The following is a 210166-nucleotide window of genomic DNA, read 5'->3' on the forward strand; positions in this document are numbered from 1 at the left end:
AATATAAATATTTATGATTGAACATATTTAAATTCACCTTATAATGTAAAAAATTATAATTATTTACATATAAATGAATATCTCTTCGGCTTTAAAGTCAATGATCTGGTTGGGTGGGAAATTGGACCAACCCGAATCCTATAGTTATCTTCCTAAAACGTGACCATAAATTGACCCGCTATTTAGTCGGATTATATATATAGGTGACTGGGTTGACCCAAACCATATCCATCTTTCTCTCTCTCTCTCTCTCTCTTTTATAACACGTGCCAAACAGATAACAGTGTAACTGCTCCATGTGTACCGGACATATGTTCTATTTAAGCTGGACAAAACATATCAAATAGGAAAAAAAAGGTCCCACCTGAAGCACAGGTCACCCGGTTGTCTCCGTCTCTTAGCCGGGCCACATTGTCTTAACCTAATTAACACGTTAGAGTATGAGCCTCCAAAGATAGTCACGTGGGTCGACGCACTCCGTACATTTAGTGGACATAAATGTTGTTTACGGGTTGGCACATAAGGGGAAGGTTGGCCCAACACGGGCGGAGCCAGGATTTTCTAGTAGTAGGGGCAAACTATGGTTAGTTCTATAGTTGAAGAATTGGAAGATAACGATTTTTGAGAGATATTCAAAGGTTTTTAGTTAGAAGAAGAAAAAAAGGATATTTAAGTCATTTCCAATTAATATATGAGAATGCCTGATCAAAGAGACAATGTCACCAACAAAAAGTTGAAAGGGGAGGAGGGGAAATTAAAGGGAAGTGAGGGTGTGCAGGCAAATGGGACATATAATTAGTTGAAAATGTAGGGGTCTCCCAAAGTTCTATGGGGGCAATTGCTCTCACTTGCTGCTTACTAATTCCGCCTTTGACCAGACATGTGCATTTAACAACACATGACTAGCACGTGCAATAAAAATTGGTCCTGTACGTGTAAGAGAAGAGAAGACACTTGATAGTCTTTGTCATGAAATTTTTGGAGACAAAGATAGACCTCTCATACAAGATTAGTTCCTCTGCAAATCGGTACGAAATAAACCACTTCATGATACAACTCGTACTAGATTCATCAAACACATTTGCAAATCCAAACCATTTCACTTGAATTTTGTCTTCATGTTTGAGAAATCCAATAGTGAAGATAGAAAACATGTTTTTAATTTGAGAAATATATGTAAGGAAACAAAACTAATTAATAAACCGAAGTGAGTTCTTGACTTGTCTCTAATCAATGGACATCTTAGCCCAATGGTCCTTGAGTTTTAAAACTATGGTTTTTTGGTTTTGGTGGTATGGGTCGTTGAGAGAAATTAAAATTAGGTTCTGGTCGGAATGGAAAAACATTTTTCGTCCTTGGATAGATATTGTTGTAGAAAGAAAATCAAAACCATGGCAAAAATATATAACCATACACCTAAAATTCATATATTTCAAGGAAAATCATTATTCCTACTAATTTTCATGCACAATCATATAAGCATCACTCAAGAAGAGAAGGTGACACATGCCAACTCTTCTGATTCGGATGAAATTTAGCATTATAATACCCATCAAGTACAAGTAATTGACAATATAACTTGAATGAATTGAAGTCGATGAAAAAGAAAATGTCAAAGTTTTACAAAAACAATGTAGTAGGAATTCTTATACAGGCTCAAGGCCTAAGGAGCCATTGTTTCCTGATTTGACGTAAATGATGAGATATTTTTCCGACCTAAATAATCCATTGGCAGACTAAGCTTCCAAAGGTCACAAAAGAGGACAAATAGTGTAAGAGTTGTGTTGGAGTGACTTTACAATTGAGATCGATTCACACTTTGCTGACATGGAGGTAGTGCACAAAACTATAGATGCTTTTCACTCATGTGTCGAAGAAAAGCATCTATGGTTAAGTACATACATCCACGTCAGTAAAGTGTGAATCGATGTGAAATTTATCACCCCAACATTAGTATGATAGTGTAAAGGCTTTTGCTAAAAATAGATGTTTGGGTAAATTAAAAAGAGGGAGAAGATATAAGGGGGTCTTGGATGGGGTGGAAATTAAAAATCAAGTCACCTTTTTTAAAATAAAATAAAATATTGGAATTGTTTGAGTAAGTTTATGCAAAAACGCACTAGGAGTATGTTTTGGTCTTGTCCACAAGAAGGGGTTGTGAAAATAAATACAGATGGTTCGATATTGGCTATGGGGGCGGGCTTTGGCTTCATTGGTAAAGATCATGAAGGAAAGATTATGGTTGCCGGTTCGACAACATTGAATGGCAATGATATTGTTGCCATTGAGTTAAATAAAGGAGACTCTTTTATTCACGAAACGGAAGGGTACACAAAAATCCAAATTTGCTCGGATTCAATGTACTCCATAAATTGTCTGAACAACGTGTTGATTCCCTCTTGAAAATATGAAGAGTTAACTATTTAAATCCAAATCTTGGCGACAATGTTTCAAGTTTATAGCTTTACTTTTCAATGGAGGGAAACAAATAGGGTGGTAGACTTTTTAGCACGACTTGGAGCATATGGCAATGACCTCAAGAGATTATGAACATTGTAATTGATGATCTATCTCGTAATTATGTTTCGTGCTTGATGTTTGAATAAAGGGAGGGGACCCATCTACCCTAGCTTATTGATTATAAAAAAAAAGATGATTATAGTTCAAATGAGTCTACGAAGATGATGGATTTTGAATATGAAAAATCCATGTTGAAAATGACTCACTTAGATGAAATTCGAAGATGACTAATTTTAGGAAGAATTTTTTTTTTGTTTTGAAAATCACTGATTTTAAGAAGAAACACAATAGTTTAATGGCTAGAATGTCACTTTGCACTAATATGCGTGGCAAAGACAATGGGGGTCGTTGAGTTTGAGGGGATGACATGGCAGCCATGTGTGGCTGTGGCTTCACATCGATGATCGTTCATATCTTTCCACGTCAATTTCTCATTCACTTATCTGTTTTAACAAAAGCCGGCCAATTGATTTGATTCTTATGCCTCTATGACCTAAATGAGATGATAATTGTTAAAACATAGAAGATGACTTTTCAATCATTCTAACTCATGAAACATGCTCAAATCCAACAGCTACTAGAAACCAACAAGCGGGCTATGGGAAGGTTGAGATCCGCCCCATTCATGGGTTATACCCGTTTTGAAGGCTCTCAATGGCCCGGGCTTGCACAAGGTGGGTTAGTCCAGACCCAATTTGTCTTGAGGCGTAGCCAAATTGGAAGCTGGGCTCATCGATGTCCAGTCCAATAACTTTATTGTATTATTTTATTTATAATATTGTTGTTATATACTTATATTTATAAAAACTTATGGCCCGTAAATAGGCAGATGAATCTTCGTTCTTCATTCAATTCTGTCTAACCACATCCTTCTTTATTTCAGCAAATAAACATGAGAAATACACAATATACCAATTCTATAAACTTGAATTTTTCCACAAAAAAAGAAAAAAAGAAAAAAAAAAAAAAACTTTAAAAGGAAGAAAATTGGAAATGAGAAAAGTATCTTGGGTATACTCAAGCAATTTGAGTTCCTTCGAATATAAAATAGATAAATACTATATGTCCTTGTCCGGAATCTGGCCTGTAGTCCTAAGGTTGTTGGCAGATTTGGGCCTCCATGTGGTCCTTCCTCTCATAATCTCAACCCCGCTTTCAAGACGTAGCAAATGATCACACTCCACTCCGTGGGAGTCCATGGAGCCATGGACAGCAGTCAGGGACTGCAGCACACAGTCTATTCCACACTCCTTCCTATACTCCAGAGTCATGCCTGAAAGTTCATGACTCTCCAAGATCGAGACAGGAGCAGTCTGCAACACAACATTATCTTTCTATCAATAATACACTTCAAAACTTAATCATAGAAAAGAAGTCTAGCATCTCCTTTGGGGAGGGGGGTACACACGCACGTGTGGGCCTACGTGTGTGTGTGTGTTAAGCAACACCTTGCAATTCTAGAACAAGGATTTGCTGTTTTAAAACTTATGTGCTTCGCTGATGAACCGATGACATGATGCTATGTGTATTAAATGAGCAAGAGTGATTGGTTTGTAGAGAGAAAATTTGGGGAGAAATTTTCAGAGCAGTTATATGCCTTAGTTTAGTACTTTTCAATACACATGGCGTGATGCCATTGGTTCATCAGCTTAGCACGTAAATTTCGAAATAGCAAATCTATGCAGCATTCCCTTGATAAGTGGCATGGGTGACAAGTGCTAATAATCTAGTAATTTGGGGTACATGAAGGAAAGTTCGTAATCCATTTGCAACATTTGCAAAGTTTATAATTATTTTCAAAAAAATATAATTTTTTTAATAAATTGGCAAATTAATCAGATTTAAATTACAGAAACAAATTAATCACGACTTTTTCAAAATATAGAATGATTTTTTTTTGGTCACTATGTAAACAGTTAATCAGTCTATTTCGTAGCTTATTTTTTACAGAGCTAATAAAATGCAAGTGGAGAAGTCCACACTTGACTGTAAGAGATAATAATAAATAAACTTGCTTGGCAAGAAGGTCTACCGTGAGTATCCAGCCAATGTATTTGACGTTGTTCACATGTTGATTGACATCCAAATCATTCCATTGTGGCTGCAGATATGTGATAGTGATTATTATTTGAAACACAAATAATAAATATGAAAAGAAAAAAAAATTGCATGAATCGAAGGACCATAAAGAGCCACGACCGAGGTCCTCATTTGGGTCATGTGGACTGCCATATTGGCTGAAATAACAGGACACGTTAATAATGGTGGCATTGAAATTGCAACCTCAGACTTACAGTTAAATCCCTTCGAATATAATCTGCAGTGCTGTCATCAAGCATTGGTAGTTTACTACTAAACTCACCAACAACAGGAGGACAATCCATTAAACAAGGCTCAATTTCCCTTCTAGCCTCCTCAGGGATTTTTGATAATCTTCTTGTCTTTGTATTCATCATCACGCACACACTGCATGAGCCCAAAATTGAATCCACCAAAAACATAGTAATTCCAATCAGCTACTAAGAAAATTGCCAATTGATTTCAAAACCAGAACAAATGACTTTCCATACAGAAATAATAATAATTATCATCATCATCATCATCTTTACTATCATAATGAGAGGAGTAGAAGTGGTTAGAGACCAAAATTTGGATCTCAAAAACGCCCCCACTTTTACATTTAACTAAATATAATCAGGGTCATTTTGGTCAAAAATCAATAAAATTGCACTCCCATGACCCCTATAATGAAGGTATTAGTTTTTCAAATAAAAAAATATATATTCTTTCTACTATGTAATATTCCAAAAACTCTTTAATGAATACATTAAATTGCAAATAAGCCCTTATGATACATGTGCAGTTGTGCAGGCTAACTACTACTATTACTACTACTAATAATAATAATCTTAGGGTCTGTACAATTGTACATGGAAATTGGGCAGGAAAATGGATTTTCTAAGAAAAATTGTGATTTTTTTGGTGTATGATTGCATGTTTTCCCTGGAAATTCTTCCAGCCCAAAGAATTTTTCTTTTCAAGGTGGGAAAATGTTTACCGAACCCCATCCCCCTAGAAAAATGATTTTTCCCAAATATTAACGTTATTCTTTCAGGATCCTTTGAAAATGTTTTTTTTTTCCAGCAATCATACAGACCCTAAGAGATCTCTTAATGAAAATTGTGAGTCATATGGCTCTGGCCAGTGAGTTCCAACCTGGTGGCTCGTGTGAGAGTTTCACCGGTCTTGCAGTCACGGACGAGCCAATCTCGGCGCAAACCATTCTTTCCATGTGCACTAAGCCAAGTGTCTACTTGAACAACATCACCCCTGCCATTGCCATCAACCTCTTGGAGTATATTTCACAGATAATAATGCAAAATATATGGATCCCAGAAAACTACAATATCATTAGCATGTCAAAAGCTGTATGCAGGTCAGGTTTCATTATTGTACCTTTGGGTGTGGGAGGTGGGGAGGGGCCTAAAGCCAAATAAAAGTATACAAATAAGGCAAACATTCAGATCCCAAAAATATTACAATAATATTAGCATGTCAAACAGTAAATAACAGTCACAGAAAAGCCAAAAATAAGAACATTAGTTAAAACCCTCTGTATATGATAAAAATAATCAACAACATTTTCAATACTCAAGTAATTCAAATATCTAGAATGCTAATATAAGAGTACCTTTTCATCATATTCCTAACTCCTGAAATAGGGATTGTTGATCACCCTGTTTATATCAGGGAGGTTTTGAGAAGGAAAAAAAAAACAATAGATCATAGTAGTAAATTTTCACCTTCTCACACCCAAAAATGAAAATGATCACTAAGTTGAATTAATGATTTGAAATAGTTAACCTCCATAAATTTATTGAAAATTATAATTTCACTAGTCATTATATGTTTTTTTGGATGGGTAAGCTAGACTTGAACCCATGACTTCAAAGTTGCTTTGCAATGTGTCAAACCAACTGAACTATGAATCTTAGCCCCATTTCACTGGTTGAACCATCTGGTCTAGTCTGGCTTTCAGAACATGGCCTCATGACAATTGTGTCAAGGTGAACCTTAAATGCAGAATTGTTCAATATCAAATTTAACAGATATAGTAGCATTTCATCTATCGAAAAAAAAACATAGTTTGGCCAAATAAAGTCGGATATGAAAGAGAAACACGAGCTAAACTTAGTCAAAGCAAAGTGATATTAAGCCAAAGCAAAGTGATATTAGGCCAAAAGGGGGATTACCAGTAAGGGTACCGATCCACAAGAACCTGCATGTTGATGATCACCCATATCAGGTTCCTTCTACTCATCTCAGGTGTCGAACCAAAACCATCACACGGCATCCCCACAGTATTAGAATGGTTAATAGAAGTTTCCTGCACAAGCACAAGGTTTTAAAACTCGTTTGAGAAAGATGACTCAGGCAAGTCATCTGGGCAAGCCAGCAAGTGATGCCGTACACTCCTGGTCGTGCTCGTGCCCATGACGTGCCCACCAAGGATACAGGCAATGGAGATGATTGCCTGATTTTTGAAAATCTCGGTCGAGTCTATGAAAATTGAGGAAATTTGATGTTTTTCACATAGAGTAATCAAGATTTAATAATTGAAATATGCAATCTATATAAAATAAATAATTATTATTTTTATATAAAAATTATTAAGAACTCTTTTAGTGAGATGGCTTTGGTGTTTGCCAAGACGAGACAAGAAAATGGATTTGAAAATCACGGTCAAGCATGTTTTTAAAATGTGGGTGCTTTATCAAAATGGGTGTTGCATTTCGCCTAAATTACTGGTCCAGACATTTTTAAAATATTTATCAAAGATTCGTGATAAACGTACGTAGCTGATGTGGTAAAGGCACAGAACCATAGATCTTTTTCTTCGGGATGGGATACAAAAGGAAAAAGGATCTACAGTTCTGTGCCCTTGCCACATCAGCCGCGTATAGACCGCATATGTATCAGCGCGTCGTTTTATCATTAGTCTTTATCAAAAGATGCATATATCCATTTGTACTTATTTTTACCAAAAAGTACCTGTCGTATGATCACTTAAGCAATTTTACTTTTATCTTTACCCTTTTTGTTAAAAATAACCATAGCACATACCCATTTTAATATAATAAATAAATAGCAAAAATGATATATACACATTTGATAAATATTTTTGAAATAGGAAATTCAAAATCCTGCATGCCTGCTCATGTACTTTCCCAATTTTATTAAGAGCCCGTTTGGATAGAAAGGAGAAAGTAACTTTTAATGTAGAAAGTAATTTCCTTCCACTTTTTTAAATAGTTAAGATTTTTTACTTTTGAAAGTAGTTTTATTAAATGAATACAAACAAGCTTTGTAACTTTTTAACTTTCAAAAGTAAAAAAAAAGTTAATTTTTTATACGTATCCAAACGGGCTCTAAATAAGAGTATTAGAAGGATAATGATAATGTGTCCCTGACCCGTAAATGATTCATCAATGCCTCTATGGTCACCATCCGATCAGCACCTATTTCATATGATCTAATCAAGAAATTCTGTCGGAGAACACGTCCATTATTAACAATTCTCCCTGGGCCAAATGGATCTACAAGCATGTCATGTTTACTTGGCCTTGAATCATGAACCATCCACTGCTTCTCCGCTGCCAAGAACATTGTACTGATGACAGTTAGAAGCACACTCCAATCTTGCAATTGGTTCATAAATGTTCTTTGAGACGGCGATGGTGTTGTCTCATCTTCTTTCTTCTTCACAATTTCGGTAGGTGTTGCAAAATTAACTTTAACCCCATTGATCTTCAGAGGGGTTTGAATGTTTACCTTAACCTTTAAACCTCGAGAAGAAGTAGGTTTCGAGGAAGTTATGCCACAAGCATCCAAATTGTCATATCCACCAGCAAACAATATAGATTTCTTTGTCGAAGATGGCAGAGAAGCGGGGAAGAATACTGAGGTTGCGGCGGTGGCAACCATTACGAGAAAAAAATCAGAATTGTCGAATCAGTCGAAGCGTGTCACATAGACCAAGACATTGTAGCAGATGAATCCTCACCAAAATGAGTAGGAATTTTTTAAGAGCTGCCACAGAACATGTTCAAAATCTTACGTTTCTAGTCCCAATTGCATTAAATAATAATAATAATAATAATAATAATAATAATAATAATAATAATAATAATGAATCCATTCCCATTCTTCTTAGAAGTTAATGGACTTTGAAATCTAGAGAAAACTTCATGGACGAGTTACATTTCATCATCGAAGCCTTTTCCCAAAGATTTGGGGTCAGCTAAATCTCATTCTCACTCTTCTTTTGTCATTGAAAGTGTGTTTATATCCACTTTTCTTTTTAATGACTGTTTATATCTGCCTTTACTATCTCAATCTACATTCTTTTCGACCTATATCTGACTTAGTTATATTGTCATACAACATTGAGCCATAGTTTTAAAACTCGACTTGAATTTCCATCTCAAAACTCATCAGTCGACTTGAACAAGCCAAATAAAAATATATTTCTTTGCTCTCTACAAAAAATATTTTCAAATTAATACAAATATTTCTTTGCTCTCTACAAAAAAACATTATGTATGATCGAGTAACTCGATCCAGTTTATGATCCTACTTAGTGCATTTTCGAGCTCACTTGACCTATATGACAAGTCAACTGTATGAGTTGGTAATATCAAGTATACGGAACAAATCGCCTCGAAACCCAATTAAGTCAAGTCTGCCCAATTTCAGCTGAGACTTAAAACTATAGCTTCAACTTGTATTAAGTGCCCAAACCTTGTAATTTTCTCCTATTGGAGCTACTCCTACATATTAGTAACCTACGTTTTGAATCTTCTCTACCATGATTTTGAAACCCAGTATCTATCTCGTTTCTTCCTCCCCAACAGAAGCCGAATTTCCTCGTTTGAGTCTTCTCATCTAAGATGAATCAAACATTAAAATTGGTTTATTTTACATTATATTTGAATAGTTATTATATTTTTTATGATAAGGTGGGTGGATAGGAGATGTTAAGTTACAAAATCTTATTTTTATACCCAAAAAAAAACCCAGTCGACTCGGTTAGCTGACTATATTGCTCTGTTGCCTCTGAGACCAAGATGACTGCCCACTGAGTCATCACAATCTCGGACGAGTTTTGAAAGCATGTTATATCCACAATCCAACATCATCGGAAACCAGATAAAAGCATAAATCTAAAATTTAAAAAAAAAAAAAAAAAAAAACTTCTACTAGTCCTAGAGATACAGAAAGCTAGATCAGAGACAAATGAGAGAAAAAATGAGAATCCCCATACCACGATCACAGAGAATATGAGCTCCGAAGAACAAAAATCTCGTTTAGTTTGAAGAAATTCGTCTTGATTTCTACGTTTTCATTTCTTTAAGCTTTCACTCTGTCGACATTTTCGATTTTCTTTTTCTTCTTTTAGGTTTTCGATCAATGTGTTTAGAGAAAGAGAGAGAGAGTCTGTGGTGCTGTTGGAAGGAACGACTGCAAATGCCCTCTTTATAGACAAGCCAATGATCTCCCGCGCTTTTTCCGTTCGAGGTATAATTTGTCCGAATGTTAGAAGTTTCGAAATTACTTAAACACCCTCCATTGTGTCTTTGAATTACATACACATACGCATTTAATTTTTTAAATGTTGAGCAACCACCATGGTTAAGCGGATCCAAAGCAATTCAATTTTTTGAAAAGGTTTCCTAATAGTAATTTTCTAGAAAAAAATTGTTCCCTCTTCCTAACAAATGTTGACGTCCAAACACATTGCATGACATATAAAGTTCTCTAAAGATCCGTATGATTGAAATGAAAACGTTAAGGGAAAATGGGTTCCTCACAGAAAATAGTAGAACATGAATACATGAGGAGATGGAAAAAATCATATTTCGAAGGAGTTGAGTCAGAAAATACTTTTCCATTGAAGAAAGGGAAATCCCTTGAGTGATAAAATGACGGACTATCACGTACGTGATTTGTTCGTGATTGACATGGCAAGTGCATAGAATTATAGATCTTTTTCTTCGGGATACACAACAAAAAAGATCTATGATTCTATGCACTTTTCTTGTCAACCATGTATAAACCCCATATGTGTCAACGCGTCATTTTATCATTAGTCGATGCACAATCATGCATTTAAAAATAGCATTTTTCAAAAAATCAGTTTTTGGAAAAATCATTTTTTTAATGGATTTTCTATTTGCAATTTAATAATCCTAAGTATATTAGGAAAGTACAGCCCAAGTTAACAACGTGAAACACTCTTTAATGATAATTAATTTCTTTAAAAGGTATGTTTGTTCAGAATAACCAGGAAAAATACTGCTTCTTAAATATGGACAGTTTGATTAGTTGGATCTTTCCCTTTATACGAATGGGTTGTAGGGTCCACTGAGTGTAATGGACTTGAAGTTCATATTAACTTTTATTGTTGGGTTTGGTGTGAGAGTTAATTGGATTACTTCCAATTCATAAAACCATACAATCTACCATGTGATTACCAATAGTGGATCTAAAATTTTTAAATAACTTATGGAAAATGCTGAAATGACAAAAAGTATTTACTGTGATTCTCACAAATTGGACGTGGGATGTGCACATAACCATAGATGTGTTTCCTCGCAATACGAGTAAAAACCATCTATGGTTATGTATGCATGTCCACGTCAGACTTGTGAGAAGTGTCACCCCAGTACAACTCATAACTTATTTAACAACATTTATCATCACCAGGACTATGATCAGAGGAGTACAAATTTGTTAATCTTATTTATAGCTGATTAGATGTTAAAAATCAAGAAGAGATCGACGTGTAAGATCACCGGTGTTGATTGCTGCATGTAAGGATGTGTAGCCTTCTACAATGGCAGTGTACAATTTATTTAGCATAGATGGTTAAATGTAGGGTTGTCATATTCATGGTGCCTAGTCTTAAGTCAAATATTCTAAGTCGGCAATATGGATCGTATTTCATAATTTGACATTTGTACATGTTTTTGTGTTTTTTTTTTTTTTCTACTTCAATCCATGTCATTTGGAATTTCTCTAGTCATTTTATAGCAAGCAAAAAATGATCTCAAAATATTTTTTTATATCATAAATTAAAGGAAAATGCTGAAATGACACAGAGTATTTACTACAATTCTCACAAGTCTAACGTGGGATGTGCACATAACCATAGATGTGTTTCCTCGCGATACGAGTAAAAAATCATCCATGGTTATGTATGCATGTCCACGTTAGAATTGTGAGAATCAAAGTAAATCCTGTGTCACCCCAGCATGACTCTAAATTAAAATATCCATGAATGAGAGGGGATGTTACCTTATGACCAATGTTGGATAACTGAAGTAAAATTATGCTTCTCAATTGTGATTGATGTACATCAATCAATCTAAATCTATGTTTGCTAACTCGTTTGAAGTCTAAATGAAGGTGGACCACCTTTAACATTTAGACATCAGAAGCTTTACTTCCGTTTGTTTCGTTTTAGATTTCAAACTTCAAAATTGAAATTCACAAGTTTTGAACCAGTGATAAGGGGGGACATTGGATGAAACTCTGAAGTCTAAGTTCTAGTTTCCGAACTTCAGATGTTTTTAGACTTCAGAAGTGCTACCAAACATAGTTTACAGAAAAATTCCTAGAGGGAATAATAAAATTTGTGAATATGGGAAATTAAGCCATTATGAAACTTTTAGTCCATGTAAGACAAAAAAAAAATTTCTACAATTTTTTTTACCATACATATATATAGGAGGATACTAATGTTCAAAACCTCATGGGGACATTAGTATTATTCAACACTTCTTTTTCAATAATATCCCTCATCGTTTTATTTTTTAGTAAACAAGACAAGAACATATTAGTTTTTTACACAAAAAATATATTTATTGTGTCATTAATAAATGCATTTATTATGTTGACATTAATTGTTAAATAACTTACTACAAAAAAGATATTTAATTTAAAATACTTAATGCTCATAGTATTTATTATGTAAACAAACATTTATTATGTAAAAGAGCGATATATCTTTGCCTTTTTACTAAAAGACAAAATAAGAAAATATATTATTGGAAAATGCTAACGTCCAAGACTGCATGGGACATTAGTATTGTCCAACATTTTTTTTTTTTTTCTAATAATACCCCATATTCATTTTGTCTTTTAGTGAAAAAAATAGGGATATGTTGGTCTTTTTCATAATAAATATTTGTTTGCATTAATTACCAAATCATTTATTACAACAAGACATTTAATTTTAAAAATTAAATGCCCTTATTATTTATTATATGAGAGACAAATATTAATGATGTAAATAAGCATTTATTATGTAAAAAAGACTAATATGCCATTACCTTTTTCACTAAAAAAATGGGCAAGGACATTACTGAAAAAAAAAATTGTTGGAGAATGATAAAGTCCTCATCCGATTTTTGACGTTAGCATTCCCCTATATATATGATGAGCGTTTGACAAACAATCTTAAGGAGACAACGTTGGGAAACAAAATTTGTCTTATAAGACTTAAAATTTTTGGATGGGGTTGATTTTTTTGTGAGGACGATTTCTATGGTGAAGAGGCCTTTCTCATAAATAATCAGTCAAATATGAAACTTCTAACCCCATCAAAAGTGGTTTACAAAATTGAATGATTGTGGATCATTTATTTTTATCATTAATTTGTAAACCACTTTTGATGGTGATCGTCATCAGAAAAAATTAGTCCAATCCAAAACTTTTACGTCATTTATCCAATGTTGTCCTCCTAAGATTGTTTGCCGAATACTATAGAAATAAATAAATTAGGATTTATACATATACAAATGACACATAACTCAAGGATACTTATTTCAATGATAAATATCAATTGTCGAATGTTATATTTACACGGTTGGAATCATGTGTTTTTCATTAGTCATTCTTTATGAGTCAATGGATCTCAACCCTATATATATATACATATAAAAGAGTTATTACACTAGGGTCTTGATTCCATCTTTGTAATTGTAACATCTTTTGGGTTGCAGAGTTAAAGCGTAGGGAAATTAAAATACTAATACTAATTTCAGGGTTTTGGAGGTATTAGAACAAATTCGATTTGTAATTTTGTTGTCAAAACATTATGGATCCACGTACAAACCTTTGCAAATTCAAAATCATGACCCTAACCTTGTTTTTCAGGAGGTTCAAATTGGGTTAATTGGTACAATTGACATCTCAACTTTTTTTTTTTTATAAAAGGAGGGGGGGAGTGGCTAGACAAGCAAGGTGGATAATTGTAAATATGAAGTAGGTTCAATGGGGTTTGAACCTAGGCTGTGAGAGCAATTTTCATACATTTTAATTACCAACTTAAGTTAAGTTGGCACCTTCAATTGACATTCATACTTACATATACGATCCATAAGAAAAAGAAAAAGAAAAAGAAAAGAAAAGAAAAAAAAAGACACAATAATCCATTTTCAAAATCTTAAATCAAGAGAAACATATATATATATATTTTTTTAAATTTCAAATCTAATATATAACATGAAGTACAATTTGGACTAACATCAATGTGATTAAAATGAGGACCTCGATCCAAATACATGGGACCAATCCATTAATTGATTTCTTGTTCAGATGGAATTCAATGCCATTGTATTGAGTGATTGAGACACGTTTTGGAAATACTTTGAATCCATGAATCAATCAATATTGATACGTGCATTTGCTATTGCCTCAACTGTTCCAACGACCTCATTCAATTTATCTAGCTAGAGGTTGTTGGCAGTTCCACTATTCCTACTTCCCTTAATTTCTTTATTCATGAAGTTTCTTTTCTTTTACAGTGTTTCGTGAGTTATGAAGTTAGACTTTGCAATTGTCCTTCGCTAACTGGTAATCATCGTTATTTTTCGAGTTGGTCGAGGGCAATTATGTAATCTGATATACTAGGTGAAAGCCATTGCTACTTTAGTAGTAACGTTGGATCCGCATTTTTTAAGGGAAAACCACACATTTAAAATAGATGATCAACCCGACAAAAATGTTTTTTTTTCCTCTATTAGTCTCAAAGAAAAGACTCAGGTCAAGTGGATATGTCCTCATCTATTTGAATACAAAGGAGTAATTCATGAAGTGCAATTTTGGAGATCCACAAGACTACACATTTCCAATGATCCATGCATACTGAAAGACAACCCAAATTACGTAACATGCACATTGAGATGCCCTTTAATACAAGTAGAACAATGAGAATATGTGTATCTCTGAAATTGCTCTATATGATGATCCAAGCAATGGTTAATCTTAGAGTACTGTTATGCAGTAACGCAACCATTTTCTTATTGGGTTCAGGTGACACTAGTTCAAAGGGAGCAATAAGGTAGAGCAAAGAAGGAGACATTCGGAAAGCATACATGACTAGTAGGATTTTAGCGAACGAGGAATGAATTATCCAAAAAGAAGAAGAAAAATTACTAATTATTTAAGTATAATGTTGGGTTTTGGTGATATAAAATCACCATTCTTTTGTTTATTAAGGTTAATGGTTTTGTCCAAAGGTATGTTGGGTAATGTTATTTAATTAATTTATGAGAAACAAAAGGGGTTCCTGGATGGTAGTTGTTATCTATAAAAAGAGATTTTCTCTTTGTTAGAGAGAGAGAGAGAACATTGAGTCTTTATGTATGTATTTATTCTTCTCTTGTAAGACCTAAAAGCTCAAAGTACTTGAGGGTGATCTATAAATTGTTGTTGCGGGAGTGTAGAGATTTAGTGGGGTTCACTGAAGAGTTGGTGGTAAGTATAAATCTTCATATTTGTAATTTCTTTCTTGAATAGTGGATTTATACTTGCCGACTTGCCCGTGAATGTAATCTCACTGTGGGTGAACTATGTATATCTTGTGTTGTGATTGTGTTTATTTCTCCTCTCTTTATTTTCTTGTATTTGCTTTTCAACACATTCTTAGGGTTTGGTTGTTGAAATTGATTGTTTGATTCTTAAAAGGGATTAATTTCAATAATTGATTTTTTGTATGTGGTTTGAGATCTAGCCACAACATATAAGTATATAATATTAAAATCAATTTAAATGATTCAACTCAATCGATGATTAAGACAAGTGAACTCACTACCAGTGGGGTCCCAATGCGAGATACCTTATTTGAAAACAGTGGGTAGACTTCAAGGTCTTCCAACATGTGGCCCAAGGATCCAACCCAATTGTCTTAGGTCTCTTTTCACTTTTCAGTGGACTCAGTACCCAAAAAAAAAAGTTTAAGTTGAGTTTGAGCATAGACCCATAGCTCAATTGGTTTGACACATTGCAAAGCGACTTTGAAGTCATGGGTTCAAGTCCAGCTTACCCATAAAAAAAAAAAAAGAGTTATTGGACAGACCAATCTATTCCATTTTTATTCCAAAAACTTCCCTCGATAAGTCAAGATTTGTTGTATTATCTATGATAGAGCCATTCCATCAATATTGTGGCAAAAATAATGACTGGCATTTTACGCACTCAAATAAAAGTTAGATCAAATTACATATTTAGTATGGCCAGGCCATTAGATGATCATTGTGACAAATAATGATGGCTTTTTTTTTTTTCCGCATTCAGATGAAAGTTTATGTCAAGTAACATAAACAGATACAATTTTGAAATATTTACGTGCACCATGTTTGGATAGTGTTATTAGGCCAGTTTAGTCATCAAGTCGAATTAGGCCTCGCAGGCAGTCCATTATTCTCTAGTCTAAAAAGACATTATAGTTATACATTTATAAGAAAATGTGCCTAGCCCAACTTATAAGTAACCAGAAATACTTGTGTGTTGGGCAGACTTGGACATAATTGATTTTTAATCTAACCGGATCTGTCCATTGGGCTTGGGACCAACCAAGCCCAGACCAACTACAAACCTAGTCATTGGAGAGGTTAGCACATTTGTTTAGCTATATTGACTTTATTAATAGGTTAAATAAGTGATAAAATTAATATGAAAATAATGGTTTTTAGGTTTTTTTATTATAAAAAAACTCTAAATTTTGAGTATTTATTTGGCCTCTAAACAAACGTCCTCTTATCCAGCACAATATAAAATTCATTTACCATTAATGTAAATCCATTCAATTTGCACCATTTACACGATACAGATTTGGTGATTTTGCTTTTGAAAGATAGACGCTCGCATCTATCAAGCGATTTTGAGATAGAATAATTAACTTTTAGTGATTTAGCTTTATTAATACAATTTATAATAAGAAAATTTCTCAATTATTTAAATTTAATTTAAGAAAAATTCTTAATTATTTAAATATAATATGATATAATTAATAGTAATTGTAGATCGACGTAAATAATTTGACTCGTTCAAATGAGATGACTCGTACGAGTCAACTCAAGTATCCTAGAAGGTGAGAGATGGGATGCCAGGCTTTCAAAACCGTGGGTTTCAGAAGTAGACAGAGAATGAAGCCGAAAGCACCTGCCCTTTGAAATAAAGATGGATGATCTCATGCTCCCGGTACTATTTAAAGCCCGTATCTAAGCCGTCGTCAGCATATCAAGTAATCCACAATTTCCATCATGACGATCTCTTGCTCTTCCTTCAACTCTTATAAAAATTGATTGTAACTTAATACATTACTACTTGATGTATACAAGTATTACCACTCCAATAAATAATTTAAAGAAAACAGATTAAAGTGCTCCTCGTTTCTCAAACAATTTAAACAAAACAAATAATAGTTTTTCTTTCTCATATATTCTAAAACGACTAAAGAAGCAACCTAACGCAATTTCCTAAGGAAAAAAAAAAGGGGTAAAAATGAGATAAAAAAGAGAGAGAAGAAAATGAGAGGCTAAATAACATCATCTATCTCTCTCTCTAAAAAACAAGTCTCTTCAACTTATCATAGTTTATTCTGGTACGTTTTTTTTTTCCTCTATCCTTTTCTCCCAATTCAATAGTAGTTGTTTTTTTTCGTAGTTTTTTTTTTTTTTTTTGAATATTTTTTCATATCTCGCTTGCTTAAATCATTTAATCAATTGGTGTTTTTGAGAGTTCGATCGGTTGGTTTTAGTGTTCTTGGGTTCTTAGAAATAGTCAAAGTTGTTGAATAATTAGGGTTTTGATTTGATCTCTTATTTGTGGAAATGAGCTAAAACGGGAATCTGGGATTTGGTCAAGAGCATGGATTGTGTCTGGGTTTCCAAAATTAGATGCATAGGGTGAGTAATTAAGTGGTAAAATTAGGGTTAGCTAGGTTGCAAGATATAGTGAGATCTTGCCCAATAACGTCACTTAAGGTGTAAACGTGTAGTTGGGTGCACAGGTCACTTGCCTAATAAAATTGATCCAAAAAATATATTTCTTATTTTGTAGATAAGAGTTCCATTTTTAGTGAATGTGGAATGTAATTTTGGTATCTTTTACTAATTTGATTGTTGGGTTATGTTTTGCTTTGTTAAATCGATCCCATTCTTGCTGGATCATTGGGCTTTTGTTGAAATTGAGGTTTCTTTGATCAATTTATATTGTTTTTTAGCCAAATCAATGGACTTTTTATGAATTGGGTAGAGGGTCACAACATGTCAAAAGTGTATCCGAACAAGCCCAAATAATTAACAAACCACTGTACTTTTGTATAAATTTCATAAAATTTTGAGTTAGACGACTCTTTGCCTTTCATCAGTGTGTGCTATGCAATGGGAGAATTGTGAGATTATGTGGTGGTCAGTGTCTGAGTGATGATGGGTAGTGCCCAAGTAGTCATCTTTATTGCTAGTTAGGCTAATGTGTTTGATTACTTTGTAAGTAAGGTCTAAACACTCTATGAATCTCGTGGGCATTTTGTCGGCTTCTGTCAATTTCTTGGTATTAAAATCCGTTTTGCAATTTCTGTAAGTTCATGTTTTCAGTTATGAAGAATTAATCAGAGCAAAAGGGGTTGCTGAGCCCAGATATTTCAGATAAGGCTTTTATAAGGATGATTGACTTACCTATCTCCCAAGCTAAGCAATCCTGTTTGGTATGTTTTGTACTTTGTTGATGTATCACTGCTTCTTAAAGTAAGGAGAACAAGCCTTCTGAATTTGATGCTATGGTGCTGTCTGCAGATTGTTTCTTATGCATAATAAATTCGGTTTAAGTAAATTCTTCCGGATCTTTATGTAAAAGTCGCAAGTTTTTCGGGAGTCCACTATCGGCCAGAAAGAGCTTCTAAAAGGCAGTGATTTCATTATTATATTATTCTATGCTTTCTTTCCTTCCAATTTGGTCGGTTTTCTTAGATGGCCATTCCCTCCCTAGAACCACATTGTGAAGGCCAAACCGAAAAACACCTTTTGTTAATGGAGCAATCTGAGAACCATAATGACCCTAACCATATTATCGACATTGTGAGGGGTGGTGATGCTTCCTCATCAAACTCATCTCATTGTGATTCGCCGTCATCTCCAAACCTTTCACAGCATGAAGATACATCTTCGAGTAGCACACAAACTCCCATCTTGCAGTCTACCTTATCTTCCTCTGAAGAATTGAACTCCAGAAACTCCTCATTCATAAGGCGAGGTGAAGGGTATGGCCATCGCCGCAGGAGCCCATTGAACTCTGGTTTATGGATTTCCGTTGAATTAGTTGTGAATATGTCCCAGATCATTGCATCCATTGTAGTGTTGTCTTTGTCGAGAAATGAGAACCCACAAGCCCCATTGTTTGAATGGATTGTGGGTTATGCCTCTGGATGTGTTGCAACCCTTCCTCTTCTGTATTGGCGTTATCGTTACCGCAACAACCATGGCATTGAGCCTGATTTGACACAACCACGCCAGGGTTCTTCTCAAAGTAACCCTCCTTCTGAACCTACTCCTTATACAGCTATTTCAGTTTCAAGGGAAGAGGAAGATCACCGTGCTGCAGTAACGGGCATGTTGAGTGGTCGAAATGTAGGAAGCCTAAGTGCAAGGTATGCTTTTATTAAGCTGTTTCACTCACTGTTCTTGTTCTAGTTTTGCTGGCTATTATATTGTTTTATGTTAATTTTGAGTTACTTTTGTGCACAGTTCATGTAGTCAAATAAAATTGTATTTCCTATTCAAGAGGTAAGATTCTTTCACAACTCAACATTAAAGTTACCACAATGTTATTCTATATTTGACGTTGGGTCTAGAAAGATCATTAATGAAGATTTGATATTTACATAATGTGCACTTCTATAAATCAATCAATCAACAGTACCCTTTTCCCAACAATTTGGAGTTGGCTAAATAAAACCCCTGTTCTGCTCATTCCCCGTGTTTGAGTCAAGCCCTAGAATTTGTGCACTTCTATCAATCAATCAATCAACAGTACCCTTTTCCCAACAATTTGGAGTTGACTAAAAACCCCTGTTCTGCTCATTCCCCGTGTTTGAGTCAAGCCTTAGAATTTGTGGCAGAATATTGTCTCTGTTTCCTCTTACATTTGCAAAAATTTAATGTCTTTGATGATTAAGTTTTCTCTTTGAGAACATAGAAGTCTTTTGAGTCCAATGTGGCTCAGTCCTATTTGGTCTGAGTCGTAGTACTCAGTTGTTTTTTGCATTTTCTGGATGTCAAGAAGCAATCTCTTCACCTGGTTAACATATTTTCCGCATTTCTCATAGATGTGGCAGGGTGAGCTTTTATACCTTAAGTTGTTTGGGATCTCTCTATCAGCTTGTCACATAATTATTGTGGTAAATTTGATTACTTTGAAAGCTAAAGTTTGACAAGGATCGGAAGGACAGCACAAGCATTTAAAACTTGGGGCACCGTTCTTGTCATGGAGGCTCGTGATTGGTGCTACAATTGCATAGTAGATACCTCAACTCAACAGTAGCCACATTTCACTTAATTAGGTTGACTATATTGACTCTCTCTCTGGATGCTTTCTTAATTCTTTTTCCTATTATTCTGATCTCCAATACCCATCTGATAGATAACCGTGGCTTCCCGTGAAATGTTCTAATCCTTCAACAGTTACTTATTATTTTGTTAAAATTTGTACTCGTTTTCTTTTCCTCCATGAAAGAAAATCAAGTTGTTGATATTTTCTTTAGCGGTATTGTTTATATTCTAATTTTTTATTGGCTTGTTAATTTTTAAAAGCTTTTGACACACTGACCCTTAAAACTATTGTGTCATGTATGTATGTTTTATAATGATGTTGTCTGATTACAGGCTCAATGGGCTAGTAGACCATTTTAAGATGGGTGTGGATTGCTTTTTCGCTGTGTGGTTTGTAGTTGGCAACGTATGGATCTTTGGAGGGAACTCCTCTTCTTCCGAAGCTCCTAACTTGTACAGGTACCTGTTGAAGTCCGTCGTCAAATTTTCTTCTTACTTTTGTCTCATGTTGGAATGATTAACCCAATTCTGGGCCTGCTTGCAGGTTATGTGTGGTGTTTCTTACATTTAGCTGTATTGGGTATGCGATGCCTTTCATTCTGTTTGCAATGATTTGCTGTTGCTTGCCTTGTATAATTTCCATCCTTGGCTTCCGAGGGGATCCGACTCACACCAGAGGAGCAACTCAAGAAACTATTAATGCTCTCCCAACCTATAAGTTTAAGTTGAAGAAAAACAGTAGTGGAGATGATAGAGAATTCTCAGATGGAGTGGGTGAGGGTGGTGGGGTCTTGGCAGCTGGAACCGAAAAAGAGCGTGTAATCTCAGGCGAAGATGCTGTAAGTTTTAAATTTACATTGTTGGGCATTGGGTGATTGAATCTGCGCAAGGAGAGTGATCACATGTTGACCTCAATTTGTTCATTTTTAGGCATTGGAGTTCATCTAGGCCCCAACCCCTCAAATGGCTCATTGTTTGTGCCGTGTACATTAAAATTAACCTGATTGATACTCAAGATTAGCCCATTAATGATTGAATTGTTATTCACTAGGGTACTTTCTTATGATCCTTTTTTGCAGGTTTGTTGCATTTGTTTAGCAAAATATGCAGACGATGACGAATTGAGGGAGCTTCAATGTGCCCATTTCTTCCACATGGATTGTGTGGACGAATGGCTGAAGATCAATGCCTTGTGCCCACTCTGCAAGTGTGAGGTTGGGGGGAGTGCTGTGGGCCTGCCATCTGCTATTAACTCCAGCCAAGTCCATGATGAGATAAGGATGGGAAATGGGTCAGCAGGAGGAGGTACATACAGGAGCAGTGTGTTTTAATAACGGAAGTATTCAAACATGTGTACATATTACATGATGTTGTTGATATCTGATGCCTGTTGTTCTCATCTCCATTGTTTCACATAGAAATGTTGCTGCTTGCTATTGCAATGGCAGCTGGGGGCACCTTTGGGGTTATATTTTATTTTAGGTGATTGAAGCGGAAAGATTTAAATTAGAGATAGATTACAAATACTTATGTACTGTTTGTCTTCACTTTAATGGTCCGATAAAAAATTGGATGGTTTTAATAGAAATGAGCATGTATGTTGTTTTGTTTGATCGATTCTGGTATGTTTATTTTTTGGTGTTTCAAGTGAGTCTAGTTTTCTAAATTTTGATCAAATCAGACTTATTTCAAGATTTCTATGAAAGTACTACTGGCTTCTTATGTGAAGCTTCCATGTTATGGATCAGTCTGCTTGATTCTACATTGTAATGATCTTTTCCCAGATGGGCCTGGGCCCTGATGCTATACATTGACAACCCTAGCAATTCATGCGGTGTTGGGGAGAAAGCCTAAGCCGTATTTGAAAACCAAAAAACACACAGCCCAAGCCCAACTTTAACAGGGTAGTTGGCTAGAAGGGAGAGAGAGAGAGAGAGAGAGGAAATCTTATTATTATAATTATAAAAGGAGAAGGGTAGACAAAAGCAGAGCAACACCTACCTGTCTACTACTCTCCAGCCCGGCCCAGCCCACATACAGAGAGAACTACCTAACCAACCCTAATAGAAGTGAACAACAACAACTAACAAGGAAAAAATAAATAAAACCTACGTGAATATAAAACCAACTGAAATCATCAACAACCCAAACTCTAGTGTTCCCTTCAACTTTGCTCCATCCACGTTACTGGTTGGACTCACCTTCGTACCCGAACCCGAACCCGAACCAGCTGACACAGAATCTGGAGGTGAGGGTGTGGTGGTGGTAACTGCTGCATCTGCATCTTTAAAGATCTTTGCATCGGGGGAGTCCGCAGGTAGCTTCAATATTGCTGAAAAAACAACCACAAAATCAAACAGGTCCTATGGATTGAAGCTTTTATATATATATATAGATTAGGCCCATGGATGAATTCCAAGAGGGCCCGTGATGAAAATGCTGTAATCCAACTGTAGAAATCTATCACCAATCATGCTTATTTTTAATTAGGTGTAAAAATCTCCCAAAATATAAGACCTAAAAGAGTATCACGTGGCATGCAAATTAATTAGGAGATTGGATAGCCTTACCTCCTCAAGTATCTAATACAGAGTCCCATCACGTATAAGAGTTGGAGGAGCTACAGATTTCAAACTCAAAAATTCAATCCTACTCAACTCGAGTTGAAAACTCACAAAATAGAACCCCAAAACAAATAAATATATATCCTTTTGAATCATGATAATCTGACTACCCCACGTGGCACACCAATCGACTCTCTTGACGTGACAAGTTCATGAACCGTAGAGCCATACTCCTCGGGATACAAAAATGCACTTCCCCCATAAAAATATGTATCCCGAGACGTACAAATCTGCAGTTCGTGAAGTTGTCACGTCAAGAGAGTTGATTGAGTGTGCCACGTGGGATCATCAGATTATCACAACTCTACACTTTTTGTTCTCCACAAAAATTATATAAATAAAGGAAAATAATTTGGTCAATCTTCTTGGTCGAGTCATACCTAACTCAACCAATCTGACAGGTAGACTCAATGATTTTCTTAGTTTAACTCAGAGAGTTGGTTCCATTATTAGGACCAAGTCACTTTGAAATCAATATATATTCAAGTTGTGTCGACAAGATTTAAAACAACGTAATTGATAGTGGACCAAAATGTTACTTAAAACATGTTCCATGAAAAGAGAAAAGAAAGTCAAAAATAACATTTAGGCAAAAAGGGGACAAAATTGGTATTTAGAAAAGGTAATAGTGATTTAGAGGGGGGCCTTTAAAATTTCTCTCCCCCCTCAAAATTTGAAAGATTGGTTAGTGTTATCTGATCAACTTGAAATCAATTGGCAATGCGTGGAGAGGCCCAAGATCTTATAAGGAGAGAGACGATGCAATTTATGTCTGATGTGGGATTAAACTCAACATTATCTGACATTTTACCATTAAATCATAAAATAACAGAGAAAATTAAATTGGGTAAGAATTTACATGGGCAATCGGAGGGTTTGGCGTCGATGTTACAAGCTGCTGGCATTTGCATGGCGAGGGTGGTGTTAATTGGTAGTCCCATTGATGGGTCAGTACTCTCCTTGATGAGTACACACAAGCATTTGGGCTTATCGGTCTTCACCTTCTTCGTGTCGTCGCAGCATTGTTGTGTCGGCTTCTTAGCACTCCCACTAACGAAAGGAATGCAGGAGGCGAGATTCGTGAGCTGGTCTGCGCAATCCTTCTCGTCGTCCTGCATCGTCCCCATCGATGTCATTGCCACCATTGCCATTACTACACACACCACCGTCAATTTGTTTCTTCTCTCCATCTCTCTTGTTCTCAATCTTCTCCTACTCTCCTCTCTTATATAGGTTTGGTCACTTGGAGGATTCTCCTTTTTGGCTTGCCTTGAAGGGGTATTTAAGGGAGTAAGTTAGGTAAGGTAGTTATTTATGATTTCCCTCACATATTTGTTCCAGTTATCTTGTTGGAAATATATATATATATAAAATTAGAATGACCATAATGCCCTGGCATTGTACACCAATGTAATGTCTAGACTCTAGACCACAGTTTAAAAACTCAAGCAATTGAGTCATAACTCGGCCAATTTCTCATTTTTGGGTGACTTGTCATGCAATTAGTGGATGTAACTTGTCAACTCATCAACTTTGCCCTAAACTCAAGTATATTGCCTCACTATGTTTAATATTTTGTATAGAACAAAAAAAAAAATTGAATATATATATTATTTATTTAATATTATTTTGTTTGACTCGTTAGTTGACTCTAGACCCATGTTTTCAAACATAAAAAAAACTAATATCATGGGCAATCTAATAATTTCACAATAAACAATATTAATAGTGTTTTCTTCAATTAAAAAGAAAAGAAAAAAAAAAATCCAACATTGAATGAAATAAAGAAGGGTGCAGATGATGTTTCTTTTTCATAGCTTTGAAAAGTGCTAAAGTTCAACTCCCAAGGCCAAGGGGTAGTTAATTTCTATATCACAAGTCCCCATAAAAATATATTGAGAGTCTCTTTTAAGGGGGGTTTTCCACCTGCACATATCACCATTCTTATCTTCGTCATCTGATCAGATATAATGGAGAGCTTGAAATAAAAGTAGAAGGTCATTCCAGTAATTTCATTTATGGGTGTTGATCCTGTAGCTCATAAGTTTCCATGTTTTCTTTTTGCCACTTGGGACCATAAAAACCTACTCAGCTTGGTTAGTGATTTCTAGCTGTAGCTCTCTATTTTTCAGCTAGTAGACCATAACTTGAGAGGAAAATGCTCGAGTAAACCATAGATTTATTTTTTCTTCGAGATACGTGGGAAAAGCATCTATGATTCTCTGCACACTATGTCCCTAAAGTATCAATTCTAGTTGAATAATGCTCAAGTGACCTTTAAGATTGGACCTCATATCGCACACCCTGACGTGAAAGAGTCTAAGAACCATAAACGCTTTTCATCAAGATGCGTGTAAAAAGGCATCTATGGCTCCTATCCACTTTCAGTGTAGTTTTAAAACCAATCGGGTTGACTCCAAACTCGGTTGACTCGACTAGATTTTGAGGTGTTGTGCCACCTTGTCAATTAGGCCGCGTCAGTCACGAAATGCAACAATCCGGTCAAAGCTCAGAAACTTGACCGAGTTATTAGAATGTGTATAACATATTTTGTAGACCAAATCGATTTTGTGCTTTGGGCAAACCAAGTTGGATAGCTAGCTTTCGGCTGAGTCAATTGGGCTTTGCTTAGTCCATATAAAATAATGAATTTCTTTTAATTATTTTAATGTCTATTATTTATGGAAAAGATAGATTTTGTGCTTGAACTTATAAAACCTACCTTATGATAGAATACTATAATAATAAATAATTTTAATAACGATTCAAATGGTTTGACTCCTCTATGCTGTGAGACATGATGCCTGATATTAAAACCATGACCTCAAATCAACAAGCTCAGCACCTAAAGATAAAGAGTGGCAAAGGATGATAGAGACATAAAATCTTTCATTAATTTAAGACCATCAGATCAACATTGTATATACGATCCAAAAAAGGTATGTTGGTGAGAAAACTATAAAATCAGGATCACATTGCCAATCTGTAAACAAACCAGAATAAAAATTCTGAAAATCAGTTTTCATGATCTTGAGATAACATATAACAAGCCAAAATTGTCGATGTTCTGCAGTTTTAGTACATAACACGACTAAATAATAGTCAGGAAAGCACGGGAAATGCTGCACTTTGAACTAGCGTGTTCTTAACCTGGAACATTTATAATCTAAAATGCTGTAAGTTCTAGCCACGTCGAACCCAGCCACTGACCAAATAGGGGCCAGTAAAGGAATCAACCGACTCCCTCACAACACAAATGAACTAATTATACACATTTGGAACATAATCGATCATCTAGTGAAGAAACAGCCACCAAAAAGAAATGAAAAGAAAAGAATATCTTAAGAGAAATACTTAATTGTTTTACCTCAAGAGATAGATTATCAGACATGAACTGCTTCCTCTCATTTCAGATCTTAATGTATACTTTCGTGCCGCATTGTTCCAACTTCTTATTACTCTTTCCAAATGTATCTTTTGAATCTCCTATAATTTTTGCAGATGTGTTAGGAGGAAAAGATGCTCAACATAATGAGGCTAGATTGTAAGCTCCTTCAACGCCTCCAAATTTCCATTTGAGTAATGAGAATCTGAGCTTTTCCCAGATTCTTCATGGTTTGCACCCCCGTTTTCGGGAGCATTACATGTCTTGCCATCAGCAGATCTGGACATGGCTGAGCTGTGGATGCCTTCGAAGTAAGTTGAGAACTTGAAGTATTCGGCACACCGTGATTTCCATCCTGCATGTGAAACAAAGCCACTGTCGACAACATATACAGCCAAGGAAAACAATTTTCCTACCAAGTTGAAAATTATTTTCTCATCAGGGCAAAAAAATCCTAACATTTTTTCCCCAAGATTACCCCCCATCCCCAAAACTTAAAAGAGACTCTGCTCAGACACTTTCCTATGTGCAATGTTCACCTGAAGTCAATTTCTCAGGAAATATATTTTATTGGAACCATTGTCTCGAGAATATAATTTTCCCAATGAATTTTTTCTGTCATCCCACAACCCAAGTTAATTGGTGATAAACAGGCGATATGATTAATTCATGACATGAGCTATAACTCCTATAAATTGTTTTTCTCCAGCAAAAACGCTATTATGCATTAAGTGCTTTAACAAATGAAAGGTGGACCAATGATGGTCCCGAATTGTATGTGTATAATACTCTCATTAGACCGAGGGGATCATTATCACTTCATTTGACTTTTTTTCCTTGTCATTTCTTATATGAAATGAAATGAAGTATCTCGATATCTCTCCTAGAAAACCATCACACAAACAGTTAAAAGAGATTTAAGTGGGGTTAGAATAACGTGGCTGCACTTACTAGAGGCAGCATCAGTGTCAACAAAGACTTGTCCAAGTAGTTTGTGGACTGCAATACAGTCCTTTAGCTTCCACTCTCTGATTGGTCCCAATGCTCCATTTCTGATTTTCAAGATATGGGGAGCTTCAATCTCTTTAGAACTTAAATATCCAAAAAAAATAGACAGATCATGCAGAAAAAAATAAAATAAAGCTTGATTTAACCAAAAATAATACGTTGACGACGGGTTGCTGGCTGTATCTTCAATTAGTTTGATGGCCTCGGACTTCTTTTCCGGCTCCAAAGCATATAGCATTTCTGCAGCTGCTGCTCTATGCATCAAGGACTCTTCACAAAACCAGGACAAGAGAAAGTCAGAAAAAAAAAAAATTTAGAACCAGTAACTCTTTCTGTCTTGTGTACATAACGAAGGCAATGAATACCTTTATGTTCCTCAAGGAAAGAGATGTTTGCTTCAATCAGAGATTTCTCGTGCAATTGACTGCAAAAGAAGCAACTTCAAGATTTTAAATAGCTCTAAGAATAATGCATGACTATATATAATAATAAAACGTGAACGAGCCAATGGAACCTCAGGGTAGCACGTTCTACTTCTAAGACACTCCAAACAAGTTTTTCTGATTCAGTTGCTGGAGCTGCCATAGTGCCCACTTTATGGAAGAATCTTATCTGTGGTAAATGAAGCCTGAGATTAGCAAATGGAGATAATGGAAGAAGGTAGTACATACTTAAAGGTCATAGCACGCATCTTTACTATTAATGATAATGCAAAAAGGAGTAAAGTGGTTCGACACAAAAATTCTAAATCCCACAAATGCCCCTATATTTGCATTTAACCTTATTATTATAAAGGTTATTTTCATCACTACAAATAAAATTAAAATCCGTCGACACCTAGAATCACATTAGTTTTCTAAACTAACAAAAATATTTTTTTATTATGTTATCTTCGAAACACCCTTAGTTAATATTTAATATCACAAAAGGGCCTAACAATATATTCAATGATAAAAAATAGTATAAAATTAGATTAGCTGTTTAATATTTTTAAAATAATGATAAAAAAAATTATTCCTAATTTTAGTAATACATGTGTGTTTGCACGTGCCACATACTAGTCAGTAATAACAAAAGAAACACAGTAATGAGAAAGTTTATCTCGTAGTAAATTTCATCCGGACCAAACTGAAGGAAAAAACAGATCAAAACAATAATGATTGTTTGTTTCTAAAGATGGCATACCAAGCATCGATGAGAATCGGGGTTATCTGCATCCAACCTAAGCAGCTGTTTTACAGCCTGAGAGAAACACAGTATTTATAAGTACAAATGGCCTTCATCAAAAGATAGCGGCGATATTACCAAGTAAGCGAAGGCAAAAAATTAAACAATAATAACAATCTTAAATGTACTACTCAATCACCAAAGGCAGAGACATCAGATGGTACAACAATAATGAAGAGCCTAATGGAGAACTAGAGAAATAGAACAAGAATGTACATAAAAAAGAAACTACAGATGGGCTGCGACTAATAAATTTCCTGTCATTTTGGTAACTTATGAAACTTGTTTTTTTGATAGGTAAAGGGTTAGTGGTCAGCAAGGTGAACTTGGGTTAAAAGGGGTTTGAACCTAAGATGTCGGAACAAAACACCACATGTATAACTAATTTGGCTAAGTTGGCACTTCAACATAGGGAAAATTTGAATTAGGTAGGAACAAAGATTACCGGAAAATAATGAGGGAAAAAAAAAAACAAAGATTCCAGGATAAATAATTACATACGATGTGGAGAACTCTGTAATTTCCTCCCTCGTAGCAAAATATCAATATGTACAGAGCAACACATGTAATTTTCTGCTTCAGTCGAAAAGTGCATTTTAATTTATATGACTTGTGTACACAGAACAAGGGAAAACTTTTTTATGTAAATAGGGACAAATACGATAGAGCAAAATATCGGATAACCAAGAAATTTTATCACTATATATATAGGGTCCCGTTCAATGGCCAACAGTTTGGCAAACACTTTTTCAAAACATGGGTTAGAGGTCTTGGAATGGGCTGATTTTTGGTGAGGAGATCATCCTCACCAAAAATCAGCTCATTCCAAAACTTCTAGCCCCAGTTTACAAGTTGAAAAATCGTGAACCGTCCATTTTTGTAAACCATTTTTGATGGGGTTAGAAGTTTGCCAAAATATTTGCCAAACTGTTGGCCATTGAATGCTACCCATATATATATATATATATATATATATATTAAATGCAAAGAGGAAGATGTGAGATAATTTAGTGACAAACTATGATACCAGGATACTTCAAAACGGATGTCACTCATATTGGTTACTTCTAGTTCAGTCTCATACCTTTGCTGTATCGGAGTATCATAAGGAGCAAGAGTATGAACAAAAGAATGGTGAGCAAATGCAAGGGAACATAAGAATGACCCCAGTAAGTAAGGGATCCATCTAGGCCAGAATTAGGATGGATCAGGTAAGCTTGGTTCCAACCCATTTATTTAGCTGACCTTAAAATTAGACCCAAACTCAGCCCACAAGCCTAACTTGTTGTTATTTAAAGTTCCAGGACCATCCCAAACCTGGTCATCTTTATTTTGGACTGGGTTTGAGCTTCTGAATCCAAGCCCAACCCTGTAAGTTCAGACAGAGCCCAAACCCAAGTTGAACTCCTAAATAGGATAACTAGATCCGCATAATATAAATTATGACCTTTAGTACACTGGAGCTAGAGACATTTATGTAAAAGGCCTCAAAATCCGCCAGATCCTCTGAAGCTGTCCATGGGCTGGAAAGTAGAGCAACGTCCCAACCAATAGCAGCCAGGGGTTGATCAAATAGTCAACTAGGAAAGGCTATTGATAGCAGTCTCAATAACACTGACATATGCCAAGGGCGATATGGCACTGGATAGAATAGAGAAACAGAACACAATTCGTGTAGCCAGCCGCAATTAGTTGGCCCAAGGCTTAGATAGTTGATAATTTAAAGCAAAACAGTTCCAGCTAAGAACTTCATGATGTTGCCTACCTATATCCTTGGATCGACAAGCAAGACACTGAAAAAGAAGGCCACGTAAAGAATAAGTTTCAATCAATAATAATAAAATTTAAAACTACCTGAAAGGCGAGTAAAATTTTCTGCTTTCTCATGTTCAGTTCAAAAGAAAGTAAGTGTGTTTCCAACGACTCTGATGAATTCTTCTGAAGTAGCTTCAAGTACTTTGTAGCTTCCACTAATGGATCTTCAACCTGCTTCAATGCACATCCATACCACAAAGTGGATCATCATCTAAATCAATGTTCAAGCTATCTACTTTGCACTAGCAGTAAGACATCTGAAGTGCACCCGAATGAAACATGTGAAGGATTGAAAAAAAAAAAAAACAAAAACAAAGTTCACCTGCAACAACTTCACCCCATGGGGATCTAGATCAACTGGTTTGGCATGTGGTCGTTTTCCAGATTTTGAGATACTGGCAGCACCTGAATCCTCCTCATTTTTTTCCTCGGCCTCCTATAAAAATAAGATATTACAACGCTAGCTCAGCGCATATATATATATATTATATATATATATATATATATATATATAAAGAGAGAGAGAGAGAGAGATTCCAGTGTACCTTTTTAGCACGGGCTTCTGCCTTCCTCAGCTTTTGTCTCATTTTCTTTTTCTGAGAAGGAAGCATCTTTGACATTTCATCTTCTTCTTCAGTTGCTGATTTTGAAGGAGCATCATATAACTTTAAGTAGCATCTGCCCCACATAACACACAAGCTAAACATTAATACAGCTCAACCCAGAGAACTTAATATACTGACGTTCTCTTCATGAGTGTCAATACCAAATTTACACTACACATACTCGGTCTTGGTTCTACTTATTCTAAAGCCCTTGCACTCCAACCCCTCTCTCTATAATTCTAGTTTTATGTTGTCTCCCTCTATAATTAATTAACATTTGCAATGAGAACATATGATAATATGCTTATAATACAATTAAATAAGATGATTTACAGATACTTAACCAATCATAATTCATTCTCATCAATGAATCATTATCATGCTTAATTTACAAGTCTTTCCCACAAGAAATGTTCATTTTTTTCCATTTTTATAAAGTTTAAGAAATACATATTTCAAACAAAATTTAAAAAGAATATCTTGGTCAAAAAATTTAGATGACAAATATTTCTCCGAAATCTTGTATGTTTTTCTTTTCTTTTCACTAGGTAAATCTTGTATGTTTTAACTTGAAATTTAATTATTTCAGTTGAAATTTACTGTTCACCAAAAAACAGCAATTTCCACCCAAATATATACAGAAAGAACGGCAAGTTGAATTTCCGTTTGTATTTGCATCAGAAACTTCAAAGTGTAAATGTCACAATCATATCATATGGCTCCCACATACATGATAAAACCAGGTACACAGGCCATTACAATATGTATTCTTTTGTCTATAGGTACGCAACACAGAACAAGATATATCAAGGAATGTGTTAACATCTAAATTATTAAAAAAAAAAATGGAGAAACGTTCAAACATCAGAATTCCCAATTAGAGGGAATGTTCAAGTTAAAGGTTCTAAAAGAGTGAGGAAGGCCTAAAAGAAGGTGATTGGGGTAGTGAAAGTGAATACCAACACACTTTCAATAACAGAAAATGTGGCTTTAGATAGAGAATTGAATGGAATAACAAGATTTGTCCAGCTGATCCAAAATCTTCGGGATAAGACTTCGATAATGATGTCCCAAGTTGAATAATTGGGAGAACATAGATAAGCAGTATCCTTGGAATTCAAGCAGGGAGAACAAAAATAATAAGTGTTCCAGCTCCTAGCTGATAAGTCCATATATGACAAGAATTTGGGTCTGGAAAGGTCCAAATAAAGTTTGGGGTTCTCGTTTACATATTCTTTAAGTATATATATTGTATTATTTTATGTTAATATTCAAAAATATAATTTCTCAATAATATGGGATTAATTTGTAATTATTCCTGCAGTATTCAAAATACAATATGAGTTATTCAGCTAGGTCCAAGAATTGAAGAATTATTCCAAATTGCTGAACTCAACAGCTGTATTATTATTGTTATTTCTCAAAAAACCAAATAACACGTGGATAATTTGTGTAATTATCAACAAAGCTCCAAAAAATTTTGCGCGCCTTTGAGGCATGGGAAATTGAAGCAAGACAAGAAAATACTGAACCATATAAAAAATTTACCTGATAGCTCCTACTGCCGCTTTATGGAAATATGAATGGGAATGCAACCTATCTTGAAATTTCAGCATTTCCACGTAGGCACGCAAAGTCATTTTCCTCAAGCAATAAGAATGAAAATCAAATTGGTCTTCAGTCATATCTGCATAGTGCTTCTCCACGGCCAGGAATTTCTTCAAAGCTCGTCCAAGATCACCTTGTCGAAAGTAACTTTCACCAGAAGCAAGTTCATACCTTTCCAGATTGATGAGCCAATAAAATTAGTTGGGAAAATCACTCAGGCATTTTTCACACAAATATTATTAAGAAGGCAACAAAGACACACCACATGCACTGCATGTCATGAAGGTTATTGTGCTGGTCCCCATCTTTAGTGAATAAAACAGCTGTTTTCTCTGCTAATCCCACCTTCAAGAAAAACATAAATTGCAACAAAACTCAGGTTCACATAAATAAGCATATTTATTCTGAAATAGAGAGAAGCAACACAAGAAAGGAAATGTAAAGATGTTGCCAAAACCTCCATGTAGAAATAGTACATAACTGAAAGAAAAGAAAAGAAAAAAAGAGCCAAGAAAAAAATGCACATTTTGAGAAAATAATATATTATATACCTGATCAGCCTGAAGCATACGCTTAACACATTCACTATTTAAGTAGCGATCAGCAAGATCCATGGACCTAGCTTCATCTGCCAATGCGGCAGCAGCCGCCAAATCACCTGCGTGCTTCATTATCCTTCCCTATAATCAAATAACACGACAATGTGATACTGTTCGAGTGAACAGAAAGAAAATCAAAGGATCTTTTACGAATCTAGAAGCAACGGATATATTTTAATCTCACAAATCATGTCTCCTGTAATTCAGGTCTATTCATGAAAGAGTTGCTAAATTCATAAAATATGAGCATATAGATGAAAATAAGTAGTAGAATACATATTTTGAAACTTAACTCCAATTTATATATATTTTTCTTCAGAAGAGATCAAAATAACAAAAATAGAATAAATCATACGATGAATAAACCGATCTCCAGCTGAACCAAGATTTAAAAAACCAAGGCAATGCGAAGAGGATTCCTTGCTCCTCATAAAAAATAGCGCAATGTCAGAAACATATAACCAGATCACCAAGAAAAAAAGAATAAAAAGTTTGGGTGGGGAGCTAATTGCTTTTCATAGTCCAATTTGAACAGAAATATCTCAGTGCGAGTTTCATAATTCAAAGCCTTCTCAAAAAAAAAAAAAAGCAGGCAGTTTGCTCTCTCATCAACATGCCAAAGCAGGTTGAACAACTCGCCTTGTTTAGGCAATTTGACAATCTTGCCCCAAAGGAAAAGAATGGGTAAGAAATTAAGGAAATAATTTCTTAGGTTCCCTTCCCTTAAAGGCATCCAAGGTAGAGGTACTTCTTCATGTCTTAGTACACCTGCAAGCTTGAGGGCTGATGAATAATAACACCACCCCGCCCCCCAACAAAATATATATATATATATAAACAAACATATAATATCCAACTTCCTGAGTTTCTAAAGTTTGAAGACATAGGACATCAAAAACCCCAAACCTACCTTATAAGAGGATCTCTATATCATCTCCTCAGTAGTCTCATAGTCAACTGTGTGGGACAGCTTCCTTGAGGGTTAGATCCGACCTCCCAAGAGTCATTTGTAAGATCAACTCGGAAAAAGTGTTTGAACATGAGATTTTTGAAGGCATAACAGGCTGGTTGGGTTTCAAGGATTTATGAATTAAATGGAATAATGGATAACGAAGTGTGGATCATCATCATTTTTTCCATGAATCACCAAAATTATTTCAGCCTTTTTTTCCCTTCAAATCTTTCAATATGTCAAATATATGCAAGTTAAAATAGTAAATAATTGGGGACAGTTTAAAACAGATGATAGAGACATACCTTGACCAAGTATAGATCAATTACAGTTGGAGTATGTTCAATAGCTTCGTCCATTTTAGCGAGAGCAAGATCATATTGGCCCCTTCTGTCGTAATGCTGCATCACCAAAGACTCATTAGGCAATGTAAAAAAGGAGGGAAACATTGTGAAGAATAAATGTGAAACATATTCAACCAAGAAATGACGTTGCAAGAACCTGTGCCAATAAAAATAGAGTCCACATAAGCGTTGAAGGAAGCTCTTTCTCTGCCCTGTATTTATGATGAAATGAGTACCCATTTATTCTATAAAGAGAGAAATTCTCAACATTATAACTCTATTATATAGAATCAAGGGAATTTTTTATTGATTAGCCAGAATCAAGCAAACAAATTGCATCTCAAGAACATGTAGATTCAGCAGCTGGGATATGATGCACATACTCTACTTTATCATTAGGGTTGAATCATATTCTTTTGAAGTGGACAGGCCACAAAGGAAAATTGATTTCAAAGCATGTCTAGGATCTCCACTAGAATTCCGTAAAAATATGAATAGGTAAGGGTCAACCATTGTCAAAGCTCAACATGGTGCTTGTAACCAAGGTTTAAAATCTCATCTTGAAACAATGTTTTGGTCAAGGAAAATACCAAAGACATTTCTCAACCAAAACAGACATTCCAAAACATTTTGAAACAATCAGAAATATTAATTTTAGAAGCTTCATTTTGTTCCCTTAACAATTTTACAATCAAAAGTGATATTTGAACATTGTGCACCTCTTAGGAAACTAGGTTGAAAGCTTATAACTCTTAAAATTACCTCCCTGGATATCCACCAGTGGTCCTAATTGAATTTTCCAACTCAAGAATCAATTTCTCTATGATATCTGCCTGCACGAGGATACAAAATGAAATAATTTTTCCCACCAAACACAATTACAATCTTATGAACTCCAATAAATGTGTCAAAAAATTTCCATCACATAATGCAAAAGGTAAGCTAACTAACCTTGCCAGGATGATCATACAAAGGGCAGAGATCAGGGAACAATGAAGGAACACCCTAAATGCATAATATCAAGAAGAAACTGTGTAAGTCAAATCAGTGAAATAAATTGAAATAAAATTAAGGTAGTCCTTACCCCTTAAGGTATGACTATCTTTCATAGAGATACCAAAGAAGAACAATCATTAACCTTACCTTGGTTAAGAGAGGCCTAATATAATTATCTGCTGCCTCCCGGAATTTTTCAGCTTGTAGAAAATCAAGTGGTATTCTCTGGCAAGAAGCAAACAAATCCCAATAAAAGTTATGGCAAATTCATTAGTCACACTGGTCACTAATCTTAAGCATAATATAAACATGAATGAAGAGTAAACAGACACCATAAAAGCAAACGTCTAGAATTCAGCTTCAAATTCCAAAACTAAATAAAATTGAAAGGAAAAAAAAAAATTGAATCACGAAGTATGGAACCTGATGACTCGGTTCTCAAAACTGAAAAGATTGGTGCAATGGAAAAACAACAGAAATCACTAAAAAATGTTTCCCTTGTATAAAAAGAACGGAAAGAATATATATATATATATATAATTGTTGAGTCCAAATCAATATCCTTCTAAAACAACTTCTCACTTTAGGAGTGTCAATGGGCCAGGCTGGCCTGTGGCCCAGCCCACTCTCCCTCCATCGCTGCAGGCAGAACAGATTTGGGTTTGCAAATATTTCCCAGTGGCCTGACCTAGTTAATAAGCAGGCCGAGCAACGACTAGGATTTCAGGCCCGATTAAAGTAGTCCACTTAAGGCACAGTCCAAGCCCAGACTGACCTGACACATTATGGGTGTGGGGTGCGCTTCAGCTATTTACGTTCCACATGTCCATATGGTAGTATAAAATAAATTAGAAAGGTATGATGTGAGGTTAACTTGTTCTGCATTGGACTGTAACTATGAAGCTTGAGATACCAATTGTTTCCCTTATATGGAAGTATTACACCATCTTTCTCAGAGTCCTAGCTCTCACCCCTCAGGTTTCATGTCATAGATACTGGCTTTTCATCCACATTCTCAGATCTCTGAATGAGATTTATTAGGGCTGTGCACCGAACTAGTAGCACTACCTCACAAATAATAAAACCTTTTGAAACTTATCCCCTGCTTCATATGGTTGAAATTTTTATAGAGGAAGGTTCTTGCAAACTGTAACTCTTAATTTGGAAAAAACAAATCATGCAGAGTGAATCCAAAAGATTCAAAATCATTAAAATATCATAAAGGGACTAATATATTCATTGCCTACAAATAGAATGGGAAAGGCACTACAAGGATCGTGGATGATGCATAAAAACTGGAGGACTTTTATTTACCTTAACAGCAGAAGACCAACTATATTGCTCCTGAAGCGATTTGTACAAAGCATCTAACTGATCAATTTCATCAGCCGAATAGTGCCCATTTTCTGAATATAGTCCTAGGCATTTTTGCAGGCCTTCATAATATCTGAATAAAACAAAATGACAGAAGATGCAATTAGTTCAGCTCTGACCTAACTTGAAATATAAGCCGGATACATTAGTCAGCTTTTAATACAAAATTTATAGCTTCCAAATTAGAATTCTGAGCAACCCGACCATACATAATTATGAAACTTTATATCGAGGTCAATTTCCTTGTAGAGAGATTCTTTAAGGCTTTAACCACCATTTCTTCCATAGACTTATGTATATAAGGAAGCAACCAAACTAAGGCTGGATAAGGTCATACTAACATGACTTTGTTATTCCAAATGCCCATAGCAAGGAATATGCAGTTTTCTAGGAATTGAAGTTTATGAAGCATATCCCCTTATAAGAAACAAATAATTTACAAATCATTCTATAAGCAACTTTCATGAGAAGGCTTATGCATCTTGATGAGTGTCTCAAATATCAAAGCAGGCAATGAAATGCATGGATGCACACAGGCATATCTTTGTAAGTTTCTCATTTTCAGAAAGCACCACAAAGTAAGAATAAAAATTCTGCATATATCATGGGAAAGAAAGGACTTCAATGAAAATCACTCTTAATTATTCAAAATTAATAAAATCATCAAAAATATACACCACGCCTAAATGATATCTGATGCACTAAAGAATGGACACTCTTAATTATACACGAAGGCATACTCTCTAAACATACAAAATGGTGACTCCTGGACAAATGGAACAACGAACACCCGGATAGGAGCACGTGCGGCCTATATGCCCCTCCACATAAAGTGGTATATTTAACTGCTGTCACATGCAGGTGGATGGTATGTGCAGCCTGCCAAAGCAAAATAAAAATAAAAAAAGGAGCAGAACTCCATCCATATACCTTGACCACAGGCTACATTGTTGATCCAATATGAATATAGAGAATTGAACTAATTTAGGTAAATGACTTCCACAATTTGAATTATACCTACAAGGATGGATCTATCATAGGATAGAGATTAGAGGACAAAAATACTTGAAGGTGGATACTATGGAAAAACTTCGTCTTGCTAGCTTCGGGCATTTTGAAAAGAAAAGAACAGCCTCTTTTTTGAAGAAAAACTGTGATACACAGGAACCTTGAAGGTGAAGGCTGCATAGTACCATTTGTCATCAGTTCTGAATGAGTTCAAGAACCTGAGGGTTTGAAGATTTTGAATTTAGGTCAAATAACAATGGAATCAAGGATTGACGATTCAGCCCTATTCTTTATTGTTTTTGCATAGAGAGAAACTCCCTCTCCCGTTTAATAAGTTTTGTTGTTCAATACTGGGCCTCCATTTTGATGAAGCTATTTTTACTCCAAAAATATATATATATATATCAATTAAGAATTCAGTTTGATGTACCTGTCTACCAAGTTCAGATCATGAAACACAAATATCATATACCATATACATAAGGATTCATAAATTTGGATCGTGTAACATTGCCATGGTAAAGAATCACACCATGTTGGGATTAGTTACAAGCCATGCTTAAATGTGGTGCAGATGTAACTTTGTTAGCTGTTTCTATTGATGTGGGGCGCAAATCAAGCCAACCGTCACGTGACTAAAATGAAAATTTTGGAATTATTTAGGTTGCAGCTTTTTGGGGCCTAGAGTTATTTTCTTATCCCTTTTATTTTATTGGAATTAGCTTTTTTATGAGATTACTTTATATTAGAAGTCATATATTAGTTTAGGTACTATTCACGTTATGTGCAGAATACTGATAGGGTGTCGATCTTATATAGGATTGACTTCTCAAGGTCAAAAGAGTCAATTTTTATATAATTTTAGGGTTAAGGTTTTGAGTATAGCCTATATATACGACTACTGTAACTGGTTTTTATCAGTTTTATAGAATAAAAAGAAATTTTGCAGCTTTTCTAATGATTAGAGGTCATCCGTCTTGATGTGATTTTAGGAAACCATTGGTGTGATTCTAAGGTTCAATCATTTTATCTGTTTTGTTTTTCTTCTAATCTTATTTGTATTTTCTTCTTGATTTTTGAATCTTGAATTCTTAAAACTCATTTTCTTCTACCTTTAATCATTTCCCTTTTCCTTTAACCCTTACATCTCAATCAAATACCCTAAAACCTTCCCCAAACCCTAATTTCAAAATATTGCAATTGAATAACTTCACATTTAACATTTAGCCAAATGGGATTTTAAAAATCCCTTTTTTTCTCAAAAAAAAAAAAAATCCATTTTCATTATTTTTCTACTTCACCACCTAATTAGCCCCTTTCCACCACCCTTCCCAAAGTAGAACCACCTTGGAATCAAACAAATATAGGTTGTCCTGCATCATCTATTCAAATGACAAATATAACAAATAGCTATGGTTGACTTTCATTTCTTTATTTGTTTTTTTGTATTTTATGGACTTCCATTCTTGAAAATAGTCCAACAGACTTGGCCAAAATTGTAGTAGTTGCTTGAGATCAAGTTTCTTTGTAGATCAAAATAATTGTGGGAATATAAATCCTCTCTAACTATAGCACCTGGACACACACACACACAAATTCTACAGAAAAGATCCATTCACACATAAAACTAACAAGAAAATACATCAAAGCAAATAAAGTTGAAGAGAAAGCTAAAAGAACCTCTTTGTATCATTCCATTGCCTATTAACTCTAAGTAGAACATCCTGACTAACTCCATGATAATTATAATACATGGAAATGCTAGTATAGCCAACTGCTTACTTGTAATTGTCAGGATTCATAGAGAGTAATGATCTATATATTTTCTCCCCTTCCCCTAGACGACGAAGCTTCACTAGCAAAGAAACCTGTTGTTCCTTGTAAGCTAACTTATCAACCTGAAAAAGGAAAAAAATACAATATCTAAAATCCTTGAATGCAAAGCCATCTACCACATCTGTCCAGCATCACCAAAACCATGCACCTACAATTTTAGACTCATTCTTCTGCAGTTCCACAAGAGCTCTCTCCAAAAACGCGCACTCCTCTAGCAAAGATATCTGTAAGGAAACATAACACGTATCAACTAAAAGAATGACTTCATGAAACACTCTTTAACATATTTGCTGTTAAATACCAAATAGATTGCATACCAATTGACAATGCATGCCTTGAAAATATGAAAGAGAATGGATTACAACTATACTAGGGGCTAATGATATGAAGTACCTATCTATTGACATCAATTGCACAAAGATAAAGAAACTGCATCCACTGAGATATCCCCACCAAAAAAATCCAGAATAACGCAATTCACAGTTTAACCAAGGAAATCTAAATAGTCCCCATATTGAGAAAAAAAATAGTAGTGAACAGTAGTATCCAGCATTATGCAAATAAAATGCATGCTACCCAATTCATACTACAGATAATATAAATAGCATTGCATCGTTCCCATGAAAAGAAAGTAATTGAACAAGGAAAAAAACCTTGTTAACTAAAAAGTGAAAATTATTCCATAAAATCATATGGAACTTTAACTTATGCAGTAAAACGCATCAACTAAGTCCTATCAAAGGAGTATTTTGATATGAAATTATTATATAAAATGCCACCAGTTGTGCTTATTAGTGATAATATGATTGCTGATAATTTAGGTTTAGGAAATAAAGGTTGGTGTGGTTGTGTTGCCGACCATAAGCACAACTGGTAGCATTGTAGTGACGTATGATAATGATATAAGAGCAGCAGACAGCCTGGTGCAGGCTTTCCCGTGTCTCTTTTGCTTGTGGACAAGGATTTTGCTTGGTTTTCTCTAGGATCTATAGGCCATCCATGGATTTAGAAAGATGCCAATTTTTTGAGGAGACGGACGATATGTGTTCATTAGGAGTTTCCTTAGTGTTTGGGAGGAGATTTGATTGTTACCAGATTCTCTTTCAAGCCAAAAAAGTGGCTCTAGATTGACTTCATAGTGAGGAACTTTCAAAGTTTATAGATCATAATTTTTTCTATGGATACTCTGTTTGGGGGAAATACATTTACATGATATTCCAGCTCCAAACATATAGCTTCTTAATCTCTTTTTTTTATGAGTATAAAAGCCTATAGCTTCTTACTGGCGCTTATGGTAACTATAATATTAACCATGCGCCTCATCATTGCTTGCCATCACTGAAGTAGCACAACATGTACTCTATTTTAAAACCCTTAGTTTCCAAAGCAGTTATCCATCATTTTCATAATTTCAAAGTATAAGGTAGTTCACAAGTTTGACCCCCCAATAGTTTAGGTGGTTCAATGCACCTTCGTTGTTCTCGTATAATGGTACCTCAATGTCTCTCCCTTATTCCTTTAGCATTTTCCATAGTTATCATAATTACATCGAACAGCCTAGTTAACTAGAACAATTGAATTTCTTCCATGCACTTCAAGATCTTTACTAGCATACCATCTGGAGCCAAAGCACTTCCTGTCTTCATGACTAACCACGTGCCAGTCACACCCAACTTTGACAAACACAATCAAAACTAATTTGTCCAAATGCCTCCGGAGAAAAGATGCCAAGTGTGAACAAAAAAAAAATGCATATTTCTTCTGGGAAAATGAATTTGAGTATGTGTGAATAGTGGCATTACTCTTGCCATGGAGTTTCAAGGGAAAACATACAAATAAATCCAAATTAGTAAAAAGTGACATGACCCACGCTAACTCATATATAAGATCAGCCATTTCTCTGCCTCAAATTCTGCTCAAGATAATGCTAATGTTTGATATTTTTTTAAGCCATGTTACGTTGCAATATGCAAATAGGAATTCTTGAAGTTGAAAAACCCTTCAAATTCTGGTGCACCTAGAATAAGAAGATTCGACTAATACATAAATGAACAAACTAGTCCCATAGTAAGAAGTCAGCAAGCATGTCGAAGGTGAAAAATGTGTGGGAGAGTGCATGCATAAATACATTGCATAAAGAAAGGATGTACCTTGTATAACAGCATTTCTCCATGTTCACAACGTTCGTTATCAGGAGGATAATCATCGTCTAGTGTCCCTTCATAGGCTTCTAGTATATCAATTGCTTTTGAAGCACTACCAAATAGTAATAATTACATAAACAACTAAAATACAAGGAATCATAAAAATAAAAAAATAAAGATGATTTACTATATTTTGATAAAATTCTTCATATATATAAATAAAAGTGAAACATTACCATCTTTGCACGACAATAAAGATAGAAACTTCAATCTACACAGCAATGGAGAAAGCATGATAAATGAAATTGGGAGACAATAGCACACTATTTCAAAGTAACTTGTTTCATCAATATCACTGCCCCATGGTTTAAAAAAGTATGACTTAAACTACCAAGAATGGAACAATTAACCTAATAGCATAGAATTAAATATTAGTGTGCAATTGCAAAGTCGTTGAGCCATCCTGCAAATTATTCATTACATGAATAATTTGGGAGAGGGCCTTGTGTGGGACACAGACGCAAGCATCCATGTCTTTGATATGTAACAAAACATGTTGCCCTTAATGTGTTAGTCTCCCTCTAAAATTCTTTGTTACTGCTCTTCTTGCCTCTAAGAAACATAAGTCTTGTTTCCTTGTTAGCTTGTAATGAGTTTTCTGAATTTCCTTGGCCAAGAAATCCCAAATTCGAAAACAAATACCTGGTTTGAAATCACTTTGATATGCATGGTATGTTATTTGCTTGTTTAAAGGCAGTTTAACATGTATGGCATGTCCTTTACCTAACACTTTGTAGAAATAAGAAATCAATAAAATGGTTTTCTCACTCAATTTGCTAGAAGTGTTATCAGTCCGTGGGGATTTTAGCAACTTTGGAAGGCTGGCCTAAATTTTATTTGTATAGAAAATCCCCATGCTAGGGCATCCTCGATAAATGACATGCACAACTGTGCTAGATTGAGGTAAAAAGTAGGCCAGGGTTCTCGTATCAAACTGGACAAATGCAAGGAACTAAGTCTAGGAGTATAGGATTCCTCCCACCACTTGGAATGTGGAGACTTTGATGGGTAAGAGCTTACAGTTAGTGGATAAGAACAGAAAGATTGAAATTACAATAGCTTGTTTGCAAGAGAAAAAAATGAAAAGAAGCAAAACCTAAGAAAATTGATGGATACAAACTCTTGCACACATGAAAATATAGAAATACAACAGTATAACTATAATAGTAGATAAATATCTGCAGGATAAAGTTGTAGGTGAAAGGAAAATGAGTGATCTACTATTAGTTATAAAACTAACAGTAGGGAAAGTTTTAATTAATATAATTTGTTGGATTAGGAAAAACATCAAAAGATAATTATGGGAAGATATCCTCCAAAAAAAATTCGTTGGAGAAAGGATATTTTTAGAAGAGACTTAGATCATCAAACAAGGAAGAAAAGGAGAACATATGAGAAGGTACATGGAGAAATTTGGTTCAAGGAAGAAACGAGAAAGGAAATTCAGTACTTGAATTTGATGGCGAATGACTATGTGATAGCAAACACATTTCAAAAAGTGGGAACAACATTTAGTTACTTTTAACAGTTGAACCAATAAAATCCAGATGAACATTCTCATATATACAAGAAATGAGCAATCAAACTTATCTAAAAATAAATAAAAAAATTTGAGCAATCAATATGCAAAAACTATAAGATAATCCAATGAGAGACCTTAACCACACAACATAGGCCATTGACTATAGACATTCACATTAAAAGATAGAAGAGGTGGGTGAAAATATGTGATGTTAAAAAATAAGATGGTGGAATTTGAAAGGAAAAAAAATTGTTGGCTTTTGCAAATAAATTGGACGGGAAAAAAGCATCACTTAGAGGAATAGAGAACACTGATGTGAGCTGAAGTAGCTAAAGTGAGTTCCTTGAGGGATCCATGGGGAAAAAATTCACATAAGAAAACTTGGGGGTGGAATGATGAAGTTTACAAAATCATTAGAGAAAAAATCTATACAATAGATTGGGTACTTGAAAAGGTGAGAATGATGTCTATAAGTTGGTGGAATTATACAAAGGAAAATCAAAGACAGAGATAATGTTAGGCACATTAAAGTGAACATGAGAGAATCTTGGTAAGAGATGAATATATTATGGATTATGGAAAGATGGTGTGTTTATCTTGAGAAATGATTAAATAAGGACCACCAGAGAGTATCGTGGCTAAAAAGAGATAATTGGAGATCCGATAGCACATATACTTCCATAGAATGAGGATTTCGAAAGTAAAATCAGCACTTAGAAAGATGAGATCACAGCTTTAGGACCAAATAATATTCCAATAGAAGTATGGAAATGCATGGGAAGTTTTGGATTGTCCTTGATAACTAAGTTAATCAATAAAGACTAAAAATCGCAGGTCTATATATAAAAATAAAAACGATGATGATTAAGAACTATGGGAAAGAGTTATACCAACTATGCTATTAAACTTATGAGTCACTATGAAACAATGGGAAAGAGTGATGATTAAGAACCTATTTGGTTGTATGCCAGGAAAATCAACCATCAAAGCAATCTTTTTGCTTAGAAAAATGATGAATCTCCTTAAGATTATGTCGAGTTTACGATCGAGTAGATGCATCATGTCCAAAGAGAAAAGGGAGAATGTAAAGCATCTATTCCTCACTACATGTTTCCGCGGACAGCATGGTCTTTTTTTCTTAAAACTAGTTGGTAGCTGTTAAGCTTTCCTAAGGAAATGGTTAACATTCATTTTATGGTCTTGTGAGTTCGTTAGGTGCAGAGCCAATGATTTGGTTGCTGTTGAACTTTCATGTAAGCTTAAAATTAAATTAATAAATTAACTCTACTTAAAAAACAAAGAGAGATAAATAGAGTAATGCAACATCAAGAGTGAAAAATGAGAAAGTATAAATCTGTGATTAATCATTAAGAATGAATTTTTTTTTTAAACCAAGTGTCAAAACATACTTTGAGTTTAAGTGATGAGCGACAGAAAAACCGATCCAGTTCATTCGGTGATTTGGTTTCAGGGTCAGGAGTTGCTGTCTTGTTTCAACAAAACCAGTCAAATCCCGCATTTGTGCCTGTAATATGAAAGGCAAATGCATTAGCAATGGACGCAAGCCGTCCGTATATGGACAGTGCAATGAAACTTTCTTACAAGAAAAATGTCATATAGGGGAAGATTAGTAATAAAAATACAAGGCAATGAAGAAAAAAAATGGCAATAACTAAAACATTACAGTATCATGAGTCTAATTATGCATCTTTAAAGGGGAAAAAAAAGTAGTATAATTGAAGATATATGCATAAGTATGGAGTCACATCTTAGGGGACTGTCACATGTGCCCCTCTCTCCCCTCGCCTACCCCCAGCCCATCTACAGTAAAGGCATGTGACACAGAAAAAATGCTTGATATGATTTCTGTAGTGCGGTGGGATGTCTTTAATTCTGTCAGTGCGAAGTGAACTACTCTCATGGAGGACTCCATAACAGAATTCAGCAAAGATGAAAAAGTGAGATTTTTCCCTTTTTCGGGATGAGAAAAGATCCAAACAAAAGATTTTTGCACAAATGTCAAATCTTGCCAAAGGCAATCCCTACTGGGACTCATTTGGGCAAGAGATTAAATAACAAACCTTGTGCATGGAGCTGTAGTCGTATGGCACATAGCAGCTCACAAGCATTCCCATTAGAAAAAGCGTCTTTTCAACCAATTGTTACAAGGCAACAGTGGACCTTGTCCTCTAGTTCACATTGGGTTCCCGTATTGATCAGTCTAAACTACCATATGGTTCATACAAGTTAACTTCAATTAATCCAAAATGCAGTCGATGAGTTACGACTCTTTTTTCTTCTGACAGCTAACTTCCTAATTATTTTCAACTTCAACAAATAAAAAACAGGAATGTGTTGTAGCACTCCACATGATAATAATGTTTATACATTCAATGGAAAATGTGATCCTGTAAAATATAAAAAAAGTGGCTATTAGGCAAAAAAAAAAAGGAGTACAGGAACTATTGAAATGATAAGGAGTTCCCTCGAAACAAAAGGCCATGCAGTTTGCTTCCGACTAATTTTGTTATAACATTAGAATTAAAATACATGTGCCAAATAAGGCCATTGCAAAGTTGTATAAGTGAAGAAGATGCAGTGATATTCATTTTGGGTCTGTAAACACTCAGAGACCATGTACTACGAAAAGGCATGTCAGTATATAACATATGTGCACCTGTAGAAGAGAGAGATCTCGGAGTATTTCAATATTGTCTGGATCAATCTTCAAAGCATTTCGATAGCATTTGATTGCCTCACGGTATTCCCTGTCTGATCGATATAGAAGACCATAAACATGCCAGCAAACATGACTTTTGAGATCATTCTGCAATACAGTGGAGAAATTAAGTCATCGATATTGCATGAAGAATACGAATCAATGTCGGAAAAAATCAGCCATATTTCATATTAAATGAATCACAGGAAAAGCATCGCAAAAGGTGAATCTAACCTTAAGTCCACGACGAACAAGTTCATACGCTTCTGATTTGCGGTCCATGCAATTCAATGTCAATCCCTTCATTGATAAAGTCTCTAGAAAAATGGAGAAAACATACAAGACTGTTAAATACTTTTGAAGAGAAAAGTGTAAAAAGCAAACAATAGGCAATTAAAGAATATTAGAAAAAGGAACGTTGTCAGAATTTGCTTTCTCGATATGATATTTATAGAAAAAAAAATGGTTTCTCTCCAAGATAGTTTCATTGTCCCATATTCAATAAAAGAGAACCACATCTCGATGTTTACAAACTCGCATTAAATGGAACTAGGACCTGTACGGAAGGAAGGCGGAGCTGAGAAAATTGGAGTTTTCCACTTAAGAAAGAATTGAGGCATACATCATTTCATCTCCACATAACCTTGCCAAATTTAAACTCAAACACTGATTGAAGTTAAATATACCTCCATGATCTGGAAACTTTTTCAATATAGCATCTGCCGCCTTCAACCCCTTTTTATATTGTTTAGTTTCATACGATTTCTGCAATGACAAGAACATGTAAGATGGATATTCTAACTAACAGTGAGCAAAGATGTTTATTCATCAATGTACTCTGTTAGGGAATAGGACAATAAAAGACATGAATATGATATAGGCAATGATATTATGCATTAGAACCTATCATGTCATTATTTATCATGAAGGGAGAAGGCTGATGTGCCAATCACAATGACAAAGTTTAGTTCACAATTTAATATATCGATGGATATGGATGCAAATTCTTAGTTTTTAACTGATTGAACGTAGAATAAGCAAAACCAAAATTGACTTCACAAATTATTTTTACACTTGGAAAAAGTGTGGCCCATACAACATGTGATTTTTGAACTAGAAGTTCTAACCATGACATACACATGGCATGCCCATATGAATGTAATGACAATATAGTAGATTGAAATGAATTGTCGAAGGAACCATGCTTTGAGATGCAACCATAGAAGAATAGATTTTGTTTTCTTTTTGGCTACCCAAGATCACGTTGACCATGGACTATAATGCAAGCACAGTTTAAAGCTCAAAACTCAGAATAACAAAGAATAATAATCATGACTAACTCCAACCAAGTATGAAATTTGGAGTTCCAATTTGGTTAGCATAAACCAAAGTATCAAATTATAATTTCATTGTCTATTTCTGACATCTTGGAAATGAATATTTTGACCATTGTTGAGATTAATATATTTCTCATGGAAATGTTGAGGAAATTTTCATTGAAACTGTAGGATATGCCAGATAAACATGAAGACGCACTCGTCTATCATCAAATTACAATAAACAACCATATGAAGCACCGAAATAAAGACAAACAACATTCGGCTAAGTAGATATCTAAAAGCCAACAGCCATATCATACATGTAAATGAAAGTAATAATGTCAAAATAACCATATATCCATTAATATGTACGTAATAATAAGTTCAAAAATTATTATAAAATTCTCTATTTTTAATATCTAAGAATCAATTACTAATATGTCCAGCTAATTAGAATATGAACAATTGTATGTATGTGTTAATATGCTTAGAATATCTGTTTTTTTAGAAAGATATTTATTTAATATGTTGTTAGCTATGTTTATTTATTTAATATGATGATATATATAGATACCTAAAATCATAAACATAGCTAACAACATATTAAATAAATATCTTTCTAAAATACAGATAAAACACTTCTTGAGCATCAAATTTCTTTGGAGACATAATGCAACAAAAAACATCAAATGGAGAAACTAAATCAACCCGAACATAAAAAATAAAAAATCACATAAATAAAGTAGAAATCTCGCTAAAATAACTACAATAGAACACAGAGAACTGAAGCCAAACAACCCGTATATGATGAATAGAAATCTAAACTTATCAAAATTAGAACTTTAAAAGAGTGAAAAACATAATCTAGGGTTTTGATGCTATAAAAGCTGAAACGGATTGACGAACAAACAAACGTTACAGAACTTAAATCGTTTCTGCTGATTCATGAAGAAGTGTAAGAAGAGATGAATCCACTTACGACGATGAGCTTAAAGAGATTGGCTTCTTTGGGAGGAAGTGAAGCCCCCATTGTTGCAGAGATTTGGAGGGGAACGGAGGGAGATGACTGGATGAGGAAGAGGAGTAGTGCGCAGGTTAAGAGCAGCGGTGCGTAGGTTTAGGGTTGCGCAAAGCTGAGAGGAGAACAAATAGTAGAATAGATGAAGAGAGGAAACAAAACAAGTGTGTGACAATGAACGATTTTGATGCTTTGCTTGGAGAGGGATGATTTGGTCATTTAAAATTTCTTTGGCATCCCTTTCCTTTTTAAAATAACAAATCCCTCCTTAATGTTATTGATTTCCCAAACTGCCCTTCTTAAATCTATTTTCTTTTCTTTTTTAATCTCCTTATAGAAAGAAAAAAAAAAAAGTGGGCTATCTTTCACGGGTCCCGTTCGCCACCCTTAGTTTTACCACACACTTTAACAAACGCGTTTTGTCTTACATGGGTTAGAAGTTTCGGAATGAGCTGATTTTTGGTGAGGATGATCTCTATGGTGAGGAGATCATCCTCACCAAAAATCAGCTCATTCCAAAACTTCTAACCCCATCAAAATTGATTTACAAAAAATGGACGGTCCACGATTTTTCAACGTGTAAACATGGGGCTAAACATTTCGGAATGGGCTGATTTTTGGGGAGGATGATCTTCTAATCATAGAGATCATCCTCACCAAAAATCAGCTCATTCCAAAACTTCTAACCCATGTAAGACAAAAAACGTTTGTTAAAGTGTGTGGTAAAACTTAGAGTGCTGAACATTTCCCATCTTTCACAACATAACTTTGATATTATTTATTACGGATGCTTCCTCTAAATCGTCATATTGTATAGATTTGTTGTTCTCACAAATTGTCGTTGATCAAGGCAAATCGTCTAAATTTTAAGTATATTATTATTTGTTCAAATTTAAAAAAAATTGTGCAAGATCTAAGATGTCCTATATTTTTGTTTGGGCTTGGGTTCCAAGAGACAAATTCAAGGGGTTTCTTTATCGAAAGAGTCGTACTGGAGTAACATTGAAATGTACATCATTTCTGACATTTTGATGTGGTGGTGTAATAAATGCTTTGTAGCACCATATCAAAATGTACAATCATTGTCCATTTTAATGTTACTTCAACAGTATTCCTATCAAAATGAAATAGACTTAGTTTGATATATATATATTTTTTTAAGGAAGTTATCTAAGATTTTTTTTTTCTTTTGTAGGAAAGGGAGACACATTTTCTCTATTCTCATTTAACTAGAGATCTTTCGGGTTCTAACTTTTATGAACATAGTGTTATTAATTGTAAATGTAGACACACTATCGAAACACGTAAATCCCTTTGTTTGTGTGCAATTTTACTTATCTTTGTTGTCTCGTTTAAAATTTATCTTGAGGTAAGGAGTATTTGGAAATAAAGATTTCACTGCTAAATTGAGGTTTTCATCCAAAAAGTTAGAGAATATTTAGAAAGAAGTCCCTGGTTCAGGTCCATTAAGTAATTTTCCTTTTTCACATTATGCAACATGCGTTGATTTGTGGCCTGACTTGGGTATTTAGTACGGATTTTAATAGGTACCCATTACCCGACTACCATTGGGTCCACCATGATGGATCCTATTATTTTTGCAGTATAGATAACCATCTTAGGGATCCATTAATAGCCGAGTCTCCTTTGGATCTAATTAATTATTAATCAAAGAGGTAATTAGAGATTAATATATTTTAACCAAAATTACAATCTAAGAGAATGTGTAGCCTTCATTGTTTTTTTTTTTTTTAAATAAATCATCATTGGAAAATGCTGAAATGACGAAAAGTATTTACTGGAATTCTCTCAAGTCTGTGGTGGGATGTGCACATAACCATAGATCTATTTCCTCACGATAGGAGTAAAAATCATCTACCATTATGTATGCATGTCCACATTAGAATTGTGAGAATCATAGTAGATCCTGTGCCACGCCAGCACGACTCTAAATCATTTTAAGCTTGGGAGCCAAACCATTGTTTCCGATCCAATAACAAAAATAGATATTTGTAATAAAATCCAATTTGATTTGTTAGAAGTATGTTAAACAGGGCTTAAGTCCATTGACCCAAAAAATGGCATAAGATTTTGATCTTATAAATACAAAATCAAACGATTGACAATTATCCTTGAGATAAGTGTCATCAGGGTATGTATTTTTTTAGATTTGCATAAAATCGCAAATGTTAGATTTTGTATTTACACAGTTAAGATCTTGTGTCATTTCTTGAGTCAATCGAATCCTATATATATATAGGGTTTAGACCCATGGCTCCATTGGTTTGACATATCGAAACTTTGAAGTCGTGCATTCTAGTCTAGCTCGTAGATCACAAGAGTAAAAAATTAAAAAATAAAAAGATACTCAACAAATTTAATAAATAAAAGTCAAATTCAAAACATTTTTTTAAAATAATTGCAACGTGGGAAAGAGAGTTAATCGGGATCAATGTGTTTTTTGAATATGTAAAAGAAATTTTTTATTAATAAAATTAGTTGAGGTAATGATATAAATAGAAAGATTAACAGGAATGATACATCAAAACAAAAACTAATTAAGTATCAACAATTCAACACCATTTCCTGGAAATCTTACAAGAAGGGATGACTATTATGGCACTCGCTCCATAATCACAAACAAATTAAATGTCACATGCATCCCGTGTAACCAAAAACTCTAATCCAAATACCACAAGCTGTTGTACAAAGGAGAATAAGATCAAGAATTTAACAAATTCATAACAAGCAACACATCATGATTCTATCAAATAAATTAAAATTATCTGAAACAGATAGTAGCATATGTAATTTAAATCAAGAATGTGACAAATTAGCTCACCTCGATCAATTTCTTCCAATATTTCAATTGTGCAATGGATATTATTTGAATGAGCAAACAGTTCAAAATAGTTTCATTCATGTTTTAACAAACAAAAACTTGGTTATTGAGTTTGATTTTATCTCTATATGTAAGGAGAAAATTTTACTCACGTTATAGATCTTTGTGGCATGTAAAATAGTGTGGTCATCACACAATATATGCTTGTGGATGGTGGAGTGATAAATGAATGAAAATTACATAAAGTGAGAAACGCATGAAAAAAATTCTTTCACGCAGACTTTTGCATGCTGTGACATTTTAAGTTTAAAGATGATCAACAAAATTTATTTAAAATCATATATCATTATTTCTTTATAGATATCAACTCACAACACACAAATCGTCTCACCCTAATATCAACTAGTCAAATCTTCAATGTAATAGCCTAATCGACTTTGTAATGTCGATAATGTACATCTAATGTTAAATATCATCATATTAAGCTTAGTTTTTTTTTTTTTTTTGATAGGTTAGTTGGACTTCAATTCATGACCATATCAAGCCTAGCTATAATGTCACAAATCACCATCCTCTACAACTTGATTATTGAAATGGGTGCTCAAGTTCCATAAACGTACATATATCAAAGAATTTATGTAGAACAAAAACCTTTCTTACATTGAGAAAAGAAAAAAAACAATTACTCCTCTTGTAACTCCCAACAAAAACCCATTCAAAACATCTGCAGACCAAATCAGGAATATGTAAGGAAGAGATCATCATTTCCACAACTCCCTTTGATCTACAAGTCAAAGTACCATGCCTTGAGTTCTGCAACCATCAGTTTGAAATCCGACTCATATCTATATTTCACAATAGAACACAATACATAGCACTAATTACACATTATAATTTGATAACTGGTTAAAGACTCGCATTTAAAATGTGTTCCTAAAAATGAACCCAGCAGAGAACTTGGTGTAATTAAAAATGGATTTTGTTAACATGAGCCCTTAAAGTGCAATAAATACACTTTGGAAATTGGAATCTGAGGATATTTCGGTAAAAAGGTAATTTTCTTTAGGACATTTTCGGTACAAAATTTGATTTCGAAAGTGTATTTATTGCCCTTGAACATGTGCCCTTAGGGCACACCCTAACAAGACCCATTAAAATTGAAATGCCGGCAATAAATCAATCATGTCAATATCGAAAACTTGAAAACAGAATTCCAATACTAACAGGTGACCCTGTACAAGGGATTGAAGGCAAGGGCATTTAGACAATTTTCTGATAGTTTCTCAGAGTTGACCCTGGTCACGAGGGGTCGTACCAAGGAGGGTATATGCCTCAATATTTTTTTTTGATAAAATAAATAGATTGTAAATTCACTTACCATTTGCACAACTTGGAAGAAATGGTTTTGTAAGCAAGATCTATTTCTTCTTCTGTCATTTCTATAGTTTCATCACTATCATATGCGACATCAACAGACTTGATTTTGGTTTTCTTGATGTCCCGATCACCTTCCTCAGTCTTCGGCATTTTCTTCCTTGCATTAGAATCATCATCTAAACTTCCAAATTCCACCTCGTAAATGTGTTTACATGTCATAGCCTGTTGATAAAGATCTTCCTTTGAGAGTGATTTCGTGCTACTACCACTTAAATCCTCAAGCTTGGCCAATTCTTCAACCACACGAGGGATGAATTTCCACTGTTCAGTCACTTGTCGGATATCCTAAAGACATGTTTCATTAGACATAATGAGAGTGAATACATGGAAAAGACAATATTAAAAAAAAAGTATATATTTTAGTAATATCCAATATTTCTTCATCAGAGAAAGAGGTTTCAAGATGCTACAATTATTAATTCACTTAAATCAAGTTATTCCAAAGTTGCTTGTCCATCACAGAAAATGATTATTTTATAAAATAGAAATACATTAGGAAATATAGCCAAAGTCGGTCTAGTTACAATATTATATGATTGTGATCATCCTTTCGTTTGACATTTTGGAACTCTCAACATTTTCTTTTTCCGAGTATCCAAACGAAGGTGAAAGATCAAATGTCTTTTAGTATGCACGATACACTATCAGGAAAAAAAAATGCAGACCTGATTTTGTTCGAGAGACTCTATGGCATCGTTTAAACAAGTAAGGATCCCTTCTGCTGCAATTTTCTTTATTTCGCTTGCGTCTGGCTGTCAATACACAAAGGATTGAGAAAACATCCATGGGAAGGTATCGTAAACATCTACCACGATTATTACGGAAGGAGAGTACTTAAAATAAAGGGTGGCTTACCAAAACATGCGCTAAAAAATTGTGAAATTCCCATTAAAGCCGACTATTCATTTAATTCTGAAAATGGTAAATTACCATTTCTGGAATTAAAATATTTCACTTAAAGCAAGGAAAAAATTTACTGTTTTATTAAATGGAATTTTTTTAAACGTTCACTAAAACTAAAGCGGGGAAAATATTTACTGTTTAATAAAACAGGAAAATTTTACCCTGCTTTAAGAAAGTGAAATATTTTAATTCTGAAAAATGGAAATTTAGGAATTAAAATGGACCGTGCACTGAAATGGGAATTTCACAATTTTTTCAATCTTTTTGGGAATTTCCCCTAAAATAAATAGAAGGTGTCCAATAATCAACCAAGCCAGGAAGATGCTTCGATATTGAACCATGCAACTTACTATCTCTTCTTGACTCTCCAGCCATGAGATTGTTTTATTCAAATCATTGATGGCCCACTTCTTCACTTGAGAAGGAGAAGGATGTTCTTTACCAGGAATAGGAGCATCCCCACCCTGCTTGATATGAAGCATAAAAAGCAAATCAACATGAACAAAGATACAAAATAACTATTGAAACACAAATAACTATGTTTTCCCAAGGTAGCCCCTTGAAAGTTCTAAACCAAGAGAAGTTGTAATTTCTACAAAGAACCCATTGGCTGCAGGGAATTATGATGGTACAAATCCAAAGATTCATTCCATATTGATGAAAAGCAAGTCTGGTATTAATACATTGATGTAAGGAGTAATAGGTTTCAAGAATAACCTCAGAAGAGACGGAGACACTTGGCTTTCGATGTGGACTACTTTCAATTTTCTTGGGAGGCTTACTAGGTGGGGTAGTCTCCTGATCTGCAAGAACTTGTGATGTTCAGAACACAGGAGTGGCAGAATAAATGGTTCAAACAAACAAATACATATACTAGCCACAAGCAATGCAAGTAAATCAAATCAAATAAACCACAATAATTTTAAAAACATTTCCGTGATTACACAAAATGTAAGAGTGCTAAATGTTCAAGAAGGGATAGTTATCTTCATAGATTTGAACCGATCTATCTCCTCATTTGGGTTTTGTAGCCATAGCAATCATATTTGAAGCCTTAGTTTTTCAATTTTTGGATTTTTAGGATGACTATCTGTGGATTATTGAAACAACATCATTCTTTGTGTTTGTGTGTGTGGGCGAGGTGTGATCAACAAATAGCTCATGAACAATAAACACTATTTTCTAATTTTAGGGTTGGAGCTATGTCTGTAAAACAAAGAATCAGTTACTTTCTTTTTTCTTAGCTTTGCTTTTCCTTCTCTATTGTTATGATCTAATGTAATTAAATAATAAACAAAATTTTCCTTGCTCCATTGCCTAACAGTTGCCCAGCACTTTTGAATACATTAAACTTAACTGAAGATATAGCTTGAGATGTTGAGAGGTCAAACCAATATTCAAGATAAGGCATAGATGAACAATGATGATTTCATTTTTCATATTCTTTTATATATTGTTCATATGACTTCAATGTCTATCAACTTATACAGCTAATTTCTCAAGCGGTTGAGTAATGATCTCACCACTATTGCTCAACCACTCAAGGCTTGTTGATACACTATCAATCGTATTCCTTCAGATCTGGATATTTCCCTTATCTTTCTTTTCCTTTTGTTCCCTGTATTTGCATGTGGTGCATTGGGGGGTGGGTGCACCGATATGTTTGTCAATTGAAAGATATTTCCATTACCTCAGTGGTTTCGTTGTCCTCTTAGGCAAGGTGCACACTAAAATTATTTCCTTACAACTCCATTGTAATCTTGGGGATCTGAATTTGAAGCTTCAGCTTACTATTGCAAGATTTCAACTAACTTCAAGCTTTTTTCCATACTATCACAGATGCAACTGAGATCAAGCTTCAAAATCTCCAATATGTCATTGTTATTAATGTATCCATGAAAGCACAATGGTTATAAGTTCTATGATTTCTAGGATGACTAATCACGCAGGGCAAAAAGGCAGAAAACATGCATGAGATGCATACATTATGTAGAAGAACAATGCCCATAAAACAATAGTCATATGAACCACCACAGAAAAGTAAATCACATTACCTTCGCCAGCCCCATGGGAAAGGCTGTTTCTTCGCCATGGTTTTCCAGCATGCATAAGGTAAGTTTCAATAGGAACAAGCTTTTTCTGATTGTAACACTCTGAGATCCATTCCTTCAAAACAGAAAATGAAATCATAGATCATTATCAAACAGGGTAACATTCCTCACAAAAAGTCACTAAACTCAAGTGAGGAACAGTTTTTGCTCCACTATGTTCATTTGTTTTCAACATAGTCAATAATCCTTCGAAACTACTGCCCATCCAGTCCAAGTGGAATCCAAGGTTAATCAGTCCAACGTTATTGCGCTCCTAGGACCATCAATCTAGTCTGAAAGATGCAAACGATTGTAACTAAAAACTCTATTACTTATCAGGAAAAAAGTCTCTTTTTTCCCCTTTTCTTTCTTTCAATTTTTTCCTGAGGTTGTGGCTATATGTCTGCCTCAAACCCGAGTTTGCAAATAAAGTCCCAGATTTTTTTTATACATGTAATTTTATTTAAAAAAAGAAGAATACAAAAGGCGGTCGAGATGACCACAGCCAAGAACAAAGCAACACACAACCTAATCACGAAGCGAGTCCCATCTAAAAACAAAGTCTTCAAAGAAGAAACCCTTAAAATGAGGGTAAAGCTTGCACCAAAAAAACAACCCAAGAATAAAAAGCATTAGTTCCTGAATAGAGAGATCGACGCCTTTGAAGACTCTCCAATTCCTTTCCAGCCAAAGCCCCCAAGTAATAAAGAAGGGAATAAACCTCCACAAGTTTTTTTTCTCCCCAAGAACAAGGAAGAACCCCAAATTTGGAAAAGGTACAACAACAATCTAGGGACTACTCAGAATATCTTAAAGAGGCCAGATAAAGTCCCAGATTACCTATCCAAAACAAGTTATATTAAACAACAAAAAGTGGCAAAAAAAGGGGAAAATATGCATACACTATTAAACTCTAAAGGATGGAACATGGAAACACAATTTCATCTCATACTCTAAAAGAGTCTAACTATATAAATTATATAAGTAGAAATTAGTTGCATTACGATCGTTACAAAATAAGTAAAAACACCATTCTTTGTAGAAATTTATTCATGAAAAAATCCAACTGGACCAAATAGAATTAATTGGGCTTAACCATTCCTATACAAGTGCTAACAATCGACAAGGGGGGCAAAGTAGACAATCCGTTAAGACTCCCGGTGAACATGGGTTTGTCTTCACTTCATTCAATTATACAGGTAACATGAAAAAAATGGTCTTTCCACATACTAGAGTCTTCAAAACTATTAAAATATTTAAATTTTGAATTTTTTTTTTTAATAATAGAAAGTAAGCAACCTTTGAAACAATAGTTCCGCAATCTGCCTCCACTTGTCTAAACTTTGGAGTGTTTGGAAATGCACAAATAAGGAGAGTACAACTTGAGTTCCAGTCAGGTTGATATTCCCCTCCCATCTCTAGTGCTTGTGACCTCAATATGCTGCGTTCTGGATTAACGAACCCCGATAACACAAAGATCACCCCTTCCTGCCCAATTCAAGATTGTAATCTAAGCTCTAACAACAAAAAGAACTTCAACGATATGAAATCATCACAAACAAGAATGAAAGATTGCTAATCCAAGTATCAATATTATTACCATAAGTTTTGAGAAGCTCAATGTACCCAAGCCAGACGAAGCTTCGCCCTTGTTTGGGGACTTTTCACTGCATTTGGTTCCCTTAGAATGGGTACTGCCCCTATGGGCTTTAACATGACCCGTAACTTTCTCAGGATTCTCATCTTCCTCATTCAGCTGTTGACGACGAGATTTATCACCATTATTCCTAGAACTCATCCACGACGGAAGATTTCTCCTTACAGCTTTATCGCCACCATCATGAGGACTTGATTTTGTATCAGACATTATATAAAATCCTCGTTGCAAGCGTGATTTTACAAGTTACAGGTGTAGCTGAAGATGAACCAATTCAATATCTGAGGAAAACTTAATTCCAATTTTACTTAGAAATTGAAATCCACGAATTTGAAGATATTGTCTTAATCGTTTTCACAACCAAACATACCTCAAAGAAGAGTCTTTCTTGTTTAATAATTTGGGTCTGATCGGATGCCACATTTGCCACTGAAGCCAAATTTTTTTTTTTGATATTTTTGTTTATTTTTTGCACATGAGTCTCTAAAATATATATGTATATATACTGGTTTATAACAGCAATCCAAACAGGCCCTTATCGTTATAAGCGTGAAGTGTGATTCTTCAAAATTACGAACTTAAGTTCAAGAATTAGGGTTTGTTTGGATCCCCCTTTCTGTCTCTGAAAAGAATTTGTGTGTATGTGTGTGAAGTGGAAAATGGAAATCCAAACAAGCACTTAGGGTTTGTTTGACGAAAAAATTGGTGACATATTTATAAGAAAAAAAAAATAAAGAATTAAAAAAAAAAATTCTGTTTGATTTGATTCTGCAGTAAGAATTTCTTAGAAACTTGGGAGCGTAGGTTAAAAAGCGGCGCAACCATGGCTCAAGTTAGCAAAATGTAACAATCAGAATCGAAGAGACAATGTTCAATAAAAAGTGGTGGGCGAGGTTAAGCGTAGAAGAAGAAGCGTACCTTCTCTTCGCATCTCCCACCATTGCCCGCTTGTTCAAAAGCCTCTGAGAAATGGTGCTTTAATTTTCATTCTTCCAAAGATCCGAGATGACTCGTTTGTTTCAAATTGGCTGAGTCAACTGAGTTTTGTAATTTTTTAAAAAAATGTGTACTTAATTAATTTCCTACTGATTTTCATATTTATAATTAAGATTTAAAAATTCTGCTTTTTTAATAGAAACCAAAATTAAAGTGCGATAAAAAATCGTTACAAGATAATTTGATCATGTATTGTATCCCCAATTTCTAACATGAATCCCCAGGATTTTATTAAAATTTAAAACAACATTTTGGCATTGGGGTCGATGAAGGCCCGAGTCAGGACAAGGAAGAAGGAATTAATGATAGTGGTTCTATTATACACATTCTTCTAAGAACTACTCATAAAGCACAAAAATTTATGAGTCCCGATCATACATTTAATTCTGTTTATTGAAGAGTATTTTCTGTTTCTAAAGAGATTTAAAGGACTAAAAGTTTTTGGGATAAAACTTTGACGAAGATGGTGATAACAATGTTTTACAATCTTATTTGTTTTGAATTTATCTGAAAACTTTTCATGTCCTTGGGGGGCAAAATGGTGGGTGTTCCATTGTACATCCTCTTAGAAGTAAAAAAGGAGTTGAGAGTATAATTTCCTGAAAAAAGGGTCTTTAGAAAATAGATTTTCCTAAAACAAAAGGTAGAGTTTCTTCTAACCTTCATTTCTATGAAGATACTCTAAACTCAAGTTAAGGTTTCATGTGCTTCTTGATCTTGTAATAGGCAGTTACCCACATAAAAAGGTTGTCAAGCAGAGTAATCACTTCATCTATCAATCCAGAATGAATAAATAAAACTAATGTCCTTCAATCATAACTGTCCAAACATGGACCACATATGAATTGATCTGGGCCATCAAGTAGCATTTGATCTTAGATGCCACTAAGCTCTCTCATTAGTCAAAAGATCGATTGAATCAATCGTGCAAAGATTCATATCTCAAGGTGTCAAACATATTAGGAAGGGGTTAAATCATCTGTAAACTATCAATAACAGCAAATAGATCAAAAAGAACATTAAAACAAAAAATATAAGGGGAGGGAAAAGATGGTTTTCATTCATGAAAGTAGGTGAACTGCAGAAGAAATGTACAAGGAAACATGACCCATGAAGCAGAATCATGAAAAGAAGAATGAACACAAGCAGCTAAACATTACATCATAACCCAGACATGAAGCTCCCATCACAGACACAGTGCTGTCAAGGAAAGGAAGCCATGACTTACTTCTAATCCAAATACAATCAAAGAAACTCGAATTGTGTATCCAACTACCATTTAATTTCCTCTTACTACTTGTCTTATTCACTGAGAAGATTCCAAAGCACTAGATGAAGACCCACTCGTTTCTCCAACGATTTGCTTATTTAGTCTCACAGTTGTGCCCTCAGCTGGAGATTTGGATTCCACCATGCCGCCAATATCCAAGGTGTCTGGAAGATGTTGAGAAACTTCAACAGGGAACTGTATACATGGGTTAAATTATGAGTAAACTGATATATGATGATAGAGACAATACACAAACAAGAAAAATATGGCGACTACCTCATGAGTTAAGATGTGTCAAGGGGAGGGTGTGTTCATGTGTCAATACATATCTGATGCGGCCAAAATATTAACAAGTGTCGTTCCTATTAAGAAATGGAAACTAACCCAATTGGTTTGGGGCAATGTATTCATTGATTTAAAAGGGAAATTTTAAATGGCTAGTGTCCAAAGGTATAGTTGAATTCAAATGAAAGCAGGATAAGTTATGCCCCCCCTTACAAAAATAAATACATGATGAGAGGGGAGGACAATCAATTCTAGCATTAAAAAAATAGATAACATAATTATAAATTAACAGATTGAAAATTAAAATGTAAGGAAACAGTGAAACTTTCAATTATGAATGAATCACGTATGACTTCCGGGCTGTAATGGCTCTACCTAGAGTGGAATAACAAAATAGGTAATCAATTGATGATGACCAACATCATTATCATATCACCATCTTCTAAACCTTATCTCGATTATTGGTGTCCGCAGCATGAAATCCTCTATCTGTATTTAACTGTATAGTGAACAATGCCTTCAGTCAAGCGTTTTCCTTCATATCTGTACTTACTAACTCCATTTAAGTCATTTTTGGCCATCCACTTGCCCTTTTAGAGCCCCAACTTGCACCAAAACACTCCTCATTTGGTCTTCTTTAAGCATGCCCAAAACCATCTCAATGACTTTACCTTAGTTCCCAATTGGAGCTATTTCTAAATTTCCTTGAATATAATAAATCAGTAACTTTACCTTAAAGGATTGTTATTACCCATAAATGACGGTCCTTGCATCTTATTTAAATCCATGAAGCAAACACAGGAAGAGAGGCATTACTGGTATCATACCAAATCACAGTTTTGATCCTATCATGGTCTACTGGTTAAGCCATACCATTTCAGGGTCTATGGGAGAGAGAGAGAGAAACAAAGGGAAAAAAGTTTAGAGCTTGAACGGGACAAAAATTTTGTGCCAAAATAGTTGCCATTTGCCAAAACGAAGGAAAAACTATTAAGAATACCTTTCTCTTTCTTTTTTCCTTTTTTTTTCTTTGGGGTAGGGAGATGGGGATTTTAAATTAATCTTTCTCATTCAGAAAACCCAACAGAATGGCTACTTGTGCATAAAAAATTGTACCTCGAGTAGGTGCAGCATGTCAGTAGTGGCTTCCAAGTCACCCCCATTTGCAGCATAAACGTCAGCAAGGGACTGCTCTGATAGACCAGTAAACACGGCCGCGAGATATGCCAGATCTACTTCAGATTCTTCATCCAAGTTTAGCTTTTCTGTTATGTCAACTGAAGAAAGTGACTTTGAATCATGCGAACTAGGAATTGCCTGGCCCTTCACTGTCCAATCCTTAGAAATGAGTCCTCCTTCAGTGTGATGGATGCTAAAACTGCGAGCAGCTTCACCTGCCTCTGGGAACTGGTTTTGTGTAGCTTTCCTATGGTTCTCGAATGAAGGTCTGGTCAAGGCAGTCTTGTCTTCAGTTTTAGAATCTCCACAAGTTATCTTGGAAGCTTCGATTTTATTCTCTATTCCTTGTTTGAAGAGCGGTACGTATGATGCTGCATTTGGATTCAAAGATGACTTTCCTCTCTCCATTGTCTCAGTTTATGCAAGAAATCTGTCTGTCTAAACACAACCAAAAAGCCCATGAACAGTTAAATCAGAATAATGTATGGAAGATACAAAGACAAATCACATTAAATATATATATAACAGAAAAAAGAAGAACAAATAAAACTGGAGCCTGCACAATAAAACAGAACAAGTGATCATTCTTATTGGGTTTGATTCAAAAGATCGATAGGTTTCAACTAAATCTTCCAAATCCCCAGGGGGATAAAAGAAAATCAGCCATTTTAGAATCATTCACCATCCAGGGGTGTCATAAAATGATACTGAACAATGTTTTGATTACTGTTTTTTCCTTGAGCATCCACGTGTTAAGGCTGGAATAAGTACTAACTCTAGTGAAAATCCTCCAATTATAGTCCTTGTAAATCTGAATATGGGTGTATGTATAATATCAGAAATAATTGTACAAATGGATTATAATTATCATCATCGTCATCATTGAAGCCTTATCCCAAAAAATGATGTTAAAATGCTGCTACATTATTGACTGTATTACATGGATATGAAATGGACAGATGAGAGTCTGACACAGGTATGGAGGTCGAATTTGACAAACCACAAAAATTTGCATACATGACACGGCATTGTATTTTAAATAATTTAAAAAAGTTATCATTTTTATATAAAAATAGAAAATAATATTGAAATAAGTAACACAATATACTATGATAACTAACATATACCCATAAAAGATAAAATAAATATATATACTGTCATAGTTGTAAAACAAAACAGTTGAAAAGGGTAGAACACATAATATAAGATAAATACTAATCAAAATCTTGCAACAATGAAAGAGAAACAAAAAAGGAAAAAAAAAAAAGGAAGAAGAAGTGTAGTACTAGAATCTATAGAGTCAGAATCCATCATGTGTCTTGGGGCGCTTCATCCTTTTCAGAGTCCAAGCAACATAAGGTAGCAAGGTGGCACCTCGGTTCTTGTAAAGAAACAACAGAATAACACATTTCAACTATAAGACCAAGCATACTTTTACAGCTGAATGTTCAGCTGTCAACAGTTGCTTCACTTGTACACGAAATGCTGAAGATGTAAATCATTTACTTTTTCATTGCTCAGTCAGGAATGAAATCTAGTCCTGCTTCTTATCTCTTCAAAATTTATTGGGTCATGCTAGTTTCTATGATCGATACTAGAGCTGGGATCCTATGGATTCTCATGCCCTTGGCAATTTTCTGTGGTACTTGGAAAGAGTACCACAGAGTAAGAAAAGATATGAATGAACATGCACTACTTGAGATATGATTCAGGATAGAGTTAAATGGAAAAGAAAGGATGCACGTTTCCATTATTGGAACTCTTGACTATAAGGAAATTCACACTTTGAGAAGAGCTCCAACTATTGAAACTCTTCCTCAGAAACTATAGAGTAAGACAATAAACTAAATGTCATGTTAAATATAAAACGAATTGGAGTATTCGATGTGCTTATCCATATCTACCAAGTAAGTTTGGATGAAACAAAACAACAATCATTCTTCTTGGGTTCTAGAAAGGGAAAGGGACTTCTATTTGATGTTCCACATCCTTACGAAAATAACTTATCGACTAATCCCAGATAACTTCACTATCTAGGGGAATTATGCACAAATGGTTAACAAAACTTAGGTTACTATTTTATAGAACATGAAAGCCTGAAAGTACTAGCTAAAGATAGATTGGATAACTACTGATTAGAAGAAACCGCACTGCCAGTCCTAGCAAATTTGAACATGGGTGCATATTTTATGTATAAATAAAAGAATCAAAGGTATCATATAGTACGCTAACATCCAAAATGGGTACATAATTAAACTGTCACGAGACGATCTTGCATCATCTTCAATAGATAAATCACGAGAATGTAACAATTATCAAAAAGAGAATGACTAGTCTAAACTGAATCAAGATTATCACACACATTCTTGATAAGAGAATTCACAATTCTAAATAAAGCTTCCACCACCCAGTAGTAAACAAGATTAAAAAATACCCGCATTGAATTGAAACTCTTCTCCAATATATATGAAACAGTCGTGTAATCGCTATGTTTGTTCTATGAAAATCCAAAGTTAATGCCAGAAAAGAAAAAAAAAAAAAAGGATCAAAACATATTGGAAATCTTGTTGCATGTATTGACTCCAATAATAAGAAAGAATTCAACGAAGGTCTTAAAATTCACAAGAACCAATAACAATAATGAGAGCAGATTAGAATCTTTACCTTGAGAAATGAATTTTACAATCTTGCTCTAGCTAAACATTGAAAATTTTCACTATTTGATTGGATAAAATGTCATTAAATTCGGATTCAAAACAAGATCATTTCCGCAGGCACTTTTTTTCTAATTTAACTCATAGAATTGGGAAAATTTTTATTAAATTTGGGGAAAAAACCCAAAATCAATGATTCAACATGTAAATGCGAGATCGCGCCTATATCCAACCGATCAAAAAATCAAACAGAAAAAAGATAGAAATGTAAACATAATTAGACAAAACCCTAGAAATTCAAGAACAATCACTCTCTTAGTAGAGAACTGAAAAAGGAACTAAGAACTAGAAACCCCGTAACATAGAAAACGAATCCCAGAAAAAGAAACAGAAACAAAACGTGGATTCCATCGAAAACCTACCTGTAAGAATCAAAGAACCGCGTCGTTGAAGGACGTCGGGAGATCGAAAGAGAAATCAAACCAAAAGTTCGAAAAGGTCTTCTCGAGAGATTGTGAAAGTGAGAAGGAAGAGAGAGAGAGAGAGAGAGAGAGAGAGAGAGAGGAAAGGAAGTTGAAAAACTAGAGAGAACATCTAAAATTGATGCCGATGCTGATGCGTGACGTGGCAGTTGCAGCCAATGTGATATAGTATTATCTAGTGTTTATGCGTTGGACACAGAAATGTTTAACTACCAATAGAATTGTACCACGTAATACTAAGAGATAAACCGCCTTCCAGACCTATATCAATTTCTCATTCGTTATTGAAACGCATCCAACAATATTCTTACATCTCACGGGCATTGGGGCCTATATCCATACCTAAGAGATCATCCCACAAAAATGCAATCTATTCTACATTACATTACATGCGCATATGCTTGGCAATCTCGTAAAAATCTTATCCAAAATTTTAAAAAAGAGATTCTATTGCCACACCAAATTTGCTAATGCCACTCTGATTCAATGTAAATGAATTAGCACACGTCTTGGGGTGGCATTAGTAAAAGTTGGTGTAACAATAGAAACTCACTTTAAGCATATTGGGATTGATCATCTTAGGATATTTTGATAATAAAAGATTTTTTTTATAGGAGTTACTAATTTTGTAACCATTGACGGTGTGGGTGACGTCATCTTCCTTTTACGTGGGTTAATTTTCGTCTTGGGAGAGTGAGTTCTGCCTCATTAGTTGAGCCATTCAAAGGATGAATATAAATGGCATGCCAGGTATATTCTTAGAATTTTATTCTAATCCCATGATCATAGTGACATGGTAAACCCCACAAAATTACACAAATTGAACAAATTAAAGTCCCAACAAGTTGAAAAATGAATCTAATTAAATAGATTTCTTTATAATCTAGAATTGAACACTTAAAACATTTGCATCCTAATTAATTCATTATAAGCTTGATCACATCCTCAATACTTCAAAACATTTCTAACAAACACTCTCTAAATCTAGAAGCAGAAGATTCAGACAAGCAAATGCACACCACAACTGATCTACTGGGACCTGCCCCAACCCCATCAGGCAAGATCACACAAACCTGTGGTGTCGGTGCTAGATCAATGGGGCCAGCATAAATGGGCAAGCCCCACCCAAAATCAGCAGATTCATACATAGAGAATCTAGTCCATTGTGTGATTGTTAGCTTTCCTCCGAATTCAAGTCTCATTGGTCTATCTACTTCAATATAATCAATTGTGGATCTTACATATTCCTCCGATACACTTGATCGTGCCTCTCGAACCAATCGAGATATGGTTGACAGCTTCCCATTGATTAGTTGTGAGACTCTGCTTGTCGCACATGCCAAACACACAACGTTGCCATAAAACCCGTCCTTCAACGACGGGCTCTTGAGCTTTGGGCGAGCATTGACAGAAAATGTAAGCCGGAGTTCGCACTCTAAAGGTCTTACATCAAGTGCCTTCACCCAAGACCTCCAAACATGTGCAGCCATAGCGTCGAAGCTAGTACAAGCTTGACCATCATCGGGCTGTGCTAGCTCTTTGAGATGGTTTTGAAACTCCGGGCTAATTCGATAACACTTTTGGATTGGTTTGGCTGTCCACAAAGATGCTATTAGGGTTGAGCAATCATCAATTCTCTTGAATTCAGCATGCGGGAATTTAACAATAGGAGGGTCCCTAGGCTTGAAAAATTCACGGTCCCAACAAGGAATTGGGCTAGTTACTAAGGTACCTGCCCGTGCTGTAGCTGCCCATGCACCAACAAATTGCATGGCTCCGAGCCCATCACAGAGGCAATGACAGAGTCGTAAGCCAAGGCTGAATCCACCACAGCTAAAACGTGTCACTTGAGCAATCACTAGTGGCATATCAACAACCTTGTAGGCCTCCTCATTAGGAAATTGATAAATCAATGGAGTCCACGCAGGGTTCGGGACCTCTAGGCTTCCAAGATCACTAATGGCAATTTCGGAGCGTGCTTCAACCATGAGGGCACCTTGATTTGGCCCGAAAAACACGTCTAATTTCCCATTTTTAGCCTCCCTAACCCTACCCGAAAAAGGGTAATAAGGCACCAAAACATCGGAAAGAGCGTCACGAAGTATTGTCCCTACTGAATTCCCTTTAGATTTCAAATTATTTGATTGGAAGAAATATACTGAAGGGGTGAAGACACGGGCTCCAATCATGTCATCAAGGTTCGAGAGGTAGAGATAGTCACCGGCGGTGGCTGGAATTGGCCCGGATGGCATGACTGGTGTGACACAGTCAATTGTTACAGGGATGTTGATGTCAGGGAATTGGAGTTCTTGGATCCATGAAGCCATGGGGGTGAGTGTTAAGAAATGTGGTGAATTGGTGGGGTTTTGTAACAAATTTAGTGGAATTTATGTTTGACATGCAAAATATGCACGTCTTGTTATTGGGAATTTTGGTAAGGAGTTGGTGGTGAATTTATTCATGATGTTATATTAAGATTTTGATTGAATTACAATCTTCTCACATTTTGATTGAATTACAATCTTCTCACATTGTAATTGTGAGAGTATTTTCTAAGAGTACTGTTTTTCACCAACCACAAAATGTGTTTTTGGAAGCTATATTAAAGTAGTGAAAAAAAAAAAACCCCTTAAAAGCACTTGAAACCTATTTTTTCACATTTTTACAACCAATTTTCACTTGCAAACAGCCATTCTTCCATATGTTTTTCCTTATTATTATTTTTTGACTGGAAAACTATTTTTAATGAGACGATTAGTAACTTGGTGTTGTTGGAAATCGAATCAATGTCATCACCCATGGACTTTACTGTTGGTTTATGGCTCTAAATCTCTTGTGTTCTTTGTTGTTCTCTGTTTTAATCTTCATAATTTATCAGTCTTGATCAATCGAAGGGAATTTTTATGCAACATTTACCAACTAAACGAGCTGACACCTGCGATGAGAGAAGGGCAATGTTTCAAAGCCCGAAATTGACTCGATGCAGATGTCAATAGAGTCAAATCAACTTTGACGAGTCAATAAAAGCATATTAGGGACATTAGTAAGAGTATATGTTCAATTGCTTGTAAATCTGGATGTATTTCACTTACATGATTAGACATGTTGAATTTTTATTAGCTAGAATGACATTTTCTTATAAATGGTTGATTTCAATCTTGCATTCTAATTTATTTAAGGTGATTTAGACACATCCCTCCAAGTTTTGGTGGGATACTCTATGTTTTCAAAGCTGATGACATGCCCCGTTTGATCTTTATTTTATCAGAAAGACTAGCATAAAAGACTTAAATACCCTCATCCTCAACCTTCAATCAATACCTTAATTTCTTTTTCTAGTACTCATATTGGGTTGAATGTACATTTGTCTATCTTTATTGCTTTTTTACCATTCATTAAGAATGTGTAATTGTTTTGCTCAAGTAAGCACATCATTCAATGGTAGAGATTTTATATATATATATATATATATATATTGATGTACATATTCAGTTGATACCTATCTGGCAAAGATAAGTTCCTCAGGAAGGGTAGGTCAAGTGTTCAAAACCTCACGAAGCAATGAATTCCTTGGGGCCACCCTCCAAGATCTGATTGACCTTCAACTCAACCAGTTGCACGTAAGACTTTCCGAAGGGATAGTACGTGTGACCATGGGATTAGTCTCACCTGAAAGATGAGTATACCCATGATGAGCAAAAAAAATTAAAAAATCCCCGACTATTGGATTTTGCACTTACATGATCGGAAGCTTGTATTTTTTTTTTCGAGTCATATTCCATGAGTTAATGGAACACTAAGCGTTTTAAGGAAAAATGTAGATGAATGAGTAAATTTTTTCTTGGTTGTTGTAGATGTGTTTTGCTCATGATTTTATAAACTTGTTTGAAATTGAGGTGAATCGGGCAAGTCTTCCTAATCTCCAAGGCAATTGAATGAGAAGATCAATTTTAATTGTCATCACTTTGACTATTCTAGGATTTGGATTTGATTAACTACATATTTCAAAAATATAGACCAAATTTATAAGATTTGGTTGAATTCAAACCCCCTTGTTGACCACCTATAGAGATTTATACCATCTTACCAACACGTATGTGTGGTTTATGAGGTATTTCATACACCCATGGGATTTGGGTAATATATGGTATTCTAAGAGACTAGTTGCCCCCACCTCTGCCAATCAGGCATACGGGTTGAGACATCCCAACCATTAAGATTAAAAAAAAAAAAAAAAAACATATTTATTTATTTATTTATTTTTTTGATTTAAACGTTTTCTGTGCTTCTACTGATCCACTTCTTATGATGAGAAGTAATTATTGTTATGTAATTATTATTTATTAAATAAAAATATGGTTTGACTCGTCCGTCAATTGGACGATTCAACTCAGCATTGTGGAGAACGAGCGAAACGAGATACTGGGTTTTAAAACCATGGTTCTTCTAATTATTAAATAAATCCAAGTGAGTGGATTGGATGAGCTGAAGAGAGTGCAGAGAGAAACAATGGCAACTGCTCTGCTCTCTCAACCTCCTTCCCTCTCCAAAACCATTCACTCCTTCCCTCCAAATCTTTCTACTTTCAGGTAAAATCTCTAACCAACACTCCTCTCTCTCTCTCGCTAACACTTGTTCTCTCTAACACTTGTTTTTGACTTGAACAGAAAAAATAATAAATGCTCTATGAATCGGAAAATATGCTTATTTCCTGAGAAATTCCTTCTCACATGTTGCAATTCTTTGTCACCCACTTCGGAAAAAGGATCAAGGACTCTAGGATTTATCGAAACTACTCGTTTGAGTAAAAGGGATTTGATGCACTTTGGTCTTTCTTCTTCAGTTTCTATGCTTTTCCCTTCTTCAGGTAAGCTAAACCCATTAACCCAATTCTAAGTAACTATCTCTTATTTTTTTCTAGAATTCAGTTTCAAAATCAGTCCATTTGTTTTGATTGAAAAGGAAACTTTCAAAATAAATAAATGCAAAATAAGATATTTTAATTTTCAAGTGTAGAAAAATGATGAACTAACATTGTGAAAGGAAGAATTGAAATGGGTCCATCTCAATTTTTATAAATAAAAGTTTTTTATTTTTATTTTATAGTTTTTAGTTTTTCCCTCCTTGAATAGGAATGCTTTAATGGGTATCTTTCTTTTCTTTTCGTTTTATTTTTTGAAATATTTCTGTAGTTTTCGCGGTTGAGCCGGATGAAGAGTTGAAAATGGCTTTAGTAGTTGATGATTTAAACGCTTATTCGTTTTTGTATCCACGGCGTTGCCATCGAAGAAGTTCACCTTCAAATGGTAAGTGAATTCTATCATGAAATCCCAATTTAAATTCCGTTGCGTAGCTGGAAATTTTATCCATTTTTGTTTTGTTTTTTTACAGCTTGCTTGATGTGCTTATAATTTCTAAAACATCTCATATATAAGATGTCGAGTAGCAGATATTGCTTCCCTTTGTTTGAGTTTGCAGGGTATCACTATAATGTCGTCAGAGAATAAAGCTTTTTACCCTTATCCACCTCTATCGAATTTTTAGTCGCTAATGCGGTTATTCCCTAGATGTACTCACTGCCTTTCCTAGTCTTTCGACGCATCCTTCTCACATTTCAAATTTTATGTGCTCATGGATTGAATACTTTCTTCCCTAGTTATCCTAAATTTTGTTCCACAGAGTAAAGATTGTATTATTGTTGTCTTGTAAAATATTTCTCTGAATTTAATCTATTTGTGTTGGTCGCATAATAGTCTGGAAGTGCATATCTACTATAGCCTTTTAGCACTGTTTATATGGGAAAAATCCTCTTCGATTCTCTATTTCTTGATAATCCATCCTAAATTATAAACATGATTGGTTTTGGGCATCCCTCATAATTCTTCTTAACTAGCTCCTCAATCCGTTACATGCTCTTGCTTGAGTTGCTCAACAATTACCCTGTAATAGTCACAATTATCATGTATGGTACAATCTTTTTCATTTATCTTGCTTCACTATTCACTATTCTGTGAAAACCAACCTGACTTCATGTATTTATTTGAAGGGTGGAGTCCAGAAAACCTGAGCGTTATTCATCAGCTGCGCCACTATCTCGTAAGTTTAATTTATATCTCAATTTGATACAATCAAATGCTGTTCTCCATTCTCAAATATAAGAAACTTCTCTATTATCAGAAGAAACAAATAAATTAATAATAATGTACTTTCATAATTCTGAATAGATAGGTTGACCAAGAGATCTTCTAGGCCAAGAACTCACCCTATCAGATGTGCCTATCCTTCCAATTAGCAAAACTTTTTCTGGACTACTTGCCAGATTTGTTGAGCTTCTAAAAGAATACAATAGTACCCTGACATGGGTGTAGAAATGTATGTGTGTGAATCTCTCTGAGGAACGATATTCCATGCCCATCTTCTGAATTCCCTGAGCATTGGTTATATGAAGCATCATTAAAAAAAAAAATGAAGATAGAATAATTAACATGAGGTATTGATGTTGCACAGCTGATGCTCGCCAGCGAATTGTATCCGAGCGTGTCGACATAATTGATAACCTTATCATTTCTGTTTCGGTAACTTCGATTTAACCGTAATACTTCCAAGCAAATTAAACTTTTATGTTTCTTTCTTCGAGATTTATCACTATGACCTTCTTTGTCTCAGATAGGTCCTCCCAATAAACAATTCTTAAAATTGAATGACAAGAATGCATGGAATGCAAAAGATGTTGCTGATTCTGTCTTATCTGACAAGTCTGCTTTGGTATTTGGTTTGTTCAGCTCTTTACTTGACACAGCCTTAAGTTTGTAACAATGACCCATGGGCCTTATTAGAACTCAGGGGTCAGAACCACTTTCTTTTGAGTGACCCATGGCTGATTTGGATCTTCCAATGGACTGTGACCTCCATCGATTGGATAGACCAAATCGAAGAGTGTAACCATTGAATAAGTACAGTGGTGAGGTCCAACAGTCCGTGATGGGAGGCTTCTCCAAATTGTATCTAAAAAAAAAAAAAAATCATCTTTTAAACTCAATACTGGCTTGAACTCACATTCTATTTACTGTTCAGCGTGTCACCTCTGCACAACGCTTGGCAGAGAGTTCTGTTCTTGATACACATTCAAGCAAAGTAAGCTCACAAGTCAATTGCATTATCTGGGATTTGTTGTTGTTGTTGGTAATCCAATATGCAAATATAACAAACTCATTTCATTGTTTTGTTGACAGATTGATGGTGAACCTTACTGGTACTATGAGTATCTTGTTCGAAAATCACCGACGAATTCCGTGAGTGTTCTCTCCATGAATCAAAAGTGTCTGCGAGCGTTCTCCCCCTGAATAACTGTTTTCTATCCCTTTTGTGGAACCCTGCAGGCTCAAGAACCAAACCTTTACCGACACTATGTGGCTTCAACCGCCGAGCGAGATGGTACATCCTTATTACTTCATATCTCATAGTTCAGAATATTTTTATTCAGCACTCAAATTTTATCTCTAACATCATCAATCCATTATACTGATGTAAAGCCTTTGTCATACATTCCTCTTAACGAAGATGGATTTCTTTTGATATGTTACAAGTCTTCATGGAGAGCTTGACAGAAAGAACTCATGATTTTCAAGAATGATATGTAGTTTTTGTTTTTAGTTGTGATGATTTGGCTTTCCTTAGATAGCTTTTGAAGTGTACGCTTTCTTGCAGGTTATTTGTACTCTTTGAATGCTTCTACTCTTAGCAAGAAGTGGGAGTTTGTAAGTTTTCTTAATTTTTTTTTTCTTTTCCATAATTTATTTTATAATTTTTTAAGGTGTTCCCTGCAACAATATGGAAGAAGTTGATGTCGCGTGCCATATCCTAAATAAACTTCTCATCTAAAAATTGTAACTGACTAAAAAAAACACTCACCGACATGGCAGTGTGCACGGAACTATTGATTTTTTCCTTGTCAGTGAATGTGTTTTGAGTGTCTTTTCTTTTTAGTCACTTTAGCATGTCTCATAAGTGATAAAATCTTTTTAAACTTATCATTTATTCGTAACCTTCTATAACACAAAAGAATACACTCAACGCCAATCTTTCAGAACTGGACACATTGAAGATTTAACACACTATATGGGGGTCTATACAGTTTTATACATTGACCAAGTAGTTAATGTTTCAAGAGGCGCTTAAAGCTTCTCTAGAACGTCATGCACCTCATAAAAAATGTAAAAGCTCAAGAGGCATTGGGATAAGTTTTAATTAGAAAAATGCAAGCCTCGGAAATTCTGAAAATGTGGATCAAATGCTTTCTCAAGGGAGTCCGCGTTGGAAATTCTGTCTTAGAGTTCTCGCATCAATGCATTTATATCTACTTTTTTATATTTTGATGATAACACCGCTTACCAAAACGTAATATTGTTTCGCTGTTTTTTTTTTTTTGTTTTGGAGAAGGGGGAGGGGGGAGGGGGGGGGGGGGGAGGGTTGATAATTGTGTTCATATTTGTGTGAGTAAAAGAGGTCCCTTTTTATGTGATACAGATGGGACCTTTCTTAGAGAAGACAGTGGCTTCCTTTCGCCTTCTACCTCCTACGGACAACTATGTTCCTCCATTCAAGGATCCTTGGAGATTTTGGTGATTGAATTTTCCATTTTCCAGTCATCCTGTTCTTTTATAGAGCAATTTTGTTATGGCTTTTAATAGTGAATCAGGCGTTTCTGATTTCCTTGACCTTGGATTGGTGTGTTTTTCTTGATTTTTCTAGAGAGCTGCTATTGGTACCCCCAACTTCTACTTGTTACACCCCATTTTCTTAAATTACATAATACATCCTAATTAAAGATTAAAACATATCATTCAAACATTACAAAATTTTGGTTCAATTTATAATGTCGACGTTACAAGGCATGATAACATTCAAACAATTTCAGCAGTGGTTTACACAACTAGGATTAGGCTCATATAAGATCTTAAATCTAACAAATAGAAGAGAGAGAGAGAGAGTTTCTATTGGCACCCCAACTCTTATTCTAAACAACTGATTGATTGATTTTGTTTTTATTTTAATTGGGCTAATAGTGGGAGTGCCAATAATATCAACTCTCATTTTCTATCGAATTCTCCAAAATCCTATCTTGTTCTTAACATTGAAAGTTGGAGAACTCAAAAAAGGCCTACTAAAGAGCTCAAGCTCGATCCTACTCACTAGATCAACCCTGAAATAGGTCTTCCCAAAAATGGAACTCATCTTGAACCCCGTCTCGAGAGCCTTCCCCCTATGGATATGATATGAGTCTTGTTTTGTAGGGCCCCTTCCCAAGCACTTGATATAGAGCGAAGGATAGCCCCAATAGACCAGAAAGAACCTTGCTTCACCATGGATTATAACTTACCTTCATCCACTAATAGAAGGACGTACTCTTACTTATGATTGAAATTGAGAGGAAAAATGAAGATTTTTCGGTTAGGAATCAAAGTTGAGAGCAATGTTTTCAAAGTAGAACTGTGGGTCAAGGGGTATGTCATTAGATTGAATTTTTTTTTAAAATAAAGGTAAAAGAAAAATTTAGCTTAAAAAACTACTGTAAAGCCCAAGAAGTAGATAGATAGATACTGCATCAAAGTGGTATACAAAGACTTCTGTAAAAGCCATAAATTACATCAAGCCCCAACTTATTTATCTCCCATACATAGATACTTTATTAAGGTGGGAATGGGGGCTGTGAAGTGCATTTGAGATTTTATGCAAATATAAAGGGCAAAACAGTCATCATGAAACTCTCATAGTTGAAAGTTGCAGAGCCAGCACACATTGCATCCTTTTCCTTAAATTTCTCAGAGAGTCCCTGCATTTATTAATAATCAAAATTTAGTAAAAATATGAGAGTTGTGATAAATTGATGTGCTAAAACATTCCCGGTCAATGATTCTGTGTACTTGCCACGTTAACCGCGTCATCACTGCACTGCCTTCGTTTTAGTGAGTTTCGATATTTTAAAACTCAAGGAGTGGAATCGGCTCGTTTTAATTTTTAGTTGACTCAATGCTAAAACTCACCTGACCCATTTGTTGGGGTCAAACTTGGAGTTGCTGGGTCAAATCAGAAACTGGGCCAACTACTTGCTTAATTCAAGGTTTAAAATCTTGTCTAGAGGCAATTTATGCGTTGGGAGAAGAATCGAGACAGTTTCGACCAAAAAAATTTGAGACATTTCGAAAATTTCCAAGAAACTTTTAAGCATTAAATGTTTCAAGGTCTATATTTCGTTATAATCTCAGTCGAAATTGAAATGTTTTGGGTCAAAAATTTTCAAAATAGTACAAAACTCGAAATCATAATTTAATTAATGTTATTTAAAAAAGTATATTAAAATTTAAAAACATATGATACAAAGAAGATGATCATTACCTTAACCGTGAGGCAGCACCTGTGTCACCAAGAACACGAAATAAATAGACAATCGAAAGAAAAACTTACATCTAAAATATATATAACTCATAAGGGTTGAAATATGTAATCTCATAAAATAAAAAGAACTATGAAATCTCGACTGTTTGAATAGAAAAATCCAATATGCTGAAATTTGTATTGTAGTTGGATTTCTTTTCTAAGTCAGAATTCCATCAATAGGCCTAGATGAACAGGTTCGGAGATATCTAAAATTGACAACTATTTTTATACAACTATCTGGATGTTGTCCATTTTTTCGATGTTTTTTACGATACCATTAGTTGTCGTTGGATTTTGAAAATGGATGGCATCTGAGAAATGTAAAAATAGTTGTCGTTTGTAAATATCCCCTTAAGCCGACTCTTTTTCTATAAGCCAATTTTCACCATTCTACCATAATACAATTAAAAAAGAGAGCATCCAACGAGATAAATTGCCTGGAAAGTAACTACAGAGAACTTTTATAGAGCTCTGATTGCCACACCAATTCCTTCATAAATAACTAAAGAATTGCGCATAGTTGGTGTGGTATTAGTAAAAATGATGTGGCAATAACACCTCTAAACTTTTACTTTCAAACCAACGTATTCTTAAAACACACCGTGAATGGGCCCAGATGGGTAGTTAACCAGGCCTAATAGCACTACCTATACCCTGTCCACTATGGGCCCGGATAATTACCGGCCCATTGATATTTAGTTAGCTACCTTTATTATTAAAACCATTTGTACTATTTAGAATCAATATACCAAAGTGATCTCTTCTAAATATGGGATGGGATCCATTACTTCATGAAGAATGCTTCATGAGAAAACATATGATCCCAACCGCTTTGATACAAAATCCAACAGTTGGGATTTATGCATGTATTGATATCAAAAATCTAAGAGATACTTGTCCTGAGGATAATTCTCAACTATTGGATTTTGTGTTTAAACTGTTGGAATCACATGTTTTTTATGAGTCAAGGGAAATAGATAATATATCTTAATGTATATATACAAATTTGCAAATTAAACATAAAAATATAAAATGTAAAAGTGGAAATAGAAATGGAGACATACTCGATGAAATTATCGTATTCCAAGGACATGTTTTTACCCCCACCAGTTTTGTCAAATTTGACGACCATCAAATCCAATATCCCTGGAGAAATCGCGAATCCTAGGTTTTGAAGTGCATCTCTCAATTCCCAGGAATCGATTTTCCCATTCCGATCCCTATCATACTTCTCAAAAACTGCCTGAAAATTTGAAATATATACATATTAGAAAAACGAAATAATTCATAAATTATATATATATATATATATATATATATTACTTTGTGCATAGAATTAAATAATTAATTATTGGACGTACCCTCCAGTTCTGAAGACCATAGAATACTGAAGTAAATTCCCTGGGTCCTGTTTTTTTCGTAATTAAAGCAAAAGAGAGGGTCAAAAACACAAAATATTACATAATTTAATATATGAGACCTGTTATTGGCACCCAAATTTTATTTATTACACCCCAATTTCTTAAATTATTTATTAGACCTGATTAAATATTAAAACACACTATTCAAATTTCAAACATTTAAAAAGTTTGTTTCAAGTTATTATAACATATTCAAACAACTTCAACTGTTGTTTACAATTAGGATTAGTTCCATCCAACAACTAGTAATCTTAAAGAGAGACTACATCTAACAACTAGAAATCTTAAAATAGAGAGAGGGAAAAAAACTTTGAAGTGAGCAGCATGCTTTAAAATTTTGAAGGAACCTTTTTCACACTATAACAAGTGAAGTCTTCAAGGAGGTATCTCAAATATTAATGTAAAAATAAGGATGTGAATTAAATACGAAAGAACAAGTGTCATAGTGCGAAAAGGTTCCTTCAAAATTATGAAGCAGACTGCCCCTTCATAATTGGGGTGTAACAAGTAAAAGTTGGGGTGCTAGTAGCATATCTCTAATTTATATCCGTTTGACATTTTATCGAAAATTGAATTGGGACACGGTTGTTCTATAACCGATCCGATAAGTTATTAGTATCGGATTGGAACGGATAAGGTTTTGGGTCTTATCCGATCCATTGAGAGAGAGAGAGAGAGAGAGAGGCAAACCAATGGTTCGGGTATTAGTGCTGGTGAAGACGAACATGAGGATACGTACGGTCCTGAGGCTGAAGTTGTGGTTGCAAGAAGACAAGGCCTTCTTCAACTCCTTGTCATCAATTTGCCCATTACCATCTTTGTCAGCCATCTTAAAGCATGCCACCACATTCTGGTCCGTCCCTGCAGGGAAGGACGATGGAAGCAGAGCAGAAAAGAGGTTCCCTCCTCCATTTCCATTATTATTATTATTATTGTTGGGTGGCGGCACAGAATTGTTGGGTGTTTGGTATCCTGGAGGGGCATAGCACCCATACAGTCCTGCTGTTCCTCCATAAGTTGCCATACTACTACTACTCTTTAATTCACTCTTCTATATCTATTTGATGGATTGGAAGATGAGTGCATTTTGAAAGGAAGTTGATATGGCCTTTATATAGGTTTTTGATGCATGTAAATAATTGGGTAATTTAGAAATTTCCCCTCCGGTTTAGGTGAATATTTGAGATACACCCTCCTGTGTTTACAAATTCATGACATACACCCCTTTACCTCAGTCTAGTATGGAAGACTAGTGAAAATGACCTAGAAAGACCCTCATCTACACACAAGTCAATAAGTAGAAAATCTTGAATATTCCCTCGCCCCACTTTCAAAAATGGTAATCTTTAAGCTTTTCAACCTTTGGAAAAATTATTTTTGACCTATGAGTTTTGATTTGAGATACCCCCTCTTCAAATTCATAACATACCATTTGACCTCAGTCTAGTATGGAAGACTGATAGGGATTTACCCAAATGGCCTCTTCAAGCAAAATCCATTGATTTCACCCAAAAATCCATTATCTTTGAATTCTTCAACTACTAGATTTTATTGCTAAAATCCATGGTCTTCAACTTCTCAAAAAACCTATCTTAATTCTTGAGTTTTGAAGAAAGGTTGAAATCGAGGATATCCTAGGAGAAATTTTTAGAAGAAAAAATAAAAATGGCAAGAGATTGAAGCCAAGTGCATTTAGGAAAATTTATATCAATTTCTAATAGAAGACCGTAATCAAGAGATAATCCAACAGTAAAATTTTTTCAAAACAAGTGGATTTTGGAGTCATCCGTTCATGGGTTAATGGATGTAAACTTTAAAAGAAAGAATCGTGCAGAGGTGACATAAGGTTACCAAATAATGGGGTGTCGCACATACTATCGTAGATATTTTTCCATGAGATACGAGTAAAAAGCAGTTATGAGCGCCACCACATCAATTTTTTTTTTCTTAGTCACTTTTGTGTCTTCGTTTGTTTCATGCATAAAAAATGGAAATGGGTATAATTAGATATTTTCCTCTTCTTTTCGTCATTTTTTTTTGTTTTTTCTGTGTTTGTCAGGTTAGTGTCTTTTTCTTGTTGATATAAGAATCAGAATATCAAATGTGACATTCGTCTTTTGTTTTTTTGCCACTTGTCTTTCTTCTGACTTGTATGTGATAGAATATCAAACGTGTTGATATTGATCGAAAAAGATAATCAACTTTTCCTCCTCAAAAGGGTGTATGAATCTGATTCGCCAATCAAATCTAACCGTCCGTGGAAAAGTTTTTATTTTATTTTTTTCTTTTTTCTAAAGATAAATAGTTTTTTTTAGTGGGAGGGTTGAACATTGAACACTGGGATTTCCCAAGAACGTCACTCATCTTCATATCTGAAGGAAAAGCATTTATGGTTTAAGGTCACTTCAATATTATTCTTTTCAAAATATTCGTTACAATCTCGTTTCTATTACAAGAAGTGGTATGTGCAAACACACACGTATCATAAGAACCTATTTGTAATTTAAAATATTAATTAAATACAATATTACGTAGTAAAAGATACTTCTATAATTTTGAAAAGAGTAATGATTTTTTGACGACCCTTTGACACAAACCCCCGCACGTGACATGGGCTGAAACTATAGATTTTTCCACTGAGGATATACAACTGTACATCCCCATAAATATGTGCAGTTGTATATCCCAAGGAATGGATCTATGATTCTTGCACATGCCATGTCAATGGGGCGTGTGTTAAAGGGGGGCGTAAAAAAATCATTATTCTTTTGAAAAACTAGACCAACCCAGTGGTGATTTACGATTTTATTGATTTAAAAAAAAAAAAAAAACTTAATTGTATTAAGTTCAAATATAAAGGTGAAGATGTCTGTGGAATCCAAATGTTGGTGTGGAATCACTTCTACTTCACTTCTCTCATTATAATAGTAAAGATAGCAACAACAAAAACTTATCCCAAAGATTTAGGTGACACTAAAGTCAAATCTTCTTGTTATCGAGAGAGTTCATCTCTTTCTCTCTCTCTCTCCCTCTCTTTAATTTTAATTTTAATGTTTTGTTGGGAGGGTGAGGTAGTAAATCACCAGGGAAACACAATCTTGATTTATGGTAAAGTGGGATAAACTTAATCTTGATTTTTGCAAGTGTAAAACTAATATTAACAGTTTTAGAAGGGGGCATTTCTAAAATACCCAATTTTAAAAGACTTCATATATAAATATGACTATTTTCATACCAGATAAACTTAGGGACGTTAAAAACTCTTTCCACACCCAACATAATCAACTTCCTTACATGTTTTCTCTTTCGAGTTGGCCATAGTGCCTTACTACGTTATTTGCCTTCAAAGGACACAAATGCCCCTCACTTTGTATCTGGTAGGGGAAAAAAATCTTAATTTTTGTTATCTGAATTCATGTGAAGCCCACTTAATAGAATTCGACATCAAAAATCTTAATTTTTGGTTTAATCAATTTTCTGAAGAACTAAACTGATCAAATGAATGAAGATGGAGCCGCATTAAATTTGATAATAACACGTAGTTCGCAATGGGAATATAAAAAAAAAAAATAAAAAACCAATTCAAAATCAATTTATAAAAAAAATTGATATCCACACAAAGAATATAATGCATGCTTTTTTTTTATGATGGGTGTTCCGGACTCGTAACATTAACTTTTAAAATTATTTCAATAATAAATATGATATTTTCTCAATAAAATTGATACAGTTGGACATCGTGATTTTCAATCTCGATTTCTCGTGTCGTTCACAAACAATACCTAGATGACATGGACAAATCATCATCTCATACGAGATAAAAGTTCTTTTAGAGGATTATAAATCAGAAAGAAGAAGAAGAAGAAGAAGGGGAATCTGAAGTCTTGACCATGGTGTCCCGATCACAAATGGTCTAAAATGACTTGGGTAATTATTTTTGTCTTGCCATATTAAAAACCATGTTGGGCATAAAACTACGGTCATGGGTTTAAGTCCAGCTTATTTACGCATTTTGGTGAATATTTGGTTATATGTAGCATCATAAATAAAAAAAATAAAAAATGAAGATAAAATAATTAACATGAGGTATTGACGTTGCACAGCTGATGCTCGCCAGTGAATTGTATCCAAGTGTGTCGACATAATTGATAACCTTATCATTTCTGTTTCGGTAACTTCAATTTAACTGTAGTAATACTTCCAAGCAGATTACAACTTTTATGTTTCTGATTTCCTTGACCTTGGATTTGTATGTTTTTTCTTGACTTTTCTATAAAGCTGCTATTGGCACCCCAACTTTTACTTGTTACACCCCCATTTTCTTAGATTACTTAACACATCCTAATTAATGATTAAAAAACACCATTCAAACATTTTAAAATTTTGGCTCAATTTATAATGTCAACGTTACAAGGCATGATAACATTCAAACAATTTCAACAGTTGTTTACAATTAGGATTAGGATCATATAAAATCTTAAATATAACAAATAGAAAAAGAGAGAGAGAGTTTCTATTGGCACCCCAACTCTTATTCTAACCATGGACCATGGATTGATTGGTTGATTTATTTTTTATTATAATTGAGCTAATTGTTGGGGGTGCCAATAGCAACTCTCATTTTCTATCCAATTCACCAAAATCCTATCTTGTTCTTAACATTGAACGTTGGAGAGCTCGAAAAAGGCCTACTAAAGAGCTCAAGCTTGATCCTACTCATGAGATCGACTCTCGAAATAGGCCTTCCCAAAAAATGGAAATCATCTTGAACCCCGTATTAATGGACCGTCTCGAGAGCCTTCCACTTATGGATATGATATGAGTCTTGTTTTGTAGGGTCCCCTTCCCAACTTCTTGATATATAGAGGTAAGGATGGTCCTTATAGACTACAAAGAACCTTGCTTCACTATGGATTATAACTAACCTTCGTCCACTAATAGAAGGACGTATTCTTACGATTGAAATTGAGAGAAAGAATTCATTCTCTTAGAGAGTAAAAATGAAGAATTTTTGGTTTAGGGTGGAAGTTGAGAGCATTTAGGTCATTTTCTATTAATCTTTCAAAGTAGAACTGTGGGTCCAGGGGTATGCCATTAGATTGAAAACTTTTCAAAAATAAAGGTTAAAGAAAAATTTAACTTAAAAAGCTTTTGTACAGCCCAAGAAGTAGATAAATAGATACCACAATAAAGTGGGATACAATTAAAGACTTATGGAAAAACCATAAATTACATCAAGCCCCAACAACTTACATAAATTACATTAAGCCCCAACTTATTTATCTCCCATACATAGATACTTTATTAAGGTGGGAATGTGGGATATGAAGTGCATTTGAGATTTTATGCAAATATGAAGGGCAAAACAGTCATCATGAAACTCTCATAGTTGAAAGTTGCACAGCCAGTACACATTGCATCCTTTTCCTTAAATTTCTCAGAGAGTCCCTGCATTTATTAATAATCAAAGTTTAGTAAAAATATGAGAGTTGTGATAACTTGACGCGCTAAAACATTCTCGGTCTGTACGAATCATAGATCTTTTTTTTCATGGTCAATATTTTCTTATAATATCAGTCAAAAAATTCTAAAATATTACAAAACTCGAAATCATAATTTAATTAATGTTATTTAAAAAAGTATATTAAAAACTAAAAATATATAATACAAAGAAGATGATCATTACCTTAACCGTGAGGCAGCACCTGTATAACCAAGAACATGAAATAAATAGATGATCGAAAGAAAAACTTACAAAGAAAATATATATAACTCCTACGAGTTGCGATATGTAAAGAAAAAAAAGACTCGTAATGAAATATGACATCTCAACAGTTTGACAAAAAAAATTCCAATGATTGAAATTTGTATTATAATTGGATTTCTTCTCTAAGTCAAAATTCCATCAATGGGCCTAGATGGACGTGTTCAAAGATATCTAAAATTGACAATTATTTTTATAAAATCACTCGAATGTTGTATTTTTTTTACAATACCATCAGATACTGTTGAATTTTGTAAAATGGATGGTATCTGAAAGATGTAAAAATAGTTATCACTTATAAATATTCCTTGAAGGCGACCCTTTCTGTATAAGTCAATTTTCACCATTCTACCATCATACAACTAAACAAGAGAGCATCCAACCAGATAAATTGCCTAGAAATTATCTAGGGGGAACTTTTATATAGTTACTATTGCCACACCAAATTTTACTAATGCCACACCAATTCCTTTGTAAATCATTAAAGAATTGCACACAATTGATGTGATATTAGTAAAAATTGATGTGACAATAGCAACTCTAAAATTTTACAGTCAAGCCAACCTATTCTTAAAACACACCGTGATTGGGCCCAGATGGATAGTTAACCAGGCCTAATAGCACTACCTATACCCTGTCCATGATGGGCCAGGTTAATATGCGGCCCATTTACATTTTTTTTTTGGGTACTTTTTAGAATCAAATATACCGAAGTGATCTCTTCTAAATATGGGTTGGGATCCGTTGATTAATGAAGAATGCTTCACGAGAAAACATATGATCCCAACTATTTTGATATAAAATCCAACAGTTGAGATTTATGTGTGTCTTGATATCACAAATCTAAGAGATACTTGTCCCGAGGATAATTCTCAACCATTGGATTTTGTGTTTAAACGGTTGGAATCATGTGTTGTTTATGAGTCAAGGGAAATATATAATATATCTTAATGTATAAATACAAATTTGAAAATTAAACAGAAAAAAATAAAATGTAAAATTGGAAATGGAAATGGAGACATACTCGATGAAATTATCGTATTCCATGGACATGTTTCTACCCCCACCAGCTTTGTCGAACTTGGCGACCAACAAATCCAATATCCCTGGAGAAATCGTGAATCCTAGGTTTTGAAGCGCATCTCTCAATTCCCAGGAATCGATTTTCCCATTCCGATCCCTATCATACTTCTCAAAAACTGCCTGAAAATTTGAAATATATACATATTAGATATGTATATATTACTTTGTGCATAGAATTAAATAATTAATTATTGGACGTACCCTCCAGTTCTGAAGACCGTAGAATACTGAAGTGAATTCCCTGGGTCCTGTTATTTTCGTAATTAAAGCAAAATACAGGGTCAAAAACACAAAATATTACATAATTTAATATATGAGACCTGTTATTGGCACCCCAACTTTTATTTATTACACCACCTGATTACAGATTAAAACACACTATTCAAATTTCAAACATTAACAAAAAGTTTGTTTCAAATTATCACTTCAACACCAAAAAGCATTATAACATGTTCAAACAACTTCAACTGTTGTTTACAATTAGGATTAGTTCCATCTAACAAATAGAAATCTTAAAGAGAGACTAAATATAATAACTAAAAATCTTAAAAAGAGAGAGGGAAAAAGACTTTGAAGTGAGCAGCCTGCTTCAAAATTTTGAAGGAACCGTTTTCGCATTATGACAAGTGGAGTCTTCCAGGAGGTATCCCTAATATTGACATAAAGTAGGGATGTGAATTAGATACAAAGGCCAAGTGTCATAGTGCGAAAAGGTTCCTTCAAAATTATGAAGCGGTCAGCCTCTTAATAATTGGGTTGTAATAAGTAAAAGTTGGGGTGCTAGTAGCATATCTCTCATTTATATCCGTTTGACATTTTATCGAAAATTGAATTGGGACACGGTTGTTCTATAACCGATCCGATAAGTTATTAGTATCGGATTGGAACGGATAAGGTTTTGGGTCTTATCCGATCCATTGAGAGAGAGAGAGAGAGAGGCAAACCAATGGTTCGGGTATTAGTGCTGGTGAAGACGAACATGAGGATACGTACGGTCCTGAGGCTGAAGTTGTGGTTGCAAGAAGACAAGGCCTTCTTCAACTCCTTGTCATCAATTTGCCCATTACCATCTTGGTCAGCCACCTTAAAGCATGCCACCACAGTCTGGTCCGTCCCTGCAGGGAAGGACGATGGAAGCAGAGCAGAAAAGAGGTTCCCTCCTCCATTTCCATTATTATTATTATTGTTGGGTGGCGGCACATAATTGTTGGGTGTTTGGTTCCCTGGAGTGGCATAGCACCCATACAGTCCTGCTGTTCCTCCATATGTTGCCATACTACTACTACTCTTTAATTCACTCTTCTATAACTATTTGATGGATTGGAAGATGAGTGCATTTTGAAAGGAAGTTGATATGGCCTTTATATAGGTTTTTGATGCATGTAAATAATTGGGTAATTTAGAAATATCCCCTCAGGTTTAGGTGAATATTAGAGATACACCCTCCTGTGTTTACAAATTTATGACATACCCCCCTTTACCTGGAAGACTGGTAAAAATGGCCTAGAAAGAGCCTCATCTACACACAAGTCAATAAGTAGAAAATCTTGAATATTTTCCCACCTTAAAAAATGGTAATCTTTAAGTTTTTCAACCTTGGGAAAAATTATTTTTGACCTCTTAGTTTTGATGAATATTATTTGAGACACCCCCTCTTCAAATTCATAACATACATTTGACCTCAGTCTAGTATGGAAGACTAATAGCAATTACCCCAATGGCCTCTTCTTCAACTTATAACTGAAAACTGTTGATTTTTCTCAAAAAATGGTCAATGTCTAGAAAAACAAAGGGTTTCTGTATAAGTTGAAGATTAGGGCATTTATGTCATTCTTTATTAATCTCTACAAGAAGACTGAAGTCAACGGATATTTACATCAGTTTAAAAAGAAGGGCATCTCAAATATTCATCAAAACACAAAGGGATATGTCCAAATAACTTCCTTCATAATTCTTATTCATCTCCCCCCAACACACCCTTTTTCTCATCTTTATTTCCACTCGACTCCACTGTGGCCTTTGAATGGAATCCTAGAAAAGTTCTTCCTAAAAGAAAATTCTTAACTTTTGAAATTTCAGGAAAATTATAGAATATTACAAATTTTCTTTCATGGAAAGTTTTTTTGTTAAAAAAAATGTGAGTCCTTATTGAGAATTTCTACTGCAGGTATTGGGGTCTCTAAGTAAAAGTTGGTGTGGAAATAGAAGCTCTCAGGGGTGGAGTCAGGATTTTCTTGTAGTGAGGGCAAACTATGGTTAGTTGTATAGTTGAAGAACTTGAAAATGAATGATTTTAGGGAGAAATTCAGAGGTTTTTTATTAAAAGTTGAAGAAAAGGATGGCTAGGTCATTTTCAATTAGTATATGAGAAGGCCGATCAAGAGGCAATGTCATCAATAAAAAAATTGTAGAGGGAGAGGGAGAGGGAGGGGGAGGGGGGTAATTGGAGGGAGGTGAGGGTGTGGGGCCAAATGGGGAAAGAGGTGAGGTAGTGGGGACAAATGAGGCATGTAATTAGTTGAAGATATAGGGGTATCTCAAAGTTTTGTGGGGGCAATTGCCCCCACCAGCTCCCTACTAGATCCGCCCTGGAAGCTATCTTTGTTGTCACACCAGTTTTCTCTTTATAAAAACAAGCAATCCCCACACCAATTTTCATTGTAGAACTTATCTTCTAATCCCTCTCTTTCTCTCTCATTCTTGATGAAAAAAAACAAATAAAGAAGCAATCCCCACATTTTTAATTATAGGAGTGTTATTATAAGAAATAACGTTGTGGTAATAGAAGTTCTTTGAAAATTTTCAAATTGATTACATCCCAATGAAATCATTCAGAATAAAAAAAAAAAAAAAGGTAATTCAATTCAACCCTCTTAGAAAATTAGAGATATTACGTTTACCTCTCCAAAATACTAGATTGGGTTTACCCTCCCGTGATCCCATTAACATCCCCCCTCTTTTTTTTGATGAATTAATTGTGAAATTTGATTTTTCTTTCAAATTACACTTTGAAATAAATTATTAATTAAAACTAATGATAATCTGACGCTCTTTTTCCAGAAGCCCCCCATACGCTTCTTGACCTGACAATTATAGAATCATAAATCTTTTTCTTATATATCCTAAAGCAAAAGATCAACGGTTCTGTGATGAGGGTGTACAGGGGTGTCTGTAAAAAGAGTGTTAGATTATCACAACTCAATTATTAAATCAAATTTTCACTATTAGTTTGTAAAAGGAAAGGGCCGTAGGCTTTAAGGGTAAACCTAATATTACCAATTTTTAAGGTGATTTTAAAAAATTACCCAAAAACAAATTTCTGAGGAAATGTTTGTCGACATTTGATTACACGGGAAAAAAAATATTGAGAGTTGATGAATAATAATATGGTTGTGGGAATTAGAAAATTATGATACCTGAAACGAAAATTTCCAGGTATAATACATAATCAACAATAAGCTGAATTGCATTTTTCTATAAAAAAAATATAATTTTCATGAAACTTTTACTTTAGAAATATGGGCAACAAGATATAACCTCAATCAATCAAAGAATTTTTTTGTTGGTTCGTTTGTTTTGTTTTGAATGGTCGGTACACGTAGGCTTGGTTTCAGATTCTCATCGATCACTAAGAATATTGAAATGCTCGACTATTTCTTAGTGGGAATTATATACCCTACTGATGGAGTAGGGCAATCAATCACTTTTTTTATTTTTTTTATTTTTTGGGTGATTTAGATATAAGCCCACGGATATTGGTGAATTTTGTAGCAAGCCCCGCTGTTTTCAAAAATCAAACTAATGACATGCCCTTGACCTTGGTCTTTGAGAAGAGACTAGTTAGGGAAATGTTATAATTAAATGCCCTCATATTCAACTTATAGAAAGAAAAAAAAAATCCTTAATATTCCACTAAAAAATCAGTCATTTTTTAACTCTTCGACCTTTGGAGGGAATTTTTTTTCTTCAATTTTCTTAGAACTTCTATCTTGTTATTGAGGTTTGAAGGTTTAAAGAGACGAATCACAAAAGTGAAAATGAGAGCATTCTAGTAATTATGGGTCAAAATTTGATGACTCACAACAAAAACACGTGATCTCAACCATGTAAACAAGAAATCCAATGATTAGACCCATATCAAACAAAATCTATTGATTTCTCCCAAAAATCCATTATCTTCAACTTCTAAATTTTATTGCTAAAATCCATGGTCTTCAACTTCTCAAAAAACCTATCTTAATTCTTGAGTATTGAAGATTGAGGAGGATAAAACTTGAAAGGTTGAAATCAAGGATATCCTAGGAGAAATTTTCAGAAGAAAAAATAAAAATGGCAAGAGATTGAAGCCAAGTGCATTTTGGACAATTTATACCAATCTCTAATAGAAGACCATAATCAAGAGATAATCCAACAGTAAAAAATAAATTCAAAGCAAGTGGATTTTGGTGTCATACATTCATGGGTAAATGGAATTTAAACATTAAAAGTAAAGTAATATGGCATGTAGCAAAAAACGGACATGGGTATAATTAGACCTTTTCCTCTTTTTTCTCTTTTTTCTTGTTGATATAAGAATCAGAATATCAAATATGGTATTCGTCTTTTGTTTTTTTTTTTTTTTTTCCAGTTGTCTTTCTTCTTACTTATATGTGAATAGAATATCAAACGTTTTCATCGAAAAAGATACTCAACTTTTCCTACTCAAAAGGGTGTATGAATCTGATTCGCCAATCAAATCTACCCATGTGCTGGAAGTTTGTTTGGGAACCATACTGACTTCTCATGACTTCTAAAAAAAAGATCAGAATACCCTTATATTATACCAGTTACTGTTTTTTATCTTTTAGTGTCATAATATGCCCTTCAACTATATTATTTTTGACATTTTAACTATAAATATTAATATAATATAATAAATATTAATATAATATAATATTTTAAATATTAAATATTAATATAATGTGTTTAAATCCATTATACTTAAAAATTAAAAAAAAAAATTAACAGACTGTCTTTTAGTGTCATAAAATACTTCAAACTATACTGTTTTTGACATTTTAACTATAAATATTAATATAATATAATATAATATTTTAAACATTAAATATTAATATAATGTGTTTAAATCCATTATACTCAAAATTAAAAAAAAAAAAAATTGACAGACTGTCTTTTAGTGTCATAATATGCCTTCAAACTATATTGTTTTTTTACATTTAAACTATAAATATTAATATAATATAATATAATATTTTAAATATTAAATATTAATATAATGTGTTTAAATCCATTATACCCAAAATTTAAAAAAAAAAATTAATATTAATAAATGTTTCTTTCATTTGATTTAAGGACAAATGAATTAGGAATATTTTCATAGAAAATTAATAAAGTTAAGGGTAATTTGGTAAAACGAACCGTTAGATTTTGACTCCTCGCAAGATGAGTTTTGAGAAATAGGTTTTCTCGACTTCTTCACAAAGAGTAATTTCTTGCTCTTGCGCGGAGTAACTCTTCGAAGGAGTTGTTCATCTAAACGCATCCAAACGACTTCTAACTCCCCGCAAGAGTCAGAAGTAGCCAAGGAGACCTATCCAAACGCCTACTAAGATTTCCCATGAACGTCACTCATCTTCATTTCTTGAGGAAAAGCATTTATGGTTTGATATCACTTCAATATTATTCTTTTCAAAATATTCTTGTTTCTAACTTTCTATTTCAAGAAGTGGGATATGCAAACACATAAGTATTGTAAGAATCTATTTGTAATTTAAAAATATTAATTAAATGCAATACTATATAGTAAAAAATACTAAAAAGAGTGGTGATTTTTTACGACCCCTTTGACACATGCCCCCTCACATAACATGGACTAAAATTATAGATTTTTGGGAAAATTATAAAAAAAATCCAAAAAAAAAAAATATTTACAAAAACCAATCTAATTTTTAAAAATTTTGAAAAAAGATACAAAACCGATCTTTGAAAAATCGGTTTTTCTCTCTCTTCAATTTTCTCAACACTTTCTCTCTCCTCTATTATTTAAAAAAAAATGAATTTTTTTTTAAATCGATCTTTGAAAGATCAATTTTTCTCTCTCATCTACTATTTTAAAAAAAATTGATTTTTTTTAAAACCGATCTTTGAAAGACCGATTTTTCTCTCTCTTCATTTCTCTTACCCCTTTCTCTCTTTTCTATTATTTAAAAAAATAATTTTTTAAATAGATTTTTCTCTCTCTTCAATTCTCTCACCCCTTTCTCTCTCCTCTATTATTTAAAAAAAATGATTTTTTTTAAATAGATTTTTCTCTCTCTTCAATTCTCTTACCCCTTTCTATCTCCTTTATTATTTAAAAAAAATGAATTTTTTTTAAATACCGGTCTTTCAAAGACTAATTTTTCTCTCTCTTCAATTTTCTCTCTTAATATTTAAAAAAAAATTGATTTTTTTTCTCTCTCCTCTTTTTCAAATTCGACCGTTATATAGCTGTTTTTTAATCATTTTTTTACTGTTATTTAACCGTTATACTATATGTATATATATACAATCTCATACACTTATTTTTTCACAATTCGTTTTTAAAAATCTATTTTTAAAAAAAATCATTTTTTTTAAATAATAGAGGAGAGAGAAAGATGTGAGAGAATTGAAAAGAGAGAAAAATCAATTTAAAAAAAAATTTAAATAATAGAGGAGAGAGAAAGGGTGAGAAAATTGAAGAGAGAGAAAAACCTATTTAAAAAATAATTCATTTTTTTTAAATAATAGAGGAGAGAGAAAGGGGTGAAAGAAATGAAGAAAGAGAAAAATCGGTCTTTTAAATACCGATTTTTAAAAAAAATCATTTTTTTAAATAATATAGGAGAGAGAAAGGGGTGAGAAAATTGAAGAGAGAAAAAAATCGGTCTTTCAAAGATCGATTTAAAAAAAAAATTCATTTTTTTAAAATAATAGAGGAGAGAAAAAGTGTTGAGAGAATTGAAGAGAGAGAAAAACCAGTCTTTCAAAAACTGGTTTTGTATCCTTTTTCGAAATTTTTAAAAATTAGATTGGTTTTTGTAAATAATTTTTTTTTTTGGATTTTTTTGATAATTTTCAAAAAAAAAAAAAAATGAAATTGAAAACGAGAGCATTTACGTCATTTTACTTAATTCTTTAAGGGAATATGGAGATCAAGGGGCATTAGGTCATCAGATTGAAACACGTAGGAGTATTTCTAATATTCGTCAAAAGTGGGGGACCATGTCTTAATCAACTTTTTTTTTTTGCTCTAGACCTACTGAGAAAAGATCGTGCGAATCCACTCTCAATATATACTGGAGTTTGTCGCCCTCCATTTGTAAAAGGGAAAATTATCAAAAAATCAAAAAAAAAAATTATTTACAAAAACCAATCTAATTTTTAAAATTTTCAAAAAAATATACAAAATCGATCTTTGAAAGATCGATTTTTCTCTCTCTTCAATTCTCTCAACACTTTCTCTCTCTCCTCTATTATTTTAAAAAAATGATTTCTTTTTTTAAATCGTTTTTGAAAGACCGATTTTTCTCTCTCTTCAATTCTCTCACCCCTTTTTCTCTCCTCTATTATTTAAAAAAAATAATTTTTTTAAAAAATCGATCTTTGAAAGACTGGTTTTTCTCTCTCTTCATTTCTTTCACCCCTTTCTCTCTCCTCTATTATTTAAATTTTTTTTTTTTTAAATAGATTTTTCTCCTTCTTCAATTCTCTCACCCCTTTATATCTCCTCTATTATTTTAAAAAAACGAATTTTAAAAAAAATAGGTTTTTCTCTCTCTTCAATTCTCTCACCCCTTTATCTCTCCTCTATTATTTAAAAAGAAAAAAAGAATTTTTTTTAAATAGGTTTTTAAAAACGAATTGTGAAAAAATAAGTGTGTGAGATTATATATATATACATATAGTATAACGGTAAAAAAACGATTAAAAAACGGCTATATAACGGTCGCATTTGAAAAAAAGGAGAGAGAAAAAAATTTGATTTTTTTTAAATATTAAGAGAGAGAATTGAAGAGAGAGAAATACCGATCTTTGAAAGACCGGTATTTTTAAAAAAATTCATTTTTTTTAAACAATAGAGGAGAGAGAAAGGGGTGAGAGAATTGAAGAGAGAGAAAAATCTATTTAAAAAAAAATTCGTTTTTTTTTTAAATAATAGAGGAGAGAGAAAGGGGTGAGAGAAATGAAGAGAGAGAAAAATCGGTCTTTCAAAGATCGATTTTTAAAAAAAATCGTTTTTTTTTTAAATAATCGAGGAGAGAGAAAGGAGAAAGAATTGAAGAGAGAGAAAAATCGGTCTTTCAAAGATCGGTTTTTTAAAAAAAAATCATTTTTTTTTAAATAATAGAGGAGAGATAAAGTGTTGAGAAAATTGAAAAGAGAGAAAAATCGGTCATTCAAAGATCGATTTTGTATCTTTTTTCGAAATTTTTAAAAATTAGATTGGTTTTTGTAAATAAATTTTTTTTTTTGATTTTTTTGGTAATTTTCTCTTGATTTTTTCTCCTAAGATACACAATTGTACATCCCCATAAATATGTATAATTGTATATCCTAAGGAAAGAATCTATGATTCTTGCACATGCCATGTCAAAGAGCGTAACAATATCATTATTCTTTTGCAAAACTAAACCAACCAGTGGAGGTTTATGATTTTTTTTTTTATTTTTTTATTTTAATTTCTTTAATTGTATTAAGTTTAAATGTAAAAGTGAGGGTATTTGTAGAATCTAAATCTTGGTGTGAAATTACTTCTACTTCGCTTCTCTCATTATAATAATAAATATAACAACAACAAAATCTTATCCCAAAGATTTAGGTCAACATTAAAGTCAAATCTTTTGTCATCAAGAGTGCTCATCTCTCTCTCTCTTTAATTTTATTTTTAATATTTTGTTGGGAGGGTGGGGGAGTAAATCCTTAAGGAAACGGAATCTTGATTAACAATAAAGTGGGATAAAATTAATCTTGCATTTTGCAAGAGTGTAAACCTAATATTAACAATTTAATAAGGAGGTATACCTAAAATACCCAATTTTAAAAGACTTCATATATAAATATAACTATTTTCATACCAGATAAACTTAGGGACGTTGAAAACTTTTTCGACACCCAACATCATCAACTTCCTTCTATGTTTTCTCTTTCGGGTTGGCCACAGTGCCTTACTACGTTACATTTCTTCAAAGGACACAAATGCCCCTCACTTTGTATCTGGTAAGGAAAAAAAATCTCAATTTTTGCTATCTGAATTCATGTGAAACCCACTTAATAGAATTCGATAACAAAATTCTTAATTTTTGGTTTAATCAATTTTCTGAAGAGCTAAACTGATCAAATGAATGAAGATGGAGCTGCGTTAAATTTGATAATGACACGTAGTTCGTAATGGGAATATATAGAAAAAAAACAAAACAATTTGAAATCAATTTATAAAAAAAATTGATATCCACAAAAAGAATATAATGCATGATTTTTTTCGATGATGGGTGTTTAGGACTCATAACATTAACTTTTAAAATTATTTCAATAATAAATATGATATTTTCTCAATACAATTGATACAGTTGGACATCGTGATTTTCAATCTCAATTTCTCATGTTGTTCACGAACAATACCTAAATGACAGGGGCAAATCATCATCTCATTCGAGATAAAGGTTCTTTTAAAGGATTATAAATCAGAAAGAAGAAGAAGAAGGGGAATCTCGAGTCTTGACCATGGTGTCCCAATTACAAATGGTCTAAGATGACTTGGGTAATTATTTTTGTCTTGGACGATATTAAAAACCATGTTGGGCATAAAACTACAGTCATGGGTTCAAGTCCGGCTTATTTATGCATTTTGGTGATTATTTGAAATACCTCCATCCTACTCTAATGATTTCAAACTGAAGACATACATGACCTCGGCTTCACAACTTGTATGATAAAATAAAGATGATTTAAATTCCTTCATCAGCAATTTATAATAAAAATTGCTTGATTTTTCTTGTAAAAATATGTTATCTTCAACCTCAAAGGTATAAATATATATTGACTTATATGACATAATCTTCAATTCATTGTCTTTTTGTTGAAAACCTTTGGTAGGCGTTTGGATAGGACTCCTTGACTACTTCTGACTCTTGCGGAAAGTTAGAAGTTGTTCGAATGCGTTTGGATGAACAACTCCTTCGAAGAGTTACTCCGCGCAAGAGTAAGAAATTACTCTTTGTGAAGAAGTCGAGAAAACTTATTTCTCAAAACTCATTTTGCGGGGAGTCAAAATCTAACGGTTCGTTTGACCAAAATACCCTTAACTTTATTAATTTTCTATGAAAATATTCCTAATTCATTTGCCCTTAAATCAAATGAAATAAACATTTATTAATATTTAATTTTTTTATTTTTTTTATTTTGAGTATAATGAATTTAAACACATTATATTAATATTTAATATTAAAAATATTATATTATATTATATTAATATTTATTATATTATATTATATTAATATTTATAGTTAAACACATTATATTAATATTTAATATTAAAAATATTATATTATATTATATTAATATTTATTATATTATATTAATATTTATAGTTAAACACATTATATTAATATTCAATATTTAAAATATTATATTATATTAATATTTATAGTTAAAATGTCAAAAACAATATAGTTTGAAGGCATATTATGACACTAAAAGACAGTCTATCAATTTTTTTTTTATTATTATGTCAAAAACAGTCTATCAATTTTTTTTTTTAAATTTTGAGTATAATGGATTTAAACACATTATATTAATATTTAATATTTATAATATTATATTATATTATATTAATATTTATTATATTATATTAATATTTATAGTTAAAATGTCAAAAACAGTATAGTTTGAAGGCATATTATGACACTAAAAGACAGTCTGCCAATTTTTTTTTTTAATATTATGTCAAAAATAGTCTGTCAATTTTTTTTAAAATTTTTAAGTATAATGGATTTAAACACATTATATTAATATTTAATATTTAAAATATTCTATTATATTATATTATATTAATATTTATTATATTATATTGATATTTATAGTTAAAATGTCAAAAACAATTTAGTTTGAAGGCATATTATGACACTAAAAGACAAAAAACAGTAATTGGTATAATATAAGGGTATTCTGGTTTTTTTTCTAGAAGTCATGAGAAGTCTATATGGTTCCCAAACAGACTTCCAGCACAAAAGTACTTCTGTCAGTACTTCACAGAGTTGATTGCCAAAAGCCCTTTCTGCACAAAATTACTTTTCCAGCTCCTCCACAGAGTAGTTCTACTTCTGTTCTTTGGAACAGTAGTTCTGCTCTGGTATCCAAACAGGCCCTTGGTTTTTCTATAATATAGTTCTGTATCTTCAACTTGTAGACACAACGAAGTCAGGTTGGAAACTCGACTAAGTGATTAAGTTATATACAATATTCCAACCCATGATGCTATAATCATGTTGGTTGATTTTCATAATTAAAAAAATGCCCTTTATATTAATGTAATCTTTAAAGCTGTTAACTAATATTTTAAATTGTAAATAAGTCATTTTGATATATGTCATGCAACCTTCTAATTTATAAATAAAATAGAGTTTTTATTGGCAATCTAATTTTTTTTTTGTTTTAATTAGAATGTAATAAGTAAAAGTTGGGTGCCAATAGCAGCTCTTATATTATTATTATTATTATTATTTTGACTACAAGTATTCATGACTTATTTGTTTGCTCATTAGAGAGAGATACAGAGCACATGAAATTGATTATAAATTATAAATTAAAGGAAATTTGCTGGACATATATATTTTAGGAAAATGCTGGAATGACACAAACGGAGACACAAAGGTCATACAAATGATATGGTGGCGCACACATAACCATAGATACTTTTTACTTGTATCTCACGGAAAAGCATCTACGGTAATGTGCACGACACCATGTTATTGTGTCACCCCTATGTCATCCTAGCACGACTCTATATTTTATTAAAAAAACTGATATTTTATATAGTTTGCTCATTTGAGTGTAGTCTGATCGTAAGTGCCTTCCCTTCCAAATTATATATAAATGGACACGTTTGGGGTTGTGCAAATTACGTCCCACAGGAAGATATAACAAAAGTGCTTTTACCTTTTAAAAAAGTATAATGATTTTCTAACTCAACTTTGACATACGAACTCGAAAACTCACTTGCGTGGTATGTGTAAGATCTGCAGATTTTTTTCCTCGGGATACATAACTGCACATCACTATAAGCATGTACAATTCTGCATTACAAGGGGAAAATTTTACGGTTCTTGCACACGCCACGTTAGTGAGTTTTTGAGCTAATCAGTCATGTTGAGATAGAAAATCTATACTTAAAAAAAAATGTGATTTTTGTTGTCTCCAACTTTTTTTTAAAGAAAAATTACTTAATGGTCTCTAGTGTTAACTTTTCTTTCTGATTAGATCTAGACTTTTAGTAGTGAGTTAAATAGTTCATTTAGTAAATTCCTCTTTTCTAATCAGTCCCTGAACCCAACTTTAGATATTTCTCACAATTGAAATATCAAAATTGCCTTAAACATTCAAATTCACTATTTTCAATTTTTTTTTTTTCTTTTTAAAAATTTTTGGCATCCCGATCAATTTTTGAAGATTCTATTATGATAAAAATGATTTGTGAAGGAAGAATAAGTCATTTTCAAGCATTTTAAAGATGTATGTAAAAAATTAGAATTTTTTTTACGTATATTTACTTCATTTTTTTTAATAATCAAAATTGATCAAAGATGTTCCTTTTGGTTTGAAATCATCAACACAAGTCGTTATGTCAAGTTTCAAATCAATCTTTCCATGCATCTTATTTGAAAAAATGAAATGGGGTAAATTTTATAGTGCCATGGACGGCAATAATTAAAAAAATTGTCAATCTCAACGATAAAAATATTGAACTAAAAAAAATTTGGCGACATTGGTGCTGTAAAATTTACCCAATTTCATTTTTTCGAGTTTTTTCAACTAAAATATATGGAAAAATCAACTTAACACTAGACATAACAACTTGTCTAGATGATTTCAAACCAAAAGAACCATCCTTGATCGATTTTGATCCAAAAAAGAAGTAAAAGAATTGAAAAACCTTAACTTCATTTTTTGCTATAAATCCTTGAAAAAAAATACATTTAAAAGTTTTAAATAAGAAGTATATGATTTTCATTCGTCATTCACAATAAAAAAAATCATTGGAAATGATTGGAATCACGTTAGAAAACCTAAATATGTGAAGAAGAAGAAAAATGGATAGTTTCGGTACTTCCAAATTATTATAACATGAGATAAGTCCTTAAAACGGGTTGGGTTCGGGTCGGATATGTGTATATCCAAATCCATGGTCGGATTTTTTATCTAGCCCATATTTGGAGGATTTGAATCTGACTCAAATCCTACTAGTTCAAATCATATTTGAAAATTTTGTCTTCATTAAACCCATATTTGGAGTCAACCGAATCAATTGATTCGGGCTAGTTGAGTTGGATAATTTTAAATCATTTGTTAAAAGTGTGTCTTAAATTTGACTTGAACTCAAGAAATCTGAAAAATATAAAAATATAACGTACAAAATAATATATCACTTGGATATAGGGATGGATCTGTATCAGACATAGGTCAAGGGGTATTAACCCATATTGGACCCATATTTCAATTCAGATGTATTTGAAGGAATCAAACCAGTAAAAATTAGATTCAAATCACTCGGATTTTGAATAAAATCAGACCCATTTTAAGACCTACCTAAGATGAGGTTGAGGGATTGATTAGAGAAGAGGGATTTATTAAATTACTTAAATCACTCCTAAAAGTCAAGGACTAGTCGAAAAAAAACATTAACGTCAAGGACCATTAAATAATTTTCCCAAGGAACAATAACAATTGGACACGATTGGGTCACGTAAATTGCGTCCATGGAAGACATAACAAAAGTGCTTTCACCTTTAAGAAAGAAAACAAACAAACAAAAGTGCTTTTTGTGGTCATGGGCTGTATTTAGCTCGAGTTGGTGTTGCGTATCGTTCACGCAAACGTTTCGTAAAGTCCTTTTCCGAAAACATGAACAGTATTATTTTCGAGGTCATCATTGCTAAATATGGCCATCACGAGGGTTGGTTGTTTGTTTATCATGTTTCCTCAGACTTACACGCACCAATAAAATAAAACAAAGAAATAAATGTCAAGAACTTCGCTTAAGTGTGCGTAGATTTTAAAATTTGTTGAATCCGATCAAATTAAGACTTACAACATATACTTTGATCCATCCAAAAAAATAAAAAAATAGTAATAAAGGGGAGAGTCTAGAACTTGAGCCCACAAAGAATTATAATATTTATAAATTTTAAATTTATGAAACTTAGTTTGGATCGGGACTTCAAAATTACTAGTCCTAGGCTAAAGTAATAATATATTATATAAGAACAATTTACATGGACCCGAGGATCATATAAATCTTAGATCCAAAGGCTTCGATTGGATCGTGAACTGCCACATTGGTTCATAATATGCCCCAACCCTCTAAGTTTAATGGTTTATATTAAGTTTTGAAAAGGAAATAAGTCTAATCAAAAGATTTTCAAAATGGACGGTGCCCAAGTATGAAATATGTCGATCTATACTCTAAAGTAATAAAAATTATCTTTACTTTATAATTTTGTGCTCTACATCTATGTGGCATCCAATTGTAATTTTGAGGGTCATGTCGATATGCAATCCATATAGATAAGTGGTCATCCGGTCAATTCAACACATATTCATATATTTTATATAATCTTTGTGTACAGATTAATAAAAATATTTTAAATACATTCATTTTCAACTTTCAACCAAAAAGACCTAGATTTTTTTCTAAAAACCTCATTAACGTCAAGCTCATCGAACTTTATGGTAAATTTTTTTTTTTTTCATGGTTTTAACCTTACCTTAACCAATTGTAGAAAATCTTATATTTTCCCAAATTCTACTGTCTTATACCTTCCTAAAAATATTATATTGTTTTGAGGTTTGAAAGTTGAAAATTGAAATTGATTGAATCTTAGAATTGGAGATGAAGCTATTTAAAAAAAAAAAAAATCAAGATACTAAAAAATAAATGGTTAGCCTATGTATTTGACTAAAGGTTGAAAATAGAGTATTTAGATTATTTTCTATTAATCTATTGGAGAAGATCGTGGTCAAGGGTAACATTAACTTTTGTAGCTTCATGCTTGTTCAAGATAGGAAAACAAAAGTTTACTGGGGATCAATATTATTTTCTAAGGATTTATTTTATGGGAAATGTTCAGCACCAAACATTTTTCAAAACATGGGTTAGAAGTTTTGGAATATGCTGATTTTTGGTGAGGATGATCTCTATGGTGAGGAGATCATCATCACCAAAAATCAGCCCATTCCAAAACTTCTAACCCCATCAAAAATGGTTTACAAAAAATGGATGGTTCACGATTTTTCAACTTGTAAACATGCGGATAGAAGTTTTGGAATGGACTGATTTTTTGTGAGGATGATCTCCTCACCGTAGAGATCATCCTTACCAAAAATCAGTCCATTCTAAAATTTGTAACCTATGTAAGACAAAAATGATTGGCTAAAATGTTGGGCAAAATGTTTGGGGTTGAACGGGACCCTTATTTTATATATCATCTTATCTTAAACTTTTGTTTGATGTTGTCTCTTCAAATGCCGTTTGAATATAATTTTTAGGTTATTATAATTAAGATAATAACAGAAAAACCATTTTAGACTAAAGATGATATTGAAAAGAGAATAATGATTTTCTAACGCCCCTCTAACATACGTCCCTGACATGGCATGTGCGAGAACCATAGATTTTTTTCTTCTCAAGATACATAACTGCATATATTTATGGAGATGCACAATTGTGTATTCCAAGGGAAAAATCCATGGTTCTAGCCAATGCCACATTAGGGGGCACGTGTTAGAGGGAGCGTAAGAAAATCATGACTCTTTGAAAAATGGTTATAAATTAATAAATAATCGTGATTTTCTGACAACTCCTATGACATACATTCTCTCTCGTGGCATAGACAAATAATTGTACATCCCTATAAATATGTGCAATTGTGTATCTCGATGAAAAATCTATGATTTTAACCCATGCCACGTCAAGGAGCACATGTTAGAGAGATGTCGTAAAATCATTATTCAAGAATAAAATAGAAATGAATAAAATTATATTAAAAAAACAAAAAGGAAGAAAAAGAAGAACGAAACTAGGCTGATTAATCATAAACATCAAAAAAATGTAATATCAAATGAGTTGTGCTGGGGTGACACACACAGACACAAAGGTGACAAAATGATGGGGTGTCGCACACATTACCGTAGATGTTTTTCCACGAGATATGAGTAAAACGCATCTATGGTTATGTGTGTGCCACATCATCAAAATTTTATTTTATTTTTGGTCACCATCATCATTTTTTCTTATTAAATAGAATTTATGAATTTTATAAAATCCCAACTGGTTTGTTTGGATTGGGTTAGGACTGGACCACATAACAAACCCTAAGCCCATCATACGTATGTTTAATGACCATGAAAACATATGAAAAATGACAATTTCAACATCAACACCCCCAAACATAAAACCGGTGAAGAAGGCAACATGAAGAAAGTAACTAACGGCCGTGAGCCTTCTAGAAGCCCAGAGATTCTTCAAAACTAACAGCAAGGAAACAATTATATAATGAGATTTCTCTCACTGTCTCTTCGTAGTGGTTCTGGTTTGTGCATTACGGAGTGTCTGAGTGATGGTGCTAATTCCAGGCCTACCCGATGATATCGCCAGGGAATGCCTAATTCGTATTTCGTTCAAACAGTTCTATACCGTTTCTGCTGTCTGCGAAGGATGGAAAAGAGAGATTAAGTCCAGAAAATTTCACTCTCAGAGAAAAGCTAGAGGCTTGAGCCAAGCCATAGTCGTTCTGACGCAAGCCGTTTCGACAACGGCTTCCGGTGTATCCAAGCATCCGGCGACGTTGGCGTACCGGTTTACTCTTTATGAGCCGGAGACTGGCGAGTGGAGCCATCTTCCGCCGATTCCTGGTTACTCCTACGGTTTACCGTTGTTCTGCCGATGTGCCGGAGTTGGACGGAATTTGGTGGTGATCGGCGGGTGGAATCAGATAACCTGGAACGTATCGAATGAAGTGTACGTTTACAATTTTGTTTCTGCCACGTGGAATCGTGCGGCTATTATGCCAGGTCCACCACGGTCATTTTTTGCTTGTGCGTCCGATTCTGATCTAACGGTGTATGTTGCGGGTGGACATGATGAGAAGAAGAGCGCGTTGAGATCTGCATTGGCGTATAATGTGATGATGGACGAGTGGGTCCCACTTGCTGACATGGCTAGACATAGAGATGAATGTAAGGGAATATTCCACGGTGGCAAGTTCCACGTCATCGGTGGATATGGTACGGAGATGCAAGGTCAGTTCGAGAAATGTGGGGAGGCTTTTGATATTGCCACGTGTCAGTGGGACCAGGTGGAAGAGGATTTACTGCAATCAAGCACGTGTCCTAAGACTTGCGTCGTTGACGAAGAAGGGAAGATATATATGTGTTTGCAGGGCCAACTGGCAGTTTTAGATGGAGCAACGTGGCGAGCAGTGAGTGAGCTGCCAGAGGATGTACGTGTGGAGCCATGTATTGTGACGTGGCAAGGGAAGATGTTGGTGATTGGGTCCAATAGGTTAGGTGGACCCCATACTAGTTATAGGATGAAGTTGGGAGAAGGGACGCAATCCACGTGGAAGAAAATCGAAACCCCTGAGGGATTTAGTGGCCATGTTCAGACCGGTTGTAGCTTAGAGATGTAATTAGTGTTGTACGCAAACATCTCTCTTTTATTTATATATATATATTTTTTAAAATTAATTTTTTTTTAACTTAGGTAAAATGTCTCGACACATTTAATGGTCTAACTTGGGTGGGACCGAGAATCTCACTAAACCAATAGCTTTGGGTTGGTTTGAAATAAGATATGATTTGGTTGTAATAAACAAGATAAAAGTTAGGAAATAGATTAATAAATTTTTAAGAATAGATTGATGACATATTTTTTTATGGAGAGATTAACAACTTGTTATATGAATTATTAAAAATATATTCCTTCCAAGCATTTTATAGGAAATTGGCAACCCATAAAATCGAACCAGTTCAGTTTGGTTCGGTTCTAATGACATTTTGATTTGTTCTGGTTCAAATTTAGTGGAACTGACCTATTTTGATTTGATTCCAATTTTCCTCTTAATCGAATCAAGTTGCACCCTGAGTTCAAATTATACCATACCTTGATGAGCCTTGCTTTAGTAGCACTCCAAGTAGAGATATCAATAGTTTGTTTGTTGCTCAATCAAGTACTAGTACTACTTGGAGTGATATTTTTACATTTGTCTACCTTGATGGAAAAGTCTTTGTTTATTTTTACTGGTTTTACGGAGTTCATGAATGGGCGGCTAATCTCAACTTATCCGGAATTCGGATTTAAGACAAGTCAGAATAATACTACACACGTGAAGAATTTACCAATATGCTTCATGAATCTCATCGTGGTGCGCAAATTGCACAAAGATTGTAGTGTGGTTGTCGTTAAGGAACTCTTTCTAGAAAGAGGTACTACAGAGAGAGCTTTAGGAAAATGATGAATGGATCTCTAGTAGATTCTTGGCTTAATTCATGTGGTTGATAGCGTTACCAGATTTCGTATCCTTAAGAGTTCTGAATGGTTAACCTTCACCTTAGAACTTAGAAGACCTTCAAGTAGGTATTTAAAAAAATGCGCAAAAATAGATTTGGTTAGCTACTCAACTTCTCTGATGGCTTTCAAAGATGACTTCTTTCATTTCCCTGATTTTTTACTCCTTAGAAAATAATGGATATGCCTATATCCGAATCTGATCGGATACCCAAAGTAAAGATTCGAATTTGTATCCGATTATTTTTTCGGATATTGTTTTCATTTAGAATTATAAGTAAATCAAATTTTTTATCCGAAATTCAAACTGATTGAATGCCCTTGAAGGCTTGAACTCAGGTCTTCAATGAAAAACTAATAAAATGACTGAATGCCCTTGTCTTCAACCCATAACAAACCAAAAATAAAAATAAAAATTAGGTTTTTTCCCTTGAAACCGATCATCTTCCACAACCAGTAAATTTTATTTTTTACTTTCAATCGGAACCAACAAATATGAAGGCAAGATAAAGTTTGGGGAGAGATTTTTCTTTTCTTTTTTTTTTTAAAAGAAAAATAGGGCTTGGGAATGTTTGAAAAAATCAGGGTGAAGATGATTGGGTTTAAAAAGCTTGAAGGTGATGGGTTTTGACTGGAAAGACAAGGGTTTCTTGGGCTAGTGATTGAAGATGTTTGAGAGAGAGAGAGAGAGAGAGAGAGAGAGGTTACATTTACCTGGAGCACCGACTGGTGAAAATCGTCGTAGAATCACCCGTTTTAACACTCGATTTCACAACCCTACGGTCTGTGGAAATAGATGGTCTCCAGTGGAGAGAGAGAGAGGAGAGGAGAAGAGATTTAAACATTTAAAAAAAAAAAAAATTATATTATTTTTGTTTTATAATAATAATAATTATTATTATTTATATTGATTGACGAATATAGATAGGGATGCATACCCATCACCCAACAAAAGAGAGCTTATATTTCTATCTCAATTACAGTCTATTAATTAAATTACACAATAACACAAGAAACTATCAAGGATATAGACAGTAGATTTAATAATAGCCGAGGCATCTCTCTAAAAAAGAGAGGTCTGAGTTCAAACCCTCTCATTAGCCCCCACAAGAATTTATCTCAGCTTACCTGATAGTATGTGTGGTATTACATGCAACTGGGGATTTGAACGAGATATGGTGCTTTAAAAGGCCAGTTGTCTTGACCCTTCTAATCAGGCCTAAGAAGGTCCAGAACCCCGTAATAAAAAATAAAAAATAGACAGTAAACAGTAGACACGCCAAGACAAGGGTTTTGGAGAGAGAAAATAAAATAAAAATGAAAGCAGATGTGACACCTATCCAATGTCAGCCAACCATCAATTTCTTCCTCACTCATTAGAATCATAACCAATAGAAATAGGAACTTTACCCAAATTTAGAAATCCAAACAGTGGGTGTAGAAGAAGAAACAGAAAGCCGGGTACTAATTGACATATTAAATTTTAGTTCGAGATCTAGAAAGCCAAAATGGATCTTTTGCTTGGTAAAACAAGAGATATACTACCAAAGGTCATCTTTGCGAAACCAGAGCCCAGCGTTTATTTCGCATTCCACGAATGAACAAGGGAAAGGGGTATATGCTCACATTTTATATTTTTTTTAAAAGGAGGTTTACCGCACAGGTTGCTGGTTGTAGTGGTTCTTTTCCTTTTTCTTTGCAGCAGCAAGCCTTGCACTTCTTGCAGCAGCCTCAATGGCAGCAGCTTTGGCTGCAGCATCCATCTCCTTATTTGATTTCTTTTTCTTCATTGATGCCATCTTCTTTAGCCGCTCCTTCACATCAATAGCAGATGCATCTTCTTCTGTCTGTTCAGTCCCGACAGCTTCATCTGGCCCATTGTTAGTGTCTGAGCCATTGATTTGGTCCTGATCTTTAACATCCTTGGCAGATTTGTCCTTCTTCTTCTTCTTCTTTGCACTTTTGCTTTCTCCAGGGGCATTTTCTTTCTTTTCCACATTTCCATTGAGCTCCTCACCTGTAAGGCAAGTTGAGACAAAAGAACCTCATTTTCTCCAAGGAATGTACAATGATCATTGGTGAAGGATTTCTAAGGAAATCACAAGAACACATGAAGAACATAAACGACTGAATAGGTATCGAATCTAATATGAATGCTACAACATACTTGTCTTATTTATGAATAATAAATTTAATAGCCAGACGCCATAAGAAGATAAACTCCTTGCAAGATCATTAATTTTTTTCTTTTTGGTTGAAATTACAAGGCATAACATGCTCTGGAAAAACATTTATGGGTAGGAACCAACATAAAATCCCAAATCGTTGACATTACAGGCATAACTTGCTTTGTTAACGCATTTATGAGTCGGAACAAATTGCAATTAGAATACGAGAATTATTAGAGAACATGAGAATGTGAAAAAACACAACAGCAATTTCCTGGCCACTTATTAAAATGCCAAAAAGTCTGTAAGCTTGAGACTAAGTAACAGGACACACCATTTTGGATGAATTTGATGTCCTGAAAATTCTGTTGCAATCACGAGTTGGGCATGGGCACATGCCACCACTTTTTTTTTTCTTTTCTTTATACAGCTTAATCCAATAAAATATTTTGTCAGAAAGTTATCTTCAAACCAGTCCACAGGCATGGTATGTAAAATAGATTTGGAAGGCGTATGATGATGTGGGTTGGAGTTGCTTAAATACTTGATGAGCTATAGGGTTTGATCACAAATGGATCAGTTTGGTTATGAAATGGCTTTTTTCCACCATTTTTTATATTAATCAACGATTCTCGAACTGATTTTTTCCAGAGCTTCAGGAGTTTGAGATGGGGACCCTCTCTTTCTCCTTTTCTCTTTACAATTGTTGTTGAAGCCCTTCAAAGACTATATATATCTGGAAGTTTCTCAATGGGTTCAAAGGGACTGACAGTCTCCCACCTTCAGTTCGCGGATGATAAGGTGATTTTTCTTGAGGCTCCTAGGGAGCAAGTGAAGTTCTTGGGTGGTCTTTAATCTGCTTTGAGGCCATCTCGGGGATTCACTTTAAATCTAAGGTAGTCCAGAGTGCATAGAATTGGCTGTGATCAGGTGATCAAGGAATTTAGAGGGTTAGGTTCATGGGATTGAGTATGTAATATTGCTTTTTAGTCAAGTAAGTTCAGGTTGTCTTCTTCTATCACTGTATCCTTCGGTGAGTATCCCGTCCCACCCTTTTAGTAATGAAATCTTTCTCTTTACCTATAATAAAAAAACTAACCAAACATAAAGGCCTATTGGATTTGGCGGCTGTGTCAACCACCAACAAACATTCCCACGTATTTATTTCATAGGCTTCTATCTTTATAATTGATTGCAAGGAAGAAAGGTTCTCACATTGAGAAAGACATGCCCGTAATTAATAGCATAATTTTACCTATAGACTGGGATAAATTCTAGAAAATCCTATTAGCATCCAATAATAGGAAGCAGAAGAAAGAGAAGCTTATATGCATAGAATCAATAATAAATAATAAAAAAACAAGCATAATTAAATTACCTTGAGATCCATCTTGCTCGCTTGTCTCTTTCTTGGGGATTCCCAGCTCGGCTAAAACAGCATCAAGTTCTGCAAGCTCTTTTTTCTTCAATTCCTTCTTTGAAAGCTGTCTTTCGGTTTCTTTAGGTGGTAAGGAAGCCTGAGGAGGCTTCTTTATCACTGTCTCAGTTTGCACCAGAACCTCGGTTTCATGTTCATGCTCTTCTTCGACATCATCATCGCCTTCATCAAGACCATCTTCTTCACTTTCACTTTCCTAAAGAAAAAGACAAGTACATCAGACAAGTACATCATCAGTTCAATCTCACAATTATAAGGCTCGACACATGTTTTAAAAGGAACTTGCGAAATTCCAAACTTTTGTTTCCTTTGCAAATTGAACAGCAAATCAGTTGACCACATTTTCATGCACTGCAACGACTCTTCTTTTGTGTGGTTTCATTTCTTTGGCCTCTTCAAGATTTCTCTCTCTCACTCTTTTTCAGAGTTGGGATCTTTCTATATTCACGGGGATAACAAAAATTCGTTGGATTCTTCCTTTTGCCATCACTTGGGGGTTATGGTAAGAGAGAAACAGGAGGATCTTCAAAGGCTTGGAAACAGTTGATCAGGATCTCATTCTTAACATTTTAGGTCTATTGTTCTTTTGGTGCAAATTGTGGCCTGATTTTAAAGGCATGTTCTTTGAGGATTTTGTTTTTAGATGGGATATATTGTGTAATAGTTAGTGTTGTTTGCTTTGTGGTTGGTCATCTCGACTGCCTTTGTTTTCTTTGTATCTCTTCTCTTAATAAAATTATACTTACCAAAAAAACAAAAATTTATAAAGTTGAAGAACGAAAATATAAATATGGTATTATTTTAATTTGATTTTGAATTAGGACATTAAACTTTGGATTTTGGATTAGGACATTAAACTTTGGAATGTAAAATTGCAAATTGTCCGTTTTTTTAGAATTTCGCTCATCTTTCTCTTTTATTTAAATTTTTGCTATTTTTTTATATATTTAATTATTTTTTAACTGTTCAGCTTACACCGTTGTGTATAAAAACATTGGTCATGACTCATAACCATTGATAATTATTTTGAACTAGAGTTTGCCCGTGCCGGTGGCATGGGCATCCTCTTTGGAGTTAAGGGGGTAGGAGAAAAAAAGGCAACAAGTTTGGAAAGGTATTATTGGAAAAGGGGTAGTAGAGGAAAGATAATAATGTTGGGGGGCTATTTTTGGAAAGGGGGTTAGAAGAGGAAGAGGAAAGGCAATAAAGTTGAAAGAGTATTATTAGAATAGGAAAGACAATAAACTTAAAAGTATCCTCGACATTCAAAGAGATTAAATCCCAACCTCACTTTGAGGTGAAGGGGGTAGCAGAGAAAAGGTAAGAAGGGCAGTAGAGAAAAGATGATAAAGTTGTAGATGTATTTTTGAAAAGGGGGTAGAAAAGGAAAGGCAATAAAGTTGGAAGGGTATCTTTGGAAGAGGAAAAACAATAAAGTTAAAAGTGCCGTTGAGATCCGTAAACAGATTCAATCCTAACATCTTTATAAGGGGATAAAGAAAGTGGGGTCCACATTTGTGTTTTATTATATAAATATCACACAGTCCATTTCATCTCATGCAATATCATACAAATGAAAATCAGAACATAGACCAACCTGATTGAATGAAATTCTCAGAGAGAGAGTTGCATGCTTTACACAAACCATGAAATTATAACCAAAGTAGAGAACTATTCACAGAACCAAAAGAGATTATTTACAGAATTAGTGTCTCTAACTCTTTCTTTTATTGATGAGTGAAGTGTGTTAACTCTCAAATTAAAAATTTATGACCACACCACCTTTTTCCACTTTTCAAGAAATTTTTATAATCTTCAAGGAATAGGCAGAAACATCTTGATGATAATAACTGTACATGGAACAGTTGGTGAACATATTGGAGAAAGAAGAAAACTAGGTTCTAGTACATAAATTCCTTAAACCAATCAAACAGAATAGAAAAATCTGAACTCATTTTGACATAGGTTCGATTAATAGGGAATAAATTAAGTAGGGTCTGGGTTGGATATAGTATTCCAGATCCAATCAGACTACTCAGATTGAGATCGAATCCATATTATAGGACCTGAACCTGTATTATTATGATCCAGACTCAATCCATGCGAGGGTCAATTCCTTATATGTTTCAATGCAAAATCATCTTACACTCAAAAGGGTGAAAAGTATCTGGTCTAATTTCTTCCCTTTTCAACATCTACTGGATCCTTCCTTTTTCAGTTTCAGTTCTCTTTGGTAGCTGGTTCAGTCATGCTTTAGTGCAAGATGTAGGATTCTTTGAGGATTGTTGCCATTTGCAGTTTGTTGGAATATTTGGAAGAAAAAAAAGTGAAAAAAAATATATTTGAGGGGACGTTCGAGCACTAACCCAAAACTACTTTGGCAGAGTTCAAGTTGCATCTTTTTATGGTCTAAAAATCATATGAATTTTTTTTTATAAATATAAATTTCATAGATACCAAAAAGTGTTACAAACAACGATCGGTTGAGATGACCAATCAAAACAAGAAGATCCACTGTTAGATAAGGAATCCCAATGATAGACAAACTCCTCAAAGAACACTCCTTTGAATTCGTGGTGCAGTTTACAACAAAAAAATAATAGACCTAAAACGTCAATTTAGGGATCTTTTGAGAATTTTATTTTTAAATGGGATTTGATGCTTGACTTTGTTTTGATAACCAATCCCAAATGGGATACAGTATGGGTCACCCAAAATTCATTCCCCCCACCCACCACCCCAAAAAAGAAATAAATCCAGGTCACATTTTATGTTCAGAATTTGCAAGTTTGGATCACATGACATCAACCCACCACCCCATTTCAAAATTTCTATTGATTAGCATTGACTAATCAAACAAAAAAGTATCAAACCTTGCACAAGTGTAACGTCATAACATGCACATTAAGAATCACAACCAATCTTCAGAAGATCACTTTGTAGTCTTCTCTGAAAAGAGATCTCAAATTCTACACCATTCCACTCTATAAAATCAGAAGTAATTTTGTATTTATAAACGAGTCCTTCCTCCCTCTTAGTAGGATTCAAATAAAAATGTAAACTTTTCTAATAATCTTTAGATGCAAACTAAAGAAAATTCTTTAAAATATATATATATATACACAAATGAGACCATTTCTTTCTTCGATCGATAAGTGATGAGATATTTCTTAAAACTGAACTCTTCCTAGAAATTTGAAACTAATCTAAAATGTCAGGCTTGCTAAAACTCCTTAAAAAATAATCATTAGACAAACAGAACAAGTAATCCCATCTTAATTTGAGATATTGTTCATATTTTAGCCATAACTCACTCAAATCATGGACAAAACTTACATAATAAAGGTCTACTGGATATCCAATTGAAATAGCTTGCAAACATAACCAAAAAATTTCATCAGGCATATCTTGATATAGAATGCTAGCAATCCTTCACCATTCAATAGAACTACCCTTCAAATCAATCAAATATATATTTACAGTTATTTATTAAGCATAAGAAATCCTTAAATACAACACTAAAAAACACAAGTAATGGGGGATGCTGATGGTCGGAAGTACTCCAGATCATAAATATCTTTATGTTTCAAAATCATACTTTGGTCGTGCTTAATCCCAACTTAATCTTCAAAATAAAAAACCCCAAAGCAATCCACATTCATGGAGAACATAGTCATTGTCGTCAATACCTAACCAAAAAAGAAGGAAAGAAAATAATAGAGTGCAATAACCAACAACTTTGGAGACATCAACATGAATCCATTCCACCATTAAGTCTTTACTATCAAAATGAGAGAAGGGTGGGTACCATCAACACAAATCCACATTTTCTCTTTACTACTATAACGAGAGAAGGATGAATATCGTCAATGCAAATACACAAATTATTCTTCAATTTACAAAAAATAACCATTGCATGTCTTTTTTATGGATATTTTGGACTTAAACCCATGACCTCAAAATTGCATTACAATATGCCAATCATCCTAGCTATGGGTCCAAGCCCTACATTAGACTAAATGACACACACGCTATAAGTTAGACTATCTATTTGAAATTTCTAACCATCTCTAAATTAGTTACAATTCAACCTTACATCCATACAAGTTTTTGTAACCCGACCAAATGCACATCTTCAAACACAATTACAAGCCAAACTCTAAAAACTCAAATATAAACATAACCAAAGCAGATATTAACATCTAAAGCTTTACTAAACACAAAAAATTCTGGCCTTTATTTTCATGGACTAAGAAACAATTGTTTCCACAAAGGATAATTCAATTAAAATCAAGCCCACAACCAAAAATAAAAAATATAAAAAATCAGTATTTGCAATGAACCCAACAAAGCAGATAAAACTACACACCTCTACAGGGGTAGAGCTCTCTTTACTCGGCTCTTGTTCCGAAGAACCCCAAACCGGTCGAGGAGGTGCAGTGGTCGCGTAGTAATCGTCATCATCGTCAACATCAGCCCAAGATTTCACGATAAGAGGGGCAGGAGCCCAGAAAACCGGCTCCGGTTCCTTGACCTGGTTCTTGGAGGATCCTTTGCTCTTCGATGATCCGTGCTCTTTATCGGATTTCTTCTTCCTCCTAAGACTTTCCAGAGCTGCAAAAACGTTCTTACTGTTTATTCCCGAGGATCCATCGTCCTTCCTGTTTCCACCTCCAACCATTTCTAGGGTTGTCTTAGTCGAACAGTAACGGTTTCGAACTCCAACGAAGGTTTTTGAAATTTACGGATTTCCGAAACACTTCAAACACAGAATTCGGGAATATAGATCACAGGATCGAATTTAAATATTCAAAGCTAAAGTTTCAGAATAACTTATACTCCTCTCAGAATTCCGAAATCGAAATCGAAATCGAAATCAAAATCAAAACTTGATTTTTATAAGATTATGATTGTGCGGAGATTAAGATTTCACAACAAACTATATAAAAAACCAAAAAGAAAAAGAAGAGTTCGAGTTGAACTGATGAAGAGAAAACTCAGAATCTAACGATGATCTGTCACCACAGTTACTGATGGAGAAATTATTAGGGTTTCCAGAGAAATCAATTGATGGAAACGCGAGGATGCATTAAGGATTAGGGTTTCGGAGAAAATAATCAAAATCAACCAACACTACTATAAGAGGTGAAGAAGAAACCCTAGAAGATAGATCAGATAAGTTTTTCTTTGTGTAATAAAGGTTTCTTCAAAGTGTCTCTCTGGATTGAGTGATGGTTAATGGTGACAATCTTGACCAAAATGTCAATCGTCTTGATCTTATCCTTCTGTGGGACCCACTCTTATTTAGGACCCGAGACTTATGATGATTAACCCGTTTAATCGGATGATCTTAACCGTCCATCAGATTTTTTATTTTTTATTTTTCGTCATTTTTTATCTTACATAGTAATGATCTCTTGTGGAAGAATTTTCATTTAAGTTGATTTGATTCTTAGATATAAAGTCAGGATGGGAAATTTAATATTAGCAATCAGGACTGAATGATAATCTTTGAGCTCGGGATTGGATTTTTATTTTATTTTATGAATTTCAAGTATTCATCACAAATCTAGATGGCCATTTAAGTCGGCTTGGGTCTTTTAGGTATTACGATCAGGATGAGATTTCTTACTTTCAAAATTTAATGTATCCGATCTAGATTAAGTGCGATTTATTGTACCAACGTCCATTAGGCCCAATCTGATTATTAGCTTGAATTGATTCAGATCTTCTTTGATATCACTTATAAAAATTAAAAAAAAAAATCTTCTTTGATATCGATTAACATTATAGTATTCATCTTAAAAATAATTATTTTGTTATAATTTTTATTCATAAATGTTACATGACACATTCTCACCTTATATTACTGACAAATATTGAGACAATTGTGATCAATTGAGTCCTCAAAAATGACTTATAAGAAAAATATGAAATCTAATATTATTCTTGATATCCAGGTTTTACACTCAAATAAATTTTTTTATTTTTTATTTTTAGTAAAACCTATTTAAAATCTTAACAATTAAGTAAATGTGGAAAAAAAAAAAAAACTTTTAAATGGATCACACCAATTGACTTTGAGAGTTTTCTAAAAAAAAATTGGATTAATCAACTTGGCTTTGCAATGAGTCAATAAGGTGACCAATTCAGAGTGGAACACTAGTTCTATCCTCTCCATTGGTGGTAGAAGTTAAATCCAAGCAGCGAGACAGTAAAGTTCACCAAAAGAAATCTTTCCAAGTATGAAAAATAGGTAATTTTAAGATATTTATCGGGACATCGGTGTGCATTTGAGTTTTGAGATTGCTCATAAATTTTCAAGCTGAATGTTCTTTAGTCTTTTCTAATAAATGAACATTAATCGAAATACTCTCATTTTTTATATATCATCTTGATTTCTAAAAAAAGTTATTAATCTTTCTTAAACAAGGTGAAATAATGGGTAGACAGACTCCTTCAATACAACTATAGAGATTTGGATAAAAAAATTGGAATTTTCAATAAAAATAGCAAACCTTTCTAAATTTTATTACAAGACATGAAAAAAGATGTATTTATGTAAGTAGAAGCCAAAGGTCATGAAATTATTAATCTTGTAAACAGAAGAAGAATCCAAATTGTCTTCTCTGCTCTTTTTTCATGTGTGTGGGACAAGCAAAAAGTCATGGGCTCATATCATGGCCACATAAAAGCCATTATCGTTCTGTCCATAAATAATAATTGAGTAGTAAAATAACAAGAGTAGATTAAGAAATAAACAAATGTGATTACACGTGTCGATCATGGCATTAGATATAGACAAAAAATGATGATTCAATGACTTGTTTTGCACATCAAATAGGTCGTACCATCTCATGAAACTTAATTATTGGAATATAAAATCAAAATCAAAATAAAAAATGACCCTGTCGTCTATGCATACACACACCACACTTTCAAACCTTAAACCATAATGTTGTGGTCCCAGGTAAGCAAGATAAGCAAGCGTGTCTCCAGCTGCGCTTGTTAGCAGATTCTTTTTCAAAAGAGTAAGGATCCAGAATGGTGTCCCGATTTTATGCCACGTGGATTTTTTTTTTTTTTTTGCTAACCGAGTGTCCGGGTCAATTTGCACGCACCACAACTAATTTCGGGAAAGACTACCACAAGAACCCCACCGCCATGATCCCCCAGTTAAATCAAGAGAAAAATCGAACTCGTGATGTGTGCCTAATTCATACTTCACGTGCTTGCCCTCACCACTTAGACAACCCATGAGTAGGTGAAATCATTCTTAAAATAATGCTATCACCAATCAAACTAATCTTCTATGAGTAAATTCACCAAGAGATGGATCACATATCCATATGGTCAGTGAGTCCCAAAAAAAATGTCACGTAGCATAAATTGGGGTGTCACTTGGTTAGGAATGGGACGCCCTTTTAGTCCATCCCTCGGTGCATACATATTTTAAAAATATTTATCAAAAAGGGTATAAATCCATTTTCATATACATACCATCAAACAGCCGTTTTGTCAAATGATATCTTTATAAGGATGGTCAGTTGAAAAGGAAGTTTTACAAAAGACTATGAAATTACCGTCCATACACATTTTAGAAATAGGGAATATAGTCATTTTGATATTTATTTATTTTTGTCAAAAAGGTATTCCGTTCCTACGCCATATAATAAAAGTGTTTCATTCCAATAAAATAGAATAGGATGTTTATTTGGCATGTTTTATCAGTATTAGTTTAGAACACATTGGTTCCTAATCAAACCGTTTTCTTCATTGCACACAACCCGATGTGCTTAAACTCCAACCACGTTGGCAACTTATGGTGTTCTAACAATGGAAACCCTCCCCCCCTCCACCTTTACATTTAAATTTAGTAATATCTTAGATCAATTTTTATCAATAATTAATAAAATTATAATTTCATTATTTTCATATCCCTAGAATTTTTTAAACTAAAAAACATCCTCTTAAAAAATAAAAAAATTTATTTTAATTAATATTATTAATTACAAAAAGACCCTTACAATACATGTGCACTTTGCCACGCTCCTTCCTATTAAACAACAAATAGATGCATACAAGTAAATTCAATAAAATCACAATGCAACAAGTATCTGTGTTAGTAAAAATAAATAAATAAATTCCAAATGGATAATGCCCATTTTGATAAATATTTTTGAAATGTGTTTGGACCAATAATTTCATTCAGTTAAAATACAAGTGTGGCTTTTGGCCAAACTCAAATACCTTAACCTATATCCACAAAATAGACAGAAGTCCAATTTTTTACGCAGTGATGCAAACCACAGACAAAATTTCATGCAGTTCTATGTTCATTCTACAATGAAAATTTCAACAATGAATAAATAAATAATTCTTTAGACAGAGATGAGGTACAAAATATAATTCCATGATTTGATATTTAACTTCATAGACAGAGCTACTAAATAATCCAAAACGAAAGTAAAGAATTGAGCAGAAGCAAATTACATTTAAAAATGGCAGACTCATAGGCTACACAGTAACAAAAATAGTTGTTTATGTCTTTCTTTTCTTCTATTTTTTTTGGGTTATTCGGCATGTTATTACGCAACGAAAAATAAGAAAATCATGAGAAATACAACTAATACAAAGAATATCTTGATCATCAGCCAGCGATTGGATGATATGCTGTTTAGATACTTCAGCAGCTGTCCCTGTGCACCCTCCACATTGGCCAAGGTGTCGTCCATGTTCTCATCGATCCTGCCACAGACCAGAATACAATTGTTGAGTTAAAGCTCAAGAGAAGGGGTGGGCTGTAAAACACAAAATACATTCTGATCATACGCCCTGCTTGACAAACATATTTACGTTTTAATAGATGGTTATGCTTTCAATCTTTTATTAGAGAGAGAGAGAGAGAGAGAGATGGTATGGTATGGAAATGAAATTCAGTAAATATTGAAAAGCTAAGTTCTATTGTATGTAAGGCAGTGTACATTCGGATAACTTTCAAAGATAGGATTGCATTATTATTAACAAATTGAGTTATCATTCATTACTCAGATGCTTATTATGACAGATCACCACCACATTTAGAACGTCTTTCGGGGCAGTCAATCATCCATCTCTAGACAGATTTATGGGTAAATTGCAGCCTTTTTTAGGTTGTTTTTATGCTAATCTGTTTTTGGGGGTCCATATTACAGGTCATTTTAATGTTTGACCCCATATTATAGTTACCATGTGAAATTGTTCAACTCCAAATTACAGTCAACTTTTTTGCACTGGTTAGCCTCGTAATACAGTCCAATTTAAAATTCTCTTCCGTTTTGAAGTTAAAAAGACATAAATGAGAACACCACTATTAATAAGACTATTGACTAGTCAGTAAATGTCGTGGGACCATATTGCGACATTTCATAAGGAGTACGACATTTTTTTTTCTCTTCTCTTCAAAGTACAGACAAGTCCAGCAAACATACACCTACCCATGAATCTCTCATGTATTAATCACAAAAGTTTCTTTAGAAATTAGGAAGATTTCACTGGGAAAACTAGTTCCTCAGCGGTATATCTCTTCCTTCTGAGTTGTCTGTTAATATCCCATAGAACACACGTCTAATGATCACGATCATCTAATCAAGTTGACTCTTAATATTTAGAGATCTTTCACTAAGCCCATTTTAAGCCCTAATTAGAATGCCTCATCTAAGATATAATATATATAAATTTATATGCCAAACAAAAATACAACCTGATAGCAAGCTCGCCTTGCTGAGAAACCATGGTTGCCAGTTGCTGGAAGATGTTGCTCAGCTCGTGAATGGTTGATTCTACATTTTGAAGAGCTTCAGCTCGGCTGTTCATGTAACTGTCTTGTAATGGAACCAATTGCTGCTGCTGCTGCTGCTGCTGTAGCAATGGCTGAGTCGGGGTAGATGTCTCCCCATCCATCTGCTTCCTGGAGGAAAAACAGAATATAAAACAAAAATAAAAAGGAGGAGAAAAATTCATTGGAATATTCTTGTATGTCAAAATATCAGGCACAATCATGATCATCCAGCAAAGTTCCGCTTCTTAGGTAATCAAAAGAACCATCCATCAATACTTCATTGATGATTGAGTGTAAAATGATTTTTCAAAACATTGCAGAAAAAGCCCTAAAATACACACCCATAGAGTAGAAAACATTTCTCTGCATGGCCAAATTATGAACCATTTACTTTGTGATTGAAATCAATATATTAGACGTCATTTAAAAATTCCTACTTGGGAAATAATTGGGACGATGATGCCGAACTATTTGCCCATGGAGGAGGAGGGGTGGTTGAGGCAGCAGCAGCTGCCCTGGAAGCCAATGGACGCTGCCTTACAAAAGGATTGGTAGAATCCTTTGATGAGGTGGAAGAGAACAACTGCCTTCTATTCTCATGAACCTTCAAGTTCTGCAGAAATACAAGTAGAACCAAATCAGTCCTAGAGACATACAAAATTAACCAAGGGAACAGCTTATTAAGCTAATTATGGTGTGCAACAATGTTCAATCTACCTCTGTTCGCATTGTGAGGACTTCTTTAAACTCTTTCGTGGCGCTCATCAAGCGGTTCTTCAGGTTATCTACAACTGTAGTTGAATGACTGGTGGTATCACTGGAGATGTTCCCACTTTCATTTTGGGAGTTGCAAAGGAGCTGAAGGTCTACTACTGCTGAGTTCAGTGCAGTAATATCCTGTTTGATAACTGCCGTCAGCTCTTGGATCTCCACAGTTGGATCATCGAAAACCGATGTCCTCTTTGCCACTGCATAGAAAATGGGGAAACATAGTTCAATCTCTTATGCTCCTCCATACACTAACCAAAAGAAGCAGCACCCTGAAAAGAAATTTATATTGCTTTGGAGTTCTCAAAGAAATTTTAAAACTTCAGAAATTCCATTTAAGGAAATTCTTTACAAGATAAGGATAGGTCTTCCACCAATCCGTGCACAGGAAGCCAGGAGTAGTGATCTCATCTACTACCTTGGCACCCATAACTACCCGTGGATCCTCTTTTGGGATTACGAGACGACAATGAAAGGAGAAACCTGTACACTCCACGTCCTTTGGAGTGTAAGATGGTTCATTCGTTCTCCCAGCACTCTACTGGAGCAAGAAGCCCAATTCTTGGAAGATGACAGACGAATAAGCTGGACCGAACGACGAGTGAACGGTGACTACGACATCGAATAATGGTTAACTCCAGCCAAAATTTGGGGACAAGATGATTGGATCGAACCTCCGAACGCAACTATCATTGGAGTCCCTCACGACGAGTTTCGCCCCCGTAACCAGGGTTGGGTACGATGGTCTGATGACCGACAAGAAGGGAAAATTTTATTAAGAAAATAAAATCAGCTTTGCAGTGTTCCTCCAAAACCATGTCTAACATATGTACTGCACTTTTTTAGAAGAATCCATGCAACACACAGAGTATGCATTAAAATATATGTATGTACCCTTCTACCCCTTTTTCAATGATACCCCTACAACTTTATTCTCTTTTCTCTTTTGCCATGTTAACCCCAAAGAGGAAGACCGTGCCGTAGGCACGGGCAAACTCTAGTTCCACTCAACACTCATCCTTTTATCTAGCTTAAGGATCCCAATAATTTAAAATGAGCAGAAACTCCATGTAATTTCTCTATACAAGGCAACCCAATTTGTAAAAATATAAGGCATCTCATTTGGTCTTTACAGGCAAAATTCAAAGAAGATATAGTCTGAAAGTGCGTTCTTATCAGTTTCCACAATGGGTATCTTTACGAGCGAGCGAGCATCACAAAACAAAAAAATTAACACACTAACTTCTTCTTTTTGTGATCGAAATTAATACGCAACATTCCAAAATCAATAGTTCTGATTTATGGATAGAATTAAGCAAATAAGCAGCGAATAGTTATGATTTATGAGAGAATTAAGCAAATAAGCAACAAAATCAACAAATATTCAAGCATTGGCAAATCTATAACTTACATTTTGCGAGTTTTGCAAGCTTTTGTGATGTCTGATGGATCCCATATCCAATTTTGGAAGCCCTTTTGTTAAATTCCGATTGAATAGATAGGCCAGATCGTGGTACCTCCGGTTTCGAGCCACTAGTACTCGGCACATTTGGCGCCACCGAAGAGAACGACTTCTTTAGCCTCTCCGCTACAGTGAGAAACTCTTGGGTGCGATCCCGATAAGACGACTGAGCTGATTTCATAGACATTTTGAAAAACAAAAACCCTAACGTTTGCGAAAATCCACCTTCGAACAAGAGGAAATAGCAGAGATCCAAGAATCGCAATAGAAACCTTAAATTTCGCTCGATAGGGTTCCGATAAAAGAAATTACCTCCAGATCAAGATCAATTCAGGCGCAAAAACACAGATCCAAAACCCTAAACCCGTACACGAACTTTCGTTTGAGAAATTAACCCAATCTTTTGCGAAATAGTGGAAATTTTGGTATTGCGTAACAAAACCCTAGATCTGATTCAATTTCGAATGCTTTTGCAGATACCTTTGGCCTTCGAATTCAAACAGGTTCTTGATGATGAGATCGAAGATGGAGAAAAACCCGATCGAATCTAGGGCAAAATCGATGCAGATCAATCCATGATGGACACTCGAACTCTAATTAAAATTGTGAAGAACGAAATATCGCCTCAAATTTTCCCACTAAAGTGGTTTGCATTGATGACGGACAGAACCACCTATTAACGTAAAAATGGTTTTATTAGGAGTTAAAATTTTAGTCGTCGGATCTGAACCTTTTTTAACTTCTGAAAGCTCTGATATAGAATTATTTCTCAAATAGACCATCAAAACTGATTTTTAGTGCGTAAACCAACAAAAATATTAAAGAAGGTGACAGATGGCAAGAAAAGAGACTTGGGAGTTGGATAAAGTTACTCCACTCCCAAGTAGAGGATCTGCTCAAAAGTTTTGAACCATTTAAATTAGTTTAACATTATATATTTAAATTTAACAAAATAAATACTTTTTTTTAATTGTAAAATGGATTAGGAGATGATCAGTCACCAAAATATAAGATATAACGAATGTTTTAAAAACCCAACCAATGAATAATTATCAAATTCGTACATTCGGACCATGGTTAATTGGGTCGTGTTTATTAAAAAACTTAAAAATGTATATATATATTTTCATTTAATACCTTTATCTAATACTGAAAACAGAGTATTCATCTGTGGAGCCGACAAGACTTCTCCCTCTTTGAGCCAATTAAGTGGGAAAGTCTGTGTGCGTCACCCATCACATTGACTCGTTCGATATCCAACATAAATTGATCAATATTTTGAAAATCTCTATCAGAAGTAATCGATTTTGATATTATTTAGTATAAAATTATCCTTCCAATAAGGCCTTTGATGATGGCAATGAAATAATAAAATTTTTACATTTTGTAATAAGGTATCTATTAATTCAATTTATATATAAAAATAATAATAATAATTTAAACATAAAATTTTATGTAAATCAGTTTTGAACAATTTGATTCGACTGGAGAGCAAATATTTCAATTGAAAAAGGGAGAAGACGATAACAAAGAAGATGATAGCGAATATAAGGATTGGGATTGGAATGTTGGTAGAAGATAGGAATTGGGATGTTCTTGACTACTTTTGCCAATTTAGAATTTTATATACTTTAATCAATCCATTTTAATTGAATTATTAAATTACCTCAGGCTATGTTCCGATTGAGAGAAGTGGAGAGAAGAGAAACTCAATTTCTCTTCACCATGTTTGAATTGACAGGAGAGAATTTGGGACCACTTTGGAATTTTAAAATATCTTAAAAGAGTTTTAGGGGCAGAATTGGAATTATAAATTATTTTAAAAGAGTTTCTCTCTGTTTCTCTCATCTTCTCTCCACTTTTGGAGAGAAAGAAACTCACATCTTTTTCACTCCTCTTCTCTCCCCACTTAACAATCCAAACAAGAGAAATGGAGAGACTCATTTATTTTCTCTTCTCTTCTCAATCCAAACACAGCATTGGAATTAATTTTATAAAAACAGTGTCAATTTTGGTGTAGAAAAGCTATAACATAATACATAAGATGACTCCCAACTCATTCACCGCTCGCTATTAAATAAAGTAAAATCAGCATCCCACAATGAACATCAAGAAGGCACACAGATAAACTTGATAATAAGCTGATTAATGAAAGAAACTCGTTTTTTGATAACATATAACTGAACTATGACGTGGTTCTATCAAGGAGAGGAGCTGGCATTTAACTATAACCTAGTCAAGTTTTAAGACAAAAGAATGGAAAATTACTTATTGTTTTAGGTGGTAATATTTGTCGAGAAGCATCTCAGAATACTCTCCAAACGTAAGAGTTCCATTTGGCGGGATTAACTGTGGAAAAGAACAAGATAATGCTCAGTGGGTCACCATAATCATCAATGCATCATTCGTCTCCAACCTAGAGATACATTTGGCTCTCAAATTATAACCAATTTGTATCCAAGAATCTGCTACAAATTATTTTATTACAACACCATTATATCATGAATAAACACTGTAAGAGGTTTTATTATATATTGTGATTTTATAATAAAATCACATATGATATTTATTCATAACATAATGGTGTGGTAATATCACAACCCTAAATTTATGATAAAACCTGGCACATTTTATGTATTTGTGCCACGCGAGAAAGTGCCACAAATGGTGCATGCCCGTCGAATGGGTGTTAGGGTCAAGAAAAACATACCTCTTGATGAAGATGCACCTCTCCCGGAAAGTTTAGATTTTCATTCCTACAAAATTAGAACCAAACAAGGATTGCAACATAAGTCACCAACATATACTATATTTGAGTTGGAACTTTAGATCTTCATTTATAAATCTATCAAAATTGACAAAAAATGAAGACAACATATTATAATTTACAAGGCTACAAATCTCGAAGTTTAGTAAAGCAAACAGGTAAAGTTAAAATGTAATCACAAGAACATCCAAGGGAAAAAGATTATTCATGGCTAGGATGCTACATTTATTGTATCTTAGCAAACCATAACATAGTAATAAGGTCTGATTAGATATTACGATTTACCAAACCAAACATACCAGTCAGGTTGCATGAAGAGTGCAAAAGTTGAGCGTTCCACACCAAGAGCCTTCTCCCCTTTAGGAGCCTAACATACAACAAAAGTAATGTCAAGATGGATTTTCCTAAACCATGGCTGTAATAAGAAGAGTAATAGAAAAAGGTGCAAAGCTTAGACATGGACATGTGTTACTATTAGGATCTGAAACAAAGTCTGCCATACAGTTAACATTGGAAGGGTACCATCATACCAATACTAAAATGTATTCATATAAATATGGATAATATAAGATAGCATAAGAATAATAGCTAAAAGCAAGAAAATACAGATTGGTTATGAAATGTTTGATAAGAGTGTCAGTAGTTTGATTTGTGTCCAATTTGCAGTATTATAGATTGCAAAGTGTGCTCGCTATGTAGAATCAAGGTTTAAAATCTCATTTTGATGTAAATTTTTGGTCAGGAGAAAAACCGAACATTCCGAGGGAATCTGAAAGTTCAATGTTCCATTCCAATCTCAGCCAAAATCAGAGGGTTTCGAGGAAACAAAGCAAAACTTTGAACCATGATACCGTTGGATATTAAGTCAATGCACATCGAAAAAAATTTATTTTCATCCATCATGTACATGTGGTGTTCTTAAAGATCAGTTGAAACACATCTGCTACCAAGATTAGGTTCCTTCCAGATTAGGAACTATCCAATCTTTCCAACCACCATAACAATCAGTGCATAACATAAGCATCTTCAAATTAATAAGTAATAAATGCGAGCTTAATATCTTAGATCTGGATGAATAATGGTTGATAGTATTGGAGTCGCCACCATTATTTTTTCGAAAAGGGTGTGAATGGACACCCGGAAAAGGTTTTTTTAGAAAATCATTTTTGTAAGGATTGTAGTGACTCTTTTATGGATAAGGGATATAGTCCAACAAAGTTCCAAGCAAGGAGATTCGGTTAGAGATTGGGGAAGGTGTTAAGCACCCCACTCTCTCCATTCTAGGATGGTAACCTTCTAATTTGGTCATTTTTAAGAAAGGTTTTAAGGTAAATGCATGAAATGTACCCTTAACTAAAGAAGGAATGTTGATGTTGGCAAAACAACATGAAGGCCGTTTCATGGATAAAAATGCCCAACCATGTTGGACTTAAGAATGTATGGGATGCAAAATGTTGGCTAAAATGTGAGTAAGGTCATCTCATGAAGGAGAGCCCCTTATCAACATTGCCTTAAGAATGCATGGAAATGCAACATATCAATTAGAGTTTGACTAGAAACATGGTGGTCACTTCCATGGTGAAGGACACCTCTTATCATCATTGCCACGTGCATGAATGCACAAAAAAAATGCGTGAAACAAGGTAAAGGTTATGGGAAAGATTCTCCTGCAAAGAGACATTCTCATCTTTTCTTTTGCCATTTTAAATAAAAATGAGTGCAGATGAGTGTGAAGTGTGAATGTCACAACATGATGGCAAGGAAACAAGAGTGGTGCCATTCCCTAAGGAACAAGGAGCATTCAACTCATGACATCTTGTCATTGGGTTCTAAGGGCTTCAATTCCCACCCCATCAACCGAGCCTCCACACACACCTTGCATGAGAGTTGAACCCCATTTACCGATTGTGGGAGAGGGTTGTTCATAACATCTTAAAGCTTTCCTAAAAAGAAAATAAATAGTTTGAGGGAGGTAAAATAGGGATTGAAAGAATGCATAGAAAAATAAAACCTAGCCAAAACCCACCTTGACCTTGGATCTTCTTCTTTCTCATTCTTTAAGTCTTCAATGGAAGTTTCTTGCAGTAAAAAGGTAAGAGGGAAAGTGGGAAGAGATGAGATGAGATGAGAAGAGAGATAGTGTGTGTGTGTGTGTAAGGAATGGATTTTAGTAGAGATTGGAGAGGGCTTAGAGACAAAAGCATGACCCAAATTAAGGGGAGGCTCCCCTTTTATAAACTTTTGAGGCAAATTTTGGGGGTATAATGGTCCAACCCTAAGAAGATTGGAGAATGACAAGAACTTTGTAAAGATTACCTTTTGATTTCCAAATTATTGAGGGGATGAGGAAATTGTCATAAGCCCTTAGGATCAAGCTTTTTGGCCAAGCCCATGTGGCATGGTCTTGGTGGTGTTAGAGAAAAGTTGGTGGTAGGTGAAAAGTGATTTTGGAGGTATGAATGTTGAAAATACATGTGGAAAGGTGGCCCTTGGTTCGTATGTAAATATCTTAAAAAACATGGATCAATGGAAAGAGGTAAGTGTTTGGAGAAAATTGATTTCGGGGGTATGAATGGGAGAAAGACATGTGTAAAGGTGAATGGTAGGTAAAAAGTGATTTTTGGGAGCATGAATTGGGGAAAGACTGTGTAAAGGTGAGTGGTACATAACAAATGATTTTTGGGAGCATGTACGGAGGAGAGACGTGTGAAAAGTTGGTCCTTGGTTGTCATGTAAATATCTAAAAAGGCATGGGCAAATGTGTACTTTCAAAAGTAATCCTCTTAGACTGTGACATGTGGCAAAAGGACTAAAGTACATGTATGATGTACCTTAATACCTTTTGCCTTTTTGAGGGTAGAATAGTCCATCCCCATGATTTTTAACATATTTACAAGGTTCTCAAATTTGTGCCTTCTTTATATTCTTTTCAAATGATGACATTATAGAAATTTCTCATCAAAGGATTTACCTACCAATGGGCTCTGAGCAATGGTCCACCAATGATAAGCTTTCTTGGAGGTGGGGACCCCTGAGAAATTGTTGAGTGGCAATGCTTTTGAGATGACAAAAGAAAGGTTGCCATGTGTTTTTTTGGAAAAAGACAAATAGTCCTTAAGCCAAATGGATTTGATTTGGGCTTAGAATTAATTTTGGGTTTTGACATGGGCTTTGGTCTCAAATACTTATAAACAATTGTCCTTGGTTTTGCACCTTGACAATGGACCTTACCAAACTCCCTCAACCCTTTTCTGGATTGGGCTCGCACCATTTGGGTTGTCAACAAGGGAAGACTATTTTTACTGGTAATAACAAATTATTGGTGACATATAATATGATTATGTAATAGGAAGTACCTGAACACAATGCGGTGTAGCACAAAGATGGCCTCTTGAGAGTATTTCAGTGGTTTCACCAATTTGGTATGCTATTTCATCTTCTCCAAAGACAACCTGATGCATCAAAGAGGATTTTAATTTAAGTATTGAATAATTTCCAATCCTAAAGGCATAAAAATCATGGAATCAGAAAGGTAGTTCATATAATCACTAGAATGTGAAAGTATATTTTTTAGTTAACCAGCAAATCATCTTATAGCACACATAAACCAGATACATCAATTTGTTACCAAAAGAATTCAACATTTATAGGAAGAGGCAACTGAGATTGATGTTTCTCCTAGAAAATGACAAATGGCTTTGAAAATATTTGAAATGCTCTGCTCTTAATCTTCAAAAGATCTCTAATTACATTCCTTCCATAGGCCCCAACACACTGCATATGGTAGTGCCATAGAATCTCAACCCTAACTGCCCAAAATTCACCAGGCCAAGATGCAAACAAATCAATCAAAAACTTAGGAGCCATTCAGTAGTAACCAAAAGAGAGATGAAAAAAAAGCTCCAAATGATCTTAAAAGAAATTATACTATTACAAAAGGTGGTCTACTATCTCTTCTTGAGAGAGGAAAGTGCTTAGATAGGATACTATAACATGTGATATAACTAAATCAGTTAGCTCCTTATGTGATTTTATATGAGTTTATTATCATTTATTATTTGTTGTGAGTCAGGTTATTATCAATGTTCTGCAAATCTTCAAATTGTCATAATCAAATTTATATTCCTAAGAGAATTGTATTATAATAAATGACTGAAAAAATATGTTTCCATTAGATCAACAAAGTTACAATAAACAAGGTAAAGCGGATTTGGAAATTGATTTGATATTTCAATGAACAAAGTGAATTTTAGCTTCCTCTATCTATCAGTAGAATTAATTTCCCCAATTAGTTATAAGAAAGCTTGAAAATCTCATAGAGTTCCACCATCATATCATATTAATATTTAGTCGAGTTTTAATTTTTGGTGATCTCCTAATCAATAGTGCATATGAAACCTAAACAACCAAAATTTATCAGAAGTTGTACATCATATTTTCGCAAATTAGCAAACCAAAAGAGAAATTACTAAAGAAAAAAGGAAAAGCAAGAATAAAAAGTTCACTCAGTTCTTTCAAGGAATAAATAAATTTAACAATAGAACCTTGCTTTACTAGAATTCCAAGAACTAGAAAATATACTTTCACAATCTGATCAGTTCGTGTTTTAATATAAAGGCCAGCAGCATTATCGGGGCAAGGTATTTCGACAGCATCTCTGATAAACATGCCACAAGTAAGACCTACACATGGAATTCAAAGAGAAATTAGAAACTGGAAAATAATGGAAATTGCAAATTCAGAGATTTCCAGAAACATGGGAATGTAATGTCCCAACACAAATTATACACATGAAAGTATGTTTATATTAAAGACCATAATTTCAAAGGAGTCAACATAAAGTTTAAATGACAATATTGCATCTCCTGGAAAGTCATAAATGTATAGTTCAAAGTTTCATTTCATTTCAGAATGTATTGGTGCAACATTCCAGTTTAGGCTGAGACCTGAACGAAACATTAACCCTGAAAGATCGAATATTCCAGGAATGTTCAATATTGGAGTTGGAATGTTTCAGTAAAGACCGTCTCACTTTTTCTCCATAAAGAAAATTTGCCTCAAAACAAGATGTTAAACCTGGAGACTCCTAAACCAGATAAACCTCAAATTTATTCTAATATTTTATATTTGGCTACTGTTTAAATTATTTTAATGAACATTAGTTTATCTTAATACAAATTTTCACATCATACATTTAACATTGACTAAATTATTTTAACAAACATTCCTCAACATATAAACTATATGGACCTGTTGGTATATTATGTTCCTCGACACAATAGTTAATCATACAAAAATAGGGGTGCCCCAATCACTTCCCTATAATTTTTAATAAGGTTATAAGGACCTCTTTATCAATTATCGTGACTAACGAGATCTTTAATTACCAACACACATGCAACAAATGAATACACTGTAAAAAAGGATTAGGAAGACAGCTATTAACCTGTAAGAGAACCATGGTCTGTATGCCACCCACACCAGGAAGAAATCGTACCAGTGTCTTGGGAGCAATTACTGCAAGATAAACCACTCGCTAACGCATTACATGGTGACCTATGAAGGCATTGATGCTCAAGCCCATAATTCTACTATTTCTGACAAAATATTCATTTAATACAGTTCTGCAATTAATTCTTTTTAAGTGTTTTGAAAACTGAACTTCTCAGCAGGATCAGAGAATTGGTAGACAATTTCAACAATTGGGTCCGCTCTGGCAAACCATAATGTCATTAACTCCAAAAACAAATTCACTAATTTTTTTTTCTTTTAAATGGGGACTGGTTTGAACAGTATAATCCTCAGTTCACCAGCAAGTTTAACCATCGGTTGAATTTTATTTTTTTTTTTAAATTCATCAGTCCAGTTGGTTTTTCAAAACACTGCTTTTTAACCATATCATTTTAAACCAAAAAAAAAAAAAAAGCTTTATATGACAATTTTGTCGAGTACCTACTAAAGAAAGTTGGTTGTAGAGTAGAAATGTGAAAGAGAGAGAAACATCACTATAATATGGGGTGATAATCATAAGGGGTAAACTGACTAGTTAAAAGTTGATCATCACATGAAGTAGAGACAAATGGGAAACAAAATACACCAAACAAAAACTTGATCTATAACTTAGTCAAAATATTGACCAAGTATGTTGATCATTATGACCAAAAAAAGAACTGTGACTAAACAAAGCCTTATAATCACCTTTGTTGTGCTGGAAAATAATATAGCAGACGGCCTTTGGGACACCGAGAACGCAAAAGTATATGTTCAAGTCCTTCATCATCACATAATGTCATCCACCTGGATACTACACAATAAAGATAATAGGGTCAAGAAAACTCACAAATGCAACTTGAATGAAATTACAAAAAGAAACGAATAAATCTAACAAAGAGAAATTTTCAATAGGAAAAAAAAAACATTACAACAATTAATAATTTCACATTCTGAAGTATAATATTCAGATCCAAGCTCACTAAAAGCAATTTACCATGAACCACATCCATAATTTCATATCAACAACTTCTCCAAGTTTCAATCCCTCAAACAAAACATAAAATTTAGAGAGTAACAACCACTTTAATTTAAAAAGATTAACAAACATGCACACAATTCTTATGTGTGAGAGAAAGAGGTTAGGTAGCCAAAATACAATCTACGTGTTTCAGATTTTCTGTATTCTTTGAAGTATTAACTATTTTACATTACAGAACTTTCAAGTTTCAACTTTACATCTCCCATAAATACATTTTTTTGGCACATTTAAATACTTCATATGCATACAAAAGGCAACCTTCAATTTGTATGACTAACAAGGATAGACTTACTAACATATGTCGGAACCTTAAATCTGCTGCCTTTTATCATTGACTAGAGTTTGTCATGCCTAAGGCCGGAGATCATCTTTGGGGTTTAGGGGGTGAAAGAGGAAAAACAATAAATTTGGAAGGGTATTACTGGAAAAGGGGAAAAGAGGAAAAGCAATATAGAAAGTTGTAGGGTGTTTTCAAAAAGGTCTTAGAAGCAAAAGGTAATAAAGTTAGGGATATTCTTGGGAAGGGAAAGAAGAGAGAAGAAAAAGGAGGAGGGGCAACCGTCCTCGAGATATGTTGTTTATGGGGTTCAAATCTTGAGACAGAGTGGAGTTCACCATTGTGTTTTATTATATAGATGTTAAGGAATCTCCTGAACAGAAATAAAAACTAACATTATTTTCCTAATGTTCATTAACAAGCATTGATAAATCCACCAGTCATAACATAATTTACATCGAGCAAAACCCTGCAACCTATTCTATCTTGAGTAAAGCATGAACTGATATTTCTATTCCTAGAAAAAAACTTGGAAAGAATCATCATTTGACATCATAAAATAAAACTCAAAATAACAAGGATTTGTATAGTTATTTTTATGGATTTAGAAGTTCTAAAGTTTCCATAGGATAACCATACCATAGCGGTCACAATGATATGCCAACATCAGCCCAACATCCAGCATCATCTTTCCAAGCGCTTTGAAAGCTACAACATTGCCAATAACCAGCATCCTCTCATTAGACAGCCTTGAGTTACTGTATAATGCATGATGCATCATGGAACTTCTATTTTGCAAAATGATACTTCCAGAAAACAGAATCTGAAAGACTATCCCAAATTAAAATGAATTCCTCACCCCTAGCTTACCCGATTTAAGAAATCAAAGTACATGGAAGTGCCATTGTCTTTAAATAAAAAGAGTAGAAATGTGGAAAGAAAATAAACAACAAAAGAAGGCCTATAGCATGCATAAGACTCTGTAGGAGATGGTATAAGATCAACAATCATTGAGACAACTAGACATCTATAAGCTTCTATTGTACTGTACAAAATCTCTATCATAGTACCGTATAAGACGCGGATAACATAATCAGATTTACTCAACTCACATTCATGCAAAGAGAAAGTGCATAAAAGATGAATGCTTGAAAACAGTTCCCCAATTGAAAACAATGGATTGAAATAAAGCTAAAAAAGAGAAAGTTGCATACAGAACGACAATGGTATCGCAAAACCAATACCAAAATGAAAATCACCAAGAAAGCATGTGAATGAGGTGTCTCCATGATATGACTATCTTAGGTTAGTTCCAAATATATTAATAGCTTTCTGCACTTGTGCCTCAAGTGTTGCTGTACCACATCAGTAAAAAATCAAAATTTTAGCCTTAATATACTGTACTCTACATGGGTGAAACAGTTTGCAAGACAGCAGCACCAGCTGGAATCATTGAAATACTACATATCTCCTAAGCAAGGTCACAACTTCAAAAGGCAACCATATGGTCATGGTCATAAAAGTTGACATACTTGAACTAATTGGGTTGACTATACATGATGAGAAAATTAGAATTACATTTGGCAGTTTAAGAATCTCTAATTGAAAGATACACGTACCCACTTCAAGTTCTGGCAAAGCATTGCCAGGCCATATATTTGGCTGACAATAGGATGGATACCTGGACAACAAAAGAAGAAAAAAAGAAGTTTAGGCATTGAGAAGCAGAGCTCCGTATGCCTGCAAAATTGAACCACCATTTATAGATTAGAAATTTCATAATAAAATACCATTTATACTTAGGACACCTTTTTTCAAGAATTTGCTGCACCATTTTACTTTTCACCTGCATTGAAGACACCTTCCAACTTCTTTGGATAATTCATTTCATAATTTTAGATACCTGGAGTAGTTGTTACTTGTTATGACTTTTGACATCTTCTGACTTCTTTAAACAAATTCACTCTAATGATATTTGATCATTTTTTAAAGGATGACTTTCAGCAAGTTTACTTTATGACATACATGTTAACAGTTGACTTCATGAACACAATTGTTTCCTCTTTAAAACATGGAATTTTCAGCCACAATCAGTATATAGCATCTGAGCTCCAAGCCAATGTCTATTGGTCAACCGACAGAATCCAAGATTGTTCAGAACTTAAAAGTGTGTATAAGAGCTTGAACAGGAAATTATCTACAACAATTTTTAATATTTCATAATGCATATGGCCAAATATTTGTCACATCCACTTTTACCGTTGTATAAGGGAAGCCTCGGTTGTAGGTGTGTCTAATATTGGATTTGCATAAAAAGAGCCTTTCAACATATCTGCACAATGAAATCAAGAAAAAATCGAACAGGACGTACATGGGATAAAGAAGCCTCACTAATTACTAACCATCCAACAAACTAAATCCCATATCCATAAGAAGAGAAAGCCAAAATCCAAGAAAAAAATAATCATGATAAGAGGAGGGTATAACTCAAGCATGGATTTTCTCCTTAAAAATTTATAACTTAGAACCCAATGCCACCAACATTTTTATCGATCAAACTACACAAAAGGAAGATGCTTTTATGGTTTTACCCGATTACTTGTTCAATCCATTTTGTTATCCCTTTTTTTCTTTCTTGAAGAAAACAATTTTTTCTTGGGTCAGAATAACCCCACTTTTTCTCTCTAACAAGAGAAGATGGAACACAAAGAGACAGGTGACTTTATTATTGCTGGGTTAAAATCATTGAATTGTTGTAAATATCAACAAGATCTATATAGCGCTTCTTGATTCTGTTTAGAGGTTTCCACAAAGGCTTGCAACTACATTTTCTTACACATGAAATTGTTGATGTTCCAAATACTTGGAAGTACGAAAAACTTACCAGGTTTACCAGATTCGAGCTTCTCTTTACCATGACTCCAACCAAAGTTGTACCTACAAAATGGGAAAGAATTTAGTAGACATCTCTAATGTATCTTAAGCTCTAATTTATTATCAACATAAAAAAGTAAGGACCTGCATTGAACAATTACCAATAATAAATAAAAGAATATTATAGGTTTCCCAACAAAGTTTCAGTTGAGACCGTCTCAATTTTTATCATAACCAAAATGTTGCCTCAAGAGCTTTCTATTCAGGATTTTGTGGAGTATTATTCCCTTTGCAATCTGTTAGGGTCTTTGGAAGGAGTGAAATAGGCGCATTTTCGAAGGGAAAGAGATTTCTATCCAGGATTTAATTCTTTCAATTATTGCTTTTTTGTTCTCATGGGGAAAATTTTCAAAGTGTTTAGGGGGCCTTTTTTTAGATTTTTCTGTAAGATGGGATAGTTTTTGTAACTTGGAAGTTTTGTAGTTTGGTTGCTCTTGAGAAGGTGCTTTGGTTTCCTTTGCCTTTGGTTGGTCATCTCAATCACCCTTTTTCTCCTTTCTTCCTTAATAAAATTTTCTTATCAAATATATATATATAATAAAACACAATTGTGGACCCCATCCTAGGTACACTTAGGGGTATAAATGTCCCCTCCAGCTACAATGGAGTGGGGTCCACACTATCCTGCCTTACCTCTTCACCCCCTTTAACTTTATCATCTTTCCTCCCCCCCCCCCCTCCTTTCTTTTTTAATAATATCCCTCCAATTTTACCATCTTTCCTCTTTTAACCACAATCAATAGGAAAAAACTTTGAAGTGGGCAGCCCACTTCAAAGTTTTGAAGGAACCCTCTCCATTGGACTCCACGTGGCATTTCCAAGGAGGCATTTCAAAATTTGGTAGAATTGTAGGGGCGTGAAATAAATTCAAAATGCCACGTGTCTTGTATCGAGGAGGGTTCCTTCCAATTTTGAAGTGGAGTCGGACTCCAATCAGTATATAGCCTCAAGACAAGATTTTAAACCTTGGCTATGCATACTTTTTATTTTTATGATTTCATGGCATACCATTTAACTAAATCGGGTTCTAACTATTAACTATAAACAAATAAATTATAAAACAAAGAAGAGATACCTGCTATGAGGATCTTCAAGCTCCGCCTTCACCTCTTCAGGAAGGCCTGCTAACCTAAGAATATAAAAACAGAATGCATAAAGAACACTTCACGCCTCTTCCCCTTGTTATATGACAAATGTCCATTTGAAGATTGATTGATTGATACCTGGGTGAAAGATGTAATAGATTTTGCCGCAGCAATGCAAATCCAGGTACCTAAATTAAAGAGAAAGCATAAATGAAACTTCGAAAATTTTGGCCGAGTAGTCTTTTGTTATAAAAGAAATTTTTTTTATAATAATTATATGTTTTTATCTCTAAAAAAAATATGATTTTATGATTGAGCATCTATTAGTCCAGCACTCCACCTTATAGTGGGGAAAAATAACAATTATTTAAATAAATATATTCAAAGTTCTAACTGACTGTAAGGTTTGACTAGTCCGAGACAACATGAGATACTGGACTAAGAATACAAGGTGAAAAGGTCTGGAGTGTCACTCCAGTTAACCTCTTTCCCTCTGCATAATAAACTATATAGGGTTTCAAAATAATCCCATAATTGACATGAGAAATCCAATACCCACATTTGAAATTGATAGAATTCCCAGTCCATTCGGTCCAAATCCTTCTTCGATCTTCATGGACAAATCTGCATTCTTGTCCTATATTAAGCGAACAAACTCTAATAAATTCAAGTGAATTAAAAAAAGAATAAAGTAATCGAAACCATGTAGTCAAACTAAACTCATTTCTTAATCAAATTAAACGTACTTTGAGGTCAGAATAAGAGATGGTGACTGTTTGAAGGGTTGGCGAAGCGTTTTCAGCCGCACAAGACATTTTTCTGCACGAAATTTGGCGGGAAAAACACCAATCGGATGTAAACGAATTGGGGAATCGCGCGGAAAGTTGTGGGAGTTCGTTAAAAAAATAGGTTTTGGAGACGATTGGAGGAGTGGAGAGCGGGAAAGTCATATGTTCTTGCTCTGTGTTTTTTAATTCAAATATATGGAACACAGAGAGCTTCACCAAAAGAAAGAATAAAGATGCATTAGTTTGGCGATAGTAGAAAGCAAATTTTTGTTGCCGATTCTGTCTCTCTAAATCAAATTAAAATTTTGAGGCACATTTTGGAAGGAAAAAAAAACATGTTGTGAGGGCATTTTAGGTAGAAAAATAAATTTTGGAGGTGTATTTAATGTATTTTAACGTGTGACAAGAGAAGTTCCATAATTGTATGTTATGAGTAAAAGTTGGTGTGGCATAAAGAATTTTGTTTAATTAAAAGTCTTCGTTTACTTGGTTAGAATTAAGTAGAACAGGAAAAATCAATAAAGAATACAAATAGCCATTGTTGATTTGGATACAAAGGACCTGTGTGGATACACCTTTCCGTGCAATAGAAAAAACATCAAGGTACAAAATCATAGATTCTTTTCATCGAGATACGAGTGAAAGCATCTATGATTATGTATGCACCTCCACATCAGTAATATGAGAATCGATGTACATTTCAATGTCATCAAGCATGACTCTTTCTCCAAAAACAGAATCCCTCTTTATTTATTTTTTTGCTAAATGTACCACAGAATCACTTGTACTATAAGGTTTTACTTGTACATCATTTTTTTTAGTGGCATTTTTTCTAAAAATTATACTGGCACCCCCCAACTTTTATCTATTACACCCCAATTACTTAAACATATTTAAAATTAACACATGCAGTTTAAAATAAGAATGAGTTGCGATGAATGCAAACGGTAAATCATACACTGTCTGTACGCAGTTGAAGTGGCTCTGCCATTTTATGCCCTTGCAACATCAGTCACATATGCGTATGCTCGTGCATTCATCATTATTCAATAAGAATTAGTATTTCCACATCAAAATTTTCTTTATATCCCTTGCACAAGAAAAAAATTCCACTGTCGACAACCATATAAAAGAACAAGTTAACATCAATAAAGATCCTATTTCGACCTCTAGATGTTGATTTCTTGCTCGTTGTTTCTCAATCTCTCTCTATCAAAGAGACCTTATTAATTTTTTTATCTTTTAAATTTATTTGTGTAATAAGTAAAAGTTGGGTTGCTAATCTTCTCTCAAGAAACATTGCTCCCCCAAGCATCTAAAACACACAAATCTCTCTCTCTCAAAGAGACCTTATTAAGTTTTTTATCTTTTAAATTTATTTGTGTAATAAGTAAAAGTTAGGGTGCTAATCTTCTCTCAAACCCATGAAACATTGCTCCCCCAAGCATCTAAAACACACAAATCTCTCTCTCTCTCTCTCTCTCTCTCTCTCTCTCTCTCTCTCTCTCTCTCTCTCTCTCTCTCATTCATTAAGACTATTTTAGTAATTCCTTTACGAAATTATTATAATTTTACCAACTACCGAGTTTCCCCACAAGTTCTGATTAGCCTTGGGTCTCTGTAGTCCGTTACTTTCTTTAGTAAAACAATTAAATTAATCCAATTACATCGACATTTTATTTTGTAAAGCTTTCACCAAATACCATTCTATACCTTGTATAATGCCATCTTATTTTTCCGCTGATGCACAGTCTATTCAAGCAGTCTCTCAACTCCATGGGACAGTTATTAATAGAGGTTAAATACCACACTGGCTATTTTATCTGTTACAGTCAAACTCTAAGTTCCTCAGCTTCTGTGTCCAACGGCTTGAAGAGAGCGTCCAATTCACTTGGATCTACATCCTCCACTCTCTTGGGGTTCCACATTGGCTTCTGCAAAAAAATTGAGGTTAAATGGAAATTGTTAAGGATCTCATTTCTTTTTCTTTCTGTTTTCAAGGTGGAAATACTCATCTCTATGATAAGTTCAAAAAATGAAAAAATAAAAATAAAAAAAATAGCTTAAAGGGCATCCATAGAGCAGCAATCCAAGAGAAATAAAATCTAATAGTTTCTTGATGCCATGAAGGGAGTAGTTCCGTTGTTTGGGTATCATAAACAAACTCATCATTTTTTAAATGCATATGTTTACTTCTATTTTTAAGCTTTTTTGTCGAGTGGGTTTGGTCCTACATTGAGTAGTTATTCTTTCTATAAACAATTTCCTGTCTCCAAAATGATTCAGCATTTAATTATGGTCATTTTGCATAGATGATCATGTTTACAAGTTCCGAAGCTCGATACACTTCCGGGTACACATCGATTCTCAAATTTAAAGAATATTCATAGTAGTTTCTTACAAACTTAGGATGCATCATATAAAGGTACCCAATTCTTAGTTGAGATCATATCTAATTCTTAGTTGGAACCAAAAATCTTCATAAACTAGGGAGAGATTTTCTTGTCAATGAACTCACCTCATGTTCCATGTAATCAGACAAAATTATTATTCCTTGTCCTCATTATGATTTTAATGCTCTCTGATCTCCATTGTTGTTCGTTACTTCATCATGTGTTCACTAAAAATGAAACAAATGTGCCTGAAACACCCTAATAGATGGAACATTTCTAGATCTCCAACACTACATGTACCTCCAACAAGATTTAGATTTCATATGGGTAGGAATTTAGATTACTGGTTACATATATAACAAAAATTCTTAGACCACTACTTCCACAAAATGCAAGACATTGGTACCATCTGAGAAAGAATTGGGCAGGAGACCATTTTAAACAGATTATGGTGTACTAAAGAAGACAAACTAGAAAGCCATTGGGATAAAAATTGGCTGCACGGTTTACAGAGCACCTAAAACTCAACTATTGGATGATAGGACTGTCAATGGATCGGGTTCAGATCGGATCGAGGTTGATTTGGTACCAATCCGATAAGGATTGGATCTGGAATTGACATGATAGGTGTCGGATCAGACTCTTAGTGGATCAGGTTTTATCGGTCTCAATTATAAGATCCAAACCCGATGCAACAACAATCGGATCAGGTTCGAATTGGACCAAACCCGATTTGATGTACAAAATCTAAATAAACTTCATATATTTAAACAAATATACAATATAATTTATATACTTAGTAATATTGTATCGGATCAGGTCCTTGTCAAATTGGGGCATGGTCAATCCAGATCTGATCCAATAAGATATCAGATCGGATCCTTATCGGAATGTAGACCATCAATCCAGACCCGAAGTTAATGGATTTCAGGTCTGATCCGATCCATCAACAGCCCTACTGGAAAAGTCATCGTTTTGACCAAGGATATGATAATCAATTTGTTGCCATAACACTTGAAATCAGTAAAGAAAGCTTGTTCATATCTTTCTAATAGATAAACCAGAATAGAATTTGTATGGGATTAGTAGAAATACCTGATCCTTGTCCACCAAGACAGCACGGACACCTTCAGTAAAATCGTGCCGAAGAGAGGACCTTATAGCGATTCGATATTCAGTTTTCATAACACCATTTAACTGGACAAACCAATTGCAAGAAGAATAGTCATGTTTTTAAAAATCCTGAGCCTTGAAAAAAAGAGAAAGCAGAGAAGACGAAAAACTCACGTTGCACAAGTCATCGTCATTTTTCCCACGTGCAGCTGCGACTCTGGAGAAATGCTTCTCTGTTAAGCACAGAGAAAATGGAGCACCTTTTCCAAGCCCTAGAAGTGCTTCATTAGCCCATTCTGTCACTGAACAAAAAGAATGACACTCATTGACAAATATGGAATAAATTGCATGCCAAATAACAGCAAGCCACAATTCCTAACCCTAAAGCATAGAAGAAAACATCAAAATGATGCCATATAAAATTGATTTCTTTACCAAAAAAATGAGGTGGGGGTGACATAACACCAAGTGCGTTTGTTAATTTTTCTCAAATTCACAAATTCAAAGCAGCCTCTTTTAGATTATTGACAAAGCTGCCAACATTTATCTGTATCAAGTTTTTGGAAAATAGACAGCACAACCAAACCATCACACAGGCCGGGCTTGGGTGAGGCCTGATTAACACCAGCCCAATTATGCTGAGGCCCAGTTAACACTGGCTCATTTATGCCCCAGCTCATCCCGACCATTAGAAGGGCGGATTAACACCACAGCCTGTTTATGGCCTGACCCAACCCAAATACAGCCCTATCCTCAAGGTGACAATGGAAGACTCACTTTAACTCAAGCAACTTAAACAAACTTCCAGTTGAATTATTTTAGTGTGGGCCTCTGGTGACTTGTTACAACACTTTCGACTCATTATAAAGCCTTAATTCAAATATTTGGGTCGGCTAAATGAATATTGTTCCTTTATTCATACCTGTCCAGAGCCAAGTCATTGTGACTTGTTGTGATTTCACATATAGGCAAATAGCATCTGATAAATTTCAGAGATGTTCAGAGTCTGAAGGATCTTTTCAGACAGCTTCCTTGAGCTTATATACAATTGGATTCCAAAAGATTTGGACGACGAGAGAAATACAGTTTAGAGAATGATACCCTTAAAAATTGGGAAGGTGGATTTAGAAGGAGAGGAACAAGTGAGGTTTGTCTTGGGGACATATGAATCTTTTAAACAATTTCAATGATTGGGCTTTGAACACTGACTCATGTTTTATGCTTTTTTGTATCCTGTGAACTGTTTTTTTTTTTTTTTTTTGGGAGGGGGGGGGGGGGACCTGTTTATGATACGATTTTTCTAGTAAATTAAAGTCATTACATATTAATAAAAAACTAGTTCCTTTATGTGAAGAATAAAAATTGGTCTGTACCCTTTAAATAGAATATCACAAGTCCCTTAGACCTGAAATTTCACCCCTGTGAAAAGAATGTTTGAACAACTAAAGTCAGCATTATTGGTTCCTTCTAAGGTGCTTTTTAGACTAGCATACCTGCAGCTTCTGTACTCAGCTGATGCTTCTTCAGCTGTTCTATCATCTCACTGACCGACTTATGCGAATCAAACGATGCAACTATCTGAGGCAAAAGCAACTTCAGCTGTGCCTCTGACTCAGGCTCTGTGCTGTAGTCCCCTAATATTGACTTGACATCCTTGTCCGGATCATCAGAGCTGTGTGCACAATGGATATGCAATTAACAGAAAGCAAATCCATATATATAGCAAGCCAATATTTAGTAAATTTAGGTGAGAAGAATGAGGGGGAATAAAATCTTAGAGAATCCAACTGTACAGTAAATCATACATGCCTAGAAGACCATCACAAAATCTCAATCATTATGACATACTTTACTTCACTAAAACTTGCCTTGAATTTAAAGAATCTGGTCTGTTCATTTAAACCATCAATTTGAGGCAGATTTTAATGTAGTTGGTGATGTTAAAATTACTGATTTTGTGACAATGATCTTTATGTTGAAATTGAGAATGACTCAATGTACCGTTGGATGGTCTAAAATGTTGTCCAAAAGGTGGGAGTATAAAAGGAGAAAGAATACGAAGTAAGTGTAGTCTGCCTATACTATATGCATATTAATGAGATCATCAAAAGAGAGAATTCTTTCTTCAACAGATTTGTTTGTCAGAAAAGAAATAATGATATATAATTTCCGTTCACCAAAATGAAGTGATAGAGCATGAATGAGAAAAAAAAAATGATTCGAGAGATACAAGATCAATGCAAGAAGGGCCTCCTTCAGTGAACCCAGTTTTGCTGATGGCACATAATGAGTCCCAAGACCTACAAAAAGTGCATCAGCAGGAGATGAAATCCTTTTCCCAGTCATTCCAAGATAAGCACCTGCAACAAACTTAACAGAACTGTGTCAAACAACAACATAGACAAAGCAAAAGCACACAAAACAAGGTAATGACAACAATAAGAATATATAATGCAAGCTCGTTTATCAAGATCCTCGACAAGTGGATAATCTACGGTTAGGAGGCATAATTATTATTATTATTTTTTTTTAAATGCTTTTGAAATGGAGCAAATAGTACTTGTGTTGAGGCAAGCAACAAGCCATGCCCCATGACTTCAGAATGTTCAGCAAAATACTTAAAAGATTGAGCAAAGAAGAGTACTTGCAAAGTAGCAAATTGCAAAAAAAAGTACAACTGTAGCAATATGAGGGACTACAACATAGAAATTGTTTCGACTTTTGAATGCAAATGAAATGAACATAAGACAAACTTCAAAAGGCATACCAACTGATCCTTCTCCTGGACTCTGTGCTGCTATGTAAGCAAACCCAACATCTGGGAACAAGCCAATTCCATTTTCAGGCATGGCGAGAACAGTCCTCTGAAATAAATCCCGTATAAGACAAACAGTTAGCATGTTCGATAAATTAATGTCAAACTTCAAATCAATGAAAACCTCAGACTGGAAAACATCAATACCTCAGTGACAATCCGATATCGACCATGACCAGATAGACCAATTCCGAAACCCATTGTTACACCATCCATGAAGCAAATATATGGCTTTTTGAATTCAAAAATTTTGCATATCAGAGAATATTCTGCACTAAATACCTGCCAAAGAATTTTCGGAGTCAAGAAAGAACATACAAGAAAGACCAAAATGATTGAATATTTGAATTTATAAGTATTCGAATGGGCTGATTTTGCTAAAAAAAACATGTTTTACCATTTTTGGGTTTCACAGTATCCACAGATATAAGTCATCAAAATACCTAAATATGGCCAGATGGGAAGACATCAGTTGGAGATAGAATTCTAGAGTCAAAAGGCTAAGGTACAGAGATAACACCTCTTTTATTTTGAGTTTCAGATCAAAGGTCATTTATTTTGAATTTTGTCTAAAACCCTTTGAAAGATTGCCCCCAGAAAAATTAATAATTTTTAGTCATGTTCAGACCAAAGCTATATCCAAACCCGACACAACAGCTCAAAGCAGTTCTGGGGAACTATTACAGAACAGTATGAACATCAACAATCTCTCCATCGTACTTCCCAACAATGTTGCCATCCAAGGGTCAAGAACCATCCACCTCAAGCCTCTAATGCAGCAAAGATCCAAAGACACCAACCAAGTCTCGTCCTACACTTGCAATGACATAAAGGAAAATGCCCTTGCAATTGAGATAGTTCACACGTGGAAATCAACCAAAACAAAATATGCAACATTTTTTAAGGTAAAAATGTCAAATCTGAAGTCAGTTTTGATCAGAACCCAAACCAGATGACAGGTTTGGTTCTGATTAACTGGTATTTTAACTAACTAAAACAACCATTTTCAGAATATTTCTTTTGGGGAGATTGATTGCATTGTTGGCTTGTATTTCTTTCCCCAACTTGTGATCTCTGTCAGTAAATTAGATAATGGTAGAGAGTTAAAGTTAAAACAGCCATTGTTTCAATATTTCTCTTCGAGAAGATTGATTGACTGATTGCTAGCCAGTATTTCCTTCCCCTACTTGTGATCGATATCAATAATTAAGATAATAGTTGAGCTAAAGACAATTCAGTATACAAAATCTAAAATAGTCATGATTGGGTTACTGGTCTCAAAAAAAAAAGAAGCTTACTGATTAAAAAAAAGATATTTAGTCAATTTCATTAAAATCTAAACAGTGGTGAATATGAAGAGATAAGTCAATATGCAATATGACACACTTATACCACAAAACATGCATTAGGAGAATACCTTCTGCACAAGAGGTGTAGTTTTGTCCTTCTTAATCTCCGCAACAACTCCCTTAATATCCATTCCTGCGTTAATCATGAATTGTCAATCTCGATACTTTACCCAACACCCAAATTACAATAAAGTAAATGTGTCATTAAGAAATACTCTAAATACTTAATTTAGTTTAGTTAAATTTAGATTAACGGAAAAATAAATAGAAAATTTGACTCAATATAAAGAAACTACTGATTGCCTAAATGAATATCATTTTAAGCATATTACCAGCTGAAAAGGCACGAGGTGAACTGCTCTCAACCAGAACGCACTTAACCCTTGGATCCTTTTCCCATTCATCAAGATAACTTTTGTATTTGATATCCATGTCTGCACCATAATTCAATTATAATTCAACACAATCCAAATTCCACATAATAAATCAAAGTATTACATAAGCGACACCAAATCTTACATCATAATTCCACAACTCCCCTTCCCCCCCTCCACACAAAAAAAATAAATAATAATAATAGAGATCCACCCAAATTTCTGCTAAATATTAGCTGAATTCAACCAATTAGTAATATTCACAGTGAAAATCATGAACTAAAACCCATAAAGAACTGAATAAACTATCTCTATGATCATCATACAAACTAACTTTCATGCCAATGGAACATTCATTCTAGGGGGGAAAATTACATATTTCTATTAGTTCTTGTTTGGTTCTATGTTTCCAATATACATATTTTCACATTTTCCGTTGCATCCAAACAGGCCACAAAATCAAGTCAATTCAACCTCATTTACTGTAAATCAACGACTCAGATGACCAAATTTCATGAAATTGAAGTATTTAGAATGTAGAGCGAACCTATGTTCATGGCGTTTAGTGCTTTGGGACGATCGAGAGTGATGATTGCGACGCCATTGGGGAGAACACTTCCTTTTACAAACTCATCACTGGTTCCAGCCATGATCGCCAATGTTCGTCTGGAATCGAGAGAGGTCTTGAAGAAATGAAAATGACGAAGATTTATAATTCTAGAAAGAGGGTTTGATTCTGTGGTGGGAATTGCAGAGTAACGAGAGTAGTAGATGTTGAAGAGTTGAGAGCGAGAGCGAGAGCGAAATAGTAGAGTTCGCATCGTTTTTCTTCGTTCCCCTTAAGTTTAATTCACATTTTGCTTCTTCATTTAAGGGGAACTATTAGATAGTTCTCGAGCTACCTGATTATAATAGTTCATGATTCCTATGGTTTATCCTAAAATTTTATCGTCGGTATAAGTATCTCCAAAATGTGTGTTATTGAAATATGTATAAATCTCAACTGTTGGATTTTATATTTATACGGTTGGGATCATGTGTTTTTGTATGAGTCATTCTTCATAAGTCATCAGAACCTAATCTATATATATCGATTTTCAAGAGATGCTGGGATTTAATATCAACGCGAATCTCAATGATAATTTTAATTTTATTGTCTTTTATCTTTTCTCAATTTTTAAGAATTTTCAAGAATTTCATTACAATTTTATTGTCTTTCCTTTTCCACCTCTCTCCATTTTGATGAAGAGTAGTGACAAAATAACTCAAAAAAAAAAGTACTCAAGTGGTGTAGCATGTGTACAAAACCATATATTTCCTCGAGATATGCAAGAAAAAATTTATGGCTGTGTGCACATTTCACATTAGTTGAGTATATTTGAGTATCTATTTTTTAATTAGTTGATCATTATTCTTTCAAGACTACTTTATAATGACTTCTTCTCCCTCTTTTCCAATAGAGTCGTTCAAAACTAACTTCCTTCGACAATGTATTCAACACTAACATGTCAGTACAATGTTAAAGAAAGTACATTAAACATGTTCTTTTTCAATAATACCTCTTTAACTTCATTGTCTTTCTTTATCTACCCTTTAACCCCAAAAAGGATTATACCGATACACAAGGGCAAACTCTGGTATATATAATAAAAATAATAATTATCTCTCATTTTGTCTCAATTTTTTATCTCCACATAAAGAAGGGTTGGGAGTTAATCTCATAAGATTCTTGTAATAACTTTTAATCTTATTGTCTTTTTTATTCTCCCTATTTCTAAGAATTTTCATCCTATTTTATTGTGTTTTACTATTCTACCCCTTTCCAAGAATATTCCTTTACCTCTCCTTATTTTAATAGTATTTTCCTCTTCTACCCCTTTAACCCCATAGAGTATGTACGACATATGCAAACCTTAGTATGTTTAGGTTATAAACACGATCTGATATACTTTATATTTTAAGATAAAAAATATTTAACTCATAGGAAAAAAAATGATTGACTGGATTTTTATGATAACATTTTTCTTGAGCACTTCCCTTTATATGAGAAATTGGATTATTAATATAGAAGGATCCATTATTTCACATAATGTATTTTTCATGTTGTATTACTAGTCATCTTTAATCATTTTTAATTCTCATATTTTAATGAAAAATAGTTAGTTACAAATATCTAAATTTAGTAAATCCCTTACATCGCTCTTTTTTGGGTGGGGAGGGTGGGGGCTTTTGTGATGGTATCTTGATAGTCCCGATGGTGTACTTTTTCTTTCTTAATAATCCCTTACCTCGCTTTTTCAATCGTTGGGTTAGATAATTCAAATCGTTGAGCTCAACACCTTTTTAAATTGTCGAGAACAACATTTTATAATCGTTATTGAGAGCCATGAGTAGAAATTGTCAATCTAGATGATAGAAAAATCCTGGGACCCACTTCACCTTAAAAAAAGGTCCTCATTAAACTTCTCGATTGAGCCCATCTAGGGGTTTAGGGCAGCAACCCTGAGGAAAAAAAAAAAATTATATATATATATACACACACTAGAGTTCTAGGCACAGGTATCACCTTTCAGGTAAGGAGGGAAAATTGAAAAAAAATAAAGTCGAAAAACAATGAAGTGAATTAAAGGCATAAAAAAAAAAATATAGTAAAATTAGAAGAGGTGAACAATAAAAATAAATAAAGTGGGTCCAATGAAACTATAGTTTAATTTTGCTAGACCTCTAGGATTGTAAACTTACAAGAATATAATGTGATTGGCTTTTGATCGAATACGTGGCCATTAGGCATACTATCGAACCACTTAAATTCTTGCCTTCAGGTTGCATGATGTATCAGGTGCAACGCAGCATGCATCCAATACGGTGAAGCTCAAGCGTGAAAAAGCTAAATCGTTGCTTTAGTGGGCTGATCTTGCAAAACAATTGAAAATGGGTAGATATTCCAAGTCAAACTGTGAGGCAATTTGGACATAATTCCAGCAATCCACGTCAGGTGTTAGCTGGCAATCGGTAGGCACAAGCTTGCATATAATGTTTGACATTGTTGCCGAATACAGTGAGAAATCATCGATGCAAACACCGAAACAGAGAATAATATGAGACAAGAAAGACTGAAATAGCTTCCAACAATCTAAAAGCATTTCATACTTTGGACAACACAGTAACTCATAGATCGATCAGAATAGTTGGTGAATTAATTCGATTTTCAAACCATACAACAACCTCACATTCCTGTGACCCATAAAAGAATATGAAAGACTTTGGGCTGTCTTCACCTCTTATTTGATTCTCATGCACTTGAAGAGGATCCCTGTGAATTTCTTGTACATGTGGCGCTTCAAGTACATCTTCTCTACTTTCTTCCTTCCTCTCATTCCCATCTGCTCTCTCTCTGAGGGGTTTTTAAGCAAAAACAAGAGATTCTGGGCAAGCACTTGATTTCCTGGGTGCCCGACAGGATGAAGAAGACCTGTTATGTTGTGCTCAACTATCTCCCTTGTGCCTCCAGCATCTGTTCCCAGCACCTGCACCACAGAAAAAAAAAATTAGGTTTTTCAAACTACATTGCATATTAGTGCATCATATTGGCATGTTGAGATAAGAGGAATTATGCTTAACTACTGAGTTTTAAATTGTTAGAAGGGAGTGCATTTAAGGTTTCCACAGCTGAATTATTCAACAACTCCATATATAGATGATTGCTTGGAGTGCACTTCAATCCAGAAATCATCCATTGTTCAGTATTTTATGGGAATCTTAGAATATGTATTGTCGTCGTCATCTTCAGCCTATCTTTACTATTGTAATGGGAGAAGAATGAATAGGTGTTTGTTGACACGATTTGGAAGACCAAAAATGCCCCCACTTTTACGTTTAATTTTACTATTGTTAAGGGAATTTTGGCAAAAATAGTAGAGGAACAATGGTTAACACAAAAAGAATTTAGGGGATATCATGAAGGCCTGAATTTTTTTTTTTTTTGATGCCATCAATAAAAGTGACAGGTAAAAATTATTCAGCATGACAGTATTCGGTAATATGCATTTAAATACATGTTTCTAACATCATTCATTGATAAGAAAAAGAAGACAAGTATATGATTGTAATACCGGAAGACCAAATGCCATTGCTTCTATTGTCACTCTCCCAAATGTTTCTCCAAGACCCTATACACCAATAAACAGTTAATTTTTTTTTTCCAATAGATGTACAACAATTTTAAGAACATAACACAAGTAATACACACACATATCTAACATCATTCATCGATTCAAAAGGAAAAGAAGACAATGTATGTGATTATAATACAGGAAGACCATTTTTTATTATTATATTGCAGGGTAACCCCACACCCTTTGGGATGGGACTACTCCCTATTGTTGCACGTCCCGATCCCAAGGAGGTTTCACAACATACAACAGAGTAAGTCAAGAATATGGCGTGCATGTTAGTATTCAACAATAGTCAATGCTTTAGAGATTTCAGTCATTTCATAAAGCTGTCCATTATTGTAGAAAATAGGAGGGAGAAACGACGATAACGATAAAAAATTGAACACAAACAAAAAATAAAGAGATCATGACACAGACTTTACGTGGTTCAATAAGATTGCCTACGTCCACAGGCTATTATGAAATCCCTTATCTACCAAAATCAGGTTATAATCTTTCTTGCTCTAAAAAATAACTGAAAAAGAAACCCTAAAAAAGGCTGCCTATGAATGTATAGACTGTACAAAGATGAAATTGAGTAAAAAAGTAAACCTAAAATATTTGGGTCACAGAATCCACTACTTGGTGTATAATCCCTTATGCCCATACAAAACAACTATCATCACATGCCAAATGCTACTTCCATGTTAACCTTCAAAAGTAAATATGGTGCCTGATGAAGACTTTCAGTATTGCACACTTGAAAATAAGTGAAATAAAGTTGCAGGTGCCAGCTAGGTTAGTTGGTAAAGTCTTAGGGTGATGGTACCTGGGTCCAAATCCCACCAGCACCGAGCTACTGAACTCATTAAAAACAGGCTTACCGATAATAATAAAAAAAGGTTTTTTTTTGTTGGATAGGTAAGCTGGACTTGAACCCACGACCTCAAAGTTGCTTTGCAATATGTCAAACCAACTGAGCAATGGATCTAAGACCAATAAGTGGAATAAAGTTCCTGAACTATGAATTTCTAATGCTAGCCCAATGATTAGAGCAGGCAGAAATAAGAATGCTTTCCTTTTAAAATTATACTTGGATAGAACTGGAATTTGGAATTCAACACCATTAGAAGATGAGGAAAACATTATCACCTGCGAGTTTATGACATAAACATCTGCTGCAGAGTAAAGTGAGGCAATACGTGTAGTTGCTGGAGTCCATAGCACTACCTTTGACAGTTCCGAATGTTGGGACAAATAACCGAGAAGTCCTTTGACATAGGGAACTTTATTACTCTTGGATCCAACAGAACCAATTAAAATTTTAAAAGCCTGTTTCTGCATTCCCTCATTGTCAGACATCACTTTCCTTGTTTTGTGAGTGCTGCCAAGGGTCATGGTATTTGTGTACTTTTTGGAGGAAAGGCGACCGAGTTTGCCAGAAATTTTCTTCTTAGGTTTTTTTAAGATAGAACTAGACTTTTCAGAGACAGTGCCATTCGGTTTTTGAAACAAAGCCCTTGACTGTTGCTTGCCAGTCAAGGTAGAATTTTCCTTAACAGATTCATTTTCTTCTATTATTTTGCTTCTAGAATCTTCCAGAGAAAGGTTCTGTTCAACCACCAAAAGTGCCGATTCAAGAAGTAACAGCTGACCCTTCCCAGGGTTGATACTGCTCAAAGACAGCACAAGCATGTCATTATCTGCTAATCCCATCTCTTTTCTTACCGCATCTCGCAATAAATGTCTTCTCTCAAGCATCTTCTCCACACTGAATGATGGAGTATTCAGGGAACAAGGAATGCCTGCTACGAAGGCCAGTTCATCATTAACAGATAGCGGAATCAGTTCAGGCGGGGTATTCAGCTTAATTCCTTCTTCTTCACACCAGGCTAGCCATTGTTTGGATTGCGATTCAGAAAGAAATATCAACATCTTTACTCGGTTAAGCATAAGCTTTGATCGATCAAAGTACTCCCTCCTATTTTCCATGATCCACCAAGCAATTTGATTAGATCCCGCTGGATAGTGATCCTTATATTGCTCTGTAAAAAACACAACAACAACATGGATTTAATATTAGGTTAAACCACATGGAAGCAAGCAAAAACCTTTCAATTCAAATCATTTCCCACCTTAGGAATTTGAAAATATTTATCTTTTTAATATCTCTTACCTTATTTGGCCTTTATACATAAAACTTTTCCGCCACACATATATAAAGAAATGTCGGAATTTTTCAAAACATATTTGTGGTTTTGGTTTTGTTTTCTTAAGTGAAGAGTATGGGAATCTACGTATTAAGTTTTAGTCCCACATCGCTCAAGAGTGAGAATGTCTGAGAACTAATAAGTGGGAGTCAAAGTAGACATGTGTCTTATTATGGGACACTTTTAGGTAATGGTTCAGCGCTTTGGGGTAGTGCAAAGCACCACCACGCACACGCCCACACATGCATAATCATGACTCTTGGTCAACAGACACAGAATTAGCTATAAAAAGGCAACTAGAAGTCCGAATGACTCACCAAATCTTTTTGTGGATTCCTGATTTCAAGCTAAAGAGTTTGGCGTCATCAAATTTATATTTTTTTCAGAGTGTTCTAGGTTGAATTTGGATCGTACATAATTCAATTCAACAAATTTGAGTGAAGGCTTCATTGTATCCTGAAGGACAATTTCTCTAGACTTTTTGTATACTCGCGGTTTCAACCGGAAAGGGAGAACAAATTTCTAAAAGAGATCGATCTTGATCGAGTCTTGGAGTACAAGTGATCAACAATTTCTTTCATAAAAATTTTCATTCCAGTTTCCATACAATTTCCAACAAGAAAAAGATATCCCCACTCTTGTGAAGCCTATTGATTATTAAAAGAATCTCTATGTAAGATATGAACGTGTTGCACAGGAGTTAAACCATAGAAGTTAAAAGATCCATCTGTTTTACAACCTTTAGCAACTAAGTAGTGATAAACACCTGGCATCTATGTAGAAAGGTTACATTTATAGTAATTTCCTGAATCAGATACCTTCTCATACTCTACTGTTAGATGAATGTTGACACTTTTGGGGATGAATCCTCAATTTATTAAAAAAAAAAATTGCTATTATTTACATACAAAAATTTCTAAAGCGCAATGGCATTGGACACTTTGCACCCAACGAATCAACATGATAGTGACAAGTGGGAATATATGTACAGTTTACCTAAAAATCAGACTCATTCAGCATAGATATGTATGCATACATCAATTTTTAATTTTTTTTTAATAAGCTGCATACATCATTGACAAAACTAAGCAAATCACATCCAGCATGGGTGTTCGATGTGTAGATGTGCTTCAGAATATTTTATATAATACCTGACCCAATCCCACAAGCACGCACATCCAGCACACAGAGCTTCATGATGATGATACTAAACACCAATTAAACAGGAAATAAACCACAAATATGCTCCAACAGTTTGGTAATGAAAAAAATTACCTTTTTTTTTTTTTTTTTTCAAACTATACACCTTCACAGAATTTCAGCTATAAAAAGAAAATAAAATTCATGTATAGGATTCCTCACCGATCCATGATGCACAAACAGCAGACCCCGCAATGACAAGATCTGCTTTCGAGGCAGTCTTGTAGCTGAAATCGGCCTTGTCCTCAAGCACTTTGATCTTTCGCCTATTAAGCTCTCCCATTAACCCACCCTTCTTGCTAAGTACTACAACAGACACTGTTGCACCACAACTCAAAAGCTCCGTTGCCAACTCCATCATCGAAAGTGGAGCCCCTGTCATTGAGAGCTCGTGAAATATCAAAACAAATTTTCTAGACCAAACGAAACGTGCAAAATCCCCCTTCCTATCACAGGTTCCTGATCGCCTTTCAGGACTCCATTCCAAAGTTCTGTCCTCTGTCGAACTAAATGGACCAACAATCAACCCATAGGTAGTATTTCTCTTAGGGATCTCCTCTTCTTGCTCCTCCAAGCCACCACTTTCATCATCCACCACAACTTTCTCTTTCCCACTTGTCTTACCACGCAATTTACGCTGCATAGCCGATCTCTTAGTCTTTCTCGAAGACATGCTCCGACGAGATGAAAGATTCTTCTTTTTGGCCAAACTCACATTTAAATTCTTCAAATTCAACTCCATTTTACTTTGCCCCACCCGAGCTTCGCTAGAGGCATTGCTAACACTAAAATTTTCATCAATTGTTACTAAATTCGGTGGCTGATTCTGGTCTGAATTAGGAATGCTTGTATTTGTTTTACTTTTATAACCGACAAGATCTTGTTTATTGTTATCGTTATCACCATGAGCCCACTTGGATTGAACATAAAATCCTAAATAGGCCCAGAGAGTGATTAAGAACAACCAAAGCAACAAGTGATTGCTCCGAACCCACTGAAAACGTCCCCCACTTCCCCGACCTTCTCTTCGAGGAGTCCGACTGGAATTCAATCTCCGAAATGAAGGAGAACTCCTAGGAGTTGATCTCCCTGACAATGTGGATTTCAAGCTCCCGTTCAGCCGTAAAGACGATTGTCTAACTACATTTCCCTGCAAATCTCTTCTTTCCTCCATTTATTCCTTCTACCTCACAGAACTACCAAATTCTTAATTAACATCTTTTAAATCTTCAATCCAACAGAAAAACCCTTAGAACTAAGAAAAATTATCCTATACAAGCCCAAACTGAGTTCCGAACCATGAACCTACATGAAACAAGAAATCAATCTTTTACATTCTGGATTACACAAACAGGAATGAATCAGGAAATAAAATAAAATTCACCGATCGATCCAAAGAACTACTTCTGAGCTACACATTAATAGATTCTTGAAGACCAGAACTATACTAACAAGAAATAGAACAACTTAAAACATTCTTGATTGAAGAATAGTAGAATACGGAGATCAAGATCAAGTCCAAACTCTAAACTTACCAATTTTCTTAACCGATTGATCTGAAGAACTGCTCAGTTACAGTTCTTGAAACTTGAATCTACTCCAGAAAGATAAGAGCAGCATCTGATCTTTGAAGCTGAGGCTCAGCGTAAGAGAATTACTTCTATCTTCAGTGAATTAGAGATTAAAAAGCTGAGAAATTGAGATCTGTGAAGAGTTTCAGAGACTAATCTTGAAATCTTACAGAAAGGAAAAGCATTGGTGAGTGGTTGCGAGATCTGAGAATACTTTTTCGGATTAAGGTTCCAAAAAGAGAGAAACTTCGAAGATTGAAGTATGAGAGAGAGAGAGTTGCAGAGATTCACACAGAATTCTGTGAAGCTTAGAGAGAGAAGAAATTTCCTGTCTGAGCTTTCAAAAAAAAATATTTTTTTTCGCACGTGCAGAGCGCAGACTCACACATAGGTATAAGAGATGATCCTGCACTCAATGGAGTAGGGAAGTTATCCGACTTCAGATCATTTGTCTAACGCATTTCAGATCCCCATAAGATTATTGATTGATGGTCTTTATTAACATCTAATTTAACTACATGCCACAGTAAAAGCCAACTGAAAAGTTTAAAGGTTCGGGTGCAACAAGTAAATATCAAAAAATAAGTAAAAAATGTAGCATTTTTAAAGGTTGGTCCCATCAAAATAAAATAAATTGAAAAAAAATAAAGTTTGAAACAATACAAAGAGAAAAAAAGAAGAGAAAGAAGGAACTAAGAGCAACTCTAGGAGATTTTTTATCGGTCAAAAGCTTTTTTTATTATAAATAGTCAATCCATAAAAACTGAATCCAATAGACTCTTTATTTCGTCATGTTAAAGTAGCGAACACAAAAATCGAAACAATGACTTATCATGTGTAACGAGGTCTTTTAACTCATTACTAATAAAATAAATATAAAATCATAAAAGAATACTTTTCTTACTAGTTTAATAAGATTTCAAATCTTACTAAGGGTCGTTGGACCAACATAGATTATCACAATCCAACACAACATTCTTCTAGATTTCATAGAATTTTTTTTTAAAACAAATATTTTTGAGCTTGATTTACAGTGTTGAAAATTGATGGCTATTGAACTCCCAAAACGTAAAATTAAAATTCAATGGTGTAAAATAATATATATATATATATATATACAAAGTTCTTAGAATATCGTTCTCTATAATAAATCTATGGTATCTGATCATTTTTTTGGATTTCAAGATGCGAGGTCACGACTATTAGTAAGATTTGAGTAGGTTTTAGTAAATATTTATTTGCGAAGTAAAATAATATTAACTATTAAAAGTAGATAAATAATTGTTGACTCTCATGGAGCATACTTAACAAGTTTTAGGGTAACTAAAATAACACTTCTCACTTTTTGAAAAAATATGCTCTTTATTTTAAAGAGCATTGTTAAATATGCTCTAAGATCATGGTTCAACGAGTTATAACATGTTAGAATGTTTCTTTCGAGACACTTTGGTTTTAGGTGAGATCAAAACGAAATATTAATCCTGAAATATTAAATATTGAAAGTTTTGAAAAAAAATTCAGATTGTATAATAATATTTTAAAATGTTTCAATGCATGTCCATTGAGACTGTCTCGATGTTTCTCCTAATGGAAAATAGCCTCTAAAGGGGATTTAAACCTCTCTTTTGATCACTATCTCAAATAATCAATTTCTTTTAGAGTTGTTAGAGCCTTTCTTTTTGTGTAAAAATCCAAATTGAAAAACCTTTCCCTTCGAACATGAAATGATTGAAAATTGATGCAACCACGAAAAAGCTTATACGATCGTCACCACCTCAAATGCTATGTTCAATTTTATTTTTGGTGTGTTATATACATAAAAAATTGGCGTGGAAATATAAACTCACTAAAGTTTGGATTTTTAAAGCATTTGCTTGTTAGTGGACGGTTTTCCACGTGACAGGTAATGAATCCTGGAGTTGGTTAAGTTCCCAACCTCCTGATGTACAGTATTCAGATTATTTCAGAAAGAAGAATGATAATGTGTGGCACGCTGCACCATTGAATTAGCTTCTTTTCTCTCATTACCGTGAGCCCATTCCTTTTGCTCATCAATCCATAGAAGAAGAAAGAAGAAAAATATATCTATTGTAAAATCATGATTTTTCTACGGCGAGGATTGCAATGATATGATGTTTGACATACTGGCTAAATGAAGTAGGGTAGCATAGGATCGACTCTTTAGAGCTACGACGTAATCCGTATACGAAACGCTTTGTTGTATTAAAGAAGAGTGCTGGCTTACTAATTAAAGCCTTCACTCAGTCAATACTCGGATGACGTGGTATGGATATATCTTTTCATCGGGATACGCAGCTTCACATCTCTATAACATGTGTATTTGTGTATCCGGGGAAAAAATCTATGGCTCCGTGCCGTACCACTTATATTCATTAAAGAAAGAAAGAAATTCAGGAGAGAGAGAGAGTGACTTGAGCTGAAAACACTAACACACATTAATTTTAATGAAATGACTAAATTACCCCTCCTAATCACTAACTATTAATTCAATTTTTGTACCGACAGTCCTTGAAAGTAAAATTAGTTGGACCCCCTTTTTGTGAAGTCTCCTATGTAATTAGCATCAAAAGTCTAGTATGTCCACCAAAATAGGATATAGAGCAGAAAATTTAAGAATTCTAAAGAAAAGATAATTTTTTTCCATTGGTTTGTGATTTAAAATTTGGACGATTTTCAAACCTTTGATTAGTAAAAGAAGTATTTTTTTAATTTAATCTAGGTCATGAACTCTAGACATCTTAGGCGTCATTTGCAACTAGACAATCCAAGTGACCTAAAGGAGAACTTGGGTCCAGGCTCTACATGGTCCCTTTATACCATAATTTTAAGACTCCTCAATTGGATTGTCGTCAATTTGATTCAAGTCCAAAATTTTTAAAATCAAGTGTGTTCATGTATGTTTTTATTATCTTTATCTACGTTCTTTTAGGTCTTCTTTTCACTCTTTAAGACATTTTATTTGAATATTTCTTCTGACAAGAAGTTGTAATCATGATTTTAAATCATGTCCAAGATCGAGATGGGTTGACAAGTCGTCTTAGATTTGATGTGTTTCTCAAAATTCAATATATTGTGTCCCAGAAGTTAATCTATCGTGTCATTGTTGAACGAGAAGTTTCGAATAAATCAAACTATTGGTTTAAGACGACTCGGTCTTGTTCATTAACGAGACGACAAAACGAGTTTTAAAACCATAGTTGTAAACTTGTAATCGACCTTCATTAAACATATCCAAACCCATATTTCCTAATTTGTTGGCTCGTTTGTTTTCAAATTCAGATCCACAGTTCACCATGTTATAATCTTTTGTATGTTGGAATCTTAAGAGAAGTGAAATAAATACAAAGAGAAAGGTGAATCTGAAAAAAGACATACAACCTTGGCAAGAGCAGCGTTCAACGGAATATATGACTTGTGCTCTAATACATGAGTACCACAAACTACCTTTGGAGCAGCAAGTCACAATTGCCCAAACATCAAGTGTATCCACTCCAATTGTGGTCTCAACACCCAAAGTCATCATTCCCTTTGATTTGCACAACCAAAAAGCTTTTCCGAGGGTCATAGTATTCATTCTTATGGGAATGGGAATGAAAAACAAGAGATACTTTTTCTCGAAATATGGACGAATGGAAGTTTAACTCCTAAAGAAGCACTTCACGAAGCCTCCCGTAATTTGATTGATTTATTTATTCCTTTTCTACATGCGGAAGAACAGGACACCCATTATTATTATTTCGTGAGCTGAAAATGAGTTATTTACAGTTTTGGCAACTTTTCATTTTAATTACCAAAACGTAAACAATTACATTTTCGTTAAAATAAAATTCAGAATAAAGTGACTATTTTGCAAGTTTAGAGTGAAATCGTAACTTTAAACCTGCGAAATAGTTACTTTAAAAACCTCCAAATTCGTTATCGTTCACGTTTTGGTAATTAATATGAATAGTGAGCCAAAATCATAAATGCGTCAAAAGTTGATCACTTTTTCATAAATATCTCTCATAAGAATAATGTTGAAATGACCTCAAGTTAGACTCTCATATCGAACTTCTTAACGTGAACGTGGATGGAAACCATAGATAATTTTCATCGAGATTTTGATACGAGTGAAAAAGCATCTATGGTTCATATCCACTTTCATGTCAAGAAGTGCGATATGAGATTCCAGCTTAAGGCCACTCCAGCACGATTCATATAAAAAAATCACATGTCATGTTGCGAAGAGTGTTCTACTGAGATTCTGAATTGGGCTGCCCGCTTCAAAGTCCGAGTCGTAGGCGTACTATAGGCTAAAACAAAGGGAGATGTTGTCCGGATGAAACAGGTAGAGCCCTTTTATCTCCTAATAAAATTCTGCAAATTCTCCAAAGAGATCAAGGGTGTCACTCTACAAAACCCATACCCATTTTTATTTTATTTTTATATTGTTTGGAATTTGGCCGGGATAACTTAAATTAATCCCACACATGGATAAGATAAGATGCAGCTTTCTCAACTAATTCATTTTTATAAGTTTTTTATTTTTGTTAATATTGTATTGGGTTGCTTTCTGAATCACACAGTTGACTCTGTCATGAGATGATGCTTCATAATAAATTGCAGTGAGTCTGCATTGCTAACTTAGAAGTGATTAGGAGTGTGAATAAGTATGTCATAGTCGGCGGAGCCAGGAGTTTTTTTTTTTGTAGTGAGGGCAAACTATAGGTAATGGTACACTTGAAGTGCTTAAAGATGAATAGTTTTGAGAAGAAATTCAGAGGGTTTTTTTTTTTTTTTTTTTGGAAATTGAAGAAAATGATATTTAAGACATTTCCAATTACATGTAAATAAGACATGTAATTAGTCGAAAATAAGGGGTATCTCAAAATTCAGAGCCTCCACTGCATCCTCACTAGCTCTACCCCTAGTCATAGTCATCTTATACAAACGCTCGATTACTACTCATTTCCTATCTGCCCATTGTTCATATTTTTCATCTTTTTCTTAAGTCGGGAGAATGAATGAGTTTGCTCAATGACTCATGGTCATCTACACAATAATTTCACTGCCCGGCTTAGGAAATGACAATTTTTTCGTTCCTGATTAAAATGTCCATAATAACACATTTTGAACAGTTTGAGAATCTTATCATATGATGGAGGGGCAGGAATTGAGAATTGGAGCTTAATGTCTACATAAGATCTTAGACGTTAACATTCCCCTTTATATATATATTTCATAACTTTTAATATGTATTTTTTTTTTCTCTTTTATTTTCATCATTTTTTTCTTATACTCTAAACTTCGTGACTATTCTACTTATCATCTTGAGAGTTTTTTTTTATTTTTTTCTTTAAATATTTGGACTTAGATTAAATTTAATAAAAATGAACATTTAATCAATCTCTTAAATCTCGTTAAACAATCATCATCCATTTAAATTTAGATTAAAGTACTTGTACAGTGCGCTACACACATGCTACTAAGGCTAAGGCAAAGACTCCTCAAAGTCATGCCCTTTTACACATTTTGTTATTTGTCAAGCAAATTATCAGCCATCCCAACAAATACATAAGCAATTCAAAACTTGGTATTATTCTTTAATAATGATTGATACTATCATACTTTTAATCCCATACTGAAAGTTATATTATAATTTATAAAGACAAGTCAATGTATAACTTGGTATTATTCTTTAATAATGATTGATACAACATTTGGAGTTAATTTAAAGAATTCAGTCTAAATATAAACCAAAAGTGTTCTTCGATGCCACTGTTTCTGTGAAGATGATGACCATTTCGATACTTTAGAATAGAAATTGGAAGGTCTACCGGATCCATTTGTAGACAATATGGCACGATCAGAGAAGATATTACCCCAAAAGCCCAGTAACAGTCTCTGCATTGAAAAAAGAAATCACAATAAACCAGTTTGTAACATATTTGATGAAACTGAATAATTTTCTGCTCGAAAGATTATAAGATGATAAAAGCAAATAGTAGGAACTAAGCCCTGTTCTTTTAACATGAAAGGAAAGGATAATAACAATTATTACCTCAAAGATCAAGTGATGGACATTTTAGGTCTTGGATCGCAATATTAGGAACGTGACAAAACCCCTTTAGAGCTGTGGACACCAGATGGAGAGAGAGACTCATGGTCAATATCAGCAAAAACTAATTAGTACAATTGTGGCTATATTTGTGCCATTGTTCATTCAGTAAAGTACCAAACAATAGAAATCAGACACTGGCCAACCCCCTCTCTATTCTTTATTTATTTTTATTAAAAGTTGAAGAGATATAGAAAAGGATTCCCTGTTTACGTCATATTGGAAATGAAAACTGACATGAAGTACTTATAAATAAAAAAAAAAAAATCTGATATAAGGTGACAAATGAACTTGAACGTGTTTTTTTTTTACCAGTATAAATATGTATTGATAAAGAAGGCAAGAGGAGGCCTCCAATAGAAGAAAACAAAAAACTAAAGAAAAGAAGAAAAAATAGACAACGGCCACAAACAACAACCGACCCCCCCCCCCCCCCCCCGCCGACTACAACTCGCATAAAGAGTCCCACCTGACCACAAAACCCTTAAAAAAGACTCCTTTAAAATCCTTACATAATTTGCCCCAGTAGAATAAAGATCCAAAATCTCTAAAATCAAATCTTGAGGAGAGTTTTCCTTTCCTTGAAACACCCTACTGTCCTACTCTTTCCAAAGTCCCCAACACACCTAAAAGATAATTTTGGCCTTCTAGCTGTTGGGAAGAAAAAAGAGGTTGACTTCTTTGACGCCCAAGATACATTCTGAGGTCGCCAATCAACAATCAGAAGCAAGAAGAATGTTTTTCTTAGGTTCTAATATTTTTTTATTTTTTTATGATGGGGAGTCCTAGACCGATAGGCCCGACTAGCAGGGGCGAGGCAACTGGCCTCTGAGAGCACCATATCTCGCCCAAATCCCCCGGGTACATGCAATACCCGACAAACCAGGCAAGCAGGGATAAATCCCTGTGGGTGGCCAGCGAGGGGGCTTGAACTCAAGAACTCAAGACCTCTCTCTTTTTTGGAGGGATGTCTAGGCCACTGCGCCCAACGCTTGTTGGTTAGGTTTTAATCATTTAATGAAGCACTGGAGTAATAATTTGTACATTGTAAACCTGTATTCTATTTTCTAATCCAATTTCGGAGACTTCAGCAAGTATTAAGGATTGTGCATACCTTGGCACTGTCCCTCTACGTCGTGGGTCATACTCGGTTGCTTGCCGTAGAGCTCTTGCAAAAGCCTTAAAGGTTGCCTCAATAATATGGTGAGAGTTTTTCCCAGCAAGCTGCATCATTCCACCCGCAAATTTTAAAGATTCTGTTAAATTTTGAGCGAAAAATTGGAAATGAAATACTTTTCAATTGTATATCAAGCTTCTACTTCTACAATTAATGAAACAGAGTAGTTCTCAAACACACAAAAAAATGCCTCCTAAAATGCTGAAATACAATATAGAATTCAATTAGGAACTTTTATGGAAAAAAAGAGGATTTCAATTGTCTTCCTAAAAGGTTCAAGCAGAAGCTTGATACAATTGAAAAGTATTTTACCAAACCCACAAAGATGCCTCCTAAAATGCTGAAATACAATATAGAATTTAAAAGCTTTTAGGAACTTTAATGGGAAAAAAAATAAAAAAGAGGATTTCAATAGTCTTCCTAAAAGGTTCAAGGAGCATGTATATTTATTGTTTAGAAGAGCTTCCAGTATTATACAAAACTAAAATGATATTTGGAAGATGACTTCGATCACATAAAAGGGTTAGAGTTTGCTCATGCCAGTCTTGGGGGTTAAGGAGGTAGAAGAGGAAGGCAATAAAATTGGAGGGGTATCATTGAAGAAGGGAGAGAAAGAGGAAAAGACAATAAAGTTGGAAAAAAGGGGAGAAGTGGAAAGACAAGAAGTTGAAGGAGTATTTTTGGAATGGGGGCAGAAGAGGAAAGTCAATAAAGTTGGAGGAGACAATAAAATTGAAAGTTATCCTTCAGATGCATGTGAGAATGAATCTGAATCCCCCCCCCCCCCTTTTTTTTTTCTTTTGGTGGGGGGAAGGGAATTTGGGAAGACAACCACCGTCGTACGAAAAATTTGAGAATTCAGAGTGTTTACCTGCCGTACATGAAGCGTCATTCCAGATGTATTCACCAAAGACTGAAAGAAGTGCTCCACCAGCTAAGGAAATAACGGTTAGAAAATCAAGAAATAAGGTCTTTCATTAAACAGGTCCATAACAAAGGAATCAAAGAAAGAATTCAATGCCATAGAATTTCAGGTGTAATGGCTTGGTTTGATAACTGAAGAACCAATTCAATACTCAGCCACCAGAAAAATGTACTAGGGGCTTCAGAAAAAGTGCTCCACCAGCTAAGGGAATAACAGTTAGAAAATCATGAAATCAGCTACTTAGTTAAACAGGTCCATAAAAAGGTATCAAAGAAAGAATTGCCGTAGAATCTCAGGTGACATGGCTTGGTTTGATTACTTAAGAGCCAATTTAATATTCAGCCACCAGCAAAAAACATACAAGGGGCTTTGGGTGCTCTTAAAAGCATAGTCACCAAGTTGGGATTCAGGAATAAGTCAGCAAGGGAAAAATCAGTAAGAAATTGGCCTAGGCTTAAGTCTGTGTAATTGTTCATACAAGGTGGTGTTCTTATATTATATCACCAAATATCAAATTAAACCCCAATAATAAATCACCAAACCTCCATATAGATATCATCCTTGCATCTACAACAAGTAACCACAAGTCCACAACACATTCAAGGTTTATATTATTCAAAATATAAAAATATTCAATCTCATCCTCATTTGCATTCTTATTATCTAACGCTTCATAAATAAAATGGTCACCATTATCTTCATCTTCTCTTACTAATTCTACAATTTCATCTTTTCGTTGGATTTATTCGAGGCATTTACCCTTGAGTGATTTATATATGAATCATTAGTGGAGTTTCTCCATCATTCATATGGTTCCCTATTTTAGCTTTTTAATCGGATTTAATCGCAAAATTTGCAATTTAATCACAAAATTCATAAAAGTCGTGATTTATTGAAAAAGTGATGATTAAATCGGTGAAGGGAAAAATCATGATTAAATTGCTACTTTTCAATAAGTCGGAGAATTTGGTGATTATGCCAAGGACTATTTCAAAGTCAAGGATATGAAATAAAAGTACTCCTTTTTTAATAGGTAAAGGGTTAATAGTTAGCAAGGTGAAGTTGGGTTCAAGGGAGTTTGAACCAAACTAAGTTGGCACTTCAAGGACCCCTGTTTTTAAAGACAATTTTTTTTTGAGAAAAAAAGGGGTAGATTAATTCATTTACACAGGGATTGACCATTTACACCTTGTTTGGCTAATGTGTACAAAACATTGAAAGCTATAGGTAAATGCAGATGAACTAATGGTTTTGTAAAGTATATCTTTCGGCTTCATTCAGTAGGTCTACACAATTGTCTGGAGTCTCGACAACAGGCTTTTGAAGGTCGCTGTACCTTACATATTACATTAACATACATTCTAGTAGATATGAATCCATGAAGTCCCCAAAATCCTAAACCAAATTTCACATTATTCTGAATGCTTGAACAAAGGTGCTGTGCACATGTGGCCAATGCCAGTCCAAATGAGGCATATCAGATGGACGGTCAGATAAGTCACATCCGCTCATGAACAGCATAAGCTTCATAAGAAAGTTCGACTAATCTAGAGGACAGGACACAGGCCCACCCCACCTCTCTACACAAGTGAAATGATGGGTAACAACAATTCACATCCTTGAGCAAGGGTTTAGTGCAAAAAAGATTTTCTTCAAGTTAATTAGAGATTAATCCAACAACATTAGATAAGGTGCTTCATGTCATTTTTTTTTTCCTTTTGATTAAAAAAATATTTTAGCCATTCTAAATATCTGAAGATGCCATCGATATTGACTTCAAACATGAGATAAGGTTTGGATTTAGTTATTGTTTTCCAAGAGGCATTATGGCTCTATAAAATAACTTAAATACTATAAAAACAATTAGAGCTGAAACCTTTGATGCTAAGGCACCCAAAATCATAGCAACAAATAGCTCATTAATTGAAACCAACACTGCAAAGGGAGGACAAACACCCAAGTAGACTCTATAAAAACACGGAAATCCATGAAATTCTGTCACCATGAGCACATCAAAACAATATTGAATGTTTTGTATGTGAAATTTGGAATCAAAAGGAAAGATGGGAACCAAAAAATGTGTATGGATGGCGATAGATAGAGAAGAAACTACCTGGGTGTCATATGTTCCAACTCTTTCAGTGGGGATGTGTAGATCATAACTCAAATGAGGTCGTCCAGACAAATCCTGATCCAAAATGTTCACAAAGCGCAAAATTCAACGTGGTAGAAAAAATATATATAGGCAGCTGTAATAATAATCAAATAAGTACCCAGTTATAAAGATTACAGTCCTGCGTCTAAAAAGTGAAAATGCGCGGTTTTAGGAGTGATTACAATAAGTATAAGACATGCAAGTTATTAGGATCCCAACAGTAATACATCCTGATCATTCAGCACCAATACTGCTATTGGATGCTTCAAGAACACTTATAAGAGATAGTTTAGTATTACTCTCGTACATTAGGTCTGTTACTTTCTGAAATTCAAGTGACGTATTGTTGGAATCTTATGGAGTAAATATCATCATCGTTGCCTTTACAAAATTACTTGGATGGGCAAATCCAATTTAAAGATTATAGACAAAAATATTTCATTGATTTAAATGTTTATCAAAAAATAGAACTTGATACTCATAAGTTTAATAAAAAAACTAAAATGGAAACAAAATGTTATATTTGTGCCTTGGATTCTCAGAAATGAAGGATCCTGGCCATATTCTGTTATGTATCTAATTTTTAGAGAACATCAAAAATAAGGGGAAAAAGAGAGATATTGATCTCATTCGAGGGAGATCGGATCTCCAACACCAATTCAAAATGGTTAGTCTCCAAAATCCAATGAGGACTCAATATTTGTAAGATAATTTTTATTAATGCTTAAGATAGATTTTTTTTTGATAACCATTAAATACATATACAAAGGAGAAAAATACCGTTAGCCCATTTTCCCCCTACAATATAGGAATTAGTTTCCTATTGGGTGAAATAACTAATCTTCTCTCACATATCCTACCCACGAAAGACTCCCTCTTCCCATGCTTTGAGTAACTACTCCTAGGTACGATCCCACACAACACATATCTACTTATTAACTACACCCCCCCCCCCCCCTACAAGTAATTATCCTACACATCCAATGCACCCACATTACACTATTCCCATCCCCAAACATTTAGGAACATCACACATCACACACACACACACACACACACACACACACACACGCATTTATATATATCTTATGTTTCCACTGAAATTAAATTCATTTCCAGGTGAATTCAATGACCTTATTGCTGAAATCACATGCAATGCGTCTAAAATATCCAGGGAAATAGTAGCTCCCTTTTATATAATTCTAAATTTAATTGATATCACATCCCCTTACATGACTTCCAACCAAACAGAAAGACAACATCACTCCAAGGATCTCATAGAATTTTGGCACAAACTTCTATAGAAGCACAATTTAAATTCATCTTATACCAGTGAAACATGCACAAGAGCTTCATCGAGGGGAGCTGTAAAGTCTCCAAACCGGTTAATCCCTTTTCTATCCCCCAGAGCTTGAAGCAGAGTCTGCAAGACCAAGTCAAGGAAATCTATCAGTCCAGAGAAACAGATACATGACAAGGAAAACTGATCAAACAAGAGTCTGGTAAGAAGTCTTTGGAGGATAATCACCGTGCCAATAGCAAGGGCAACATCTTCGTTAGTGTGATGGTCATCGATATGAATGTCACCAGAAGCCTTTACATGCACATTAAACAGCCCATGTGATGCAAGTTGCTGCAAACATTAACCTATAATGGTTATAATGATTATGCATTATTTTATGCCAAATATTTGGGTCCACAGCATGAATCCAATTTCCATTTAATTCTATCTAGACCTATATCTTCAGGTCTAACAAAAAAAAATTAATAAACAACATTTAAAATCTTGTGTCGAGACAATGTTTCAGTCAAGAGAAATATCAAAATTGTCTCAACCGAAACATTCCAAAACATTCAAAGTTTTGGGGTGAATGTTCCATTCAGGTTTTGGCCGAAACATTCCAAGATGGTATGAAACATTAAGCCATGCTCATAAGAACCTAACCATTACACCAAAAAGCATCTAGAGGACAATTGGTGCGGAAAGTAAAACCCTTATCCCTTGGGGTCATAACATACCACCACATTCCACAGTCAACATCCGCAGTGACCCACTCAATGGCAGCCTTCACTCTCATACCCTTTATTTTGGGGCCTCCAAGTAAAGCTTTTCCTAGGTCATCCCTTCTAGGATTTGAACCAAGATGGGGTTTTGGCTTTGATACCATCTGATAAGAACACAACTAATACACCAAAAGAATATAGGCGATAAATATGCAGAAAGTTAAGCCCTTATCTCTTGGGGCCACAACACACCACCACATTTCACAATCAACATCAGCATTGGCTCACTCTCTGGCAGATTCACTCTAGTACCCTCATCTTGGGCCCTCCAAGTAGCCTTTTCCCCAGGTCGTCCCTCTCACTCCACCTAAGCTGCACAGGAAAGTCCCAAAGCCAATCCCAGGGAAAAGTAAAGCTTCATATCCCAGGATGTGGTGTTAGTTGTCATACCATTTGGAATAACCTGACAAATACACCAAAAGCAACTTTGAGATAATGGTGTGGTAAGTTAAGCCCTTATCTATTGGGATCATAACATACCACCACAGCCAACATCCGCACAAGCCCACTCTATGGCAGCTTTCACTCTGATACCAACTAATAAGAACCCAAGATGTGGTTTTGGCTCTAATACCATCTGATAAGAACCAATAAACCAAAAGCATATAGAAAACAATGGTGCGGAAAGCTAAACCCTTATCTCTTAGGGTCATAACACACCACTACATTCCACAACCAACATCTGCGGTGGCACAAGCTATGGCAGCACATTCACTCTAGTACCCCCTTCATTTTGGGCCCTCTAAGCAGCCTTTTCCCTAGGTCATCCCTTCCAAGATTAAAACCTGACATGTGGTGTTGGCTCTCATACCTGTTGAGATAGCCTAACCAATACACCAAAAGAAACTAGGCGATAATGGTGCAATAAGTTAAGCCCTTATCTTTTGGGGTCGTAACACACCAACACATTCCACAACCGACATCTGCATGGGTACCCTTCATTTCTGGGGCTCCCAAATAGCCCTTCCCGGGCTTTGACCCAAAACGTGATTTTGGCTTTTGTACCATTTGATACGAACATAACCAATACACCAAAAGCAACTAAATGATAATGGCGCATAAAGTAAAACATTATCTACTGAGATCGTAACACAAACAATCGACCCAAAGAAAAATTGAAATTCACAGCAAGTTAAAATAAGTAGGAATTGTGAAAATGCACTCACATCGAGCATATGATCAAGAAACGGAATTCCAGTACTGCTGTCTGCAATTCCTGAACCATCCAAGTTTAGTTTCACTTGTACATTTGTTTCTTTTGTAACCCTTTTCACTTCTCCAATGCGACCTACTGAGATACACACATACACACAAAAAGTAGTAGTTGAGACTGATAAGAACCCTACAGAATTAAGATTGATCAGACAAACTAAGCAGAAACACTAAAAAAATAGAGACTTTTACCAGCAATAGAAGTTGTAATTGGGGATGAATTACTTCCAACTATTGAGGCACAAGAGATCGATCTCTGCGGTGATTTCATTTGACTGAGGTTCTGCTGATGCAAGGAGAACGATTGCAGGCGTGTCTGAGAAAAAACCCTAACCCTAGATTTTAGTGTGTCAGGCGATGGAGATGGTAGAAGACCAGAGCGAGCCAAAAGCACCATTAGTGAGACGTCTGAGTATGATCTAGGGTTTGAGGAGAAATCTAGGATTTGGTCAAGAAATTGGGGAGAAATAAGAGAGAGAAGTTAGGATTTGGGTAGAAATCAGAGAGAGAAAGAGCGCGCGGGGGCCGTACCTAGGGGGAGAGAGTGTTGAGCTGCTCATGGCTTCTTGACTTCTCTTCTGAACATGGTTTTTTTTAACTCGGTATTTCGTCTCGTCTCGTTCACCTCCGATAACGAGTTGACTCGGACGATACGTCTCGTCGAGTCATCTCGTTCAACATTGAAATAATGATTTTTAATCATTTAAAAAATCTGAAAATTTCAGAAAAAATTCAGAATGGATTCTTATTAAAAAATGAACCCCCAAAAAATATAAAATTAAAAAAAAAATTCATAAAATACCTATCAATCAAATTCAATGTAATTAAATAAGAGTCCCGTTCAATGGCTAACTTTTTGGCAAAACATTTTTCAAAACATGAGTTAGAAGATTTGGAATGGGCTGATTTTTGGTGAGGATGATCTCTACGGTGAGGAGATCATCATCACCAAAAACCAGCCCCTTCCAAAACTTCTAACCCCATAAAAAATAGTTTACAAAAAATGGACGGTCCACGATTTTTCAACTTGTAAACATGGGTTAGAAGTTTTGGAATGGGCTGATTTTTTGTGAGGATGATCTCCTCACCGTAGAGATCATCCTCACCAAAAAATCAGCCCATTCTAAAACTTCTAACTCATGTTTTGCCAAAAAGTTAGCCATTGAATGCTATCCATTAAATAAAACACATGTTTCCTAAAGATTCGTATAAATTTCTAATGAAATTTTCATCAAAAAGCTTCTAAAAAAAAAATAAAACAAATTATCAAAAATACATTTAAGTATTTTTCACAAGAAAGTAATAATATCACTCAATAGCTATTGCTTGTAAACATAAAATAGAAATTTTCATTTGTAACTTTTTTTTCGCAAAACTCAGTTGTCTCGGTTAACTCGGACGAGATGTTGAAAATCTCGTCCGATACAACTCGTTTGTCTCGCGAGTTAATGTAAAATTTGTAATGTCTCGGATATCTCGTTCGTCTCGGACGAGTTTTGCCAAAATATCGTCCGAGACGACTCACATATCTCACGATACGCGGTTGTCTCATGACTCATTATGAGTTGGTATTGTTAGGCTATGATACCGAGTTAACTCGGACGATACGTCTCGGTCTCGGACGAGTTTAAAAACCATGCTTCTGAAGTGAACATTGTTTTAAAACTCGCTTTGACTTTTGAGGTCTCGTCTCGTCCGTGACCGATACCGAGTTGTTTCGAACGAGTCATCTCGTTCGATAGCGAGACATTGGATTTTTTCCATTTAAAAAATCTGAAAATTTCTATAAATATATCCATAAACTGAAAAAACCTTAAAAAATTCATCTAAGAGACTAAGAATCTAAAAATCTGCAAAATTTTGATTCAAACTGAGTTTATTTAGGTGAAAAATGTTCCATGAAAAAATCGATTAGCCGCCTCAATCCTACACTGAGTTCAACAGTTGAGGAACTGTTCTTTAAATCACTGGGTTACTGTTTTTTTTACATCAAATCTTTTTCAAATTCAGATATTATATAATTAAAAAAAAAAACAATTTATTTACTTTTAACATAAAGAGATGAGAAGGGGGTTGTATTAATAAAGAAAATCGGATCGGGTTTTTGGCGGATTGGATTGGACTTGATCATAGTCTAATCTGAAATTTTATTGGATTTGTATATTTTGATCCAAATCCAATCCAGACATCCAAATTCTTGATCCATATCTTATTTATTGGATCGTATAATATTTGATTCATTGCTCGCCCTAGTTTTATGCGAGTTACTCCCGTCAAACCTATGGGATGCATGGTTTTCAAACCAACTCAGTTTTTCGACTAGGCTTGGAACCAGACACTGAGTAGACTCGTAATACATAGTCCTTCTGAACTCATCAAAATCAGTTCACAGTTTTTTTTTTTTCTTGTGACGCTCCTTGTCCTGCCCTTCTAAAAGCGCATTCCACTTGGTATGGGTTAGTTCAAACCGAGAATGGAACCAAACTTTTGTCTTTGGACTGGTTTAGTTGAGTTTGAAATAAATTGCGATTTGATTTTGGGTTGAGATATGGAGAATTAATCAATTTGATTTGATTGTTGATTCGAGACTTTTATAGAATCGAACTTTTAGTAACTTAATACTTTTTAATGATTTAAGACATAGATTATGCTTTTTTTTTTTTTGGTTTAATGATTTATAAAATAAAATTTCATTTTTTTTTTTATTTTTTTCATTAAAATAGATTGCTTCTAAGTAGGTTTATAGGATATTGGCAACTCACAGAACTGAACAAAACCAAACCGACTATCTACAATTGGTTTGATTTGGTTCTTATTTAGTGGAACCGACCTATGTCGGTTGACTTTTGATTTGCCCACAAATCAGACCAAGTTGCACCCTACCATCCAAGGGTTTTTAAACTTGTCCAAGATGACTTGTTTGATTTGTCTCGGCATCGTCCATGGACGAGACGAATAGACACATCATCTCAGACTTGTAGTATCTCGTGAGAAAATCAAGACGACTCATATATGGTGTGCGAGAATCAAGAATTGGAGCTTGATGTTGCTCTTCCCATTTATCAATAGTCGAGAGGGGAAATCAAGGAGAATATATGAGTAGATTATATGCAAAATGCTCTTGACTGGCCTTGTCTGGTAAAAAGGTTTCGAGTCAAGAAAATTCTACCATTAGACAATTTCGGAGTTTAATGAATTGTGATAAGAGATTCTTCAAGCTCGACTAGTGGCAAGAAATGCAATTGGTCAGGTAAGGCATCTGTTTACGACATGGGTGTGATCAACACACATTTCAGGTTGGGGGTGGAGGGAGGAAGGATTCAATCAAGCTGAAGATTTCCCAACGGCTACCTTACCTCGTCGCAAGTGGACTACTATTGAAAATGGGCAGATCTGAAGTCTTTTAAAATCTCAATTTATGCTAGCAAATAGATCTACTAGACTATTTAATTAATCTTAATTTTTTTTTTTTTTCTGAAATATTCCTCAATTGTAAATAAGATGATAGCCTCAATATAATTAACTTCTCTATCAAGAAGTGAGAACCAAATCCAAAGTTAGGTCATCGAAGTTGTAGTATATAAATAACCACCATTCTTTTCAAAGTGTATTTGTTCATTTGGAACAAATTAATGTCTTTCCTAGGTTCATCATTTAGTAAGCATTCATGCTCTATTTCGGATTGGTCCCATATGACACAAATCCTACCCATTGACAGACCTAACTATTAATGTTAATATAACATATTAACATTAATAGTTAGGTGTTTGTGCCCAAAAATAAATTCACGTAGGCATATTGGCACAAGCACGAAGGCACACCGCATCTTGCACAAATATCATCACGACAATCTTATTTAAAAAATTTGGGATCACTTGAACAAATGTGGTTCATCCATTCAATTCTATTTAAAGATATAATATTGATAATTCAACCAAATTAGTACATCACACTTCCCCCAAACTACTCGATATAATCCTCATAATTAGGACATCTAATTACAAAACCAAACCATTATAACCTAAGACAAACATTATAAACCCCCATACTATGTATGATGGGTTTTTATTTTATTTGTTTCCCACTTAATATAAAACAAAGAAAAATAAAAATCAACAAACAACCTTCTCGTCAACATCAAAATCCAAGACTTTATCAAGAACATCTAGGAGGACTTCATGCTTGGTGAGCTGAGGGAAATGCCCATCCGCTTCGATGATCTCGACCGTCGATTTTCCCTTGATATTCTTTTGCATGTAATAAGCGACGGAGATTGGAGCAACGAGATCGTTGGTAGTTTGTATGATGGTGCATGGGACTTCGACCTTATCGAGACGATCTCGAAGATCACTATAGAAGATGATTTTGGCCAAAGAAATAGCTACTTCAGGTCTCATTCTTCCCAAGCTCTTTGCAAACTTTTCTGCTGAGACCGGGTCACTTGGATCAACAGCATGAGCAGCAAAGTTTGATGTCCATGTGTGAAAGTTGTTCTCCATGTCTGAGAAAATTTGCTCAATAAATGGTTTCTCCAAGCCTCCTTCATATCCTTCTGTGTTTAAGTACCTGTAAGTTAATCATAATTAATTAAGTTGATCAAATGTGAAACACTCACTCTTCAATCTGAATCGTTAATTTAATGGGATAATCAATTAGAGGGTCGTTTGGTTACTGGTATAAGTATATCCCACAAGTAGACCCAGTGCTAGTCCTGACTAAAATGTGCAAGCAAACAACTCGGGTCAACTCGATAAGTTTTGAGCAGAGTCACTCAAAAACCTTAAAATTTCGAATTAACTCGTCCGAGTTTCGAGTTCACACGTCGAATTTTATAACTATGCAAATTGACCATGTCACGTCTATATCCTACCACGTGGAGTGGTGATGTACGACTGACCCTAGAATTGTCTGAGTCGGCTATCTTAGCTGCAACGTAAAAAACATAAGACTCTTACAAGAGTTATGGGCCCACATTACCATGAATGACTGGTTCAGCTTTTGATGGATCTACACAACAAATCAGTTTGATTTGCAATTATTTTTAGACTTGATTAGAATTTTTTGATCATCAAACGTACGTCTGAGATGAGAAGATATTCCTAGGGATGATCCCTAAAAAATTTCAAAATACAACTCAGCCGTATGTTTGATGAGGAAAGACGGCAGAGATTTGAAATGCTGTAAATGATTTAGAAATGTGTTGAATATTGAAGAGAGTGAAACAAAGCATCCTGCAGTAAAGACAGTACCGACTATGGCCTGTAATAGAATTCCATACATATTCCCGAAAACTATTTCTTCAGAAAAAAAAAATGGTAGAAAAATTTTTAGGTGGAAAAAATTTCCAAACTTTCCTTCAAGGGTTTAAGGAAATATTTTAAAGTTTCTCTTCCATTCTATACAACTCACAGACAATTTTATTTTTTTTGGTGAAAGTGCTTTTCTGCAAAAAAAAAAAAAAAATGGTTGTAAACCATATTAAGCTTAATACCAAAATTTGTTATTATTGGAAATTTGAGAGAGAGAGAGAGAGAGCAGTCCAACTAACCAAATTAACCAACAGAAACAACACTTCTTTTTCAGGAAAGATTTTATTTCTTCCAGAGAAGTATTTTGCTATTTTTAATGATCCATAAATGAAGAGAAACGAAGAAACCAAGTAGACAAATTTTCTTGGAAAAACGTAAAATATTTGCTAGAAAAAAAAAATCAATTTTTCAAAAAAGAAGAAGAAGAATCAACCTGGGAGAAGCTCCAAGGAGAATAAGCCTCTTGAATAAATCAGGTCTCTTAATAGACGCCAGGCATCCAATCATGCCGGACATAGAATGTCCGACAAACACTGAAGAGCTCAAGTTCATCTCATCGATCAAAGCAATCAGATCGTCAGCGAAAGGATCGAACGATAAGTATTTGTTTGGGTCGAAAAGGTTAGGATCCTTCGAAGCACCAGAAAAGTTCCAATCAAAGAGCATGACACGGTAACTCTGAGTCAAGTGAGGAAGTAATTTGTCCCAAATAGACTGATCTCCACCGTATCCATGTCCAAGAATTATGGTTTCTCGGCCTGACCCTATAATTCTTGCGTTCATGTTTTCCTTCAAACTTATTTCAAGCACCACCATTGTTGAGACTTGAGAAGCTCAAGAACAGGAGAGAGAGATAGAGAGAGGGGGGGCGTTGTAGGTGTCTTTGTGTGGATTTAGTGAGTGTTCTATATATAGAGGAAAGGAGAGGTTTAAGAGTAAAGAAATAAATAAACCAAAAGACGTTTCAATACCTAATGGTTTTTAACATAGAGAAAAGTGATGATAAATGCACGCTGTTTTTGGCACGACGCCACCTACGCCCTTTTCTCTCTCTCTCTCTCTCTCTCTCTCTCCTCTGCACATAATGATAAAAGAAAAAAAAAATAAATAAATAAACATTCGAATGATTATCTTGTGAGATTCAAAAACATAATCCCATGCAATGGAGTTGTAGAGAACAAAATTATATGAACATAAAATATAAAAAAAAATTAAATAATTATTTTTCACCATTATATATTTATTTTAAATTTGAGTGTTCCGTGACCGTCTAGTTTCAAACCTTGGATCAAACTTGAAAAATAATATTTTTTTAATTTTTCTTTTTTTTTTTATATGAATATTTTCATTAAAATCTAAAAGGTTGTGTTGTTGGATTGTCAATGTGATAATCAATGTGGGCCCAACGACCCTTTTTAAGATTTGAAATCTAAAAAATAAATATGTGGGTCCAAGAGAGAAAATCTCTCTCTATTGCTGATGTCATTGTGCCACATGTCAAACGTTTGTTGGATTGTGAACCAACATGTTATAGGGCGTTAGGGGTGTTGGTCAAAAACGACATCCATTTAACATTTCTCCATCTAGAAGCACTCAAGATATTTTAATTAGGGTCAAGATCCCTTGACTCGTGAAGAATGACTCATGGACAAAACACATGATCCAAAGCATTTAGATTAGGGGTGGCTATCGTAACGTGAGCCATGAACACGACTTGAAAATAACACGAAATTAATGGGTTTGAGTCATAATAATGTCAACCTGTCTAGCACGATTATTAAATGGGTTGGGTTGGTTTGAGTTAAGAGTGTCAATCCACTTAACCCATTTTGACAAGTTTAATTATTTTGTCATTAATGTGTAGTTTTAAATATATTAATAAATATTTAAAAAAATTTAAATTACCCATTTTTTATGATAAAACTTAGTTTATGTTTTGTAGTACTTAATTTATGTTGATAAATGTTGGTCTGTGGTTCCATAACTTTATTTTTTGTAGTGGTATTTTATTTTTGATAGTAGAAATGAGACTTATTTTTTCTAATAAAGATTAAAATTTTATTAATGAGGTTATATATGGGTTGGGTTAGGTATACCTACTTACGATTATTAAATGGGTCGGTTTAGTAAATTTTCATAATTCCCTTACCTTAACACAACCTTAGACAACCATTGCCACTTCTAATTTAGTTACAACATCAAATAATTGAGATTTACTCTCAGGATAAGTATCTCCAAGACGTGTTATCAAGATACGCATAAATCTCAATTATTGTATTTGTATTAAACGGTTGGGATCATGTGTTTTCTCATGAGTCAACAAATCTCAACCTAACTAATTATAATATTTGGTAGGTCTACCAATGGACTTCAATCCCATAAGAATCTCACTCTTAGTTTTTCAGATTGTAGTTTTATTGAAATTCACTATTATGATTCACATCTAATATTCCAATAACAATTTGGTCAAATTTAGATCAGATTAAAGCTTGTTTGATACACAAAATCAAAATGAACTTTATATATTTAAAGGGTTGGGATCCATAGACTCGTGAAAATTGAACTCATATGTTCACACACAATCCTGATTGTGTATATATAAGATCAAATTGTTGAGATTTATCTTAGAGATCTATAATATATTCCTGGGATACATTTTTATCCCGATCGTTAAATCTCACATATACCCAATTGACATGTTGTGTGAGCATGTGAGTTCAGTTTTCATGAATTTATCGACCTTTATTTATAGTACATATAATTTATATGTATTTTTTTAATATTTTATTGGAGAAATCCAACATGTTATATCTAATACAATTTTATCAAACCCAAATCCTTGAATCAGATCCTATGTGATGGAATTAGGATGTATGAAAGTTCAGGTTTGATCTTATTCAATGAAAACCCAATCTTTAACCATTAAAGAGCTCCTTGTAGTAATAAGATATTTTTAAGGGAGAGTTTGTGCTTGTTGGTCCTACATTTGCTCAGCTATACTTAGAAATTAATGATCTCCATCTTCTTCAACATGAGCTCATCGCTTACAAGAGATTGATAGATCTCCTTGGAAATAAAGTCAAACTTGCCGAACTTCATAATGAATTGGTGGGATTTTTTCGGAAAGTTTCATTTATTGGATTGGCAGAGATTATCAATTGCCTGATTTTTTAATAGGTGGGATTCATGAAATATGGACCATAAAATTTATTTGTATGAAATTTAGTAATTTATCGACAAAAGTAATAATCAGTTTTTCTTTCTTCGTCAATTTGTATAGAGTGAGACGGCACTTGACAAGGGGAAAGGACAGCTATTAAAAAACAAGGTCTTTGTCTTTATTTGGTTAGTTGAGTTGCAAGATAAGTCCAAGACACACCTTTTCTACCAATTTAAAGAGAATGGGACCCACCACGTTCTTCTTCCCAAAAGGTCGTACAACTACATTTAATTCAAAAAGGTAAAATTAAATGGAATCCAACTAAAAATATAATAAATATTTATTATTATTAAGAAAATTTTCAAATAATTTTTTTTTTTTTTTTACATTTTATGATTAATAAGTTAGAGATAAATCAACTATATCTCATTTAAAAGGAGGATCTATGCATCAAAGGAATAGGCCTCCGAATTCAAAAATGATCTATAACACAAGAACCACTGGATGGGATCTAAGACTATTGGATTGGATTTGGATTAATCAAAATTTTACTTAATCGATTATATATCGACATGGATTCTAATTCAAATTCAATCGATTTACACATTTCGTTGACGTGAAGGTGCATATAAAATCATAAATGCTTTTTACTTGTAACTCGAGGAAAAACATTTACAGTTTCATTCACACATCTACGTTAGCATAGTGTGAAACATAATATCTTGTGCAGTTACTATAGCATCTTCCTAAAAGAAAATAGTTGCAACGATGCACAAATGAGTGGTGGCCATCACACCTCGAGCTTGTCGGTATAATATTCTATGCCTTGTCTTATTTTTTTTTGTTTGCCCCGATCAATCTTTTACTAAAATTCTTTATCTTAAGAAATTTTATATCATTATAAAACTATGGTATTTTGATAAAAAAAATATTTTTTTTAAAAGGTATTTTCGATAGAAAATTCAATTTCTCAAGTGTAATTATTGCACCTTAACGTGTGCCCTCAAGCACATGTTAACAAAACCTATAAAATTGCCTAGTGGCCTATAAGAGTCAAGTGGTGCCATTTGATTGGCTAGACTTCACGTCTACAAAAATAAACAATCTAGTTTTAATTATGTGCATGAAAAATTGGATTATGATAGTGAGGTGATTGAGACTTAACATGCATTATTACTAGAGAATAAGTCTGATTTTTCAAAAAAATTCATGACTTTTAAAATGGGTATGAGAAAGTTTAACTACGATCGTAAAAAAGTCAGGCTTAAATGAAGGTTCTTGTTAAGGTGTGCTCTTAAAGTACAATAAATACAGTTTGAAAGTTGGAATTTGAGAGCATTTTGATAAAAAAATAATTTTTTAAGGGTATTTTTGGTATAAAATCAAAATTTCAAAGTGTATTTATTGCAACAAAATCTTTAAATGAAAATTTTATTTCTCAATAAAATAGAATTTAATTTTTCATTTTCTAAGAAAATTGATTTTAGCAAAAAATGAATTCACATAAAGATGATTCTTCAATGTTCAAAGCTCGTGAATGAAACTATACATAAAGGAAACAAATTGGTTGGGAGCTTTTGAGAGTTAATGAAGATGGTCCAACAATAGTTTGAAATATATTGCTTGTTTGACGCGATATCTACACACACAAACACACGCACACACAAGGTTTTCGTGTTTGAATTAGATATTTTCTTTGTAACAGAATCTAGCCTTTAGATTCCAAAGGATTCTTTTATTATTTTCTTCATAGACAGTGAAGATAAAAACTCTCAATTCAAAGACTTAAGCAAATGGATTTTATATGGATAATGTTGAAGTTATCTCATATTACACATCTTTGACGTGGAAGTATGCATGAACCATAGTTGTTTTTCATCAAGATATGAGTGAAACATCTATGATGCCCATACACTTCCCCGTAAGAGATGTATGATATGAGGTACAATCCTGAGGTCACTCCAATCCAATTCGTTTTATATATACTAGAGTTTGCCAGTTATTACGGAACAAGTACTAATTTTGGGATTAAAGGGGTAAAACAAGAAACACGGTAAAATGAGAAAGGTATTATTGAAAAAAGAGGTATAAGAAGGAAATACAACCATCGTTTTTTCTTTTTTGAATGATAGGGGAGGTCATCTTCCATTATTCTGATTTGGGAAAGGGAAACACTATCCCATCTTTTTAGATCACAAAATTTTAAAAAGTAAAAAATGAAAATATTTCTTTCTTGAATTTTAGTTTTAAATTTGTCAGTTTAATGGTCATCAAATTTTTGTGAAGTCTTTGATCAAATTAAATAAATTTGGTTTTCTTAATTTATTTACTTTTTAAATTTGATTTAAACCATGAAATTTGAGGGCTATGATGTAATATGACCTACACGATAACTCCACGTGGACCCAACAACCTTTTGTGATGGTCTAACTTTTCTAGAGAAGAGCGTTTTGTTGATGCAATACGATCGTAAAAGTATGTCTCTCGGACAGATTGGTCACACATGCATGATTGAAGTAAATAATATTTAATCAACTAGAAACAGTATATATTTGACTAATTTGAAAGAAATCCACATGTGTAATTCAATCTTTCTCTTTGGACTTTTCTAATCTATCACTAATTTTCAAATTAAGTTAGAATTCTATTTATAGCTAGGACAATCAATAGATATGATATGAATCATTAATCCCCCCCCCTTTGACATGTACCCCTACGCCCCCATGACAGAATTGTAGATCATTTACCTCAGGATACACAAGAAAAAGATGTATGGCTATGCATATCCTGATGCAAATGTTCTACGATTCTATGGTGGGGGCGTATGTTAGAGGGGGCGTTAGAAAATCATTATTCATACAATAATTTGACAAACTATGCATCGAATTGGATTTGGTGTCGAAGTACATAATATAAATTATATATCATAGGCCTTATTAGAACCTAAATCCAAACTTAGGACTAAATTTTGACTTTTGGGTTTGATCTATAATCCATTATTTTAATTGAGACTCAGCAAAATATCATGAATTTGCAACAACAACAAAAAAGTTGTGTTGCAAATTTTTTGCATTTGCAAAACTTGACAAAATTACGAAGGAAATGTGAGCGCAAGTGCATGCACAAGTTATCCAATGCAAATAAGAACCAACAAAATCTATAGGGATTGAGATTACGATTTTAACTTTTTAGCCTTCTTATGAACTTTGTATGGAAGATTCTTTCTTTTTTTCTTTTTAAATCACTAACCAAATCAAAATTAGGAATTATCCCTAAGAAAGTAAGTATAATAATCATAAATTTGCGAAATAGGTCCACTTTTTTTTAGAAGAGTAATGATTTTTTAACTCAACTTGATAACCTTACTCAAAACTCACCTATGCGTCATGCACAAAGAATAGTAGATTCTTTCACTTGGGATACACAACTGTACCATCAGTATACACAACTGCAGATGACAGGTCGGTTGTGTATCCCGAGTGAAAGAATCTATGATTCTGTACCCATGCCACCTCAATGAGTTTTTGAGTTTCTCTGTCAGGTTGAGTTAAGAAATCAGCACTCTTTTGAAAATTATCACTTTATCTGTTTTGATATGAAAAAGGGTATAACGGTTATTTTAACTTTATTAATGGGTCCTCTAGGCTCTAGGGTTACAATGTATCAAATTAGATCATGGTTTCAAAACTCATCCAAGACCGAGACATATCGCCCGAGTCGTCTTAGTATCGCCCAACAACGAGATGGATAGACAAGTCAATGTATCGGACAAGATTTTAAATCCACGTTCATTTTTGTCATTGTTGTACAAGACGTCTCCAACGTATCAAAAAACTCCTCCGAGACGATTCAATCTCGTTCACGGATGAGATGAAATGAGATGTCAAAACGAGTTTTAAAACCATGGATTAGATCGAAAACCCAAGCCATTCAATCCAATACCTCTAACCAATTGCCAAATTATCATTGGAGTTCCTGTCTTAAAAACATTTTAAAGGATATTTTAGTTTAAAATAATAAAAATAAAAATAAAAATAAAGGATCACACGATGGAATGATGAATGTTGAATACGGACAACATTTTGAATCTTCCACAGAAAATTGAATGATCACTACCATAGTTTTAACAAAAAAATAACTCAATGCTTTCTTGGTGGTCCACAGGGTTGAATCCCAAACATCTCATAATCACGTCTGAAGCGAATCTTTTTTAGCAATTTTTTTTTCAACAGAGTTCCCTGCAGTAGTTTTGAGCGGTTAAGATGTCACCACATCAACAAAACACTAAATCTACATGATTTAAAATTTAAAAGTTCAATGATAGTTCGTTTTCAAAACCTTTGATCTTAGTTTTAAAAATCTTTGTATGAATTTTTCTTTTATATAAAAAAAAAAAAAAATTGATCTATACTTGAAAAATTAGAGGATTGGATGTTATTGAGTTTAAAGTAATCGAATCAAGACTGTAGAAAAATCAACTACTACAAAATATCTGCTCCCTACCATGACCCCACCCCCCGAAAAAAAATAAAAAATAAAAATAAAATTAAAAATAAATATAAAATAAAAAAAATTAAAATTTTTTAAAAATAATAATAATTGACAGGCATCTCATGATCATTGGACCAGAGGGTCATGATTGGTTAGGAATTTACATTTAGGTGATACATGATGATCCTGCGAACTTTTTTCTAATACACTGAGTTCTCTGCTACAAACATCAAATATTGTGGATGGTCCCATAATGCCAAGTGATGTTTTCAAGGAAAGATACTTCACACCTAACCAGACACTACAAACAAACTTAACTTTTTTGGTAATTACTATCCAAAGAACGGACAAGACCAGGTACATTCCTTTTTCTCAATCACTATTCCACACACAACTCCTATACCTAAACAATCCAAAGCCCATTGAATGTTTATATTTTTTTTCTCTCTCTTAAATTTTCTATTAAATTGAGAAAAACTACAATTTATTTCAAATATTAAGATGGGCAACATGAATCAAACATTTCATTGTTTGAAGAAGAAGAGGAGATAAGAGAAATTTGGACCAGTATACAAGATTTGACACTGTTTTACATTGGTTATGAACCCGACATAGTCCTTCTGTATCTAAATTTGGGTTTGTACTTCAAGCATAAAAAAACCCCGTAGTTATACGTTGTAAATCATTTTGATAATAAATCATCCATCTTGAAGGATGGCATAAATTGTTTGAATCATTGTTTCAAAACTCCATGCTTGACTCAATTTGATTTTGAATCTAGTCGAGTCAACTGGTTAGGTGAATCAGTTAAATGTTTATGTCCAATATTAAATATTGTTGCACGGTAAAGAAATATTTTTTTAAGTGATCATTTTTGTTATCTCAATTATTTTATAAATGAAAAGTTTTATAAGATGGTAATAAAACTAAGAGAGTTTCTATTGCATCAACTTTTGCTAATGCCACCCCAAGATGTGTGCTAATTCTTTGATGATTGACATGTGTATTGAGATGGCGTTAGATTGAATGTTGAACGCTTAAGAAGTATCATGTTCAAAAACTACGGGTAGTAGAGGTGAGGACTTTGAAATGGATAAGCAGAAAGACCAGAAAAAATAAATTAGAAACAAATGCATTTAAAAAAAAGAAAATGGAGGAGAGTAGCTCTAATAAAGAGTATATTAAGATTTAGTCGAGAGAGATGATTTAACCACATTTAACAAAAGTCAATTGCACTCTGTGTTAGAAAAAATATAAAATTATAGATTTTAAAAAAGTGGGAGAAATACCTAGAAAAATGTCAATTGAGATAGTAAAAACATATATGAACATGATTACAATAAGAGAAGACATGACTCTTGACAAAATAGAGTGGAGAAATGAGATTTGTTTAGTTGAAAGGCTTTGATAATGATGATTAATAATTTTGTCATCAAACCTTTTTCCAATTTACCGAAGTCTGCTTATTTATATAAGAGTCATGATAATATGACTTGTCAGGTGGCATACTCAAATGACTCCATTCCCAAGTCGTTCCAATCTATGGTATTCAAACTTGTCATGTCATGGAGTTATTTGAGTATGTCATCTGACGAGTCATATTATGATGAGTCTTATATAAATATATATTTTTAATGTCTGAAATTTAATTTTGCATCTTTTATGGTTAAAATTGTTTTTTTTTTATTTTGAATTTTTTTAGTGAACAGTTGATGAATATGACATTACAACCGGACTGAAGGGTGTGATATGGCCTTCATTAATGACTCACCTAAATATTGGACCATATTTATTGTATAAAACGTGTCAATGTCTATATACACGTATCATACAAGCATATAGATATGGATGGATACTTTTGATGTAGATGTTAGTCTTACATAATCAAGATACATTAAATTCTATTTAATTCATTAATTGCAAATGTTTTCTTTTATCAGTACCCTCCACCTAGGGTTTATGATTATTCCCCATTCACTTAAGGCTGCCACGTTCTCTCTTTTCAGAAACATCGATGGTGGATCAATTTTATTGGTGGTTGTGAACCAGAAAAGGATTTTGATTACTACTTTGGCTAACAAACTACTAAAAAAATACGTGGATGATGTGGCAAGGGTACAAAATCGTAGATCTTTTTCTTTGTGTATCCCAAAGAAAAAGATCTACGATTATGTGCTTTTGCTACGCACCAACATACACACCGCGTATCTTTGAAGCGTTGATTTATCACGATTCTATTACCTTTCTATTAATTACATTCTCCATATCTTAGAGATTTAAAATACCATTTTGATGCATTATCATCTAATCATGGAGATTAGAACATTTCTTATAAAATCTTATATGTTATATATAACTAATTAATCTCTCATTTTAATCTAGACCAAGAAATTCCGAAACAATATTTATGTGCAATGGGGGGTATATATTTCAACTCTTTTTCTATAATTTATTTCATTATATCCCTGATGGCCAGTTGTTTAATTATATTTACAATTGAAATGAAAAACAAGTGTTTCAAGACTCAAAAATGTCCATAATCTCTTGTGTCTACGAAAGATTGTTTTTGATGTAAAAGATAGTTTGATTAGATTCCGTCAACTTAATTTGATTAGTCAAAATCGATATAATTTTTCCTTAATAAAATTATAAATTTCTCTTACTTTTTTTACTAATGATAAAACGACGGTGTGCACACAACTGAAGTGGTAAGAGTATAGCATCGTAGATCTTTTTCTTTGTATAACTGTAGAAAAAGATCTATAACTCTGTGCCCTTGCCACATCAATTGCGTAATTGTGTACGTTTTAGCACGTATGTTTGTCACTACTACTTTTTTTTAGACTAATGATAATTTGACTTGAAATTTTTCACTCAGTCTGTACTCAATCTACATGGCAAGTGCATAGAATGTAGATCTATTTCCATGTGTTTCCCAAAGAAAAAGATTTATGATTTTGTGATTTGCCACGTCGATCGAGTGAAAATTTTCGAGTCAAACTATCGTGAGTCTTTTATATATATATATATATAAGATCAAGATCCATAGACACATAAATCTATTCATAAAACTACAACATTTTTATCTTTTATGGGCAAAAAAGTTTGGAATGGGCTGATTTTTTGTGTGGATGATCTTATAGTGGGGGATCATCTTTGCAAAAAATCAGTCAATTCCAAAATTTCTAACCCTATCTAAAATGATTTACAAAAAGTGGACGGTCCAAAATTCTTCCACTTGTAAACATGGGGTTAGAAGTTTCAAAATGGGCTAATTTTTTGTAAGGATGATCTCCTCATCATAAAAATCATTCTTACAAAAAATCAACCCATTCCGAATGTTTTTACCCATATAAAACAAAATACATTATAACTTTATGAATAGTTTTATGCGTCTAGGATGTGATATCACAATAAATTGGGATGTTGTGTTACATTTATTCTTATAAATTTCAGAGGCACCAAACACCATAAAGAAAGCCTTATGATCTGCACCTCATCATGAAGTTCTTTGAGAAATTTTTTGCTCATAAGTCAACAGCAGTTTAACATGTGGTACAAATGACATGAGTAATAGAGAAAATTTTCTCTCTCCTGCCCGCACCACAAATTTAATTGATTTCAAATCTTAAAAAAGTCATTTGGCCCACATGAAATATCACATTGAAAATTTAGCATCACAAACTTCTAGATTTTTTTTAAAAAACTCATATTTAAAAAATAAAAAATAAAAGTTTTTTCAATTTCAAGGTGTTGAAAATGATCAATAACTGAATACCTAAATTTAAAATTAAAATTCAACGATGAATAGATTTTTCAAAGCTCATAGAATTCCATCCTTTACAATCTTTTGGTATCAGATCATATATCATATTTTTGAATGTGACAAGGTGATCTGTTTAGGAAATTTACTCATCTACTATGGGTTGGAGAGAAATTTTCTCTCATTGTTTCTGTCATTTGCACCACACGTTAAATGACTGTTGTGCTGTGAGTCAAAAACACTCAACTTCTTTTATTTATTATATGTGCAAATGCACATGTATTTAAAGGATTTATTTGTAATTTAAAATATTAATTAAAAGATGATTTTAAAGATTACATAGTAAAAAGGATATTTTTCTAACCTTGTATTAGGGATGTGGGATAGCAATTTTTTTTGTTATTGACCAAAATGACCCTGATTAGATTAAAATATAAAGGTCTAGGTGGGAATATTTTTGAAATCCATATTTTGGTGTCTAATCAAGTCTACTCCGCCTTCCCTCGTTATAATAGTAAAGATTAGTAGCCAATCTACAACGTTATAATGTGTAACTATTTTCTCTCTTACCAATCAAAATAACACAAACACACACAAAAAGCAAACAGACATGTAAAATCAGCTGATAACCTTCTCATCAACATCAAAACTCAAGACTTTGTCAAGAACATCAAGGACTTCATTCTTGGTGAGCTGAAGGAAATGCCCGTCCGCTCCAATGATCTAGATCGTCAATTTTCCCTTGATCTGCTTTTGCATGTAATAAGCAATAGAGATCAGCACAACGACATCGGTGGTTGTCTGTATGATGGTGCATGGGACTTCAACCTTATCGAGACGGTCACGAAGGTCACTACAGAAGATGGTTTTTGCCAATGAAAGAGCTACTGAGTCAGGGTCACTTGGGCCAACAACAAGTGAGGCAAAGTTTGATGTCCATTTGTGGAAGTTGGTCTCTATGTTTGAGAAAATTTGCTCAATTTGTGGTATCTCAAGCCCTCCTTCATATCCTTCTGAATATACGTACCTGTAAGTTAATCATAATTAATTAATTTATTTAAACAAATTTGAATCACTCATTCATCATCCGTACCATTCATTCAATTTTTTTTTTCTTTTTTTAAAAGACAAAAAATACATGTAATTCTTAATCTTAAAAATTAAAATTACTTGATAAATCTAATATATAATTTATTTGGGGTTGAGGGTAATCAAGAGTAAAAAATAAAACAAAAAATTGTCAAATGGTTTGAATAGGGCATTATTTTTCAATTAAGATGGAAAAGCAGTTCTAGATAAATAATTCTCTTGAAAAGAAGAAAAAGAACAATCTTACACATACCAATTATATTTTTCAAGGAAAATCATTCCAATTGCGCACCTTTTTATTGAATTATTTTTTCAGCCCAAAACAATTTTCCACTAAGGGAGAGAACATGCAAAATTTTCCAACCTACTAATGTTATTCTCTCACAATTACCCCCCCGATACACAAAGAAAATATTTATGATTTTGCATATCCCGAGACAAATGATCTACTGTTATGTGATGGGGGCACAGGGGTATTGTGCGAGAGGAGGGCGTCAGAAAATCATTACACGTTCATTTTTCATTGAAAAATGAATATCCTTGAATAAATATAAATAAATAATAATAAAAAAAAAAAGACAGAAAAAGACATGAACTGAGTGGCTATAAAGTATAAAAAAAGTCATGACTTCAAACACAATGACAATGACTATTGACTTCATCATGTCCCATATCCTAAATTCCTACATGTAAGTTTCCTACAAGACTTAATAAAGGTCCCACACAACCAAGAATGGTTCAGTTTTTTAGAAGAAAAAAAAAATCAGTTTGATTGGTAGTTTTTAGCTATATGAATAATGATGATCCATGCATGTGGTAAGTAGATGATGTGGCAAGGGCACAGAACTGAAGATCTTTTTTCTTGTGTATCTCAAAAAAAAAGATTATGATTTTGTGCCCTTGCCACATCAACCACATACCACATACAGATCGCATGTAATTCACCGCGTGCATTCATCATGATTCTTTTAGCCAAATGCAAATGGCACATGGGTAAGTACCAACTCCATTATGAAAAGTACTCGAAAACATCAATGGCACATGGGCCCAAAGACTCTGCACGAGGTGAGACATAGTTAACCTGGACAAGTCATCTTGATCTCGTAAAGATGGCTTGGTTTGGTTGACTCAACTGAATTTAATATAATTTTCAGATAATAAATTAGTCAATAATTAATTAAAAAATATATTAGTTAGATATGTGTTGAGGTTGAGAAGAGTGTATCAACATTTTGAAACAAGCATACTGCATCAAAATCACTAGCAGAATGTATGGGTCGAACACGAGCTTTGGTCAGGCTTGGGCATGGAAGTCAAATCGGTTTGGATTCGGGCATAAGCATTGAGTTGTCTGATTTGTCCGAACTTAAAGTTATATGATTATAATTCAAAAATATTTTCAAATATCTTTATTTCTTTCTCAAACCAGACTTAGGTTGGATTCAGGTTGGGCATTTGCACACCAAGGTCGGGTTGGGCGTGGGCGTGGGCATGGTTGGTATTTGTCAATTGTAGGCTGGGCTTGATTTGGTCACTAGCAGCAGACGGTTTACTCGTAAAATCGATTCTGTCTGTTGGGTCTCAGTCTTAAAAGCTGGTAGGGTCTTCAAACACGACTCAATTTTTTTGTTTTAAGAAATTATATAGTTGTTTTCAAAGTTAAAGGCATTTTTTGTCATTTTGTAAGACTTTGTACCCCTCATTCTCTTCAATCACGGCGATGGGACTAGTAAAAAGATAGTAAAACTATTCTTTGCATTAATGACATTTTTGAACTGATCTGGGACTGTTGACTAATTGAGTTGAATGAGCAACTGAGTCAAAAGTGCAGATTCCAATCCCCAAAATTGATTCTTACAATCCTGATTTGCTTGGTCAACAGATTGACTTTCATGTAATTTTTGTTTCATTTCCCATCCGGATCTTGCAGACCACTAATGTCGGTATTTATCCCCATAAGAATTTTCAAAGGCTATGAATTAATAAGGGATTGTTACAGATACTAGCGATGCATAAAAAAATTTATTACTCCAAGAAATATATATTTTTCTCTTAATTACTTTCAATAAATTTTTTCTATTTAATTGCCCTCACATCGACAAAATCATGACTCTATCCCTGGTGACCACCATACGATTTAGAGATGATGTTGGGCCCAAACATAGTGACCGTCAAAGAGTACTACGTACAATTTTATATGCATGGTCGAAAAGCAGGATCTCAAATATGATTACTCTACATGTCTATTACAACATACAATGAAGTTGATGATCCGATTCCTGACAATAAAAAAATGAAATTTTATGGGGTATAATTCAAAATTTACATATAATAACATTTAGTTTGATGAAAAAAAATGAAATACCAGGTATATATTTTAATAATTTCTACTAAAATTTTCTAATAGTATTTCTTTTATTTATTTATCCCAATTCAATTTATCAAATTTGGATTAAGAAAGTAAAAAAGCTCTGTCAATGCTTGCAAATGTCAAGAATGGGTCTGTTTAGTTTCTCGCTTCTGCTGACTATTTTGTAATTTCGAGTCCATTTGAATACACTAAAAAAGGTTTTTACAAAAACAAAAAAAAGTTAAAAAAAAAAAAAAATTACCCTTGAAAGTTGAAAAATGAAAAAAATAGGTTGGGTCAATTTCATAAAGCTATTTTCTCTCAAGAGTCCGGCTCTCTCACGTTCGTCCATGGGAGAGAAACACATGAATGACCTATTTAGCCATCGGATTTTAACAAGTATTTCAAGCTTACTTTTCACACCACCTTTTTCCACGAAATTTATAACTAAATCTAAATAATAACTTGTTTTACCCCCTCATGATTTGGTGAATTTTGAGATAACTCCCTGCACTATCAAAAAGATGACAGTCATCTATGAATAATAAAATGACTAAAATACCCTCATCATCAATGGTGTTAGGGTTTGTACTCTCATTCCAAAATCCATCCATGGTTTTAAACTTTGTTCTCTTTTCATTCTTCCCTTAGAAATCACCTTAGTTAAGTACTTTTACCATTGGTTCTATTTCTTTTTATTTTTCCAAAAAAATTCAATTAATCCGAGTAACTATGAAGTTGGGAGTGGCACTATTTTTCCTTGGGTGTCTTTTATTTTAGAAGGTATTGATTTTGTTGCAGTAGAGAGATCTTCTTTAATGATGAATAAAAAAGTATTAAAATTAAATGGGTTTGAGAAAGATTTCCAACATATTTGATCATCCTTATTTTTCCCCATGAAAGAATTGATTTTTCTTCCAATCCATATTTTTAACACTTTTTTATTTGACAAAGTAATTTTGAATAAAACTTTTTTTTTTTTATAACCTTGAATAAAACCTTTGTTTTTCTCATTTTTTTATTGAAAAATAAAAAAAATATTTTTATTTATTTAATAATGGATCTGACTGAGAGAAGAAAAACATCTTGTAAAAAAATCCAAAGTTGAAGAAGATGGGTTTTAGGGAAAACATATGAAGTGAAAACAAAGAATTATATCAAAATTCATCAAATTGTGAGGGGGGTCATAAACAAGTTACCCTTTACAAGAAGTTATACATTCCGTTACAAGTGGATGATGTGGTAAAAAACTTTGAGACACTCAGTGAAATTCAATGGCTAAAGGGGTCATTCGTGTGCTTCTCTCCCACGAACAAGTGTGGGGGACCCGAACTCTTCTCTCAAAATTATTTTTTTTCACAGTTATTTTCTATTTTTTTGTTATTTTGTATAAAAGATGACTTTCATGTGGAGTGGCAAGCTATACTTACGTGTTTTGAGACTATAATTTGGCTAAAAAAGTGCTTTTTTGGGCTTTAAAAGCGTCCTTCAACGAACACAGACCACTGAAGTTGACTTCCACCTACATTACCGGCCTTATTGGTGAGCCATGACTAAATATAAGGGATCTGGCCCATATAACAAGTGTCACATGACGATTGGGCCATAGGACAGTTGATTTTATCTATTTACAAATAGGTGATAGAGGTAATCCTTCATTCCTGCTTATCTTGTCTTATACAAGCTTTAGTATCCAAGATAAAACAAGTTATTCCCCCAAACAACCGAAGACCACAAAAAGTTTTTGAATAATGGGAACCATAGATGCTTTTCATCGAGATACAAGTGAAAAAGCATCTATGATTCCTATCCACCTTCACGTCGAGAAGTGCGATAAGAGATTCCAACTCGAAGTCACTCCAGCACTGCTCAAAGGTTTTTTTTTTTTTTTTTTGGGGTTGTTTGGTTATTAAAAAGAGAAAAATAATTTTTCTTTAAATATGATGGTCTGCAATAAGAGTTTAACATAAAAGCAACCTTTCCAAGTCCCCATAACTCTACCGACTTGAATCGAGTCGGCCAAGTTTACATTTTGGAACTAGGGTTCACATATATGGTTGGGAGTGAATGGTACGATAAGGCCTCCATTAATTACTCACCTAAATCTTGGACCCTTCATGGTATTAAAACGTGAAAATGTCGACATGCATGTAATGGATACTTTTGACGTGGATGTGTTAGTGATTTGGTTTGTCATAGAAACATCAATTTTAATTTAATTGTACGTTTGATAAGAGCCTCAATCGGCCTTGTGATTATTTCCGATTCCTCAAAGAACCTCCATGTGCTCTCATTTCAGCAATTTCGATGGTGGCTATTGTTACATCGTTGTCCCCGAAAGTTGACTCTCATTATAACCATCATGAAGCATTCAGATTGGCGATCATCCACAAGTAATTGGGATAAGGTGTAGGTGATGATGACGAAGACGACAATGCAACATTTTACCATTAAAAACTATAGAGTCAACAGAAAAAAAAAAATAGCGACCAGGATTGTGTGTTTGAAAGTTGGTGGCCTCATGACTTTACCCTGTGATCCCAAGCATACCAATCAAATTTATAAAGGGACGGTATTACCAACTTTTTAAAGATGCATAGATGATGACGATGATCAAAAACCAACGCTGTCTTGCAACCACACCAACCCCAAATTTGTAATGCTCTATGCTTAATATTTCACAGTTAAGGTTATCGATTAAAAAAAAAAAAAAATCTGCAAGTCAAGAGACTGACCATGCTAATGCAAAATATGGATTCAAACTCGAAGCTGAAATTATGGGTAAAATCGCCTTGTTAATTGCCGTATTTCCAAAATAAATAAGATCGAGTTTGTATTATATCATTAAAATGTATGTACATAATTTATTTTTTTTTTTTCGTGGGTTGGGGGGATGGATTCAACAAAAAAACTTACTCCCCATAGCTCCATGTTTAGCTTTTGGTTTCTGCTTTCCGCATAATCCAATCATCATCTAAAACTATCATGCCTGTATTAAAAAAAACACTAGAAATGTAAGAGTATCTCAAGTGACACTTATGCGATAGTATTGACTATTTGAGAGTATGATAATTAAAATATGACAGGAATCCAGGCCATAGGATTGGTTGACTTCTGACACAATGTATTCAAGTGATATGGCCATATTATAGATCTGATGAGCTCGACTTTATAGAAACTTCATATTATGCAACACTCATTCGCATTTTATTTTAATTGCAAGATCAGTAGAACCCTTTACCTGTGCAGAAGTTGGTTGAGGAAAATCGATTAGCCGTTCTATAGTTTGTAATTGATCATAAGGAGCAATCTACACAAAAAACATGCAAATTCGTGTTATAAAAAAAATGATTAGCATAATTAGATGATTAACATAACGACTTCTGGAAAAATCAGGTCATCAGAGTTGTTTGAGTCAATTCTCTTCTTCCAAACAAGTATAAAAAAAGAAAAAAACAAAAATCCCGTTGGGTTGAAAACCTGAAAGGACGGCCTCGAAAAAGATTGGAAAGTCACATTGGGCAACCTAAATCCAACTAAAATGGTTTGCTAGTAAATATGAGCCTACAGGAGGAGTTAACACCGCAATGTTGCAAATGTCCATCTGGGTCGTTGGGGGTGTACTAAGTTGAGATCCCCAATACAATTTGAAATAACTTGTCAAAAGCTTTCTTGTTTGCAAAATTACAGAACCACCATGGAATAAAATGCCCTGTTTTCTAACAGAAGGAATGTAAGTAGTAAACAAAACCATAAGATATTAAAATACCTGGCTAAATCCATCGGGCCACGTTATGGAAACAGCATAGTTTCCCATTGGCCGAATATCTTCTGGTTCAATATCTTCAGGAACATCTGTGTATTGTAGTTTTTGCTCCCCAGTCCATTCGTCCTGTTTTGAAGAATGAATCGTATTTCACATCATTTAACACATCGTTTTTGAGTAAAATGTAAATTGTTTAAGATTCATACAAATGCTATTCAGCTACAAACTCAAAACCTATTGTTTTCTTGAGAAATAAACATATGTAGAACTAGAAACAACTTCTGAAACGAAGGGGACTAAACAGGAACAAAGAGGATCCCAAAGAATTGAAGAAACTGAAGATGACCTCCACTTTCCCTTTAAAGAGACATTTTATATAATAATATAAAATGTCCTGTGTTAAATAAATCATAAAACAAATTCATATTCAAAGTAAAGCTCTACATACAACACTTTGGGCAGAGCGATCGTTCCGTCTCACAGTTGCAGGATGCAAAAGGAACTCTTCATCTGAATCAGGCACCTTCACCTTGATTGCTTTAATAGATTTATCATATGTTACAGCTGTCGATACTGAGAAAAAGAAAAAACTTTATTTGATCAAAATAACGCCAACAAGTAGTAAAATCTTTTAAACCTATAGTTTTGGTGAAAACAGTCAAAAATGAAGTTTCGATCAAAATATCTCATCTCGTTGGAATTCACCTAAGACTGTTAAACTAAGGTTGGAGTACCTTGTTGGCGAATTTTTGCACACTGTTGGACAACACAAACTCCAAGATTTTGGAACGTCCTGGCAACTTCACCTTGAGGATCAGCTACCACTTCTGGGATTCCACTATCTCCAGAGGCCGATAACTGTGAAAAGTGGAATTTAAATCAATTTCAAATATCCTAAATCAGAAAACCTTATTGATTAAAGAAAATCCAACCTAAGAAAACCATATGGATGTACAAAGGACTAAAACAACGAATAAAAGAGAATATAGTTGTTTGGTTTGCAATAATATAAGGTCATATTTAAGAAAAACTAAATTGTAGACATCATTAAATGTGGAGGGAGTACGGTTAACTTGTAAGAGGTACCTAAATACATTATTCCCAAGGAGACTAAGATAGACTCAATTAAACATTGATAAATTATATGGTCCCAATATCAACACCAGAAACTCGTGGCAATGTCCAAAAACAATTTCTTAAGACACTGAGAAGCAGAAAGACCAACAACCAGAATACTAAACAGTTAATAGCTGTTAACAACAAGGCACACATATGGTTCTGTGAGGCTATTTGCAGTTTTAATATCGATTTTTTTTTCCATTCTCTCTCTCTTCTAATTGAATTTACAACGGCTTTGAAATCTCCAGCAGTCCATCAGGAGGGCATATATAGGCCACGAGATGAGCCTTCCTTCTTTTCATCATGTAAACTAAGGTGTATGCCACAGATTCATTTGTAATTTTATTTCATCATCAATCAAAAACTCTTTCTTGCTTATAGCTAAAAAACAAGAGGTTAATTGCAGTTAAGGCTAGAAAACTAAGTTCCAATAAGTCAGCCCAAAACTCAAAGCCGAACAAAGTTGAAGGGGGACAGGGTGGGCTAGTAACTAATAATAGCAGGTTACAAAAAGACCATACCCCTAACTTTGAAATGATTCCAAATAATCAAAATGTAATTATCCATATGAAAGTATGACATGGTGATAAATACGAATGTAAGTGGTAACAGGTGTGTTACAAAATGCATGTCCAACAGTTAATATGTTCCACAACATACATTTTCTTGGAAGAAAAGCTTAGCTTAGACACATACAGTTGGTCTGATGGGAAGATCGAACAGATGTGGGATTCCAAACTGTTGGACAACCTGCACAGATATGGATCGAATCATTAGAACAAATACGTCTGTCTAGATTTCACTTAAATCAATCGGAAAGATATCCAGGAGTTACATGCACATATGTATGTACATGTACATATTTAGATAGATATTATCTATCCAAGGAAAGTAATATTTTCCATGTTGGCCACATATTGGTACATGATCAACAGTCAATGCACCTTAATAAGTAAGGTAATGTCATCCTTATTTTAATGCTTTTAATAATTTAAAAAAAAAATGTATATGAAAGAGGACTGGTGTGATCCATCCTCTAGGGGCCAATGGACTGGGCTTGGGTCAATGGATCTGGACCGGCCTTAAACTGGCCACTTTTCATAGAGCCTAAAACTAGCCCAGGCCTGGCCCTCATAATAAATGGGCCAGACCCACTAAATGCCCAAGTTCAACGCAACTGAATTTGGGTACCTAAAGGGTCTGCACCCAAACTCAACCCTCTAAATAAATGGACCTAGCCCAGCTCCCAACCTGAAAGCATCTCAGGCCTGCTTATCTTGTCCAAGTCCAATTATAGCAGGCTGGGCCTTGAGTCAGCCTGACCCATTGAAACCACTACATCCTTCATATATAATATATATTAAGTTGCTAAAGATAGATATGGCTTGCAACTAACAAAATTGAGTCAAATGCAACAAAAATATCATATCGTAATAAATTTGCAAGAACATGACGACAATTCAGACTTCTAAAAGGAACTGTGTCAAACACCTCATACCCATGTCAAGGGTTAAGGATATGTTCAGTATCCTTGTTATAATATATTACTATTATGTGAAATAGTTTGAATGTGAGATATCATTTCATGCCTGAGAGCCTGAACCTCTACCAAATGGGTAGAACAGTTTCCCATCAGCTTCAAAATGGCACATGTTCTCAACAACAGCAACACAAGGCACCTACATAAAGAGAAGTAAAACTGATTATTATGGCAGTTAGTGCAGAACCTTTAGCTGTCAAATGAATTCAGTGCATTTGAGAGATTGCATTTTGCTTTTGTCTATATCTAAATCGAATAATATACCGAATGTGCTCAAATATAAAATGACTTTGACACGTAATACTTTGTGATTACTTATTATATAGAGCATGTGCACCTTAAGCTTCGAAAACATACGAACTCCTTTTGCCACATCAATGAATGCTAGCTTTTGAGGAGTGGTAACAATCACAGCAGCTGTTAATGGGATGACCTGGAAATTTTTTTACCCAGTTCAAGTTAGAAGCAATGCAAAGAAGAAAACAATGGCCAGAAAACGAGGAAGAAAATTATGTGCAGATTATTAGGATAGAATTATAATTTAAAGATGACCATATGCCTAAAGGATGGAAAAAATGCAAAGCAACAAAGAAAGAAAGATACATTGCCTACCCAATACTAAAGTCACTGAAATACACCTCATACTCCAATAACTTTCTTGAAGCATTAACTAGACACAGGTGTATTTTTTTCTTTTTCTTTTTCTTTATGTCAGAAAAATTTATTCAACACAAAGAAGACGTTGGAGAAAATCAGGATATGATAAGCAGCACCTGGCATAGAGTAAGTTGAATGTCACCAGTTCCAGGAGGCATATCGATAACAAGGTAGTCTAGCTCTCCCCTGTAAGGTTACAACAATCAGGATTACAAAAACTACACTATAGTGTCTGAAAAGAAATTATCTGAGATATAAATTGATAGTTCATACTTCATAAAATATAGCCATCTTACTGAACATCAACATGGGAATGTATGGGAGAATAAACATAATTTTGACTTATTTGGAAATTTTGATGCAAAGAAATGAAACAAAATTTAACGGAAATTTTGATAAGTGAAACAAAAAATTTTATTGTCACAAGACGAACATAATTTTTTATTTTATTTTACAATAGCATTTTTTAGGGAAATTTTAATAATGATTTCTTTAATGTGAGCCAACCTTACAATATTGACTTATTTGGAATTCCACTTAGTCATGCATGGATTGCCATAACTATTCATGGGGATGGGTCTGTTCTGTTATTTTTCTTTTGTGTTCTTGCCTATCCTGTGACTTTTCTTAGGATATCTAGGATGGTCTTGTTGACCTCCTTGTGATTTTTTTTTCCTTCTTTGATTTAATGAAAGTTCATACTTATCAATAAAAGAGAAAAGTAGAGATCAGCATTCCTTAGATAATTGGATGGATTGCCCATTTCTCTTTGCATATTCATTCCTCTGAGATGCTACTGGATTTTAAAATTAAAATTTTATATATTTTATTTTTTAGCTATAATGGGAACTCTGCAGGACTTCTCTAGATATAGCAGTCATACCTAATATCTTTAGCCAGACTAGCTCATCTTTAGGTTCAAACAGTAATTAGTTGACTACCAAGAAATGGACAAACTTGTCTGCTTACTCATTTTTATGGCAAAGATAATATGGGGCCTTGACTACTACAAACTTTAGTTCAGATTACAGAAAAAGTTAATTAATCCCAAAATCAAAATGAAGCTAATCCGGAAAGATATAGTTAAACATGAATCCTAAATGAGTGCAGGAATCAAATACAAATTACTTTCTGCTTGTTTGTTGATCAAATTGTAAAGTAAATCATACCACTCAGTTGTAGTCAGTAGTTGATTGATTACCCCGGAAACCATGGGACCTCGCATTACAGCACGTCCTTGTCCAGCAAATCCAAAAGATACCAACTTGACCCCCAAGTACTCGGTTGGAATTATTGTTCTCTTCTCTGGGTTCTATAGGCAGCTTCTTCATGATCAATATCATAAAATTTCAATGGCACCACATTTGACATCAATTAAGTGTATGAATATTACCATTTCTAACAGCCGATTTTCAGGAGAGACCATTGTTGGCAAACTTGGACCATACACATCAGCATCAAAGATGCCAACTCTAGCACCCATTCCAGCCAAAGTATATGCTAGGTTTACAGCTATGGTTGATTTCCCAACGCCTCCCTGCATGACTTAAAATAAGAAGACAGACAATAAAAATATAGACCAAGATATTGTGAGTGATTCGTGAACATTTCTAACTTGCTACATAAAATATACATAATTTACAAAGAACTGCCATGACGAACATGTCCCACACACATTGTAGAATTAGTGTTAAACAAGGACAGAAATGCCAGACATGCTGATACTTATGAGAACCCTACAGACAAACACTTTTACAGCATATTGCACAAATGCCCACAAAAGAATTATGGAAACTCTACCTTGCAACTTGAAACTGCAACAATATTCGAGATTGTCCGTAATCCCATTGGAAGTTGCTCCGAAAAAACAGGTCTTGCAGGTTGTGCTGACATTGTCACATTGACATTTTTAACCCAAGGAAGCAACGCAACAACCTCGTTTGCCTTCTGCTCAAACTGCCAAGACAAAAAAAATTTACAGACACTTTATAGGACGAGATCACTGACACATAAAAAACAAAGTAATTGAAAACTTAAATAATTGATAGTAGAACTCATAAGTGGCAGCAAAAGTATGCATATACTTAGTAAAAATTACCATCTTATTCACTCAAAGAATCATCATTTTCATCAAAACCTTTATCCGAGTCGACAGAAATATATCATGATCCATTTAATTCTGTCAAAAGCCATGCTTGCTATTAATTCAAGCATGTTCATATACATACTACCTCAAGCCACATCCTTTTCAGTCTTTTTCTCGCTCTTTTAGACCTTTCAACTTCCACATTCCCTCCAATAGAGACTGTTATAGGTCTTCCTTGCACATGAGCAAACCATCTCAATAAACTTTCCTTTAGTTTATCACCCTGTGGAGCTTCTCCTCATTTTCATGAATGCATCATATCTATTTTATGGCTCCAGTAAGAGTGAAATGGAGGAACAATTTAATCCATCTTTTCGGGCTTAGACCCATAGCTCAGTTGGTTTAACACAATGCAAAGCAACTTTGAGATCATGAGTTCAAACCCAGCTTACCCATCAAATTTTTACCCATAAAAATAAATAAAAAATGGAGCAACAGGATTCATTTAGCTGATACCAATCTTTGGGAGAAGGCTTTGTTGACGTTGTCATTGTTGTTGTTGTTGTTCATATCTAATTTTACCCTTTTTAGTCTTTCCTATATTCATCTCAGCACTATCAAACTATGAAAATGATGACTCTTATTTCTTATTGCCCAGCATCTTAGCACACTCACACAAAGAAAACAAAAAAAATATAAAAAAAGCACTCTTTCAACTACTTTTCATGATGAAGTGAAAGAAATCTTCTCCGATTTGAAACATACAGCAGTTGTTGATCTAAAGATGGTAAGTATTCATTTACCATGTCCTTGACTGGACATGCTGGTGTAGTGAGCTCCAACCGAAATGAAACCTGAAATGGGAGAAGTAAGAATCGCATATGATTTTATATGTAAAGGATGGGAAGTTTGCTCATAAATGTCATTAATTACCTCTCCCAACACTTCATCAATTTGCAAATCTTTCACAAACCCACAAGAGACGATGTCTGTTCCAAAGTCTGGATCAATGATTTGGGACAAGGCTGTCAATACATCTTTCTCAGCTGTGACTGTTGATATTGTAGAAGCACCAGCTACAACAAGCAAAAAATGGAAACAAATTTGAGATATACAATTTTGAAAAATGAAGTACGCAAAAATGTGTCACATTATTGATTAAAAATAAAATGATTGGGATGGGCATCGTCCAATAATTTATAGCAGACAACATTATTCTAATATAAGAACTGGATTATCTAGGCCTTAGTCAAAATGAATTACTTGGCAACAATATTTCAACTTAAAGTTGGTGTTTGACGCTGGTGAAGCTCTCATTTTGAAGTCTGTGGAACATAACTTGGCACAAGCAAGATTATGTTCAGAAATCCTCTTGAAGGAAACATCCTTAAATGCAAGAGAAATGCAAAAGGTAATTGGACCATTGAACCTTTCTCCAGGGCATACTATAGAGTTATGGTTACACAAAAATTAGGAACTAGTATTCATTCCATTTCTGGAAATTTCAGCCCTGAATTGAACACCACTCCTGAATCAGATTTCATCATCATCATCATCAAAGCCTTATCCCAAAGATTTGGGGTCGACTAAAGGAATCTTGTATCTCCATTCAATTTTGTTCAAAGCCACATCTTCTGTTCTAAAAATTGAGTACACATCCACTGTCTCTATCTCAATCCCTCACTCATGTGGGCGTCCTTCTCGAGCTCAAGTCTCTCTATAACAAAATCTCAACTTTGTTGTCAATCTCTAGAATTTTGAGTCAATGAAGCAGTTTTCCAAGGTGATAACCAAGTCCAAATTCATTTTGGCCTTTTGGTAATCCTTAATAGGTGAGCTTGTCGGGAGTCACAATTGTACCTCTTAGGAGCCACTTATAGAGGTAACAAACCCCCAATGTGCATGGATTCACCAATACATCCTAGTTTGGATTGTAATTTATGGTATTTTAACATCTACATGTTTGGATCCATCCAATACACACCCCTATAGTGTATGTGGATACAAGTCACACAATCCTCTAAGCACATCCATGCATCCCTTCTAAACCCACTAGGAGGTGCATGAACCAACTCCATAGACAACCTTGGGCACGAACACACTCGAGTACATTCTCTCTCAAGTGCTTGAACCTATTCATCTAAAACCCTTGTTTGGTGTTCAAATCTATGTCTTAAAACTCAAAATTCTACTCAACGCAGCTGTCCATCGACTAGAGGTCAACTCAGTCGAGTCAATAAATAGATATTAAATTTATAAAGTATTTTAAAATTCAGATTCATATTTAATTTTTTGTTATCCAAAAAAAAGAACATTGAGTATAACGAATAACTCCACCAAGTTTCTAAAATCCTTCTCGATTAATTTCTGAGACAACTCAATCGAATTTGGTTCAAATGAGTCTAAATTCCAAGTCAACTTGGCAATGTTTCAAGTCGAGTCTTGAAACATTGGTGCAAGCACATGGGATATATTTCACTTCAACTGGCTACTCCTAGAGATATGAGCAAATATCTTGAATTTTTTATTTATTTATCTTCCAACAAATAATAATTACTATATTTTTTAAAATTCATTTTGAAAATTCTGCAAATTCTCAAACTGGGTATTATTATGAAGTAAAAAAAAGTAGTCTATGGGTCATGCTCAAAGGTGGAAATTACCATCAATGGAAGCAGCTTTTATGGAAATTGAGCTTGAAATTGACCGATTTAGCGATACCCATAAAAATCTTTCATGTCTTTGAGACGGAACAGAACGATTACTGGTGCAAACAAGAGAAGTTTTCTTTGGTGAAAGAATTCCTACTCCTACAAAAAATAGATCAATTGCAGAACAAAAAAAATTATAATTAGGAAAAGAGACGAAACAGAGTGAGAAGTTCAAATAACATAACAAGTAAAGAAACTGAAGAAATACCTCCATTTTTTGGTGATTTTGAGATGAGAAATGGGACTTTTGAAGAAATTGGAGCTTGAAGAAGTTGCATTTTAGAGAGAGAAGTACAGAGAAGTGGGGAGAAGGTTAGGAGAGCTTATGAACCTCAGGTCCTAATGTCAGTGGCAGACAAATCATTCAAAATCCAATCTTTAGTCGTTAGAATTACCAAACTATCACTTTCTTCAACTTTAATGACAATTTGGTCCTTAATTTCTGCGAGGGGATCTCCCTGTTATTGACATCCCAAGTTCCTCTGAGAGCATGGTTTTTAAACTCGGTTTTGCGTCTCGTCTCGTCCAGCCCGATACCGAGTCGTCTCGGACGAGTTTTCCGATACGTTTGAGATGTCTCGTGAGACAACTCAAAAAACTGAACGTGAGTCCTAAAACTCGGTCAAAAAAATGACTTTGTGAGTTGGTCTCGTTCAGCTCCAATGCCAAGTTAACTCGGGCGATACGTCTCGGTCTCGGACAAATTTAAAAACCATGTCTCAGAGTGGGACAATGTGGGTTTTTTTTTTGGCACTCTTTCTCTTTGTCTTCTATTCAACACGTCCGAAACCGATCACGAATCTCCCGCACCTCCTTTGTTTTTCTTCTTCTTCTACTCGAGTGGAAAATTTTCCCTTTATTGGTTGAGTTAATTTATGATAATCATCTTTGAGGCCATTTTTCAACCTTGGTTTTTAATCTCATCCCATCTCCTAACAATGGTTTAAGTTGTCCCAACAATAGTTCAAGTTATGGCGAGTATCTTGGAAGAGGCGGTAACTTTTACCTAGCTAGATCTTTGATTAGAAAGAACAAAAATCAAAGATTTTGAATTCTCGACCACGACTCATCCTATTCACAAGTGATGGTAAGAAGATGACTCGGGCAAAGTCTAGGACAATTTTGAAACCACTCTCAAGGCCATTATGTTTGAGAATACCTTACTAAAATGTATAATTTCATACCTTATTTTTTAAATTAAAAAAAAAAATTAACGATGCATGGGGCACAAATTGGGTGCATATGTTTGAAGCTATTTGATGTTTGCCAACTTTTACAGCTTGGAAAGGCTCGAAACGAAATTTGAGAATTGCAACGACAAGTTGAAGGCGTAAAATATAAGCTTAGTCACTTCTAAATGAGAATTGCAACCCAAATGCTTAACAATGATCAAGTAATGTGTGAGAATCCTATAATTAAGTCTGAAAATGTACATGTCATATACTTCACATTAGCCCAGCTACCACCAAGGACCTGAAAATCCAAAATAACTACAATTATATATGAAAATAATCATAATTATGTTAATTAAGTACCAAAAAAAATCTTATCATAAGCATTGTCCATTAAAAAAAGAAAACTGGATAAAAAATATTGATTTTGTCAACCAAAAAAAAAATTACTAAAAGAAGCTGGTGCCCTTCTTTGTTGGTACTTGGTAAACAGAAATATTTACCTCCACTTTTAGAAACTATGAAAAATTTAAAACTTGGCTTCATTGATAAGAGTAGGAAATATAAAATCATAAATGATTAAATTTGATGGAATTTAGGAATAACTCATATTGGGATATGAAATCAGGTATAAACTACTTGGAAACTAATGACAACACCAAGAAGTAGCATTCACATACAAATTAAAGTCTCAAATAAATGGACAAGAGTTGATAGGGTCTATGATTTTTGTGATCTCGTTAAAAACAAGCTTACAGATTGAAAAAAAAAAAAAAAAACCCAAGAGATTAAAAAAATTACATGAATGAACATGGTAAAATCATAGCTCAAAAGAGAGTTAAATATCAAAATGTGATAATGTGGGATAGACTGTAGATGACGTTGATCTTCGGTCCCGCTGAGCAAGGAAGAGTAAAATATATCAGGAAAACTGCATGTCAACAACATTCACAGGCAGCGACGGCAAAAGAAAAGGGGGAAACAAAGATACAATTTCTTTCCTCTCCAAGCCCAACAAAATTTTGGGGGGTTTGCCAGGAAAACAAGAAAGTAAAATGCGGAATGCAAATGTAAATCAACCATCGAGATCCACCATCATTAATCAACAAATTTTATCCAACTACTCCATTGTTGAAACAGTTCCAGTTCTTCGAAATACAAATAGAAAAAAATGGGACTGACAGAGTGAGCCTTCTACATTTGAAAATATCCAACAAACAATCAGAAACCCATTCCAACAGGCCCCAATTCCAAAATGTCTGGCTAGACAACCCAAGTACAATGAATCAAATCCTAAGAACATAAAATAAATGTAGAGAGATATGACAATGATAATAATCAGAGAAGAATCAATATGTAGTAGAAAAGATAAATCTAAAACAAATTATCAATCCCTGGCGTCTGGTGTGGTGGTTTCAGTGCCATAGCTTACTACAGAAACCATTCCGTGGTCTCTTGCACGATATGATATCCAAGAAGGAATCAATCAGTTGCCCCGCCAAGCTACTTGGATCATCGATCAAAGTATGGATAAAGGTACTCACCACCCTACGTTCCTGCTCAGTAGATCTTAAGCTAAACCATGTTAAGAATTTCATTCTGAATTCCTGTTCAATGTGCCCCCCACGTTCAAGCCACCGGATGATCTTCACACAGTACTCGTAGCTTCCATCCAAGTGACCAGGCCCACCGGAGAATCTCAATGGTGATCCATTTATCAAAGTACTATCACAGTCGTACCCCTCTTCATTAGTACTTGGGGGCCGTTTCCTACACAACTCAGTCCGTGACTCAACAGCGGGAACTTCTCTGATTGGCCTAACCAACCATGTCTGTGAGTCACCACTCCCGTTTGATCTCACTCGACCATTCTTCTCCATCCCATGAGAAACAATGTCGTCCTCGGCCTCGACAACCTGATCTGAAGTGCACCCATTGTCTTCATCTTTGGAGTCCTCTGGTGGAATTACCTCTGCATTCAGATCAGGCACAGATACAACATTTAAATCAAGTTCACGGGAAACAAATGGAGGTTGGTCTTCATCAACAGTTCCGGGCTTTATATCAGTGCTCCTGCCACAGCATTCTTCCACGTCAGCACTAGGACACCAATCAAAATAGCCTTGTTCTTGGGCCCAAGCAAGATGTAAGATCTTTCCCAGATCTCGGACCTTAAAACTAGAAGATCCGACAGCTTCCGCATACTTGGCAGTCGAACTTCCTTCTACACCCGAGTTTTCATTCTTACGATCGATCCCAACTGTTAAATCTGAATTCTTGTGGATTATCTCCACGCTTTTGGTGAAACATTTAGCCTCAGAGTGACCCAAGTCGCCAGCTTCTGTGTATGAGATTATTCTAAAGGTGTACTCTGTGCAGGGTTGCAGGTTTGATATCAGAATCCTTCTTTCAACTCTTGGAAAGACGCAAATAGGTTCTTTTGAGTGGGATCCATCTCTACTCTTGCAATACCAGAGCTTGTACCCCTTAATATCTTCAGATGAAGCAGACGAAAAGTCTTTCAATACAATTACGAGAGATGAAGATGTCACCTCTTCAAATTGAAACCTACAAGCAGCAGGAAGTGAATCCTCTGCAATGGAAATAAAGAAACAGGTTTATTATTCGAAGTGTAACCTTTTTTTTTCAATCAATTAGTAGAAAAAAGTAGTTGAACCATTGTTGTAACTCGCCTCTGTGGTGTGGGTTGGCATTCGAAATGGTGTTTAGCCATGCGTCTGCCTTTTCCATCGCAACAGTGCAGAGCTTCTGTACCTCACCAGCAACTGAGAGTCTGCTGACGATGCCACGAGCCATCTTGGATGAAACTCCATTCACTGGCCCCACCTCTGTTTCAAGTTTGGCCTTAGCCTTGCCCACTATTTCATGCAATCCTTTGAACCTGGACGTCCCATCCAAGAGTCTGTAACTCAAGGATATCCTATAACAGAGAACATCAACACGCCGAGCATCCCTGGCTATCACCAGCTGCTTCTTCCATTGTCTGCAGGAATACTCACAAGATAGTAATAAATGAGTCCAAAGGTGAAAGACATTCTGTCGTACCTAAGTTGGAATTACTCTATTCAAGTTTTACAGATTTATTTATTTATCTTTATTATTATAATGAGAGAAGGCGGAGTAGAAGTGGCTCGACACCAAAATTTGGATCTCACAAATACACACACTATAATCACCTTGGCTAATTTTCAAAATTACAAAATGTGCATTTTACTATGTAATTTTCAAAAACCCCTATAATTAATATTTTAAATTACAAATAAGCTCTTCTAATACATGTGTGTTTACACACACCACCTTCTAGTTAATTAATCATTCTCTTTGTCAGATTGTCAGACAAAGATCAAAACAGGGAGCATTGTCCGATTGCTCTATCACACTTGCTATCCACCTTTTTGATCATTGGTGAAAAAAAAGAACAGAGTCCAGCATGTCTAAGTCTTTGTAGCACAAAGTGAAATCAAATTACTCACCCGAGAATGCCCGAGACTTTGCCACAAGAAGCACAGCAATAACTCCCATCTAGCTGCATCAACTGCCCAAGATCCACAACCCCTACCTTTTGACGTTGAAGTGCACACTCAATGTGGCAAGACAAACCACATGAGTCCCATTCACCAGATTCAGCTGTGCAGACCAACCAAAGACTAGGATCTTTGTTGTCATCAAACAAGTGACATATGCAGCAAGAGCACCTCTTGCAAAATGCGTCGTCTGAGGTTAAGACAGCTCTACATGCAGAATTTTTACAGATCCATGTGTTTGCACACCCACCATCCAGAGACATCTCCATACATGGTGGAAGGCGAATGGGATTTTCCCCTTTCCTCTGTTGCTTCCTAGAAGCCTGATTGTGGGTCAATGTTGGTTGACTCGATGAAGCTTTTCTTGACTCCTGGTTTTTACATCCTTTGATACTTGATATTTTGGGAAGTTGATCCGTGATTTTGCATTTTGATGAGGCAGTGTGTTTCTTTTCCTTGTCAAAGCATGTGCGAAGCAGTTCCTTCTTTGGAACAGATTTATGATACTCTTGGAGGATCTCTTCACCTCTTGAAGCATCATTTGAATGTTCTTTAATCTCTGGGGTGCTTTGACTACTGGAAGAAAGAGTCTGTACACCGAAAACTGGAAGAGAAAACAACCAAACAAGAAGTTATTGCACGAGCATATATTACAGGGAATACTTTAGGTAAACTAATGTGTCTATAAAAGCTAAACCAACTGAAAAAAATAGTTGCTCTCAATGAAGAAGTCACAAAAATGAAAACTAAGACATGAAATAAACTTTTGAAGGAATCAAATATATAATGAAACCATATGATAACACAGGCATTGGTGTGAAAATAAGCTCATGCGAGTAGGGAACCACTACACGGGGGAAAAGGAAAATTCTAAAAAGGACAGTATTGCAAGCATACTACATGGTCGTCGATGGATCGAGTCAGACTCGATTAAAACAGACTCAAAAAAAATTCAGATTGGTTCGGGTACCAATACAATAATATACCATCAGATGGAGGCATGTTTGATCCAAACCAAAAACGGTCCACACTTTACCCTAACTCTGTGGAGGACAACATGAATCCTATTTCGCCATATACCTCTAGCATGAACCATATCTTCAGTTGAGGCATGGCCATTCATATATTTTCTTTAGTTTGATCAATACACATTGATAAAATGATACTCCATAAACGCTCCTACACTTTATCCACCCACCACTAATTTTATGGATGACATCATCATCAAATTCTCCATTTTTTATGTACACCTGAACCTAAATAAGGGAAGCTGTCTCTTTGGGTTATCGTTTGTGTATCAATTTTATTTGATCAAGTTCTTAACAGATCCGGTCCTTCTTGGATCCCAGTTCCTCGCTTGAAACCCAATGTCATCAGCTCGGATAAGATAAGATATCAAAAACAACTTGATCCATTGATTAGGGGTGCAATTTGGTTCGGGTTGGTTCGGTTTAGAGCAAAATCAGAACCGAACCGACCAAGGTCGGTTCCATTATATAGGAACCAGAACCAAACCGAATTGATCTAGAACCGAACCGAACCAACCCAAACCGACCTTAATTCGGTTTGGTTCCATGGGTTGCCAAAAAACTTCATCTAATATTTTTTTTATTAAATAAAAAATACCTATTTTTACTGAACTTTATCTAATATTCAAGAAAAAAAATGGTAAAGTGATAATAAGAGAATAGAAACTAAAATAATAAAATAGGGTAAAACAGGACAAGATCTCCTTCAAGAAAATAGAGAGCATGAGCACAACCAGTGAAATTATTTCAAAACAATAATGTTTTTTATGATTTCCAAAATAAATTTAAAAAAAGTCAAAAAATAATCTAACTAACACTCAACAGTATAGAAGAGGCAGGTAAGTGAGCAAACCCATTCATAAAAGCAGCCAAATCACAGAGGGAGGGATGACCCACCGGCTGCCGGAGTTCAGCCGCACACCTGCAGCCACACGCCCACAGCCACACACCTTGCAAGTTGCAAGAGGTGAGAGAGAGAGAGAGAGAGGGAAGGACCGATGACCCCAATCCTCGGAGTTGAGAGGCAGCCCGCACACCCGCAGCCGCACGAAGATCGGAAGAACCTGGTGAAGAAGTGAAAGACGCAGGCGAGGTTGAGCTGAACATGAGTCGTTTAGAGGAAGATGTAAAACTGAGAGAGAGAGAGAGAGAGGACCCCGGCCGCCGGAGTTAAGAGCAGCCTGCAACTCGCAGCCCACAGCCGCAAGAGACGAGAGAGAGAGGGAGAGAGTAGAGAATAAGAAAACTTATTCTTAGGGTTTTGAAAAAAAAAATTATATTTTATTTTAAATTAATATATTGGTTCGGTTTGGTTCGCTTATATATCAAGGCCGAACCGAACCTATCGGTTCTTCATTTTTTTAACCCGAAAGCGAACCGTATTTAGTATAAACCGAACCAAACCAATCCAAAATTCACGGTTCGGTTCTCGGTTTGAACTGAATTAACTTGCACCCCTATGGATTGGATTACTTGGCAAATGCATATCCAAAAATAATTCATTATAAATTCTAGAACCAAGAACTCAAGAGTCTTAATTGAGAAATCAAGTGTCGCAGAATTCAATGCCTATTTCCCATATAGATCCTAAAGCAATTAAAAGTCAACAACCCGTGGAAACCAAAATATTCTTCAAACAGTGAAGATTCTCAATAGGGTCTAAAACATAGGGTAATGTGTATGATCAAGTGTGTGACAACTTAAGCATGTTAAGTTTTGCATGACAACCTTGTGGAAAATGATTCAAAGAAAAGGAGGGGATACAAGAAAAAGGACATTGAGAATAGAACCACAACATACAAATAGATCCTACGAGCTTCTTGCCTTAATAGGAACTTACAACTTGGTTTTAACTTCTGAGGTCATTACTGAATAACTGTTCAAGACACTGCCAGGATTCTTACATGCACTGGAATGATGGCTAAAAAAAACATCAGTATCTTATGATCATTAAATGTCCAACAAATGACATAGAAAGACTTCAGTGCTACTTTAATTGGACCTGACTTTGAAACCTAAGCAACATCAAAGCCTCCACTTCTTTGAAACTTTAGTTACAACAGGACTTCTGTAGTAGACCTATAATGGGGCACAAAATGGATTCTCTATTTGTGTTAGACACTTCATTTTCAGGTGAAAAGGATATTTCCACAACATAGCCTGCCCATCACCCTACTGTAAACAAGCAACACAGTCCTTTTATAGCGCCCCTGCTAACATCCATATGAAGATTACCTAGGAACTTCTGTTAAACTATTTTTTAAACAACTAAAAAAGGGAGGTCACGGAAAGGTCTTTATGAGCAGTACTGTTTGAGATACTGCCTACCTCTCAAAGGATTTTCACTTCTCATTCCCCACAAAGTCTTATGGTGAGAAGCTCAAGATGAGCAGTCATTTTAAAACATAAAAGGTTCACTAAAGTCTTACTCTTTTTTAAAAGTTCAATTGTTATCCTTGCTCCATAAACACAACAAGAAGTAAAAAAAGGTAACAGTCAGCACATCACAGATCGATTGGAAAAAAAAAAAAAAAGGATCCCAAATAACTCTAGCTAGATCATAATTAATCATGCGATGATTGATGGATTCGCCATTATCCTTGCACATACAAAAATTAACGATAGTTCCTTTTTATCTACTTCTCTCATTCTTTCATTTTTATTTTCTGACTATATGCCTTTTCACCAATCATTAATCATATTCTTACATGTTATACCTCTCCATTAAATCCATGTGTTTAGCCCATATACCATAAAACTAGCGTCCATTTTGCAGCAAGGACTAACCATTCCATTTACAAATCAAAGCCCATGTAAGGTCTTCAAAGAAAATACCTCTCTAAACCTTTGAACAATCTACACCAATAGAACACAAAACCCGAAATACAAATAATGGTTTCCTGCAAAGATTGCTCATCCCCTTCAAAGATTCTCCCACTCCGTTCCTTCCTTATGCCCCTTATTATTCAGCCCTCTTATAGCCTATTTTTAGCATAGTTGAACCTTCTAAGCACCCTTTAATCTGCTGGTCATCAGCCTTGTGGATTGCAACTTATCCGTAAATCAACTTGCAGATTGCCAATCATATGTGCAGCTTCAATCAGTAGATAAGTGCTAATGTGATGAGGGTTGTTATGTTTGTCTGGCATCAAGACTCTGCAGCAACAATCTGCACACCAAAACCTGTAGGTCAACTAGCACATAAGCTCCAATCAGCAGGTTAACTTGAAGAAATCAGCAGCTCCTTCTTCACAAATTTCCAGCTCCCATCTGCATACTAGCTCCAGAATCCAAGCGATCGCTCACATCTCCAGCATCTTTCGTTAGAAAATAATCAGACAATAACCCATGGTTGCATCAATGTCTTTCTACATCCTAGGATCTCAAACAATAGCAACAAGTACAAGGGATGCATTAATCATGGAGGCATCCTTCAGTATTCTTTTGCCAACTCAAGAGCCAATAGACCTATCTCACGGTTGCTTTAGGCATTCACGATGCCTAGGCTCTCAATTCAAAAGTGAATTTCTCACAAAAATGTAAGGAATTTAGTAAATAAACATTCAATTTTGGGTATGGCCTCAAATATTTCTGCGCCATATCTTTATGGACCAAAATCCATTCAACTACGTCTAAATTTTATCAATACAAGAATCAAGGAACATATAATGATTGGGAAACTATTCTGTACCTACTTGGGTAAATAATTAATTAATTACATTTTGAAGCAAAGGGAAACTATTCTGTACCTACTTGGGTAAATAAATAATCAATTACATTTCGAAGCAAATTTATATTAATAAATAAAAACTCATCCAATAGTTCTGAAACCACGAGACATTCACTTAGGGTTAACCAATGCAAAAAAGTATTTATAGCGTGCTCACTTGAAGTAACTACATCAATATTTTGCACCTTTGCACAAATCATTACAACAAGCTATAGCCAAACCAAAAAGGAAACAAAGTGAAGAGCACCATGTAAATAGTATCTAGCAATAAATGTTAAGGGTGCTCTTTAATGTGTGCCCTAAAGGATGCATTAAATACAACCCAAAATTTATTTTACTACCTAAAATACCCTAAAAGAAAATCCAACCAAAAATACCCTCAAATGCTTATAACAAAGGTGCTTTAAATGCATCCTAACATGTGCCCTTAGGGCACGTGTTAACAAAACCCAAATACTTATACTAATAATTTTCCCCTCTCCTATTCTATTACAGTTATGTCGCATGTAAGCCCATGCAATCACAAAAGCAAGGAATAGAGATCCACAAGCATCATGTACCCTCACAAAATGAATCAAGTACAAGAAAAACAAAACCATACCTTTCGCAAGAACTTTATCCTCAGAATCCATTCCTTTAGTTACAAGAAGGCCATCATCCCTGTGAAATTTAATCATCAGTAGGAAACACAAACACAAAAGAAAAGGATTATCAGTATAACAATCTGAAGTTCAAACCCTCCAAAATTTGTCTCCTGTTTTTATAAGTTGTACACGTCTAGGCATATTAATGTCTAAGCAATGATTGCACATCCATTTTCTAAAAAATGACCATGAGGGATGTGTCATATTCACTGTTCAGACATAGCCCTATAGTTGATGAGTGACTAGAGTTTGCCTGTGCCGGGTTTAGGGGGTGAAAGAGAAAAAACAATAAATTTGGAAGGGTATTATTGGAAAAGAGGAAAAGCAACATAGAAAGTTGTAAGGTGTTTTTGGAAAGGGGTAGAAGAGAAAAGACAATAAAATTAGGGGTATTCTTGAGAAGGGAAGGGAAGAAAAGAGAAGACAAAGGTAGAGGGACAACCATCCTCGAGATATGCTGTTTATGGGTTATAAATCTGAGACAAAGAAGTGGGGTCCACCATTGTGTTTAATTATATAGATTTATATAATCATAAACTCATAATGTCTATCAGATTATCTAAACAAATTCTTTCTATATTGTATACTCAACATGAACTAACGTATCTTAAAAACAAATCTTCCAACGTATGGAATAAGTGAACAAACATTTTGGCATACGAGGTTCATGATGACCAATATATATGTATGACGTTCCCTAACTGTGTTAGACATTAATCGCGTTTTTAGTGTCCATGTTACATCAATCAATGACAAAGATAGACACAAGGCGTAACACCCACAAGTGTACATTATTATGAAAGACATCATTTAAATATAAATTGGCATAAATACAAGTTCATGATAGAGCAAAAAAATTAAAATGTGAGTAAACATAAACAGATAAGAGTGACGACTAACGCACTTGTCCAAGTCAAGTCTATACCCAACCATCTACTGTACTTTTCCTCCACTAATTATAATTTACATCCATGAAATCAATGAACATACAATGAAAGTTTTCGACATTTCATGTGTAGGCTATAGCGTAGAACTTGTTACAAAGGAAGGAGGGGGGGGGGGGGGGTGAGGTAGTAATAAATGTGAACCCATTGTGTCTGCAACACCAGAAACTAATTTAAACACAACCACACCACTCCAGTGAAGATTCCTGAGGTGTCAATCCAAGAAACCCATCCTCTCGTCACAAAGCGTGATTGTTACACCAAAGATCATAACTTTAACAAAATTAAATGAACAACTGGAGAAAAAAAAAATCCATAAAAGTTTTCGGAGTCGAGAAATAGGTTCAATTAATGTTTTCGAGTTTCCTTGCAAAATGCTAACTTGCAAAGAAGTCGATTTCACAAGAATACGGAATTTCTAGATAAAAATTGCTCCCCCGCACCCAAACAAGCATGCAAATCAGATACACGAAAGAACGTCAAGATCATCATCATCAAGCCAAACAACGAAAGCAAGAGAGAAAAAAAAATGGGGAAAAGTGTTAAAAAGGGGATCTATGAGAATACCTTGAAGAATGCGACAGATAAAGAAAGACAAAATTAGGGTTTTTTTTTGTCGAACAACCCTAGAAAAAGAGAATGAACAAATTAACCAAAGAAAAAAAAAAAAAAAAGTTTTTTTTGGAAGCTCTGGGGCAAGGACTTTCTGCTTGATGATTGTAATTGATGTCGAAAAAAAAAAAAAAAGAATTCGAAAAATATATTAAATTAGAAAAAGAGAGAGAGAAGAGGGGCGACGTCACCAATCTGGTTGGTTTTCGATGATGAGGTTTAACCGTCTAAGGAGAGAGAGAGAGAGGGGGTGGGTGGCTTCTTAGAGAGAGAATGGTTTGGTAGAGTCGTTGAGGACTACTGACTTCGAGAGAGAGAGAGATCATCGAATCAAGTGTGTGAGAGCCTCGTGGACAGTTACCACCGTTGATTATATTTTTGAAAGATTACTTATTGAATAATTCAAGGATGTATGACTTATGCTCGTAACACATATTTGGGAAAATTATTTAGAGGACCTTCGTGGAGGGACTTCTTTCTAAATAATCTCTAAGTTTTGGACGAACTCTTTAATAATCCATTTGGTAAACTGTTAAGAAAATAAAATTTTCTTAACAGCCCTCAACCTCATGTCCCACATTTCTTATGAATAAATATCCTAACTGTTCCAATCACATTTTCATAAATAAAAAATATTAGATTTTTGACATCTCAATTGAGTTTCAGAGATTTCATTCCACAGGAAAGAATTTAAGAATGAAGAAGTTATTTTCAAGGATTTTTTCAAGTATTTTAAAGATGTATATAAAAAGTTAAGATTTTTTTTTTTTTTTTTTAATTATTAAATGAAAATTTATCAAGAATGGGTCTTTTGGGTTAAAATCATCTAAACAAATTGTTATCTCAAATTTTTAATTGATATTTCTATGTATTTTAGTCCAAAAAAATTTGAAAATTAAAAATAGGTGGATTTTACCAGTGTCGAGTTCACCACTTTTTATTTTAAAAGTAGTGAACTCGACAATAAATAAAAAAGCAGTGAGTTCGCTAATAATAAGGAGTCACTTAGAAAACAAAAATTTATTAAATGTCGAGTGAAACTACCTCCAAAAACTTAGAGACTATTTAGAAAAAAATCCCTCTGCGAGGGTCCTTTAAGTATTTTTTCCTACATATTTTATTCAAACCATTTAATAGTCAGATACTCGGATTAGAGAGAATTTTTGCTCACAAAAAATATCAATCTTGGATTTCATAGAATCCTAATTTTAAATGAATTATTTCATAAATGACGCTCTTTTATACTAGGGATTCCAAATCTTATCCTACCTATTAGTGTTTAATTATGCTTGATGACAAGAATCAATGGATGAGATTATGTGACCACTGATGCCTGAGAAAAGTGGACCAAACAAATGTTTATTCGATGAATGAGTTGTCCCAGTCGAGACTCCCACGTCTTAGTTCCCTTGAGTCTATAAAAGAACTTAGCTAGAGTGACACATGGTAGCCTTAATGATCTTTATAGTTAAGAAAAGATATAAAAATGGTAAAGGCAAGGAATTAATGCAAATCTTGATAGAAAAATCTCTACTTTGATCTAGATTCTAATAATATCTAATTCCCAAAAAGAATATGAGTATAAGAAATAATAAATAATTATAATTTTATGCAGAAGTAAATGGATAAAAATAAAAATATCTTAATTCTCTAAAAAGATATGGATCAGTTGTAAGATTTTTTAAAGAACTTAGCCAAGGAGATTAATAGCCTCTTCGTCTATAAATATAAAAAGGAGATAGGTAAAGAATTTTCGATTGATTATTGAACTCACCCTTTATTTATTTTTGCTAATTTGATCATCAGAAGATCTCAATGTGGTAAAACCTCTCAAATCTAAGACTTTTTGAAATAATCAAAGAGAGATCATCATCGAGACTTCGAGTTTGGGGTGAGGTAATCTTTACCTACACTAGGCCATGTCCTATCTAACGGTTGAGTCGACACTCGACAGATTAACTCCCAAATCTGAGCCAAACTCTAGACATTAATCATGCGTGACTTCCTTTGATAACTAAACAAACCTAATAACACTATTAAAAACCCAGTTCACAACATGTCATGCTTGACTAATTACATTCATATCGTTTCAAGTCAACTCGAACTTAGGCTTGTTTCATAATCATGGTTATGACTTCAAAGGTCATTCAATGATAATATTGACATCACCTCCCTGACCCCCCCCCCGACACATGCCCCCACGCTCTCATCATTGAATCATAGATCATTTGCCTCAGGATACGCATAATCATGAATCTTTTCTTATGTATCCCGAGACAAATGATCTACGATTCTGTGATGAGGGGAGGGGAGGGGAGGGGAGGGGGGAGGAGATCATATTATTATGACTTTACCATATAGTGTGTGTGTGTGTGTGTTTTCCAATCTCTTAGAGCACCTAAAGACTGAAATTTTTTATTAGTGATTTCTAGACATTAGATTTAGCAATTTTCATCATAGATCAAACCCACATTAGGTCTCAATCTATCTAACTCAAGGGTTAGAATCTGTTGGCTCATAAAAATACGAAATCGTAAAACATGAAATTAAATGGTTGAATTATTTTAGGATTATTTTTACTAACCATTCGTTATTTCACGTTTTAACTATTAGGTTTTCTTATTTTTTTGGGATTGCGAGTAATTCAAAGGAAAATTGCCCGAAATAAAATTTGGTCAAAGTAGAGGTACGTGGGAGAATTTTCGAGTTATTTTGGTCAAAACAAAATTTTAGACGGGTCTTAAGTCTTAACGCGCAACTTTGACGTGGAACTGAGGAAGTCAACGAATTTGACTGGACTGGGTCCACAGTCACACGATTTTGAAGTCTCACTCGTGGTGCTTTCGTGTGTTTGCGACCTAAGAATATTTGTGGCTCCAAGGAAAGATTTTCGATTTAGATGAACGGATGAGATCATTTGTTCACTTTGCTTTTCTGTTGAAGAGATATCTTAAATACAAGCCACAGCCCACAGGACCAATGAACACGTATAAATTAGGACTTTTCTAACCTCAACGAGGTTTGACAACATATCCAATAACTTTCGGTCTGGATCGATGATTTGGATTTCAACAAGGATCCAATTGGATAAGATTCCCACTTCTAATAAATTATCGGATTGGGTCTAGATCAAAATGTGAGAAACTATGTCAATTATATTTAAATATATGAAATTTATTTATATTTTGTATTTCAAATTGGATTTGATCTAATAACAGACAAACTCGATTGTTATAAGACTTTATTTGGATCCTAGTGTTGAGATCCAAAGAACATCTGATCCAATTCTTTATGGATTGATTAGGGACATGATCCAATTTTTATAGAATGGATCCTAAATTGACACTGATCTGACCCGAACCAAACCCGATTCATTGGCAGGCCTCGATGGTTTTCTTAGGGTCATGAGTATACGTTTCTTATAGATTTGTTTCATTAGGAAAATCCTTCCATCTCAATCAATTTATGAAACATCAAATATTCTTTGTTTGTAAAACTTATAAATTGGTATGATGTGCCTTAAGGGCACATGTTAAAGTGCAATAAATACACGTAGGGAATAAGTATGGGGGTATTTTTGGAAAAAATAATTTTTTTTAAAGTAATTTTATACAAAATTCAATTTCTCAAGTGTAATTAATGCACTTAAACATGTGCCCTAAGGACACTCATTAGTAAGACCCCTAGTATTTTTTTTGCTTA

The 210166-nt window shown here is 34.4% G+C and overlaps 20 protein-coding genes across 40 annotated transcripts; 3 read left to right on the forward strand and 17 right to left on the reverse strand.

Annotated features, from left to right (window-relative positions):
- Nucleotides 1-3358: 3358 nt before the first annotated feature.
- On the reverse strand, nt 3359-10043 carry LOC147411985 (palmitoyl-acyl carrier protein thioesterase, chloroplastic-like). Its single transcript, XM_086454777.1, has 7 exons — nt 9845-10043; nt 7993-8610; nt 6774-6907; nt 5737-5850; nt 4815-4986; nt 4553-4621; nt 3359-3833 (listed from the first exon to the last, which is right to left on the reverse strand). The coding sequence occupies exons 2-7, from the start codon at nt 8503-8505 to the stop codon at nt 3579-3581; spliced, it is 1257 nt and encodes a 418-aa protein (XP_086310903.1). The 5' UTR covers nt 8506-8610; nt 9845-10043; the 3' UTR covers nt 3359-3578.
- A 7268-nt stretch (nt 10044-17311) lies between these two features.
- Nucleotides 17312-22031, forward strand: LOC147411986 (E3 ubiquitin-protein ligase At1g63170-like). 6 transcript variants are annotated; one of them, XM_086454794.1, is made up of 7 exons: nt 17313-17470; nt 18452-18574; nt 18663-19513; nt 19611-19649; nt 20748-20873; nt 20959-21253; nt 21494-22031. In XM_086454794.1, the coding sequence occupies exons 3-7, from the start codon at nt 18837-18839 to the stop codon at nt 21743-21745; spliced, it is 1389 nt and encodes a 462-aa protein (XP_086310920.1). In that variant the 5' UTR covers nt 17313-17470; nt 18452-18574; nt 18663-18836; the 3' UTR covers nt 21746-22031. The 6 variants fall into 6 exon arrangements, with proteins under 6 accessions (XP_086310940.1, XP_086310920.1, XP_086310922.1 ...); XM_086454801.1 differs by having other exon boundaries at nt 17314-17470; nt 18465-18574; XM_086454814.1 differs by lacking the exon at nt 18452-18574 and having other exon boundaries at nt 17312-17470.
- Nucleotides 22032-22350: 319 nt separating this feature from the next.
- On the reverse strand, nt 22351-24315 carry LOC147411987 (non-specific lipid transfer protein GPI-anchored 14-like). Its single transcript, XM_086454824.1, has 2 exons — nt 23898-24315; nt 22351-22746 (listed from the first exon to the last, which is right to left on the reverse strand). Exons 1-2 carry the CDS (start codon nt 24226-24228, stop codon nt 22523-22525), a joined length of 555 nt encoding a protein of 184 aa, XP_086310950.1. The 5' UTR covers nt 24229-24315; the 3' UTR covers nt 22351-22522.
- Nucleotides 24316-26024: 1709 nt separating this feature from the next.
- Nucleotides 26025-48744, reverse strand: EMB2753 (tetratricopeptide repeat (TPR)-containing protein). Its single transcript, XM_086454783.1, has 26 exons — nt 48539-48744; nt 46927-47005; nt 46475-46557; nt 46199-46348; nt 44931-45046; nt 41946-42051; nt 39948-40019; nt 39742-39857; nt 36892-37024; nt 35725-35802; nt 35533-35586; nt 35344-35414; nt 34739-34793; nt 34543-34638; nt 33238-33366; nt 32949-33031; nt 32627-32857; nt 31019-31151; nt 30796-30909; nt 30513-30644; nt 28617-28673; nt 27946-28043; nt 27797-27855; nt 27590-27701; nt 27375-27475; nt 26025-26778 (listed from the first exon to the last, which is right to left on the reverse strand). Exons 1-26 carry the CDS (start codon nt 48587-48589, stop codon nt 26576-26578), a joined length of 2712 nt encoding a protein of 903 aa, XP_086310909.1. The 5' UTR covers nt 48590-48744; the 3' UTR covers nt 26025-26575.
- A 3230-nt stretch (nt 48745-51974) lies between these two features.
- Nucleotides 51975-58567, reverse strand: ATXRCC1 (BRCT domain-containing DNA repair protein). Of its 7 annotated transcripts, none has more exons than XM_086454839.1 (10): nt 58425-58508; nt 57877-57935; nt 57450-57787; nt 57149-57337; nt 55814-55925; nt 54477-54562; nt 54110-54223; nt 53522-53608; nt 52798-53141; nt 51975-52264 (listed from the first exon to the last, which is right to left on the reverse strand). In XM_086454839.1, coding segments are annotated over exons 3-10 (1200 nt in total). In that variant the 5' UTR covers nt 57717-57787; nt 57877-57935; nt 58425-58508; the 3' UTR covers nt 51975-52263. The 7 variants fall into 7 exon arrangements, with proteins under 7 accessions (XP_086310965.1, XP_086310999.1, XP_086310993.1 ...); XM_086454873.1 differs by having other exon boundaries at nt 51975-52203; nt 57450-57764; nt 58425-58507; XM_086454867.1 differs by having other exon boundaries at nt 51975-52232; nt 57450-57764; nt 58425-58507.
- A 969-nt stretch (nt 58568-59536) lies between these two features.
- CID5 (CTC-interacting domain 5) lies at nt 59537-64469 on the reverse strand. 2 transcript variants are annotated; one of them, XM_086454882.1, is made up of 3 exons: nt 64313-64469; nt 61174-61674; nt 59537-59967 (listed from the first exon to the last, which is right to left on the reverse strand). In XM_086454882.1, exons 2-3 carry the CDS (start codon nt 61642-61644, stop codon nt 59809-59811), a joined length of 630 nt encoding a protein of 209 aa, XP_086311008.1. In that variant the 5' UTR covers nt 61645-61674; nt 64313-64469; the 3' UTR covers nt 59537-59808. The 2 variants fall into 2 exon arrangements, with proteins under 2 accessions (XP_086311008.1, XP_086311016.1); XM_086454890.1 differs by having other exon boundaries at nt 61174-61670; nt 64313-64466.
- An 853-nt stretch (nt 64470-65322) lies between these two features.
- LOC147411991 (HXXXD-type acyl-transferase family protein) lies at nt 65323-66705 on the reverse strand. Its single transcript, XM_086458206.1, has one exon. The coding sequence runs from the start codon at nt 66697-66699 to the stop codon at nt 65326-65328; it is 1374 nt and encodes a 457-aa protein (XP_086314332.1). The 5' UTR covers nt 66700-66705; the 3' UTR covers nt 65323-65325.
- Nucleotides 66706-68837: 2132 nt separating this feature from the next.
- PPD5 (PsbP domain protein (Mog1/PsbP/DUF1795-like photosystem II reaction center PsbP family protein)) lies at nt 68838-73146 on the forward strand. The gene is given in 12 exon segments (XM_086454902.1): nt 68838-68961; nt 69040-69239; nt 69565-69642; nt 69645-69678; nt 70419-70468; nt 70880-70947; nt 71039-71137; nt 71447-71506; nt 71605-71664; nt 71752-71806; nt 72080-72129; nt 72899-73146. Coding segments are annotated over 12 exon segments (933 nt in total). The 5' UTR covers nt 68838-68881; the 3' UTR covers nt 72998-73146.
- A 783-nt stretch (nt 73147-73929) lies between these two features.
- Nucleotides 73930-77306, reverse strand: LOC147411993 (calcium-binding protein CBP-like). Its single transcript, XM_086454908.1, has 5 exons — nt 76921-77306; nt 76171-76217; nt 75874-76052; nt 74768-74786; nt 73930-74204 (listed from the first exon to the last, which is right to left on the reverse strand). Exons 1-5 carry the CDS (start codon nt 77252-77254, stop codon nt 74100-74102), a joined length of 684 nt encoding a protein of 227 aa, XP_086311034.1. The 5' UTR covers nt 77255-77306; the 3' UTR covers nt 73930-74099.
- A 4058-nt stretch (nt 77307-81364) lies between these two features.
- On the reverse strand, nt 81365-84420 carry LOC147411994 (calcium-binding protein CBP-like). Its single transcript, XM_086454909.1, has 5 exons — nt 84022-84420; nt 83279-83325; nt 83019-83197; nt 81917-81935; nt 81365-81678 (listed from the first exon to the last, which is right to left on the reverse strand). Exons 1-5 carry the CDS (start codon nt 84350-84352, stop codon nt 81574-81576), a joined length of 681 nt encoding a protein of 226 aa, XP_086311035.1. The 5' UTR covers nt 84353-84420; the 3' UTR covers nt 81365-81573.
- Nucleotides 84421-99697: 15277 nt separating this feature from the next.
- On the forward strand, nt 99698-101059 carry LOC147411995 (Galactose oxidase/kelch repeat superfamily protein). The gene has a single exon (XM_086454912.1). It carries the CDS (start codon nt 99931-99933, stop codon nt 100999-101001), a length of 1071 nt encoding a protein of 356 aa, XP_086311038.1. The 5' UTR covers nt 99698-99930; the 3' UTR covers nt 101002-101059.
- A 2205-nt stretch (nt 101060-103264) lies between these two features.
- LOC147411996 (uncharacterized) lies at nt 103265-110726 on the reverse strand. Its single transcript, XM_086454923.1, has 3 exons — nt 109855-110726; nt 105426-105681; nt 103265-103896 (listed from the first exon to the last, which is right to left on the reverse strand). The coding sequence occupies exons 1-3, from the start codon at nt 110164-110166 to the stop codon at nt 103532-103534; spliced, it is 933 nt and encodes a 310-aa protein (XP_086311049.1). The 5' UTR covers nt 110167-110726; the 3' UTR covers nt 103265-103531.
- A 3121-nt stretch (nt 110727-113847) lies between these two features.
- Nucleotides 113848-117725, reverse strand: SYP32 (syntaxin of plants 32). Its single transcript, XM_086454970.1, has 5 exons — nt 117485-117725; nt 116023-116273; nt 115743-115918; nt 115228-115434; nt 113848-114233 (listed from the first exon to the last, which is right to left on the reverse strand). The coding sequence occupies exons 1-5, from the start codon at nt 117720-117722 to the stop codon at nt 114074-114076; spliced, it is 1032 nt and encodes a 343-aa protein (XP_086311096.1). The 5' UTR covers nt 117723-117725; the 3' UTR covers nt 113848-114073.
- Nucleotides 117726-118083: 358 nt separating this feature from the next.
- Nucleotides 118084-132710, reverse strand: LOC147411998 (2-oxoglutarate (2OG) and Fe(II)-dependent oxygenase superfamily protein). 4 transcript variants are annotated; one of them, XM_086454948.1, is made up of 16 exons: nt 131877-132656; nt 131690-131767; nt 131269-131318; nt 131121-131174; nt 129996-130048; nt 129371-129443; nt 128731-128792; nt 127751-127819; nt 126501-126606; nt 125749-125819; nt 124884-124984; nt 123659-123754; nt 120602-120669; nt 120246-120291; nt 119804-119884; nt 118084-118208 (listed from the first exon to the last, which is right to left on the reverse strand). In XM_086454948.1, exons 1-15 carry the CDS (start codon nt 132078-132080, stop codon nt 119804-119806), a joined length of 1212 nt encoding a protein of 403 aa, XP_086311074.1. In that variant the 5' UTR covers nt 132081-132656; the 3' UTR covers nt 118084-118208. The 4 variants fall into 4 exon arrangements, 3 of the variants coding, with proteins under 3 accessions (XP_086311074.1, XP_086311069.1, XP_086311081.1); XM_086454943.1 differs by lacking the exon at nt 118084-118208 and having other exon boundaries at nt 119661-119884; nt 131877-132638; XM_086454955.1 differs by lacking the exons at nt 118084-118208; nt 128731-128792; nt 129371-129443 and having other exon boundaries at nt 119661-119884; nt 131877-132659.
- An 862-nt stretch (nt 132711-133572) lies between these two features.
- LOC147411999 (3-hydroxyisobutyryl-CoA hydrolase-like protein 3, mitochondrial) lies at nt 133573-140818 on the reverse strand. The gene is made up of 10 exons (XM_086454932.1): nt 140510-140818; nt 139921-140022; nt 139657-139721; nt 138387-138521; nt 138192-138288; nt 137655-137784; nt 136918-137096; nt 135599-135726; nt 135407-135508; nt 133573-133852 (listed from the first exon to the last, which is right to left on the reverse strand). Exons 1-10 carry the CDS (start codon nt 140781-140783, stop codon nt 133751-133753), a joined length of 1314 nt encoding a protein of 437 aa, XP_086311058.1. The 5' UTR covers nt 140784-140818; the 3' UTR covers nt 133573-133750.
- Nucleotides 140819-143035: 2217 nt separating this feature from the next.
- LOC147412000 (UDP-Glycosyltransferase superfamily protein) lies at nt 143036-149400 on the reverse strand. The gene is made up of 5 exons (XM_086454980.1): nt 149062-149400; nt 147689-148831; nt 145269-146161; nt 144075-144131; nt 143036-143489 (listed from the first exon to the last, which is right to left on the reverse strand). Exons 2-5 carry the CDS (start codon nt 148698-148700, stop codon nt 143244-143246), a joined length of 2208 nt encoding a protein of 735 aa, XP_086311106.1. The 5' UTR covers nt 148701-148831; nt 149062-149400; the 3' UTR covers nt 143036-143243.
- Nucleotides 149401-154672: 5272 nt separating this feature from the next.
- Nucleotides 154673-163323, reverse strand: IGPD (imidazoleglycerol-phosphate dehydratase). Of its 3 annotated transcripts, none has more exons than XM_086454999.1 (9): nt 162941-163323; nt 162703-162824; nt 161001-161105; nt 160803-160895; nt 159431-159505; nt 157264-157326; nt 156330-156439; nt 155159-155230; nt 154673-155001 (listed from the first exon to the last, which is right to left on the reverse strand). In XM_086454999.1, exons 1-8 carry the CDS (start codon nt 163143-163145, stop codon nt 155203-155205), a joined length of 801 nt encoding a protein of 266 aa, XP_086311125.1. In that variant the 5' UTR covers nt 163146-163323; the 3' UTR covers nt 154673-155001; nt 155159-155202. The 3 variants fall into 3 exon arrangements, with proteins under 3 accessions (XP_086311125.1, XP_086311115.1, XP_086311132.1); XM_086454989.1 differs by having other exon boundaries at nt 162703-162827; XM_086455006.1 differs by lacking the exon at nt 157264-157326 and having other exon boundaries at nt 162703-162827.
- A 3318-nt stretch (nt 163324-166641) lies between these two features.
- Nucleotides 166642-168952, reverse strand: LOC147412002 (alpha/beta-Hydrolases superfamily protein). Its single transcript, XM_086455016.1, has 2 exons — nt 168491-168952; nt 166642-167314 (listed from the first exon to the last, which is right to left on the reverse strand). Exons 1-2 carry the CDS (start codon nt 168871-168873, stop codon nt 166861-166863), a joined length of 837 nt encoding a protein of 278 aa, XP_086311142.1. The 5' UTR covers nt 168874-168952; the 3' UTR covers nt 166642-166860.
- A 16728-nt stretch (nt 168953-185680) lies between these two features.
- On the reverse strand, nt 185681-195156 carry HCF101 (ATP binding protein). Its single transcript, XM_086455060.1, has 16 exons — nt 194998-195156; nt 194742-194888; nt 193012-193154; nt 192882-192932; nt 191793-191948; nt 191386-191529; nt 191162-191304; nt 190109-190178; nt 189673-189768; nt 189385-189474; nt 188492-188545; nt 187411-187534; nt 187125-187249; nt 186680-186802; nt 186152-186220; nt 185681-185899 (listed from the first exon to the last, which is right to left on the reverse strand). Exons 1-16 carry the CDS (start codon nt 195065-195067, stop codon nt 185894-185896), a joined length of 1611 nt encoding a protein of 536 aa, XP_086311186.1. The 5' UTR covers nt 195068-195156; the 3' UTR covers nt 185681-185893.
- Nucleotides 195157-197059: 1903 nt separating this feature from the next.
- VRN5 (Fibronectin type III domain-containing protein) lies at nt 197060-206770 on the reverse strand. 4 transcript variants are annotated; one of them, XM_086455034.1, is made up of 6 exons: nt 206656-206671; nt 206420-206478; nt 204866-204924; nt 199456-200110; nt 198655-198965; nt 197060-198554 (listed from the first exon to the last, which is right to left on the reverse strand). In XM_086455034.1, the coding sequence occupies exons 3-6, from the start codon at nt 204894-204896 to the stop codon at nt 197377-197379; spliced, it is 2175 nt and encodes a 724-aa protein (XP_086311160.1). In that variant the 5' UTR covers nt 204897-204924; nt 206420-206478; nt 206656-206671; the 3' UTR covers nt 197060-197376. The 4 variants fall into 4 exon arrangements, with proteins under 4 accessions (XP_086311160.1, XP_086311177.1, XP_086311168.1 ...); XM_086455051.1 differs by adding an exon at nt 201388-201598 and having other exon boundaries at nt 204866-206770; XM_086455042.1 differs by lacking the exon at nt 206420-206478 and having other exon boundaries at nt 206656-206741.
- Between the last annotated feature and the right edge of the window lie 3396 nt (nt 206771-210166).

This window comes from Akebia trifoliata, chromosome 1 (assembly GCF_017979445.1).
Source record: "Akebia trifoliata isolate Shusen 1 chromosome 1, ASM1797944v1, whole genome shotgun sequence".
Taxonomy (NCBI): domain Eukaryota; kingdom Viridiplantae; phylum Streptophyta; class Magnoliopsida; order Ranunculales; family Lardizabalaceae; genus Akebia; species Akebia trifoliata.

Excerpts from the sequence above, each read along its gene's own strand:
- LOC147411987 (XM_086454824.1), bottom strand. The coding sequence starts at position 24,228 with ATGGAGAGAAGAAACAAATTGACGGTGGTGTGTGTAGTAATGGCAATG. Across the intron at positions 22,747-23,897 it reads CAAACCCTCCGATTGCCCAT|CAATATTGAAGCTACCTGCG; the intron begins GTAAATTCTTAC and ends TTGTTTTTTCAG.
- LOC147411998 (XM_086454948.1), bottom strand. The coding sequence starts at position 132,080 with ATGACTTTCCCGCTCTCCACTCCTCCAATCGTCTCCAAAACCTATTTT. Across the intron at positions 128,793-129,370 it reads GAGGCTTCCCTTATACAACG|GTATCCATCCTATTGTCAGC; the intron begins GTAAAAGTGGAT and ends TTTGTTGTCCAG. Across the intron at positions 126,607-127,750 it reads ATATCATTGTGACCGCTATG|TATCCAGGTGGATGACATTA; the intron begins GTATGGTTATCC and ends TTTATTGTGTAG.
- IGPD (XM_086454989.1), bottom strand. The coding sequence starts at position 163,145 with ATGGTGCTTTTGGCTCGCTCTGGTCTTCTACCATCTCCATCGCCTGAC. Across the intron at positions 162,828-162,940 it reads AATTACAACTTCTATTGCTG|TAGGTCGCATTGGAGAAGTG; the intron begins GTAAAAGTCTCT and ends TGTGTATCTCAG. Across the intron at positions 155,231-156,329 it reads CGTAGAGGGACAGTGCCAAG|CTCTAAAGGGGTTTTGTCAC; the intron begins GTATGCACAATC and ends TGGTGTCCACAG.
- LOC147412002 (XM_086455016.1), bottom strand. The coding sequence starts at position 168,873 with ATGGTGGTGCTTGAAATAAGTTTGAAGGAAAACATGAACGCAAGAATT. Across the intron at positions 167,315-168,490 it reads CTCCTTGGAGCTTCTCCCAG|GTACTTAAACACAGAAGGAT; the intron begins GTTGATTCTTCT and ends ATTAACTTACAG.
- LOC147411993 (XM_086454908.1), bottom strand. The coding sequence starts at position 77,254 with ATGGCAACTTATGGAGGAACAGCAGGACTGTATGGGTGCTATGCCCCT. Across the intron at positions 76,218-76,920 it reads CACTAATACCCGAACCATTG|GACCCAGGGAATTTACTTCA; the intron begins GTTTGCCTCTCT and ends CGAAAAAAACAG. Across the intron at positions 76,053-76,170 it reads ATGGTCTTCAGAACTGGAGG|GCAGTTTTTGAGAAGTATGA; the intron begins GTACGTCCAATA and ends TCAAATTTTCAG.
- LOC147411996 (XM_086454923.1), bottom strand. The coding sequence starts at position 110,166 with ATGGTTGGAGGTGGAAACAGGAAGGACGATGGATCCTCGGGAATAAAC. Across the intron at positions 105,682-109,854 it reads AGAGCTCTACCCCTGTAGAG|GAAAGTGAAAGTGAAGAAGA; the intron begins GTGTGTAGTTTT and ends CTTTTTCTTTAG. Across the intron at positions 103,897-105,425 it reads CGAGCAAGATGGATCTCAAG|GTGAGGAGCTCAATGGAAAT; the intron begins GTAATTTAATTA and ends CTTGCCTTACAG.
- VRN5 (XM_086455026.1), bottom strand. The coding sequence starts at position 204,941 with ATGATTAAATTTCACAGGGATGATGGCCTTCTTGTAACTAAAGGAATG. Across the intron at positions 200,111-204,865 it reads GGATAAAGTTCTTGCGAAAG|TTTTCGGTGTACAGACTCTT; the intron begins GTATGGTTTTGT and ends TTTCTCTTCCAG. Across the intron at positions 198,555-198,654 it reads TGCCAACCCACACCACAGAG|AGGATTCACTTCCTGCTGCT; the intron begins GCGAGTTACAAC and ends TTTCCATTGCAG.
- LOC147411994 (XM_086454909.1), bottom strand. The coding sequence starts at position 84,352 with ATGGCAACATATGGAGGAACAGCAGGACTGTATGGGTGCTATGCCACT. Across the intron at positions 83,326-84,021 it reads CACTAATACCCGAACCATTG|GACCCAGGGAATTCACTTCA; the intron begins GTTTGCCTCTCT and ends CGAAAATAACAG. Across the intron at positions 83,198-83,278 it reads ACGGTCTTCAGAACTGGAGG|GCAGTTTTTGAGAAGTATGA; the intron begins GTACGTCCAATA and ends TCAAATTTTCAG.
- LOC147411986 (XM_086454814.1), top strand. The coding sequence starts at position 18,837 with ATGGCCATTCCCTCCCTAGAACCACATTGTGAAGGCCAAACCGAAAAA. Across the intron at positions 19,650-20,747 it reads TTGTATTTCCTATTCAAGAG|GCTCAATGGGCTAGTAGACC; the intron begins GTAAGATTCTTT and ends GTCTGATTACAG. Across the intron at positions 20,874-20,958 it reads GAAGCTCCTAACTTGTACAG|GTTATGTGTGGTGTTTCTTA; the intron begins GTACCTGTTGAA and ends GCCTGCTTGCAG.
- SYP32 (XM_086454970.1), bottom strand. The coding sequence starts at position 117,722 with ATGTCTATGAAATCAGCTCAGTCGTCTTATCGGGATCGCACCCAAGAG. Across the intron at positions 116,274-117,484 it reads GCTTGCAAAACTCGCAAAAT|TGGCAAAGAGGACATCGGTT; the intron begins GTAAGTTATAGA and ends TTTTCTATGCAG. Across the intron at positions 115,919-116,022 it reads TCCTCACAATGCGAACAGAG|AACTTGAAGGTTCATGAGAA; the intron begins GTAGATTGAACA and ends GTATTTCTGCAG.
- EMB2753 (XM_086454783.1), bottom strand. The coding sequence starts at position 48,589 with ATGGGGGCTTCACTTCCTCCCAAAGAAGCCAATCTCTTTAAGCTCATC. Across the intron at positions 31,152-32,626 it reads GCGGCAGTAGGAGCTATCAG|ATGCTACTTAAAGTTATATG; the intron begins GTAAATTTTTTA and ends TATGTGGGGCAG. Across the intron at positions 27,702-27,796 it reads TTTCCTTGAGGAACATAAAG|AGTCCTTGATGCATAGAGCA; the intron begins GTATTCATTGCC and ends GGTTTTGTGAAG.
- ATXRCC1 (XM_086454854.1), bottom strand. The coding sequence starts at position 57,716 with ATGTCTGATACAAAATCAAGTCCTCATGATGGTGGCGATAAAGCTGTA. Across the intron at positions 54,563-55,813 it reads TTCCCATGGGGCTGGCGAAG|ATCAGGAGACTACCCCACCT; the intron begins GTAATGTGATTT and ends AAGTTCTTGCAG. Across the intron at positions 53,609-54,109 it reads TGGAGAGTCAAGAAGAGATA|CCAGACGCAAGCGAAATAAA; the intron begins GTAAGTTGCATG and ends GTGTATTGACAG.
- HCF101 (XM_086455060.1), bottom strand. The coding sequence starts at position 195,067 with ATGCAACTTCTTCAAGCTCCAATTTCTTCAAAAGTCCCATTTCTCATC. Across the intron at positions 192,933-193,011 it reads TTGATGAAGTGTTGGGAGAG|GTTTCATTTCGGTTGGAGCT; the intron begins GTAATTAATGAC and ends CTCCCATTTCAG. Across the intron at positions 190,179-191,161 it reads CTACTGACTACAACTGAGTG|GGGAGAGCTAGACTACCTTG; the intron begins GTATGATTTACT and ends GTAACCTTACAG.
- CID5 (XM_086454882.1), bottom strand. The coding sequence starts at position 61,644 with ATGGAGAGAGGAAAGTCATCTTTGAATCCAAATGCAGCATCATACGTA. Across the intron at positions 59,968-61,173 it reads ACATGCTGCACCTACTCGAG|TTCCCTGTTGAAGTTTCTCA; the intron begins GTACAATTTTTT and ends CCATGTATACAG.
- LOC147412000 (XM_086454980.1), bottom strand. The coding sequence starts at position 148,700 with ATGGAGGAAAGAAGAGATTTGCAGGGAAATGTAGTTAGACAATCGTCT. Across the intron at positions 146,162-147,688 it reads TGTTTGTGCATCATGGATCG|AGCAATATAAGGATCACTAT; the intron begins GTGAGGAATCCT and ends TGTTTTTTACAG. Across the intron at positions 144,132-145,268 it reads TTTATGTCATAAACTCGCAG|GGTCTTGGAGAAACATTTGG; the intron begins GTGATAATGTTT and ends ATTGGTGTATAG.
- LOC147411995 (XM_086454912.1), top strand. The coding sequence starts at position 99,931 with ATGGTGCTAATTCCAGGCCTACCCGATGATATCGCCAGGGAATGCCTA.
- LOC147411985 (XM_086454777.1), bottom strand. The coding sequence starts at position 8,505 with ATGGTTGCCACCGCCGCAACCTCAGTATTCTTCCCCGCTTCTCTGCCA. Across the intron at positions 5,851-6,773 it reads GTGGATCGGTACCCTTACTG|GGGTGATGTTGTTCAAGTAG; the intron begins GTAATCCCCCTT and ends TGGCAATGGCAG. Across the intron at positions 4,622-4,814 it reads ATATTCGAAGGGATTTAACT|CCACAATGGAATGATTTGGA; the intron begins GTAAGTCTGAGG and ends ACATATCTGCAG.
- LOC147411991 (XM_086458206.1), bottom strand. The coding sequence starts at position 66,699 with ATGGCTTCATGGATCCAAGAACTCCAATTCCCTGACATCAACATCCCT.
- LOC147411999 (XM_086454932.1), bottom strand. The coding sequence starts at position 140,783 with ATGCGAACTCTACTATTTCGCTCTCGCTCTCGCTCTCAACTCTTCAAC. Across the intron at positions 135,727-136,917 it reads GCTGAGTACAGAAGCTGCAG|TGACAGAATGGGCTAATGAA; the intron begins GTATGCTAGTCT and ends CTTTTTGTTCAG. Across the intron at positions 133,853-135,406 it reads TCTTGGTGGACAAGGATCAG|AAGCCAATGTGGAACCCCAA; the intron begins GTATTTCTACTA and ends ATTTTTTTGCAG.